The sequence below is a fragment of the Pseudorca crassidens genome, chromosome 10, assembly GCF_039906515.1.
Source record: "Pseudorca crassidens isolate mPseCra1 chromosome 10, mPseCra1.hap1, whole genome shotgun sequence".
NCBI classification, from domain to species: domain Eukaryota; kingdom Metazoa; phylum Chordata; class Mammalia; order Artiodactyla; family Delphinidae; genus Pseudorca; species Pseudorca crassidens.
In genome coordinates, this window is record NC_090305.1 from 29,049,641 (window position 1) to 29,297,089 (window position 247,449).

The following is a 247,449-nucleotide window of genomic DNA, read 5'->3' on the forward strand; positions in this document are numbered from 1 at the left end:
TCCAAAAGCACTCAAAGAAAGTGAAGTAAAAGTTGCTGGCACGTAAATAAGCTGCCGGTCTTCACTCTGCAAATCTTCTTGCCCAAATGAGGCAGTGAGGAAGACAGGGCCAGACCAGCTGACGTTTTCCTGGGCACACTCCTAAGTGCTAATGCAAGTCCCTGGTAAGTGAGTAAATGCTGAATGTTGTGATTAAATGAAGCATGAAGCATGTTGAAAAGGAGCTGTGTGGGTGTATGTTTGGAAGGGAATTTATAAAAGTTCTCATCAAATTGGCTCTCTGAAGATTTACAGGGAGCAAGGTGGAGAAATACTTTCTTCCCTTCACAGGATTTCAAAGAAGGAAAAAAGGATAAGAGACAGAGGAAATGATCTCTTAAGACATAGTTATTTTATCACCAACTGAAATTTCCATGTAGACAAAATTTGAGAACCTCTCAGGTGACACTTTCATGCAATGAAAAAGTACTATGATAGAAGTTTTAAAATTTATGAACCCTCAAAGTTTATTTGAACAGCAAACAAAATTCTCCCAATCTCTCTCATGTCAATCAGAGGCAGAAATAGGACAGCTTGTCAGCTAGTAGCGGTGGGTGTCAAGAGTCTCTACATAATGATATCTGAACAATAGATTTCATCTACAAATTTTATATAAACTGTTATTGCTGTTCATTACACATTTTCAATCCCATGCAGTTTATACAAACATTTTTTGCTTATTCCTGTTTCCTAGTTATATTCTTTATATCGACTGCAATCATGTAATAATGTATACCATGAATAATAAAAATAGAAAATGGGAATAATCAAGAAAAGTCTCTAAGCACATACATATAGGTGTGGGTGTGTGCATCACAGAATTTATTTGATCAGATTCACATATCTATTTACTCTTACTTTAGACACAATTCTAACAAGCCTAGTGACTTGGCTTCCCTGACGACAGGGTGTTGAAAAGAAGAGATTAAAAGTACAGAGGCAGTGGGAGTTCCCTGGCGGTCCAGTGGTTAGGACTTAGCACTTTCACTGCTGTGGCCCAGGTTGGGGAACTAAGATCCCCGCAAGCCACGTGGCATGACCAAAAAAAACCCCCAAGAAACCCCAAAACAGATATCAACCACAGCAGGCTTCCTGTGTACGTAGTTAAAAAAAAAAATACAGAGGTAGCGTAATTTCCTCAAAGTTCATACATGTTGTAACATAAGACAGAATTTCCTTCTTTTTTAAGGTTGAATGATATCCCCCTGTATGTATATAGCACATTCTCTTTATTCATTCATCCACTAATGGGCATTTAGGTTGTTTCCACCTCTTGGTTGTTGTGAATAATGCTGCAATAAACAGGGAGTGCAAATACCTCTTTGAGATCCTACTGTACATTCTTTTAGATAAATACTAAAAAGTGGGATTGCTGGATAATATAGTTTTAAGAACAAATACGGCGTGATCACTCATATGATGATCTAAAGTCGTCAAACTTAAAAAAGCAGAAAGTACAATGGTGGTTGCCAGGGGCTGGGGGAGGGGAAAGTGAGAAGTTGCTGTTCAATGGATATAGACTATCAATCATGCGAGATGAAAAGCCCTAGAGATTTTCTGTACAACAATGCACATAGTTAACAATACTGTGCTGTACACTTAAAATATTGTTAAGAGGGTAATCTCATGTTATGTGTTTTTTACCACAATAAAAAAAATACGGAGGAAAACTAGAGATCCCAGAGATAAAAGCGAGAAGTGATTGCAAGAGCCACTTGGGAAGACAGCTTGGCGGTTTCTTACAAGACTAAAGATAGTCTTACCATATGATCCAGCATTCACGCTTTTTGGTATTTACCCAAATGAGTTAAAACTTATGTCCACACAAAAGCCTGCACACGCATGTTTATAGCAGCTTTATTCACAAATGCTGAAACTTAGAAGCAGCCAAGATATTCCTCGGTAGGTGAATGGATAAATCCAGATAGTGGAATATTACTCAGCGCTAAAAAGAAATGAGCTATCGAGCCATGAAAAGACATGGAGGACATTTAAATGCATATTACAGAGTGAAATAAGCCCTTCTTAAAGAAAAATACATACTGAATGGTTCCAAATATAGGGCATTCTGGAAAAGGCAAAGCTATGGAGACAGGAGAAAGATTAGCGGTGGTCAGGGGAAGGAGGGGTGAGTAGGCAAAGCACAGAGGATTAAAGCTATTCTGTACAAGACTAAAATGGTGGAGAGGTGTCATCATACATTTGTCAAAACCCATAGAATGTACAACAGCAAGAATGAACCCTGATGTAAACTATGGGCTTTAGCTGATACTGATGTGTTAAGGTAGGTTCATCGATTTTAACAAATGGACCTCTCTGGTGGGGGATGTGAATAGTGCTGGAGGTTGGGCACATGTAGGGACAGAAGGTATATAAGAACTAACTCTGTGATTTCTGCTCACTTTTGCTGTGAACCTAAAACTTCTCTAAAAAATAAAGTTTATGAATTAAAGAAAGAAGTGATTGCAGGCCACCAGCCAGCAAGGGAAAGGGAAAGTCAAATATATATATATATACATATATATATATATATGTAAATATAAATATATGAAAATAAAGAATTCATTAAAAAATTAAAATCTAGAGGGTCAAGGTAACCAGCTCTGCATACGGTGACAGCACTGGGGGGCATCAATGTTTTCTATCACAATGTAATAATGAATAATCAATATTCATAATTATGATCTTAGTCAATACACAAATATTTATTAAGCTTTTTCCAGGTGATAAACATTGAAGGGAGAGGAGACGTGGTTTATGATGATGTTGGTCATAGACGCTTACGTAACTCTGGGCTTTTCCTCTGGTAGGAGTAGAAAAATTAAGATGTGCAGTGCAGTCATGCACAAAAAGGTAGAAAATTCCAGTGCCATAAGTTAGGTGTATATGGAGCTTGGGAGCTCAGCCTGAGACAGAAACAGTCTGTCTCAAGTGTGGGAAGTTGAAGGGTAATTAAGATTGAAATTAAGTGTACTACAGTAATTATGAGCATAGCTTCTGGAGTTCTACTTCCTGGGTTCAAACCCCAGCTCCACTACTTACTAGTTGTACGCCTTTGGGCAAGTTACTAAAGATTAAATGAGTGGAAACAGGCAAAGTGTTGAGAACAGTGCAAGAAAGGTTTGCTGTCAGAACTTAAATAGGAGAGGAATGAGGGGTAATGAGTCCAAAAGATGTGCACAGAACGAGCAATGTGACCCACGTGGTCAGGCAATAATAAACAACTGCAGTATATACGTGCATCCACCCACCCATGTCAGTAGGCTAAAAATAAGTCTAAGAGTACAGGGGAAAACTCCCAGACTCAATGGTTAGACACCAAATAGCAGTTGAGAGGATGTTCTTACAGACAAACACGTGGGTTCAAGCACCAGGTGTGGCCGAGCCATCTTAAGCCACTGAAACTCTCCAAATCTCATTTTTCCAGAAGCAAAATGGAGATACAAATATAATGCCTATGTTAAAGAATTGTTGTGAAAAATAAATGAGATATGGCCTGTAACACACACTTCTTGACAAAGTTATTAAGAATTTTCTGGCTAACTAAAGGAAGAAAACTTCTTTGATTGCAACCACTTTATTAAAAAGACTTTTGAACTATATTTATCTGCTTTCAAGTCTTCATAGACTCGTAACCGTTATGGCTTGTTGTCTAGCTAGAAGATGACTTTTGTCAAAGAGATGGTCTTTCTCTGCCTCTTCATATGCTGCCCTGCTTTCTGGAACACTTATCCTCTGTCCTCCAAGGTCAGCTAAATGTCACCTGTGTGTATCATGCCATTCTCACCATCACACTCCAATACAGAGAACCACTTATTCCTCAGTCACTTCAGTTCCCATATTTCCTTATACTGACCACTATTATACTGACTATTATAGCACACATCTCATCGTACCTTAGTTAATCCCCTGTGCCCTTGCCGATCCCCTCTGTGTAATTCTTAAATACAGAGACTGTGTTTTGTTCATCATCCTTGTACACCTCACACCTTCACCTAGCCTGCCTCATTGTAAACATTCCAAAATGTTTATTACTCCCTCAACATGTTGTTTTGGAAGACACTATCCATCTGGAGACGGCATCAGATTGCACAGGTCAAGGATAAGACTGTTTATCCTCCACCCACCGCTTCAAACACCAGCCAGCTGCAAGCCCAGGTTGTTATCTGTTTCTGATCAATAAGCTACAAACTGCAGGCTCTGGACCCCCTCCAGTTCAGAATGCCAACTGCAAGCCCAGGTTGTTACCTGTACTTCTGACCAACTGCCTATAAATTGAGGTTCCAATGACCCCCTTTTCAGGATGGATTAATTTGTTAGAGCAACACTCAGACCTCAGAGGAACATTTTACTTACTAAATCACAGAAGTGGAAGAGATGCATAGGGCAAGCTTGCCACTCTCCCCACGTCTCCACGTGGTCACCAAACTGAAACTCTCCAAACCCTGTCCTTTTGGGGGATTTTTATGGAGCCTTCATTACACAGGCATGATTGATTGAATCATTGGCCACTGGCAAGTGATTCAACCTCTAACCCATCTCCCCTACCCAGAGGTTGGGGAGTGGGACTGAAAGGACCAACCATCTAGTCACAGGTTGGCTCCACTGGCAACCAGCCCCCATCCTTAGGTGTTTTCCCAAAGTCACTCATTAACGTAACAAAAGGCACTTTTATTGCTCTTACCACTTAGGAAATTCCAAGGGTTTTAGGAGTACTGTACCAGAAATGGGGAAAAAGACCAAATACATATTTCTTAGTATAAATCACAATATCACAGGTCACAACTATCATTTTAATGAGAGTCAAGTTAAATTAAGTGCCTGAGCCTTTTTTAACGTCAGCTCTCCTGGTATCTTATTGGCATTTTTTATTCTTTTGAAACTAAAATATAAATTATTAAAAAGACTATAATATATCCTTACTAAATTTTCTTTGTTTCTAGATGTTATCCTAAACTATAAAGATCTTTTTTAAATCATTGTTTTGCAAGCTTAGTACCCTACCAAAAAAAGGGGTAACATAAATTCAACAGGAGGTGAATTATTTGTTAAACAATGGCACACCAACATCATGGAAATGCAATACTTCTCTTTAGCTTTAGATGAGTCATACAGTATAACAGACTCTGCCCAATTAATATTTTGGGTATGTATTGTCTCAAAAGAGTTACCAATTACCTAAAAAATATTGGAAATTCACAGCCTAAAAATTTGAATTGATGGTATAGATATTCTCAAATCTTTTATATCTGTCAAAGAAAAATTTCTACCAGATATGAAAAAATTAGTTTTTTGCCACAGCAGATGGTGCTCTGGTTGATTTAGATCAAAATCCATGTTTATTAGACTTTATACAAGATACTCATGCTTTCCTCATTACTTCATTCCAGTGTGTGATACATATTGAAAATATTTTTGCTCACCTTTCAGAAAGAGTCTCTGTGAAAAGTGTCATGCATACAGTTATTAAAATTGTTATATGTATAAAATATATATATATATTGCATATATATATGTGCAAATGCTAGAATTCATCACCAATTCATGGACTTCCTGAAAGAAATAATAAGCAGTGAGTTTAATTATCTTGTGTTCTTTGCCAATGTTCATTGGCTGAATTGTGGAAGATTCTTACAAGTATTTATTGTATTGTTAACTCCAATTCAAGACTTTCTTGAAACAAAAGAAATGCCTTTCTAATATCCAATAATCAAAGAAAAACCTGAGGAGTTTGATTTATGTTTCCTCACTGGTATCACACTGCATATGAATGAGCCAAATTTTCAAGTTCCAAGGAAAGAAAAAGCTTGTTGTAACCTAGCTAGACAGGTAAGATAACATGTTAACATCAAAACTTACAAGTTTTGTAATACTTATTTTTACACATTTTTCTAACATGAATCAACATAAAAAAGATTTTAATTGTAATTGACAATATTATATGAATTGGCTGCAAACACTACAGGAAAATTTGAACAATGCTTTCTTAATATTGATAAATTTAAAATTGCTTCTCAACTTCAACAATATGCCTTTGAAATTGATGTTAATAGTACTGAGTTGGCACAAAAATTAGTCAATTTATTAAACTTGAAAGACATATTTTTGAAAATTATATGCTTTTGCTTCAAAAGTTAAAGTATTCTAAAACAGATAAAACAATTTTGTCAATGTGAATATAAATATTAAAGGAAAATGATTTTTTGGCGCTTGATCTAAGTATTGAAAACTTTCAAATTTAGTTGGAACAATCTGGATATGTGAGTCTGTGTTTACTTTTTCAGTAGTAAATTTTATTAAATTTAAGTAGGGATCAAATAGAGCACTTGCATTGAGATGTGCTGTAAGTATAAAACAGACATCATATGTTAAAGGCTAAATTTAAAAAACTCATTAATAATTGTATGCTAATTACACACTGAAGTAATATATGACTAAAATAAATATCATCTGTTCTTTTACTTTGTAATGAGGCTGCTAGAAAACTTAAAATGAGAATTACATATGTGGATAGCATTATATTTCTATTGGGCTATGCTGATATTGAAGATAATTTGAACAGCAAGAATGATCAATGTTCTAATTAACATGTATAGAATGCTGCATTTAACAACTGTGGAGCACACATATTTCATGGAATATTTACCAAAATTGATCACATGCTGGGCCCTAAAGATAGTATCAATAATTTTCAAAGAATTTAAATTATCAAAAGAATGTTCTAAAGCTTATGAGTACATTTGCCATACATTTATAATAGTGAAAACAGACAGGAGAAATACAAATATCCAATGTTAATATAATACTCAAAGAAACAAAAATATCGCAGATGTACATATTATGCAGTCATTAAAATGGAAAGTATGAAGAACAAAAGCTACATGTGAGAAATAAATGTTGCATAAAAACATAGAACTCAAAACAATATACATACCCACACACATGTAAAAGGTATGTATTTTAAAAATAAACATATGCAAAAGGAACTTAGAGGGTATTTTAGACACTATTTTCAGTAAAATTGTTAAAGACTATATTTTAACATTTTTTAAACATGCTTTTTATTATCTTGGAAGAGTGAGATCTTACCTAATGGTATTTCTGAAATACAAAAAAAAAAAAAAAAAATGTAAAGAATTGAAAGACCTATACCATGATGAATAGCACTATAATTTGAACTTTACAATTAGATTTTTTTAAGGCTCAACTTAATTGCTAATTTACACAGGTGGGATTTCTGAAATGATCATTCAGTATTTACTCGCAAAAAAACAGAATTTTTACCACTGGAATCTAATAATGGGATTTGCTTTATAAGAAATCCATTAATAAAGTAACTGTTATGATTCATAAATTGATAAAATATATTTTCTTTAATTTCTGAGCCAATTGGTGGAGAGTTGAAAGGGATTTTCTCTTTTTCTTCCTTTTTTATTTCTTTTTTAGAAAATAAAATAGGAGCTACTTTTAGAAAAATAAAAATGAACCATGCTGGTTCATTTGGGTTCATTACATGCAGAAATAGGATAGGAAACAAGCTATTTTATAAAGTGACACTTTCCTTTATATTTGCACGTTCAGTACTTGTTTCACAAAGACCAAGAATGTGTGAATATTGTCCACCAGTTGGCTGATTTAGAAGAGCTGTACTCTACAAAGTCCCTAGTAGCCTAGACTTTTAATTGGACGCTAAAAATAATAACCCTTGCAGTAATCAGGAAGTTCAATATTATAAGTTAAAAGGATAATAAGCAAGGAGCCATCAAAAAGCTATATTTATTTAAAGAGCAAAGATTAAATTGGCTTACTACAGAGAGTAAAGTGAGTTACAGTAAACTTCCCCAGACCACCCGGCTCCCATTAACGCATTGGAAGAGACTTTGAAGCAACAACCAAAGAACGCTTTTCTTCTCTCCCTGTAACTTCAGAGTGATGAAGATCACAGATTGCTCTATTTTCTAAATTCTCCTCTGTCTGGCCTTGCTTTTTTATCAATATTTTACCTAGCCTTATTTTTTAATTTATATTTTTATTTTGTTGTCTTCTTCCTTTAAGCTACCTCAAATTCTTTGTGAAATAGCATGATCATTGGTGAAGAAAAAATTCAAAATAAATAGGTCAAATTATTAAATTTGCCTACGTGATTGTCAAGATCCTGTAACATAACTTATTAATGCTGCTTCTCACTCAACTCTTCATTTTCTCTCTTCTTAACTTGTAATTTACAGTACAAGTTAATGAATATGGTGATCTTCACCATAATGGTTGACGCCTCCTCTTGAATTCATTCATTCATTTTTATTCACAAATGTAAGAGGCTTAGTTGAAAGCCATAAAGAGTACCGTCTTGGCCACTGGCCTCCTGTACTGGGAGGGTACCAGCGCTATGACCTCTGGGCTCTATGCATCCCTTATTCATTCTTCACTGCTCTTGGGGTCTGAGCATTAGGTAAGGAGGGGAGAGTCAGGCTGGAGCTCACTGAATAAGCAGTCATCACGTGTAGACTGGTGAGATTGGACACCTTATGTAGCAGAGTTAACAAAGAGTAGAACGAAGGTATGCTTACAGCACGTCACAAGATCAACTGAACCAGATTTCCAGTGAAATAACAGAAAAAAAAAATCAAAGTGGAGACAAGACTCGTTGTTGACTTTGAATCAGAAGATAATGACTGGAAATTAGTATTCTAATAAAGAATAAGGGAATGTCATATGAGTGCCTGAATAATTTTTAGATATCCCTGACTTGCACAACACCATCAAGAAAGTGATAAATAATAATAGTGTTTCTATTTATAAGGTGGCAAGATCAGTGCTGCCTGGCATGATAAAAAGGTCTAAAGGGCAATTCTGAACATCTCTCTGCTAGTGACACGTACACAGTTTCACTAATTACTGTCTATTCTGCAGCCAAGATGTTTGTAGACTTCTCTTCTCATGATTCCAGGCAGAGTATAGAAGCAAGGACATCTTTTTGCAGTGTGCTGTGCCTTTCTTTATGACCTCAAAATTGACTAAGATTCAAAAGCCAACTTTTAACCTCTCTTCAAAGGCATTTGTGAGTCTACAGTTAGAACAGTAATCTTGCGTTCCTGAATCAGCAGATACCAGGTCCTCTTTATCATAGTGTCAATACTCTCATCCTTGCCTTCTTGGATTTCCATAAAACTTGCTATGAAGGCAAACAAGTCAAAGTGAACTGCTCCCTGAAGAAAGCCAAGCACATAAAAGTATTGATAACAGTGTCAAGTAAATTGACGAGATGCTCCAACATATGCTCATTCATTGAAAGGCACCAACACTTCTCTTAAATCATTGGTTATCATCTTCATAGTTAGTAGCCCGGCTAAAAACTCTCATACTTGGGAGGAGATCAGAAGTTGCCTTTTGGTGCTCCAGACATATATACTGAACACTAGCTGGATGTTTTTCTAAAGTGTAATATAAATCCTTACACAAAGTAAAATACCAAAATCAATATAAATAGTATGAATTAATATTAGCAAGAACAGCTTAATGCAAAGATGCATAGTTATACCAAATCACAGACCCAGAAGATATAAAACAACAATTTCATCTGGTCCAAAATGCTAAAGATAATTATTCATGTTTTTTTTCTCTGAAACATGCTTACTAAAGTCATGGCCAACTATTAATTTTTGTCTTTAATACTTTGAAGGAAAAAAATATTTTGAAGGAATAGGAGTGAATTGATTGTCCTTATAAGGCCTCTATAAGGTTTTCCAAAGGATGCTCCATGGTTTATATACTTAGATGGACTTACACCTTCCCAGAAGTAGCTAATGCCATGGAAAGGATTTATAAAACACTCTCTTGTTCCTGACACATGAGGTCCACTAAAACCTGCTTTCCTCTAACTAACACATATTTCTTCTTGAAGTTTAAATGTATAAAAATCCTGAAAGGTATATGATTTCTAAAGATAAATGGGCCAAAACATATATCAACTCTGGCAGCCACCAATGGTGCCACCGACACCCTTCTACAGAGAAGCAGCATGCCTGAACACCCTCCCACAACTGTTTCTGTACTGTGCCAATATTGCTGACATGAAAATAGGCCACTTTTATAACAGTAATGATATTATACAATTGGCAACTAACTTTTTAAAGCCAGAAACTTGCTATACATTTTGGTATTGATATTGTTAGGGGTTTTTTCACCTTTATTGAGATACAACTGTATATAACATTGTGTAAGTTTAAGATGTACAACATGATTTGATACACACATCTTTAGTTTTTTTAACTGAAGCTAATATAACCAAAAAGAAATAAACAACCAAAAAAGGTAATGTAGATCTTTCACCTTCTAGCCATTTGACTTTGGAGATGTTTCATGACCTCACTGAATCTCAGTTTCCTCATTAGGGACTTAAATACATTCCTTTATGTTTTATTTCTTCAACCACGCAAAAATCCTGATGAAAAGTTTTCTGAACTATCAGGACACGAAGACCAGTATAGTAATGAGCAGTTCTGCAAACTGCATGTTGGAATAGTAAGTCAAATTTTGTTTTACCTTTTGTGTTAGACTGAATAATGGCTTCCCAAAGATGCCCATGTCCTAATGCCAAGAACCTGTGAATACATTACCTTACATGGCAAAAGACATTTTGCAGATGTCATTAAGTTAAGGATCTTGAGCTGGAAAGAGTATCCTGGATTATCCAGGAAGAACCAAGGTAATCACAAGGCTTCTTATAGAGGGAGGCAGGAGGATCATAGACAGAGAAGATATGCTGATAGAAGCAGAGATCAAAGAGAAGAAAATGTGAAGATTCTTCACTCCTGGCTTTGAAGATGGAGGAAAGGACCACTAGCTAAGGATCGCAGGCAGCCTCTAGATGCTGGAAAAGGCAAGGACACAATCGTCCTGTAGAGCATCCAGAAGGAATGCATCCCTGCTAACACCTTGATTTTAGGACTTCTGCCATCCACACTCTAAGATAATACATTTGTGTTCTTCTAAACCACTAAGTTTGTGGCATTGTTACAGCAGCAATATATCTTTCAACACTAATTCCACTCAAATAATCTCACATTGGGTGATGCAGCATTCTACACAGCTGGTAGTTAAATTCTTTGGAAAGCAATTGGCAATATATGTCAACAGACTGAAAATGTTCACATAATTTGATCCAGTGGTACCTCTTCTAAGACTCTATTCCAAAGAAATAACCACAAATTTAGACAATGTTCATCCTGGTATTATTCATAATTACAAAAACAAAATTTGAAATAGCATAAATGTCCAATGATAAGGGTGTGATTACATAAATTATGTAGCATGTGAATTATCTATGAAACATTACACAGCAATTTAAAATATATTTGAAGAAATGTTAATGACATAGGAAAATCATTATGGAATAATAAGAAAAATAGTAATAATACACAACTTACATGTGCAATACATCCTCACTGCATTGTTTTCAAAATGTCTCTATTGGAGTAAAACGACAATCAATAGAAAATAAAATAAAACTTAGAGAATGATTATTCTCTAGATGAGTAATTTAACTTTTCAAATTCATATCTTTGTATGTTTCCCAGATTTTCCATAATGAGCGTGTATTACGTTTACAATTAGTAAAAAAAAAAATTACACTATGTTGTTAACCCACACCACAATTCGATATGGAAACAGATTACTAATGAGAAAGGGACCCTCTAACATATAGGAGGAAACAGTCACCCTAAAAGGAATCAAAGGGGTTCACTGCAACAATAAAACCAGGTTCCCAACATCTCTCTGGAAGGAGAGTACACATGCTTGATACCCCAGCTTCTGCAGCTGCTGCCTGATGGATGGGTCTCGGGACTGCCTGGCCCTGATAGCCAATGGGGCTGGTATTCAAAAGTCCCACAGGACTGAAACATAGTAAGCAAACATAGTAAGTAAACATAGAAGCAGTTCTTAATTGGTGCTCCTACAAGCACTTGCAGAGGCTATGCCCCTGGGGCTCAGCGTAATGGGAACAGGCAAAAACACAGATCTCTCAGTTTTTCCCTGAAAGGGGCTTAATTGCACACTTTACATGCTGCTGCTGACTGAGAGTCCCCACTTTTAATTAGCATACATTGAACGGCTGGCTGTGATTCTCACTGGAGCCCAGGGGAACCATTGGGCACTTCCATCACCTTCTCCCTCCTGCTTGCTCCAACAATAAACCCAAGTTGCCAGTATCTCCCTAGAAGGAGCTTGTCTACACATCTAGCACCCCAACTTTTATGCTACTGCCCCAGGACAGATCATCAAATCACCCAGCTCTAACAGCCAATAAGGCTTCCATTCATGAGTCCCACAAGACTATAACAAACAAAGAAGCAGTTTTTAAACAGGAGCAGAAGCACCCCCTGTGGCTGTACACCTGGGTCCAGCAAGCAACCAGCAAGCATAAATGCCCATCTCCCAGTTACTCCCTGAAAGGAACTCCCGGAAGCACAAGGAATACCAAATAAAATTAATATAAAGACCAAGACACATTATAATTAATTTGTCAAAAGTTAAAGACAAAGAGAGATCTTAAAAGCAGCAAGAGAAAAACAATTTGTTACAAGAGAACCTCTATAAGACTATCATCAGATTTTTCAGCAGAAATTTTGCAGACCAGAAAGGAGTGGGATGATATATTAAAAGTGCTAAAAAGGAAAAACCTGCCAACCAAGAATAATCTACCTGACCAAAGATGTCCTTCAGAATTGAAGAAGAGAAAAAGAATTTTCCAGAAAAACAAAAGCTGAATGAGTTTATTACCATTAGACATGCCATACAAGAAATGTTAAAGGGACTTCTTCAAACTGAAACAAGACGATACTTATTAATAACATGAAAACCTATGAAAGTATAAAACTCACTAGTAGAGACAAATATATAGTCAAATTTAGAACATCTAATATTGCAATGGTGGTACATTATACTTATAACTCTAGTATAAAAGTTAAAAGAAAGAAGTACTAAAATTAACTATAACCACACTAATTTGTTAATGACAATGCAATATTAAAAGATTTAAATTGTGACATCAAAAACAAAATGTGGGAAGGATAGTATAAAAGCGTAAAGCGTTTGTGTGCATTCAGTGTTAAGTTGTTATCAGCTTAAAATAAACTATCATAATTATAAGGTGTTTTATGTAAGTCTCATGGTGACCACAAAGCAAAACCTGTAGTAAGTACATAAAAGAGAAAGAGAAAGGAATCTAAGCACGTAACTACAGAAAATCATCGAATCACAAAGGAAGAGAGCAACAGAGGAGCAAAGGAACAAAGGAATTATTCAATATAAAACAGCCAGAAAACAATTGACAAAATGCCAATAGTGAATTCATATCTATCAATAATTACTTTAAAGGTAAATGGACAAAATTTCCCAATCAAAAGATAGAATGACTACGAGGATAATATACAAGACCCAATTATATGCTACAAAATATTTGCTTCAGTTTTAAGGACACATGTAGGCTCAAAGTGAAGGGATGCAAATGGAAACCAAAACAAAGCAGAGGTAGCTATATTTATATCAGACAAAATAGACTTTAAGCCAAAAACTGTAACAGGAGACAAAGGAGGTCATTGTATAATGATAAGGGGTCAATTCAGCAACAGGATATAACAACTGTAAAACTTTATGCACCCAACATTGGAGCACCTCAATATATAAAGCAAATATTAACAGATCTGAAGGGAGAAATAGACAGCAATACAATAATAGTAGAGGACTTTAGCACCCACTTTCAACAATGGTTAGACCATCTAGACAGAAAAATTGTTAAAAAAAAAATTGGACTTAAACTGTATGTTAGATCAGATTGCTTTCATAGATATACACAGAACATCCCATCAACTGCAGCAGAATGTACATTCTTCTCAAGCACATGTGGAGCATTCTCCAGGATAGGTCAAATATTAGTCTACAAAACAAGTATTAGTAAGTTTAAGAAGACTGGAATCATATGAAGCATCTTTTCTGATCACAATGGTACAAAGATAAAGAAGGCAATCACAAGAAGAAAACTGGAAAATTCCCAAATATGTGGAGATTAAATAACATGCTCCTGAACAACCAATGGGCCAAAGAATAAATCAAAAGAGAAATCAGGGAGCTTCCCTGGTGGCGCAGTGGTTGAGAGTCCGCCTGCCGATGCAGGGGACACAGGTTCGTGCCCCGGTCCGGGAAGATCCCACATGCCGCGGAGCGGCTAGGCCCGTGAGCCATGGCCGCTGAGCCTGCGCTCTGCAATGGGAGAGGCCACAACAGTGAGAGGCCCGCATAACGCAAGAAAAAAAAAAAAAGAGAGAAATCAAAAAAAATCTTGAGACAAATGAAAATGGAAACGAAACATACCAAAACTTATGCGATACAGCAAAAGTAGTTCTAAGTGAAAAGTTTAAAGTGACAAATGCCTACATTAAGAAAAAAGATCTCAAAAAAAAAAAGGAAGATCTCAAATAAACAACCTAACTTTACTAATAAGATAAAATGAAATAAAAGGAATCAAGGAATAATCGTCTGCACATTAGGAATTACAACATATTTTCAAAATATAGTGATACCTAATCAATCAGGGGAAATGATATGTTTCACATATGTAATGTTTCTGAGTAACTGAAGCCATTCATTTTATATCCTCGCTATTTCAGAGATCTTCATTTTTTATGGTGGAAATTTGTGGATCATGTATTATATAGTTCTACCCATCATTAGATTAGAAGTCAATATGCATGATTTGTAGGATAATTTGACATTAGGCACATCAAATTATCCTACTATATTCTAGGTGATTCAGGGCTATTGTCGTAACCATCAATATTTGTTGGATGCTGGAATAAGTGATACCTTGTGAATCGTCTAACTCCTCAGTGCTACCTCTTCCTCACTTTGTAGGGCAATATGCCATGCTTTTGTGAGTTCTGGAGTCTTCTTTTTAGAGTCTAGGCTGTGATTATTAAATAAATATAAAAGGAGCAAAAGATACACACACACATAGATATATGTATATATACACACACATACACCCTCTATTTTTGGTTATTATCAACGTTTTAATTATATTAAAAAGGCAGCAATTCTCCTTTTAAAGAATCAGTACTCTATTTTTTGTATAATTAGAACTTTGATCATAAATTGTAAAACTGCCCACCCTGTATCCTCTTGTCAGGGAAAAAATGTACGTTCCGATTTAGTGTCCTGTGAGACCTTTCTTCTTTCCCCAACCACCCGAATTCAATTCTCTAGTACTTGTGTTTCTTCTGTACACGTGGACTCAGTTCTGAGAAGAGAAGCTATGAGAGAAATAAAATGAATATTTTATTTGCACTTTCTGAGTCATTTTGATTCATACAGGTAAGAGTCAGGGTTTAAATTAGGCAATTTCTGGCTGGACAAGTTATGCTGTTCCTAAAATGAAACATGGAGAATGGAGGTGAGACAATAGTGTAAAATGACTGATCATCAACCACAATTAGACTTTTTCTCAATCGCCTGCCAAGTGCTTGACAGGCCTGGGCACAGGGCTGCACAGCCCCTGATAAAGACTTCCTTGACTTCTGGTAATCTTCCTCAGTTACCGAAAACTATTGATCCTGTTTCCACACATCTCAATGTTAATTGGCTTCTCCTCAAGCATCCCCGTGGACACCACAGACCAACTTGACCTGTTAAATAAGCAGGGTTGATTCCTATTAATATTTTCTCTCATCTAAGTTAAAGAGTCAAGACACCACCGACTGAGGCAACTTTTAATTTGTTCTTAAAATAGGACAAACGTTTCCAGATGACCCACTCACATGAGTCCCTATTTTTGAGAGTGATTCAGCAGTATAATTGGAATCTAGAGAGATGGTGGTACAGGGCAAGACCTAGATGAAAAAAGAAAAAAATCACAGAAGAAACCAAATAGGCCATATGGGTTTTGAAATCAATCAATATAAATCCCTAATCTATCACTTTTTAGCTATTTGTGATTATCTATAAAAATGGAAATATAAAATACAGACACTAAATTCTCAATATCTTAATCTTAAGAATGCCGGAAAGAACTTCCATCATTGGCCATTGGCATTTCTGACTGCCATGTATATAGAATCTGCATAAAAACAGTAATAACACATTTTAAAATCCAAAATGCCTATAGGAAAACGATACAAGGCAACAGAAATCAATTTCTGTTTTCGGCTTTTGATTTGCTGATACTTTATGAAAGTCAAACTCAAGAAGAATAACAGAAGATAAATTTCAACAACCTCCAACAAAGCCTGTATCCCTCAGGACAGCGCTGGCTTCATGTATAATGATATTTTCCACGGTTTTCTCATTGAGTCAGCTTCAAGGGCGGACCGTGTTTCATTCCTTTGTTGCATGTCCTGTAGCTCCTGAACAGAGCTGGGCCGTAATAAACACCCAGTATCAACTGAGAAGAAAGAACTCGGGATTCTATTCTCAGTGCCACTGAATGCTTCCCTACGACAGTAATGTAAACCTTAGTACTTTGGCAAATACAATCAGTTAGGTTTGCCCTCTGCTTTTTGAACTTCATGCTTTACTGTTGTAGAAACAAGGGGATGTCTTCAGCCCTCATCATTACAGGTGAAGAGAGGTGCAATTGACATCACACCTGCTTCTCCAGAAATCTTCCAGGACATCAGTAAGGGGTCCAGATGGAACCCACACCCTTGGGGTAATGCCTAGCCCCCAGTGGAGTAAGGAAGAACGGACACACTTGGTTTAAGAACATACCTCCCTTAGCCTTCTACCTACCTAGTCCCATCTTCGGAGGCAAAGAGAAGAGTGCTTAAGAATGCGGGCATCTGAGGAAGCTAGAAAAGGTAAGGAAATGTATTCTTCCCTAGGCTTCCAAAAAGGGACCCCGTCCTGCTGACATTTGACTTTAGCTCCGTGGCATTCATTTGAGACCTCTGACCTCCAGAACTACAATACATAAAATTCTGTTGTTTTAAGCCACTAAATTTGTGGCAACTTGTTATAGTGGCCACAGATAACTGACATCCGTGCCTCTCAGGTCCAGCCCATCTTTCATCCCTACCCTGCCCTGCTGCTACCAGTGAGCATATTTCCTTCTTTCTGCTTCTTGTGTATATATGTTTTTAACAACTACATATATGTCTAATTTTTCTTTCTTGTTTATGCGATAGATTCCTTACTATATACAAACTGTACCCCTGGCTTTTTTTTTTTTTTACTTAACAGCTTACATTCTTGTTCCTTGTTACCCCTGCACAGGACTCCATGGTGAGGATGTTCCATAACTAATTCAACCAGTTCTTAAATGGTCAACATTTGGGTGGATTCCAAACTTTGCTAATAAGAATAGAGCTTCAATGAGTAACTTTATGAATACGGCGTCTAATATTTAGGGAGGTGCTTTATCACACTAGATTCCTAGAAATATTTCCCTACAGGGAAAATAGTAAAAGCAGGTGTCCTTTTGTTAAATAGTGCCAGATCCCCTCCACAGAGGTCACCCTACTTTTCACTGCAACCAGCAATATACACTAGTACCTATTCCTTCACAGCCTCTCCAAAAACATGTGTTGTCAAACATTTGTATTTTTGCCAATCTAAGAGCTGGGAAATGGTTTCTTAGTGTGGTTTTTAATTTTCATTTCCCTTATTATGAGTGACAGTAAGCCTATTTTTCATATGTTTAAGGACTGTAAACGTTTTCATCTGTGAGCATTTTTATATCTTTAGCCCATATCTTTATATAGTTTTAATTTTTTTTCTTAACTTTTAAAAATTCTTTTATGTAAGGGAGCCTTGAACAGAGCTATCTTCTACTGCTTCAGTGAAGAGCCATTTTAAAAGTTAACCACACCCTTCTTATCTCCTTCTGACTGTTATGCTCGCTTGTTTCAGTAGGGACTTTTGTTCAACTGATTCCTCTTTTCCTTTACTTTCAGACCTCCAAGAGACTCTTCTCCCTCTACAGATCTCTCTCTCCTCAGAACCAGGGCTTTCCCAAGACGGTTGCTTCTGCTCCAGCACACCTCATAGGCCCTTCCCTTGACTGATACCCAAAGGACCAGTTCTCTGTTTCACTGGGCTTTGGGTTGATCCCCTTCCTTTTGGGGTTAAGTCCTAGTTGACGTGATCTGTGCCCTTCGGCTACTGGGACCCCACTGCCCTCCTCTGTCTTCTGTGCAAATCCCTCCTCACTGTTCACCCTAAGGCAGGCTCTGAAGGACACTTTGATAGTCTTGAATGAATATTTCCTTCCTGATAGGTAAACTGAGGTTTGCAGTACTGTCTCTAAATACAATTGTTAGCTAGGGGTGATTGCATTTGGTCTCCTTGTTGATCTCTATGATTTGGGAGAGAAGGTATGAAGACATTCATATTTATGTCAGCGCTTACAAGATCCTGGTATGTATTAAGCTCTAAGTAAGTGTTAGCAGTTATCGTTAATTTTATTAACTAGAGGGTACAGGGACATTGAAGAATAAGTATTGGAAAAATTAGATTGCTATGGGCAAAAACTCATAAAACTGGATGCCTGCCTGATATCACGGTGTCCGAGAATGGGTTATAGATCAGGGTTTCTCAACATTAGTACTCTTGACGTTTGGGGTCAGATTATTCTTTGTTCTGGGGGCTGTCCTGTACTACTCACTAGATGCCAGAAGAAACCCATTCCTGCAAGTCGTGACAATCAAAATGTCTCTCAGTCATTGCAAATGTCCCTCAGAGGCAAAGTTACCCACCAGTTGAGAATCATTTCTACAAATTGAATAAATACCTGAATGTAACGGAGTATCTTTGTGACCAGGGGTACAAAAGAATTTCTTTACACAAAACTTCAAAAACAAAAACATAAAGCAAAACATTGATGAATTTCATTACCTTACTCAGGTTACTTTGTTGACAATTGGACTGAAACGGGACAAGAACCAAATCAGAAGAACGGATTAGGTAGTTCTTTAACTGAGGTGCCCAAGGTCACACAGCAGGGAACCAGAATTCAGATCTGTGTTGTATTATTTTATACACATGTTCTTTACCTCTACTTGCTATGTTTCTGGAGAGTTAAAGTAAGAAAGGTTGTAGGCTGGTGAAAGGCCTAAGAGAATTAAGTTAGCTCAGGCCCCTGTCAAGTTCCCTTGAGATAGGTCATGAGATTAAGTTGAGCCTCTAGACTCAGAGGTATTTTAAAGTTACAAATAATATGGACGGAAAAATCTAAGCACAATGTGGTCACATTTTTATGCCAAGAGGAAGTGACCCATGGCTGATGAGAGAATTGGACTTCCTCAATGACCAGCAGAAAATCAGGTTAGAGGAGGAGAAGGTTGAAGCTGTGCTTTTGTAGTTCAGTCACATAACAACAGCAAGAGGGAGGCAGCTCCTGGGACCCTCTGAACAGGGCCCACTATCTGAGATGCGGCCCCTGTTCAAATGCCATAGCGCCCAGCCTGCCCCTCCAGTGTCCAGGGACTCCTGTGGAGCCTCAGCCAGAGAACTACGTGAACTGTGGGGGGTGGACTTGCCATCCTTTTTTCTATCCTGTGCATGCTTCATTACCTTGCCAATTTTTTTTATTGTAGTAAAACCCACATAGCATAAAATGTATCATCTTAACCTTTTTAAGTATACAGTTCAGTAAGGTTAAGCATATTTACACTGTTGTGAAACAACAATGTTTTCATCTTGCAACTGAACCTCTATGCCCATTAAATAACAACTCCCCTTTCTGCTTCCCCAGCCCCTGAGAGCCACCTCTCTACTTTCTATTTCTATGAATTTTACTACTTTAAATACCTCATATAAGTGGAATCATACGGTGTTCAATTTTTGCAACTGGTTTACTTCATTTAGCATAATGTCCTCAAGATTCATCCATGTTTTCACATGTGACGGGATTTCCTTCCATTTCAAGGCTGTATAGTATTCCTTTGTGTGTATCTATCGCATTTTGCTTACGCATTTATCCATCAATGGATATCTGGGTTGCTTCCATCTCTTGGCTACTGTGAATACTGCTGTTATAAACATGGGTGTACTAATATCTCTTTGAGATCCTGTTTTCAATTCTTTAGGATATATACCCAGAAGAGGGATTGCTGTTCACATGGAACTTTTATTTTCAATTTTTGATGAACCTCCATACTGTTTTCCATAGCCATTGCACCATTTTACAATTCCAGCAACAGTGCACAGGGTTCCAGCTTCTCCACATGCCCAGCAACATTTGTTACATTCTGTTTTCTTTTGATAGCAGCCATCCTAATGGGTGCAGTTTTGACTAGATCATGTATGTCCAGACAGGTTCAGATTTTCTCTGTAGAAGAGGTCTAGCAGTGCTATCTGGTTAAAGCAATGCTACTATACTTAATATGAGGTTGGGAAAGGTTACTTGTCCATAGCTAACATCGGGAGAGTAGAGGTCCGATAAATTTGACGGGGTAAGGCTTGAATGGAGTGAAGGTTCCCCCAGCCACCTGTTGCACCACCCCTGGCTAATGATTCCTAGGCAGGTCTTACTGGTTACCTGTTTTCTATCATAGGTCCGTGTAATAAAATGCTGTATTCCTGAATGTTTATTCGTGGAGTTCTTTTTCCACTGTATTATTTGGTAATCCCTATGAGCAATTTCAACCTTTGTTTAATCATTTGATCACAATTAGCCTCATGCCATGTTTGGAGGAGAGTACTTCTCTTTTTAGGGACTAGCTAGAGGTTTATGTCATTTCAAGTCATTCGCTGTAAGATTTCAGTCACCAGGTGGCACTGAAGTGTTTAATTTATACAAATCAATCATTTTCACTGTCGGTTTGCCAAGTTTTAAACTAATTTGCTTGTGAATTATTTATGATTATGTAGCTACTGCTACTCTATTAGCTTCCTATCAGTGCTGTAACAAACTACCATAAATTCATTGGCTTAAAAAAATACAATATATTATCTTACAGTTCTGCCTGTCAGAGAGGTCCAAAGTGGGTCTCACTACATTCAAATCAGAGCATCAGAAGGGCTACATTCCTCCTGGAAGCTCTAAGGGAGAATTCGTTTCCTTGTCTTTTCCAGCTTTTAGAGCCTGCCTGTATCTTTTTAAATTTATTTATTTATTTTTGGCTACATTGGGTCTTCGTTGCTGCACGCGGGCTTTCTCTAGTTGCGTCAAGCGGGGGTTACTCTTCATTATGGTGCGGGGGCTTCTCATTGCGGTGGCTTCTCTTGTTGCGGAGCATGGGCTCTAGGCACGCAGCTTCAGTAGTTGTGGCTCACGGGCTTAGTTGCTCCGCGGCATGTGGGATCTTCCCCGGACCAGGGCTCAAACCCGTGTACCCGGCATTGGCAGGCGGATTCTTAATCACTATGCCACCAGGGAAGTCCTGCCTGTATCTTTTGAATAGTAATAGCAGTATAGGAATGTCTCTCCCCATAGAACCCTTTGTACAATCTTATTACTTTCAGCATACAGACGGCCCTAACCACTAATCCTCCATGAAGCTTAGGTTGGATCGTGGAATTAAGTGAGTAAAGTAGTTCAAGAACAGAATTTATCTTCTCCGTAATTCATTACTGTGAAAATTCTTGTTATCCAGATAGAGTTCTTTGCTCTCTTGCACCAGTTTCCAGGTCCAGTTTTAACTTTCATTCCTGAAGCAGATCCCTTGCTCTGAAACCCTGTCCCTTTTCCTATCTTGGGACAAGGCCAAACCCCTAGAAGGACATTGGAAGGCCTCCTCTAACTCTTCCTCTTCAGTCTAGTGAAAGCCCTAGGTCCTTGACTCCACGTTTCCAGTCCACACCACCACCCCGCTTGCTGCAGAGTCAAAAGCCAATGGGTGGCTAAGACAAGGAGCCACAGAGCAGGCCCTTGGGGGTGAAAGGGGACTGAGTCTTACTCTTGCCAACTTTGACCAAGAAGCCAGGCTTTTGCAGGTCGTGAGTAGATCAAAGAATCCATAGATCTACCTCCTTCAAGCCCAGTCACCAAATGTTCTCTTCAATTTTTCCTCAGCAAACCTTCTCACACTGAGAGTTTAGGTGTCACTCCTGGCAAGAAGAGAAAGTCTTCCAAAGAAGCATGACTGCCCCTCCACATTCCAGCCTGCCTTCCAGCCTCCTTCTCCAGGAGCTCAACTCTCCGGCCAGGACACAGGATATCCACGAGGAATGGGGCAGCATAGGCAAAATGGATGAAGCCCTGGTTAACAGTCAGAATAATAGCTGGCATGTACCAATAACTTAATTTGAACCAGGCACCAGTCTATCCGTGTTGAATGTGTTGGCTCATTGAATCCTGAGACCACCCTGGGAGGTATGTACTATTATTAGCCCCATTTTACAGAGGAGGAAATGGAGGCACAGAGGCATTGGCATTTCTTCAAGGTCACACAGCATGAAGGCTATTCCCCCAGCTTAATTTTTCTGTGCACTTTGCCTTCTCCATGCTGCTCCCTCAAGCCTAAACTTGCAATGCCCTCTCTCCCCCTCCTCTAAGCTTGGTCTCTAGAATGACTCAGCGGCTCTGAATTTGCAGCTTTACTAGGAAAACCGTGTTGCTTCTCTCCGGGTATCTATTCTATCTGTCCCATTGTGGAATGAGGAGTTCTTTTCTCATTGTGGAATGAGGAGTTCTTTTAATGAATTTTAGGCATGAACAAATAAGTGGAAAAGATTTCAGAGGAATGGAGAAGCCGTCCTGGTGACCCTGAAATCACACTGGGTAACACAAGCTCTGCTGGGTCATATAAAGGTCCGCCCTCCATATGAACAGCAGAGGGCGCTGTGCAGCCGTGGCCTCGTATTAAGAATGCTGTTCCCCTCCCTCCCCTGCTTCCCAGGATGGGAACCCCCAGTTAGGATCTATACATGGAGAAAACTGCCCGGTTTTCACACCTCTGCTGTCCTTCCATGGTTCCGGGACCTCCCTGTACACCTGTCCCGACCTTGTTCCTAAGAATAATCTGACCTGAGGTCACTGGAACATGTGGAGTTTCCAACCACAAGGGCCCCAAATCTGGGCAAGTCCAATTCTGGTCTCCTGCCCCCTTTCTGGCTCTTGGAATTCGGCCTGCCTCCCCAGACCCCGTCAGTCTAAGATTTTGTGTTCTGGTTTAAGGTCTGAAATACTGCCTGTGCTCTGTGGTTGACCCCTAGCCTGGGCCGTGACCCGGCCTTGTGCTTCCCAGACACTTGTGTCCTTGAGCTGTAATTCTGCTCTCGACCGTGTGGTTGGAGCCCTGCTTTCTGCTGAAAGACCTTCCCGGTGCTGCCAGCTCTCCATTCTGGACTTGGGAGGATCACTGATCATGAATTTCCAGTCCTGTCCTCTGAGTTTGTTGCACCCCCAACATGGTGCCGGCTGCTGCTTCTGAGACCTTCTGATTCCTCCTGGGTGCAGATGTAAAAAGCGGAGGACCCCAATTACTGAGAAAATTCAACAGGGCCAGGGCCACCCGCAGAGGATAGGCTGAAAGAATGCAATCCTCATCCGTCCCCCACTTCACAGGTTCAAAAGTAGAAGTGAAAAATTGAAGAAATAGGTGGTGAGGATTTCTTTGCGGAGAGCTGTTAGTGTGTGTCCATCTCCTTCCTCCATTTCCTCCTGATACTGGTCAAGCTTCAAGCGCCCCCTGATTCTAGCAAGTGGTGCAATGCCTGATCTTCTACTGGTTGTCACCAGCTTTTCCTACAGCCAACCAGGTGTGCCCAGCTAGCTAGAGGGAGGACTTCAGCCATGCCCCTCTTCTCTAGAATGGTTAGACAGGATGCAGGGCCTCCTCCACCCGGCTTAGTCTAATAAGCTTCCCAAAACAGGTCAAATTAGAACCTTCATGGAAAGATCAGCTTTACTAAATCATCTGAACTACCTCTCCTTAGTGACTAATCAAATGCTATAGTGGGCTTCCCTGGTGGCGCAGTGGTTGAGAGTCCGCCTGCCGATGCAGGGGACACGGGTTCGTGCCCCGGTCCGGGAAGATCCCACATGCCGCGGAGCGGCTGGGCCCGTGAGCCATGGCCGCTGAGCCTGCGTGTCCGGAGCCTGTGCTCCACAACGGGAGAGGCCACAGCAGTGAGAGGCCCGCGTACCACAAAAAAAAAAAAAAAGAATTTATTAAAGATTGTTATTCTGTGTGAAAGCTTGCGGTCTGGGGACAGGCTTGCAATATCCATGCCCTTCCTTTATTCTGCCCAGTCTTCAAATGGAAGAAAACTATTCTATAGCGACACACCTTGCATCCTTTCAGTCTTGGGTTTTCCTTCAGGACCTTGAAGTTTATCTCCATCCTGTAAACCATAAATTCCCAAACGTCTTCTTTACTGTGGGCCTCTCGTCTCTCATCTCAGCTTAGAGGCTCCATGTGGACATGAAAAGAAAATGTGTTGAAGACTAGGAAGAAGGATGCAGCTGATGTGGCAGGAACTGCTGAAGGAAACAGGTATGTGAGCACCGACCGAGAACATGCTGCCCCCATGAAGGTTAGACACTTGACAGTGCTCACTGAGCTCTGAAGGTCAGTGCATTGGATGCAACTTTTGGGAAGTTGAAGTATCCTTGGAGAACACAGTGATGACAATTATAGCACTAAGCTGTTCTCTGCCTGGATTAACTGAAACTGTGGAATGAAACTAATGTGGTCCACCCGACACTGTGTATCCTCAGAGAGGAAGAAGTGAGCAGGTACTAGGAATGAGTGCTAGGTTGCAATAATAGAATCACAAACTCTCTATAGCTATGAAAGACGGTAAAGATCTAAAAGAAAAAAAAACCACTCTTCATGTTATAGGTAAGGAAATTAAGGACTCAGAGAAATGAAGCAACTTGTGCAACTAACAAGCAAAGTTAAGCTTTGAACCTAAATTGCTCAGCTGCCAGGCTAGTGGTTCCTCCTCTCATCAGCTGCCTGTCTACATACCCCGTGGCTTTTTCTGTAATACTGTTGCACCCTGTCACAACAATACTGTACTGTCTTTTCTTTATTCCTTTCTTTAGAAATCTGCCATTAGTAAGGGTAAAATCGTAGTCATCTGAAAATTTCTTTTAAATGACATGTTATTTATCATAACTCTAGTCATCTCAAAGAACTGACTGATTTCTAATGGGACCACCTAAGAATGGATCAAACTTACTTTTATGTGGGTCTTGGATCTAGGATGAGAACATTCTGTGGCCAGAAATAACATTAAACAGTAAATCGTGATTGCCTGGGACTTCATTTTCACACACGAGGCTCTTCACCTGCAATATACAACAAAGTTGGCTCCAGCTGAAGGTGACGACAGCACATAGCTACTACAATACTTAGCCAACTAAACAACCACTTAGTCCTCAGCAAACATGAATTTCCTTATGCTCTAATGGAGATGAACTCACTCTGATCCACTTAGGCTCATGGGGCAAACTGTGACCGGGAAGCAGACAAAACTCACTGATCTTGGCTCAAAGCCTTCCTGGTTGGAGTCAAGATTAAGAGGGACTTGCACAGCTCCACTGAGTCTTCTGCTGAGATGACAACCCACGGGCACCTACAGGAAGGCTTCCAAATTGTCTTTGAGTTTAAAATTGTCTTTGAGTTCCTAAGTATGGAGGTTCCTTAAAAAATTAAAAATAGAACTACCATATGACCCAGCAATCCCACTACTGGGCATATACCCTGAGAAAACCATAATTCAAAGAAAGTCATGTACCACAATGTTCATTGCAGCTCTATTTACAATAGCCAGGACATGGAAGCAACCTGAGTGTCCATTGAAAGATGAATGGATAAAGAAGATGTGGCACATATATACAATGGAATATTACTCAGCCATAAAAAGAAACAAAATTGAGTTATTTGTAGTGAGGTGGATGGACCTAGAGTCTGTCATACAGAGTGAAGTAAGTCAGAAAGAGAGAAACAAATACCATATGCTAACATATATATATGGAATCTAAAAAAAAAAAAGAAAGGTCATGAAGAACCTAGGGGCAAGATGGAAATAAAGATGCAGACCTACTAGAGAATGGACTTGAGGACAAGGGGAGGGGGAAGGGTAAGCTGGGACAAAGTGAGAGAGTGGCATGGACATATATACACTACCAGATGTAAAATAGATAGCTAGTGGGAAGCAGCCACATAGCACAGGGAGATCAGCTCGGTGCTTTGTGATCAGCTAGAGGGGTGGGATAGGGAGGGTGGGAGGGAGGGAGACGCAAGAGGGAAGAGATATGGGGATATATGTATATGTATAACTGATTCACTTTGTTATAAAGCAGAAACTAACACACCATTGTAAAGCAATTATACTCCAATAAAAATGTTAAGAAAAAAATAAATTAATAAACAAAGCACCCATGAAGGAAAAAGTTAAAAAAAAGTTGTCTTTGAGTTCCTAACCAATGAACAGGAAAGTATTTTGACTTATACCATCATCTTGTAAACCAAATCTGAGCAGGGGAAAGGGAACATGGCAGAATGACAGGCAAAGTGTGGTAATGGATTTGCATAGGTGTTGAGATATACGTGCGGAATTCACGATCTGACAGTGTGGGTAGAAAGAAGTTCTCACATATGCAGCCACGTGGTGGATGGGCACACTAGGAAATTTGCAATATTACTATTGTTTAGGATATATATTTTATTTATTTATTTGGCTGCGCCGGGTCTAAGTTGCAGCACGCGGGATCTAGTTTCCTGACCAGGGATCGAACCTGGGCACCCTGCATTGGGAGCTTGGAGTCTTAACCACTGGAGCACCAAGGAAATTCCCTAGGATATATTTTTAACTGATCCTTATAAAGGGAAATAACAGAAGAACCAGTGTGAGCTGTCTTAAAAGTATCCTTATGTTTCACATATACATGTAGCTTTCAATAAGTTTTGACCCTGACACAGTGAGAAACAGATCTTACGTTGTGACTCAGAGTGTACAGACAAAAATATGTATGTATATAGTGATCCGCATATAAAACTCAAAAAGCACATAATTTTTATATTTGAAAAACTTATATGTTAAAATACTATTCTTCCTACCTGCAAGACACTCTGATAAATCCATGATATTTATCTTGTATTCCACTTTATTCTATCTGACATTCTCTCAAAAATTGGTTGCCACCCACTAAACTAAATTCACAACCCTCTAACGGATGGTAACCTGCAATTTGAAAAACAGAAATATAGAGTATGATTCATTATCATTGTCAAGTCGAAAATTATTCACTTCTCCTGCTAAATTGGTCATATTGATCCTTTCTCTTTGCTATTCTTCACAATTCTATTGCAGTCCCCTTCCCCAGATACATGTATCAGGGAGAAAAGATGCCTACAATCAGGATCAAATAATAGGACTGATGGGTAAGTGCAATTCTCCTCCACCTGGAGAACATCACATTTATAAGTAATAATGCCTGCTATCTAAGGCTTCAGGAGAAGGGCCACTCTTATTCTCCATTGTTTTCATTATAGGAACTTTGCTTAAAGCTGATCTGGCTGGAAGAAAGTCAAGTGTTTGGCATAGTGATGTGATGTGATGTGATGTGATTTATGGAGTCCCAAAATGTTCTGCAACCAATGCTAGGGCCTCTAAGTCCACAGTCCCTAAAAATGTTCAGAGAGTATTTAATCCAATAGCCATGGCATTTTCTATAGATCATTATGCTCTTTGTGGAACATTATGAAATAATGATATATTTCATGTATTCATATAAACTAAGAAAAATTTTACTAGCAGAAATATATATATGCAAGATGAAATCATAAGCGTGAGCATAAGAAACAAACGTTGAACTAAACACAACTGGCTAGTTTGGGGTTAATTTGCTAGTTGATCATTCCCGTTATTATAGTCTGGTGTATGTCACCCACATACCACTTGGCATGATAATTATATGGTACATTTCCTTCAGTTACTACAAATGCTGGGGAGAGACTGTTTAATGACATAACCCAAGAGGAGTCATAGCATTCTTATTTTTGCCCAGTTTGACTGGTGGGGATTAGTCACATGGATAGATGTTTTCAAGTTAGCCTCAGTTGGGTTGTTTTTCTTCTCAGCAGAAAGAGTTGAATGGGATCCCTCCCATACCAGAGTTCAGATGTTGGCTGAGGCCAAAAGCCAGAGTGCTCTGCAGAGCAGAGAATGAGGAAAGCTTAAGAGCGTGGAGAGTGAGGAATTTAAAAAATAAAAAGAAGCATTGCCAGCATAATCCTTCATCAGAAGTTGATATTACGTAGAACAGAACGGAGGAAGCGCGCTTTCCTAGATTAACCATTGATAAAGACAATAATTAGAGTGAACTTTGAGTTTTGCATAATTCCAAACTGAAAAATTCCTGCAAGTACAAATAAAATGCCTCTTCAAGACGTAGCACAATGTCTACATACAGTAAGATTCTCCTTGAGTTTTTAGTACTCACATCTTATCCTCAACGATTCATCAATTTAGATCCATTGGCTGGGCTTAACGATGCATTCTAAATGGGGAAAAAATAACAGTGAAGTCAATGAGGAATGACATCGGCCAAAATGCACATAGATTTATATTCATGTCTGTGCCTGACTAGAGATAAATGTGTAAAAATGAAAACGGGAAGGAAAGTAGCCAAGTTGACACCGTTACACAGAATTAAATTACCATATTACACTGAACCCAACACTGTAAGCAACATTATTACTTTTATGTCCACTGAGAAAGAAAAAGAAAAGAACTTGCCAATGAAACCATGACATGCCACTAACTGTACAATACATTCCAATTTCAAAAATGTTCAGAGGTGAATAAAAAATGCCTATCACAGAGCTGATGAACTGTGGCACTAAAAGTCACACTCAGTACTAGCTGACCATAAATTCTGACTCTCAATGTGTCCAGAAAACTTTTTGTTTATTTTAAAAGTAGCTCTTATTGAGAAACTGTTGGTCGAATCAACGACTTCTAATTAATATAACAATGATGGTAATTTCAGCTGGTGCTTGAAAAGACAGAAAGCTAGACCAAAATTCATCTTCAAGATCTATAAATACACAGAGACCGGAATTCAAGGGAGTGTGGTTCACTGAAAACGTCCAAAGCAAGGAGAATGCTAATTCTCATGATTAGCTGGGTGGCTTTGGGCAAATCTCACATGTACTCCGGGTCTCCTTACTTATGAAAATTACTAGGTTGGACTAGAATCTCATTTCTAACGCATGTCTTATTTCCCACTCCTGGCATTTTATGAATCTATGGTTCTGGGTTCATACTGTTTCATCACAATGGTCCAAATGTCAAGTTGAAATACAACCGATATGGAAAATTCTTTCAAGGGGTATATTTATATAATTTAATGCCTGAAAATATAACAGTCAGCTCTCTTGAGACAGTACAAGCCAGCTCCAGCACGGCACTGCCTCGTGCCTGCCCCAGGGTCTCGCCTTCACCCAGACCCTGCTCTCAGCTTCTCACCGTCTCATCGGCACTGGCGTTTAGATGGCAGTACCGATGAACGAGGAAAAGAAACCTAGGTTTCGAATGAGGAAAAGAGAAGAACAAAGACACAAAATCTAAACATAAACTAGATTGTCTAGAAGAGCATCAGTAACACACAGGCAGTACTGAAAGGAAAAGCTTTCAGATGTGAACGTAACCAAAGCCAGCTCACCTGGACACTCACCTGGACGCGGGGTTTACTAGTTCCTCGCGAAGAGTGGCCAGAGTCCGTGCCAGGTCCTATCCTACATGGAGAATCCAGAGTTACTCTCTGTCCAGGATGCTTAAATTACCTTTATACCGTGTACTGACTTCTGATTCTACAGAGTGTTCAGCTTATCAATGAAATCATGTGTCTTTATAAAATCCCTAGTTCTACAAACCCCCTGGAGATGGTGGCAGAAGAACACTTTGTTGGGAAGAACTGTCGCTGGCTATTTAAATCAAGATCCTAATACCCAGCTGGGGGGAAATGAAAAGAGTAAGCAGTAATCCTGACAGAATAACGCTGCAAAAATGCATATTCATCCTGGGATACGCACATTATCCATCACCGGTTTGGCAACAATTTGTCCCAGGCACCAAAAGGTAAAGAAAAAAAGGGTAGAAGAAAAACAACACTGAAGACATTTGTATAAATGTTCTATGAATTCAGGAAATCTGCCTGCTTTACTCTTAGCGGGCAAACAATTTGGTGTCTATTGGATTTGGCCAACGCATCGTGTCCTGACGTGGTTTTCTGTGGATCACTGGTCTCATAAAAGACTAAGGGATTCCATGGTCAGATCAGTTTGGGAAACGTTGTGTACCAGTACCACCAACCCCGCCTCCCCCCCCACCACACACATACATTTGCATAGCAAAGTTATGAGAGTTCTTGAAGTGAGAAGACTGTCACACAGGTTTTACCAAATTTACTTGATCATCAAAAGTGCTTTGGGAGAGTTGAAGACTGCTACCCAAAGACAGTATGCTATTTTGGAACATATCAGTCTCTCCAGATTCAAGCTTCACAAGCCTTTGTTGGACCCTACCCCATGCCAGTCCTGTGCTAACACCTTCCTGGGAGCTCCTTTCATTCACTCACATCGTGATCCAAAGTAACCCAGCGGAGAGCAATAGTCCCGGCCTTAGTGCATCCTGAAAGAAGGCGGCAGTGGGCAGGCAATCTTTAATCCATGCAACATGTAAGAATTATCCTGAAACTTGACATGACGCTCAGAGTAAAGCTGGAGGGAAGACAGGCACCTATGCATGGCAGTCAGAAGTATGGGATGATCACAAGGGAGGGCAAGACAGACTCAGAAATGGAGAATAAAAAAGAGGAAAAGAAACAAGATGTAAAAGAACTCTCACCTGAAGCTCTCTATGGTAATTAGGTAAATAAATAGCTATCTGACATTTACAAAGAAACTCCCTCCATCTTGTACACTAGTCATCCCATAAAGGCACGCTGCATCTTATTCCCGAAGTATCTGAAAGAAGACTTATTTAAGAGACAAAAGCAACAAGCAATCTGGAATGGCAGCTTCTCAGGAACTGAAGGAGTGCCAATCACTCCTTCTTATTTCCACAACCCGCCTCTCTTTGTGTATCCTCACAAACGTGTGAATTACCTCCTACCATACACTTCTGCTTTTCATTTAATAATAAGCAGCTATTCTGGGTAGCTGAATGGAAGCCAGTCTCCCTGCTCTAACATGGTGATTATGTCAAAGAGAGAGAGAGAAAATAGTGTCTTCTGGCTTCAGAGGCTTAAAGGAAACTATAGCTACACCCAAAAGTCCCAGAGGGGCTGCATCTCAGGATTCAGCTCTGTGGAGAATCCACAGCAATGAGTGAGTACCTTCCATACCACTGCCTGTGCTCTGAGACCTAATGACAAGGGGTCAGCAGAGCACTGGGCTTAGTGCTTTTAGTCCCAGAGCCCCAGAGAAAGTAGGCTGCACTTAGTGGAAAAATCAGGTTATCAGGGCTTCCCTGGTGGCGCAGTGGTTGAGAGTCCGCCTGCCGATGCAGGGGACACGGGTTCGTGCCCCGGTCCGGGAGGATCCCACATGCCGCGGAGCGGCTGGGCCCGTGAGCCATGGCCGCTGAGCCTGCGCGTCCGGAGCCTGTGCTCCGCAACGGGAGAGGCCACAACAGTGAGTGGTCCGCGTACCACAGAAAAAAAAAAAAAAAAAAAAATCAGGTTATCATTAGCCAGGAGGTGGACACAGGACATTTCTCTGTCCCCAGCATCCAGCAGAGCATAAGATGTGTAATAGACACTCAGTAAACATTTGTTGGATACATGAATAAAGGTGTGAATGGTGCCAGCTTCTGAACTTTTTGTTTTAAAGTCACGAGGCAACTTTCCTATTTTAGGAGAGCAGAGGAGCCTATTTGCAATGCTAGATCATTTTGGAACCTGGTAAATTAAGTAGAAATGCACCCAGCCTAACGGACCTCCTCTTTGTCGTACTACATCCTTATGTAAAAAAGGATTGTGAGGCCTCATCTAGATTCAGCAGGAAACAGCGTACTGCCAGATTAGCAATGACATGACAGCGCAAGTGTCTTTCCACGCTGTCTCCACAAAGTCAGAAATCACAAAACACTGCTTCCCTGGACAGACCCAGAAGATGCTGGCTGTTCTTAAACACCATCTTCTATTTGTCCCATCTTTGTACCTGGAGCTGAGTTTCTGAGTTGGAATTCAAAAATACAGTTAGGCTTCCTGGGTCCTGGAACATATTTCTGATACTAGATGCTAGGTGGAGTTGGGGCAGATGACTCACGCAGCCTGAGGCCCTCCCCACCTGCCTGAACACGCTGAGTAAGGTCTCGTAGCAGGACTCTCACAGAAAATAATAGGAAATACAGGCTGGGAACTGTAACCACGGTCAGGCAGAGAGGAATGCGTGGAAAAGTGTGACCTCTCAAACCTCTTCATGCGAAACGCTCTGAGGTGAGCTGGATGGGAATGCTTTCCCAAAGTGCTCCGCTCCACTGAACTGCACCCCAAGGTGAGAGAGAGGACCTATTCTCACTCGCTTGCTAATCTTTCAGACAGCACCTCACGGCATACTCCTCCGCCAGTCCCACTGATGGGAAGGACCAATTCAGAAAGGTTAACTGGAGGGTGAGGAAGTTAAGAGTTAGGTGACCCACATTTTGGAGGGGTGTGTGTGTGTCTTTTGCTCCCCTCAGCCTAATTTCCTGTCTACCCCACTAGTGTAATTAGGACAGATTATACAGCCAGATGGCCGAACAAGTTGTTTGTGTGTTTCTGGCCTCGTTAGTAGAATGTATTCAGTCTCTCTTACGGGTTCTCCCTTGCCATGGATGAGCTGTTTCATAAAGAGCCTTGGGGGAAAAGAAAGATATGAAGGATCTTCTATAATGAGAAACATCTCACCCTCGGTTATTTTAGATGGCATCCAGCCAGTGTCTTTGTAGCTCAATATCTTCTCTGAGAATTGCAGTCTGGATTCAAATTCTGATAAGTTTGAATAACCACATCACCTCAGAGTTGGAAAGCTTCCAGCATGTCACCAACTATCTTGATACTTGTATGACGTTAAAGAAATTGATAGGACAAGCAATTGCCCTGCTCCATGAAGAAAGCGCTCTGGAGGGCTGACACTAAAAAAGAATAGCATCTTAAAATGCACATTTTAGAGCTCCCACAATTGTCCTCAGAGTTTAAGGAACATAGACCATCAAATGGCATAATATTGGCTACTCAAAATGAGAGGAGATAGGTTTCAGCAAGTGGAGGAAATGTTTCCCTTTAAGTTGATATAAGGACAGCTTTGTCAACCCCACTAAAAGAAGAGACTATTAAAGCATGCTTCATAAAAAAGAAAAATCTAGCTTTACACTCAGCCTGAAGGAAGGGATTGAAAACTAGTTTGCTCATGCAATGTATCCAGTAAGTGGGACTATTGGAGAACAGAGAATGTAACTGCCTAACAAAGTGCTTTGCATTTTCACCCCTAGAAGTGAGCAATTTAGAGCCTGACAAACGACTTTTTAAAGAAAAACAAATGTAAAAGAGACTGAGGAAATACTCCAAACTTGAGTTAGCCAATCTCTAAATAATGGTAGGGAAGGTTCCTGCAGAAGCAAGCGTTCCAGAAAGTAGCATCATAAATCACACATTTTCCCCATTCTGGAATATGTCTAACAACAACCCTGCCTTCAGCAGGAAAAGGCGTTGGCATGGCGTGTGTACTCACAGCATTCAGGAGATCCAGCAGCCCTGCAGGAGGGTCGGCGCGGGGCTCCCCACCACCGTGCCCCACCATCACTGGTGCTGGCTCTGGAACCTCCCAAGGTCCCCATCAGTGGCTGGGATCTGTCTTCTCCATATTTGAAAGGAAGTCCAGGAGGCCCCAGTGTAAACCAGCCGCCGTGGTGAGAAGCCGATGGGAGAACTGTAAACCTGCCCTGAGTTTCAAGGCTTGTGTAAGTCTGGGATTCACTGCACAGTGGGTCCGTCAAACAAGTCTAAGAGAAATTACAGGTTTCTCTCATCTGAAGCAAATTCATTAAAATGAGTCACTTGTTTGTCTTTTCATTCCTCCTCTTTATCTCAGATGACCACGTGAGACTCTGCTGCACCTACTGCACTGGGGTAATTAGAACGCAGGGGGTAAAATGCCAGGTTGTGTCACTTGTTGATTTTAAAAGGCGACCACATTTTTGCCTGTACTGACGTTGAACTTGGAAAACACTGACTAGGATACTGATCAGTACATCGTGATCCAATTCCTACCTTAACACCAAAGGTATTTTTGTTTTATTTTTTAATGACTGGCCCAAGGAGTTCTTACTGAGCCTCTCTACCTTGGTGCACAACCGTGGGGAATTCAGATATAGAATTCCACTTGAGGGAAACTTCCCTTGATCTGACTTGGGACAGGGAAGCCAGTTGGATTGTCCTTCCCACCCCCAAATAGTCCCACACATCCCAATTCTAGTGTCTCCCATTTACTACCTACCTTCCTGGCCCCCCAAATTCCAAGGCAAACCTCCATTTGAATATTACCAGAGGAGATCTTGGCATGAAGGAGAAATAAGTGAAAGGAGTTTTGTTACGTCTTTTGTAGTCATGAGGCTCGAGGAGGCGATGTTGTGGAAATAGGACATTCCATTTTGGTCACTAGTTTAGTACTGTGTCATTTGGAAATTAAAAAAGCCAGTATCATCAAACCTTTGGTTGTGTCATCAAAGGACTTTATTAAACATATTCTATGTGCAAATCACCTTGCTCTGCTCTTTGGACATACAAAAGTGAGTGACATAGTGAGTAACAAGAGTAATTCTGTCCCCAAAGGTTTACAGTCTTATCTGGGAAAGAAAATACATGCACACAAAAAAGCTAAAAGTAAATAAACAATATTACACAGTAAATACTGACTATACAGTGAATGGCACAGATGATAAATATTGTAGGAAATCAGTGGGGAGAATCAGCACTTCTGGTTGGACAGGTCAGGGAAGACTTCACAGAGAAGGCAAAAAGTGATGCAGAGCTCGGAGTGCCCTGAATATATGTACACTCTCTGACATACACTGTTTCCAGGGCAGGGAACCATATATCACAACTCTGGAAACATTGAATGAAGAGATCCTTCCACACATTTTGCTGGCTGGTAGCCCTGATGAAAGAGAATCCAACACTTAACACTTTCATTTAGCTGTCAATGAACAGCTCCATGAGAGTGTCTCATCCAAACTCAGGCTAAAGGTCATGGCTGTGTGTTTGGTTGTGTGTGTGTGTGTGTGTGTGTGTGTGTGTGTGTGTTTGTGGGTGTGTGCATGAATTCACAGGTACTCTAATAAAAACAGCTAACATTTTAATGGCCAATTACTATTTGCCAAGTACTAGTCTTTTACCTCCACTTATGCATTTAATCTTTACAACAACCCTATGAGGTAAGCTCTTTACAACAACCCTATGAGGTAAGCTCAGTTTCTGGTTGGGAAAACCAAAGTCCCAGAAATTTAAATAACTCTCCCGAGGATTACCAAGTACTAGGTGCTCTACCCAAGAATCTGCCTTAGACACTGTTACCACCAGTTTCTCCTTGAGCCGCCTGACCAAGTCACTTCCTTGGTGAGGTGTGAACGGGACATTGCGTCTGTCTCCACCCTGGGTCTTCCATGGTCAGCCTGATCCGTGCAGTTCCTTGACACCTTTCAGGATGGGGCAGACTGGGCTGTGGGTAGCAGGAGAGAAGGCTCTGCTTCTTCAAGGGATTCCCAGATGATTCCAGAGTTTCTCTGTTAGCATCCATGAGGCTTTCTTTTTTTTTGTTTATTGTTTTTTTGCCGTACGCGGGCCTCTCACCGCTGTGGCCTCTCCCGTTGCAGAGCACAGGCTCCGGACGCGCAGGCTCAGCGGCCATGGCTCACGGGCCCAGCCGCTCCGCGGCATGTGGGATCTTCCCGGACCAGGGCACGAACCCGTGTGCCCTGCATCGGCAGGCGGACTCTCAACCACTGTGCCACCAGGAAAGCCCCCATGAGCCTTTCTTAATTAATAATAATCCCAAGATAGAGCGTCTTTCCCGCCATCTTCTCTCAAGGAGTGAGTACATCTGAGCAGAGTGTGTTTTCATACTAGATGTGATCGCTCCATGCACAATACAGATGAAAGGCCAACCTCTCTGTCTGTCTGTCTGTCTGTCTCGTGTTCAGTGTTCCCATCTGTAAAACAAGGCAATTGGACTCAGTCTTTTCTAAAGTTTTTTCAGAGTTAAAATCCTGTAACCATTTAGCTCCATGGGATTCCATCTTCACTTCAATATGTTGACTTAGGATAAATGACATTTCTTCATACTGAAATCTCTGCATTGAGAAAACCAGGACTGTGCCCGTCCCATTCTCTTCCCTTGAAGAGACCCTACGGAGATACTGGGAAATGTCAAATTAAAACTTCTTTCTGACTTCATTTGAAAAGGGTGCAATTGTTGTCCCAAGATGAGCAATGCCACTTAAGATGACTCGTTCTCCCGGTTTGTATATTTTTCTACCTGCTGATTATTATACTTTTGCTTTCTCAAACTTTCCTGCTTAGAGGAAGTTTTTGTCATTAAAAAAGTGAGAGAGAGGCCCTACTCATTCACAAAGTGAGTCTCCCTTTCCCATTTGTAATATTAGATCATTAATACTGGGTTCTTGGTAGGATAATTAGGGGCTACCCGTTGCCCCTTTTCCTTTATCCACTCATTTTCTTCTGTTACATCTGCCTGTGTGCTGGCTTTATAAAGGAGCTTCTTCTTCTGTTTTTTTTCTGGAAGGGTTTTTACCTATAATACTGCCTTCCTATCAGGTGGCTCCTGGTTTGAATGTTGAATTTGTTCACATACAATGTTAAGGAAATGAGTAGCTCTCTACTGGAAATACAATATTTCTCCTTCCTCATCACAGGTTTCAAAACACCATATTGTTGGTCGGGGTTAATCTTACATAGTCAGAGTAGGGCAGAGAGGCCCTTGGTGGCTCCTTGGTCTTGAGGTGAAAGCCCAGGACTGGAAGCCAGCAGACTTGGGTTTCTACCTCTGGCTCAAGACTTGATTAGCTGTTACCCATCACTCCAGGCTTCAGTCTCCCTAACTTAAAATAAGCACATTTCTGGCTCAAAAGCTCTGTGCTTTTTGCTTGGCTCACAGCCAAAGAAGTTGCATCTAAGCCCAAGCCAGGCTGACCATGCAATCAACTTAAATTTGGAGGAGTTTAACATACTGGCTCTTGGATTCCTTTTGCCAGAAGAACCAGCAATGACCCACTTAGAGTCGGCCCAACTGTTGGTGACTGTTCATGAGGGCCTTCCCTCAGCAACCCACAGAATCCAGCCAGCTGACATCCCAGGCCACCACTGCCAAGCTGAGCCAGAGCTCTCTTCCTGGGGATAAACGTGATTCCAACAGCAATGGAGCCGGAGACCCTGACAAGACCAAGGTTCCGCTGTCCCCCTGTGGAAACCCAGCATGGCATATGTAGATGTTGACAGTGGATAGGGGAGAAACATTAGCAGCACAGAACAGCTTAGACGGGGGGCTTCCATCCTCTCCGCACTTCATGCCCTCCTCCATCAGCAGCACTGAGAGGGAAGCGCCCTTCACACTCCCCAGAGACAAGAAGACAGGAATCTGCACATTTGTCCTGGGGGCCCTGCGCTCCTGAAATGTATGACCTGGTCAAGAACAGACAATCACAGCTTTAATGGACAAGCAGCAAGACCCAAAAGCCTCATGACAACTGCATCGTGGATTCACTCTTTCTTGAACAATAAGCCCCTCTGAGTAGAGCCCCCTTGGCAAAGGGTGAGTCTCTTTCCTTTAAGTCACTCTGGAATCCAGGGAACAGCTTTGTTCTCTCATCTGCAAATGCTGAGTTACAAACCTTGTCTCTCTGCAAGCTGGACCACGTCCTTTCCTCTTGGAAAAAGACCTCTTTTTTGTACAAGGTCCTTTTTTGTACAAGGGTTGCTGCAGAAGGTCTCAGCCACAGAGGCTGCTGGAGCCGAATGTACTGGGGTCGGGGAGGAAGGCTTTCTCTACAGCTCTCTGCCTCTGTCACTCCATGTGTCTCTGTGTGTGTTGCTCTCTCTGTTTCTTCCTGTATTTCTCTGGGTCTCTCTCTGTAACCCTCAGCCTCTCTCTGCATCTCTCTGTCTCACTGTGAAGGTGGAGGTCCCAGCGTGGGTGTCTCCATCTCCCTGTCTGGTCTTCTCTCTCTAGATCTAGAGGGAAACGGAGATAGAGGATTGGAAGACTTGGCCGCACATGTCTGGGTATCTGGTGGCTCTCTTCCAGCTCTGAGTTGCCATGCCATGTCGCTAAGTGCCCCTGTCTGTTTCACCCTGTGGTTCCCTTCCCTCTGTTTCTCTCTGTCTCAGACCCTCCTGCAAATGTAAATTAACTTCTACAGTATCTCCAAGGTCTCACATGGATAGTGTGTAGCATAATTCCTTGATCTTTTAACACTGGGGAAGAGAGGGGGCAACAGTGGGAAATTTGGGGATGTTGTTGATATCATGGAGGATGTCCTGGGGATGGAGAACTTAAGGGCAGGAAAAGAGGGAGCAGCTGGGTAGCGCTAGCTCATCTGCTCACTCCCCTCTCAAATACACTCAGGCTGATTTACACACATCCTCGGACAGGCCTGACTGTTTTGCAGGGACAATAAGAATTTCAGAAGTCCAAGAATTAGAAGTGTGAATATATCTCTAACCGGAGCTAGGTGAGAGTAGGTTGCATGAGAAGAATCCTTTCAACCAAGAAAAAATCATTTCTGATTAGAATTAATCAAATTGTGATTTTTTTAAAAGAAATATCACATACAGGCCATGTATATGGGGTCCCCTTTGCTTTGTACTCACCTCCCAAGTTAGGAGTATAGCCTGGTTTGCTAGATTGGCCCTTTGGTGGGGTGACGAGAAAAATCAGAAGAAATGTTCTGTGGAAGACAAAAGGATAACTGGATTTGTCGTTAGTAGTCTGTTTTCGATTACTCAAAGCTCAAAGCTTTTAATTACTCAAAGCACATGGAGAATTATTTCGCTAAGCATAGTATATATGCTTAGTGAAAAAAGTCAGAGAAAGACAAATGCTGTATGTTATCACTTATATGTGATACTAAAACTAAACTAACGAAGAATAAGTCTCCATCATTCCATTCTTTGAAAACAATGACATAATTTGAAAAATAGCTAAAATAGGAAATAATGGCTTTGGCTTATCGACAGTCAGATATTCTCAAATGTAGCAGTTAAGGACTCAATTTGCATTTCTATTGGAGGAATACACTGGACACCTATTACTACTACTACTATTACTATTACTATCATTAATCATTTTGCCTAGCTGACCCCTTACCCTGCCCACGCTTTTCTGGAAACCGCCTACATCTTCCGGGTTTACCATGCATGCAGCGATGCTGAACGATGGGCCTGTCCGGAGCTGGCTGGGTTAGGGGAAGGCAGCTGACCCAAGCTGGGTGGACCAGTCGTCGTCATCCCAGGAATTTTCAGGAAAGAAACGGGACTCACTCTCTTCTAGAGAAGCTGAAAAAGACAGCAGCCCACAGCAGTAATTTCCAACTTTACACATTAGGATTAGCAGAGGAGGTTTTTTTTTTTTTTAATTACCAAGGTCTGGTTGTCAATGTCCAGAGCCACTGAATCAGAATTTCTGGCAGTAAGGCTCAGACACTAATATTTTCCCAAACTTTTAATTTTGAATAATTTCATTACTACTGAAAAGTTGAAAGAATAGTACAGTGAACCCTACATACCCTTCACCTAGATTACACTATTTGTTAACATTTAGGGATGAGTGGATTTTTTTTTTTTAAACTCTCAAGTGATATTACTATAATGGAGTTGAGAACAACCCAACTACAGAAAGAAAAATAGCACCAAATGAAGTAGATACACCAAGAAAAACAAAGGTTATGAAGAGCATCCTGGTGGTACTCTTTATAATCCTGTATTTATAAGATCCTGTATTTCATTCCCTGGGTTCTATGAGATACCCCAGTATCATCATCATAAAATCACCTTCAGGGCTTAAAGTAGTGTGACTTAGGAGTTTGTTTACTGCAGTCAAAAGATTCAGGAATAATATGCAGAGGTGATAAAATTCTATAACCTCATCCCTATATTAAAAACAACAACAGAGGGTTTATTGACTTGAGAGATGAAGATTACATTAAGAGGAATATATTTTTATAAAAACAGAAGCCATGCATTCCCAAGAGAGTGGGATTCAAGAAAGTAGACCATATGTTAAACTGTGGCTTTGTGGAAGCGTGTAGCCACTGTGTTCTAACGTAGATTGTTTTGCCACTGGTGTTAAGTCAAATCTTGCACAAAGCAGGCGCCTTACCAGGGGATTGGGGTGGGGAGGGATGAGAGTGGTTTGCCCCAGTGGGGAGGAGTATTTTATTACTGATGTGGTTTAGAATCACCAGAACTTGCTGACAATAGAAGTAGACTGACTATAAGTTAGTTCTATTTTTTTAGACATATTTAGAAATATGATTGTCTATAGACACTACTCCCCGTTATTGGTTATTGCCTGGACCCAGGCAAAACACTTCCACTCCCAACCCCTGTGCCTCTGCTCCCATGTCCAATTCTAGAAACACCAGGCAGTCACCAGGCTTAGAGCTGTCCCCTGATCTCATCATATCTGAATAAGAGTCTTGGTTTCTGTTTAAAAATTTCATTTATTGGGTAAAAAGACAATGATGCCATAACTCTTTATCATGTAAATACTTTTGGAAAGGGATTTGGGTCTGTATGATCTTAGGATACAATCCCTAAAGACAGAAAATAGTTTTTGCTGTCTTTTAAGTTTTGCAATTTTTAAGACTAAACATTTGCCCAGAAATGTACCTGAAATCATTTCTGCGAGCTACAAATAAGTTGATTTTTCCAAACTGTAAGAATATGCATGAACTTTGTAGGGAAAATTTAATAAATCCAAATAAGGTGAGGTCCATGCAAGCCTCACTCTTTAATCTGCAAGTTTACTTTAGAGGGGAAAAACTCAAGATTCAAAGGATAAAAGTTTCTAAGCAGAACTAAACTTTCAAAATTCACACTCAACAAATACTGACAAAGAATCCTTCAGAAAAAGGAAGCGATAGAGATAAGCATCAATTCCAACAATATTTTAAGGAAGGACATGGAAGGAAATGGACAGGGAGACGTCTATGTGTCCTCCCCCACCCTCCCCGTGCAAAGAACAACACAAGGCAGACAAGCTTACGAGCCAAGAAAAATCTCTCCAAAGTTTATATTCCTCCTGAGAAAGTCTGATCTGAGGAAAATAATGTCCAAGATCAGGAATTCTTAATGCCATAGGTTAGTATTAGAAGTGCAGGATTTGTGTGTGTGTGTGTGTGTGTGTGTATCTGTGCATGTGAAGGTGTAAAAATATTCCTCTGTATTCAAGGAGACTTTAAAGCTGGTGATGTCTTGATAATAAGTCAAAATTATAGATAAAACATTACAAAGTGTGATGAGGGAAAATAATGGTTAGAAAAGTGAATTAGCTTCTGTAGTTGTACTTAATCACTTTCAGGTCATGAGAAGATGAAAATAATTCCTTTAAAGATTCCAGTTTCCTGGACTCTGTTATTTGCATGGGATCAGAGAAGCAGAGAGTAATCAGTAAAAGCAAAAATATTTTCATACAGACTAGTGCTCTTATTGAATTATGTCAAGTGCCCCCAGGTTACCAAATTCCTTTTGAATACTTACTCCCTATGTTCAAATTACAAAACCTCGGAAGTGTAGAATCATAATTGGCTGCTCACCTCTGAAATTCTCCCAAGGGAGTCCTTGGAGGAGGAGGAACATGGGACTACTCACTGTGGCTAGACAACAACAAAGTCACTGGCAAATTCGCCCCACTTCCTGGCAGCTGGAGACGCAGGTGTCAGTGGCTTTCCTTGGCCGTATCTTGCAGCAAATTAGCAGGCTGAACTCCTGTATCTCTGAGCTGTCAATTTAGCCCTGAATGGTGGCTCCCCAGGCTGAGGCATTCAGGCTGGCCTTGCTCCGGCACAGGCAGCCAGCCCCATACGCAGGGGCCCTGCAGCCTGACAGGCAAATCCTGCTTGGGAATAGCTCCTGAGGTGGGAGGGACAGAGTACCGGAGAATGGATGAGTCACACACTGGGTGACACACGCAGACTCTCACAGATAGCCAAGGCTTCCCTTTCTGGCAAGGGATCCAGGACTATAGAGGTGGCACAAGATCTGCGGTACTTGGCCGTAGCTACTAACGTCCTCATGCATCTGCCTAAGCCTGAAAATGGGATATAGAAAACTCAAGTGTCTGTGCTTGGAGCTCTGTCTTTGGCTGGCTTTCTGGTAACTAGGATTATGGTAGCATGGTTCTCTAACTGTTTCTGGATGTCCCTAGTTCAGGTACCAGGTGGCATTACCATTCCTAACCTCCTTGTGGTTGGAGGGGTCAGGCAAGTTGCTCTGCCGTGGTGACCAGCAATTCAAAATGGTAGCCACTCCATCCTGGGTTCCTGCTGACCTGTGATGGGCATGAGCAAAATGTGACCCTTGATTGTGTCTAGTTGTTGAAATTTGGGGGCTATTTGTTACTTCAGCATAACCTAGCCTCTACTGACAGACACAAGGACCAAGGCTCTTGGAAGACAACATGCAGAGTGATGTGTCTTTCTAACTTTGAAACACTCACAGATCATTTCCAAATTTTTTTAGCATTCATGGACTTTCTAGCTCACTGAAGACTACACTCACATTTAACTAAGGCATGGTAATTTTCAAAACCCACATTAAGGAGTTCTTGTAACACAGTGAGAGGTGCTCCTCATTTTCAATCGCTGAGCTCCCTCATCCTCATTTTGCTTCCTGGATTGCTCTGAATCTTCTAGGGAACAACCAGAGATTTGAGAATCCCCTTTGGGGTTGAAATCCACTCAAGTCCATTCATCAGATGGAAAAATTCAATATTTTCGTTGTGTATATGCCATATACCCAGTGTCCCATATGTTTGTGGATATATTGATTTATGTAAATATCACTCCTGACTGCTCAGAGCTCACAGTCTAGTTGGGAAGAAAAGAAACATGAATGTGGGGAATGTACAAGGCCTCCTCAGCTAAGAGTGGAAGCAGTAAGTCCAAAGCAAGGAAGGGTTGATGGAGGCTGGCCCAGGGCCATTTCATGGAGTCTGCAGGGCCAGGTCAGGCCTGGAAGGACAAGTCCAATTTACACTGATGGGCCAAGTTTTGCCAACAGGAAAGACTGAGGCTTGTTCATAGTTCATTTGCTCGGTAAACTTTTCTTGAGCATCTACTAGAGACCCGGAATATAAATGATGGAGGTGTTCTTGGAGATCATCCAAGCCCAACTTCACACTGCACAAAGGAGAAAACCAGCTCATTTATTTTTACCAGGGAGTCTCAACTTTTGAAAAGACAAGTACTGGCCCAAATTAAATAAAGCAGAGCTCCCCAGCGTGGCTCCAATCTCGTCATCAGTCACTCCCTGACTCACACATTACACGCTGGTAATGCCTTGTTGAAGCTTTTTCATCGTGTTGTTTCAAGTCTCTGAAACTCCAAATCAACTGTCTCTTTCTTGAGGAAGCCTCCTCCACAGCCTGAAGTGAAGCTGCGTATCCTCCTTCTGCACACCGTTACCTTACCCCTACTTTTGTAGTGCTGGGATCAGAATGTTCCCATCTGAAGTCATCTTCACCAGGGCTGCCACCTAACCCGTCTTGTCTCGCTCTCGCTTACAAATTGGGTCACATTCCTTCTCCTTCCCATTAGCCCCTCCAGCAGCCTGAAAGGCCTCTGCCCATCTCCACCCAGAGCTTCACCTGGTGACTCATTCTTGTCCTCAGGTGTCTCCTCTGCTGTCGAAACTTCCATGACCAACTAGCCTGGCCCAGGTCCTGCCTCTACACCACCATGGTACAGGGTACACAAGACGGACACCACCTCAACACTGAGGTTTCGGTTCAAATGTCATCTCCTCAGAGAAGCATCCCCTGATTTGGTAGTCATTATTTACTTACCCAACGTCATTCTGTCTTCTTTCTTGCCAAAAATCTAGATTTGATAACTCATCATTATTTTGAACCAGTTGTGGCAATACAGGTCCTCTTTGCTGGTCACTGTAGGCAGATGACCATTCGTGTTCTATGAGCCTTAGGAGAAGTCTATTGGGAGAAAAGAGAGCTTCTAGGAGGGATTTTTCCTGATAAAATAAGGGAGCTACACTAGGAAAAAAATAGTTACCTTGCCCCTCTTCACCTACCCCTTTCTCCCTTCTGGCTTTGGAAACTGTAGGAGGATGTAATGTCTGCAGCTATGGCAGCTATCTTGCAACCATGAGGCAACAAGCCTGAGGAAAATGTCAATATGTTGAGGATGGAGGAATAGAAGGATGGAAAAGCCTTGGTCCTTAATGACACCACTAAATTACTGAACCCACTCTGGGATCAATAACCTCTGGACTTTTAAAATAAATAATTAATGCTCCTAGGACTGCTGTGACAATTAGGTTTTCTATTACTTGTAGCCAAACTGATACTCTGATTGTAGCACCCCAGTCATTCTCTATCATATTCCAATATTTTCTTCATACGTATCACTAGTGCAAATGATCATACTTATTGGAATATTTTGGTTAATCGTCTTCCTCCACTAGAAGGTAAAGACCATGGGGGCAGGAACCTGGTGAATTTTATCACTGCTGTATTTCCACACCTAGAACTGTGCCTGGTGTTTTGTAGGAGCTCAATAAATACATGTTACACAAGTGATTGGATGAATGAACACCTCTGGTGACAATTCTTAGTTTGTTAACTGTCTCTTATAGCAGATTATAAACTCCTTTAAGTCAGACACCTAGCTTTTATTTATTTTTATTTCCTCCCAAAGTAACAGACTGCTTGGCATACAGTAGGTAATTAATAAATATTTGATGGATGGAGACATGATTTTGGACCCTTTCTTCAATAACCATACCTCCATGTAGGACACAGCTCCTGAGCATCTAATATAGGACACCTTGGTGAAGGGATTTTGAACTGTCATCTCATGGCAGTTAAGCTTACAAGAGGATTTTATGAGAGTCTTAACCTGGCAAAAGATTTTAGAGATTGGCCTCGTAGACCAAACTTCCGATGAAACACTTACAGTAATGAAGAGCTGATCTCCTCAGAAGTCAGTGCTTACAATCACATTGCAATTATATTATTCCTCGAGTGGACTCAAATAGGTCTCTATGTGACTGACAGCTATTGTCTTGTCTTTGAAACCCTGAAAGAAAGGCCTTCTCCACATCTGCACACTAGCAGCTGAACCTGGCGGGAATAAAATTACCGTATTTCACTGCCTCTAAGATGCCATTGATTAAAAGATGCCCGTTGCTTTGTGGACCTCTCAGAAACAACAATGCAGGTAATTAAACTCTGAATCAATGCTAGGAAACCATGGAACAATACCAGAGTGTATCTCAATTTCAGAGGTGTGACTTACAATTGATAAAATAGAAAATATATTTATATTTATCACTTTAAAATAACGAATGCAGAATTCCACAGCCCCTTCATGGGTTGGTCAGTCTTGCTGTGATTCTCTGGCAGGCTCATTCTGCCATGATCCTGGATGACTGATGAGATACATTCGCTCTCTTCAAACCGCTGATGTAACTTCCCCCCCAGTCCTCACACCATCAATCTCATCTCACGTTTTACAAAGAAAATAGAAATGAGGTGAGAACTCTATCCACTTCTCACCTCCAAACCCACAAACCCACCTTCACGCAGCCCCACCTTCTCCTCCTTCCCTCCTGTCATGTTAGAAGAAGCATCTGTCTTCCTGTCAACACTTGTCTCTTCCCAGGACCTCTGTCCCCATCTCCTCAGATCTCCTCTAGGGTGACGTTCCATTAGATTTCCTATTTCCTGCCTCATCAACCTCTCCCTCTACAATGGATCATCCCATTAACCTTCACATATACTCAAGTCTCTTCTTTCCTAAAAAACCAAAAGACTAGCTCTCCCTCCTACTCACTCTGCCCCACGACTTCCTTCTTAGCTAACCTTCTCCTGAGAACTGTCCACAAGGGCTGTGTCCACTTCCTAACCTTCAGTTCTCTCTCAATTTTGCTTCCTCTTTCATGCCACTGCAGCCATCTGTACAAAGGTCACCGGCGTTTGTTCTCCATCTTGGTGACCCTATGTATTAACTCTGTGTTCTCTTCTTGCTTGCTCTCTTGGCAACCCTCCACTCAGTTGACCACTTCTCCCTTTATAGAAACACCATTCTTTTTGTTTTGTTTTGTAGCTGACCCTTTTTAAAAAAATTTTTTTAAATTAAAGTGTAGTTGATTTGCAATGTTGTGTTAATTTCTGCTGTACAGAAAAGTAATTCAGTTAGACACATATATATTCTTTTTCGTATTCTTTTCCATTATGGCTTATTACAGGATATTGAATATAGTTCCCTGTGCTATACAGGAGGACCTTGTTGTTTATCCATTCTATATATAGTTTGCATCTGCTAATCCCAAACTCCCACTCCATCCCTCTCCCACTCCCCTTCCTCTTGGCAACCACAAGTCTGTTCTCTATGTCTGTGAGGCTGTTTATAGAAACACCATTCTTTTTTAAAATTGCTTTTCTTTAATTGCAATAAAGAAGGGTTACCATTTGTAACCATTGAAAAAAATTGCTAGTGTTAAGTATATTCACATTTTTATGCAATCCAAAGAAATATATAATATAAAATTCACTATTGTAACCATTTAAAAAGATTGGTAGTGTTAACTATATTCACATATTTATGCAGTAGATCTCTAGAACGTTTTCACCTTGCAAAACCAAAACTCTGTACCCATTGAACAATTACACCCCATTATTTGCACCCCCTCCCCTGGTAACCAACCTTCTACTTTCTGTTTCTATGAGTTTGACTTCTTTTGATATCTCGTTTATGTGGAATCATACAATATTTGTCTTTTTGTGACTGGCTTCTTTCACTTAGCATAATTCCTCATGGTTCATCCACGTTGTGCTGAGTAATATTCCACTGTGTGTGTATTACTACACGTCTGTCCATTCATCTGTCAACGGACAGGGGGTTGTGTGTCCTCACCTTCTGATTTCCTCTCTGGTCTCTTCTCTAGCAACTTCTGAGTGTGGAGTTTCCCAAGCCAGCTCCTCTTCTCTCTGCTTCACTTCCTCTCCTCCCTCCCTTCCTCTTTCTCTTTCCCTAGAGGAGCTCATCCAGTTCCACAGCTTAGAACTCCAGCCACGTTTCTTTCCTAAGCTCCACATTCACATGTCAGCAAGTCCTACGACTTCTTCCTCAAAAGAGATCCCAACTCTGTCCATTTCTATCTACCTCCATTGGTCCAGGTCATCTTCTCTTGCCTGCAGGAATACAAACACTTTCTTAATGTCTCCCTGATTTCACCCTCGCTCCCTTCCAATCAGTTTTGCAGAAATCTGCTCAAACATATGTTCATTAGTATCATTTCCCAGATTCAAACCTATTTTCATTGCACTGAGAATGAGGGCTATGTACCTCAAGGGGCCTACAAGGCCCAGTTCACCTGGGACCTCCTGCCTCTCCAGCCTCACCTTGGGGCTCTCCTCCCTCTGTCCACTCTGATCCAGATGTGAGAGTATCCTTTCAGCTCCAGAAACAGACCAACCTCTTTTCCACCTCTGGGCCACTGTGTATCCTGTTTCTTCTGCCTAGGCTCACTCTTCTGTGACTCTTTCTCCCCAGCCCCTCACCCCACTACCTTCTTCAACACACACACTCACACACACTCACACACATACACACCGATCCCTGTGAGACTGGCTATTTCTCCTCCCCTAAGGTGAGGAGAGAGGCACCTGGGAGCAAATCTTAAGGAGGCTCTCGATCTCAGGGCCATGGAAGTGTCGAACCTACACTTACATAAACCTGAGAGGGAGGGCCTCCTTAAATTTTGTGTCCTAGACTACTCTCCTGCTTCACCTTTGTCCAGCCTTGCCCTCTCTGAGGTCTTAGCTCCAGTAAACCTTTCAGGGAGGGCTTCTTGGACCAACTTCTCTAAATAAGTCCCTTCATCCTTCTACCTACCAACCCCATCATCTTAAATTAATGCCCCTTGTTTGTATCTCTCAGTTCATTTTTTTCCAATTTCTAATTATCTACAATTATAACTATACAATAGTATAATTTTATACAATTATAATTATCTATATCTATCTATTCATTGATTTGGAGGTTGTCTGTTCCTCCTCTTCCAGGAAAACAAGTGCTGTGCTTGTTTTCAACAACAATACGCAGTAAATGTTTGGTTTTGAATGCATTTAATAGCCATAGGTACTTCAACCATCCTTGAAGGTGCATGGCCTCAAATTCAAATCGGTCCCTGGTCACCTTCTTCTGCCTTCTGGGGGTGGGAGGAGAGGGAAGAAGGAAGGAGGGTAAGAGTTGCCACAGGACTGATTTGGGAAATAAAGCTTCTGAGCTTTTTGAATTTTCAAGGGTGAAAAGAATTCAAGTATTACTAGATCCAAAATTTTTGGAAGGATCCAAAGAAACCTTGACAATTAACACAAGATTCAAAATGTAAAGGCAATTTGGTATGACATAGCGGCCTCATTTCTGACAAGTTATAATAAAACTTTTGTTTCATAGCTTAGAGCAACATTTCATTTTTGACAGCTGCCCAAAAGACCACCAGAAAACTCCACTGATCAAGCAGTGCTAAGGCAATTACACCCATTATACATAGCAAGAGAACACCACTTTGATGGCCTTCATAGGTGTCAAAAGAAGGAAGTCAGGGGAGGATATTTATAGGGTTGTTAGGTCTTTTAAAAAATTAGGAACTGGTTGAGAGTGGGCAGAGTTTGTAGTCCAATGGCTTGGCTAGGTGGACAAGACCAAAGTCTTCAGCAAGTCTTGAAGAGCAAGAGGTTACTCTTGATAAAGAGCTCTTTTACAAGGTTCAGGGCTTATCTTCCAGGAATAAATATTTCCTGGAGAGCAAGGTCTTAATCTATTTTTGTGTATTTTCTGGGTTATTTCACATCAGGACAGGAAAGAACGCTCAGTTCCAGTACTGTTTAACATGGGAAAGTACATTGCTTTGAATTCTCAGCCATCTGGGGATTCCCTGGCAGTCCAGGGGTTAGGATTCCACGTTTTCATTGCAGGGGACCAGGTTCAATCCCCGGTCAGGGAACTAAAGTCCCACAAGCCGCACAGTGTGGCCAAAACCAAAAACAACAACAAAAAACTTACTTGTAAAGTTCTGAATCTCACCCTCCCAGTTTTCACTTACATCCCCTCTTCCTTGCCCACCCCTCACCTTTGCTCAATTCCGTCATTTAAGTAGTCAACAACTTCATTTCCCATCTTAATCACTAAATAGGCTTTTAGGCTCAAATTTGATCTGCAGGTGATCTTGTTATCTTTCTCTTCCAGTGTTATTCTCCATCCCAGAATAAGCCAGCTGGCTAACTCTAAGAGTCTGATTGCTGGAACAGAGTGTGATGGTGAATTACTCCCAAGAGCAAAGTATTTCCTTTTCATTGTATTCATCAATTTACCTCAAGCCACTTCCTGCTTTCTTTTTTAAAGGACTAGTCCTTTCAGCTCAGTTCCTGTGGTTGACGGGAAATAATCAATAAACAATCTATAATAAGAATAGAAAAGAATTTTATTCAAGCCAAACTGGGGACTGTAGCCCAGGAGACACAGATTCAAGAAGCACTTGAATTGTGTTCCGCTGGACTAAAAAACAGCGGAGGCGTATATACGCAAAAACCACGAAGTTACATAAATTGTTTGTCAAGAGTTAGGACTGCAACTGACAAGGTGCTTGTCAAGTAAGGATTGGTTGGAGTCCAGAATGGTTGTGTAGTTACAAGGGGAGACCTTGAGACCGTAAGGTTGTAGCTGGCAGCTGCTAGCGGACATTGTTTCCAGAATGGCTGGTGGTGTCCTTGACTCTGAAACAGTTCAGAAAATTCAAGTTCTCAGTGACGCAGGAATGTGTCTGAAATCACATCCACAAAGGCCATCCGGCTCCATTTTGAATGCCTGAACCATAGTTAGTCCATTTTGATTTTTCAATGTATTGTCTTCTTGAATGGTTAAAGCAGATGTACAATGCATATGGTTTAACAGGCCATAAGACAGGCTGTTCTAATTTGCATAAAATTCAAGTCAAATCATGTGTAAGCCAGAATGACTTCTCCATATCTCAATATATGAACATTGCTTCCACCACTGTGTGGTTTAATATTTATTGGCCCCTCCTGTGGAGAAAAAGGGAACCTCCTACACTGTTGGTGGGAATGTAAATTGATACAGCCACTATGGAGAACAGTATGGAGGTTCCTTAAAATAATAAAAAAAGAACTACCACATAACTCAGCAATCCCACTCCTGGGCATGTATCTGGAAGAAAACTATAATTTGAAAAGATACATGCACCCCAATGTTCATTGCAGCACTATTTACAGTAGCCAGGTCATGGAAGCAACCTAAATGCCTATCAACAGAGGAATGGATAAGGAAGATGTGGTACATATATACAATGGAATATTACTTGGCCATAAAAAATAATGAAATAATGCCATTTGCAGCAACATGGATGGACCTGGAGATTGTCATACTGAGTGAAGTAAGTCAGACAAAGACAAATATCATATGATATCGTTTATATGTGGAATCTAAAAAACGGTACAAAAGAACTTATTTACAAAACAGAAATGGAGTCACAGATGTAGAAAACAAACATGGTTATCAAGGGGGCAAGAGGGGAGGGATAAATTGGGAGATTGGGATTGACATATATACACTACAGTATATAAAATAGGTAACTAATAAGAACCTACTGTGTAGCCCAGGGAACTCTACTCAATACTCTATAATGACCTATATGGGAAAAGAATCTAAAAAAGAGTGGATATATGTATGTGTATAACTGATCCACTTTGCTGTACACCTGAAACGAACACAACATTGAAAATCAACTATACTCCAATAAAATTAATTTTAAAAAATTTACTGGCTGCTCCAATTCTGTTTCACTTCCGGACTTATGTCCCAGCACCTTTATTCAGTGTGGATGCTATTGTTTTCCTGGAGCCCTGTGGTTTTTGGTCTCAGGTGAAGGGCTCTAGACGCACCTACTTCCCTGCCTTTGCAAGAGCTGGTGGCCTCGTAGGTAGACATCACTGACTGTGGAAGCCCTCTCCAAGCTGAGACAACAGTAACCCCCTAAAGAGGAGAAATTACCAACTGTTCATGTACGTGGCACCAAGGACAAGAAGGTGTAACACTAAACACACTGCTTTTGTAATCCGTATCTAGAACGTTAGAACTGCTATTAAAATTCAAGATCCTAATTTTTCAGTTGAAAAAACAGACCCAAAGATGTGATGAAATTTACCCAAGTTTCCTGAGAGGGGGAATGCAAGCCCAGGTTAGAATCCAAATCTCAACTCTTTTCCCCTAGTTCAAGAGTGGAAAAACTACTCAATAGTGAATAAAAATACTGAAATGCAACTTTCCTTTGCCCTTTGCATTGTCTATAGACCCTCTCTTACAAAAACTTATTTTATAAGAAAAAGAAGACAATTCTTATTAATTCAATTTAGTGCCATTCAGGCCCCCATTCAGGGGGTTGTTTTTTCTCATAATCCAGGACCTTTGTTGCCATTAAGAATCATAGATAATCACTAGTTCTCACCTGCTCAGAATAAGCCCTGAGCCTTTCCCAGCTGATACCAGCCGATGTGGAACGTTTTGCTTCTCCCGAAAGCCCACTGCAGGGGCCTGGCTGTTCTGTGACTTGTTGGTGGGAAGAGCTGTGTGATGCTGTCCCACCCTGGCCTCCTACACCGCATGTTCTACATCTTCAAGTCCTTCAGGTGACTATGCCCTTTCTGGGGTAGTACTGTTCCCTGCTTCTGTGACCCTGTAGTCATGTCATCAACCACAAGATGGACATTTTGACCCCCTTTTGGAGAGAAAAGTCATTTTCTGCTTAGAATTCGAGCTGAATCTGGATTTGCTTTTTCAGTCAGGGTCATGGCACCATGGACTCCCCACTGACCACCTGCTCTGGGCTGTCGTGTCGGACCCCAACTCGGTGTGAATTGTACGAGGCCTTTGGGGAAAAGACAGGTGGCAAAATGAGAGAGATTGTACCATAATGTCTTTAAGAAGCCCACAGCACAAGCTCACTATTTTGTGAGCTTGTTACACAAGTGACCCTGGAGGGAATTTGATCTGGTAGATATCAGAACACATTGCAGGAAAAAATGGAGAAACAGGAGCAGTTCCCAGAGAACCAAGGGCAGGAAATGACCAATCAGGTTTGAGGAAGAGCCAAGGATATGGCAGCAACCTGGAGTCAAAGGAGCATCACCATCCAACAAGGAATGACAAACAGAGCAGAATGGTTTTGTTGCTGCTGTTGTGACGTGGTTATTCTCTTAGAGGAAAAAAATGTGAAGCACCTGGTGCCCCCTTTCTCTCTCTTCTCTGAGTACACGATCAGAGGGAAAGGCTTTATTTATTTATTTGGTTGTGCCGGGGCTTAGTTGTGGCAGGCGGGCTCCTTAGTTGCAGCACGTGGGCTCCTTAGTTGCAGCAGGTGGACTCCTTAGTCATGGCGTGCGAACTCTTAGTTGCGGCATGCATGTGGGATCTAGTTCCCTGACCAGGGATCGAACCTGGGTCCCCTGTGTTGGGAGCATGGAGTCTTATTCACTGTGCCACCAGGGAAGTCACGGGAAAGGCTTTAAACTGTAGCAATGATTTTTTTTTTTTTTAGATCTCTTATAGATAAGGGAAGTGACAAGATTTGAGTGACTTGCCAAGTTCACATGGCTACTAACTTTAAGAGCCAGTTTTCAAAGCCAGATCTGTCGGATTCCAAAGCGTCAACCCTTTTCAGTCTGTCATGTGGAACTTAGCGGGGAGGGAGCTAGGGGAGTGCAGTGGCTGTGTCCCAGTTCTGGGTGAATTCAGTGGGTTGGAACCTTCTGCAATTGTTATTTGCCGCTTCTACCTGTATTTGAGGTTTACGCAAGCTGCTCAGGAGAAGCTGAGCTTCATTTGACTGCCATCTAGTGGTCATTTGATCTCTGTAGGGAATCTAAGTAGAGTTTTTGTTTCTCACGTCTGCTGAAGAGCCATGAAAATCATTTAAATTTGCAAAGATGTACATCAAGAAACAAAGAATGTTCCCCCAAATCTTAACTTATGTCACACAGAGAAATCTAAACAGACTATGAGATCACTGAAAATGAACTTTGTAAATTATTTAGTCTAACTCTTTTAGTGATAGGAAAATTTGATACTCAAAAGAAATATAAAGGATTACAAAGAATGTTCTCTACATATTATCTATGTAAAGAGAGCATATGATCAAAAGCACAGGCTTCAGAATTGGCCTGCCTAGGTTTAGCTCCATCCCTTATTAGCTGGGTGGCCTTGGCCAAGTTGCTTAACCTCTCTGAGCCTGTTTCCTCATATGTGAAAGGGTACAGAGAAGAACAAACCTGACTCCATACTGGATCTATTCCTTTAGCTCTAACCCTTGTGCTCTGTAGCCTGTGCTTACTCATGTTGGCTTTGCACCTTTTGTAGAAGAATGTTGCCTATAGCCTGAAATATACAGGATAGCCTAGTCTCAGGGCTCTGACCTTTAAAGTTATAACACTTTTCCATTAAACATTTGCAGAACAGAGAATAATATTTGTCTTGTTGGAGGTTTATATGAACATTATGACCAGACCTATGTGCACAGCTGCTAGAACAAAGGATTCCAGCACCAAGAAGTTTGCAGCTACCAGCCACACCCCCTCCCCTTTTAGTATAAAAGAAGCCTGAATTCTAACTCAGGTAAGACGGTTCTTTGGGACACTAGTCCACCATCTTCTCTGTCTGCTGTTTTTCTGAATAAAGTCTCTATTCCTTGTCCCAACACCTCATCTCTCCTGATTTATTGGCCTGTTTTGTGGGGAGCAGTACAAGCTTGGACTCAGTAACAAAAGATAATAATAGTATCTATGACATCAAATTGTTGAGATAGTTAGATATATAGATACACAGGTAGATTTAGATGGAGATTACATGCAACAGTGCTTGGTACATGGTAAGCACAATACATACATGCCTATTTTTAGACTAAAGGTAAGTTTATTATAAACCTTAGGGTAATTAAACTGACTACTTAAAGCCCAGTATAACAAATGTGTTAAAAGCATTTTAAAAGCATAATACAGAGCCTCTGGAAGCATCGCTATTTTATAATAATTGACATGATAGTGGTTAGTCCTGGGAAGCTATTTCAACTTGAATCCTTAAATAGTTGAAGAAGAAAGAAAAGGCAGGAGGAGTAAGTGGTACCAAACTATCTTTGTATTCCCTGCACCGCACTCCCAGCAAAGGACATGCTCGGCCCTACCCCACCCTGCTCTGTCAGCATGACCACTTTTTTTTTAATTAATTTATTTTATTTTGTTGCGTCAGCTCCCTAACTGTGGCATGCATGTGGGATCTTCCCTGACCAGGACCCCCTGCATTGGGAGCACGGAGTCCCAACCAGGGAAGTCCCAGTATGACCATTTTTAACTCATCATTTCATGTAATGCATTAAGGCTGATAAATCTCCTCACACCAAATCTTCACAAGTGACATTGGTCTGTGGTGATCAGGTTTAGATATTAAAGTTACACTAGATTCATAAAATAAATTGGGGAAGTTTCCACCTACAGTTTTGACTAGTTTAAATCAAGCAGTTAAAACACAGTTATGATCCCCTCTGGCCTTGCTGTCTTTTTTCGTGGTAGAGCCTTAATTACATTTCCTATTTATGGTGGAATTAGTCAATTAAAATTTCTATTTCTTTTTGGGCAAATATTCATTCTTTACCCTAAAGTTTCGTAACTTAACAAAAATGTGTCTTGGTGTTATAAATCTTGTCAATCTTCCCTCCCCACCCCCCACCCCCCACCCCCCGCAGGACATAGGGATTTTTGTTTGCAAAATCAAACCTTTGTTTCAGGACAATTTTCTTTTTTTTTTTTTTGCGGTACGCGGGCCTCTCACTGTTGTGGCCTCTCCCGTTGCGGAGCACACGCTCCGGACGCGCAGGCTCAGCGGCCATGGCTCACGGGCCCAGCCGCTCCGCGGCATGTGGGATCCTCCCGGACCGGGGCACGAACCCGTGTCCCCTGCATCGGCAGGCGGACTCGCAACCACTGCGTCACCAGGGAAGCCCCAGGACAATTTTTTTAAAATACATTTAACTATAACACATACACCTATAAAGATGCTTGTGTGTGGTGCCTGATCGCTCACCTTTGACTGCTGTCAGTTATTTGCTGACTAGAGCAGAGGAGCAGGAGATAACGATAGCTTTAATTCAGGACCGTTACCTAAAACACCCTGTCATCAAACCTGTTATCTTTCCTGGGAGCCCCTCGGTTTTCAGCCTTCAAGTTAGTAGGGCTTACAGCTGGTGTGGCTTCCCTTTCAGTTCCACAGCTCCATTCTGTTGTAGAGGATTCGGGTCTAAGACCATCAGATGGACATTTCAGAGAATCAGCATCTGGAATGAGGTCTGGGGAGCCTTATGTCAGACTTCAGGCTGTCCTCATTTTGTTCCAAATCTCAAAGCATTTGGGAGGTATTTTTATTATAAATTGTTGTTGTTTCCTTATTTGAGAAACAGATTTCCTTCAATCTCTTTCAATCTATCAAGTCGATTTTTCATTCTATTTATTGTCTTTAGTCAGTTTCAAGGGAGAGGATAAGAGTAAAAATGTCATGTCAGATTGTATTTGCATTCTGTTAATGTTTCGTAATATTTCTAAAAATGCACTATACCATGAAATGTTAACAATTGCCCTTATTAAAGAATTGAGTTACTCAGTGCACTTAAAATATAGTTTTACTTTTCATAACTTTATTCACACAATTTTCTAGGAACTGAAATGTAGCTAATAAAGACCACTTATAAGCTGATAGAAAAGAATAACCACCCAATAGTCGCAAAATGAAAACCACAACACCTTCTGTGATAAAAAAAAATTATTGGCTCTATACAAAAAATATTGTTGCCTATTTCTAAATTTATTTTCCTTTTATACAAGCATATTCACAATAAAGGTGTTAGTGGTAAAAATAAAAGCAATAATTGCTAGGATTCAGAAAAACATTTTCACACCCCAACACAGTCTAGTCTCTTGAACCTTGATTGGCAAGTCGAATAGACCCACGTGAGTTCAGCTTTTACTTCCTACAATGGGGCTAAATCTGAAAATTGTTCCTTCAGACAAAACCATCTGCACGGGCATTAGACAATCTCTAAAGTCCCTCAAACACTAAAACTCTACAACCCAAAACTTTACCATCATTTGCCTGCAAGGCTTAATTTATGCCCAGTGTTTGTAAAAGCCAATAAAAAGCAAGTAGAAATTTTCAAACTACATTTTTTTTTTAACTTAAACGACTTGCCACACTTATTTTCCATATTGCTTCATAGTGCTGTCTTATTCCTTTCCATGATTCAAATCTTCCCGATTTCTAGAAAGCCTGGAGTCATGTATGTGCTCAGCAAGAGTACATGGGCCTTGATGTCTTCCAGACTCTAGTGGTGCCCCTTTATGCGCGGTTTTGCTTTCTGCAGTTCCAGTTACGTGCAGTCAATTGCAGTCCATAAGTATGAAATGAAATGTTCCAGAAATAAACAACTCATAACCTTTAAAGTGCACGCCGCTTGGAGTAGCATGATGATCCCACGCCGTCCGGCTCTGGACGTGAATCACCCCTTTGTCCAGCATGTCCCGCCCATTAGTCACTTAGGAGACTAGCAGAATCACAGTGCTTGTGTTAAGTAACCCTTGTTTTACTTAATAATGGTCCCAGAGCACAAGAGTAGTGATGTTGGCAATTCAGGTATGACAAACAGTGCTTCCTTTAAGTGAAAAAGTGAAAGCTCTCGACAATAAGAAAAAAAAAAATCACATGCTGAGGTTGCTAAGACCTATGGCAAGAATCTTCTATCCACGAAATTGGGAAGGAAACAAATTTGGGCTAGTTGTGCTGTCGCACCTCAAGCTGCAAAAGTTAGGGCCACGGTGTGTGGCAAGTGCTCAGTTAGGATGGAAAAGGCATTATATTTGTAAAATACTTTAAGAGAAACCACATTCACATAAATTTTACTAGAGTATATTGTTATAATTGTTCTATTTTATTATTAGTTGTTAATCTCTGTGTCTTATTTATAAACTTTATCACAGGTATGTATAGGAGAAAACATAGTATTATGTGAGGTTCAGTACTGTCTGCGGTTCCGGGCATCCTCTGGCGGTCTTGGAATGTACCTGCCGTGGATAAGGGGGGATGACTGTATCTTGTTTTTTGTATTATATTTACCAGGACATCCAGTCGCAAGTTCAGAAACCAAAAAGTTTATGTGCAAGTTTATGCTTAAGGAACCAAGCAATGGGTGGGTAGTGGGGCTTCACGAATGACTGTAATCAGTCTTAAAATTCTTCTGAATTCTGTCTCCATATCTTTATACTCTATTTAGTTCTTCCAAATCAGCTTTTTCCAGATGACAGGAAAATGTAACTGTGGAGAGCTCCCATGCTGAGACTAGCTCTTTGTTTCAAATGTTTAAAATCTCAGTCTCTGAGTCAATAATTAATTTGGGCAAAGTACTCTCAGCTCCATTTCGAATATCATACAAATGAAAGCAGTATCTCCTCCAAAGAAAGGGATGCTGTATTCAAAATCAAGGGGAGAGGACATACTATGCCTTTTCTCTTAATCTCATGTGCCTAATTTACATCATATCCATCACCACAAGGTGCTTTTGAGAAGAGTAAATCAGCAGCTTCCATTTAAAAAAATCTACTCTATGGCAAGATAAGGTACTTTATATAAATCATTTCATATTCTCCCAATAATCCTGTGAGGTAGGAATTATCATCTCACAGTTCCAGGTAGAAAGAAAAGACTCACAAAGGTTTTCAGTAAATGTCACATAGGTCTAGAACTTTGAATGCTTTTATTTTACTATTTACATTGTTTCTTTTATTTGGAAAACTCAAAGTAATATAAAATAATTTTCATCATACTCTACAATCAGCATATGCTGAAGTTAATGAAAAATAACCAATAAAGACTGACACAACTGGCAATACTATTCTTTATTTTCTTTTTGAGGGAGAAGCACGCTTTACAGCACCTGTAAACAAGTCAGTGAAGTATACTGTTTTGAGTTTCTCCATAAATATATATTATTATTTTTTTGGAATGTTAGAATACCACAACACCAACTGCATTACATAACAGTTACTGAAGGCAAGTCAGGCTACAACAAGGATAAAATTTTATGGCTAAAAATATTCATAGCAGCAACTTTTAAAAGATGATTTTATTAAATCAAGTCATTGCACTTGGTCATTTTATTGCTACAGCAAAACAAGGCCATTAAATTTTAACACTTCTCATTTCTGATTTGAACTGATTGTCTCATTCTTTTCATACATTTCAAGTTTAAATGCAAGCATAAAATGTTTACCAACACATCTAGAGAGCACTTGGGTTTATTTTTTTCTGTGATCACAGTAAGAAGCATAAAAAGAGAATCCTCTGTTACACCAGGCCCATTCTCTCTTCCTATCTTCAGACTCAGATTTTGTAAAGAGGTAACAGCTTTATAGTATGACCAAAGCTTGGTGGTCGCACGCACACACACACAATACTCCTAATATTGAAATATAATTAGGAAAATTAGTAATATTATGTTTTTCAAAGAATAGCAAACATTCACTACCAATTTGGCAATGACAGATGCCATGCTGTTCACCTCTACTCTGTAATTTATACTCATTCACTAAAAAAAAAAAAGATTTACCCCCAAGTAAAAGCTATATAATTACATAGCATTTTATGATATGAACTTTATAAACAGGAATTAATAAAATTCCTATATCAAGAGCAAATACTGGTAAATTGCTAAAGTAATCATTTTTCCCTTTGATTTTGGTTTTCTTTTCTTTACTATTTGGTCAAGGGCAAGAAAATAGAGACACAGTACTTGAACTACTTTTCAATTCTGACTGAGGAGTATACAAGCAAACACTTTAAATGTCTCTCAGTACTCATGACCATCTTGATTTTATGCACTGGTGAGAAAATGACCAACAAAAACTTTAAGAACAGCCTGAAATCTGCTGGTAACTCCCCTACCCCGTTACTAGGGTGAGGAGGGAGCACTTAATCAGATCTTCCAGTCATAAAGCTGGAGGGTGATTTCCAGGGTACATTGTTTTTATATCTACCTGAAGACTTTCATGTTAAAATAAGACCTAATTTATTTAAGAAGAAAGAAATCATTCATTTGACAAGTCATTTAAAAACACTAGAACAGGAATAAACAATTTTGTTCAGCAGTGACCTCATCAGGAGAGCCCAAGGACTTTAAGAAGTTAGAATGTACATACTTAATGCACAGATTTCCCCAAAAGCACTAATTTAAGTTGTGAATTTACCATTAAGTAATTATGTATTGGAGTTTCTATTATTTTCTATTTCACTTTTATTTGAAACAATATGACAGAATTTCATTAACACAAGATTTCAGTATTTTAAAACTAAAATTTAAAGGAAAAATATTGCTTTGGGGGTTTAAAGAACACAAAATAGAAGCATGATAGATGGTACTCAAAATCTGAAAGTCATTTGCTATAATAAAGCTTAAAATCTAATTTTTTTTCAAAAAAAGATCAAATTTTCTACTTTCAATATAAACCCACATATTTTGAGACATATTATCTGTAGATAACATTTTTAAAAGTTCAATTGTTCATAAGTGACCGTGAAGAAACTGCTATTCACCCACTTTGTGAAAATGCATTTTGAATATGGCCAACTATTTGGTTTTAAATAAGCTGTGATGTTACGTTCTGTGACCTACTAAACACACTTTATAAAGCTGGTTACCTAAATGACAGCCCCAAATATCTCCACCAGTTAGTTTAGTCTAGTAGGTAAATTACACAATGTAAAACCTGAGTATTTACATAACGATAACTTGTCTAAGTATGAAACTGCATACTGAAGTTCTGAAAGCTCTGGAGTTTTGTTTTTCTAACATTACCATTATTAAAAATCAAATGGAGGGGCATGAAGAATTAAATCACAAGATTATGAAATGAGTAACATTTGAGCCTGTAAAATAAACAGAAAAGTACAGCAATAGGCTGGTGTTTGCATATTATATGTGCTGTAGTTTCTAGGCACAACAAGTTAAGGGTTAAATTGACATTTTTAGTTCCTTAGACCTAATGAATTTAAAATATAGCTCATATTTTCCCCAATATATTTAACAATCCAATACATTTTAACTAAATTCCTTTATGAATCCTATAGTGCAAGCAATAAAAAAATATTCCAAAAGTTGAAGAAATTATTTTAATTAGTTCATTACAGTTATTACTATATGCACGGGTGAGTAATCTGGTTTGTAGCTAGGAAACTCCTATTTCATCACCCAGAGTATCACAAACTGCAAACAAACAGGCACAACAGTGTAATCCTGGGTAAGAAGCTAAACATAAAAAATATATATATACAAAGTTCATATCCCTTATGTTTTATGGGAAAAGTAGTGACTATAGTTACTATAAAGCTAAACTGTCCCTCTCAAATGGTATATTTTACAGATTATTCGTAAAGATATCACCATATTTATAGTATAGATCTCTTTAAAAATAATACTACAAGTTTCAATAAAAAAAACTATTGTGAATTTTCTTTCCTTTTTATACAGATTCAGTAGTATTTTCAAGCAAACTAAAGAGTTTGCAATCCCAGCACATAAGAAATAAGGCCTCTTTTTTTTTCATATTGGCAAAACAAAATATATAAAAAAAAATTCACCCTCCCCCTACATTTTTCTATAGATATAATAGTTCATATACGCATATTTCTTTATCACGACATCAGCATTTGTTATTTTTAAGTAACAAGTCAGTTGAAGTTCATAGTGTTGCTTCTGAATCCCTGGAACACTGAGAACACTGGGTGCACGTCACTTCAAGAAGACATGATTACTTTTTTCAGCTTCTCTATTTCCACCTAAATGGCAACAGATAAAATATCTCTACTTTAGAAAAGTTTATTTATTTTATCCTATGTCATGAAGAGCTGATCATAATTTCAAGCCTCCAGATTTTGATTTCCATTCTGAAATCCAATTTCCAATGGTGTCATAAATATTTTAAAAGTTCAACAGATGAAAATGTCACAATGCAAGTTCCTAAATGACAGGTGACAACAACAAAAAAGCAGCTACAGTTGTTTCACCCAGAACAATGTTAAATAACGTGAGCATTTGAAAGATCTGTAAGAAAATCAGCCCTACAAAAAACAAGAGTATCCTTGAAACCAAACTAAGAAACGTACCCGTACCTATAATTAAACAAAGGGGGCAATACAGAATGTTGTTGCTTTTTTTAAAAGGACCAGTTTAGTTCTCTGTTTTTCACTTACTGCTTAGGTGATATCAGTAAGCCACTTAACCTCACTTGGTCTCAACTTTCTCAACTGTAAACAGTAGGTTCTAGATTAAATTGCCTTTAAAGCCCAGGAATATATATAAAATGCAGTCAATATGTTAAAAATAGTTCCACTGTCAGGCAGAAGACATTCTTCGCTTAACAGAAGTTCACAATTTAAGAAACGTTAGAAGAAAATTAGAAAAATTCATTAAATTTTCACAATAACTACAGAGTTATTTAACTTTGACATATTACGAATAACTAAGTTGAGGATCAAAGAGATTAAACACCATGCCAGTGGTTCCATGCCAAACTTGTACTGGTAAGGTCTAAGGCTTTAAAGCCCGCAGTTTTTGTACTCTCTTCCCAATTACATGGTATTTTGATCATCCCTGACCTTGCATTACATGTAGAAACATTTAGGCCTTACCTTCTCCTGATAGCGTCATCCCTCTCCCCAGCAATGCATACAAATAATACATGTTATGGCTAACTTCTGACAAATAGATCACTACTAAATGATGAGCATTTTGCTACAGTCAAAAAGTAAAATTTCAATAAGCTCACAATCTCCTAAGGGATCCTAACCATTCAAGAATGGTTTGCTAATTCCAGGATGTTTCCTGATATTATTCTTTGACTAATATGATTATTAGCCAAACATGTTAGTAGCACTGGATTGAGACAAAATACCTTCAATCTTCAGCCTGATGCACTATTATCAGCTCTATTCCAAAGATACATTAACCACTGCATGAATTTTAGTGCGTGAGGATGCATAGAAAACAGAAAGAAAAAAAAATTGGTAGAAGAGGGAGTGAGGGTGGGGTGAGGGTCAGGGTGGAGAATAACCCTGCACGCAGTCAGTAATACTCCTCACAGACTGCTGCTGGCCACATAAATTTAGGTATCTGGCAAATACTTGCATTGCTGGAGTTTCTCTTCTAGCATGTTTATGTTCATTGTTCATCATTAGTCCTCTGTACCACTCCTCAGTATAATTTAATACTATATAATGTCAATGTTATAGTAGTTCAAAGTATTACTTTTAATTTGGGGAGAAATATAATTTCTCTTTTAAACATATGATCCTAAGACTCTAATGCCTTATTAAGTGTATTAAGTATTGAACTTTTCCCACCAAAAAAAAAAAATTTATAATACAGGTCAGTGAGAGGCTAAGTAACAGCTGATTTTGCTGGGAAAATATAATCAAATGAAATTCTTCAAAAAAAAAAAAAATTCATTTGACTCTTTCCATGATTTTTATGACAAATTAAGTCATATATACAAATTTAGTATTGTATTAGTTCCTCTTGCTAACCTTATTCCTTTATTTTCATATATGAATATGTGTTACGTATAAAATATAAGGAATGAAAGTCAAAAAACATTTGTTTTTAATTTTTCAATTTCTACCATGTTGCACACTGGGAATTTAACATATATTTAGAAGATATATTTTTCATATCTATCTTCTAACATTTATTAGTTTGACAAAAATTTGTTAGCAATCTAATATGTATATAGCACTGTGCTAGGAGCTATGGGCAAAGATGAAACAGAAAAAGGTCCCACCTCCAACAGTATAGAAGATGGGCAAAATAAGTACATAATGTGAATAGTGATATGACAGAAAATTATTACTTATTCATCTCTTACAAAACTAAACATGAATTTGAAATAAGAAAAACTGCTTTTAATCAGAAGACTGGTGGCCAACTCAGTGAATGTGATTGAGCAGGGCCTTGAGAATCTACAGAACTTGGGCATGATAAGTGAGACAAAAGGAAAATCCATGAAAATATAGTAAGAGTAAAAATTCAGACAAATTAACTGTAAGGGACAATTGAGGATTAGTAAGTGAGGAAAGAAAGATAAACGAGGACCAGGACATAAGAGACCCCATTTGCCAAGTCAAGAAGTTTGAACTTCATTCAGCAAGTAATAGAAAGTTTTCGAAAGTACTGAGCAAGGGAAGACAAGATAAGAATGAGAGAAACAACAAGCTAAACAGAAGATAAGAGCATGAGAAAAGGACAGAAACAGTGAGAATAAAGAGAAAATGGTTAGGGAGTACAGCCAGTAGGCCTAAAAGTTAGTGGAATTAGAAGAGACGGAAGTCCCACATCTGCATGACTAGAAGCGCAACAAACTTTCAACACAAACAGAAAATCAGAATCTGAAAAGAAGGTGCTACATGTGACAGGGGACATGCTAAGTCTAAGTTCACAGTGGAACATCCAGGGAGTCTAATAGCTGGAAACTCAGGACAGAAGCTGGGAAAAGAAGAACTAGATTTCAATGGCAAATGCACCAGAGCTAATTATGATACTCCTGGACACAGGTGAGCCAAGAGTGAATGCACAGAGAAGAGGCCTAAGCACAACACTGAAGGAACACCTCACTTAGGTGAGGAGAGATGGAGAAGTCAGACAGAAGAATGCAGGGTCACATACACCAAGACATACTTTGAAAAGGTGGTGATGGTAAAAATGTGAAGTGCTGTAGAAACCGAAGAGACATAGGAGTTGCCATCAGTAAACCCAAAATGCAAGGGGTTCAGGACTGAACTAAAAGTGAAGAATTAGTGACTGTAAATGTATGCTTTTCTTGTTTTTTGTCTGTTTGTTTTGTTTTGTTTTCTTTTTTGCAACAAATGAACTGCAAATGAAAAGAGAATACAGATCAAGAGGGCAGCTAGACCTAAAAGGGGGCTTTTTATTTTTTGAATAAAGGGGAAAATTGAGTATTTTCAGGGAAAGAAAGGAGAGTGCCAATAAAGGTTATGTGTCAGATATAAGAGTAAAAATGGAGTTCTGATAATCTGCCAAATACCTTCACACATATTATCTCAACAACTAAAGCTAAACGAGGGTAAGTGACTTCCTGGTTCAAATGGTGTAACTTAATCCCTAAGAGCAAAGGTTCTGGAGTCTGGCTGCTTCTATTAAAAATGTTAGCTCCACTGCTGACTTAATCATTCCAAACCCTAGTTTCCTCACTCTGAAACTGTCAGTCATCAGCAGAGAGTGAAGATGATGACGTTAGCTACAAAGTAAACTCAATTCAGTGAGAAATTAAAGTCAGCAAATCTATAGCCATCCCAGTACCATCACCACCCCTGCCCCCAGGCAAAAAAAAGAAAAAAAAAGTTTAACTGTGAAGAAAAGAGAACTATAGCTCAAGAAAGGAGTGTTTAGTGCAAAAGATCTAAAACTAGACACCTTTAAGAGGCAAGAACCATGTTTGCTTTATTCATGAGTGTATATACCTTGTGCCCCATGTCTATGAGAGTGAGTGCTCAAAAAACATTTGCCGAATGAATGAATGGAATGTGGCAGGGAGTCAACAAGAGATTAATTAAATGGCGACCAAGCTGTAGGGAGTGTCCAACTAAAGCAGGATAGCATAATTTGTAGCGGAACCAATCACCCAGTTGGGTTGGAAAAAACATGTCTAGTTTATGCTGACTACAATCTCAATGCTGGAAGAAATGAATTACCTCTAGATTACTTCTCATTGCCTTCTCTTCTTCCAAATCTTTTCGTAGTTTTTCCAGTTCTTTCCTAAAAACAAAGTATTTATTACTGTTAAGTCTTCCGATTAAACAATATACATTTGACTAAGGTTAATAGGATCTGTTGCCTGATATCCCAGAACATAGGGAAAACTTTGAAAGGAAACAGCCATATTGACTGAGAAAAAATTCAAATTCTCTAGTTGAAATGATTCAATACAATAGTTAAAAAACACAGCAAAATCATGGCAAACTTGAGATAAAGAAATTTTTAAGTGAATACAGGTAATTTTCCATATTCAGTTATCATTCATTTCCAAGGCAGGACACACAGCCCAAATAATTTGGGAAAATGAATGTGAAAATATGTCACAATGCAAGGCAAATTATAATTTTTAATACAATAACCTGGACTTTACATACCCTTCTCTGTTTTTTTTTAATTAACTATTACATTAAAATCCAAATCAATAAACAAAAAACTGCAGCCAACAATCCCTCTTCTGTAACTCATGTTTTCATTTTTCTAGGTTCCTTGTATATTTTTATATAGTCATTTTCCCCTCCATTTCATTTTCTAAGAGGAACTCAAGACTTTTAAAATACTCTTTGGAAAGAATTCTAAAATATCTGATAAATAATATATGTAAGTCATTAATATTTTTATTCATTCTACAGCTTATTTAAGAGCACCTATGGGCAATTTGTATGTGGATTTATTCTTTCAATATAGCACACTTGGTATCAAAAATGCAAAATGTCAAAATTAACAAATCAGATTGTTCTCTAACTGGTACCTGAGAGGTGCTCAATAAATATTTACTAGATAAATGAACTTATAGTTTATAATGTGCTTACTGCAGAAACTGTGGATAAATTTGCCAAACCTAAACCAAGGTAAACTGAAGAATTCAAGAAATATCATGTATCAAATTTCCTCTCTATATATGATATAAATGTGTATAATATATGTTTTCTAAGTAGGCGTTCAAGATAACTTTATGTTTCTATCTAAGAGATATTTGTAGAAGTGCTCTGCAAACTATAAATACATCATGTTGTTAATCTCAATATTTTTTTAAATAAATAATCCAATGTCAACAAAGAATTGGAGGAGAAACAGTGAATTCAAAATCAGTGGTAACACGGTCTCTGGCGATGAGTATTATACCAGATTCCATATTCCATGAGATACTCTTAGAGGCCAGAGAAGAAGCTGGAGTAGGGGAGGAGCACCTGAACCCTCACCCTCAGTTTAGTTAGATTAGCTGATCTTTGATCTATTTTACCTACTGGGCTTTTGTGGAAGTATGTTTAAAATGCTAACACATTTTAAAATTCACATAATAATGTTTATAAGAAAAGATCTCTAAATCAATAGAAGATCCAAGTTTGAGTTCTAGCTCTACCACTTAAGAGCTGTGTGATCTTACATAATTACCTTTACCTCTCTAAACCTTTATTTCTTCATTTAAAAGAAGGGAGGGGACTATAGCAGGTGATCTTTTAAATTTATTTTAGCTCTAAAAAGTCCCTAACTTTTACTTAGGCATGCCTCACCATATACCATTATCAAAAACTTTCAGTTAAGAGAAAGGCCTTACAAATCACCTATCCCAACCCATTTGTTTTATAAATATCCAACTCAACCCCAGCAGAAACAGTGATCAAAGTCCTCTGAGAAGAAAACCAAATGTATATATAGATACACCACAGATCCAAAATAAAATGGCTTTTCCTAATACTTTTAAGACTAATTAACCCATCTTTGACATTTCTAGCCTCAAATTATGTGTTTAAGGTTCATCTATGATATAACATGTATTAGTATTTCATTTCTTTTTACGGCTGAATAACATTCCATTGTATGGATGTACCACATCTTGTTTATCTATTCATCAGTTGATGGACAGTTGGATTGTTTGAACTTTTTGGCTATTATGAATAATACTATAAACATCTGTGTACAAGTTTTTGTTTGAACATTTGTTTTCAATTCTCTTGGGCAGTACTATACCTTGGCGAGGAATTGCTGGGTCATATGAGAACATGAGATTTAACTTTTGGAGTAACTGCCAGACTGTTTTCCAGAGTAGCTGTACCATTTTACATGCCCACCAGCAAGGCACAAGGGTTCCAATTTCTCACATCCTTGCCAACACTTGTATTGTTCATATTTTTTATTATAGCCATCCTAGTGGGTGCGAAGTAGTACTTCATTGTGGTTTTGATTTGCATGTGTTAATGACTAATGATGTTGAACATCTTTTCGTGTGCCTATTAGCCATTTTTCTATAATCAAGCTACTAGAACCAATTCTATAATCGAGCTACTACTTTCTGATTTACCTGGTTTGCCTTTTTCATAATTGGGCTGGGTTTTCTTATCCAAGCTTTCCAATTCCTAATTAGAATAACTAGAATTAATAGAGTTTCTAATTATTATGTTTTCTAATTCAAGCTTTTTTGCCTAGAGAGACACTATCAATAAAAATTTCTTTGAAAACAAACTTGCTCATACTAGAAACTTGGCAGATTACTTCTTTACTTGATATAATTTGAAAGAATTCTTTACACATGTGTTAAGTAGTGCTCAAAGAAGAAAATAAGGGCTACTTACCCATGATCCTTTTTTAGTGCTTCCACAACACACAGCAATTCAACAATCTGAGCTTTAAGTTCATCCAAAGAATTTTCTGTTTCTAGCTTAGCTTTGATTTCTAATGGAGTTAGAAAAGCAGCTGTATTTGGTTTAGAAGCACTTGAAGGTGTTGAAAGGTAAACAGACGGCTGAAAACATATAATAAACAGAAAATTTGTATTTACATTTAATATTACATTATAAATTCAAAAGATTTTTACTGCAAGGAGATAAATAACTGAAGTAATACTTCCAAGATAAATAAAAAACTTGAAAATCCAAAAAGCAGTTTGACGTTCATAAATGGAAAAACCACTAAACGACCAAAGAATAAACTTGTAATTACTAAGGGTTTTTGTGAGAAATGTCACGGGCTTTATTTAAAAAAAAAAAAAGAGAGAAAAGAAGATCCATTAGATTTATCTTATGGTTTACCTAGTGGAACATCTAGAAGCAAGAATATAAAAGCATTATTAAGGTACTGCTTTGATCCTTCATATTAAATAGTTATTATTTAGGATATCCAGAGAGCTCCAATTAAAAGCGATTATGAAGGATTTAGTAAGTCCATAGAAGAGGCATTAAAATGGATCCATGGCCTGACATTCTTTTACCATTTCACTTAGGTAACAGCAAGTAAAATTTCAATAGACTGCTAACAGCTGAGAGAATTCAGATTAAGTGTATCTGATAAAATGAATAGCAGTCAAATGCCTTGAAATGAATTTGAGGAACAGGCATGATCTTCTCAAATATAAGATGTGTGTCAGTTGTGGTAATACTATCTTAAATTAAAATGGCAAGGGCTTAGCAAAGACTCTTAACACCACGTAATAGACGGAAGAATCCATGTATTCTACCATTCATTCCAGTGTGTATTCAGTGCTTATTATGGTGCCAAGCACCAAGTTACATAAGGAGTAAAAGAGTGATGGCTTCTGCCTAAGGAGTGCATGTTTAACGGGAAATGAAACAAATATATATAGATCTATGCCTTAAAAAATATGAAACATGTAACATTTGTATTACTCATTTAAAATAATGTGACTCTCCTAAAAAAGATCTACAGAGAATAATGTAACTTAAGTTTAACAGTAATTATTTAATTTTATTTAGTTTTAGTAGGAATTATTTTATTTCCTGGCAGAAGAAATAATTCTTCCTGAAGGACATGTTAAATTCCACAATTTTGATGTTCACAAAGAACGCTACAAATTATACAAACCTTAGACCAAAATGCACCTTACCTTTGGAGAGTAGCATGAATCCTTCTTAAATTCAGATGGCTTTAGGTTGGCACTATCATCTTCTTTTGGTAACTTCAGGATTTTTTCTGGGCTTTGAGTTGGCTGAATGATTTTTTTTTTAAATCAAGAAACAGAAAACACCAAAGAAAGAAAAGGCAGTAAGCATCTAGATAATAAAGTAAGTAACTTTTATCACTGTTTTCAGCAGATACTGTTCCAGATATTCCATTATTGTTAACAGGATTTTACATAATTTCATGCTGAATAACACACTTGCATATCTTGAGGGCGGAAAAACAGCTTGCCTATTATCAACAAAAATTTTCCCTACTTAGGTAATTTAAAAGCACAATAGTACTTAAGAGCTAATGTATTAACACTGAAGTACTACCAGTATCCCAGGCAATATACTGAGAGCATAAAAAGAAGTTGCACATTTAGAGACCAGGATTAGTACTACAAAAAAACACTGACTATTTCAGGGGGAAAAAAAATGTTCTCATTCTTTCTTGAAGTGAATATGTACAACTCAATTCTAATTACTGCTTTTGGACAAGTATATTGCACAGGTCCCCTGTCCCCTCTCGACACTGTGCTCTGTGGTTATGGTCTTAGGACAACTCTGCTTCTGATTCTGTAACTTTCCATTCCACGTCCTGTGGAAATGAACAGGTCTCTTCCCCATATCTCTTAAATACAACCCTTGGCCACTTGAGTATAGTTACCTTCCTGATTTTTAAACTTCAGTGGAGCTATAAATCCTCCCTCATTCTTATCTTCAGAAGGACTCTGGATTTACTAAATTCTCTGTGTTTCATAATACTAAATGTAACTCACAGAATGTCCACCATTGAAGCGGCCAGGCAATCTTCTTCCAGGCATCTTCGGTCTATTTGCAGTGAGATGTAGCAAGTTTTCTGATGAAGCTATGTCATCAAAATTTACAAGATCTGGAGAAGAAAAGTAAACATATCTATTAAGAGATAACTGCACATTTTAAAAGGCAAAAAAGAACGTCTCTGATTTTTAACAAACTATAAAATTAAAAAGAACACCACCAAGACTCACAAGTTGACCTGTGCTTTTCATATGCATTTGGAAAACAACACTCACCCTCAAAAACTAACATCCTCTTTACCTGATACATTTTATATATTAACAATATAAAGTTCATGTTTTTAACAGAGACTTAGACCTCAACAAAAGTTCTTACTGCAAGATATAAATCTGTACCACAAGTTGTAGTAGTATGAAAAAGCAGTCATCTTAAGTTCTTGCTTATAAAAAAAAACATGATCTACTTCTTCAACTCAGAATTAATTACAACATAACAAAAAACTAACTTACGAAATGTGTTTTAAAGTTCAAGTAATATCCTAATATTAAAATTTTTTAAACTCAATTTTATCTGGGACCCTGCTGCTTTCCAATTGCATTTCTTAATGTAAAGTGAAAGTGTAATTTAATGTGTCTTCATATATGTATGTACATAGTATACTGTAGCTGGGACTCGACCTGTTTATAGTTCACTGTACTTCTGCTTAGACATTATCATGTGTAGGAATCAGACCATAGTTATAAATCTAAGGCAAATCAGATACCAAGGGAAAATGCTACATAAATCATCCATTTGCTTCCCCACCATCAAAGGCTGGTTGACCTTTGATCCAGTAACTTGAGTTTAAGGACAAATCTAGGTAATTTCTATCTCTGAAACAATAGTATATAATACCTTCCCTTTTTCTAGATGGTCCAGAAAACCTTGCTGAAGGAGTTGGTCTTTAATTTTGAAGCCCAGATATCTATAAGTGGTAATAAGAACCCTAAGGTTAATTCCTGGCACTTCCACTATCATTATAATTTTCCTTTGGCCCAGGTTCCAAACTAAGATTATTAATCACAGTCAACATGCCGTCACTCATTATGGCAGCAGGTATCTTTTGCCTTGTCTTCCAGGTATGGAATCATTCTTCACGTTGCCATTGCTTGGAAGTTTATAATGCTTTCTGTCAAATATTTAGATGTCCAAACTCAGAGAATTGTTATTTCTTAAAAGAAATCTAAAGATACTTATCATTACTGCCCTTAAAGCTTACTCATCAAATTTCATATTCAAAGTAATTTATTTAGAGAATTTTTTTTAAAGGGATGGAGGACACAAAGGTAACACAGGAAGAGGTTACCACTAACTGGCAATATACATTTTGTAACAACTGTAAGTATTTGTTGACCTCTGTTAATTCTTTTCCATCTTAACATTCTGGGATTACTTTGTATGTTCTATCTTGGATCTAGTCACTAGGCTAATATACCACAACAGGCAATCTAATGGGCTTGGATTAATTTTTGTGTTGAGTTGTTCAATAATTGTCTATAAATAATTATAATATACAACAAACCACAATAAGAAACACAGTGGCTTTAATGGAGAATGCATTATATAATGTGAAAGACCTTGAGCTTAAACATATATTTAAAAGAAAACAATATTTTAAAAGATGTTAAAAATATGCTATAGTTTGAAGGGTTAAAAATTGTTTTTTACATCAATAAATATGTATTGACAACCTACAAAAAAAACCTTGAAAAGTACAGTTCATTTTGGCCTGTGGAGATTATTTTCAAATGCATATTTAAGCAACTTTTAAAAAGAAACAAACAAAAACAAAGGAAGAGATGAAGATAAATTAAAAGGGTAAATAAAAGGAAGATTTACAAAATTATACACCATGCTCATGTAAAAATGTCTTCTGTATGTCCAGTTTTGGGCCACAACACCAAGACAAGTAATTTTACTATTCTAAAACTCTCTCAGGTCCTCCACTAAGTCATTAGGTTAGTAAAATGAAATAGTGCACATTTCTGACTCATGATATACTTGAATGCTTTTAAATTTACCTACGAGTGGTATCAGTGGATTTATATTTTACACACGGCATAAAAGGCATGACAATCACTTAACTCTTGCCATCACATTGTCACTCTGCCAGCCATTTACATGTCTACACATTGCCTAAGACATGGAATTTTAAAATATTAAAATAAATATAAAATTTTGGGAGAAAAAACCTGACTTTTATGGTTGTCAACTAAAATAACCTTGTATCAAAAGAATATTTTAAACTATCAAGAAAAAATTTCCAATATGAATTTCATTTTATTTTAAAATGGAAAACCAAAAGGGTTAGAATAGACAGACAAACACGTACACTTTAGTAAAATTACAAAGAAAAATCAATGTGCACCACCTATTCATATTGACTATATTATTTTTATTTCTTTTATAAATTGTCATCTTACCAAAATGGAGAAAGGTAGGATAATTTCCTGACACGTAAGAAGGGAAACATGGCAAACAGGCTAGGAAACAAAATCTGGAAAGAAAAGTCAAGGATAGGAATGTCTAGAAAAAAGACTAAACCAAAAAAATTATTTTACAAAGCAGGAAAAAGGAACAGTTGTAGAATGAATAGAACCATTTTAATGTTTAGCAGATATTGCAGTTCATCTAAACTTACATTAAGATGTGTATTAGATTTTAGATTTATTCTTTTGTCTTTCAAAAGGAAAAATTATTAGTATTAATTTCAATATACATTAAACTAGAAAGAAGTCTTCTTTAAATTACTCACTGAACACCAAGACAACTTCTAAAAGAATGTTTTAGTACTAAAATTAGAGGTCAGAGTAATAAATCAACATAGTAACAACTCATTGATACAGTTATAACTGAAATTAAACCACCGTTTAGTCAAAGTTTTGGTCCTCAGCACATGATAGTAGTTACAGTAAAAGAGGCAATTTTAATTCTGGTATGGTATAATAGGAAAAAAAATATGCCAAATATTATTTTTAAATATCCCACTATAAAAATACAGTAGTGCCTTAAGTGATACTCTCTATAATGATATTATCAAGGAAATTATTATTAGAAAATAAAAATTTTAATTACTGCTCTTATTTCCCAGGTAAATTCTACCTTTTGGGGTATGGTATTTTGTTTTGTTTTAATACTAGTTTAGATACAGGCTCGCTTTTTATAGTGTCTACCACTCAACAGGTAAACACTGTATTCAAAAAATCTCACCATAATTTCTTTCTGGAAGAAATAAATGAATAAATATTGGGAAATTAATTCAAACAAAATAGATCAATTATTAAATAGAAGTGAAGAGAAAGAATGTTGCCCTATTTAACAATGAAGGTTTTCAGATCAAATAATGTATCTCTAAAAATTTCCTTTAATCCAAGAAGAATTTATCACAAAAGATAATGAAAAAGGATAAGATACTACACTCTAAGAATACTTCATCAACTGTGCTTTCTTAATGAAACAGCTATGTTTCCACTAAGTTTTCTGTCTTGTAGTTTAAAACTAATTGTAAACCAATTTTACTTCCTGGAAAATTTACTATTTTAGAAATACTTAGACTATGTGAACTTTACAATTAACCTGTAGTAGCAATGAAACTATCCTAAACCAATTTTTGATGAAGTGTTGGAAAAAGAGAAAAAAATTAAAACATGGTCTGATAGCTCTGCAATTTGTAGTACTATCTTGTATCATATATGAGAATATTTATGAAAAATCTTAAAAAAATGAAACAAATTGAGTATTCTAGGAATGTTTTTCTTATGAACAAAAAAGACTGTATTTATACACATGAATATATATGTTTATATATGGGTTTGTATACAATCATATCAGAGAGTAACGAAAGGAATTTACATCCTTAATAGATAAGAGCAGAAACAGAGTTAAGAAGTGATTAACAGTAGAGGAGGGGAAGAAGGGAAATTACATTTTATAGCAACTTCCATGTTAGGTTTTCTAATAGGTATCATAGATATGATGGATCATTCAATTGTTAGTTAAGTGAGAAAATAAGCAAAACATGCCAATGACCAATTAGCTAATAATTTAAAACTCACATTTTTTTAACAGCAAATTCTACTATATCATTTCACCTCAAATTATTCTTTTACAAAATAATTAAACTCTAAGGAGATTTTCATGTATGTTTTAAACTTTCTGAAACTTACGTTAAAGGGCTAGTTTCATATGTCATTTAAAAAATTTAAAACTTCAAACTGGGCCATATATGTAAATTAAAACATGCCTCAATCTAACGCCAAATTTGAGGCTGTATCTAATACAGAACACAGTTTTTTTTATAAGGTGCCAACAAAGAAGAGGTAAAACACTTTTATACTACAAGTACTAAGGACATGATATTCTAATTTTAAAAAAAGGAAATAAGGAATTGAGGTTGGAGTTGAGGTTGAGGTTGGAGACATAAGCTACTTGCTATCAGCAGCTATGCCTTTTATCTTAGCGAACTATTTGTGCCCAAAACACTACTGCAAATACACAGCTGCTCAGTAAATATTTGCTACTTAATATGAACTCAATTTCCAAAATTTATATTTTCTGAACTTTATAGGGTGTAAGTGCAGTACACCAAAGGCAGTGTGATAGTGGAAGATATAAAGACTGAAACTTGGAATCAGCTGTTAGTTTTTTGACCGTGTATGTGTCTCGGCACCTCTAAATTACTTCCTTATTTATTTAAACAAAAAAGCAAACTAGAAGTTAGAAATTTTCAAACTCTGTTTCATAAAGCCTCACATTTTTAATGAAGAATAAATAATAGCTATGGCTATAAGACAAGAAATGGGACTAAAATACAAAGGAAAAAGAACTTTTCAACCACCAATAGTCTGACATTGTTACATGGTATTTAGAAATGTACCAAAGGAAATAAAGTTTGCTGGTAATCCTATATAGATAAAGTTTGGAAAAAAAAGTGAAAATTTGTTTTAACTGACTTAAATTATTTTGGTAATTTCCATGACTTTGAGAAAACTAAATAAAGCAAATGTTGAAGAATGATACAAAGTAACAAAAAATACAGAAAAAAAATAATAAGCTCTAAATATTACCCTCTCAGCTCCCAGAGACTCATCAAAATTTAAGACTTCTGATAAATAAAGACTGCAGAATATTGTAGAAATTCAAAAGATAATACCTATGGATTTTTGATATCCAGAGTTAAAAGTGTGTGCTTAAATTTTTTTTCTCTATTACTTTTGAAAACACATTTCTAGCTACATTTTAAATCAAACAGAAAACAGTAAGAACTAATAGAATTACATTTTTTACCAGCAACCTCAATTTAAAAAAAATTAAAGGATATTTTAAAAAAACACGAAGTTTTTTTTTGTTTTTTATTTAACTAACAGTAAATTAGAACAATTTTCACCAAAAACATACTGAATATATTTGAGTGACTGTCTCTAAAATACAATCAACATCTCAATTTCCAGAAATTATTGATGACTATGGCTTCATCCAGATCAGGTAGGCTCCAAATACATGATGAAAGATCTATAAGACATTCCAATTAAAAAACTGAAGGAGACTATGCTTAGGTTAGAGCTTTTGTACTGACAAACTAAAGAGAACGAAGAAAAAAATCACCTAAAAAATTTGAAAGGTAATACGTAGCACATTTTACAATAGAGTGACAAAAAAAATCTTAGTGTAACTGGCCTTCAAGTTTAAATATAAAGAACTGTTAACTTGAAGCTAAAAAGTACGTTGACATTAATTTTTTTTTAAAGAAAATCACAGAGAACTTTATATAAAGGGGATTTAAAGAGTTCTCTTCTGGTTTACATGATCTTGAACACTTGCTGTGTCTTTAGCTTACTTTGTTTAGATGCAAAATAGGGGAAAATGGCATCTACCTCTTAGAGTCAGTGTTAAAATAAGAATATATATGAGAAAATGCTTTTAAAATGTTAAAAAACTAAAAACGAATGCAAAGTGCTATAAAATAAGCATTACCACAAAGTAATGATGGTGCAATGCCTTTAACAGTGAGACCTTGTATCAAGACTTCTCTGAAGCAAAAAAAAAGAGACTTTTCTGTTTCAAGTATTCCATTTTACAACTGAGAAGTATAAAAAACCAGGAGACAAAGATGATTAATGGGCTGAAAAATCAGTCCTAAAACTTAAGGAATTAATATTTAGCTAAAGAAGTAAAGCCTGCTGAGATAGACAGATATATACAGAGAGAGAGAGTCATAAGAAAGCCTATTTTCCAGAATTGGAAACAAAAGTATCTTCAGATTTAAGTGGGAAAATAAAAATAGTCTTCTTAAATATAATCTAGTGTTGGCACTGAAAGTCTATGTCACTCACATCTGCTTAAGTTAGATGGTATGGACATTCCATTATAAAGGGATAGAATGATAAATGACTGATCTTTTAATATCCATCTCAGTTCTCTGACCAGTGAGAAAGTTTATGTGAACCATAAATACCTTGCCCATTTATATTCTTTCAGTTTCATTTTTCTATTTCAACTTCAGAGATTTTTAAAAATTTTAATAAATTTCCACTGTATCTATCCACACACAAATTACATACACAACTTTCTTATTTTAAATAGTTTCTGAAAACTACATTTGCAACTTCTTTTTATGCACCACCTTTCCACATGTTAACTTACCTGTTTCTTTAGAGCTTCTAACTGTAAATGTATCTAGGTCTACTGATTTTGGTCTAAGTGGTAACTGTTCAGAATCTAGCTTTGGTTTTGATACTGGCTCAGTTTCAAATTTTGATAAAATGGTAGAAACGTCTCCATTAATCCTAAAATGAGAAAAATCAAACACATGCAAAAATCATTTGTATGTAAAGCATGACCATCTTTTAACACTGTGATTTAATGACACTAAAGAGGGACTTCCCTGGTGGTCCAGTGGTTAAGACTCCACACTCCCAGTGCAGGGGGCCCGGGTTCGATCCCTGGTCAGGGAGCTAGATCCCACATGCTGCAACTAAGAGCCTGCATGCCGCCACTAAAAGATCCCACATGCCGCAACTAAGACCTGGCACAGCCAAATAAATAAATAATTTTTAAAAATAATAATAATGACACTAAAGATGTTATACGATAATACTGATTTTCTTTCTTGTCTATAAAATTATTTCCATAAACATAAACCTCTACCCTAAGACCAATCATAATAAAATAAGAAATGTAAAACAGCTTAACATGAGTATATTCACCTAGCATGAATATAAGATTAACATTTAACACAGATTACAGTCTCTACAAAAAATACGAAAAGCAAATACTTTAAAAATTACTTTGACATTTAGAAAGGCAGTAGGGCCAATTATGTCAAAGGCAGGTAAATCAATAAACTAACTTCAAATTAGATAAAACTTACTTGGCTACAGGAGGTGGTGGAGGAACCGGTTTTTCAGGTCGCTTTGGGTACACTGTTCCAGGAGATCGCAGTAAATTATTGGCTTTGGCGGGTGGAGTAGGCTTCTTGGGTGGGACTTGTGGAGCAGCTGGTTTAGAAGGCTTCTGTTCCAGCACTGACTTTTCATCTGATTATTTAAAAATATTTACTAGGTTACTAACAATCAGAACTGTTTAGGTTTTCCTATTTCTTAAAGCTAACGTCAGGCTGGAAAGGTGTGAAACAGAAAGAGGCGCTATTCGTGTATATGTGCACTGTTTTAAAATTATAATTTAATAATCCTAACTATCCTTTAAAAAAAACTCTACTTTGGTGGGAAGGAGGACCACTAATAAGCTTCTGATCAACAAATAATGCCTGCTTCTTACTGTCCTCCCACCACCCTTTGCTTTTAGGGCTGGTATTCTACTCAAATATAATCATGTATGATTTTACTCTAAGCAGAGAACAATATTATCTAGACTTATATCTAGATCACTTTCTGAAACTGAAGTATAGAGAACTAAAAATGAGTAGGAACTCTAGTGCCATCTAATGTACTTATTTAAAAATAATCATTATGACAAAAAAAATTTTTTAAGAGAAACTGAGGCTAGATTGATTAGTCACAGATGAAAAAATTACAGGCTTATATTTATAACTCTTATCATTGTATTAGGAATTTTATTAGTACCATTTCATTTAATAATTCTATGAAATAGATAAGAAAATATGCTGGGAAAAAAAGATTAAGGACAATGTCATGCCATGTTAATAAAAACAATTTTATCACCAAAAAGGCATAGTTCTATACATAATGACATACTTAGTTCCTGATCTTTCAGGTACTAAGAATGGGTATTAAATTTGACACGTGTGCACACATATGAGATATTCATGATACAGCAGTCAGCAAAAATATATTATAAGGCATATATGCAAAAATAAGAAAGCTCCCAAGAGCAATACTGAGTGCTTTTCAAGATTTACTAGGTCTTTGAAAAGAATGTCTATCACAGGACCACAAATAATTTCATGAGATTTCTTATCAATCAGAAACCAGTAATTATGAATCTTGAACAAACACTGAAGGCCAGGGGCTTCCCTGGTGGCATAGTGGTTAAGAATCCACCTGCCAATGCAGGGGACACGGGTTCGAGCTCTGGTCTGGGAAGATCTCACATGCCAAGGAGCAACTAAGCCCAACAAAGAGTAGCCCCTGCTTGCTGCAACTAGAGAAAACCCGCGCGCAGCAACCAAGACCCAACAGCAGCCAAATGAATAAATAAATTTTAAAAAAAGAAAGTACTTGGCAAAAACCAAACAGCAGTCAAAACGGATAAAAGGCCAAATTTAAAACAAAACAAAACAAAAAAACACTGAAGGCCAGGGGTAAGCCCCTTGTTAAAAATATCTGATTTTATCTAACAACAATGAAAATACAAAATGCTGTTGTTTCAGTTTTATCATTTATGTACAGCTTCCTTGGATCATTTGAAAATATAGCTTAGTCTTTTAAACCCTCATCATCATTTGGTACAAAAATCCATCTCTATATGGCTTCAAACTGTACAAGCACATCACGTAATTACACCACCAGAAGTGAAAGCCAACTCCCCAATTCTAACTATAAGCTGATAGAGCCATCATTATCAGAATTATAACAGTTAACCAAACTTATTTCTAGAAAATATTAAAAGAAAGATATTTTAGATAAATCAGGGAAAATGTTAAATGATAAATAGAAGTTCACTGATTAAATGAATATACTTCTTTAACAGATATGTAAATAACAGCTTGTGGAATTCCCTGGTGGGCCAATGGTTAGGACTCTGTTTTCCACTGCAGAGGGCATGGGTTCGATCCCTGGTCTGGGAATTAAGATCCGGCATACTGTGAGTCGCAGCCAAATAAATAAATAAATAACAGCTTGAAATCAATTCAATTCCTATAGGTTAGTCTAAAACAAAAGAACACATTCAATACTGCTGGAAATCAAAGGTGACAAAAATAAGATTCACCATTCCAGGTATATCCATAACTAAACCAACTACTACTATATGTTGACTTATTATATAACTAATATATGATGGCAATGTGTTTGAGTACTAGATTTATTTATTTTTATTGAGGTTACATTTACGTAACATAAAATTAACCATTTTAAAGTGAACAACTCAGTGCCATTTAGTACATTCACAATGTTATGCAACCACCACCTCTATCTAGTTCCAAAACCCTTTCATCACCCCGAAAGAAAATTCTGTTCCCACTAATCAGCTACTCCCCATTCCCTCCTCTACCAGGGCCACAAGGGGTCCAATTTCTCCACATCCTTGCCAATACTTGTTATTTTCAGTTTTTATTATTATTACAGACATCCTAGTGGGTGTGAAGTGGTAGTTCAATGTGGTCCTGGTTTGCATTTCTAATGACTGATGATGAACATCTTGCCATATGCTTGGTAGACATTTAGAAAAATTCTATTTCAGTTCTTTGCACATTTTTTGATTGGATTGTTTATCTTTCTGTTGGTGAGCTATAATAGTTCTTTATATATTCCAGATACTGGACCCTTTTCACACTTCAGATATTGGATATAGGGCTTGTAAATATTTTCTCCCATTCTGTAGTTTGTCTTTTTACTTCCTTGATAATATCCTTTGCTGTACAAAAGTTTTTAATTTTTAATAAAATCCAATTTAACTATTTTTCTTTTGTTTCTGCGCTTTTGGTGTCATAGCTAAGAACCCACTGCCAAACCCAAGACCATGAAGAATTACCCCTATATTTTTTCCTAAAAGTTTTAGTTTTATACCTCTTATATTTAGGTGAATGATCAATTTTTAGTAAAATTTTGTATATGGTATGAGGCAGGGGTTCAACTTTTTTCTTTTACATGTGGATATCCAACTGTGCATAGAATTTAAGTTTAGCTAGAGACTGGCCAAAAAAACAAAAGGAAATTTGGATTTAAGGAAAACATTCTTATGTTAGCTATCCAAATGCCCAAAAGAAGATATATGTAAGATACAGATGTTATGATAACTTAACATACAGAAAATTATAAGCATATAAAGAAATTTTTTATTAAAACAACAAAAATATATGACAGTTAACAAAATACAGCAAAATAACAAATATGCCCTATCTTATTTACTACAAAATATAGCAATACATTACTAACACTATACATACTAGGTTAATCCATTCCTTAATTCAGATTAGGGTTAGTTCCCTGCTGCATGAATAAGAATTTAAAAATAAGTAATAATACTGGTACTAAAGCATGAATGATTACAAGTCCATAAATTCTGACTAAAAAGTCAAATATTCCATTCTTTATCACTGGTCGTTTGGAGATACATTAGAGAAAAACACAGTACTATGCAAAAAGTAGCAAGTATGTTCTTAACTGAATCTATTTTCCTAATATTTTAGAAAAATTCAGGACAAAAAAAAATCTACCCATATTTATCTCACTGAAGTGACTTAAACTGTAATATAATGTATTTTCAAAAGCCTAAGTACAAAGTTCAAGAAGTTATCATCACAGGAACAACTGAGTAACCAGCACTCCGGCCAAGAACTGAACCGTAGCCACATTAAGTTCCTTCCCCTCATGCCTCTTCCCAGTCACTACCTCAATGCTCCCATCCAAAGGTATCTTCTAACACTATAGATCACTTTTGAATATTTTAATTTTACACCACTGAAATCATAATATGCTGCTGTGTGAAACTCTATCTCATTCATTTGTTGCTACGCTATATATATAGTATCCTGGCATATGAATATACTTCAATTTTTTTATCCATATAACTACTGATGGACGTTTGTGTTGTTTCCAATTGACGGTCAGTGTAAATAATACTAGATAAACTTTCTTATTTGAGTCTTTTGGTGTACATACGGAACACACATTTCTTGTGAGTATATAATTAGGAGTAAAAGTGCTGGGTAACAGGGTATATAGATTTATTCAACTTTAGTTCTCAAGAGTAGATAAAACAGTTTACATTCCCACCTACAGTGTATAAGAGTTCTGAGAATCTGTAACCTCACCAACATTTCGTATTGTTAGTCTTTTTAAAAATTTCACCCATTTTGGTGAGAATCTTACTTTGGTTTAAAATTATATTCCCTTGCTGAGTAATGAATTTGAATAACTTTTACATACATTGGTAAGAATGAAGCAGGCTACTGAAAGGTATGTCCAAGAAAGTCTTCCCCCAAAGCAGGAGAAACACTTGTGCTCCAAACTGTTGCTATCATTACTCTCCTGAGGGGCAACATGCATGGCAAGCACTCGAGGTACCTCTGAGGAAACAGTGAGAATGACACTGCTAAGCAGATTTGAGAAAACCCATGTGGTGGCTTGGACAGCGAGTAGACAGTGAGGATTTAAACTCCATTCTTATGACTTGGGAAAGTATCCCATGAAATAATGGGGCGTCACCTAAGAATCAAGGGCAATAGGGTGATTTGTTTCATGTTTTCTACTAGCTCTTTTTTAATCCTCCTCAATACGGCAGGGCTTTTCAAGGACATACTCTCTGAAACTGAGATCAAAAGAGAGAGAAAAGTAATGAACGCACACACTGGTGGCATACACCGTTTCTCCTGTAAGAAGGCTTAAGGCTCCTCAAAGTGGCCCTAGCCATGGTTTGAAAAAGCTCTGTTGACTCTGGAACAAGAGAGAGATAAACCTATGTTTATTTTTAAAGAAATAATTTAATCTATGTCAATAATATTCAGACCCTCTGACCCTGAACTGACAGTGGCTCTCTCCCCCAATGCCCATTAATAGGCAATGCCTGTCACTTTTCTTATTTCTTGCACCAGATCTATTAAAGCCATGTCAGGTTAATGAGAACATTTTGACAATATTAAGAATTGCTTCCCTTGTTATATTTGTCTTGTTTCACTTATTTAAAAACTGCTTACATTTGCACACCTAAACTTTGAAATCAACACTTTATAGTTTTAAAATCTTTCAAGTGAAGAGTTTTGGTGGTGGTGTTAAGATTTAGAAATAAGGGGAAAAAGGTCTTTTCTATTTACTCACATATTTACCACTTCTGGCATTCTTCATTACTTTGTATACATCCAAATGCCAAAACAGCATCATTTTCCTTCTGCCAAAACGAACCTCTGTTAACATTCCCTGTGTAGTACATACAGGTCTACTAGTAAAGAATTCTCTCTGATTTTATCTGAAAGTTTTCGTTTTGCCTCCATTGCCTGAAAAGTATTTTTGCCAGGTAGAGAATTCAAGGTTGACAATTATTTTCTTGCAGACTTTATGTTTTTCTCTTTATCACTGCTTTTCATAGAATTTATGATGATGTGCCTTAAGGTGATTTCCTTTATGTTTTTTCTGCTTGGAGTTCACTGAGCTCCTTGGATCTGTGGGCTTAAAATTTGCACCAAATCTAAAGATTTTTCAACCATTATTTCTTCACATATTTTTTCTGTCCCCTCTCTTCATTTCCTCAGGGACTCCATTTACACGTAAAACTGCTTGATATTGTCACTGAGGTCACTGAGGCGTTGTTCATTTTTTTCTAGTCTTTTTTCTATATATTTTTAGATAGCTTCTATTGCTATGTCTTCCAGTTCACTAATATTTCCTTCTGTAGTCTCCAAACTGCTGGTAATTCCATCCAGTGTCTTTCATTTCAGCTGCTGTATTCTTCGTCTGCAAAATTTCAATTTGGGTCTTTTTTATATTTTCCATTTCTCTCACCATCATGTTTGTGCTTTCTTCTACTTTACTGAACACATGGGCTACATTTATAATAGCTATTTTAATGTTCTTTCTGCTATTTCCATCATTTCTTGATATTTCTGGGTCTGTTTAAATTGACTGACTTCTCTTTTGGTTGCTATTTTCTTGCTTCTTTCCATGTCTGATAATTTTTGATCAGATAATGGGCATTGTGAATTCTATCCTCTTGGGTGCTAGATTTTGTTATATTATAATGTAAAGCATTCTGGAATTAGACTGATCTGTTTCCAAGGTAGGCCTTTAGTCTAAGCTGATACACCCTTTTATGGACTTCAATGCATTATGAGGTCTTGTGGCTCATGGGAACATGAACTATTTGTGAGTTCCAGAAACTGTTTCAGCAAATGTCTTCCAGCAGTTATTTCTCCAGCTATGGAAAATTTCCTTTCACAGGTATGTAATTCAGTACTCGGCCAAAGCCTCATGGTAAGCCCTGTAGAGCTCTCTCAGTACTCTACGCAGTTCCTTCCATTCTGGCACTCTGTCCCACAAACTATAGCTGCCTTGGCCTCCCTAAACTCCTATTACCTCAACTCTCTATGAATACTGGGCTCTGTTTGGCTTTCTCCTTTCTGCTGCCTGAAAACTGCTTCTAGACAATAAGCTAGGGGTAATTTTAGGGTTTGCCTCATTGATTTCAGTGATAACAGTCCTATGCTACCTGTTGTCTGATGTCTAAAACCACTGTTGTATGTATTTTGTCCAGTTTTCTAATTGTCTAACTCAGGGGGACAAATTCAGTCCCTGACACTTCATCATGACCAGGATTTTGAGCAAATAAATGTAATACAAATGCATTACCTTCCATTTTATTTATAAGATCAACTGACTGATTTCAGGGAATATAAGAAGCCATATTCTTAATTTTAACAAAACCCTTACCTACTTGATGAAGGGGACTATAAAAGAAATATCATAATGAAGATAATAAAGCCAGTAACATACTTCTTACATTTGGTTCTATGTATCTTTGTATGATGAGTTTTTCATGTAGGAGATATTATAACCAAGTACCAAAATAAACTGATCCAAGACTTGGACCTAACAACAGCTATATCACAAAGGACTAATCTGAGATCAAGAAATACCTTTATTAAATATAAATTGTTTTTGCATCTAAATTTAAAAATCTCAAATGCAAAAACAAGGGGAGTTGGGGATATAAAAACTTTCCATGATGAGCACAGATCATGAGAGAGATAAAGCTATGAAGGTGTATGATATTCAGAGTCAAGAGTGTGGTTGCTACATTTAGTGAATGAAAAGAGTAGAAGATGATACCAAAAATGTACTGAATAATTTGGGATCAGTTCCTGCCAACACCAAATGCTGACCAGGATGTGGAGCAACAGGAACTCTCATTCTTTGCTGGTAGGAATGCAAAATGGTGCAGACACTTTGGAAGACAATTTAGCAATTTCTTACAAAACTAAACATACTCTTACCATATGAACAAGCAATTACATTCCTTGGTATTTACCCAAGTGAACTGAAAACTTATGTACACACAAAAAGTATGCAAGGTTTATAGCAGCATTATTCATAACTGCCAAAGCCTGAAAGCAACCAAGATGTCCTTCAGTAAGTGAATGGATAAACTGTGATACATCTGGACACTGCAATATTAATCAACATTGAAAAGAAATGAGCTATTAAGCCATGAAAATACATGGATAAACCTTAAATGCATATTACAAAGTGAAAGAAGACAATGTGTAAAAGCTACATAGTGTATGACTCCAACTCTATGACATTCTGAAAAAGCAAAACTATGGAGAAAATAAAAAGATCAGTGGCTGTCAGGGGTTGGGGGAAGAGAGGGATGAAAGCACAGAACATAGGAATTTTAAAGAGATGAGACTATTCTGTATGATATTACAATTATACATTAGTCCAAACTCATGAAATGTACAACCCCATAAGTGACCCCTAATGTACACTATGGACTCTGAATGGTAATGGTGTGTCAATGGAGGTGCGCTGACTGTAACAAGTGTACCACTATCATGCAGGATGCTGACAGTGGGGGAGGCTGTGCATGTGTGGGGCAGCAAGAATACGGGAACTCTGTACTTTCTGCTCAGTTTTGCTGTGAACCTGAAACTTCTGAAAAACAGTCTCTAAAAAATGAATCTGAAATAGAAGCCAGACAAGGAACTAAAATGAGAGAATACAGTAACACTTTAAGCAAGAGACAAGGACAGGAAGTAGAAACAACAAAGGCAGTAGAAACAAAAGTATTCTGCAACAGTATTCAAGTTTTTACAAGAATATATAACCTAATCTATTAGATACAGCCACTGCAGATCTTTGTGTACAAAGAGAAGGAGGTGTTAACAATAACAAGTAATGTTTTTAAACAAAATACATATGTTGGAATACCTTTCCAAGTTTATATGACAAATATATGCAGTGAAAATTAAATAATACATAATAAATCACTTACATGTTTTAAGTAAGAACTCACTCTTATACCTAAGAAAAAAATTTTAAATGTATTTCAACTTGGACACTATGAAAATAATAAGAGTATAACTGTTTAATGCTTAGTTTTCTTACACATTATTTGAAATAACATTAAATACTACATCCTTACTGAGGTGATGGTGTAACTTTTTCATGAATGTAAACTGGTATCAGTTTGAGTAAAAATCTTAATTTCCTATTGATCTTGACAAACTCCCTCTTTGAAATCCCCAAGCACTACATAGTAAATAATGAACACTTGTTAAAAATCAGTGTGAATGACTCAGTGTGGAGATATGTTTTTCTTTACACTGACAATGAAAGGAATTATTTTTCTGACAGTAGAAGAATCTGCCTCACCTTTTTCTTCAGGCTTTGTAGGAAAATACTTCTTCTCTGCACCTGTCAGCTCAGGCTTTGGAGCTGAGGGGAAAAAAACGTTAATACATTAAAAAAAAAAAAAAAGTTTTAGAGCACAAAGATAATTATACTCCTAAAAAGCAAAGGTTTAAAAAATAACATCAGATGAAAATATGGTTTAAAAGACTGAACAATATACCAGAATCACTGAGCTCAACATATAATCCTGCACCTGCCACGATCACCTTAGTAAGTGATAGCTCTGTGGTCTCAGTTCCTTCCTTATCAAATGAAGGAGTTCACATTCTCTACAATACCACTGTCCAGTAGAACTTGCTGTGATGATGGAAATATTCTGTTTTTGTGTGGTTCAATACTGTCCATTGAGACTTGAAATGCTGCTACTGCAACTACAGAATTAACTTTTTTATTTTATTTAATTTTAATTAATTTTAAAAGCCCAGTATGACTAGTGGCTAAAAAGGCTCCAATACCAACTTCCATAAAAATTACTTTTAACTTATCCTTGCTCTCAGATAAGGTTAGCAAACACAAAGCTGAAACTATGGAGGAGGGAAGGACTTGCATTATTCTAAAAAAAGAGCAAATCTTTCAAGGAAAACAAAAATTGGACAGCACTTTTAAAAATCAGAAATCAAGGGCTAGAACTTATAGAAATAGAGTCAGATGACAAAACTCTAACTCTGGAAAACTCTTCTAGGGACTCCATCATTTATTCCACTGTTTAAAAAGGAAAAACTAAACTCTTCTAGTTTGCTTAAGCCTTATCACACTCTCTGAAGGAAGAGTATATAAAAAAAATCAGTATTTGTTTGCAGCATTAAAAAATGGATTGCATCTGAAAAGGCAGAATAACTTATTAACTAGGTAAATATAGTGTCTTCTTTTTTAATATATTGTTTTCTATAGATTTAAGCTTAGTCAATTTTCTTAACTCAAAATGCCATATAACAAAAATATCTAAATTATTTTCAAGATTCCTATTTTATACAGTTTGTACTTTAAAAAAAATACTGACAGATATTAATACACGTGAACATTCAATTTTTATATATTTTTAAAAATTATACATAGCACCATAATATTTAATTTTTGCTAAAAGAAAATAAATGATTTACAGGAGACCCAATTTCACCATTCTAGAACTTAAAAATATGAAAAATAGCCATCTGAATAATCTGTTTCGTACTTACCTGGACCCTTCGCAGGTGGTGGTGGTTTCTTTGGTTTCTATTAAAATAATAATTGTGAAAACAGTAAAACACTTACATTTATAGTTATAGTTAAAGTAAACTCTGATCATAAATGATCTAAGTTACATAAACATCTCTCCTCATCCCATCCCTGTCAAAAATTATAAAATCATAAGATTCAAACAACTCCACAAAAGGTCACAGATGAAAAATATATTCTATTAGAACAAATGCCTCTTTGATAAAATTCAAATATTTCAAAAATATCACTGAGTTAGATAAATTTAAAAAAATCTTAATGATGAGCAAAAATATTCTCTCCTGCCTTCCCTATTTTAAGATTCCTATGCACCATTTTACCACTCTTTAACAGCTGAGTTTTTTTGTCGGGGGGAAGGAGGGGTGGCAGGGAAAGGGAGAGAGAAAGAGACTTTGTTTAAAAAGAACAGGAGTAGCAAATAAATATATCTAGCTTTCACCCTTGGTTATTCAGCACTCTCAAAAAGAAGATTAAAGGCAAAGGTCTGTTTTTCAGTTTATTAAAATTCTCTTGGGTTTACTCATTCACTCATTTTTGCCTTAAAAAACTTGAGACACATTTCTAAGTATGTGAATTTCGTTTTTCCAAATTAAAAAATAACTGATAATCAATATTGCATAAACACCTAATAAAAACCAAAAAAAGAAAATGTGTTTATTAACAAGAATATAAAAATAAAGCACACCCGAAGGCTGTTGAATTAATACTGAACGAAATCTAGCAAAGGAAGAATCTCAGAGAGTGTAAGCCTTCGTACATTATCCTCTTGTAATTTACTTTAAATGAAAGACTGCAAAGGTTAGAGATTTCTGCATTGACTTAAATCAAATATAGTAGACTGTCTTGCTGGGGTGTGTCTGTTCTCTGTATAACTCTTTCCCTCTAATTTAAAAACTCAATTAGATTCATCCCTCCATAGGCGATCAAGCTGTAGAAAAGCAAAAGATCACTGATGAATGACTCAGTGTCACTTTATTCACTGTGAGACATGAGATAGATGTATTAAATCCTGTAAGCAGGCAAAGCCTTCTCACTCTCCCAAAAATGCAGTGACAGAGTAATAGTAATCAACAGTACCTTAAAATAAAAATTTCCAACAAAATTAAATAAAAATATAATTTTTCTTACAGTCAAGTGCTAATTTGTCTAAATAGTATGGGCAGCCTTTTTTCTTTTAATTATAATAAAGTAATAAAGACTAGGTTAATTTTTAGTTAGGGGGAAAGGAAAACAGGAATAAAGCACAGAACTGATACATTGTTTTGTTTTACCATAATTCAGATAACTTTCACCTGATTATATAAATCTGAAATCCCCTCAGAAAATTATTGTTACTATGTAAAAAACTTGTTTTTTAAGAAATATTGGCAAAAGGTTTTTTTAAATTATTATCATCACTGAAAAAGAAAAGCTTACAGGAAAGTCCTTATCCAGTTCATTTATCTGAACAGCAAAATTGTCTGGAAATACTCCTTCTTTACCATTAAGTTCACCCTTCCACCAGCCAGCTTCTCCAGTCTCCTAAACCGCAAAATGAAGAATAAAGATAATAGTGGTTATCTCTAAATAAGAAAAAAGTTAGCAACAAAATAGGAAAATACTGAATTTCACTGTTGCTACAAGGAAAAATAAAGACCTAACAGACTTTGAGGTCCTCCTAAAAAAATATATTGCCCACACATTACTTCAAGCAGCAGTTATAAAATTAAGTTTAATTTCTTAATTAGTCAAATAATTTAAAAATTCAGGGGACTTTCCCAGTGGGTCAGTCGGTAAGACTCCACACTCCCAATGCAGGGGGCCTGGGTTCGATCCCTGGTCAGAGAACTAGATCCTGCAAGCATGCTGCAACTAAGAGTCTGCATGCCTCAATTAAGAAATCCGCATGTCGCAATTAAGAAGCCTGTATGCCACAACTAAAGATCCCACATGCCACAATGAAGTTCCTGCATGCTGCAGTGAAGATCCCGTGTGCCACAACTAAGACCCAGGGCAGCCATAAATAAATAAACAAACAAATAATTTTTTTAAAAATTCAGTTTACAAGGATAAAAAAGAGAGGGAAGAGAAAGGAAAAGGAAGTAGAAGAGGAGGGTGGTGACAGAATATAAATTTCCAAACTGTATCTTAACATTCTTTTCAACACTTTACACACCAAAAATTAATCACATTATTCATTTGCTTTAGAAGTTAACAGAATCTTCTACAATTCCTTCCAAATACCCTTCCATGAGAAATTAGTTGTTATCAATCCAATCTCCATGTGTATTAAAAATTATATGCACTGGGGGGGACTGGTCAAGATGACAGAGTAAGCAGACCCTGAGCTCACCCTCTCCAAAATTAAAACTATTTACAGTAGAGCAACTATCAATGCGAATGACTAGCAGAAAAAATTTTCCACAATTAAAGATATAAAGAAGGAACCACAATGAAACAGGCTGGAGGGGCAGAGAGACAGTATAATCAAGACCCACACCCCTGGGGAGGTCATGCACAAAGGTCAGGATAATCACAACTGCAACACCTAACAAGTGTTGGGGAAGATGTGGAGAAAAGAGAACCCTCGTGCACTTTTGGTAGGAATGTAAATTTGTGCAGCTGCTATGTAAAACAGAATGGAGACCTCTCAAAAATTAAAAATAGAACTATCGTATGATCCAGCAACTCTAATTCTTCGTATTTTTCCAAAAACAAAAACACTAATTTGAAAAGATATGCACCTTTATGTTCACGGCAGCATTCTTTACAATAGCCCAGATACGTAATATGTAAGCAACTTAAATATCCATCAGTAAGCATCTTAAATAAAGATGTGTTTCATATATATAAAATGTACATTACCATGTATATATGCATGTGTGTGTGTGTATATATATATATATATATTATTTATTTATTTATTTATTTACGTGGTACGCGGGCCTCTCACTGTTGTGGCCTCTCCCGTTGTGGAGCACAGGCTCCGGACGTGCAGGCTCAGCGGCCATGGCTCACGGGCCCAGCCACTCTGTGGCATGTGGGATCTTCCCAGACCGGGGCACGAACCCGTGTCCCCTGCATCGGCAGGCAGACTCTCAACCACTGCACCACCAGGGAAGCCCTATATATATGTTTTATAAGTATATAACGTATATTACAATGTAATATGACTGACACAGAAAAGAATAAAATGTTGCCATTTGTGACAACATGCATGGACCTCAAGGGTATTATGCTAAGTGAAATAAGACAGAAAGACAAATACCATCTCACTTATATGGTGGAATCTATAAAACAAAAGGAATGAACAAACATAATAAAACAGAAATAGGCTCACAGATACAGAAAACATACCGGTGGTTGGCAGAGGAGAAGAGGTTGGGAGGGATGAGTAAAAGAGGTGAAGGAGCTTAAGAGGTACAAATTTCCAGTTACAAAATAAATGAGTCACAGGGATGAAATGTACAACATTGGGAGCATAGTCAATAATATTGCAATAACTTTGTCTGGTGACAGATGGTAACTAGAAATAACAGATGTATAGAAATATCAAACCACTATGTTGTACAGTTGGAACTAACATAGTGTGGTAGGTCAATTATATTTCAATGAAAAAACTTCTTTTAATTACATACACTAAACAATCTGTTAAGTCAATTTAAAACAATGGGAGAAATTTCAAAAATTACTTTAAAGGGATATAGCAAAAACAAATACTTTAATATTTCTCTATTACAGTTATTACAGGACTCTGCCCACACCCCAATACTGTAGGGTTTTCTTTTTCCTTAATTTATTCCAAGTTATAAAACTACCTCATTCTTTGAAATAGCTGCATCATTTTCCATAGTATGACATTTCATAACCATTTATATATTGATGGACATTTAAGTTGTTTCCCTATTTTTCTTCTTTTTCTTTTTATATTACAAACACTACAATGAACATTAGATGGGCAAAAAAATGCAATGAGGTAAAACAGGAAATGAGAACAGAACCCTGGCGGGGGCGGGGGGTGGTGTGGTTAGAGAAAAAACACAACTTGATGGTAAAAATAATTTCCAATACATCAATTATAACAAAGACAGACAATAAACGTTTGCTTAAAAAACCTTTCTGATCACTTACTACGTGCCAGGTTCTCAGGTCACAGAAATAAACAAGACAAAGTCACAGCCTTTCTAGAGCTTACATTCTAGTGGGAATGCGAGACTACTGAAAAATATTTCTATGAATAAATTAAGTGATTCACTGAAAACTGAGAAAAGTCTTACCTTACTTATCAACTGTATTATCTCCCCTTCTTTAAAAGTAAGTTCATCTTCATTAGTACCCGCATAGGCAAACAACGTTCTACAATATTCTTTAGCTAAAATGAAAATAATGAAGCTTCTATAAATTGGTTCTTTCAGCAAATACTTATTAAGCCTCTATTTTGTCTAAAGAAATGTACACTAGAAGGTTCTAGAGATGATTTCAATAATTTTGGCCAATACTATATGTTGAATTAAGTAACAATTTCATTAATCATTCATTCAAATAGTTACTACATGCCTACTATGTTCTAGGCACAGTTCTAACTGTATCAGATACATCAGTGTACAAAGCATACAAAAATCCTTGACCTCATGGTGCTTACATCTAGGAGGATTTAACACTCCGATGAAGTAGTACAATGTAACAAACGTCTTCAACAAATCTAATAATATATTTGAGCATGCTTCATTCTTAATATGAAAATTTCATTCAAACACTTACCTTTAATTTTACTTTCAGTGTCTGTTTTTGTTACCTCCACACTCTGAGTTTTGGATCCTAGTGACTGTGTGATTAAGGGCTAGAATAGAAAGGATGGTGTCAATTATTTTAAGTTAGAACAAAGCTAATAATGTTAAACAAAATTTCCATTAACAATTATCTAGCTCTCCCTAATGGTACTTATAGCCAGGTTAGTAATGTGACTGAAAACTGCCATGAAAAAGATAAATATCTGAAAAACTACTTAAATGATAGCCCAGAACGTCTAGTTTTTAAAACTCCCTATCTTAAGGATAATAAACATACTCTGATACCCATAATACTGTGATTTATTTTAGAACCTCTAAAATAAATAAAAATAGCATTTGAAAATTTACCACATACCAATCTCTGAGCTAATAAGCACTTTACATACATTGTAACTTAATCCTTAGAACAATCTGCATAAAGTAGGCACTATCATCCACTCCTTTCATGGGTTAGGAGGCAGAAGTCTGACTAGACTAGAAGTCTGACTCCAGAAGGTGGACTCTTAAAACAACTGCATTAAACTTCCTTACAATGAGGCAGAGTATAAAATAAAGTCTTTATACTTACTGCTGCTATCAGAATGAAAACATTTAGGTAATGTTACAACCCTTTGTAACAATATATAGTCTAGTAGGCAATTTTCCATTGTAATTGACTACAGGAAGTCCTTCATCTTGTACTAGTGTTTCCTTGAGTTCTGCCCTTAGAAGTAACACTACATTTGACCCTGGATTTCATTAGTTAAAAATCTGAACATACTGCTAATTTACCTATCATTCTGTGTTCTAGTTATCTTTTAAGATGCTCACTTTAATTTCTCCTAATTTTAACCATCATATCTTCCAATCTGGTCCTACAAACATAGCAAATGTGCTCCCTACTTTATCAATTCCTACATCAGTGATCAAAGAAAGCCTTCCAAGGCCATCCTATACGGTAACCCTGAGACTACTCTCATTAACAACAACTCTTTAGTGGACATTAAAAATGGCAAATGAAAGATTACTGGTGTGATCATTAATCAAATAAAGTTATTCAATATAATCATAAGCTTCAGAGTTAGAAAGCGACCCCAGATCATCTAGCTTAATGTCCCTCATAATGCAGACATTGCTTCTAGACATTCCTAGCTATTACATGACTATACAGCACTATTCCAACAACAAGAACTCTAATCTCTACCTTTAAAACCAAGAATTAATTAATAATCTTAATGCCAGACAGTCACAGAGCTAGAAGAGGGCAGGACAGAAAGTACAAGTTCTCTTTCCTGAACCCAAATTATTATTACATGAGAAAATATGTAACAAGCTGGGAAAGGAAAAAAAAAATGTTGAAACTAACCATTTTAGGAGAAAACATCAGAATATATTTCACCAACCAAAACAGTCTTCTAAGTGAAATGTAACTAAAAAAGGCAAGTAAATACTAAAATATTTTAAAATCTTACGAGTTAAATAAGACATACAAATGAGCACTACAAGGGAAACAATGCTTTAAAAGTTAAGGGACAAGCCACCTATGTGAAGTACTCAATCTAATCTCCAAGGTGTTAACACCAGGAAGACTATATTCTAAAGATTGTAGCTATTTCCCCCACAACAGAAACTTAACAGTTTATTTTAAAATCTCTTATTAGTATGGTACATTCACTTTGATTTACTTCACAACGCCAGTGAAATGCTAATAAAAAATAAAGTTCTCCATACATCTAGGGCTAGCGATTAGGTTTCACCATTGCTGACAATCCAGAGTAAAGTTAAGCGGTGCCTAATTAACTTAATATCTCACTGAGAATTCACTTTAAAATGGCCCATTTTAAGCCTACATCAAATTGAAAGAAAAACATATAATTTTAGCTTTAAAAGGAAAACAAAAACTTGCCTTTTCTATTTTTACACTATAACTAAAAATTCTAAAGTTTCCACTAAGAAAAGTTTGTGTAAAATTTACCCCCCAAAATCCAATTTTATAAGAATCAAACATAAACATTAAAGTAAGTCACTTAAACTTGAAAACAGTTTCTCACAGCCTTCTCATTCATAATCTATTATTGGCAATCTCAAAAAAGAAAAGGTAACAGAGTTGCAAACTAACTTTTACATTTTAAGAAAAGCTTAATGAGAGAATGAATGGGGTTAATCTAAGGAAAGCTCATCATTACTACCTTCTCTGGTTTTTTCTCTTCTGTTTCACTACTGGATGTTCTTGTCCTAAGTTTCACAGAGCCTTCTTTAAATATATCTCCAAATCCAACTCCTCGGATTTTCTTTGGCTGGGTAACTGATCCAGGTGCAGTTTCGTTCCCATTTCCCGGAGAAGGTAAAGGTGAGGTAGACCCAGTCAAAACAGTTTCTGAAAGGATAATTTGTTTTTAAAGAATGACACCTAAAATCACAAAAACCTTGACATTCCCCTTCCACAGTATTTATATTCTATACCTCCTAATAAAAAATGGTATAATATGGTATAAAATGGTATAAAAATAATAAAATGACTGAGTATTAAAATATCCCAAAGAATAAGATGCACTTTATACTGATTTTTTTTAATGCTGTTTAAAACAATTTTAGGTATTCCTAGTTAGTAAAATGCTAATCAGAAAACCAGGAAAGCACAGTATACCAGGTCCTTAAGAAGAGCATATCAAAATTTACAGCTCTTGCACAAACATGAAGTAATGTAAGACAGAAACATTAAAGAGATAAAGTTAATCATTTAAAAAAGTTACATGACCCAAACTGATCAAAATTAGGGTGATTTTCTGAATATAAAAACTGGTAATATTAGCAAGTTTTTGTTTTAAAAAGTCCACAGTTCAAGGCCTGTCATTTTAACTCAGGGATGAAGTAATTAATAATCTAAGAAAAAAGTTCTAGAGTAATCATCCAAGAAGATTCCAGAAACATTTCAGAATGAGGGCTGAGGGGTAGGGAAAAATACATGATTTCAGTTCATTTAATTAAGCAGTCTGTTGAAGTTTAATGGTTAAGAACAACAGAGGAAATATTAAAAATGGTAGTTACCATTTACTCAGAGCTTAATCTGTGCCAGCTATTTGCTGAGCACTATACATGAATTATACCTAATTTACATAATCACCTACAGGCTTAACATTAAGCACTATTATTCCTCATTTTCAAAACAAGTAAAATGGGCAGTTATTCAGAACTTTCCCAAGGCCATACAAGTAGTAACAAAGCCAACATTTGAACTGAATTCCAGATGACCCCAAAACCAGTCCTAAATATTTTAACATAATGACTCAGACAACAAAAGCCTCTAATCACACATTTGAAACTATCTGAGAATAAGTTAACAGAAACTACTTTTATGAACTTAAGAAATGCAATGCTAACAAGTACAGTGATCTACCCTAACCATTTGCAACGTTAGCCCAAGCCACATATATTTTTGGTGATATATTTTTAAATAAATTTTACTCAAAGAAAGTTTACATACAATAAAATGAACCCATTTTTAAATGGATATTACAATAATTTTTGACAAATGTATGCACCATGTAACCACAATAATCCAGATACAGAATATCCCTGTCACCCTGAAAAGGACACTTACACACGATCCCAGTCAATTCTTACTACCCTCAAGTCTCAAGAAACTTCAGATCTTCATTCCGTCAGTATAGATATGTCCTTTTTAAAAGTTTCATATAAATTAAACATACAGCACATAAGTCTTTTGTGTCTCCTACTTTTGCTAAGTATAATATGTGTTCCATGCATCAACACTTCATTCCTTTTTATCACTAATAGGTATTCCATCAGACAGGTATATCACTATTTACCTACCATTAAGAACATCAGCTGGTTCTTCATAGATGAACTTTATCCAATTTAGAAAGTCCCCTTCTGTTGCTATTATGAAGAGTTTTTATCGTAAGTGTTGAATACGTAAAAATCTTTCTGCATCTACTGAGATGACCATATGGTTTTTCTCCTTTAAACTTTTTAATATGTTAGATTATATCAACTTTTGAATGCATAGAATAAACCGCATTAGTCATAATGTATTAACATTTATATATTTTGCTAGATTTGATGTGCTAATATTTTGTTGAGGATTTCTGTGTTTATCTTCATGACATAAAGTGTTATAATTCCTAAAGTCATACAGACCTAAGAAATCTGAAAGAATTTGTGGAAGATTAAATGCTTGACAGAATTCAGGAGTGAAAACCACATAGAGAATTTTCTTTGTGTGAAGATTTTTTTCCTCTTTTTAACATCTTTATTGGAGTATAATTGCTTTACAGTGTTGTGTTAGTTTCTGCTGTATAACAAAGTGAATCAGCTATACGTATACATATATCCCCATATCCCCTCCCTCAAATCCTCCTTATCCCATTCCTCTAGGTGGTCGCAAAGCACCAAGCTGATCTCCCTATGACATGCAGCTCTTCCCACTAGCTATCTATTTTACATTTGGTAGTGTATATGTGTCAGTGCTAGTCTCTCATTTCATTCCAGCTTACCCTTCCCCCTCCCCATGTCCTCAAGTTCATTCTCTACGTCTGTGTCTTTATTCCTATCCTGCCCCTACATTCATCAGAACCTTTTTTTTTTTTAGATTCCGTATATATGTTAGCATATGGTATTTGTTTTTCTCTTTCTGAACTTACTTAACTATATGAAAGACTCTAGGTCCATCCACCTCCCTACAAATAACTAAATTTCGTTTCTTTTTATGGCTGAGTAATACTCCATTGTATATATGTACCACAACTTCTTTATCCATTCATCTGTTGATAGACACTTAGGCTGCTTCCATGTGCTGGCTACTGTAAATAGTGCTGCAAAGAACATTGTGGTACATGACTCTTTTTGAATTATGGTTTTCTCAGCGTATATGCCCAGTAGTGGGATTGCGGGGTCATACGGTAGTTCTATTTTTAGTTTTTAAGGAACCTCCATACTGTTCTCCATAGTGGCTTTATCAATTTACATTCCCACCAACAGTGCAAGAGGGTTCCCTTTTCTCCACACCCTCTCCAACATTTATTGTTTGTAGGCTTTTTGATGATGGCCATTCTGACCACTGTGAGATGATAACTCATTGTAGTTTTGATTTGCATTTCTCTAATGATTAGTGATGTTGAGCATCTTTCCATGTGTTTATTGGCAATCTGTATATCTTCTTTGGAGAAATGTCTATTTAGGTCTTCTGCCCATTTTTGCGTTGTATTGTTTTTTTTGATATTGAGCTGCATGACCTGCTTGTATATTTTGGAGATTAATCCTTTGTCAGTTGCTTTGTTTGCAAATATTTTCTCCCATTCTGAGGGTTTTTTTTTTTTTTGTCTTTTTATGGTGCCCTTTGCTGTGCAAAAGCTTTTAAGTTTCATTAGGTCCCATTTGCTTATTTTTGTTTTTATTTCCATTTCTCTAGGAGGTGGGTCAAAAAGGACCTTGCTGTGATTTATGTCAGAGTGTTCTGCCTATGCTTTCCTCTAAGAATTTTACAGTGCCTGGCCTTATATTTAGGTCTTTAATCCATTTTGAGTTTATTTTTGTGTATGGTGTTAGGGAGTATTGTAATTTTGTTCTTTTACATGTAGCTGTCCAGTTTTCCTAGCACCACTTACTGAAGAGGCTGCCTTTTCTCCATTGTATATTCTTGCCTCCTTTAACAAAAATAAGGTAACCGTATGTGCATGGGGTTATCCCTGGGCTTTCTATCTTGTTCCACTGATCTATATTTCTGTTTCTGTGCCTTGATTACTGTAGTTTTGTAGTATAGTCTGAAGTCCAGGAGCCTGATTCCTCCAGTTCTGTTTTTCTTTCTCAAGATTGTTTTGGCTATTAGGTGTCTTTTGTGTTTCCAGACAAATTGTGAAATTTTTTGTTCTAGTTCTGTGAAAAACGCCATTGGTAGTTTGATAGGGATTGCACTGAATCTGTAGATTGCTTTGGTTGGTATAGTCATTTTTACAATGTTGATTCTTCCAATCCAAGAACATGGTATATTTCTCCATCTGTTTGTATCATCTTCAATTTCTTTCATCAGTGTCTTATACAGGTCTTTTGTCTCCTTAGGTAGGTTTATTCCTAGGTATTTTATTCTTTTTGTTGCAATGGTAAATGGGAGTGTTTCCTTAATTTCACTTTAAGATTTTTCATCATTAGTGTATAGGAATGCAAGAGATTTCTGTGCATTAATTTTGTATCCTGCTACTCTAGTAGTTTTCTGGTGGCATCATCAGGATTCTCTATGTATAGTATCACGTCATCTGCAAACAGTGACAGTTTTATTTCTTCTTTTCCGATTTGGATTCCATTTCTTTTTCTTCTCTGATTGCTGTGGCTAAAACTTCCAAAACTATCTTCAATAACAGTGATGAGAGTGGGCAACCTTGTTTTCTTCCTGATCTTAGAGGAAATGGTTTCAGTTTTTTCAGTTTTTCACCATTGAGAACGATGCTGGCTGTGGGTCTGTCATATATGGCCTTTATTATGTTGAGGTAGGTTCCCTCTATGCCTACTTTCTGGAGAGTTTTTATCATAAATGGGTATTGAATTCTGTCAAAAGCTTTTACTGAATCTATTAGATTATCATATGATTTTTCTCCTTCAATTTGTTTATATGGTGTATCACATCGATTGATTTGCCTATATTGAAGAATCCTTGCATTCCTGGGATAAACCCCACTTGATCATGGTGTATGATCCTTTTAATGTGCTGTTGGATTCTGTTTGCTAGTATTTTGTTGAGGATTTTTGCACCTATGTTCATCAGAGATATTGACCTGTAGTCTTCTTTTTTTGTGACATCTTTGTCTGGTTTTGGTATCAGGGTGATGGTGGCCTCGTAGAATGAGTTTGGGAGTGTTCCTCCCTCTACTATATTTTGGAAGAGTTTGAGAAGGATAGGTGTTAGCTCTTCGCTAAATGTTTGATAGAATTCGCCTGTGAAGCCATCTTGTCCTGAGTTTTTGTTTGTTGGAAGATTTTTAATCACAGTTTCAATTTCAGTGCTTGTGATTGGTCTGTTTATATTTTCTATTTCTTCCTGATTCAGGCTCGGAAGGTTGTGCTTTTCTAAGAATTTGTCCATTTCTTCCAGGTTGTCCATTTTATTAGCATATAATTGCTTGTAGTAATCTCTCATTATCCTTTGTATTTCTGCATTGTCAGTTGTTACTTCTCCTTTTTCATTTCTAATTCTAGTGATTTGACTCTTCTCGCTTTTTTTCTTGGTGAATCTGGCTAATGGTTTATCAATTTTGTTTATCTTCTCAAAGAATTAGCTTTTAGTTTTATTGATCTGTGCTACTGTTTCCTTCATTTCTTTTTCATTTATTTCTGATCTGATCTTTATGATTTCTTTCCTTCCTCAACTTTGGGGATTTTTGGTTCTTCTTTCTCTAATTGCTTTAGGTGTAAGGTTAGGTTATTTATTTGAGATGTTCCTTGTTTCTTGAGGTAGGATTGTACTGCTGTAAACTTCCCTCATAGAACTGCTTTTGCTGCATCCCACAGGTTTTGGGTCATCGTGTTTTCACTGTCATTTGTTTCTAGGTATTTTTTGATTTCTTCAGTGATCTCTTGGTTATTTAGTAGAGTATTGTTTAGCCTCCATGTGTTTGTATTTTTTACAGATTTTTTTCCCATAATTGGTATGTAGTCTCATAGCATTGTGGTCGGAAAGGATACTTGATACGATTTCAATTTTCTTAAATTTACCAAGGCTTGATTTGTGACCCATGATATGATCTATCCTGGACAATGTTCCATGAGCACTTGAGAAGAAAGTGTATTCTGTTGTTTTTGGATGGAATATCGTATAAATATCAATTAAGCCCATTTGTTTAATGTGTCTTTTAAAGCTTGTGTTTCCTTATTTATTTTCATTTTGGCTGATCTGTCCATTGGTGAAAGTGGGGTGTTAAAGTCCCCTACTATGATTGTGTTACTGTCGATTTTCCCTTTTATGGCTGTTAGCATTTGCCTTATGTATTGAGGTGCTCCTATTTGGGTACATCAGTATTTACAATTGTTATATCTTCTTCTTGGATTGACCCCTTGATCATTATGTAGTGTCCTTCTTTGTCTCTTGTAATAGTCTTTATTTTAAAGTCTATTTTGTGTGATATGAGAATTGCTACTCCAGCTTTCTTTTGATTTCCATTTGCATGGAGTATCTTTTTCCATCCTCTCACTTTCAGTCTTTATGCGTCCCTAGGTCTGAAGTGGGTCTCTTGTAGACAGCAGTTGTATGGGTCTTGTTTTTGTATATATTTAAGGTAATTATCAATATATATGTTCCTATGACCATTTTCTTAATTGTTTTGGGTTTTTTTTTTTTTTTTTTTGCGGTACGTGGGCCTCTCACCACTGTGGCCTCTCCCGCTACGGAGCACAGGCTCCGGACACGCAGGCTCAGCGGCCATGGCTCACGGGCCTAGCCACTCCGCGGCACGTGGGATCCTCCTGGACTGGGTCACGAACCCACGTCCCCTGCATCGGCAGGCGGACTCTCAAGCACTGCACCACCAGGGAAGCCCTGGGTTTGTTTTTGTAGGTCTTTTCCTTCTCTTGTGTTTCCTGCCTAGAGAAGTTCCTTTACCGTTTGTTGTAAAGCTGGTTTGGTGGTACTGAATTCTCTTAACTTTTGCTTATCTGTAAATTTCTCCATTGAATCTGAACAAGATCTTTGCTGGGTAGAGTAATCTTGGTTGTAGGTTTTTCCCTTTCATCATTTTAAATATGTCTTGCCACTCCCTTCTGGCTTGCAGAGTTTCTGCTGAAAGATCAGCTGTTAACCTTATGGGGATTCCCTTGTATGCTATTTGTTGCTTTTCCCTTGCTGCTTTTAATATTTTTTCTTTGTATTTAATTTTTGATAGTTTGATTACTATGTGTCTCAGCATGTTTCTCTTTGGGTTTATCCTGTATGGTACTCTCTGTGCTTCCTAGACTTGACTATTTCCCTTCCCACGTTAGGGAAGTTTTCGACTATAATCCCTTCAAATATTTTCTGAGACCGTTTTTTTTCTCTTATTCTTCTGGGACCCCTAAAATTCAAATGTTGGTGCATTTAATATTTTCCCAGAGGTCTCTGAAACTATCCTCAATTCTTTTCATTCTTTTTTTATTTATTCTGCTCCCTGGCTGTTATTTCTACCATTTTATCTTCCAGCTCACTTATCCTTTCTTCTGCTTCAATTATTCTGCTATTGATTACTTCTAGAGTATTTTTAATTTCAGTAATTGTGTTGTTCACCACTGTTTGCTCTTTAGTTCTTCTAGATCCTCGTTAAATGTTTCTTGTATTTTCTCCATTCTCTTTCTGAGATTTTAGATCACCTTTACTCTCATTACTCTGAATTCTTTTTCAGGTAGGTTGCCTATTTTGTCTTCATTTATTTGGTCTTGTAGATTTTTATGTTGCTCCTTTGTCTGTAACATATTTTTTTTGTCGTTTCTTTTTTTTTTTTGATGGGTGGTGCTATATTCCTGTCTTACTGGTTGTTTGGCCTGAGACGTCCAGCACTGGAGTTTGCAGGCAGTAAGATAGAGCTGGGTCTTGGTGCTGAGATGAGGACTTCTGGGAGACCTCACTCTAATTGGTATTCCCTGGGATCTAAGGTTCTCTGTTAGTCCAGTGGTTTAGACTCAGAGCTCCCACCACAGGAGCTTGGGCCCGACCTCTGGCCTGGGAACCAAGATCCTGCACGCTTCATTGTGTCGTTAAAAAAAAAAAAAAAAGGAAGAAAGAAAAAAAGGAGCAGTACGATATCAAAGAATAAAAAACAATAAAATAGAAAGGTAAAAAGTATATTAGGAAAAATAAAACTATAATTGAAACAACTGCAACAAGGTAAAATAAAACCACAGCAGAAAAAAGAAAAAAAGGGGGTGGGGAGGGGAGAACAAGCCAAAAGGAGAGATCACCAGTCACTGGGGTTTCCTCCCATACCCTTAGGTGTCTGTGGTCTACCACGGGTGCCTGGTAGGTGCCCTAGTTGTGAGGAGACACGAATTCCGCGTCCTCCTAGTATGCCATCTTGACTACACCTCCTGTGTGAAGATTTTTGATAATCAATTCAATTATGAATCAGCAGATGATTCTAAGGTGCAATTATCAGTTTATTTGATTATAGCCATAAAATAAACAGTTGCTTTTAGATTTAGTGATTCTAAACTTTACTACAGTCACTAAAGCATGTATCATTAAAATAAATGCATAGATATTTCAATTATCTAGTACTAATGGATAGGCTAATTGCTTTTGAACTCTACAGTTAAACCTTCTCGATCCATAGCTCACCTCTTCCACTGTATATGCCCAGTTTCTTCACCTGCAAAATGGGATACTTCATAGGATTGCTTTGAGAATTAAATCAGTTGATTTCTGTAAAGCACTTAAAACAGTGCCTGGCTCAGGGCCTATTACTTTTAACAAGTTTAAAGATGTATTATTGAAAACTATTCAAGTGGGAAAGAACATGATCACATAGAAGGAGCAAAAAATAAAAGGGCAACATAGACACTAGAAGGAAGAAAGCAGAGGGTCGGGGGAGAAGGCAGGGACAAAGGAGGAGAAAAGAACAAAAGAATGGAGAGAAAGGGTAAACAGAAGGTCTCATAATCAGACAAAACAGAAATCTTACCCTATAAGGTATTTCTAATATTTTTATGCCCATGTTTTATCCATCAGAGATTGTCCTTGCATTGCTAAGCTTTAAAAAAAATTATATTTGCATCTTATGTATGGCACTGTCAGTCATAAAACGTAACAGCAAATCTTCCTATTAAACCTAAAACTCTCCCTTCCTCCCTTTCTCATGAAATCTCTACAGCAAAAACTACTTGATGACTTGCACCTCCATATAAAATGACTTAAAACCACCAAGAGCCCCAAAATACAACTACTTTTTGAAAAAACAAACAAACAAGAATCATTATGTGAACTGCACTGAGTGCTAAAGAAAAATAATATAAAGTAAGAAACCTGATGAAAATACAAAGCACTTAATGGAAGCAATCCAAGTTCACTATTAAAGTGAATGGGTCTTACATTAAGGTAAAACATGTAAACCAAGTAGAAGAACTTGGAATCTACTTTAGTTGCTGGCATAAATTCCCCCTCTTTTTACTCCAGAGAAGAATATCTTTCACCATCATTCAAAGATTTTTATGATACTCCTGCATTTCCTAAGAAAATGTTGTGTTTGTGTGTTATGGACTTAAAATCTGTATTCCTTAGTTCCTAAAAAGAATCATTTAGAAAGAGCATCTGGCTCTAACAACAACTTGTAAAGACTCATATAACATATTACCAGTAAAAGCACTGAAGCCCCAGAACATTCTTCCTTACAAAGCTGCTCACCAGGAGAAGGAGTGCAAGGTGAAAGCTAATGTGAGATTAGACACCAAAGTAAATTGTGCACCATCTTAACTCCTGGAGACTAGGCTGCAGATCACCAAATTTCTATCCACCACCTTTAGCACACCCAGGGTCCATCACCATTCTACAAGGATCCTGTGCCCCACTAGCAATAAGCATCATCTTCCTTTTCAGAGCCTGAATAATGAAATGAAACCTCAGATTGACTCCTCCGAAGAGAATGAACATAAGACACGAGAACTCCTAAAGAACAATCTACCAGAGTTTCTTAAACATTTTGTGCAATGTATCCCTCTAGTAGCCCGGTAAAGCCCAGAGGTATACATGGCTCAAAACATTTAACAATCCCTGTTGGGACCTTTTTAGTCTTCTCAAAATTCTGACCTCTTCACTCTGCACCTCATTCTTCGCTTCTCTCCTTTCTTATAGAAGAAATTAAAAGTCAGATTATCTCGCCCTCAGCTTCTGGGCACTAACTCTGAAGTACCTCCAATAAATTGAAACTAATCATGATACCTATAATGTAAATCTCATTTCCTCCCACCTCCTGAGTAAATCCTGTTCTGCTGATAAGTCCCATTCTTCTGAATTTGCATCTTCAGCTTCTCCCCCTCTACTTGTCCTCTGCCATTAGCATTTGAAAATGATCAAGACTTTTCCTTCTTAAGAAAAGAAGGAAAACATTCTGGAGTATATGTTGCTACACTGCTTTACACTTACCAATCACCTCTCTTCACTGCTTTTGTCCAGGTCATTAATGATTTCTTCAACCCTAAATCAGGATTACATTTTATTTCTTACCTTACTTATCTTATTTAACCTTGCAGCAGCATCTGACACTACTGTCCATGTCCTCCCTGAAACACTCCCTTCCCATGATGACCACTCACTCACAGGTTGCCTCCTGGCTCTCTCTCTGTGCCTTCTTGGTCTTCTTTTCAGTTACTCTGTCTTGGCCTAGACCATAAATGTTGCTACGCAGGATTCTATCTTAGGCTGTATTCCTTTTTCACCCTAGACATCCTCCCTAGGTAATCTCATCCAACTCCATGGTTTCTTGTATCACCTAACATACTTTCAAGCCTCAATTTTGGACATCCACCCCAAATTTCTTTTCAAGGTTTCAGACACACACATACAACTGACTACCAGATATCTTCACTTGGATGCCCTGACACCCCCACAGGACTCAAAGTCAACATCTCCAAAAGTGAATTCATCATCTTCTCCCAAAAATTATCCCTTCTCTGCAAATGACATCATCTACCCAGCTTACTGACCAAAGATCTGGTAGCCTCGACTCTTCTTTCTCAGTTATTCCCCATCATCCCATCATCACAAGGTGCAGTTCTTTATACCGCCTATTTAGCACAGGAATGCTACCCGTGTTTCTCCATTCACATGATCACTTCTCTAGTTTAGGTTAATACTATTTCTACCTAAATTATCAAAACATTCTCAACTGGTCTCGCTACCCCAATCTTATTCTCCTCCAATCCACTCTTGACACTGCAACCAAACCACTCTATCTAAAAGGTAATCTGGGGCTTCCCTGGTGGCATAGTGGTTGAGAATCCGCCTGCCAGTGCAGGGGACATGGGTTTGAGCCCTGGTCCGGGAAGATGCCACATGCTGCAGAGCAACTAACCCTGTGCGCCACAACTACTGAGTCTGCGCTCCAGAGCCCACGAGTCACAACTACTGAGCCCACATGTCTAGAGCCCATGCTCCACAAAAAAAGAAGCCACCGCAATGAGAAGCCCGCCCACTGCAACGAAGAGTAGCCCCCGCTCGCCACAACTAGAGAAAAGCCATGCGCAGCAACAAAGACCCAAAGCAGCCAAAAAATAAATAAAATAAATTTATATAAATAAAGTAATCTGATCATTTCTCTCCCCTCTAAGGCTTCTCTGTGACTTGACTACCAGTCCTGTAATGCCTTCTTAAGCCTGACCCAACAATTTCTCTAGCCTCAAAACTTACCACATCCAACTATACACTCTATAATCCCTCTGAATTGAATCTCTTTCAGGATCTTGAAACTGCTCTGCTCATTCTTTACCCTCTGCCACAAACCTGCCTAGGGATCTCGTACCCATTCTGAGATCTCAATCTTTAACTTCCTATGGGGCGCATTCCCTTATATCCTTCTCAGTCTGAGTTAGCTCTTTACACATCTATAGCACCCTGAATCTTCCTGCCACAAATATTTCTCATGCTGAATTATAATCACTTGTCTAATATTCTTTTCTTTCTCCATGGACCAAAAGCTTCAAATATGGGGAATAATCATGACTATGTTGCTCATCATTGTATTCCCATAAACATGCACAATATGCTCAACAATAAGCACTCAATATACTGAATGAACAAACATACGAATGTTGAACTAACTAAATAATAGTATTTATATTTAGAATTTCACTTCAACTTTTAAATTTCAGATCTGGGAATGCACTGAGTCCATGGGAAATGCCATCGAACCCACATATTACTGCTCATATTTCTCACAGGGGTGAAAGTACATGAAAAGACAGTTCTATAGGCATGACTGACATGCAAACACATGAGCTAAAACAGTGAGAATTACCTAACAGCCTCACCCCCATATGTTAAATAAAATAGTAAAGTAAAAAGATCCGAAGAAGAGAATTCCAGTTGTGATTTTACCACTTGGTGGTTAAATAATCTGAGTTATAATTTCTTCACCTTTAAAGTGGAGGTGACGCTAACTTCAAAAATTATGAGGATTTAACATGACAAAGTATTTGAAAAGTTCTCTGTACACCTCAAACCACTATGCATTCATTCATCCACTGAGCAACACTGCGACACTGTTTTAGAAACTAGGTATGCAGCAGTGAACAAAACAAAATCTATATTCTACTATGGGGGTAGACAGACAATAAGAAAATAAATAAGAAATAATAACAAATGTATCAAAGAAGATAAGGGAATTAAAGAATGGAAGATAGAAGCTTTTTGCTGTTTTATACAGAGCTATTAGGAAAGGCCTCACTGAAAAGGTGATTTCTGAGGAGAATCCTGAAATCAAACTGAAAGCCATTAAGGATATCTCAAAGAACATTCAGGGCAAATGTATACAGCAAGTACAAAGGCTGTGAGACAGAAATGTTCCTGACATCTTTAAAAACAGTAAGAAGACTAATGAGAACAACGGGGATGGTTAAGTAGGAGATAAAGTCAGAGAGGCGGGGGGGAGACATTTGGTGGTGCCAGGTCTTGGAGGGTTCTATAGCCAATTTAAGAAGACTTTGGCTTTTACTCTAAGTAAAATGGACAGCTACTGGAAGGTAAGCACTTTAACATTCAGTAGGGAGGTAATGGCAAATAACAGACTATTGCAATTATACAGGAAAAGGTAACTTACACCAGGGTAGCAGCTGTTGAGGTGGTAAAAGAAAACAGATTCTGTACATTTATTTAGTAGGTGACACAGTCTGTTACTGAATCAAGTATAGAGTGTGGTATTACGAAGAGTAAAAGGTGAATCCAATTCTTTGGTCTAAGTAAAAGAAGGATGGAGTTGCCATTAGCTCAGATGAAGAAGACTGTACAGAAGAAGATCAGTTTTGACCATCTTAGTTCAAGATGCCTGTTTAGACATCAAACTGGAAATTTTTTTTTTAAATAAATTTATTTATTTATTTTTGGCCACGTTGGGTCTTCGTTGCTGTGAGCAGGTTTCTCTGTTTGCGGTAAGCGGGGGCTACTCTTTGATGTGGTGTGCGGGCTTCTAATTGTGGTGGCTTCTCTTTGTTGCGGAGCACAGGCTCTGGCGCACAGGCTTTAGTAGTTGTGGCACGTGGGCTCAGTAGTTGTGGCGCACTGGCTTTGTTGCTCCATGGCATGTGGGATCTTCCTGGACCAGGGCTTGAACCCGTGTCCCCCGCATTGGCAGGCGGATTCTTAACCACTGCACCACCACGGAAGTCCAAAAATGGAGATTTTTATAGGCTTAATGTGGGGAGAAGACTTAACAAGGGATAAAATACCAGTAGATATAGTCACTGGCTTTATTAAAAAGAAGGAAAACTGAAAGCAAGTCCTACTTAGGAAATAAGTGGAATCTGAAAGGTGACAAAAAGACACTGTAAACAAGAAAGGCTAAGAATATTTAACAAAATTAAAGGGCAGTCATTTCATTATAAAAACAGAAACATCACACTTCCCTAGAGAAGCAAAGCTTTTCCTGAAATTGACTACTAAAAAGATACTAATCTTGAGATTTTATATAGAAACCACTGAGTAACAGAATAGATTATAAGTTTACCACATTCCTAAATATAATAGGGGCTTTTTTTTATAGCTTTTATACCACCGTTCTTCAATGAAAACTGAGGGCATAAAAATAAATTACCCTAAGGCTCAGGTAATACTGTCAACCTACTGCCTAGAGTCAGAATTACCTTCTTAGCAGTAATAGCTAGAATTTAACTGGTCAAACCATGAACATCATCCTATATACTTCAGTTTATTTATTAAAAGAAGAGAAGAGCTCTACTAAATGTAAAGGAGTGTAAGAAGAAACTATGTAAAATAAACAAATGCAGTGGATATGGCATTCTAATACTATAATACTATAAGCAAAAATACTAATACTATACTATTCTAATACTATAATACTATAAGCAAAAAACAAATTAAAAAATTTATTATGTACAGTTGGTAATTCTTATAACAGTTACCAGAAACATACACCATTTTACTGACTAAAAAAGACTATCAAAACACCAGTTATACATAGAAGATGTTATATTTTGTTAGGACACAGGAATAGTGGACATGAATTCTCTAAGTCATAATGCATAAGATATCAAACTCTTACATTAAAACTTAAAGGACTCTATGCCTTTATCACTAAAGTTCTTAAGACCTTATAAAGTACTCACTTCCTGGCATTTACATCAATATGCAAAAACTTTCTGCCTAAAAATTAGAGTTAAAAAAAAAAAGGAATTACAGTGTACTTCAACCACTGACTTCCCACCCCATAATCACAAAGCTCCACATTTAGAATGCACTGCTATTGGAAAGGGGTTAAGCAAGCAAGGAAGTACATTTTTAACAGATATGATTCTGCAAGGTTACTAAAATTCAAAGAAGGCTGAATGCTGCAAGGAATGCCCAAAGTTTTATAATTATGAAAGTAATGAACTACATCCAAATTTAAATTTGTCTTTTGCTAGTGGTTCCATATGGACTTTAAATTTTGTACATAGTTTAAGGGCTCAGTTTACAAGGCATCATAAAGATGACAGAAATGTCCTGTACATTTATTGTGGTAGGGGTTTTCATGGATGTATACAGTTGTCAAAATCATCAAATTGTATATTTTACATATACACAGTTTACTGTATGTAAATTGTATTTCCAATAAGGTTAATTTTTTTAAATGTCACAGAAACTAGTTTGAAGGCTCTCTCACTGGCCAAACCTGGCAGTATCAAAATAAATAATAATGGCAATAATAGATTAATACCTAGTGAATAAAAAAGAAACAACTGATGAGTCCACGCTGATTTAAAAAAAAAAAACAACTGGGGAGAAAGCAAAATTCTTCTCTATAGAAGAATGTCAAATAATAAACAGATGGGATGATGGAATTAGAAAATCATCATTTTGCAACTATCACAGTAAAAACTGATTCAGGCAAAATTTATCTGTGGATGCTTTAACTGCTGAGTGAAAGTCTGATGAGGAATAAGATATTTACATAGTCTCAAAGTACCTCCCCACAAGACACTTATCAATTAGAAGGAAAAAAACAGTAAACTTACAGTAGCAGCACAGCTTTAACCAAGTAATCAAATTTAACATCACCAGTAATAAAAGACACAAAGCACATGTGTCCTCCATACAATACAATGAGACATCATCATTCTGTAGCCCTATCAATAAAAATATAACCTGAAACTCCAAACTGGAATCCATTATACAAAATAACTAGCCTAAACTCTTTAAAAATGTCAAGGTCAAGAAAAACAGAGAAAGGTTGGGGATCTATTCTAAACAAAAGAAACTTAAATAAATTTTCTGCATGGTCTTGTCTAGGAGAAAAAAATAGCTATGTAAAGTATACTAGAACAATTAAGAATTCTGTATATGGACTGTGAATTAAACAGTATTGGTAACATTAAATATCTTGATTTTGATAACTGTACTGTAGTTATAAGAGACTGCCCTTGTTCTTAGGAAATACACACTGAAGTACTTAAATGTAAAGGAAAAAAAGACCCCCAGATTTTTTTTTTGTTGTTGCGGTACGCGGGCCTCTCACTGTTGTGGCCTCTCCCGTTGCGGAGCACAGGCTCCGGATGCGCAGGCTCAGCGGCCATGGCTCACGGGCCCAGCCGCTCCGCGGCATGTGGGATCTTCCCGGACCAGGGCATGAACCCGTGTTCCCTGCATCAGCAGGCGGACTCCCAACCACTGCGCCACCAGGGAAGCCCTCCCCCCAGATTTTTAAATAGAAATTGAGTAATAAATTAGCAAATGAGGCAAAATGTTAACAATTGGTGGTGAATCTGGATAAAGGGTACTATGGGACCTCTCTATTTTTGCAATGTTGCTCCAAGTTAAAAAAAAAAGTTTCAAAAAAAAAAAAATCACTGTACTGCAGTTTAAAGGATGGACCCATAAAGTGAGAGGTAGTGAGCAAAAGTACACAAGAATGAGATCAGAAACAGAAAATTCTTAGAAGTCTTGAGTCTTCTAAGAATATGTATGTAGAGTAATATTAAGTGGTAATTTCTAAAAGTTTTAGGTTTCTCTGTTACAGAATGAGAGGGTGGTACTGGGACTTTGTAGCTCTAAACCTAGATGTCTGTGAGCTTGCCCTATCATTTCATGCCCTATTCTACCATTTCATTACTTGACTTTTTTCAAAGCTCAACACTTTCTTGAGAAGAAGGAGAAAAAAACTCCATAAATCTTTCATGTGCAAACAAACCATAATTATGGATGAGGATAAAAATTTCAGAGAACTTTCTTTATAAGGTTTAAAATGGTAGAACTAAAAATGCATCACAAAAACTTCAGGAATTATCTCAACAATGATTTCTAGATAACTTTTATAAATTATGTTTAATATTACCATCTATCAAATGTAAAATGATTTAATTTTTTCCTCTAAAATTTATTCCCTCACCATTGAGGACAGTGAGGCTTACAAATTGCATTTGCTACACATAACAACCTTATAATGCTTTCCTACTTAATTTCAAAATATTGAAGGCACTGACAAAAAGAAGCAAAAGAAACTAGGTTCAAAACAATCTGCAATGTTGCAAGCATTATGCTTAGAAACTATCTTGCTAGTTCACAGAACAGTCCTCTTAGGTAAAAATTATTATTCCCATTTTGCACACTAAGAAACTACAGTTAAGCAAAGATGACCAAACCACACTCCATGCCATCATGGAGCCCAACATCCTAGATAGATTAAAAAACGGAAGTGTCCACTGGAATGCAGTATGAAGTACTAGGTACAGAAACAGTCTGGACAACCTTAAGACTTCATCTCATTGTTTTGAATGATATATAATTGCTATGGTCTGCAAATTTGTGTCCCTGCAAAATTCCTATGTTGAAATCCTAACCCCACAAATTAAGAGGTGGGGCTTTTGAGAGGTGATTAGGTCATGAGGGCAGGACCCTCAGGAATGGGATTAGTGCCTTACAAAAGAGGCTCCAGAGAGATCCCTTGCCTCTTCCACCATGTGAGGACAAAGTGAGAAGTCACCAACCATGCATCAGGAAGAGGGCCTCACTAGAACTCAACTATGCTGGCTCGCCTTGATCTTGGACTTCCCAGCCTCCAGAACTGTGAGAAATAAATTTCTGTTGTTTATGCTACCCAGTCTGTGGTGTTTTGTTATAGCCGCCCTAATGGACTAAAACAATAGTCTTCATATCTTGACATTACACTGTCTTTGAAAAAAAAGGCAATACTGGCAACCTTAAGGTTGTATGTCTATACCTCAATATCTGAATCTATCTAACCATTATAAAACTGCCAAATAATACTAGTTAATGCAAGTACAAAACCCTGAACATTCTCATTACACATACTTTTCCATAAAGAAAAAGATCTACTTATCCCTACACTATCACTTATGAATTTAGTTTCTCTTAAAAAAAAAAAAATTCTCCTAAATCCCACAGCAATTCACAGACGTAAAAAAAATTAAATCTAGCTTTGGGATAAAATCTTTTTCAATCGTACTTTTGAACAGTGAACAAATTTAAGATTAATTTATAGGTGAGTCTCTAAATGACAGAGATCACAAAATAATTTAAATGACATTCTGGCTGCACATGGAAAACAAAATCTATTATGTGAATATAGAAAATAACCAGAGGAAGATTTTTTTTAAACTTCTACTATTTCTGAAGTAGTTCAGCCATTTGCAAACTCTGGGCAAAATTGTATATAAGTAGGTCTTAAGTGGAAAGAAATCAGATAACATAAGTAGTATTGTTTCATAATAAGGGTACTATACGTTTACTTCAGGTTGAAGCAGACATTGGAAGGAAAAATAGTAAATTCTTTGCCTAGATATTTAGGCAAATACTCACTTTAAGTCCCTGTCATAAAGTGCTTTTTTAAGGTAGATAAGATAAAGCTCTTAGTTCAAAAGTAAGACTAGAGTTTTAAAAAATACAAAATAAACACTAGATAAAATATAAAGTTTATTTAAATCTATTCAAATTTTTTAAATAGTCTACCTGAATCATCCTGGGCTTCATGAGCTTCACCATCATCTGTTACCTCTAACTCTTTCACAAAATTTGAGGGAAACAGTCCCAACTTGTTGTTCAGGGTTCCACTCCACCAGCCTTCTTCTACCTGAAAGAGTTCACAACTCAAAGATAATAAAAATTTCTCTTAAGTTTTCACTTCCCCCACAGAAAAACTGAGCTATAGAAGTGAATGAGCACAAAGTTAGTGATGCAAAATAATCCCTTTAAATCTACAAGAAAACACAAAGGGAAAAAATATATTTTGAGTAGATTAAATCTGTGTGGATTGGATTAATCATATATGGGATTAATCATATATCAATAGCACTTTGCAACACTTAACAACGAGAATTTATGATCAACTGTAATCTATGAAGCAAGTAATTTTCATGAAAGTATCAGATAACCAAGAATAATGTATTAACAGCAACAAGAAGATAGCTCTCTTCTGCAATGTCACTGTTTTAAACACTATGGAGCCTCTGTCTGTAGTTATGACATACATTATTTAAGCATTTGAAAATTTCTGATTTCGAAAAAGTTTTATGAATATAAGAATATAACTTCCTAAATGGCACAAAAAATTACTAAGTAATTTATCTATTTTACTTGAACAGTGAGTCTTAACCCAAGTATGAAAAAGAATCACTTATTTTTAAAAGTCCAGATGCCAGGCTCAACTGAACACTCCCAACCCCAACCAGAAATATTCTCAGGAACGAAACTCCTTAGAGAAATGTTTACATTCACAAATAATGAGGCTTATTATTATTTAATAATAATAAGTTATGAAGTTATTTAATAATATTAATAATTTTAAAAATGTATAATTTCTTCTAAGGATGCTAAGAGGTCTTAAGTAAAAATAATTTTTTAAAGAGTAAACTATTTACTATCAAAATTTACTTGACAGCAGTACATGCAATATCATAGCTAGAAAAGGTTCTTTTTTCTGTTTAAAATATTAAAAAATTTTTTTCATCTCATCACAGTTACAAAGGAAAATTTAATAAGTTATTCATCCAACAGGCACTATGTACAAGTCATGGTGTTAACTGATAGGAAAATATTCAAATTTGCACATGAGAAATCTCTGTCCTTGAATAAAACAATCTAAAGAAGAAAACAAACAATGAGCAGATAGTTACAATACAATGTGAGAGGTGTTATAGCAAAAGTGTGAACAAAATGCTGTAGGAGCACAAAGGAAAGGCATATACGAATCAAAAAACGCTCCCCTAAAAGCAAATGGCAAAAGAGCTGGACAGTTAAGGCTAAATGAGAGTTTACCAGACACAAAGCATGTGAAAAATGTGATACCATAAAAATAAAGGACTTATTAATGGAATATATAGCTGAAATACGAGGTGCCTAGAATACATGCTATTTAAGAGAGAAATATAAGGCGGTAAATATGAAGAGTTTAGAATTTTTAGCAGACTTAAGGAGGCACCAAAGGATTGAGAGTTCTTCAAACCAGGTGTGATGGAAATACGTAGAACAAACTGGAACGGGTACAACTAAGGGAACATCATCAAACTGTTAACTATACCTGAAATCCCAAATTGACAGCAATTGGGTAGTTAGGGTAAATAACTCTATAAAATTCCTATTAATTAAGGAATTCTTAAAAGGCAGGGTAGTATAGTGGTAAAGAGCACCGACTCAAAAACAAATTGTGTGGGTTCAGATTCTGGTGCTCTGCACGCCAGGCATATGAACTTGCACAAAAATACCTGAAACAAGATCACCTAACCCACATGCTCATCTACACGTAATCTTGACAGTCCTCCCACCGATTAAGTGGCAGGCTTTGTCCCCACTCCCTTCAATCTTGCTGGCTTATGACTTTCTTGTAACCAACAGAATGTGGTGAAAGTGATACTATCACTTGCAAGGTTGGATTATAAAAGGCTATCACTGTGTTCACTGAAATGCTTACACTTAGAGCCCTCAACTGCCATGTAATAAGTCCTCCTATCCTGAGACACCTGAGAGCCCAATACAGTGAGAAAGCCAAGCCAAATGGAGAGGCTACATAATGGCTTTCCATAGGGAGTCCTGGTCTTTGAGGCTTCTGGAAACTAGACATGTCAGTGAAGGAGCCTTCCTATGATTCTACCAGTACCCAACTTTGAACCTTTCCAGTTGAGGCCCCCAGACACCACAGAGCAGAGACAAGCCATCCCTCTGTGCCCTATCTGAATTCTGGACCCACACAACTAACAAACCTAATGAAACAGTTGTTTATTGCCACAAAATTTGGAATGGTGTGTCATGCAGCAACAGTAGATAAGCCAATCACTTATCTCTGTGATTCAATCTCTTGTTTGTAAAATAGGGGTAAAAATTCCTATTTCCTTAGGTTGTTTAGAAACTTAAAGGAAATAATAAGTGTGAAACACTTAGAATGGTGCTTCAGACATAACAGAGGCTCGATAAACACTATTATTATTGCCACCTGGTAGAAATAAACCAGAACTGCCTTTTGTCTAAACACATTGGAGTTTAACATAACAAGTGATAAATTACATATTAGCACACAAAATCAATCTCAGTGGCAATACATGATATCAAAACATATACTTTGAAAACGGCATCTTTAGCTGCTAAATAAAACTTTAATATTTCTTTAATGGTAAAAGCAGAGATATGAAAGGTTATTTTTTTTAATATTTTAAAATCTCATTCTAAGATACTAAGATGAGGGAAAGTGCTTTTGGGTTAATATTTGAATGTGATAATTCAAACAAGACAAAACTTTTTAAAACATTCTGCTTTCGTATACCTTTGCTATGCAAAAGGTAAAAAATCCTTCTATTTTTATGGCTTGTACCTAAAGTGAATTAAGAATCAAAGAAAAGGTTTATATTCTTAGCTACTTAGATTATATTAACTTGAGCTAAAAAAAGCTTATTTTATTCTTAAAGTCAACAGATACAAATTCAGTACACAAATACAGGCATAGCAAGGATGAATAAAGCTTTATTTCTACAGATAAGACAGCCTTACTTTAAGTCATTAAAGATCCATTTTAAAGTCTGTATCCTAAAATTTAAAAAAAAATGAAACTGGAAAAATAAATTTAACAAATGAATATTCTTACAAAGCATTTTTCTAATCCCCAGAGCATCAATTCCAATTGCTGCTTTATCTCTAAAACATGTTTTTGCCTTACCTCTTCGCTAATATCAATAGTATCTCCCACTTTCAGCTCCAGTTCATCCTCATTTTGTGGAATGTATTCAAAGAGAACTTTACACTGACGCTTCTTGGTCTCTAAAGGAGGTAACATAAAAAAATTAAGAAAAATCATGAAAACAAATAGCAGCACCTTTATTTACATACTATGCTTATCGTCATAGGATTTGCTTGTATGAATAAAAACAGTACGTGGAAGCACTCTCAACAGCTAACCACAATCTACTCTGGCTGGCTTTCCACCTTGTCCCCACGCTACTATCTCTTCATCCTAAAATAAATTCACACCAACTACAAATAAGGTGGGCTCCCAGCAGTGAAATCTATTTATGTATCTGATCCCACTGATTATACAAAAGTAAAATATCCACTGCTAATTTTGAGACTGGAAACAGAGACAATAAAAGACACTGTTGGCACAACAAATTTATCACAGTCAAGTCCTCCAAGCCAGTGATTTCCAGACTACTTCCTGATCAAAGCTACGGATACTTCAAATGCACTAATTTAAGAGTAGCTGTGTCGGAAAAAAAAGACAAAATGCACAAATCTCAAATGTATTTTATCTTCTTTAAGCTCTATTTTCTGACATAAAAATCAAACTCAGGTGAAGGTAAAAATAATTTTACTTTAGCTTTTCAAACAAGCTTTATTTATTCAGACAAGTAATGTTTAGGAAATGTAGGCCTTTAAAAAATGTAACGATTCTTTTTAATGAGTATGAGTATCTTTTTAAATGATTTAAAGTGAAGAAAGAGTATTAATTAGCCTCCCGCCCCCAAGCACATATATCAATTAGCTTTGAACAACCTAGTTATATTTTTTTCTGTGAAAACACTGAAATTTTATTGATATCCTGCAAAAGACATTCACACCAAAATTTACTAAGTATGTGAGCAATTTTAGAAGCATAGAGACGAAAGTATTTTTACCATGCATTTCAGAAATTTCCCCAAAACGTGAAATCAGTACATATTAATAGTACAGAACAAAAAAAGTAATTCATAATTGTTTACATTTCACAAGCCAGTGTCCTATGTCTTACAAAATGCTATTCAGAACTTCAAATAATAGTAAATGTAAATGTCTGAAAAAAGAAATTGAAATTTAAACATGTACCCTCCTCTGCCCAATACTTTCATTTAAGCTGTTAGTGAACCACACAAGAGAATCAGTATTATATCTTCTCTGAGAGCAGGTCCCCCACCATTTGTACGTGGGCAACACACATTTGTGCAGCTCTTTTGCTTGCTATTATTACGTGCAATGTTTTATGAAAGAGACAATACAACTGAGCACACACTGCAGGTGGCTAACAATCTCAGGGAAAGCCAGTGCAGCTCAGGAGGCCTGGCTGCCAAGCCAAAGCCCCCCCACCAGTGGAAGCAAAAGTTGTATCTACAGAAATGGACACCGGATGAGGACATTAAAAGAGCTTTGCAGAATCAGAACCTTTGCCAGCAAAGACACCAGAACTTCACACTTCCCAAAGAGCCTGCCCTATTTAGCCAAGAAAAAGGAAAATCACTCCCTGTACACTTCATGTGCCAATCGGACACCTGCCAGTTAACCCACGGGAGTCACGGCAGCAGCAAGGATGCGCTCCTGGCAGCTGTCCAGGCTGGATGCCACACCCTCCCACCAGAGGACAGCGGCCTGACCCCGCCCAGCAGCGCTCTGGGCCCCTGAGGCCAGGTGAGGCCCCACAAGGAGCCGAACGTCTATTTTACAGATGAGGAAACTGACAGCCAGAGGGTGATCCACGCCTGCTCACGGGACACAACAGTTGACAACAGAGTTTACCTCTCATTTAGGTGGCAGTTTATACCTGGGACATACACAAACTTGTGCACCTGTGCTTTCTGATGTATAAAAAGAATAAAGATCTTGGGGGCAGTCCCAACAGTCATGTCCTATCAATGCTCTCTTTTCCACTTAAAACCTAGTTATAGTCTAATCAAAAGCTTTGTTTTTGTTGTTTTTCCTTTCACACTAGCATAATTCTCCAGAGTGTCTTCTTCCAAAATAGTATGCAAAATTATCTGCAAAGGAATTTTTCATTTTTCAAAGGAAAATCCACATTGGATAAAAACATCTAAACATTCCCTACTATTGCTATAAAATGTGAGTCATTTATTTAAAAAAGAAAAAGTTTTCATATGATTCCATATTTTTATATGGTTCACTCATAAGTTAAGGCAAGTGCCTATATTAAACTTATCTATTAATTGGCAACACAATTAAAGGAATATGGAGATTCTTCACATTTCAAATGGCACATACAATGTCTACCCATACATATTGGTCAATAAATATTTACTGAATTTCTAAAATGTATCAGAACCTTTACCAAGCAGAAAAGAAAACGCATGTAACAGTAGAACTGTCAATAAAAGAATACGCAAAATTCAATTTTTTTAAATAACTATAACGACTATTTTCTTAAGTAAACTCCATATAGCTTTTCGGATCTACAAAGAAATTAATGATAAAGTTTTTTTTGTGTGTGTGGTACGCGGGCCTCTCACTGTTGTGACCTCTCCCGTTGCAGAGCACAGGCTCAGCAGCCATGGCTCACGGGCCCAGCCTCACCCCGGCATGTGGGATCTTCCCGGACCGGGGCACGAACCCGTGTCCCCTGCATCGGCAGGCGGACTCTCAACCACTGCGCCACCAGGGAAGCCCTCAAGTTTTTTTGTTTTAATCAGTATTTTATAAATAAACCCATTAACAAGGAAGAGGATAAACAAAGTACAACAAAGACAGGGACATATTTTCGTCTTTTATGTACCAGTACCACTCCAAGTCCTTCACAAACATCTCCCACACAAAAGGTCATAAAAACTTGTTATACATATCATTTTACCAATGAGAAACAGGAACTCAGCAGTAATTGTCAAAAACTGCAAGAAAGAGGCAAAACTAGAAGACACTCACTTCTGACTCCTAAGCCTTTTATCTTCCCACTGTATCAGGCTGTCTCCTTTACAGATTAGAGTGCTTTAACAAAGCTCATGCACTTTAGTCACGTTGGATCCTTACTCCCTGAAAATACCATGGGCTTACTTATCTCCATGGGTCTTCCAAGGGCTGCAATTCTAACTAGAATAGAAGGTCATACTCCCCAATCTTTACGTAAATGATATGTCCTACCTAAAGAAGAGCTTAAATACACCTTGCTCAATGACTCCAGTATAGAACTGCCCTTTCATTTGAATCTTAACTGCACATTATATATATCTCTAGTATGGTTCTTAATAGTATAAAACACTGTAATAATAATTACAAACATTTATCGAGCACTTCTTATAATATTTACTTAACGTGTTAATACCTCTAAAACCCTATGAGGTATAATCATTACTATCACCCCTGTAGTACAGTAACTTGATGTTTTCCTCTGTTAAACTGTGAGTTTTGAATCATTATCCACACCCAGCTTTATTTGGCAGATTTGACTGTCCACACTAACATTGCTCTTATGGTCTTCATACCCACAGGTATTATGGTATTCAACATGTAAATGTCAAATAACTTCAGAAAAACCTTTTAGAAATATTTTATATTTTTTGAAAAACAAAACCAAATTGTGTGAAATTACACACTAAAGTGAACTTCCTTGCTGTTTCTACTAAAACAGAAAATCCTGTATTTTCAAATGTAGGTCATCAAAAATGGCAAGTATTTCATGGTTCTAAAAAATAGATCTAAATATTCAGATCAAACAGAGTTCTTAAACTGTGGAACTATTTCTTATTGAAGAATATTGTTTTAATTTTTCCAGCAAATGCTAAAATAAAAAGCATACCACACTCAGAAGCTGGGAGGTTGAATGCTAAAATTTCAGAGATAGCAACAAAAAGATTTCTGATCCATTTTTGGTTTCATTTGGTTCTGGAAAGTATATCTTCAGATTTTATTATAGCATTTAAAATTTTCTAATATAAAAAAATATTTTTTTATCAATTTTGTTCTCCAGTAAGCAAAGATAATCATCAAGAGTTAAGAAACATTAAGACTGAGCCATTTGTTACATGGCTGAATCTTCTTTAATATTTTTTTCTTATCCTCAGCAATAAAATAATCATATTACTTAGGCCATTAAGTGAAAAATTCAAGCTATTCAAGATTCTAGCTATACTGCTGAGATATACCACTTAAGATAATCAAAGTCTTAGAAAACATGATCATACAGTCACGAATAAAAAAAAACTCATGTGCTTAGGGATGAAGTATCATGTCTACAACATACTTTCAACTGATTTAGTTTAAAAATGTATTTATACATGTATATAGAGATAAAGCCAATATAACGAAATGTTAACAGCAAGCTTAGGTGAAGAATATACCATGTTTACTGTACAATTATTATTTCAACTTTTCTGTAAGATTTTAAGTTTTTCAAAATAAAATACAAAATCAAAACACCCTACCCCTTTCATTTATTTGAGAGGCCACAGCTTGGGAGGAGTCATTTGAGTGAGTCATTTCCCCTTATAAGTCAGAATATTTTAATGTCAAAGAGCAGAGCCTGAAATAATATGCCCCCCCTTTTTGTAATGTATGCTGTAAAGATGTATAGTCAGTGACCATATTTTGATGATATTCAGAACTTTAATTATCTTCTTCAAAAATGACTCAGAATTGGGAGGCATGCTACCAATTGTTCTCTGAGAATGAGACACTGTGCAGATTAGCATTTTAGTCAACTAATTTTTCATGTATCATTTCTTTCTGTATAACTACTAGTGATCTATCAGTATCAATCTAAATGTATCTTCTACATTCAAATAATTATTAACTAGGTGAAAAATCACTTTTGTAGCATGAGTTCCCACTAGTAAGGAATACAAAGTTACAAGCACTGATGTCTTCCCTCACACATGCCTTAAGTAGATTCATATCTGGCATCAATTTTTTTCCAAATGTAAAGTGAAATATCTACTAATATTCCACACTGTATGTTATATAGAATTGTGATGCTGAAAGATGTCATTTATTTAGTGCAAGTAAACTACACCATTATCTTTGTGCCTGATTTTACAAGGGTCTCAGCAGTAATGTCATTTGTACATGTTTTTGCTATGAGAAGTGTAAATTGGTTCTTTTCTGTAACTTTAGCAATTTATTGCAATCAACTTTATCCTGGAAAATTTTCTGTGCTCACTCTAGAAAATACCTGTCTTACTAAAGAGGATATCATGCTTAACTTACACGCAATAGCAAAAGTTTCAATGGTTTTGTGACTAGACTTTGCAAAAAGGCCAACACTTTTTGGCTTTGGAGACTAGAGAAAAATAGCTAACAATTCCAGTCTCCAGATATCATACTATCTATTTGAACTTCTCCTTTTAGTTGCTTAGACAAAATTCAACACACATGCAGATTCACCTGTCTTGGCACACAAAGATTTGAAATGAACCTTCACAATGCAGGCTTTATCATTACCAACCTTTAAAATGTTTTTTTTTTAAATATTAATGGTATTGATTAAAAGGGTATATACTACTATTTAACATTACAATGAACGGCTTTTGAATAACTGATCTATTCCATAAATTAAGGATATGATTCAAACTAACAGTAACAAAAAAAAAAAAATCTGATAAAGAAAAAAAAAACATTAGCTGCTTTTCCTGGAAAAGTAATCTGAAAGCAAAAACAACCTGCATCCTGTTTTAAATGTTAGCTAGCACCAAATGACCAATTCAGTCTTTGCAGCACATGTACTTAAAAACAAATTATGGAGGATCCTTAGGAAAAAGCCTAAGCCTCCTGGCACCAACTATATAATAGTTTCTCCTCCTTACAGGAAAATGAATTATGACCAGGGTTCTCAAGGAAGGTAAAATTTAGAGTCCTTTCCCATTAGGAGACAAAATAACCTTGATGTCCTTTGTCCAGCCTCTACTTAAGATGAAATTTGTCCCTTTATAGCTCAGTAAAGCTAAAGAAAGTAGTAAATAAGTTTTACAACAGAGGTCACAAATAACCCTTTTGTGGGTCTAAAATTCTCCTTGTGCATAGAAATTCTATATAGAGATTCACCTGTAGGATATGGAAATACTGTTATCTATCCCCCAATCCCCAAACAGAGTTAAAGAGTCAAGGACAACTAGAACTAGTAAACTGCCCACCCTCAGGCAGTACGCTGACAGCAGTATGGGTAATATCTAAATATTGTTTGTACATTGCATTTACTGGGAAACAAAGAACACCTATAACCCTTTATTGGTCTGTCTCAGTGTCATGAAACCTGTTTTTTATGAAAATCTGTTTTCATTTTATGAAAATAATCAAAGGGTGATATAACCCAGAAAGTGGACGTTTCCCCAAATTCATAGACAGTAGCATAGAAAGTAACAGGTTGAGATATGAGGACAATATAAAAATCATAAATAGTCTTACATTTGTGAAAGGTATGTAAACAAAATTTCTTTATATTATAGACTACGTGGCACATAAGGCATTTTAGTACCAACATCAAGCACAAGGGACCACAACATCAAAGACACTGATCGAAGATAAATGTGGTTAAATACTCATTTATAACTTATTAAATCAAATTGAACATAGTAGTCAGTATTCAGTCTCTCAAGGGGCTTCAGGTTTACTATGTTAAAACACTATCCGCTCCCATAAATGTAGTACTTCTTTGTATATGTTTAATGCTTTTTCGAGTAACAGTCTTTCCAAGACTAAGTTTTTGAGAACAGCAATATTACCAGTCATTTTTTCTTACAACTTTCTCACCAGCAGTAAAATAAAACTCAAGAGTTTAAGTGATCTAAGGTTGTAAGACAGACTCAAATTCACGTCCAATTTTAAACATGGTGCTCTCTCTCTATGCTAAACTGTTCTCTTAACGTATTTACACTGAATACTTAAAAAGCACTCTGCTGGGCCAGCCACCTTGGAAAACTGAATGTACATGTTCAGATGGCTAACCACTAAAGAAAACGTTTTATCAAATGCTTACATCTATACTGCTTAAGGATGAGCAGACATTTTAGCATCCCATTAAATAAATGATATTAAAGTAAATTTAAGGCAAAGTGTTAACTATTTAATAGAGTGTGTAAGACTAATAAGAAAACAATGCCTTGTATCTTAATTTACAATCCCTACAGACGGCTGTCAGCAGCTCATGCTGGATTACCAGATGAAGACTGAATACATGGGCCAATAAGTAGTAACATGAGAATAAGCAGGAAGTTTTTGTATTCTGTTACAAAAGGTTGAGCTAATTTTTCTTACTATAACTTATGGACTGTTATAAAACAACATTCTATTTTGATTTAAATAAACAGGAAAAAAATTATTTACATACTCTTCTTAATGTTTTTGGTTTGTGGATGTGGCTGAATTCCTCCGGCTAGAAGTCCATAGGTGCTTATTCGTTGTACAAGACTTGCTACATTCCCTTGCCTTTCCCGTTTGATGGGCAAATTGTCATCCTTGGATTCTGTCTCTCTCTTAATTTCCTACAAAAGGGGAAATCAGCAAATAGGCAAATTAAGTTGTATTTTATTAAATTCTCAAATGTAAAATACCAAAACCAGGTATAGTGATTATTATTATAAAACATAATATCAACAGTTTTTCAACCTTTTTCTCTGCCCACACATATCTAAAGAATATAACACACTTTGGTAACAATGACTTATTAGGAGTTTAAGTCTTATCAGAACTAGAGATAGAGGTAAACAAAGTGAGGCTGAAACACCACCTCCATCCCAACACACAAAGAAACCCTGCAATCATAAACAAACAATAGGACAAACAATAATTCTAAGTCAGGGAACTGGGCAAACTTTTTCTATAATGGGCTAGTTAGTAAAATATTTTAGGATCTGGAAGCCATACAATCTCTGTTGCAACAATGAACTCTGCCATTTGTAGTGCAAAAGCAGTCATATACTTAAATGAATGAACAGAGCTATGCTCCAACAAAATTTTATTTATGAACACTAAAATTTCAATTTCATATAATTTTTCACATGTCATTAAATACTGTTATTCACTCGAATTTTTCCAACTATTTGTATAATTCCTAGCTAGCATTCTCAGCTCATGGACACTATAAAAACAGGTGGTGTTTAGATCTGGCCCATGGGCTGTAGTTTGATAAACCCTAAGTCATAGGTCTAACAGAAGATAGGTGAATCTTCATGAAAAGAAGTATGAAGTTTTATTGGAAGACATAAAAGAAGACATATGAAAGAGAAGTCATGCCATGTTCAGTGACTGAAAACTCATTATCATAAAGATAGCATTTTCCCTTAAAACTGATGCAATGATGCAATGCAACTGAATAAATATATCACAGATTTGGGAGAGCAATTAAATAAACTGGTTCTAAATTTGTAGAGAAGAACAAAAGACCAAGAACACCCAAAATACTTCAGTGAAAAGAAAGTGAGGGGACTTTTTTTTTAACCAAGATATAAAGAAAAACTGTATGATACTATAAATTAGTGTGTACTGGCATATAAACAGACATACTGATAATGAAACAAAATAAAGAGTCCATAAACAGACAAACTTGATTTACAACAGGCAAAAAGTGAGGGGAAAAAACTGAATCTTAAAACACACGGTGCTTATAATGCTCCACATTTAGGGAGTAGGGAGTGAAACTGGATTCCTACTTCACACATTTGATATTAAAATTAACAGTTTCTGTTCATTAAAAGTAACCATGGAAAATAAAGCAAATCACTAACCAGGAGGTATTTTTCACATATAAAGTTAACAAAGAATCTGTATCTCCAGGTGTTTATGTCTACTGCAATGTTAACTAGTTGTTACTCTCTAGCTGGTAGGATTTCAGATTACTTTGACTTCTTTATACTGTTCAGAAGTGTTTGATGCTTGCTTTGTTTGTGTTTTTTAACAAGGCATATCATTTTGCAAACAGAAAAAAAGTTTTCCATTTTGGGAAAACTGGTGGTGAAAAATTCTGAAAATTATTAAAGTACAAATCATAGAAGACACACAAAACATTTCACACTACAGTGACTGCTTCATTTTTATTGGTAATGTACTTAAGGAAAAACACTTCAATTTGCTATTAATACATGACACACCATATGAAAACCTCACGGTTTTCAGACTGCACTAAATATTTTTCAATCTAATGAAAATATGAAATCTATGTAAAAACTGGTAGTTACAACCTCAACATGCCAAGGAGTATTCATTTTGGATTCTCCTGAACATCTCATGAGCCACTTACATTTTATTTATTTATTTATTTATTTTTAACATCTTTGTTGGAGTATAATTGCTTTACAATGTTGTGTTAGTTTCTGCCGTACAGCAAAGTGAATCAGCTATATGTACACATATATCCCCAAATCCCTTCCCTCTTGTGTCTCCCACACTCCCTATCCCAACCCTCTAGGTGGTCACAAAGCACGGAGCTGATCTCCCTGTGCTATGTGGCTGTTTTCCACTAGCTATCTGTTTTACATTTGGTAGTATATATATGTCCATGCCACTCTCTCACTTCGTCCTAGTTTACCCTTCCCCCTCCCCGTGTCCTCAAGTCCATTCTCTATGTCTCTGCGTCTTTATTCCTGTCCTGCCCCTAGGTTCTTCAGAAACTTTTTTTTTTTTAGATTCTATATATATGTGTTAGCATACAGTATTTGTTTCTCTCTTTCTGACTTACTTCACTCTGATGACAGACTCTAGGTCCATCCACCTCACTACAAATGACTCAATTCCATTTCTTTTTATGGCTGAGTAATATTCCATTGTATATATGTGCCACATCTTCTTTATCCATTCATCTGTCAATGGACACTTAGGTTGCTTCCATGTCCTGGCTATTGTAAATAGAGCTGCAAGGAACATTGTGATACTTGACTCTTTTTGAATTATGGTTTTCTCAGGGTATATGCCCTCTTTCACTGTTGGTGGGAATGTAAAGTGATACAGCCACCATGGAGAACAGTATGGAGGTTCCTTAAAAAACTAAAAATAGAACTACCATACAGCCCAGCAATCCCACTACTGGGCTACCTACATTTTAAAAAGATTAAATAAAAACTAAAAAAGCTGAAAGCTATTGGTACAGGAGACCAAGAACTTGGCTTGATATTCAAATCTTATTCCTCTAGGAAAAGAATTCCAATCTGACCAAATGTGAGACAGCAGACAGGTTCAAGAGACAAGATGACCTGGGTATAAATCTTGGTTCTATCCTGTTGGCTAGCTAAATAACTAGATATTTGTGTTATCTTTTAATAAAAATTAACCACATAAACAAGTATGATATATTAATACAATGACAATGTCTCCCGCTTCTAAAAATATTAATTTACAACATATTGCTCAAGATCTAGAAACATTTTGAGGACCTTCAATATTCACTGAGACATAATCAAATCCATGAATATTAGGTATAATAAATCTTCTGAGGACAAAAAACACAAAAGGGGAAGGAAAACAAAATTAAAATATATACAGTCTACACTGAATAGGGAAAACTCAGGTTTACAGCCTTCCAAATACATAGTGCCAACTACGATGTTATCAAAAGTATCAAGCGACTTTCAGCTCTAAGCAAAATTACAAATAGGGTAAAGCCTGCTTTAGGCTCCACCCCCTCCGCCTCTGGAACCTCTCCCTGCTCCAAACTACTACCACCAGATACACACACACACACACACACACACACACACACACACACACACGAACTCTCTCTCTCTCTCTCTCTCTCTCTCTCTCTCTCTGTCTCATCAACCTATTCTCTTCCCTCGTTCCTGGACACATAGTATCTCCAAATTACTCTTTGGCTATCATCTTAAATAGCAATTATATTGAGTACCTATGAAGTGTTACTAAGGCTTCCAGTGTTTCTTCCTTCTTTGCCCTTTGTTTCCTTTTACCTAGTCAGCCAGTAAATAAAATACATATTAACATTATAGTATCTCTTTCCTACAAACTTTGCTTCCTTTACTGACTTTGAAAATGACTCCAGGAGATGCAGTAAAAGAGGTTTCTTCACTTGAGAAAGTATCATGTATTGAGAAAGCAAACTCAAAAAAACGAAATCTCATTCTACAAATGAGGGAAGCCTCCTCCACAACAGGTAATGTCAATACAAAATTGGCCAAGAAAAAAATACATTGTGGATAATCTCCATATAGATAAGAATGTACTATATTGATTTGCTTGGTTTCATAAGGATAAGAAAGTAGGATAAGGAGTATGAAGTAGCAAATTAAAGGAAAAGACAAAAAATATAAGCAAATGAGGGGTAGCTTTAAAAAGGTTGGAGAAGATATAGTTACTCTCCATCTACTAAGGTAATCAAATATACTTAATTCTGATTACACTAACCAAAAACAGATAAAAGGTTAATCAATAAGATTCAAAAACCACTCCTTCATGTTGTAATGTATCTACTTTACAATTTGGTTATTTGATCATGGCCAGTACATGACCATGATCTGAAAATAGAAAGCAATTACCCTCTACAACCTAGAAGCAAAGGTCACAAAGAATAATAAAAACCAGATTAGATGGCAAGAGCTTCCTTTTACTTCTCAAATGGAATAGACAGATATCTTAATCACCAAATCCCTAAACAGAGTTACAGTCCTGCTTATGCTAATTAAAATCTGAGGAATACAGTAGTCCCTCCTTATCCACAGGGTCCCAAGACCCCCAGTGGATGCCTGGAAATGCAGACAGTACTGAGTCTTACACATACTGTGGTTTTTCCTATATATACATACCTAAGATAAAGTTTAATTTATAAATTAGATACAGTAAGAGATTAACAACTGATAATAAAATAGAACAATTATAACAATATACTCTAATAAAAGTTATGTGAATGTCATTTCTGTCTCTCTTTCGAAAAATCTTACAAATATAATGCCTTTTCCATCTTAACTAAGCATCTATCACACACCGTGACCATAACTTTTCCAGTTTGAGGTGAGACAGCAAAACTAGTATGAATTCCTTTTTTCTTCTTCACAATTTCACAGACAGAAGATTCATTCTTACCACAGATCTTAGCAACCTCAGCACATGATTTTTTTTTCTTTCCTTATTAAACTTTCATCTTTTCACTTAAAGGAAGCACTTTACGGCTTCCGTTCACATATCTGAAAGGTCAGCATCACTACTCTTAAGCTTTGGGGCCATTATTAAGTAAAATAAGGGTTACCTGAATGTAAGCACTGCAATACTGTGACAGTTGATCTGATAATCAAGAGGGCTACTACTAAGTGATGGGTAGGATATGCTGGACAAAGGGATGATTCACATCCTAGGCAGAAAGGCACGCAATTTAAAACTTATGAATTGTTTATTTCTGGAATTTTCTGTTTTAATATTTTTGGGCCATAGTTGACTGTGGGTAACTGAGGCTTCGGAAAGCAAAACCATGGATGGGTGGGGGGGACTACACTTATTTTTAATTTAATATTCAGGATTTCCAGAAGTGTTATATAAAACTAGTGCTTCCACTTTACAGAAGCATAAATCAGAAGATATGGAAGAGTGATATTACTAAAGAAAAGAAAAATAAGCAGGATTAAATATTTATATGATACATGTCCACTGTTTTAGCTTTGACTGAGTCAATACTGGACCCACAATTGAAAAATTAGGTTTCCAACATAACAAAGTGGTTTACCTCATTCCCAAAATTTTCATTTTGGTTTTCGGAATATAAGTGATAGTATATAAGGTATGATCCAGAGGAACTACCTTGAGTCATTAGATTTTCGTTTTCATTACAATTAAATTAAATAGATATCCACAAAAAACGCTTAAGTCTAAAGAAAAATGACCAGCAGGAGAAAATCTCCATAATATGAAATCAATATGTACCTTCTGAGTGCCAACATATCAAAATTTGCAAAGAAAACAATGACAGATATAATATACCAGGGCTATTTTGCAAGTTTCTCAACTTATTCTCTCCCTCAAATATGCTATTCTCCACATAATTGCTGTCTCTCTAATTTTAACAAAGGGCCTCCCTATTTCAGCAGCCCCTCCCCAATTTGGAAAAGGCAAAAATAGGAAAGGAGGGGGGCAGTTATGCACATTCATTGTCAATGGCATCCTACTCCTTTCCTTTTTCTGTCACAAGAATGTTAATGAGAGCCAAGTGAAGTAGAGTGGGAAAAACACTAAATAAAGAGCCCTTCTCTTAACCATATTCTTTCAGACACACAACACTTACTGAAGTGGACTGAAAATGCCCCCAAAGTTTATGATGGTCATACTTTTTATACTAGTTTTGGTAATTCAAGAATGTTATTTGAGCTTTCAGCCCTAGGATGAAAGGATAAGAACTGCAGGGAATGAGGGCTAGAGTACCTATGACTCAAAAGACATCAGGCCTACATGGAGACCCTTCTCTCAAAGCTGCTGGACTCCTTGAGGTCACAGATGACACTGACAAGCAGGTAATGAGTACTGATCCACAAAGCAAAACCAGGAGATATCCCAGAAGTCTAGCTTCTGACACTCAAGCTTTCCTGGTTTAAATTATTTCTACAACTTAAAATATCTTAGCAGAAAGAAATTTATTAACTCTTTAAGGGCAAAAATTAAAATTTAACTTTCCAGGTAAGTCCAAGGTAAACATTAACATGATGTATATAATAATGCCTCGAATTTAAATTTGTGGTATGAAAAACAGGATGTAAAGGGAGGAGGGGGTACAAATAATTCAGTTTAAAACATTTTCTAGGGGCTTCCCTGGTGGCGCAGTGGTTGAGAGTCCGCCTGCCGATGCAGGAGACACAGGTTCGTGCCCGGTCCGGGAAGATCCCACATGCCGCGGAGCGGCTGGGCCCGTAAGCCATGGCTGCTGAACCTGCGCGTCCAGAGCCTGTGCTCCACAGCGGGAGAGGCCACAACAGTGAGAGGCCCGCTTACCGCAAAAAAAAAAAAAAAAAAAAAAGCCTGAAACACATTATCAAGCTCTGAGAACTCTTCAAAAGGGACCAAAATTCCACTTTAAATTTAAAAATATAAGGAACAGCAATTCACTTACCAGCACCTGAGACATCTTCTGTAAACATACTCACTTATTTTTTAAAGCACTAAAGTAAAAACACTGTAACAATAATAGATCATATAATAACCTGTAGCATCTCCAAAATCGGTATGAAGCTCATAAAAAAGCTGCTTCAAAGCTCAAACATTGGGCTTCCCTGGTGGCACAGTGGTTAAGAATCTGCCTGCCAATGCGGGGGACACAGGTTCGAGCCCTGGTCCAGGCAGATCCCACATGCCACAGAATAACTAAACCCGTGCACCACAACTACTGAGCCTGTGCTCTACAGCCTGCAAGCCACAACTACTGAGGCCGCATGCTGCAACTACTGAAGCCCCTGCGCCTAGAGCCCGTGCTCTGCAACAAGAGAAGCCACCACAATGAGAAGCCCGCGCACCGCAATGAAGAATAGCCCCTGCTCGCCGCAACTAGAGAAAGCCCGTGCACAGCAACGAAGACCCAACAACCCAACACAGCCATAAATAAATAAATAGATAGATAAATGAATGAATGAATGAATGATTGAATCCTGTGAAGCAACAGCTAGGAATTTAACTGAGAATGCTTACCTTAACAAAATTATCAGGAAACATTCCTCTTCTCCCATTTAGTTCTCCTTCTAGCCATCCTTCTTCCTGTAGTTTTCTCACGTTCCTGATGATTTCCCCAACTCGAATAGTTAACTCATCATCATGTACAGCATCATAGTCATACTCCACAATATAGTCAACTAAAAAAAAAAAAGAAATAAACATCTAAAGCTTAATTCATGAAATACTATTAACCATGTTAATAAACTTAAAACTAAGGAAACTGTTTAGCAATGATAATATTACAAAGGTACCATCAAAGCTTACCTCTGTTTTAAATATTTGGCTACATCAGCAAATTTCTTGATTGCCTGAGTATAATGCACAGTACCAGTTTTAAGCAGGAACCTCTACACAACGTGCAATTTACATCGTCACTTATTTTTCCAGTCAGCTAGAGATCCTTTGTGACACACTCTAAAGTGGTTCCCATAATCCCCATCTCTTGATATTCATGTCCTTATGTAATTCTCTCTCCTTCAGTGTGAATATGACCTATGACTGACTTCTAACCAACAGAATATGACAAAGAGGATGGATTTGTATGTGATTACATAAGATTGTAACGTCCACCTTGCTAGGAACCTCTGTCACTTGCTGGCTCTGAAGATGCAAGATGCTTTATTGAGCTGGCCTATGGAGAGGACTGCATGCAAGCAACTGAGGAGGCCTCTGGCTGACAGCCAGCAAAAAACTGAGGCCCTCAGTCCAACAGCCCACAGGGAACTGAATGATGCCAACAACCACGTGAGCTTGGAAGCAGATCCTTCCCCAGTTGAGAACCCAGCCCTGATCAATACACTGACTGCAGACTTGTGAAGGACTCAGCCATGCCCAGACTGGTGAATCACAGAAACTGTGAGATAATAAATGTATATTGTTTTAAGTTGCTAAGTTTGTGGCAATATTTTTCACAGAACAGTAGAAAATGAATACACGCTGAAATGAAGACTCTTAAGGATCCATTTCACCTCTTTTAAGTATAAGATTTTAGGTTATAATAGGACATCATATACACATAGCATTAACATTTTCACAAGCCATACCTCCATTCATCTTTTCTTCCTCCTATAAAAATGATAAGAAAAAAGAACACTCACACACACACACACACACACACACACACACACTACAACCAAAAAAAAGGAAAGGGAGTATGGGCAGACACTGCTGGCTGCCAAACCAACAGCCATTCCCACACTGACTCCTCTTCCTTCATCCTTTCTCACTGAACCTTGATTTTGTTCAGGTATATGGAGACCCTGTACTTTTACAAATGAGGCTTCTCTCTCAGTCCTAGGGGGTTAAATCTTAACTATTCTAGACCAGCACTTCTCAAACACTAATGTACAATCAAGTCATCCTGTTGACTTGGGAATCTTGCTTAAATGCAGACTGACTAAGTAGGTCCCAGGATACCTAACGCTGCTGGTCAAAGAGGCAAAGGTCTAAAGGTAGTTGATTTATAGTTAATTCCATTCATATTCCCTCTCCCTCTCCCTCTCTCTCTCTCACACACACACACAGATTGGTTTTCAAATACACATGTGATGGAGCGACTGACCAATACAATGTAAGCAGGGGTTCTGGGAAGGTTTCATTTGACCTTATAAACAAAACACAAGGAAGGAATGTACTCCTGCAGACTCTGGATGTTCTTCAGTGAGAATGTAATGGACAAAACTGCTACAACTAGTTGAGACAAGAAAAACAGCAGATCTGATTAGAAGAGAAGAAAGATGAAAATGGACTGGATCTTCGCTAGATTCATTAAACTGCTAAGTTAACCAACCCTATATCTCCAATACCTTTAGATTTCTTGTTATAGAAGTAGTTTTTTCTTAACTTTTAAATAAATTCTAGATGGGATTGTATTTGCAGCTGAAAACATCCCAACCTGAGAAGGGAACTAGTGAGAAATTTTTTAAATTTGTGAAAATGGATCCATAACTGATAAAGCCAGAAGCCCAGAGAACTTAAGGAAACTATAACTGAGACATCAAACTGCTCTCCAGAACCCCAGAAAGGCTAGAAATTCAGAAAAGGAGTGCTCATAGGAAATGTAGAACTGAAAACAGGGAAATAAATATCTGTATGGAAGAGCTGACAACCATTATCAACCACAATAACTCTGAGACAATAATGCTATATAGGCAGGTATTTTTTTCGAAGGTAAAAAACTAAAGGGTTCACCTCAGACACACATACACACACACACAGAACAGTTTGGGGAAACTAGTATAGCTACTATGGATGAGTGATGGTTTCTTAGAAAAATGACTACTGATTTCCAGAATTTAGAGGTTTCCAGAGCAATGGGCAGCTCCCAACCTACTAATTCTAAAATAAAACTTAAGTCCTACCCACTTAAACAGAGTTCCCAATTGGCTTTTTATTTATTGTTTATTCATAAATATGAATAGTACACAATAGTTAATCATGAAAGACCATGATAAATTGAAAAATTACTCCTGGATGAAATATACACCCACTGCTCCCCTTCCAGAATTATTCAGTCTTAAAGTTATTAGGTGTAGAAAAGCATAGTGCAGGGAGAAGAGGCCAAGGTTGGGAAGGAGTCTGAGAAGGTGTGAGAAGACAGGGGCCAAAAAGAGCAAAGAAGGTATCCAAAGCTGGGGGAGGGGTGGTAGCGATGCTATCAGAGCCAAAGTAGGGTGAGAAGGGTGTCCATCTATGGAGGCTCCCCTGGTGCAGTCTATCAGAACTCTAAGGTAGGGTGAGGAAGGCATTCATGCAGAGGCAACATGATATGGTGTGCCAGCACCCAATCACAGTGGTGAGGGCATCCAAGCTGATGGGCAGCTTAATGAGAAATATCAGAGGCCAAATGGTGTTGGGGGTAGGGCCAGACTTCCATGCTGACATGTGGGAGGGTGGAGGCAACCTAGAGTGGGGACTAACAGCCCACACAGAAGAAAAGAGTGTCCATATAAGGGTGGGGTGACAGCAGAGATGGAAGACTGATTACATCCAGGGGAATTAATCAAATAAGTAAATATATTAAGAATAATGGAAGCCAAGTTTCTCTATGAAAGGGAGTTACAAATATAAAGGGAAAAGCCTTCATTTGATCCTGTGATATTAAATGGGAATGAGAAGTATCATCATGAACTCATGGTTTTCAATACATAGACATTCACATATATATAAAACACACACACACACCACACACACACCCCACACACACAAGCTCTGTCCACTGAAAGGGCCTGAAACCGCAGCATTCCAATGGCAATGAGCAAACCTAATGCCGAGATCTTCTAAAAACCATTTTCTACTGAAAGGAACCAGGAATCCTTGGGAAGATAGGCAATTCCAGGGCTAAGGCAGGAAAAGTACAAAATAAGCCTGAAACATGGTGTTGTGGCAGAAAGCAAAGAAGTTCTCAAAAAAAGATAAGGTGTGGGCTTCCCTGGTGGCGCAGCGGTTGAGAGTCCGCCTGCCGATGCAGGGGACGCGGGTTCGTGCCCTGGTCCAGGAAGATCCCACATGCCGCGGAGCAGCTTGGCCCGTGAGCCATGGCCGCTGAGCCTGCGCGTCCGGAGCCTGTGCTCTGCAACGGGAGAGGCCACAACAGTGAGAGGCCCACGTACCGCAAAAAAAAAAAAAAAAAAAAAAGATAAGGTGATGCCAAAGGACACAGGGAAGTGATATCAGAATGGCTCCTACTCACCAAGTCAGGACAATCTGAGCATCAAAGTAAATAATGACTGTAATAGAATATACCCCACTGAATGAAGTAAGAAACTATAAATAAATGTTAACTTCTTAAATTTTATAACTGAATTGTGATTAAGTAGGAGAAGATCCTGATTTGTAGAAAATACTAAAATATTCAGGAGAAAGGCATAAGTCAGGAAAAAATTCTTTGTACTGTACTTTAAACATTTCTACACCTTAATGTTTAAAAATTTAAAAGGATTTAAACATGTACAAATTTTTATCTTCAAGAGATGTAATAAAGTTCATAAAATCAGAACAGAATGCTATGAAAAAAGAAATGAGAAAATAAAAAGCATTTGAAAATGCATCTTCCAAAATGTCTTCTTTTTTTTTTTTTTTGCAGAGGTGGAGACAAACCCAAAAACCTTTACAAAAAAAGGTAAAGGAAAGAGACATAAAGAAAATATGAAAGCAAATGTGACACAGATGATCAATCCAGACAATCCAACATCCAATTCACAGTTCTAGGGGGGAAAAAAAAGAGAAAAATAGAGAATAGACAATGAAATAATACAAGAAAATATTCCAAAGCTATATGAAACATATCTTCAAATAGAAAGAGGTCGGTGAGAGTCCAGTACAATGAACAAGTAAAAAAGTAAGTACTCACATCTAGGTGAAATTTCACAACAAAGATAAACATATCCTAGAAAGCTCTCTGAGAGAGTTCCATCTACAAAAGAATGAGAATCATATTAGGAGACTTCTCATTGGCAATACCAGATTCTAGAAGAAGAAAAATAAAAAGGCAAAGCCACTTAAGTACTGAAGGAAAATGAATTCCATACTCAGTCAAATCAACAGACAAGTATAGGTTATAACATTTTCACACAGACAAGGACAAAGAAAATTAACTCCTACATATGCAATTACATGATGTTATCCAGTAAGAACCAAAACAGAGGATACAAAATTCAAGAAACAGTGGAGCCAGGCTTAGAGTGAGAAAAGTTCTAAGATAGCAATTGTGCAACAAATCTAAGGAACAAACAGTCTCGATTAAGCAAGAGACAGAAAGTTCTAGGAGGTATTTGGTGGCAAAAAGAAATGAGAGACAGACTGTGAAATTTTATACTATCCTGAAGAATCTGGGACTCAAAGAGACAAGACAGCTAGATAAGGAGAGGAAAAACTAAAGATGATTACAAACTCCTGGAAAGGCAAAGAGCTATACAATGTTGAAAATATAATCATCATATATACTTATTTGGCTGCACAGTAAAAAATATTTACGTGGTCATAATAAAAATCATAACTAATTTCTGAGTTAACATTGAAAATCAATCTCTAACAAAATAAAAAGACTAAATTATGGTTACAGAAGAAAATATAAATGTTAACAAGCCTTCACATTATAGTATAAAGTAAAGATTAGGGAGGTTGATAAAGAGAAGGATAGAGGTACTAATATCTTCACCATACAAAGTGCTAAGTCCAGAAATACTATCTTACTTGCTGAAAAGAAAAATAAGAGTATAACTATATACTCAGGATTTAGAAAGGTAACCAAGAGAGAAATAAAACCATATTGAGATAAATGGAAAATAGATGTGAGATTACAATAAGCTAAATCGTTACCTATCATATCAGAAAGTTAAAAAATGAAAGTATCAAATCAAAAACCAGCTATAGAAACTGGGGAAACTTATTATTTAGAAATACAAAAGCCAAAAAAATTAAAACTGAAAGATAAGATAGTTCAAAGTTGTTTCCCTCTGAAGAATGGGAATAGAAGTAGAGAACAGTGAGGAAAGGAAATGCTGTTTTTTCATTATAAGTCTTTTAATACTTTTGTATTTTTATAGCATATGCAGATATTATTTGGATAAGATTTTTTTAAAAAAAAGTACTAAGTATTAAAGTGGCTTGTCCAATATTATTGCAAATATGTTTATAACTCATGATTCTATGTGTTATAATTTAAAAGTTTACTGAGTCAAAGATAATTTATTTCTCCTAAAGAAAATACCATATGGTAAATAAGGTTAAATTCTTGCCCTTTTAAACATTCATAATTAGGCTTGCAATACAATGTTAAATAAGAAAGGTTATAAAACATAGGTATAGTAACAACATATTTTTGTAAAAAAGGAAGAAACAAAAATATGCATAGAAAAATATAAAGAGCTACATTCCAAAATGTTAATGGATGCCTGAAGGGATCTAAGATGCTGTTTGTTATCTCCTTTTCTTTCATCTTTAGTAAAGAATTAAAAAGGGTGGGTAGATTGGGAGTTTGGGATTGACACGTATACACTGCTATATTTAAGATAACCAACAAGGACCACTGCAGAGAGGCAGGGAACTCTGCTCAGTATTCTGTAATAACCTAAATGAGATAAGTATTTGAAAAAGAACTGATACTGAATCACTTTGCAGTATACCTGAAACTAACACAACACTATTAATCAACTATACTCCAATATTTAAAACAAAAAAGAATTAATCTCAGCCAAAAGACGTTAGGAATTGGCCTCATCCTGATCTCTAGGAAGAGTGTTTTTGTTTATTTAAGGACTCTGGAGTTCCTTAGGCACCTCTGTTTACCTGAGGACTTTACAAAACAAGGGCATTATCTTGGGGGCTTCACACTATGCAGCATCTGTTCTACCTCTGGAAGGGCTAGACACTAAAGGTCAGTCACATGGGCAGTCAACTACATCTTCTCTATAAAACTCTGGACACCAAGACTCAAGTGAGCTTCTCTGGTAGGCAATACTCTGCATGTTGTCATACATCATCACCAGGAGTTAATGCTGTTCAAGACTTCAGAGAGAGAGAATGACATCACACCTGGAACCTTCCTGGACTCTGTCTCATGCTTCTCTCCCCTTGGTCAATTTGCGGTACGCGGGCCTCACTGTTGTGGCCTCCCCCATTGCAGAGCACAGGCTCCAGACACGCAGGCTCAGCAGCCATGGCTCACGGGCCCAGCCGCACCGTGGCATGTGGGATCCTCCCAGACCGGGGCACGAACCCGTGTCACCTGCATCGGCAGGCGGACTCTCAACCACTGCGCCACCAGGGAAGTCCCCCTTGGCCAATTTTAATCTGTATCCTTTTATTATAATAAACCATACCCAAGAGTATAACAGCTTTCAATGAGTTCTGCAAGTCCTTCCAGCAAATTGTCAAACACGAGGGCAGTCGTGGGAACCCCCCAAATCTGCAGTTGTCAGAAGAAAGGGCATTCTTATAAACAATAACCCACACCTTGGCATTTTTCTACAATAAACATATAATAATTGGGTAAAAATAAGTTACTAGAAACACTGATGCTCACTAGACAGTATGTAAAAATTGTATTTACAGAAAAGTTAAAACTGTTTAAATAAAAACTCATTTAATTCATGAGTTTGCTATACAAACTAGCATGCAGGCCATCATTCCAAGAATCAGCACCCTCCATATTGTGCAAACTCAAAAAACTCATTCTTTCATTGAAAACTGGTACATTGCAAAGCAAATTAAACTTTTATATTTCAAACTAAACAAAACTCTCCCACAATTTAAAACAATTGTGTTTGACTGACTAATTCTCTTCACTTTAAGTGCTTGCTTAAAGTGAAGAAATAAATATTGACGAAAAACATTTGGGAGGAAAAAAAAAAAAGAAAATGTGTACATCCTGAAAAACACTCTAGGATGTATAAGGTATACAGACCCTTGTCTATCACTAATGGCTCTTTCTACCTGACTCTCTATGAAACCCGTCATTTAAGATTACACATTTTGTTTGTGGATTATTCATCTTTCATTTCTAATGTGACTACCAATGAAAGAGAAAGTAAAATTTAAATTACTTTAGCTACTTAACAGTTTACTTTTATAGTGTGAAGAAAGCAACCCAAATTAATCACATATCATATTTTAGGATTTATGTGATCTGCAGAGTAATAAAGATTTTAAAATATGGCATCAAAAAAGACTCAAAATAAAAGAACACTAGATAATTTGGACCAACCCTCACAGGAAGACAACTAAAAAAGCTGGATGCAATATAAAAATCACCTTCTTAGACAGACTAAATTACTAAAAATATATGTTATCAGGTGAAACTGAAGTGAGAACTGGAACCCAGAGAAGTAACTATGATACTGAGGCTACTTTCGCTCTGGAAAGTATTTGCCAATTCTAAAGACATGACAGGCTAAGCAGCACTTCCAGCAGCTTTGCCGTTCTAGGATTTGAGAGTGGAGTTCAGGAACTATCGAGGGTGGTAACTCTGAGAAGCTACATGCACACTTTGGGAAAGGACCCTAAATAACTGCACCCAAGCACCGTAGCCCAGTTTAATGTTATGTGGATGACTCAAGAAACCTCATACCATTCAAGTGGTTCAAGACAAAAGAGAAGTAACCGGAATCCTTTCTGGGAGAAGATAACCTAGACATAAAATTATGTCAAGAAATATTTTTAGTCTACAACATCCAGAGACAAGGAAACATAACCAGGCATGTAAAATGCAAAAACATCATAAATAAGTACCTAGAGAAACAAGAAACAACAGAAACATTTCAATGAACTCCATATACTGAACTTATCAGACACAGACTTTAACACAGTAACATTTACCATGTTCAAAGATATAAATTACAGATTGAAAAACTGACACAAAGCTCAGTACTGCAGACAGTGAGAAAACAAACTTGAACCACACAGGTATTCTAGAACTGAGAAGACAATAACCAAAAATAGAAACTCAATGGATGAGTTTAAAAGTATATTACATACAGCTTCAGAAAACTAGCTAAAGGGCGGACAGGTAAATATCAACAGAAACTAACCAAAATGCAGTTAAGAGGGACAAAAATATAGAAAATATAGATGAGAATGTAACAGACATAGAAGATACACTAAAACAGTCTACCATGTTTAATTAGAGTCCCAGAAGGAGAAAATAAAAACTATCTGAAAAGTTAATAGCTATGAACTCACCAAACTGATAAAAGACATCAATCCATGGAGTCAACAAGTCTAAGCAATTCCAAATGGAATAAATAAAAAGAAATCTGCAACTCAACATAGTAAAATTGCAAAATATCAAAAAGGAAACAAATTCTTAAAAGGTTACCAAAGAAGCAACACTGAAATGGGCTTCTCAGCAGCAACAGCAGGAGCCAGAAAGCAGCAGTTTTGTATTTTCAAAATGCAGAAAGAAAATAACTGCAAATCGTGAAGTCTGTACCAGAGAAAATATCCTTCAAAACAAAAGCAAAAAGATAAGCATGGGCATCATCAGAAAATCTACAAACAACAAATCCTGGAGAGGGTGTGGAGAAAAGGGAACCCTCTTGCACTGTTGATGGGAATGTAAATTGATACAGCCACTATGGAGAACAGTATGGAAGTTCCTTAAGAAACTAAAAATAGAATTACCATATGACCCAGATATCCCACTACTGGGCATATACCCAGAGAAAACCATAATTCAAAAAGACACATGCACCACAATGTTCATTGCAGCACTATTTACAATAGCCAGGTCATGGAAGCAACCTAAATGCCCACTGACAGACAAATGGATAAAGAAGATGTGGTACATATATACAATGGACTATTACTCAGCCATAAAAAGGAACGAAGTTGGGTCATTTGTAGAGATGTGGATGGATCTAGAGACTCATACAGAGTGAAGTAAGTCAGAAAGAGAAAAACAAATATCGTATATTAACGTATATATGTGGAATCTAGAAAAATGGTACAGATGAACCAGTTTGCAAGGCAGAAATAGAGACACAGATGTAGAACAAACATATGGACACCAAGTGGGGAAAGTGACGGGGGGTGGGGTGAGATGAACTGAGAGATTGGGACTGACATGTATACACTAACATGTATAAAATAGACAACTAATAAGAACCTGCTGTATACAAAATAAATAAATAAAATAAAATTAAAAAAAAAAAGACAAGCAAAAAGCAGAGTTTGCCACACTGAAAGAAACTCTGAAGGTGTTTTCTGAGCACGGCAGGAAAAGGGGAACACATCCAATATCCAGAAAGAGATGCACAAAGGAAAGAAGCAAAAGAGTGGTAAATATATAGGTATATAAACACTGAGTAAAATAAGAAAAAATTAACTCAAAATGGATTAAAGACTTAAACTTAAAACTTGAAACCACAAAACTCCTAGAAGAAAACATAGGCAGTAAGCTCCTTGTCATTGGTCCTGGGGATGATTTTTTGGATTTGACATCAAAAGGAAAAGCAACAAAAGGAAAAATAAACAAGCGGAACTACATCAAACTAAAAACTTCTGCACAGAAAGGAACCCATGAACAAAATGAAAAGACGACCTACAGGATGGGAGAATATATTTGCAAATCATATATCTTATAAGGGGTTCGTAAGAACTCATACAACTTAATAGCAAAAGAAAAAAAAGAAAAAAACCAGTCTGATTTAAAAATGGACAGAGAATCAGAATAAACATTTTTCCAGAGATTCCATACGGATAGTCAACTGGTAATGAAAAGATACTTAACATCACTAATCATCAGGGAAATGAAAATAAAAACTTCCAGCTATAAAATAAGTAAGTCCTGGGGATGTAATGTACAGCATGGCGACTATAGTTAATAAAACTATATTGCATACTGCAAAGTTGCTAAGACAGTAAATCTTTTAAAAGTTCTCATCACAAAAAAAAAAAAATTGTAACTATGTATGGTGACGGATGCTAACTAGACTTACTGTGGTGATCATTTCTCAAAACATATAAATTTCAAATCATTATATTGTACACCTGAAACTAATATACTGTTATATGACAGTTATACCCCAACAACAACAACAACAAAATCATAAATAAGAAGATGAAAAAGGAGGAGGAAGAAAAGGGAGGGGGAGGATGTGGAAATTTTAAATATTAGGAAGATTAACAACAGCTATATAAATCAGGAGTTAAAGTATTCTAAGATCCCTGTATGGTACAGAAGGAGAGTAAAGGTAGCAATTAATATTAGATTTTTAAAAGTGAAAAAGGCATGTGGTAATCACTAAAATAATACAGTATAAAAATGCTAGACACAAACAAACAAACAAACAAACCTGACTTGCAGTTTCAGCTCCAACATGGAAGAAGCTTGGAAACTGTCACTCCCACCCTTACAAGAAGAAAGTTAAACAAATGGAAAATCAGTGACTTTCCTTGGACGCTTCAGAGAATTTAGGACACTGGGCAAACCACCACCTCAAGATACGGAGAGACAGGCATATCCAGAGAGTCACAGCTAAGATCTACTAGATCATCTCAAGTAGAAACCACTGGAGTCATAAACTGGTAAGAACGCTGTACTAGTTTCCCAGGGCTGTCATAACAAACTGTTACAAACTAGGTGACTTAAAACAAACTATTTTATTCTCTCATAGTTATAGCTTTGGTGGCCAGAGTACAAAATCAAGGTATCATCAGGGTTGGATCTTTCTGAAGACTGATATAGAACTGCTCCACACCTCTATCTTGGCTTCTAGGGGCTGCCAGCAACCTCTGGTATTCCTTGGCTTGCATAATTCCAACCTCTGCCTCCATGGCCCTCCCCTTCTGTGTCTCTGTCTCCAAACTCCTTCTCCTTACTCTTCAAAAGTACCCCAGTCACTGGATTTATGGCCAATCCTAAATCTAGGATATCATTTTAAGATCCTTAGCTACATCTGCAAAGACTCTATTTCCAAATAACGTCACATTCATACGTACCAGGACTTAGGACTTAGACATAACATTTTGGGGGCAAAAAGTCAATCTACTACAAAAACTGAAAACAAAACCTTTGATGAATTGCTGGAGGCTAAGTATGGAATAGCATGAGAGTAGAAAACTTCTGGGGACCACAGTCTCAGGGAAGCCCCCACCCTTTTGTGGGTTTTACTTCCAGGAACCCCACCAGGTTCTCACAGTGAATCTCCTTGTGGTTCTGGCAGAGAGAAAAGGGAAAGTAATCATTGTGAAATAACCAGTACCCAAAACACAGACCTACTCTCCAGGAAAAAGACTTCACCAGGTCCTGATCCGACCTGTGGAAAGGGTATAAGGGCATTTCTCTGATTCCAGTCCCCTCTTACCTTTCTGTCTCACATGGAGAGGTGAAGGGGTGGGGAAATAAGAAAGACCTCACAGTCCCAGGACACAGACCCACCAGTAGTTTGAGATTTAATTGTAAGATTATAGGATGCTTCCTCTTCCCAGCACCTTACAACCATACCCATGGGGCTCCATTATAGTAAGTTAATTACCACTGAAAGAGTTACATAATGCAGATTCTATCTGAGAAGGAGTTCTTAGGTAAACCCAAAGACAGCAGGGGAGACAAAAACAAGGACACTAAAGGAATCTGATGCCTCTGGCACCTACAGCTAGAACAAATATTAAAAACAGTACACTCCTAGCCAGATTAATATAAAACCTCATACTAGGGACTCCCCTGGTGGTCCAGTGGCTAAGAATCTGCCTTCCAATGCAGGGGACAAAGGTTCTATCCCTGGGTCAGGGAACTAAGACCTCACATGCTGCAGGGCAACAAAGCCCGCAGGCTGTAGAGCCCGTGTGCCACAACTAAAGGGCCTGCACGCCACAACTACTGAGCCCACGCGCCACAACTAGAGAGAAGCCCGCATGCCACACAGAGATCCCACATGCTGCAACTAAGACCCAATGCAGCCAAATAAATAAATTAAAAAAAAAAACCTCACACTAAAGACCTATTGATCTCAGCTCCTTTTACCTAATACATCATGTCCAATTTTCAACAAAAAATTACCCGTCATGCTTTTAGAAGGCAAGAAAAACACAGAGCCAGACTCAAGTATACATGCATTTTGAAATCAAACAGGGAATTGTAAATAACTGTAATATATGTTAAGGGTGATAATGGAAAAAAACAGATAACACGCAAGAACAGATGTATAAGGTAAGCAGATAGAGACTCTAAGATAAACAATCAAAAGGAAATGCTAGAAATCAAAAAACACTGTAACAGAAATAAAGGATGCCATTGGTGGGCTCATCTACCAACTAGACACCACCAAGGACAGATTCAAGAAGCTTGAAGATAGGTCAACAGAAACTTCTTGAACTAAAATACAAAAAATAATAATTTTTGAAAAAACAAAACAACATCCAAGAACTGTTGAACAATTTCAGAAGATATAGGGACTCCCCTGGTGGCGCAGTGGATAAGACTCCATGCTCCCAATGCAGGGGGCCTGGGTTCGATCCCTGGTCAGGGAACTAGATCCCACATGCATGATGCGACTAAGAGTTCACATGCCATAGCTAAGGAGCCCACGTGCCGCAACTAAGACCTGGTGCAACCAAATAAGTAAATATTAAAAAAAAAAAAAAAAGATACACATGAAGAAAACCTCAAAGTTTTGGTAGTTTGGTAGTTTGATATAATCTGAATAACTATTTTTTAAATTGAGTTTGTAGTTTAAAAACCTTCCAAAACAAGAAATCCCAAGGCCCAGATGTTTTCCCTGGCAAATTCTACCAAACATTTAAAGAAGAAATCTGCCAATTCTACATGGTGAGATACTACTACACACCTATTAGAATGACTAAAATACCACGAAGATGTGAAGCAACTGACACTCTAATATATTGCTAGTGACAATAAAAAAAACAAAAACAACAGGTATAGACACTCAGGAAAAGAGTTTGGCAGTTTCACATAAAGTTAAACATACACTTACCATATGATTCCTAGCTACACATACTCTGGAGAAGTAAAACTTAGGCTGACATAAAAACCTATGCACAAATGTTTACAGCAGCTCTGTTCTTAACTGCCACAAACTAGAAAAATCCCAATGCCCTTCAATGGACAAACGGACTAAAAAAAAAAAAAAAACCTGGTACAGTCATACAATGCAATCCTACCCATACGAAGTGCCTCTGGTAATGCTGCAAATGCTCCCAAGAAACAGAGAAAAGGCTGAATTGCTTGATAGGTATCAATACACCGATTGAGGTCTGCAGCTGCAGTTGACTGCCATTTCAAGATAACTGAATCCAGGGTAAGAACTATTGTTAAATTTAAAAAAAAAAAAAAGGAAATTTGTGAAGCTGTCACTGCAGCTGTGCCAGCATAGCGAAAACCATGCACTTTTTATTTCATACTTAAAATACAAGTTTTAATTCAGGATTGCTATAAGAGAGGCATACCTATAGACTCTAATAAGATTCAAGAAAAAAAGCAAAGCCATTACATGACAACTTAAAGCAAGAGGAAGGTGAAGGATCGAAAGCTGGAGAATTTAATGCCAGCAAAGGATGGTTTGTTAATTTTAGAAAGAGGTTTGCCTTTAAAAATGCCAAGATAACAGGAGAAACAGCTTCTGCTGACCAAGAGACAGCAGAAGAGTTCCCAAATGCCATTAACAAAATAATTTAGGGGGCTTCCCTGGTGGTGCAGTGGTTGAGAGTCTGCCTGCCAATGCAGGGGACACGGGTTCATGCCCCGGTCCGGGAAGATCCCACATGCCGCGGAGCGGCTGGGCCCGTGAGCCATGGCCGCTGAGCCTGCACGTCCGGAGCCTGTGTGCTCCGCAACGGGAGAGGCCACAACAGTGAGAGGCCCACGTACCGCAAAAAAATATATATATATTTCCGTAATGTTATACCAAGCGTTCCTGCCTCTCCTGCAGCCCCTTCCAACTCTTCCGTCTCTGCCACCTAAGCCAGCAAGATCAACTGCTCTTCCTCCACCTCCTCACAGCCTACCCAACGTGAAAAGAAGGATAAGGACCTTTATGACTATCCACTTCCACTTAATGAACAGTAAATAATCATCATGCCTTACAGTTAATAAACTTAACTGTTGTGTGGTCTTCATGTGAAAAATCTCGTAACTGTACAGCAAGAATGTATGAGATGTTTCTGTTTCATCATCATCACCTAAGTATTCATCATGTAGAACATCGTGTGCAAGACTTGTATTGAAGTAGAGAGCCAGTCCTTACATAGGCATGGGTGATATTTAATATAAAGCTAATGTCTTAGTTTTCTTACTGTTTTATAACTTGGCTTTCAAAGAATTACATTACCATACAGTACATCTATCTCTCTCATAATTGGAGAAACTGTATATTAGCCTATCATCACAGGTGTTTTTTTTAAATGTAACAATATTTACATACTGTATTGTGAATACGACTGCAATATTGTATGCCATAATTTTATAACAATTTATTCACTAAAGGCTAGGCTACCATGAAGCAACCATATCAATTATACTAGGCTACCATAAAGCATTAATGTTGCTGCTTCTTTATTATCAATGTATGAATCATTATACCTATAAATAAATACAAATTCATTTTTCACATTATCTTTTCATTTTTGATGTCTAGTGTTAGTAATACCTATAACATCTACAGTGTTTTGTATCATATAAGAAAATATTGACTTAGCTACTGATAGACAATTCATCCTGTAAACCAATGACATAAATTTATATCAATAAATACAGTACAGTAATAATAAATGTATTTTCTCTTCTTTATGATTTTCTTAATAACATTTTCTTTTCCCTAGCTTACTTTATTATAAAAATGCAGTATGTAGTACATATAACATACAAAATATGTTAAAATAAACTTTATGTTATTTGTAGAGCTCCCAGTCAACAGCAAGCTATTAGTAAAGTTTGGGGGGAGTCAAAAGTTATATGCAGATTTTCAACTTTGCAGGGGGTCAGCGCCCCTAACCCCCGCACTGTTCAAGAGTCAACTGTATATGTGAAGTATGAACCAAATCTGTAAAATGTATTTATTTTTTAAGACCTAAAACACATCAAAATAACTGTTCACTGTAGAAGTTTATGGGTCATTTTTGTCATTCTCTATCCTCCCTGTATTTTCTAAACTTCCTAAGATGAACAGTTTTATAATCAGAAAGATGTCACTAACATTAGTATCCCATAGTGGACTGTATATACAGAATGTTACTGTGTCAGAACCCCAAATATACAAAATAGTGTTCCTTATTGTAATGTCACTCTTTCTCAGTGAGGGTTTCATTCCAAGGTGATACAGGAGGGTATCTGATGTTTTGTCCCACAATATACACCAAAACATTTCACCTAGTTGTAGAGTCAGTCAGAGCCATGTGGGATATGTTTCAACCATAAAGGAATCATTAAAAAGTTCATAAATCCCATCCGCCCTACTCTCTGATAGAATTCTATAATTCTGTTACCAAACCAAACTCAATACAAAAAAGTTAACACCAATTTTCCAATATCACCTTATTATCTTAGAAACCACAGATTCCATAAAACAAGTCATACGGAACAAGAAATCCTGACTTACAAATGCACTGTTTTTCAAGTTCCTGACTATTTGCTCAATTTAAAACTGCTATCTGCCCCTAGCCATCTATTTAATTATAATGTCTATATTCAGATGTAAGAATTGTTAAGTACTTCAGTATATTTTATAATATCGTCACATACAATATGCATATATACAATATACACAATATATACTACATAAATTATACAAAATGTTCCTCAAAATATTAGAGTAAGTTATAAAAGTTTTGGCAAAAAATATGTTCCAGCAGTAAATATCAGTTCAGTACAATGAATTCCTCCTTAAATAAAATTAAATTACTCTTTATTTTGCTCATCTCGCAGAATTATACTGAGTTAACTTTCATATATTTTATCCACTTTAACATAACCTTTATTCGAAAGTCCAACTTTCATTTCAACACAGTCCATGTTTTTTCCAGTAAAATTAACTTATTCATTAAAAATCAGTTTGTTGTAAGAGCTAATTTTATATACGTTAGAGTAGCATTCTATTTTTAATTTTTCTCAGATAATCAAACTATATTAAAAAACACTAACATCTCACTTATTAGAGCTAAATAAACCAGATCCTTCTGAAGTCAGTAAACTTCAAAATAAATTCATCCTAGATATCTGGGGCTATTTTTGCCAATATATGAATAACCGTCCTAATACCAAAGACCGAAATTGTATATATTTAACTGATCGGTTCTGCTAAGTGATCTCAAACGGCACTAGCACTTGCATGGTTAACTCATCCAGCAATCCATTTCCAAAACATCTCAAAAGATTTAATACTTCAAAGAAGCCTCATCAGGATGAGCAATGAAAAATCAACTGGAGCCACAAGAGATTACAGAATACACAAAGAGATCTGCCAATTCAACATTCTAAAAAGAGATGCTGCAGCGTTGGGTCAGACTCAGCAGCCCAGAGGCATGTGAGAACTTATGAAACTAGGCTGGTTCTTGGAGAGGCTATAAAGTTCCAAGCCTAAAAATCTCAATGAAATGGATAAATTTCTATTTTAAAGAAAAACTAATTACTCAAGAGATTTTTTAAAATCAACAGATCAATAACCCAGGAATAAAATCAGAGAGTGATCTAAAAAAAATGACCTCAAAAAAAGTTACCAAAAATAGTTTCTTTTAAAGGTTAATTCTTTCAAAACTACTATAGAACACAAAACAAGCCCACAAAGGTTCACTATTTTAAAATAATCAGTATTTGAAACAATTTGAATGTTATCAAGACCAAAGACTGCACCCAGAAATGTACTCTCAAATAGATAAGGTTCTAAATAAAATGTCAACAAATGGAATTCAAATGCATAGTTAATTAGCTACCACAACTAAGCAAGGTTTATCATGGGATAGGTTTAATCTTGGAAAATCTAATTTATCATATAAATAGATGTAATACGAAAAACCACATGATCCAAAGATTCTAAAATAAGCATTCAATAAAAATTAACCTTTGTGTGTGTCTGTGTGAACCAGATCCCTCTCGTCACAGTAAAAAGCCTATATAGCATGAGGTCTTAACCTCAAGCTTTGCCCCAGAAAACATAAACTTCGAGGCTAAAATAGCAATTCAGTTTCTCTCAGGATAACTAGATTTAGAACATGTAAATTCAGAACTAATTTATATTAGGGTAATGGTTCTCAACCAAGATAATCCTGCCCCATAGGGGACACTGTGGAATGTCTGGAGACATTTTTGTTTGTTACAACTCAGGGAATTCTACTGGCATCTACTGGGTAGAGGCTAGGGATGCTGCTAAGCACCGCTGAAAACACAGGACAGCCCCTCAACAACAAGTAATTTCTGGCCCAAAATGTCAACACAAAACTGCCAGTGTTGAAAAGCTGTGTAAAAGGGGAACATGCTACATACAGATTTTCATCTCATACCATATCCCACAAATTCTAATTGAATAAAAAAGAACACAGTACACACAAACACACACACACTTTCAAACAAAAGGGAAGGAAGTGGACAGGAGGGAGGGAAGGAAATGGAAGTGAATATCAAAATTATGGAGAAAAAAGAAATTTCTAAACTAAAGCAAACGAATTTTCAAAGCAAACAAGTTGAAAACTGGGAATAAATATTTGTAGCAAACAAGACAAAGACAAAAAAAAAAAAAAAAAAAACAAGACAAAGAATTAAGAGTATCTGTTAGAACCGAAAAGAAAAATATGAAAACCTAGAATGAAAAACAAGTAAAAGAAAGTGAAGTATTTAAAAAGTACACTAAGCCACTCTAAGAACTTAACCCTCACTTTAAAACAAAACGAAACAAAACAAAAAACATTTTTACTTAACAAATTGGCTGCAGGAAGGGATGGGGGTAGTGCCCGTGGAGTATTTTTTTTAAACACAATTTTTTTTCAACATCTTTATTGGAATATAATTGCTTTACAATGGTGGGTTAGTTTCTGCTTTATAACAAAGTGAATCAGCTATACGTATACATATATCCCCATATACCCTCCCTCTTGCATCTCCCTCCCACCCTCCCTATCCCACCCCTGTAAGTGGTCACAAAGCATGGAGCTGATCTCCCTGTGCTATGCAGCTGCTTCCCACTAGCTGTCTATTTTACATTTGGTAGTGTGTATATGTCAATGCTACTCTCTCACTTTGTCCCAGCTTACCCCTCCCCCTCCCCGTGTCCTCAAGTCCATTCTCTATGTCTGCATCTTTATTCCTGTCTTGCCCCTAGGTTCATCAGAACCTTTTTTTTTTTAATTCCATATATATGTGTTAGCATATGGTATTTGTTTTTCTCTTTCTGACTTACTTCATTCTGTATGACAGACTCTAGGTCCATCCACCTCACTACAAATAACTCAATTTCATTTCCTTTTATGGCTGAGTAATATTCCATTGTATGTATGTGTCACATCTTCTTTATCCATTCATCTGTCGATGGACACTTAGGTTGCTTCCATGTGCTGGCTATTGTAAACAGTGCTACAACGAACATTGTGGTACGTGACTCTTTTTGAATTATGGTTAAACACTTAATTTAAAAATAGTGATCTTTTTAAAAATAAAAATGTCTGAAAACCAGGCTTAAAAATCTTAAAATTCAGAACTTTTAAAAAAGATTACGCACAAAAATATTAATGGCAATACTATAAAAGTTTTGACTGTTCTGCCTTCATAAACACATATTTTTTGGATAATGAAATATCACCTAATGAAAAAATAATGTAAACAATTTACACAAATTCCAAATAGGTTTAAGTTGTATGAGCAGTCACTAGGGAATGTTTACTTTGGTTTGGGTCAATACAATACAAATAAATAGCACAATGGCATCTAACTGGGTGTGTCAAATTCACCTTATTTCTATTATAGCACTGGTTACATTAGACCACTGAGAATTAACCGGTGTTCATTATAGCAAAGGTCAAAATATAGAAAGTTATACAAAAATTAACAAAAATATACTCCAATATAAGCTTTATTGCCAAAGAAGTAGTTATATAATAAAAAACAATTTAATGCTTCCACCCCTTATTTCCTATTTAAAAAAAGGTTTTTTTAAAATATTTTTATTTTCAGGATTAAATATTCTTTTACCATAAACCAAAAATTTTTACCAGAAATTTATTTCCAGGACTATCTTTACCATAAATGGAGAAATGAAAAACTGATGAGCATTGCTTAATGTCATTAACCAATGACATTTCATTATTTAGGTCCCCTACAGTTACCCAGAGCTATTAGTCAAAACACTAATTACAAGCACAGTATCATCCCTAAAGTTCTTTTAGCTATATGTATAATATTAGAATTTCTGTCATTTACTTCCTCAAGCTTGTTAAACACAGAACTGATAAGCATAACATTTCTTATGTTTTTCAGCAGAGATAAGTAAATCCAGTCATTCTTAAGATATCAAATAGAAAACCCACCCCTCCTTTCTGTGTTTCAAATAGAGTGTGAAAGTTTGCAAAGTACCATATACTCTTACCACATATTCAAAAAGAAGAAAAGCAAATGTGGTATGAGGAAGTTTTTACACAGTATTACATTCCTTTAAACATTACTAAATCAGATCAATAGGTGACAGATATCCACAAAAATACCTTAAGCAAAGTTCAAAAATGAAAAAGGATTTAATCTCACAAAAACTGATTAAGAATTAGCCCCAAACAAAGAAATTACCATATACATGTGATTAATGTCTCCTCCCAAAATAATAAATCCTAAAAACAACAAACATATAAAATCTATCTAAAAAGCAAATAAGTTGGAAAACTCAATTAAATATTCCTCAGATTTTTAATCCACTATTAACTCTGAAAAAACACTAGAAATTAGTTTTAAGCACATTTCAAGCCAGATTTTTTTAAATACCAATGAATATTTGTCATGAAGTTTTATAGAACTCACCAAAAAAAAAAAAAAAAGAAAGAAAGAATCCTCTGATACCCTACTAGATAAATGAGTAAAAGACCAATGTGTAACACACAGTTAAAATTTGTTGTCTTTTAAGAGAAAATAGTTACCCAAATACATGAACAATGTATAACACCAACTCACAATTTTCAGGTAATAAATATTTAAGGTTCATTTTTAAACAACACTGACATAATTATTTCAATTTATGTTACTTGCTCTGTCTAGCTCAACATTTTTCTCCTTTCCCAAAACGTTTTAAAAAATAATTAAGAGGAAATGCTTTGATCAATGCAAGTTTGATTCTGCCTTCTCCATATCCTGTCTGACCTTGGGTGAGTAACAATCTCTTTAACTTTAATTTCTGAATCTGAAGAATGGGAACAGTGATATTTTACCCAAGAATGCTCTTGTGGGATTAAATGTTCAATAAAATGTCTAGCATTGGAAGCATTTCCTAAATGATAATAATTAACAAAATATCAGCTAAAAAGGAATATTAAGCTTACCAAAAAGTGGGAAGTTGCTATAAAAGACAATTTTACTCACTTTCTAAGCAGACTTTAAAAACATAATGAAGTTATACAGACAACTGCAAGAACCTATAAGAATAATCAGAATCAAGAAAAAATATGAAGTAATTATTTGAATTTCTCTAAGCATCCACCAAAATCTCTAAGCATCTTATGTTTCTAAGCATTCACCAAAAATAAATACATGCATACAAAAAACAATAATTTAAATTCTTAGAATCAAAGAAGTGCTAAATGCAAATGATCCCCAAACACCATCTGGCCAGGACTGAGAGCAGGGGACTATGTTTCACTCATCTTTGTATTCCCAAACCCCATCACAATGCCTGACATACAGTATGTACTCAACAGCTATTTGGAGCATTGAAATGAAAGATATTACATTGTCTAAAATTTTCAACTCTTATTTGGGGACTTCCCTGGTGGTCCAGTGGTTAAGACTCTGCGCTCCCAATACAGGGGGCACGGGTTCGATCCCTGGTCAGGGAACTAGATCCTGCATGCTACAACTAAGACCTGGTGCACCCAAATAAATAAATAAATATTCAAAAAACAACCTCTTATTTAGGCACAAGTATAATCATACTCAACATTCATTCAGGACTTCCCCGGTGGTGCAGTGGTTAAGAATCCGTCTGCCAATGCAGGGGTCACAGGTTCAAGCCCTGGTCCGGGAAGATCCCACATGCCACGGAGCAACTAAGCCCCTGTGCCACAACTACTGAGCCTGCACTCTGAAGCCTGCGAGCCACAACTACTGAGCCCACGTGCTGCAACTACGGAAGCCCACGCGTCTGGCGCCCATGCTCTGCAACAAGAGAAGCCACTGCAATGAGAAGCCCGCCCACCGAAATGAAGAGTAGCCCCCGCTCACCGCAACTAGAGAAAGCCCACGCGCAGCAACAAAGACCCAACGTAGCCAAAAAAAAAAAAAAAAAAAAAATTCATTCAGCAAATACTGGAGTGGCTGCTACTAAAAGGCACTTGTTCTAGGACCTGGATACACCCAAAAAAACAGCAGTGCAGGATAAGGAGGATCAGAAATACCTATTTTCCATAACCCAAAGGACATCTCTCAGAGGAACAGTTAGGAATTCGTTCTACATTTTATAGTGATTAAGAGTACCTGGATTCAGTATTTATTACTTTCTACTTCTGTGCTTGCTTCCTAATCTGTAAAATGAGAAAAATAACAGTACACAAAAATGTATGTAGATTTGTTGTGAGAATTAAATGAGATGATGCTTATAAAGTGCCTAAAACTGTGCCTTAAACAGAAGTACTTAATAAATATTCACTAAATGTTAACACCTGTCATAATATACTACAATCTCCCCACTAACGATTAAGCAACAGGAGTGTGAGGATCTTGCCCACCTGCTTATTGAGTGCTTCCGTCTGTGCTGATAGATACAGACATCTCAAGAAACATTGTCAAATTTAAACCAAAGTATTTACTGACAAGATAGAATTATAATAATTATTATTATTATGGAAAAAACAATTAGTGTGGAATATGATTAAAAAATTAGAAATGTTAGAACGTAGGGGGGTAAAAAAATCACATAATAGCTATTTAACAGTCCTTCAGAACGTTTTTCTGATCACAGACCTCACTGAAAATCCAACAAAAGATATAGACACTTTACCCAGAACAATGCCATCACATAGGTCCATGCCAAATTTTACATGTTTAAAACTGACAGGCTTCTGAAATATTTTTCCCGTGTCATTTCTGAGAACTTATTCCCCAATAATTATGTCTGTGTTTTTCTTTTGAGCTCTTACCAACAGCATTCATGTCTGTGAAATGTCACACTTAAATCTTACTTATCTCTGAAGTTAAGCATTATAAACTGAAAGAACAGCTCTCTTATTACTAAGGCCAAATTATACACTCAAGTCATTCAAATGTCAAACCAAATGTCATTCAAAAGCTTCAAATTCTCCAATATACCAACAGGCCGACTGCCAAAAAATCAATTTAGAAGAAGAACTAAACTTCAAGCTTATTACATGCAATCTATTAAACTGAGCATTTTTTTCCATGAGAAAATATACTTGTTATTTAATTACAATAAATTATTTATCCAAGATAAATAATTAAATATCTAATACAAAACTAATCAGATAAGGCCAAAAATGGTTTATTTACCATTAACAAACCCTAAAATAGTTCAATTCCTTACATAACGATTTTAACTGCACAATACTTTAAAAATATTTTAATATATACTCTCGTGAGATTCACAAAAACCCTTAAGATTTACATTCTAAAATTGCATTTCCCAGCTGGTAACCACCAGCCACAGGTGACTACAGAGCATGTGAATTACGGCTAGTCCAAACTAAGATGTTTTATATATATGTAAAATACACACCAGATTCCAAAAACAGAAAATAATATATACTAATTAATAAGTTTTTATAGTGAACATGTTGAAATAATGTATTTTCTTTAAAACAACATACCCATAATATCCAAATTAATTTCACCTTTGCTGTATTTTTAACATGGCTATAGAAAAATTTTAATTATACATGTAATTTATCAATTTAGTATGCCTCAAAGACCATATGCATACTTGCTTCATGATACCCATTTAATATTATATAATTTTACAGTTCAACAACATTGTTCAAGTTATTTTAAACAAACTTTCTGTAGCAAATTAAGCCTTTATGCCTCAATTTATTTACCAGGATAAATTGGAGAATCATACAGAACTGTCTCATATGCAAAATAAGTAATTTCCCCTTTATTTATTAGAAGTATGTAACATCAATGTAACATACATGGAGTAGGCAATCTGCAGATCCCCCTGACAAGATGTTTAATATCCCATATTACTGATTCTCTACTAAAGGGATTTAAGAGTCTCAATGAGTCATACAGAAAGGGTTAAAGAGTTCACAGTTGACCCTTGAACAATGTGGGGGTTAGAGGCGCCAACCCTCCTCACAGTTGAAAATTCAAATATAATTTACAGTCGGCCCTTCGGACGGGCGGTTCTGCATTCACAAATTCAACCAACCACAGATCCTATAGTACGATGGTATTTACTACTGAAAAAAATCCACATATAGGTGGACCTGCGAAGTTCAAACCTGTGTTATCCAATGGTCAACCGTACCTGTAAAAAGAAAGTTAGACCTCATCCACCCCAATTACTCCAAATTAAAATATTATTGAATCACAGACTTAGTGGACACACAGCAAGCTCCCAATTTTCTGCTAGTTACTAAGTGTTAAATTTTTTAGAATAAAATAAGTGATGGGGTCTCTGGCATCCATAAGCTCAGGGCAAGTAAGGTTATTACATATGAAAAAAAAGAATAACAAAGGAATTTTTATTTAGGCTTTAAACTGTGAGATTTAATCATAAGTTCAGTTGGGTTGTATAGAATATAAAGAATACAAGAAATTTAGGAAATTTTTGTGGGAAAGAGGTTATCTTGAAATTTAAAGTATAGCCTTTAGGTTTCCATTTGACATTCATTCTGAAAATTCTGAACTCTCAACAGATTTACTGTCATCATTTAAGGTAATTTTAAAATTTTTTATTGGAGTATAGTTGATTTACAAAGTTGTGTTAGTTTCTGCTGTACTAAGGTAATTTTTTTAACTGCTTCATAAAATGTGTTTGACAAGAATGTTCTAATTGGTAAGTAAAAATACAGTCTTCATCTTAAATAGCTTGCACACATGCACATATGCACAAACATACACACACCCCAAAAGAGCAAGGCAAAATACTCATCAGGGTACTTTCTGCTGCAGCAGGAGTTTTAATTAAAGTCTAATAAAAAACTTTGATAGTAAAACACATTTCTAACTAATTAAAAGTGTAACAAAGAATTAGAAAAAAAAAACATGCAGAAGAATATACATTTGAAAGACCAACTTTAAATATGTTTCCGAAAAACATTACATGCTACTTTAGCCAAGACTGTATGGTCTCAATTTTACAAATATATGAACTTCTGTACTTATAATCCAAAACAAACAATTTGGCACTTGATTATTACGATAATCATGATAAATACAAATACTCTGGGAATGGCACTCTTATAGTTAATAAGGTCAGTCTAGGTGTTAGGTAAAGTTCTGGCCTCCTCAGTACTGGGGCACTGATAGACACTAAGAAGGTTAGGACACTTTGAATATTTCAGATAAAAGGATCTTGAAGATACCAGTTCAACTGAAGGTGTGCTTCACTCTAAAGACAGTACCAGGAGTAGAGAAAAAAATATCTTGGCTACTGCCAAGTACTCACTATGTCACTGGTCAGACTTAGAGATGAACAAATCCTATTTGCCTTCCAATGCAGGAATCTATATCCTGATCTTCCTTATACTTCTCTTATTACATTTTAACATTTCTGACACTGGAATATATTTTCTTAATGTACTATGTTCCCATTTCTCATTTGGATTTCTGATGATTCACATGTTAAGTTTTATTCCTACCATGTTAATTCTTACTCCTATCACAACACTCTTAGCCATCCCAACACTCTGATGACACTCATCAACAACTGTAGGTAAGGAGACGTGGGAGCATTTACATCAGAATCTCCTGTGTGAAATTTTTAAAAATCCAGATGATTCTAATAATATGCCCAACCTGCAACACTGTTGTAAACTATCTGAGGCACCAAAACTTATATTTGTCCTAATTCTCCTAGCACCTAGCATGGCATTAATCACATTCCTCACGTTAAGGCAAATACTTCTTGATTAATCTCTCATCCGAAGCTCCTTTCCTTGACAATGTGACCTTGTGACAGAACCTTTCTCTTAACGTTGGTGGTAACTGTTATTGTTACCATACTTAAAGTATTTTTCTCCTAGAAACTCTTAGTGATTAGATGCCACACAGTCACCCTCTGAGAATTACCTGGACACTGAATCATTAAAAACAACCTGAGGGACTTCCCTGGTGGCACAGTGGTTAAGAATACACCTGCCAATGCAAGGAATACGGGTTTGAGCCCTGGTCCGGGAAGATTCCACATGCCGCAGAGCAACTAAGCCCGTGCGCCACAACTACTGAGCCCACGTGCCACAACTACTGAAGCCCACGCTCCTAGAGCCTGTGCTCTGTGACAAGAGAAGCCACCGCAATGAGAAGCCCGTGCACGGCAACAAAGAGTAGCCCCTGCTCGCCATAACTAGAGGAAGCCCGCACGCAGCAACGAAGACCCAACGCAGCCATAAATAAATAAAATTAAAAAGAACCTGAGCTATGTGGCACTAAAATAGATACGGGAATTCAGGATCCCATGTTAGTCATCTCTGGTTTGCAAATTAGTGGAGAAACAGTATGTGATCATGATGGAAAGTTGAATAAAGTATACAAAATTTTAAAGATTAAAAATGCAAGTCTAAAAAGAAAAATGCAAGTCTACTGGAGGCACTGGAAAGTAATGATGTGGTATAAAGAGGTTCTAGGAAAAAAAGAGTCCATAACATGGCCATATCTGACACTAGATCAACATTTCAGGCTAGATATCAATTTAGAATAATGAATTTTTAAAAAGCAGAGTTTCTTATTAGAATAAAAGCTCCTTTAAGTACAAACAACCAATAAATACACTTTCAGCTGAAAGAAAAGAGTAAGTATGAGGATAGAACATTCAGGCAACTGAGGTCTTCAGAAACTATCAAACAAAAACCAAAAAACAAAAAAGAGGTGAAGTTAAATTTAGCCCAAAGGAGGATTTAGGAGCCCAGAAAGAAAATACCTAACTCACTTGGTGCTAAAACCAAGGTTAGAACTGAAAATTGAAAGTACAGCACAGGGACTTCCCTAGTGGTACAGTGGTTAAGAATCCACCTGCCAATGCAGGGGACACGGGTTCGAGCCCTGGTCCGGGAAGATCCCACATGCCGCAGAGCAACTAAGCCCGTGCACGCGTGCACCCGTGCACCACAGCTACTGAAGCCCGCGTGCTCTAGAGCCCGTGCTCCGAAACAAGAGAAGCCACCGCAATGAGAAGCCTGCGCACCACAACAAAGCACGCAGCAACGAAGACCCGAGGGAGGGAGGGAGGTAGGGAGGGAGGGAGAGAAGCACAATCTTGGGTCTGAAAAGCCCTAGTAAGATTATGAAGGGAATTCTATCTGCTTAATAGCAATAAATGAACCTGTGAACTAGTCTGAACATCTATCTAACAGAACATCTATCTAACATAAATCTAAAAGAAAGCTGTGGGTAGTATGGTGTGGGGGGAGTATGCGGGAGGACTGAAAAGGGCAGGTATACTATACAAAAAACGAACAAAAAAACAAGAAAGCTCTCTCTAATAACCAGCCTAATAACTAGCCTAACACAACTTCAGTGAAATTGTTCAGGGATCAAAAATGAGTAGTACTTTCAAGTTTCTTATGCCTTACTTGCCCATTTATTATTATATTGGCAGTTATGACTATTTAACACTGTTAAGGATTGTGCACTTGTTTCTGAAACAGAAGGGTATGCTGAAACTTTGTAATCTACTTTGCCTTGGGTGTGAAAGGAGAAGAACAGGTGAAAAATAAATAGCTGCAAAGAGCAGATGTATCAAATCCCTGAGACCAAATAAACAGAGGGAGCGCTAGACCGTGAGCAAGAAATATCCTCAAGCATTGAGACAGAGAATCTCCTTTCACCCCAGTTACCCAGGGCCACTTGTAACACACATATAGATCCAGCTACCGACGCAGTGCCAAGCAGAAAATATATAAGCTCTACAGCTTAGGAGCTCAGTATCTTGTCAATATTACTGCTTGCCACATCCTAAACAATTCCAATAACCAAGCTCACTTTTGTTCCTGGGAACAAATAGCTACCTTGTATCTCTCATAAGAAATCTGGACCCTGTCTGGTTCTGCTTCCTGGTTCCGAGGTCTTCAAGGCCTACTGCTAAAACTCATTTCCTCCCTTTTCCAAGATGCCAGCCTGAACCTCTACCTAGTACCTGCTACCCACCACCATCCCACTCCCACACCAACCTGGCCAAGTCCACCTGTCTGCACACTGTCTTTTGCTACTCTTATCCCTCATGCTGAGAGGCTAACTATAGTACCTCCATCCAGATTTCCAGGCCAGTGTTCTGGCCTCTCCATCTAGAAAGAGCTAATCCTGCTTGAGGTAAAGCTACCTAGTAGTTGGATATCAAATTCTACCAAGTCATAGATCCATCATGATGATTACCAATCTACCTAAATTTCAATCACATCATATTAGGTTTTATTCCCTCTTTCTTTTCTGAACAGAAACTCTGAAAACTTTCAGATCTTTCACAACTTATACCAGTTTACCTAGGAACTGCTTCTGCAGCTGTCCTGTTCTCACACAAATCAAGAATCATTACACCTTTCTTTGCCTATCTTCAACCTCTTGACATGACACCACTTTTTAAATACATTAGAAAATGGTATCATACTTAAAATACACTTAATGGAGGAAAATATTCCATGACACAGGAGAGGAGGGAAAAAAAAATCACAGATTGGATTACTTATAAATAAAAATTTGAAGGTATTTTCAATTGGCAATATGGAATGAACTGAAGGCACTTCATGCTTTTAACTTTATCTTAAATGCCTTAAAATTTAGATCATCTTATTAAGTGAATAAGACATCATTTTACTTTGCTAACCCCTCATTCACGAGAGATATATGGCAAACTTCAGGCTAATTTCTACAGGAAAATATAAAATATTATGAATGTGAATTTTCACCCTAAATGTGATTTTACGGAATTATAACTATTCAAAACTTGAACCCTTGGAAAAATCTGATCACGAGTACTTACTAATTAAGGAACACAACTGATTATTAGATTTGCTAGTGATCCAACTTTGTTTCTTTTTTAAATTAATTAATTAATTTTTTGGTGGCATTGGGTCTTCGTTGCTGTGCATGGACTTTCTCTAGTTGCAGCAAGCGGGGGCTTCTCATTGCGGTGTCTTCTCTTGTTGCAAAGACATGGACTCTAGGCTCGTGGGCTTCGGAAGTCATGGCACGCAGGCTCGGTAGTTGTGGCGCACGGGCTTAGTTGCTCCGCGGCATATGGGATCTTCCTGGACCAGGGCTCAAACCCGTGTCCCCTGCATTGGCAGATGGATTCTTAACCACTGCACCACCAGGAAAGTCCAATCCAACTTTGAAACAAAAATTTCCTAATATTCCTCTTTCATGCTCAGGATTAGTTTAATTGAAGTAAATCCTGAAATTGAAAGGTGAGCTGCCAGGAGGCAATTTCCAGTTGCCACTACTTATTTGTATGAATCAAGATTTTATCAAAAGAGTGAATCAAAGAAAAGAAATAAATCACTGTATTACAGAAGTACACATATTATCTCTAAACCAAGTATATATTTCTGCCCATTAACTGCCTCATAATTTAAACATGTTGACTTATTATATGTGAGGTGGTAAAAAATAATTTAAACTAAAAAGTTCATAACCTTATCTAAAATTAAGAGAAATCCAATCCTTAAAATCTGCTTACTTTTTCAGAAATAAAAAGTTATATATAGTAACACTTCGTGCCATTTGCTTTCTGTCTTATTCCACTCCAAAATGTAGATCTGTACTTTTGGAATAAGAAATATAAGTATTGTCTTACCATCTTTTTCAAGCTCTCCCCAGTTCTTCCACACGGAAGGCCTCAAATTTCCTTATGATAAGCATTCTTCCACATTTAATAAATGCAGAAACTAAAAACAGTGCTTTAGTTTAAGACAACATTCAAATAAGTCTCTACTAACACTCATCCCACTTAGTTTTTCCTAAACTTACTACCAATAATGAACTTTCTCACAGTATATCAAACTTTGGAAGTTATCTTCCCGTTTCTGCATTGATACAAAATCATCTCATCCCACTGGTCCCTCAAAGACAATATCATGCTTCTAACAAAGGTCAAACATTGAGAATTGTTTTTTCAAGTTGATGCAAGATTTAGGGAAATTTATTTGAAAATGAAAATAATAGCAACCAACATTGGCTGTTCTAAGCACTTTACAAGTATTAACTCATTCAATCCTCCTAACAACCTATAAGGTTGATAGTTTTATCCCATTTATAGATTAAGAAACTGAAGCTCAGTCACAACAGCTAGTAGGTAGAAGAGCCAGGATTTGACCTTAAACTGTCCCAGTTCAGAGCCCAAGCACGCTCTAACTCTCTAGCTGTACCACCTAAATGTTAAGAACCATCATTTAATAGGTATCCAAGTTATTTTGAAACGAAGAAATTAAAGATTTTTCATTTCGTGATGAACCAGATAAAATACCATGTAAATATTTTAAGCTATCGTCTTAAGTCATAAGAAATAAAGACTTCTGACAGCAAAACCAAGTATGTTAGATTAATATTATAGAAAAAACTCCCTTTAAATGATTTTGATAATTTTATTATGAATACATGACCAATAAATTTAAAGTACACATTCATATGACAATATCTGACAAATACCTTTCAAAAATTAACTGCACCCAAGTAATCAACCTTTAAAACACATTCTGGGTAGTCAGGTTGAGAGTGTACAAACATCACACTTGACCAAGATAATCTGGCAACTCACCTAACCAGAACACGGCAAAGTCACTGAGAAAAGGCCTCTGAACAATCAAAATAAATACTCCAATGTCCAAGTATTGATACTCACTTTTCTCAAAAGAGGATCTCACAACTAAATAAGGGTCAACTCATTTTTACCTTATGCAGAATTACAAATTTGATTTCTGGAGGAAAAAATGGCGTAGAAAAATTACCAGTGGGAAGGTGAAGGGGGACACCGATCACAGTGACAAGCACATCCAATAGGGAAGCAGAAAAATGCTTACTTAATAACTTCAAAATGCAAAGAAATCTGATCTACAGTCCTATATACAATCCAACAGATCCTCACAGCCCACAGTAACTGATGGTCACAAATGATGACCCTAGGTCATCAAAAGATTTAATTATATTCTGCATCCTACTTAAAACAGAAAAGAATACCATATTTAATTTTAGTATGATTTTCACTCAAAGTCGTTTTACAATTTGAAGCTTAGAGGATAAACCCTCAATTACCCAGTAAGCTCAACTAATAAATTAGAAAGAAATTCCTTGGAAAGTTCCAAGTAGCAAAGGTTTCACTGTTTCTAAGTTTAAGAGCACTATGTGTACAAAAGTTACCTGAGAGCAAAAGGGAGACAGGAGAGCACAGAAGTAGAAAGTCTAAGAAAACAAAGAAGAGCTAGGCGACAGTCTATAAACGTGCTATCCTTAAGGCATTTCCCACAAAACAGTGTGTGGGCAGTAGGTGCCACATCAGCAGTACTCTGTATTTGTCCTGCTCCTAAATCATTTGTTAGTTTCATGAATTATTAATTTCAGTTAATAGTTTGTTGAGATGAAGCAGTACCAACTCTTTCCTCAACTGCAAGAAGTGATAGCGTCCTTCTGATTGCTCTACAAAACCAACACTGGGATTACTCTTACAGAGCATGCATATGCCTTACGGTGGCACACATTTGATTTAAAAAAAAAAAAAGTTCTCTTTTAAACTGCTTTTCATTTTTAAAGGATTCAGGGAGATAGTGCCTAGCCCACACCGAACTTTGTTATCAAAAACATTGTTACACTACTCAACAAAACTCCCTTTCAAACCAGGCTGCGACACATTCTTTCTGTAGCTCCAAACAAAAACTTTAAAGCACATAGTAAATAACATATAAGGCCTTGTACTTTTCTCCCCTTCTAGCGAGGAAGTCTAACTCCAAACAGGAAACTGCTTCTCAAAGGATTCAACGCAGAAATCCTACCAAACGCCAATCCAGTTCTCAGGAAGAGATTTAATATTTAAGTGCCAACACACTTGCCCAGGTAGAAACGGAGTAAATACTCAAGCTTCCCTGCCCTTGAGGCACCCCTTGGAAGTTTTAAAAGGGAAAAAAAATTTTGCCTTTTCTAACGAACAAATTACAAAATGCTTTAAAAGGCCAATCTATACAAAGGTTCACAGAAGATAAAGAAGTTGAAAGTGCTAGTTTGTCAAGTTTTTCGATCACCCTCCCCCATCCCACCAGGATCGGGGAGGAAAGAAGGGGCTAGGGAAGAAGGAAGGTTCGAGGCTGAGCGGAGCTAGGCGCGGGGCGAGGTGATCGGGCGCCCCCCCCCCATCCCCTCACCTTTCCCGGGACCAGGTAAAGAGGCAGAGAGGAAAGTACGAGATGGTGCACTTCTCCGCCAGAAGAGCAAGGTGGAAGGCAGGGCGAGGAGGGGCGGCGGGGAGCGAGCCGTGTGGCCGCGCAGGGACCGACCCCCGCCCCCTCCCCGCCGAGATCGAGAAGGGGAACCGTCTCCCCGAATCGGGAGCGTCCTCGAGTCCCTTACCCATGCTGGGGGCTCCCGCGGGGAGCAGCCCGGCGCCCGCCGCTCCTCCTCCGGCTGCTCGCGCGGCCGCTCCGGCGGCAGGAGGCGGGCCCTCCGCTCGGCTCTAGCCCGGCTGAGCTCAGGCGGGGCAAGAAGGCGCCTCCATCCGCCCGCGGCGTTCCCTGGCCAGTCCCGTCCACGCCACCCGTGAGGAACAGGCGGCGGCCGCTCCTCACTCGCGGCGGCTGGAGCACCCTCCCCCGCCCGCCCAGCCGGCGGCTTCCCCACCCCCGGTCGCTCCCGCCACGGGGTGGGACCTGCCGGTTCGTCGTGGGCGCCGGCTCCAACCCGGAGCGCCAGCCCAGCCCCGGAGCCCGCCCCCCGCCGCTCCCTCGGCGCCTGCAGTCCTCTAACGCGACGCCAGAGACTGAGGTGGAGACCGGGACAGAGGCCGGGAAGGTGCCGGGAGCTGGGCCGGGAGGAGGAAAATCTCGCGAGAATCCCCGGTCCTCCCTGCCCCGCCCCCGGCGCGTTCCGGCTCACCGCCTGCCCCCGGCGGCTGCCAGGTGCAGTGACGTCATGGCCAGGGGTCGCTCGCCGCCCGCGTCCAGGTGCGCGGAGCGGATGGGGGAGCCGTGCGGCACAGCTGCGACAAGTCCAACGCCCTGAAGTTCGAAGCTGCTGAGACAGGCTTGTTGTGTGGTTTGTCGCTTCAGATGGATACAAAGAGTTTTTGCTGATAGGCAAATGAGCCTGGGTTGCCCCACTTTGCAGTGTTGCTGCAGCAGGCTTCGGGGAACCTAAAAGAAAAGAGGCCGCGAGAGAGAGATGCAAGAGGACAGAAATAGAGAGAAAAACCGTTTGCTTTCGAACTTCAGAGGTCCAGCTGCAATCAGAACCCGCGGTTTACCTTGCAAAGTTCCGCATGAATCAGAAGCATTTCTTAGTCGGAAAAAAATCCTAGGCACAGAGTAAATTCTATTTTACAGGATTAAATTATTGGGTTCCTTTAGTCTCTGTCCGCTGAAGACCACTTTCTAAATCCCTTTTCTCCTTGGAAAGTATAGTTTAAATTGTTACCTGATGGGGAGGGGGGAGCAGGTCGGGATAGTCATGATTTGAGAGATTACCTGGCATTTTTTTCTAGCCTGAATATGAAAAAGAGCATAGGATTATTGTAATCAGACATGACACTTTCTTAGACTTAGAAATATATATAATTAATTCAGCCAGGGACTTCCCTGGCGGTCCAGTGGTTAAGACTCTGTGCTTCCATTGCAGGGGCCATGGGTTCCATCCCCGGTAGGGGAACTAATAACCCACATGCCAAACAGCTCAAAAAGAAAAAAAAAGTTCAGCCAACTTTTTTCCTCTACTGTTGAAGCAAACCCAGTTCCCGGACAGATGCGTGTGAGAGCAACATTTGTTGGTGCTTTTAAAAGCAATTTTGTCATTTAATTCTCACAAGCATCCAGGCAAACCCGGGTTTCTGAAACTCAGCACAGCCATTTATTTTTTGTGGGACTTTGGATAAATTAACCTTGCTGGATTTCAGTTTCTTGAGTCTGTCGCAAGAAATCTTTATAGTGCAAAGCACAGTGTCTGGCACATAGTAGCAACTTTGTAAATATCCATTTCCACTATCTCCTATAGGCCTGCATTTGCCATCCTTTAATCTTTTATTTCTAAAAAGACTACATAGGGTGCCTTTTTAACAAGAATTGTCCATTACAATCAGAGACCAAAAAGGATAAAAGAAAAATATTTAATATGCACACCCAAAAAGATGTACATATTGGCTGTGTTGTACTGAAACCATGAAACATATTGTGACTTTTTTCAGTCAACAAATATTTATTATTATGTTAATTGTCCCCTTCTAAGCAAACAAATAAACAAACCAAAAAAGCTGAAGTCCAGCCCTTACCCTCAAAGATTTTGAATTCTAACCAGGAAGTGAGACATGAACAGATAGTTTATTAACAGTATGAGGTAGAGAGAGTCAAATTCCTGAAAATTTAAAGGAAAATTACTATGGGCAAGGCAAGCTTCAGGGGGAAGGTATAAATTGAACTAAAGCGTGGAGGAAGGCAATAATTTCAACCTGGAGGAGTCCTAGAAGTAAGGAGTGAAAGCGGAAATGCAAACGGAATATCCCTGAAACCTGTGTGGCTCCTGCAACCCATAAGAAAGCAAACAATTTAAACTTTGAAAAAATGAGGCTGATGGGAGGCAAAAGAGGATTCATGGAAGGAGATAAAGAAAAATATAAGATATTGGAAGAGAACTAAATACCTTGATCTCTAGGATCCTAGATATTTTAAGAAGAAAGGCCAATGAATAGAAATGAAGAGAGGGTAAGGAAAACAAAGAGAAGGAGGGAAAAGAGAACTCTGGATTTGACAATAAGGTTACCTTTGAAAGTATAACTTCAGAATATATGTGGCAGAATGTGTAATATATATAGCCACATATATTTAGAATATATATAGAACAGAAAAGTTAAAAGTTAGTTAAAGGTTTCAGTGACTAAATAAGCGATTAAGAAGTGAGGCCATGGGTTTCCCTGGTGGCGCAATGGTTGAGAGTCCGCCTGCCGATGCAGGGGACACGGGTTCATGCCCCGGTCCGGGAAGATCCCACATGCCGCGGAGCGGCTGGGCCCGTGAACCGTGGCAGCTGAGCCTGCGCGTCCAGAGCCTGTGCTCCGCAACGGGAGAGGCCACAACAGTGAGAGGCCCTCGTACCACAAAAAAAAAAAAAAAAAAAAAAGTGAGGCCACAAGTAGATAAGGTAAACATATTATTTTAACCAAAAGTCAGGTCACATAAACTGAAAAGATAAAGTGTCTATCAGTACAATCAGTTATAGCCTAGAAATCTCAGGATCTGTATTATTTCCACCATAAACCATGTATTTCAGAAGTCTGAAAATTAAAATAAGCAAAATCACTTTGCAAATTCAGAGGGCAATACCCCATTGAGGTGACGTTGACATATTGGATCATAAAAGAAATTGGAAAGATCAGGGAATAGGACAATAAGAAAGGTTGAGAAAACTGAACTAAAGCTAGGAAGTAATCACAATCCCGGAGTTAATGCTGTCTTTCAGAGGTGAAGACAAAGGACATCCCAATGGAAGAATGAAATCTAGAAATGTATTTTTTAAACTTACAAAATGGTATGTGAAACTATGTTCTAAATTTGTGAGTACTGAGCAAATGTTAGCTATTAATGACTCCATGGAGCTCGTTTCATCTTATAAGTCTTACCCCCTCAATGAGGCCTTTAAAGTGTGGCACTATGTTTTATACATTTTTATGTAACTAGCACATTGCTCAGCTCAAAACACTGCTTTCCTCAGTAGTAACTATTAGTTGGATGATAAAAAATATGGTAAGATGATAATCTCATCATAGATTTAACCTCAAATTCCTTTCAGCTAAAAACAAATTACCTTTTCTTTTAGTCTTTATTTCCTTTATCTTATAATGAATTAGGATTTATTTATCCATCTATCCTCACCCTTCTTTGTATTCTAAGACAAATGAACTAATACCATTCTTTTTTTCTTTTCTTTTTTTTTTGGCCATGCCATGCAGCTTGTGGGATCTTAGTTCCCTGACCAGGGATCGAACCCAGGCCCTTGGCAGTGAGACTGCTGAGTCCTAACCACTGGACCACCAGGGAAGTCCTGAACTAATACCATTCTAATGACTCACTTTCTTTTCTTTTCTGCTGAATATTGATCTGGTATGAAAGAGAATATTACAATTTCTGTGAGAATGACATAATTTCCACCAATCTAATTCATTCTAGACTGCCATCATGTCTTCCTAATGTTTTCTTAGGAATTTATCAGAAGATATCTATATTGAAAAAACCATCTACCTTCTTTCCTTCTGGTGAAAGCTATTCTAACCAGGAAGATTATTCTAAAGAAAATTAAATATTAACTTGATTGTGTTATTTTTAAAACACCGATTTAGCTCAAATCTTAGAGGCAACTAATTCTTTTCTTTATTCTCAGTTCCACAGAGCTAGATTTCCTAGCCAGCATTCTTATTGTTATTTTGTTTTGCCTTGGCTAGTTTACTGTACACTTAAGCACAAATTACATCAATGTATAACCTGAATTTTTAAAAATCATTCTTTAGAAAATAATTGAAGGAAATAATACTCTCAAACACATGCCTATACTGTGAGGTTAGTGAAGCTAGAAAATGTCCCTGCTCAAACTGGACCCATCAGCTTCTAACAAATTCCTGCTACTCTGTTAGCAATTTGGGGCATGTGCTCAAACATATGGTCTCTCTAAGCACTTTTCATTATTGCAAATAAGAAAAAATTTAGTTAAAAACATGATGAGGGACTTCCCTGGTGGCAGTGGTTAAGAATCCGCCTGCCAGTGCAGGGGACATGGGTTCAAGCCCTGGTCCAGGGAGATCTCACATGCCGTGTAGCAACTAAGCCCATGCACCACAACTACTGAGCCCGCGCTCTAGAGCCCGTGAGCCACAACTACTGAGCCCATCTGCCACAACTACTGAAGCCCACGTGCCTAGAGCCTGTGCTCCGCAACAAGAGAAGCCACTGCAATGAGAAGCCCGCGCCCCGCAACGAAGAGTAGCCCCTGCTCGCCGCAACTAGAAAAAGCCCGCGCGAAGCAACAAAGACCCAATGCAGCCAAAAATTAATTACTTAATTAATTTTAAAAATAGGCACTATTACCAATAAATAAATAAATAATAAAAACATGATGAGCCCATCCAAATGAATCACTACTTTGCAAACTGAAAGGACCTTTTAAATAATGTTATTTGTACTTTATTCGGATGGTAGTGTCATTACAGAGCTGGTGGTTGGTAGGTAAGCCATAGAGCCTTGTTCTAAGTCCTCAAAGAGAGTCTCTTTCAAGAAGCATTACTTTTTCAAACTGTTAAAGCTAGTCTCCTTTGAAGGGTCAGATATTTTAAGCAATTCCAAATGACAAATACATTTGCATTTTTCAAATATCAGGCGATTCAATTATATACACAATATCATGTGAAGAATTTCTGGCTGTGAGTATATATTTATTCAACTCAACGGACATCTACTGACCACCCATTATAGATCAGCACCTGCTCTGTCACAAATATAGAGATAGAAAATGTAGGGACTTCCCTGGTGGGCCAGTGGGTAAGAATCCATGCTCCCAATGCAGGGGGCCCAGGTTTGATCCCTGGTGGGGAAACTAGATCCCACATGCATGCCGCAACTAAGAGCCTGCATACTGCAACCAAAAGAATTTTTTTAAATTAAAGAAAACATGCTGCAGCGAAGATCCCACATGCAGCAACTAAGACCCAGTGCAGCCTAAATAAATAAATACTTAAAAAAAAGAAAATATAGTCCCTGCTTTTTTTTTTACACTTAGATTGCTTCCATATCTTTTTTTAATTTTATTTTATTTATTTTTTATACAGCAGGTTCTTATTAGTTATCTATTTTATACATATTAGTGTATATATGTCAATCACAGTCTCCCAATTCATCCCACCACCCCCATCCCACAATAGTCCCTGCTCTTAAAAGAGCAAGTATTGGGGAGCTTTAGGGGGTACATTGGAGTTGCTCCATAAGGACAAAGAAGTGTATTTAGACAGCGAGAACAACAGGCAGGTATACTATTGAAAGCCTGGGATACCTTTGGCGGGGGGGCAGGCTGGGAGAACCATAGTCAAACACAGAGAGTTCATGTGTTTTGGAAATGATTTGAGGTCTTATCCTAGAAGTTATAGGTAGTTAATGAAGGATTTTAAGTAGGCAATTGCTTTGCTCTTTCAGCCACAGGAAAAAATTCACATGTCTCAAAAAATTAGGTACAAAAAATTTGGTTCTATAAGCATGGATTAAGCCCCACTACCCTCAACCAATTAATAAATATGTTTTTCACTAATATTAAAAAAAAACATTTAAACTAACATAATAGACAAGACACTATGTATGCTGGGCACTGTGAAAACAGCAGCTCTGCCTTTAAGGACTGTGATTTCCAGCTAAGAGATGCTTAACTGTTTTGAACTTACATTTATTTAAATAAAATTGGCCTTTTTTGCAGACATGGCACAAACGAATAAACTGGGCACATTCTCATTTTAGTATGAATTTAGTAATGAATTAGTATTCTTATTTAGATCTCTTTGCAAATTCTAAACAATAAATGCAAATAACTTGTTTCCCCCAAATAAGAAGATATTTATACGTATCACAAGTTACTGTACCACAAGTTTCAAAAAAGAGTAGATTTTTGAAAACAGAGATATTAGTGATCTATGTTTTCTTCACTTGTGAGCTTTTATAAATGACAAAGAATGAATTATTATTATTTTTTTAAATAACCCAAAGGAACATCCAGAAGAAGACTCCATCTGTAATCATTATCCCTTGGGCAATACCATTTCTGTGTCTGCCTAATGTGACACTAAAAGGCACTCATCAAACTGTTATATGTCTATGCTTCTGCTTATCTAACCATGAATTGTTTCTGAAACAAGAAGTGGAAACTTTATTTCAAATCCCTACTTAACTTCCTTAAGGGCACAGATGGCAATGAGGGTTATGTCCCATCTGAGACTGGAGTGTTTAAACTGCCTGCTTTGACATTCTTTTTTTTTTTTTTTTTTTTTTTTTTTTTTTTTTTTGGTGGTGCGCGGGCTTCTCACTGTTGTGGCCTCTCCCGTCGTTGTGGAGCACAGGCTCCGGACGCGCAGGCTCAGTGGCCATGGCTCACGGGCCCAGCCGCTCCGCGGCATGTGGGATCTTCCCAGACCAGGGCACGAACCCGTGTCCCCTGCATCGGCAGGCGGACTCTCAACCACTGCGCCACCAGGGAAGCCCTCTGACATTCTTTTGAAACCCACGATTAAATACCTGCCAAAGCAAAAGACGTTCCTCTCTGCATATTCCTGAGAATTCACATACCGTTCTGCCGGTTTCTGAGCCACGTCACCACTCCCACAACTGCACCACATGCTGTATGTGGCTCCTAAGGAGATCTCCTCCATCTCCTGGTCAGCCCACTCCTCCTCACCCAGCATTTGCCTTTTCTCACATCTGCTTAAATATCTGAGGGTAAATTCCAGTGACACATACTACACCTCAACCTCCTTACTCCTGAGGCTTATATCAATACCTCCAGTTTATAAGCAGGGAACCAGAGTCTTTCTAAATGATCTCCTGCTCACCATGCCTACCTTCTTCATTCTAGAATTGATGCTTTAACAGGACTCTGTCCCCTTCTTTTCTCTCAACAGTCATATCTCTGATGTGCCCTCTCATAATTTTATATTTGAGCTACCTTTTCTTTACCCTTAATTTCCTAGACGAAATCCCCCTCCCTTTTCACTCTTCCTTCCCCACCCTATCTTATACCATATCTCTCTTAACACTGACCTTTGATTGCCAATCCAGTTTGTCCGGTCTAGTAAACTCTACATACGTAGCCTTTCTGATCTCCTAACCCTCCCTGGCCACCAAATATCTTTTCACAGAGTAATCTTAGACCTTATTGAGACCTTATTGTTACAGTTTTAAGGTAACAAAGTTTTTACACATTAATAGCACGTAATCTCAACGTATTCCTTAAAATAAATCAGTGAGCTAGGTGATGCTATTTCTTGTTTTGCAATATTAGCAACAAAAGTAGCATTAATAACAGCTAACAGCATCTGACCATTTTTAAGTCTCGGGCACTGACCTACCTACACACTTCATATGCCTCACCTTGTACGGTCCTCACTACAATGCTATGAATCATGGTATTATCATCCCCATTTTAAAGAGCAGGAAACTGAGACCAGTAATTACCTTGCCTAAGATCACATAACTATTAAATGGCAGAGCCTAGGCTTGAATGCAGAGCTAACTCCACAGCTAATGTTTCAGTTTATCTCAAGTCAATTTGCTCCTTAAGCCATAATTTCTTTTTTTGCTTAAAGAGAGAATACAAAGGAATATATAAAGGATATAAAGGAATCCTTCTTCCATGGTTCGTTATAAAGATCAACCAGGAAAGGGCCTGGGACAGAGTAGGCACTTGCTGCTAATCTCTTTTCCCATCTTTATGCATTCATTGAGGACCTACTCTGTGCTGGGAGGTATACAAGGTGCTTGTGTAGATGGGTGTAGAGAAGTGATAAAGGAGACGTGGGCCCTACCCTCATGGAACTTGTGGTCTAAGGGAAGAAGTTGCATTTCCCAAGTACACAGTGTAAATCATCTATATGATTTCTCACGTGCCGCCTCCCACATGACCCCTTCTTTCTTAAATGTGTTCTCTCCTTCCTCAGAAACACTGTGCTTATACCTCTCCTGGAGTATTTGGTGTATTTCCTTTTGTAGTACAGCTATTATCCTACAACTTGCATTTCCTGTTATGATGGTGATGGCCTTGAGACTGGGACTCTGTCCTCCCTATCTTTGCATTCTTGCCAACCACTAACACAAAGGAGGCTCTCAATAATTGTGTACTAAACTCAACAATAGAAAGACATCATAAAATTATGTCTCTACATCCTGAAGATTTCAAATCAAGGAGTTATGACCTCACTGATTTGGTCAGATTCTTCTTATGAATGCTGTCTTATCAATGGATTATTTGCCATTCTGTGGCAAACTTTTCCTAGAGATGATTAGGCAAGACGTGATTACTTAGGTATATGCTTGACTAAGGGGTCCCTTATCTTTTGTAGTGAAGACAGTTCCTGTTAAACTGTCATAATTTTCAGTTAATTTTTACATACCAGAATTTTGGTAGAAATATTATTTCAAAAAAGCTGAAGATGTATATTCAGAATAAATTCATCCTATTTATTACGAGGTCATAGTTTTTTCTAAGAATTATGGGGAGGGAGGAAGGAGTGAAATAAATGCTGGTAACGTGAGAGAAATGCTGGAAAAATCTTATCTACCCTGTGGTCTGCATCAGCGCAGCCACTCCTTGCAGGTGAAGCCTGGGTTTCATCAGCCCCGCCTCTGCACAAAATGCATATTTGTGTTTACACGCATACGGTATTCCCTTTCCCACGTGGAATCATCACCTTCTTCAAACCTTACCTCTCACCCCTAAAATGTATACAAAGGATGAAGAAATCCGAGATATTACGACACTACAAGGTTGTGCTTGAAACATGTTAAAGTGTCATGCCCTGCTGATTAAGAAATTAGTCACCACCCGTGTGCGATGTCACCTCACATCAGGTGGAAACGAGAACCCAGGATTGGGAGACGTGCTCCATGTTTCAGAATCCGATTAAACAATTCAATAAAACATTTACAAAACAGAAAGATGTTGCGATCACCACACAACAGAGTTGTGTTAAAAGACCATCAGTTTTCCAAGGCCCGGGGAAATGATATGCCAAGAGAAACAGCCTCAGAGGAATTTCCATTTCTGGTTAAGTTCACTTAAGGATCGCTCTTCCCCAAATGAAAGTGTTAGTTAGTGGGTCTATTTGAAGATTACTTAAACCGTAATGAAAGGGAAAGGATCTTCATGGCAGACACCTTGTAGAGACAGGAATTGAAAGCCAGTGAGGACAGTTTCATTTGTAGGGGAAGAAGCCTGAGAAAGAGGAACTCTTTAAACAAATTTCTTGAGAGACAGAGACAGAGACAGAAATATCAGACGACGAAAGGCCTGAGAGAAAATCTCTCTTAATTATTCATTCCTTCATTCATTCATCCATTCATTTTCGGAGGAGAATGTTCTAATCATGACTCAGGATGAGCTTTTTTTTTTTTATGAAGTGATAAATTGAAATCAAATTTATCCAGTACAAATAAAAACTTGGCCTATTCTTAAATCCATATATTAATCACATGCACATTTTTATGCTTTTCTTCTGATTATGTAAAAAATGCTTGCTGTACAAAATTCAAACAATACCGAAATGTGTAAAGTGAAAGGGGAAAGTCCCAAAGAAGCCCATGTCTCAGAACAACCTCTATTAACAGTTCGGTTTATATTAACCAGTAGTTTTATTCATTTTCTTACATGTAAATTGCTTATAATTACACTATACATATTGCTCTGCAACTGTGCTTTTCCTATCTAATCAATGGACGCCTCTTCATGCCAATGCATTTATTTCCATATCAAGTCATTGCTTCAAATGGTGCATTCCATTGTTTTACTGATTCATAACCAATTTTATATTAATGAGTATTTGAATTACTTCCAGGTTTTTGTATTTTTTGGTACCATAAATCTGCCTCAGTGAACATCTTTGTATATAAATCTTTGTACACTAGTGTGAAATTTTTCATAGAAGTGCAATTGCTAGATCAAAAGTCATCCAAAAATGTTGTGCCAATGATTCGTTTTCCACAGTTTACACTATCACCAAAACTGGGTATTTAATGATCTTTTGAATTTAGTCCATATGGTAGGAGAAATATTATAGCTCATTGTTTCAACTTATATTTGGGAGGCTGAGAATCTTTGTAGATTGACTACTTTTATTTCTTTGTCGAAAATTGCTAGCCCGGGGACTTCCCTGGTGATCCAGTGGTTAGGACTCCAGGCTTCCACTGCAGCGGCCACGGGTTCGATCCCTGGTCGGGGAACTAAGATCCCTCAAGCTGCGCGGCACAGCCAAAGCTAAATAAATAAAATAAAATTGCCAGCCCTCCAGCCCATACGCTTGGCTCATCTTCCTATTTGTACTTATTATTTTCTCAATGCTTTATAAAAGCTATTTATTCTAGAGATGTTTGTCATTTTTCTGGGTATCCCTGTGGAAGGCAGAATAATGGCCCTTCGAAGATGCCTAGGTCCTAATCCCTGGAACCTACGAACATGTGATGTTACATGGCAAAAGGGAATTGAGTTGCAGAGAGCATTATGTTTGCAAAATCAGCTGACCCTAAAATAAGGTGAGCATCCTGCGTTATCCAGGTGGGTTCAATGTAGTCATAAGGATCCCTAAAAGTGGAAGAGGGAGCCAGAGCAGGAGAACCAGAGAGACGGTAGTATAAGGACTTGAGGAGTCATTGCTAGCTTTGAATATGAGGAAGGGGCCATACCCAAGGCTTCTAGCCTCTAGAAGCTAGAAAAGCCAAGGAAACAGATTCTCTTCTAGAGCCTCCAGAAAGAAATACAGCCCTGCTGACCATTGTTTTTAGCCCACTGAGGCCTGTTTCAGACTTCTGAACGCCAGAACTGTAAAATTATAAGTTTGTGCTGTTTTAAGCCACATAATTTGCAGTGATTTGTTATAGCAGCAATGGGAAACTAATACAGAGGGCCAGAGAAAGGGATAATCCACCCCCACCACCTACTTCAAGCAGCATCTCCAGCATCCACTACAGCCCGCTGACATGGTTTTGGCTTCAGCTAGTTGATCTTGGCCCCTGAGCTCTGGGAACACCACATCTTCCCTTTCCCTCTCCAGTTTAGGAGCTAGAAGGCTACCTGCTGTTGATAACTTCCAAGGTGTTTACCATCCTCTTTTTTTTCCTTTAACTTTTAAAAATAGAAGTATAGTTGATTTATAATGTTAATTTCTGCTGTACAGAAAAGTGATTCAGTTATACATGTATATACATTTAAAAACAATTATTTATTTATATATTTTTTGGCTGCGTTGGGTCTTCTTTGCTGCGTGCGGGCTTTCTCTAGTTGCGGTGAGAGGGGGCTACGCTTCATTGTGGTGGGCGGGCTTCTCATTGCAGTGGCTTCTCTTGTTGCGGAGCATGGGCTCTAGGCGTGTGGGCTTTAGTAGTTGTGGCACGAGGGCTCAGTAGTTGTGGCTTGCGGGCTCTAGAGAGCAGGCTCAGTAGTTGTGGCACACGGACTTTGTTGCTCCGCGGCATGTGGGATCTTCCTGGACCAGGGCTCGAACCCGTGTCCCCTGCATTGGCAGGCGGATTCTTAACCACTGCGCCACCAGAGAAGTCCCTATATACATTTTTAATATTCTTTTCCACTATGGTTTATTATAGGATATTGAATATAGTTCTCTGTGCTATACAGTAGGACCTTATTATATATATATATATATACGCACATTCTATATATAAAAACTTACATCTGTTAATCCCAACCCCTCACTCCATTCCTCCCCCAACCCCCTCTCCCTTGGCAACCACAAGTCTGTTCTCTATGTCTGTGAGTCTGTTTCTGATTTGTAGATGGGTTCATTTGTGTCATATTTTAGATTCCACCTATAAGTGATATCATATGGTATTTGTCTTTCCCTTTCTGAGTTACTTCACTTAGTATGATAATCTGATTTACTTCACTTAGTATGATAATCTCTAGCTGCATCCATGTTGCTACAAATGGCATTTTTCATTCTTTTTTATGGCTGAGTAGTATTCCATTGTATATATGTATCACAACTTCTTTACCCATTCATCTGTTGCATGGACATTTAGGTTGTTTCCATGCCTTGGTTATTGTAAATAGTGCTGCTATGAACACAGGGGTGCATGTATCTTTTTTAATTAAAGTTTTGTCTGGATATGTGCCCAGGACTGGGATTGCTGGATCATATGGTAATTCTATTTTTAGTTTTCTGAGGAACTTCCACACTGTTTTCCATAGTGACTGCACCACTTTACATTCCCACCAACAGTGTGGGAGGGTTCCCTTTTCTCCACATCTTCTCCAGCATTTGTTCTTGCCAACCTCTGTTTGGTTTTTCACCCCTTCCATAACCAATGAAGACAAGTCCTGTATTAGTTTCTGTTTACAATGTTTAGGGATATCTTTTCCTGGGTGGACCTTGCCTGATAGAGTCTGTCCAAAGTGTTGCAAATATGTTTTCCCAATCTGATGTTTGGTTTTTACTTTTGATAGTGTTTATTTCATGTCTGATAATGTTTTAATAGTGTTTAAACTTGCATCCAGTTAAACATCAATCTTTTGTAATGACATTTGAGTTTTATGTTACCGTTGAAAGGCCTTTTCTCCTCCAAAATTTTAAAAATACATAACCTATCTGGGACTTCCCTTGTGACTCAGTGGTTAAGAATCTGCCTGCCAATACAGGGGACACGGGTTCCATCCCTGGTCCAGGAAGATCCCACATGCCACAAAGCACCTAAGCCCGTGCACCACAACTACTGAGCCTGTGCTCTAGAGCCCACGAGCCACAACTACTGAGCCCTCCTGCCACAACTACTGAAGTCCACGCACCTAGAGCCTGTGCTCCGCAACAAGAGAAGTCACCGCAATGAGAAGCACATGTACTGCAGCTAAGAGTAGCCCCCGCTCGCCGCAACTAGAGAAAGCCTGTGGGCAGCAACGAAGACCCAACGCAGCCAAAAATAAATAAATAAAATAAATAAATTTACATATATATAAAAATAACCTATCACTTTATCTAGTTTTGAAATGTTTGTTGATAATATATAATCGCAAAATATATGTATCATAAGTGTACAGCTTGCTAAATTTTCACAAACTAAGAACTTCTGGTCATATTATAATTTCACTTTTTGCATTTAAAGTGATATATTTGGATTTGATTTAGGGTTGATGGAGTAAGATTGGAATTCAGGTTTGTTTTTCCTTCAGTGAGTAATTATCATGTTTGAGAGCAGTAATCCGTACTTCTACAGATTTGAAATGCCAACGTTATCATATGCTTAATCCTGTTTGTACCTGATCGGTATTTGGAGTCTGATCTATTCCAATGTTTTTATTTCGCTATTTCTTAATGTTTTAATATAAAATTGTGCAAAACACTCCCCTTTATCCTAATTACTCATACTCAGAATACAAACTCTTCTAAATGTTTAGAATTACAAAAGGACCCTGCCTCTGCAAGAAAGAGTGATTCAATATCAAAAATACGCTCTAGGGGCTTCCTTGGTGGCGCAGTGGTTAAGAATCTGCTTGCCAATGCGGGAGACATGGGTTCGAGCCCTGGTCTGGAAAGAGCCCGCACACCGCGGAGCAACTAAGCCCATGTGTCACAACTACTGAGCCTGCACTCTAGAACCTGAAAGCCACAATTACTGAGCCGTCCTGCCACAACTACTGAAGTCCACATGCCTAGAGCCCATGCTCCGCAACAAGAGAAGTCATCACAATGAGAAGCACGTGCACCACAACGAAGAGTAGCCCCTGCTCACTGCAACTAGAGAAAGCCCGTGCACAACAACGAAGACCCAATACAGCCAAAAATAAAAATAATGATTAAAAAAAAAAAAGCTCTAGGCCAGAAAACATAGTCAAAAAATTGTCTTGTGTAAGCATGAGTAGATGTTTATCTTTCTTCTGCCAGGTTAGCCAGGACCTGGCACATGTAATATTCAGTAAATAAGTGGTTCCTGACTGAGCATTAAAAGTATGTCAAGCACACATTTTGACTAAATTCCAACTGATTGAGTATTAAGAATTAATCTCCATCAGAACTCATTATCAGGGACTTCCCTGGTGGTGCAGTGGTTAAGAATCGGCCTGCCAATGCAGCGGACACAGGTTTGATCCCTGGTCCGGGAAGATCCCATGTGCCGAGGGACAACTAAGCCCGTGCGCCACAACTACTGAAGCCCACGTGCCTAGAGCCCATGCTCTGCAAGAAGAGAAGCCACCGCAATGAGAAGCCCGCGCACAGCAAGGAAGAGTAGCCACCGCTCGCCACAGCTAGAGAAAGCCCGCACACAGGAACAAAGATCCAACACAGCCAAAAATAAATAAGTAAAAAATAAATTCATTAAAAAACAAACAAACAAAAAAAAGAACTCATGATCAGAGCTAGATATTGCCATCGTAGGTTGAAATTCTGGCATACAAGAATAAATCTGAGCTTTTCATTAAAAAGTATTATTCCAATTTTATTTAAAATTTTAGAAGTTGAATTTTTGTTTGGTATTACAGAGCAGGAACAAAAATTTCTTAGCACTCTTGTCTGTTCAGTTGCTCCTATGGTCATTGTTATGCATATTTTGTAAATCTTAAAACAGTAGACAGTGGGTGAGCAATATACTTTTAGACTGGCCTTGTCCACATAGGATGCTGCTGTAATATTGCCACCAAATTTTCACACCTCCCTACTTCTCCAATGGTAATTGACTAGAGAAATGTCTCCGTGGATTCACAATTATATGGAATTATCACAGCATTCTTTTAAAATCCTGCTTTGTTCTTTGATTGGTGAGAAAATTGGTTGTTGTTTCTCACTTTTTTTTCTCTTTTCTGTTTTTCATTTCTTCAAAGTCTTTACTCTGTCTGAATGAAGATGATTTAATATGGATATCATTGTGCGTGATTTTGAAGTTTTTCCTCTCTATGAAATATCGAAATGGAATTGATATCCTGCCATTAGTTTCTCATCACACAATGGAAAGAATTCCCATACAAGATGTTTTTTCTTTTTTTTCTTTTTAATTTATTTTTCGTTGTACCGGGTCTTAGTTGCAGCTCGCCACCTCCATTAGTTGCACCATGTGTGCTCCTTAGTTGTAGCCAGCAGCCTTCTTAGCTGTGGCATGCAAACTCTTAGCTGCGGCATGCATGTGAGATCTAGTTCCCTGACCAGGGATCAAAGCCATGTCCCCTGCATTGGGAGGCGGGTTCTTAACCACTGTGCCACCAGGTAGTCCCTAAGACGTTTTTTCTGAAAGATCAATTGTTTAACTGGAGAGAAATAACTACAAATGAAATAAACTTCATAAACATCATTTTCTTTAATGCAATGAATGCCAACATTACCAAGGGTTCTATCGATACAAAAATTGCAATGAGAGAAAAAATTTCTATTTTTCTTCATTGTATTATTTTAAATTTTATAAACATTTGCAGCACAAAAATGATACAATATCCTTCCCAAACTCTTTCTCAATGTTTACTTTTACACTCAATGTAGTTCATTGCATTTTCCAGCTTCTAGAAACCACTCACATTCCTTGCCTCCTGGCTCTTTTTTCTCCCCTCAAAGCCAGTCACTTTGCATCTCTCTGATGAGAAGTCACAGCTTTGGGGTGGGATAGGGAGGTGGGAGGGAGGGAGATGCAAGAAGAAAGAGATATGGGAACACATGTATATGTATAACTGATTCACTTTGTTATAAAGCAGAAACTAACACACCATTGTAAAGCAATTATACCCCAATAAAGATGTTTTAAAAAAAAAAGAAGTCACAGCTTCCTCTGACTGACTTTTCTTCCTCTCTTCCACTTTTAAAGAGCCTTATAATTACATTGAATAATCTAAGATACTCTCCCTATTTTAAAAACAGTTGACTAGCAACATTAATTCCGTCTTAATTTCCTTTGGAATTAAGCCTATTCATAGGTTCCAAGGATTAAGACATGGACATTTTGGAGGACCATTATTCTGCCTACTGCCATATACGTACTTACATACATTTTATAAATCAAGATTCAGTTGCAGAAAATATAATCTACTCCAGCTAGTTTAAGCAGAATCTATTTCAATAGCCTCAGAACAGTTGGCTGATTAACTAACTAGACTTCAGCTAAGCTTCTAGGAGTCATTTCCAAAGAATACAGTGCAGACTGAGGCCACCAGAGAGCTGACAATTCTGATATAATCAGGTATGTGCCTATGGAATCTGGAAGCCGTGGGTAGGGCTGTTGTCTGTAAAGCTACCTCACCTCCACTACAATCAGAAAGCTGCCTCTGCTAAATTGGGAATCCAGTACTACGCTGCTGAATCATGCAGCCTCTGCCTGGATCCACACAGCAAAATGAATGCCCTGCCCTGCCTCTCTCCTCACTTAGCTCAGTTTCAAAATCAAGTGTCATACAAGTGCATCTGATTAGAGGAACGTAAATCACATCAAGAACTCTGGTTATAATGGAGGCTGGGAGATTTTATTTTTAGCTTTCTAGCCTCTGCAACACAGGAAGGATTACTAGCAGGAGGTTGAGAATGGATATTAAACAAATTAAGCAAGATGTCTGCTAGAAACACACATGGTATGGTTCTGGAAGGAAATACAAGAAACTGGTACAGTGGAGGCAGCTGGGGAAGGGACCTGAATGGTTGGAGGATGGGATGGAAAGGACAGTTTATTTTCATTGCACCATCCTCTGTAACTATTTAAATTGGTACTTTGCATACATATTGGTTATTCACAACTAAATAATTTTTTTAATAGGATAGAGCAAAACAAAACCAAGTAAACTAAAATCAATATAAAAAAATCTCCAATGATTCTTATATAGCTGGTCCACAGACCAAGGTAACCTTGTCAATTAACACTTGTTGAAATAAATGTGTCTTCTATTTGGTCTAGGTGAGGAAAAGCATAGTTAGGTGAAACTTAATTGATAATTGTTGGAGTTTAATTTCGTATTACTTTTATTATTTTTGACATCATTTATGTGTAAAAAATAATATTAGCTATTACTTAGATATTGTCTTAATCTTGCATTTTGCTCTCATTTGCTACTTTCCCATTTCCTGGTGTGACTAGTTAACTAGTATATACACAAAAGACTGACTTTCAATTATCTATAACTTGGGTCAGGCTAACCACTTGGACTGAATTCCATAGCCAGGAGCCACAATTCCACTGCTGGCACCTGCAAATTATAGGCATGATTCCAAAAAGGGAACAGTTCTGTAAGATAGTCTTGCAAAAATCAAACCCATGAAAATATTTTGATGAGTAAATTAAATATAATGCTGAGCTCAAAAGACTAGAAAAAGGATTTGTTTAAAGAAATGGGAACAGAAATGGGGAATCCAGAGGAAGTGGTATTTTGGCTGGGGAATATAATAAGTTGATTGACACAGCATTTGGTTAGTAGTTGGAAAAGTCCTTTCAAATAGCAGAGTCTGAGCAGTCAGTTGAAATTTCAGAGAAGGCAAGTCTGCTGGATATATACATTTAATAATCATCAAACACATATCAAACCTTGATTATAAATATAGGTCTTGACAAAATCTGCTTTACCTCAGGCTAAAATCATGATGCTTCCACTGTACATAATGAATGAGTCTCACTCTTAGTAATATAAAATGAAACCTATCAATCAGTAGGGATTGAGTAGAAGTGGTAACCTGAGGCTTTCTCTCTGAGAAATGTGTATACAGCTCTCACAGCAATCAGGTTGTTGATTCCTCTGGGCATGCCACTGAATTGGCCTGTGGACTCCCAGACACTAAAGGACTTAAATAGAAAAGAGTTTAGTCAGCCCCTAGGTGACCACAGAGCAGCATCTGGGAGAAAGCATGCTGATTTTCCTTCTACGGTAGTTGAGAGATTTCTAAGAGAATAGGACTTTATTCTATTTCCCTCCCCCCAGCTTTATGGAGGTATAATTGGTATGCAAAAAGTTGGACTTAACACATGTACACTATTTGGTGATTTTGGACATATGATTATATTCTTGTTACCATAACTATAGTCCAGGTAATAGACATATCCATCACCTCCAAAAGCTTCCTTACGTGGCCCCTCCCTGTCTTTGTATCTTGTGGTCACATGAGATCTACCTTCTCAACAAATGTTTAAGTACATAATACCTTATTGTTAACTATTGGCGCTGTGTTATACAGCAGATCTCTGGAACATACTCATTCATGTTCATTACAACAGACTCAATAAAGGTCACAACCCTCAGGAATTGGGCTGTTGCTTGATCAGGAAAAGCAGGGTGTAACTTTGTGTGGAATCACTCAAAACAGGTCCTCTGTGTCACACACACACACACACACACACACAATCAAACTAGCTGTAGAAGAATTGCCTTGAAAAGTTAATCACTAACTAGAACCAGGAGGACCATTCTCGGCTGCTTCCAATGCTACCAACAAGTGCCTGTAGAAATCTGCATAAAGCCACGTGATTCCCTGGAGAATTCACTGGGTGGGGAGGAAGAAACTGCTTCAAGCAGTGATCTGACCCGTGACCAGAAATCTGACTTCATCAGAGGACAACGCTGCAGACACTCAGTCAGATGCAATCTTAGCCGTTTAGCAGGAAGAACTGCGGGAGGATGAAGGGCCACCTTGCCTGGGGCTGAGAGAGGTGTCCAGGCCCCCAGAGGTCTCAGGCCTTTGCTAAGGGGAATCGGAGGAAAGCTGCTGTGGGAATAGGCACAGACGTGGCTGGTGACTTTCCTGTTCCGGTAATGCCCAGCATAAAAGTTTTGCTTTGTCAACAATCTTTGAAGCCAAGATACGGGGAATGTGGCTGTTGGGACCAGGTATCAAATAGAATAATCCTGGGACTTCCCTGCCAGTCCAGTGGTTAGGACTCAGGGCTTTCACTGCCGGGCTGGGCTTGATCCCTGGTCGGGGAACTAAGATCCCCCAAGCCGCACAGCGTGGCCTGAAAAAAAAAAAAAAAGTGTCCTAGTGCAAAGAATAATCAAATGTATCTGGTTGCCAAAATGAAGCAAAACTTTAAGTCAGATGTTCTGGAAATAGAAAATGATTTTACAAATAAACTTCAGAGTATTGTGCCAGTGATTGGGAAAGCGACCTAAGAGTCACAGATGCTGTGCAAACTCACTACTTCTTTTCACAGGCTCCGGACACGCAGGCTCAGCGGCCATGGCTCACGGGCCCAGCCGCTCCGTGGCATGTGGGATCTTCCCCGACCAGGGCACGAACCCGTGTTCCCTGCATCGGCAGGCGGACTCTCAACCACTGCGCCACCAGGGAAGCCCCAAACTCACTACTTCTGATTATTTTATTTGCAGGCCAGCCATGGGGGCAGCAGCCCAGAGCCCTCCCATGGAGGTAGGCAGTGGGGCAGCCTCCCCTGGGGCTTTATTTTTTTTTTTTTGAATTTTATTTATTTTTTTATATAGCAGGTTTTTCTTAGTCATCAATTTTATACACATCAGTGTATACATGTCAATCCAAATCTCCCAATTCATCACACCACCCACTGCTTTCCTCCCTTGGTGTCCATACGTTTGTTCCTACATCTGTGTCTCAATTTCTGCCCTGCAAACTGGTTCATCTGTACCATTTTCTAGCTTCCACATATATGCGTTAATATACGATATTTGTTTTTCTCTTTCTGACTTACTTCACTCTGTATGACAGTCTCTAGATCCATCCACGTCTCTACAAATGACCCAATTTCGTTCCTTTTTATGGCTGAGTAATATTCCATTGTATATACGTACCACATCTTCTTTATCCAGTCATCTGTCAGTGGGCATTTAGGTTGCTTCCATGACCTGGCTATTGTAAACAGTGACAGTTTTACTTCTTCTTTTCCAACTTGTATTCCTTTTATTTCTTTTCCTTCTCTGATTGCCATGGCTAGGACTTCCTGATCTTAGAGGAAATGCTTTCAGTTTTTCACCATTGAGAATGATGATTGCTGTGGGTTTGTCATATATGGCCTTTATTATGTTGAGGTAGGTTCCCTCTCTGCCCACTTTCTGGAGAGTTTTTATCATAAATTGGTGCTAAATTCTGTCAATAGCTTTTTCTGCATCTATAGAGATGATCATGTGGTTTTTATTCTTCAATTTGTTAATATGGTGTATCACATTGATTGATTTGTGCATATTGAAGAATCCTTGCATCCCTGGGATAAATCCCACTTGATCATGGTGTATGATCCTTTTAATGTGTTGTTGGATTCTATTTGCTAGTATTTTGCTGAGGATTTTTGCATCTATATTCATTAGTGATATTGGTCTGTAATTTTCTTTTTTTGTAGTATATTTGTCTGGTTTTGGTATCAGGGTGATGGTGGCCTCATAGAATGAGTTTGGGAGTGTTCCTTCCTCTGAAATTTTTTGGAAGAGTTTGAGGAAGGATGGGTGTTAGCTCTTCTCTAAATGTTTGATAGAATTCACCTGTGAAGCCTTCTGGTCCTGGACTTTGTTGGAAGATTTTTAATCACAGTTTCAATTTCATTACTTGTGATTGGTCTGTTCATATATCCTATTTCTTCCTGGTTCTGTCTTGGAAGGTTATACCTTTCTAACAATTTGTTCATTTCTTCCAGGTTGTCCATTTTATTGGCATAGAGTTGCTTGTAGTAGTCTCTTAGGATGCTTTGTATTTCTGCGGTGTCTGTTGTCCTCCTTTTTCATTTCCAATTTTATTGATTTGAGTCCTCTCCCTCTTTTCTATGATGAGTCTGGCTAATAGTTTATCATTTTTGTTTAACTTCTCATAGAACCAGCTTTTAGTTTTATTGATCTTTGCTATTGTTTTCTTTGTTTCTATTTCATTTATTTCTGCTCTGATCTTTATGGTTTCTTTCCTTCTGCTAACTTTGGGTTTTGTTTGTTCTTCTTTCTCTAGTTCCTTTAGGTGTAATGTTAGATTGTTTATTAGAGCTGTTTCTTGTTCCTTGAGGTAGGCTTGTATCGCTACAAACTTCCCTCTTAGAACTGCTTTTGCTGCATCTCATAGGTTTTGGATCATCGTGTATTCATTGTCATTTGTCTCTAGGTGTTTTTTGATTTCCTCTTTGATTTCTTCAGTGATCTCTTGGTTATTCAGTAACGTATTGTTTGGCCTCCATGTGTTTGTGTTTTTTTAAATTTTTCCCCTGTAATTCATTTCTAATTTCATAACGTTGTGGTCAGAAAAGATGCTTGATGTGATTTCAATTTTCTTAAATTTACTGAGGCTTGATTTGTGACCCATGATGTGATGTATCCTGGAGAATGTTCCGTGCGCACTTGAGAAGAAAGCGTAATCTGCTGTTTTTGGATGGAATGTCCTATAAATATAAATTAAATCTATCTGGTCCATTGTGTCATTTAAAGCTTCTGTTTCCTTCTTTATTTTCATTTTGGATGATCTGTCCTCTGGTATAATTGAGGTGTTGAAGTCCCCCACTATTATTGTCTTACTGTCAATTTCCTCTTTTATAGCTGTTAGCAGTTGCCTTATGTATTGAGGTGCTCCTATGTTGGGTGCATATATATTTATAATTGTTATATCTTCTTCTTGGATTGATCCCTTAATCATCATGTAGTGTCCTTCCTTGTCTCTTGTAACATTCTTTATTTTAAAGTCTATCTTATCTGATATGAGTATTGCTACTCCAGCTTTCTTTTGATTTCCATTTGCATGGAATATCTTTTTCCATCCCCTCACTTTCAGTCTGCATGTGTCCCTAGGTCTGAAGTGGTCTCTTGTAGACAGCATATATATGGGTCTTGTTTTTGTACCCATTCAGCAAGCCTGTGTCTTTTGGTTGGAGCATTTAATCCATTCATGTATAAGGTAATTATCGATACGTATGTTCCTATTACCATTTTCTTAATTGTTTTGGCTTTGTTTTTGTAGGTTCTTTTCTTCTCTTGTGTTTCCCTCTTAGAGAAGTTCCTTTAGCATTTGTTGTATAGCTGGTTTGGTGGTGCTGAATTCTCTTAGCTTTTGCTTGTCTGTAAAGCTTTGGATTTCTCCATCGAATCTGAATGAGATCTTTGCTGGGTAGAGCAATCTTGGTTGTAGGTTCTTCCCTTTCATCATTTTAAGTATATCATGCCACTCCCTTCTGGCTTGTAGAGTTTCTGCTGAGAAATCAGCTGTTAACCTTATGGGAGTTCCCTTGTATGTTATTTGTCATTTTTCCCTTGCTACTTTCAATAAGTTTTCTTTGTCTTTAATTTTTGCCAATTTGAGTACTATGTGTCTCGGCATGTTTCTCCTTGGGTTTATCCTGTATAGGACTCTCTGCACCTCCTGGACTTGGGTGGCTATTTCCTTTCCCATATTAGGGAAGTTTTCAACTATAATCTCTTCAAATTTTTTCTCGGGTTCTTTCTCTCTCTCTTCTCCTTCTGGGACCCCTATAATGTGAATGTTGTTGAGTTTAATGTCGTCTCAGAGGTCTCTTAGGCTGTCTTCTTTTCTTTTCAATCTTTTTTCTTTATTGTGTTCTGCAGCAGTGAATTCCACCATTCTGTCTTCCGGGCCACTTATCCGTTCTTCTGCCTCAGCTATTCTGCTATTGATTTCTTCTAGTGTAGTTTTCACTTCAGTAATTGTATTGTTCATCTGTTTGTTTGTTCTTTAATTCTTCTAGGTCTTTGTTAAACATTTATTGCATCTTCTCGATTTTTGCCTCCATTCTTTTTCTGAGGTCCTGGATCATCTTCACTATCATTATTCTGAATTCTTTTTGTGGAAGGTTGCCTATCTCCACTTCATTTAGTTGTTTTTCTGGGGTTTTATCTTGTTCCTTCATCTGGTACGTAGCCCTCTGCCTTCTCATCTTGTCTATCTTTCTGTGAAAGTGGTGTTTGTTCCACAGGCTGCAGGATTGTAGTTCTTCTTGCTTCTGCTGTCTGCCCTGTACTTCTGATTATTTTAACTACTGCTAGTATTTTAAGTATCCCTGTAATTCTGTAATAGAAAAGTGCAAGTACAGAGTTTTCTATATAGGTCCTTGAGGTATCCTTGCCAAGTAGAATTCAGTCTATGATTCAACCCTACCTTTTCAACTGAGAATCAGCTGCTAGGTAACTAACATGGTACACCACCAAGAGGATGTAGTAAACCTATTCTGAACGTTGTGGTCTTGACTACCATCTCAATTAAATTGAGACATCTCGAGAGAGAGAGACAGGTGTCCTAGGCAACTGATGAGTTAAAGACTTATGTGTTCCCTAGGTCAGAGCTTCTCAAACTGTACTGTACACCCAAATCACATAGGGGCGTTAATGAAGATGCAGATTCTGATTCAGTAGTTGGGGAGGGGGCAGCTGAGATTCTGGATTTCTAACAAGTTTCCAGGTGATGCTGATGCTGCTGGTCCAGCCACAAGGGACTCCAAGACCCTCTCCAGAGCTGGCAGGAGAATGCTAAATAACAATGTTATTGAACTTTGTTCAATGAGGTAAAATATATGGAAAAGTGTAAAGCCCCAAACACAGGCCACACACTATATTAATATAATCTATCTGGCTCCTTGTCTCATTTCAGTCCCCAGAGTGTGTATCTATCTACCTGTCAAGCATGAAATGCCATCATCAACAACAATAGAGACTCATGCCTACCCCCAATCCATCTGTCTCCTATCTAAAAACACACCTCTCTCTGAAACGTCATTTGAGTTTTGTGAAGCTGTGAAAGTTGTGGTTATATATAAACAAACACCAATGAAGAAAGATGGGTATACAAATGGCAGGTGATAAGGAAAAGCTCTCAGAAAAGAATCAGAGAACACCTGCTAACCAAAAAAATTTCTGTATAATAACTACTGTTTGCCTTTGGGTTCAGCTCAGGAAGTGATCATATATTTTCTACATTTGTAAATGAATGACTCACATATTTGCATGAAAAGATGATATGAATAAATGAATTAAACATACTGCAAACTACCCCTTATGTCAGGGCAGGAATGGGGGTTAGGGTAGATAATGGATACAAACCATTATTGAACACCTGCTATATAAAAATTGCTTTACGTGGATATCATTTAATTTCCACTCAACCTCAAGCAACAAGTATAGGGTTAACGTACCCATTTCACAGTTGAAGAATCTGAGACTCAGAGAGGTAACAGACCTTGCTTAAATTTATGCATTGGCAGAATCAGAGTTTCCAATCCATTTTTTATCATAAAATTTCATAATATTGGTCCAATACACTAAAATCTATACATAGATTTCTGTTTTGATTTGGGGTTGGTATTTTGAATACCTAGAAGAACTATAATCACTAGCAAGTTGGGTGCACTTAGGAAAGGCCATATTAAGGGCATATGCTTTTCAAGTTAGTTTATTTTTTAACATCTTTATTGGAGTATAATTGCTTTCTATTGTTGTGTTAGTTTCTGCTGTATAACAAAGTGAATCGGCTATACATGTACATATATCCCCATATCCCCTCCCTCTTGCGTCTCCCTCCCTCCCACCCTCCCTATCCCACCCCTCTAGGTGGTCACAAAGCACTGAGCTGATCTCCCTGTGCTATGTGGCTGCTTCCCACTAGCTATCTATTTTACGTTTGGTAGTGTATATATGTCCATGCTACTCTCTCACTTCATCCCAGCTTACCCTTACCCTTCCCTGTGTCCTTAACTCCAATCTCTACATCTGCGTCTTTATTCCTGTCAAGTTAATTTTTAAAAATAAAAGATATATAAAACATGGAAAATTCTAACAGGATATAAATTTTACAAGATAAAAAGTAAAATATCTTCTGCTTCCCTTCGGGAAATGGAACTGTTCAGTCAATGATTCAGAATCTCTAGGGATGGAGCCCAGACACTAGGATGTTGTAGGGAACTTCCTGGTGATTTGGAGGCAAAAAGAGGGTGAGAACTGTCACCTAGATCACCCCTAAAAGCAAATCCTTCACACTGAAGCTGCTGCCACACAACCTATTTGATTTGAATGTTCATTTTCTTTCCTTTTTCAAAGTGATCTTGAATCTATAAGCATTTGTTGAAATAATGCAAATGGCATCATTTCTCACCAACTCGTGGGTGATATATTTGAAATCCCAGAACAAAGTTGGTGAAAAAATCAGGTCTGTATCCACCTGTCCGTGCTCCCAGCAGAAGCATCATGTGTCTGTGAGTCATAAGACCTGGCCGGCTGCTTCTGGCATGTTCAACTGAATCTCAAATCTGCTGCCAATAGGGAGGTTAAATGAAGAGCTGTAGTTTGTTTTTTTAATTTTTCATTTTTGTTGTTATTGTGTTGTTTGTTTTTTTAACGATCCTGGATAGAAGTTTTATTTGATGTTCTATTTCCTAGAATCTGTGGGCAGGTTTATGCACTTTCAGGGATTTCTAATGGCTACTTGTTGGATGCCAAAGTGACATTGAAACTGTTCTCGTCTCGGTTAAGTTCTTAGAGCTCAGTGATTGGAAATGACAGTGGTGGTCTGAGCAGAAAACACTGGTCCCGGGAAAACAAATGGAAATGCACAGCACTTTGTCAAAGTCTCCTTGATAGCCTAAAACTAGAAATAACCTGTTTACCACGTCATTTAATATGGCAATTACTCCATGACAATAGTTCTTAGGATGGCGGAGATCAGAGAGAGCCTTCTCCTGACAGAGTAACAGTTGGCAAAACTTGGTTAGAGGATCAAATTCACCTTGATGTTATGTGAACACTGAGAGTGAAGGGAAAAAAAAGTTACGGTTGACTGGCCGCCAAGTGGCACACTTTTTAGTCCTTGCTGGAGACACAAAAAACGGGACACATTCTTTTTACTCAGTCTTGTCTTCAAAACTGTGTGAAAAAGTGGCACTAGATACACAAAATGAGGGAAAGAAAGCTGAACTAGGGGGAGTGAAGCATGAATGTTGTTAATGAAACTTAAATGCATTTTCCTTCTCAGTCTTTGAGCAAGTAGGCAACATTTTTTAAAAGAATTGTTTTGTTTCTGGCAAGAAGAAAGGAGACATAGAGTATATTAACATACAAAATCAACCGGGGCATCAGCGAGCGCTCTTGGCTAACTTCAAAGTTTGGTGTTCTGGATACTGAAGATTTTAAATCAAGAATGCAGAAATTCTGGACTGCAGTTTCTAGAATATTCATATCCAACTTCTAGATTACGGTTTCTAGAAAAATATGAGTGGTCAAGTAGATTGACACTAATAACATGATAATTCTCCCATTTCAAGCTCCTCACTATAATGAGGGGATGGTCATACATTTTGATGTAATACTAACTGTACTTTCAGGTAATAAGCAACTTAAACCCCCAAACAATTCAAAGTTTGAAATCATGAAAACAAGGACAATGACATAAAAGAGCGCTGTGAGAAGATTATGAGCTATCAAAACAAAAACAGCAGCAGTATTTTGACTATGCCTAATTTATTAAAAAACAAACTTGCTTAGAATTTTGTAGCACAGACTGTACAGGTTTTTCAACTTCTGTTTCGCTTAACTCCTTAGTGTGGCTCTCCCAGCAAACCTGGAGACATTCAGAAGACATAGGTGTGGTACTCTATCCTGTAAAAACCCAGATTGGTTTTATTGATTTGAACCACAGCACACAAAAGGGAGACCAGAAAAGTGATGTGCCCATGTGAAAAGAGGACAGTGTGGCAATTTAGGTCAATTGTAACTCTAATTGCTTCTCCTACTCCCAGGAAGAAAAGGATACCTTCTATGGATTCCTTGCATAATGGTATCCCCCAAAAGTTAAGGCTTTGCCTTATATTTGTCCAACTCTGTCAATAATTGGTAGGTTCAAATAATAGTACCCCATGTACAGCCCCATCAACTTGACAGCACAGCTTATTATTTTCTATCATATATATTATTTTGAAATTTTGAAGATTTGATATTAAACTGACCCGAGAGGTCATTCTTTAAAAAATAAAATAATTCAACAACTTGCAATGCACAAATATATCACAGAGTTGTGTCAGAAAGCATTCATTTGTGGGAAAAGGGCAAAAAAAAAAAAAACAGAATTATTCATTAAAGTATTTATTTAACGAATATTTATTTATCATGTACTATATGCCAGGCATATAGTACTAAGCTCTGAGGAGATTTTCCTGCTTTCGTTATAGTTATAGCATTTTTTAATAAACGAAATTTAAATTTGATTGATAATCTCTAGTCATAGCTGAGCTCGCCAAGATTTAAAAGAAGGAATTCATTACAAAAGCATGGCCTAGAATGTATAAAATGAGAATAACTCAGTGTGACATTTTCCGCTTTCTGGAACAAAAATGTTAATGTAAATGTGATAGAGCGGTTTGAAGCTGTCAAGAAGTTTTAAATTGGCCAAATGTGGTAAAATTCCCACTTCCCCAAATGGTTAATATGATTTTTCTATGTAGGGGATCAACAACATTCTCATAAAACACGTGTCTTAACCACTTAACAAATATGGACTCTGTTTTGAAAATGTAATCATGCTTTGCAGATCATGGGAGAGAGCATACCTAACAGAGCTCAGGTATTCAAACTGGGCAGAGGTGCAAGCGGGTTACTCCCAGGTGGAAAGATGTTTGGAGCAGCACATAAGCAGGAAGGCAATGAAAGAAATAAAGGGGAAGTATGTTCTGGAGGGGAGAGTCCCTTCTAAAGAGACTAAAGATGAGGCTACAGGGAAGGACAAAAAAAAAATTGACTTATTGACATAAAAAGCTAGGTTTGGATCCTTCTTCTCCTTTTTGTTGGCCGCATGGCACAGCATGTGGGATCTTATTTCCCCTGCCAGAGATGGAAACCACGCCCCCTGCACTGGGAGTGCAGCGTCTTAACCACTGGACCACCAGGGAAGTTCCTCCTTTTTCTTCTTTTCTAATACTTCCAATTGTCTCTTTAGCCTTCCTGGATTTTTCAGAGAAGAGTGAATATTTTCTTCATTGCGTTCATAAATCCCTTTACTTGTACTTTCCTTAATATTCCTACCAATTATGTATGCACTCTCAATCTTTTTTTTTATAGTTCTAATTCTTTTTTATTTATTCACATTTAAAAATATTGCTGATTGAGTACAGTGGGCAACTCTATCACCAACAAAGGAGAGGGATGGATTCTGTTTCCTAGGTATACCACTAATATTCTTTTTTTTTTTTAAGTTTTTGCTATTTTTTTTTAAAAAATTGAAACATAGTTGGATATAACATTATGTTAGTTTCAGGTGTACTGCATAGAGATTTGACATTTGCATACATTATAAAATGATCACCATGATACATCTAGTAACCATCTGTCCCCATACAGTTATCACAATATTATTGACCATATTTCTTGTGCTGTATATTACATTCCCATGGCTTATGTGTACCCTCAGTCTTGAACCTAGATGTGTTAAGGAAGAAGCATTGGTTTGAGTTATTTAATCTGTGTTCTGATACATCAGACAAGTCACTTAAATTTGAAGAGGCCTGAGCATCTCTGTGTGAAGTGGAGGAATAGGTAACATAACCAAATACAATAGAGACTGTAAGTCACAGAAAACTTGGCCTTAGCTGGCTTAAACAACTGAGGTTTATTGGCTCTCTTAACTGGAAGTCCAGAGATTGATCAGGGTTTGAGGTTGCTTTAATTAAGTAACTCCAGCTCCTGTTTCCTCACTTCCCCTGGCTATGATCATCTCTGAGTATTGGCTCATTCTCAGGGTAGCATCCCTTTTGATGACAAAACAATGGTAGAATTTACAAGCTTCACATCCCTATCACACAACGTTGAGAAGAAAAAAAAGTATCTCTTCTGGTACTCTCTTTTAAACAAGGGAGTGGTTTCCTAGTGGTTTCCAAAAAGGGTCTCTCGTTTTTGGCTCAAATTTGGTTCCATTCCAAAGCCCAGTCCCGTTGTATTATTTTGCTAGGGCTGCCATAATACCACAGACTGGGTGGCTTAAACAATAGAAATTATTTTCTCACAGTTGTGGAAACTGGAAGTCTGAGATCAAGGTGTCAGCAGGGTTGGTTTCTTCTGAGCTCTCTCCTCGGCTTACAAATGGTCATCTTCTCCCTGTGTTTTCACACTGTCTTCCCTGTGTACATGTCTGTGTCCAAATTTTCTCTTATTAAGACACTAGTCATGGACTTCTGTGATGGCGCAGTGGTTAAGAATCTGCCTGCAATGCAGGGGACAAGGGTTCGATCTCTGGTCCGGGAAGATCCCACATGCCACGCAGCAACTTAGCCCATGTGCCACAACTACTGAGCCTGCGCTCTAGAGCCTGCAAGCCACAACTACTGAGCCTGCATGCTGCAACTACTGAAGCCCGCGAGCCTAGAGCCCGTGCTCCGCAACAAGAGAAGCCACCGCAGTGAGAAGCCCGTGCACCACAACAAAGAGTAGCCCCTGCTCACGGCAACCAGAGAAAGCCCGCTCACAGCAACGAAGACCAAATGCAGCCAAAAGTAAAATAAATAAATTTATATATTAAATAAAAAGACACCAGTCATACTGAATTAAGGCCAACTCTAATGACCTGATTTGAACTTAATGACCTTATTAAAGGCCCTATCTCCAAATACAGTCACGTTATGAGTTACGGGGGGTTAGGACTTCAATGTATAAATTTTGGGAGGACACAATTCAGCCCATAACACCCATCCTAATAGCGGGGACTTGGGTGAGCAGATTGCCTTAGGCCGAGATTCCAAACCAGTGAGATCATCCCCAGTGGGAAGTCAAGCCCGTGGCCAAAACACATTGGCAGCATCAGGGAGGGTGAAAAACTAGGTGAAAATTGGGCTGACAAAGGGAATTGGCAATCAGCAGTGTTAACTAGAGGAGGGTTAGGCTAAGTGATTGCTGAGATCTCTTCTAGCTCTAAAACTGAGTGACTGAAAATTCCAAGTACTTTTCATCACAATGTACTAAAAGCTAATACAAAGCAATAGGTGGAGATTTGATGACAGCAGACCAGAACTACGGGGTCAAAAGTTATCTTGCCAGAGAAGCCAGCAGGGCAAGATGACATTCTCTTAGAGATGTAGCTCTCTTGTCTGTGGATAGTGGCAATGGAGAACAAGACCACGACTCCAGGGGTTGTATAGGGGGGAGGGGAAGAGATGGCCCAGCATAGCCTATATTTCATCATATTGGATATGGCAAGAGTTCTGTAAATATCAAAGGCTGCTGATAAAGACAGTTGACAGAAAAGTTCTACAGCCTTAGACGCAATCTTTGATTATGTTAGGTTAAAGCCAGAGAAACTGATGTTTCATAGGTTAACAAGAATTAAATATCAACAATTTCATGGTTCAACTTTCATGGTTCCTGTAGGCCTTAAAGATATGTGTTCTCAAATAATCAACAAATATAAAGGATTTGTGAAAGAAAAGATATTTCAGAACATGCATTCCCTTTCAGTGTGATAGCTCCCCCTCCAATAGACTCCATTTACCAAACAATATAAAATGTTGATAATGACAATCTTAACTGATAGAGAAAAAGCATAAGTATATTTCACATGGTCTGTTTCCTATATCTAGGGAATATAGAATACATCTAAAAGCATCTGAACAACTAACAAAAATTGTAGCATTTTTTAGTCTTGGTTATCTTAGATATCTTTCCTTATTTATATTAAGTAACTGAATCCCCAGCTATAACTGGGAAAATATGATTTTCTGAGTTCTATATAAATAGTAGAAAAATGATTCCGGCCCCTAACCTTACCTTCCACCTTCCCTCTCTTCTAACGTTATTGGCACTGAAATCTCAACTATTTGATGGCTCATTTGTTTTGTTTGGATCTCAGACAGTCCTTAATGGAAAAGAAAGATTGGTCCCAGACTAGGTAAATCCCCCTAACTTATTATAATATTATTTTTTGGTTTAGACCTTATTTCTTATTCTCTTTCCCCTAAGTGTGGGCAGATATTTAGACATTTTTTTAGAAAGAATATTTCCTCTTTACTAAAGTTCTTTTACTTTTATAGAAATTTTAGGCTGAAGAAGTTTCTCATTATTTAATATGCCTCTCTTTAAAATGATGTTTGATATGTTTAGGACTTACATTGATAAGGAAAAATTGGAAAGCTCCCCAAAACATTTCCTATAAATTTCCAATAATAAAAAAACATCACTGGGCTTCCCTGGTGGCGCAGTGGTTGAGAGTCCGCCTGCCGATGCAGGGGACGTGGGTTCGTGCCCCGGTCCGGGAAGATCCCACATGCCGCGGAGCGGCTGGGCCCGTGAGCCATGGCCGCTGAGCCTGTGCGTCCGGAGCCTGTGCTCCGCAACGGGAGAGGCCACAGCAGTGAGAGGCCTGCGTACAGCAAAAACAAAACAAAACAAAAACAAAACAAAACAAAACATCACTTATGGCTTCTCTATGAAGAAGTTATTCAGAAGAATCTCAGTAAAAGGTTTTACATTTAGATTGCTCTGTTTATTTTACATGTTCTCAAAGAAAAACATAATTTTATTTGAGAAGACAATTTCTGAGATTTTTTGCAATAGAGCATTGCTAATCAAAGTTTTGGCCCATGCTGTTGGTAGAACAACACAGTGTTTAATTAAAACACAGGAGAATCCTTTCTATTTGAGAAATTAAAGAATGCCACCTTTTTCTTCTTCGTTTTCCTTAAGGTGATCTCTAAAAAATGCATTTCCGTTATTCAGTTACTAAGTTTGTTGAAGTTTAATTGCTTATGTGGCTCTTATTGTCAGAGCCAAAGTGCAAAAGTCATCTTTTTCCTCCACACAGACACAAATGCTGGCCTGCATTACAGCTCACCGTGGGAGGTATTTATTCTGCGATTAAATGAGAGTAAGAAGAATGTTCTGAAGTTATTGCTTAGTGCCTCTCCCACCAACCTCCCCCCACACCTTTTCAAAGATGATTAAAATCAAGGCTGAATGTGATTTTGGTAAAGTAAAATTCTGGGCTTATATAAATTAGTTGAAACTTACCAGAAATAAGGGTAAGCGTTTGCATTTAGGTTCAAGTATGAAATGAACATGTGACCTGGAGGTAGGTTGTTCCAAAAAAATCTGTAGATTTTAATTAATCTAAAGTTTAAGATTAGGGACTTCCCTAGTGGTCCAGTGGTTAAGACTCCAAGCTCTCAATGCAGGGAGCCAGGGTTCAATCCCTGGTCAGGGAACTAGATCCCGCATGCCACAACTAACAGCCTGCATGCCACAACTAAAGATCCGGCACAGCCAAATAAATATGAAAAAAAAAAAGAGAAAAAAAAAGCTTAAAATTAATCAAAGTATGATATGACTATCTTGTATTGTAAAAATAGAATGTTAGATCATGACAAGTAACATCCCCACTGTTCTATGAATGAATCAGGTCGCACTTGGGGCATCCTTTTTTTTTTTTTTAATAAATTTTAATTAATTAATTAATTTTGGGCTGTGTTAGGTCATCGTTGCTGCGGGTAGGTTTTCTCTAGTTGTGGCGAGCAGGGGCTTCTCATTGCAGTGAGGGGGCTTCTCATTGCGGTGGCTTCTCTCGTTATGGAGCATGGGCTCTAGGCACACGGGCTTCAGTAGTTGTGGCACGCGGGCTCAGTAGCTGTGGCTCACAGGCTCTAGAGCACAGGCTCAGTAGTTGGGGCGCTCAGGCTTAGTTGCTTCGCGGCATGTGGGATCTTCCTAGACCAGGGATCAAACCCGTGTCCCTTGCATTGGCAGGCGCATTCTTAACCACTGTGCCACCAGGGAAGTCCCAACAGTTGGGACATCTTAATAGTCAAATTTTTAAGAGCAATACTGATGAAATGAAGTGGATGAGCAGACCAGAAAACTGAGTTGTGTGAGGAACAGTGTATGGAATGAGAGATGCTGAGGCTGAAAAAGAGAAGACTAAGGGGTAGAAAACCACTAACATCCAAACAGCATCTCTTGTGCCAGGAATTGTATGAGGTGCCTTCCAGCACCTTGCTCAATTCTCAAAATAATCCTATGCCATAGGGTGTACTATCTCCATCTTCCCACTGGCTTCTTGTGATTAGGCAACTTGTCCCAAGATTCTTCATTATTCAGTGACAAGGTTGTGACTCCATCTGCTGCTTTTCTGATATCAAAACTTGAATTTTTCCTTTCAGGTCTTAGGCCACCATCACCGTCACTTAGGCTTTAGATTCTGGAGAAAATTACAGGTCAAGAGTTACTTCATTCAAACCCTTTGTTCAACACTATTTGGGCCCCTGAGTATATGAGGCATCGTGCCAAGAATTCTGCCCAAAGTGAGCTTCTGGCTTCTTAGAGGAAAGAAAATACTTGCCTCAATAACAGTAATGGAAGGTGGGAAAAGTAACATGAGCAATGCAGTCAGTGTGCTTCAGGGGAAGAAATATTGCTGCTGAAGAAGAGATGTGGCATTTGAACTGGGCTTTGGAAGACAGAGGGATTTGGATGTGCTGAGATAAGGTGGGGAGGGCACCCCAGGCAGAAGGAACAACAAGACTGTGGGAAAATGCAATGCATGTCTAGGAAACATTAAATAGTTTCGTGTGCCTCTAATATTAGGTATGAGAAGATAAACGAGGAATGAGTTGGAGGAATGGATTGACCTAGATGAGAGAGGGTAGGAAATGCCAGGCTAATGAGTTCTGTAATGTTCTGTAGGCAATGGGGAGCCACAATTGATTTTTTTTTTTTTTAATTAAGGCAATTACAATGGCTTCAACAGTTTTTTTGCATAGAGAACATACTGCAGGGCAGAAAAGAAGGTGGGAAGAGGTTGGAAGGCTTTTATTTCCCAATGCAAGCTAATGAGAGCCTGAGTGATTGTACTGTGCAGGCTTCTTCCATTTCTTTTTTTTTTTAATGATATCTTGAAGACAAAATTTTATTTTTTTCTCTTAGTTATGATATTTAATTTTTATCAGAAATTTTTAAATTTTATGCAAGTTTTAAAATTTTATTTTTAATTAATTTTTATTGACATACAGTTGATTTACAATGTTGTGTTAGTTTCTGCTGTACAGCAAAGTGAATCAGTTATCCATATACATATATCCGCTCTGTTTTAGATTTCTTTTCCATATAGGTCATTACAGAGTATCTAGTAGAGTTCCCTGTGCTATGCAGTAAATTTTTATACAATTTTTAAAGGCTCCTTTCCATTTACAGTTATTACAAAATATTGGCTATATTCCCCCTGTTGTACAATTCATCCTTGACTTATCTTATACCCAACAGTTTGTATCTCCCTTTCCCCCGCCCCCTATATTGCCCCATCCCCCTCTCTCCCCACTGGTAACTACTAGTTTGTTCTCTATATCTGTGAGTCTGCTTCCATTTCTTTTTAAGCCCACCCAACCCTCATTCATACCACCCAACTGCTGTCCCATCAGATGGACTCTTGACCTGCACTTCTTTGCCTTTTCTCAATCTCCTTTGCCTTCACCTCCTTCCACTAATCAAGAATTTTGGCCCCCTGACTCCTGCCTTCAACTCTGGGCCCCATGTGTTTGATCTTCACCCTTACTTTCCTGGTGTTTGGACACCAGTTTTCACCCATGCGCTATGCTTTGATTCACTTTTCCATCCTCGGGTCACGCCATCACCTCAGGCAGGTTCACGCTGCCTCAGCCTCGGCCTTAGCCCTCCCTTGCACACGAGTCAGGATTCAAGACTGCAAACGGAAACTACTCTAGTGAGTTTAGGACAAAAGCTTTTTTTTTAATTTAATAAAGGATGTTTGGTACCTCATGGAATTTCTGAGTGCTGGCCCCTAGGCCATGCAGCCAGGATCCGTAGCCACAGGCCACATCATGCTGTACGCTGTGAGGGCTGCTGAAGGGGAGAGGGCTTCGCTGCTGCTGGCCACAGGGACCACGGAGCCAGTGATTCTGGGAACTCAGCACAAGTTTCACCAAGGACGTTCTGGAAGAGCTGATGCCTCTATTGTCATTTCTGTGAAATGGTAGATTGCAAGGACTCCTGCTTCCTAAGGTTGTTCACTTCCGGAGTGAAATCTTTATGATTATGTCTGATGGGTGAAACCTAACCGTCTCCAGAGATGGATGCCCCACGGAGCTAATGAAGCTTCAGCCGTGGGACCTCTCATCTGCACAGACCCCTTCCAAGGCCCTGGGAGAGTCTTAGGATGGTCATAGGTTTTGGAAAATTTACACAAGAAAGATACTGTAACTGCAGCCCTGCCTTCCCGGTCCCACTTACTAAATTTACACAACATGACCAGCTATGTGTTGTGAAGCGTAAAGAAACTTCTCTAAACTATTGACAATAATAAAAAAAACTTTGACCAACCTTACTAAAGGACAGTCTCGAGTGTCTTTCTATTCTTTATTAAAAATATATTATAAAGCCACTGCATGTGAAGAGGCAATCAAAGACTATGCAGCTAAAATAATAATAAATATATAATAAAGAATAATAAAGAAAAATATTAAAGAGGTGCATTAGGCAATTGAAATTACACTCTTTTTCGGGATTTGTGATGTTTATGGTAGTGGTCAGTTTTTTTAATTTTTAATTTTTTTTCTCATTCTATATAAGTACTTAATTTTTAAACCTAATTTTAAGTTCAAAATTTGGCTGCTTTTTATTATGAAAGAAATTTCCCCTAAATTGCATTAGCTTCAAGCCCTACGAAACCAAGATCTGCCCCTGGGTGAATCCCTGAACCTTAACTAAGCAGGTTAAGAAAACTATGGGGAATTCCCCAGACACAGGAAGGATATTTAAACATGCCAGGTGGCCCTAAACATGATGAATGTCCTTTCCATTGTGCTTGAGCATGTGTATGGAATGTGGGAAGAGCACCTCTTTTGAGGAAATAGGTTTTAGAAAAGGAATGGAGAGTCAGGAACTCATAACAGAAATATTACATAGACATGGTGAGACATTAGATTGTGCATGACACCAGAGGACCCTGAGGATTAGCATAGACAGTGATCAGGATGGTGATGCTAATAGCCGGGATAGAGATCTCAGAGCTGATTCAGATTCAGGGAAGAATTGGGAAGACAGAGCTTGTTTTTGAATATTCTAGGACTCAGATTGTGTAAGCCTTCATAAAGACTAAAGTTAGTAGATCTTCTAGTATTAACTCATTCATTCATAGCCCTGAATGAAGGGTAGTAACAATTACAGTTATAAACTGTAACTTGGCAGCCAAAAGAAAATAAAGTAACAGATTAGTTTAGAAAAATACCAACAAACGTAACTGAAGGGCAAGGGTAACTAAAAGGCAGATCAGGCGAAATGTTACTCATGACTAAATACTAGAGATCCTGCTTTGATGTTAAACAAATTTTAATCTTGTTATGCTAAAAAAATAGCAAAACTAGGTAGGAAACCCAAAACAAAACATGGTTGTCTTGCAGAAATATTTGTAATAGCAGCGGGTATGTATGCTTTCTATGCTCCATGTATTATACTAAATAACATAAATAAATATATAAATATATATATATATACATATATATATAAAACTTACATAACTTACATTATTTCTTATAACAACCCATTATGGTAGTGTCATTATTCTCATTTTACACATGGATAAACTGAGTTTTAGAGTGGTTAAATTACCTGCCAATTTGCAAACAGTGGTCTGGACTCTAAAACCTGTACCAGAGTGTATAACCAGTGCACTATACTGTTCTGCAGCATTCAGCTACCTTGCCTTCATTATTTTGCTGGAATATGTGGAGAGCATTATGCAAATATACATGCTTTGTTCCACCACAGACATATCAAGTTAAATGTATCTTTGATAGTCTCACACCCATACTAAGGAACAGTGGCCCATTCAGAGCTGCACAGGAACCAATGACCAGGTAGACTGGGTTCCCTGAATGAGTGGCTTTTGGCAGCCTTGCTGTTGGGGGTGTATAGGTTGTTTAAGAGAGGCAGCACGACTTAACGTGAGTCTGTTTGAAAAACAGGAAGAGAGAAATTATTTGTACATTGTGGATTACATTCAGTCTTTCTTTTCCTTTTAAGTTTCTGATGGGGGATTTAAACACCGGGCTTCAGGGAAAATGGGACCAGGAAGTTACGAGCATCCCTACCCACTGCTTACACAGGGCTAATGAAACAGTCCTATATTCCCAGTACAACTGAGGTAGAGAAGGAAGAAAGATACGCAGAGGCTGCATCTTGCTTCCTTTCCCTCTTTTAGTCAGTGCAAGCAACTGGTTATCTCTGTGCAAAGTCACACACTCCAATTTTTGGTCCCTTTTGTTTCTTTCATTTTATTCATCATAATTGTTTATCTTATTTATTTTCTGACTTCTGTCTTTCCCCTACAGTATGCATTTTTCACAGGGATAATATCACCCCAAAGGGTAAAATTTGGTTCTTTGAGGGACAAAAAAATCTTAATCTTTCTATGTTTAAAGCACAGATATACACAATACGTAAACAGCTATATAATATATCTATAGTATTAAACACAATACATAAACAGATATACAGTATATCTGTAGTATTAAAATTTCATAGTGGAGCCAGTCAGAAAAAAACATTTCTAATAAATTTCCTTTGGTAGGGGGCAAGCATGGAAAAGGGTAGAGAAAGACTCTTCTAGGGGATGAGCTTCAGAAGGGCAGGAGCTGCAGAATCCTTGTAGATTGTAGCCCCAAAGTTTAGAAATGTCTTGCACAGAGTAAGGGTGTAATAAATATTGAGGCATCAACCCTTCATTTGCCTTGCTAACGACAGACCATGTTCCACATGGAACCATTCCTTTAAAGGAGGGAGAAGGAGAGTGGGGAGAAGGGAATTATGTAGAGAATTTTTTTTTCCCCTGAAGGAAGCTAGGCAGAGTACATGTATAAATTATCAAGGTGTCAACTCAGACGTGAAGTTACTTCTCCATTTCTTTCAGAAAGCTACTTTGTCACCATCAGCTAGTGTGGACTTTTAGATATCTCCATGCAAAATGCTTAATTTAAAAACGGGCACACAGTGTTTCAATCAGAACTTTGCTGTCATTCTCACGCTCTGCCTCCTAACAGACTAATATTGAGTTCCTTTTAGATCAGGGTTGGGACAGCTTAAGATAATTGAGACAGTGGGGCATTTCTTGTGGTCTCTTTCTAATTCCCCAGTCCAAGACTTCCTCCTACATCTTCCTCTCAAGAAGTAAGAATCACAATCTTAAAGGGTTCTGCAGAAACAGAAGAAATGCCAGTCATGATCTGGTGCTAAATGATTTCTCCACAGCTCTATGCTTTAAAGGCCCATGATGGGCTTCCCTGGTGGTGCAGTGGTTAAGAATCTGCCTGCCAATGCAGGGGACACAGGTTCGATCCCTGGTCCAGGAAGATCCCACATGCCATGGAGCAACTAAGCCCGTGCGCCACAAATACTGAGCCTGCGCTCTCGAGCCGGCATGCCACAACTACTGAAGTCCCTGCGCCTAGAGCCCGTGCTCCACAACAAGAGAAGCCATGACAATGAGAAGCCCGCGCACTGCAACGAAGAGTAGCCCCCGTTCACCGCAACTAGAGAAAGCCCGCGCACAGCAACGAAGACCCAACACAGCCCAAAATAAAAACAAATAAATAAATTAATTTAAAAAATTAAATTAAATTAAAAAAATAAATGCCCGTGGTCATACCGGGAAACTTTCGATACAAGGATCTTCAAGGACACTCCATTCTTAAGTGTTGCTTCTGTATACCTCAAATGGCATGAGATTCTGTATGTTGACTTAACTAGACAGAAATACTCTTTACAACATATCATACCTAGATGGAATTTCTACATATTGATTAGAAAACTCCTGAGTAAGGCAATAATAGTAAGAGATAGGAAATAAATCTCTTTGGAAAAGATAAAATTATTTGTTTCTTCTGAAAGAGGTAACTGAAGAATGTTTTTTTTTTTTTTTTAAAAAGGTGGTACTTTATTTTATTATTTATTTTTTTTTAATTACATTTTGCAACTTTTTGTTTTTCAATTAATTAATTAATTTGGCTGTGTTGGGTCTTCGTTTCTGTGCAAGGGATTTCTCTAGTTGTGGCAAGTGGGGGCCACTCTTCATCGCGGTGCGCGGGCCTCTCCCTATCGTGGCCTCTCTTGTTGCGGAGCACAGGCTCCAGATGCGCAGGCTCAGTAGTTGCGGCTCACGGGCCTAGTTGCTCCGCGGCATGTGGGATCTTCCCAGACCAGGGCTCGAACCTGTGTCCCCCGCATTGGCAGGCAGATTCTCAACCACTGCGCCACCAGGGAAGCCCTGAAGAATGTTTTAACAAACAGATGAGGTGTGAAAATATGTCCCCATAGTTCTTTGTCCATTTGAAAATGATCTAAAGGTTCACAGAAATGATTACGCAAGGATAAAGGAAAATTGGAGCATAGGAAAATGGGTTCCGTCGGACAAGAGGAGATTTCGACTCTGCGAAGTTGGTAGAATTTAGAACACGGGAGGATTGTTAGCCTTTGAGAAGGGTCCACTCTTCTCTGAGACTTTTGGAGAAAGAAAAGATGATGGAAACAGGGAAATAGAAAGGTGGAATGTTAGCCAGAGTTTCCATGGTGGGTGTCTCTTGCTCTCAAAAGGAACTTTCTCAAGATCTGGCCTCAGTAGAGCCCATATTCAAAATGATTTTCCCAGTGCAAGTAAACAGCCCCATGAGCCTCCTAACCCATTCCATCATCTGTCGTGCGTTTTGTGAAATCAGTGAGCTCCTGAGACAGTGAAGGTCAGAGCTGGCAGCTTGCTTCCAGGCAATGGAGAGCTTAGCCACCCTAACACTCCGTAAGCTGTCCTCCACCCCATTCCCCCCACAGGAGGGTAACAGAGGTCATCACCGTTAAGTGAGGGCAGTGAGGAGGAATCGGGAACTTTGAGTTGGGTGAGAGTTGGAAACAGCCCATGTGGGAAGTATATCTGTGAGTTCATGTGCCCTGAAAAAGTGTTACTGATCTTCAGTAATCAAAGATGAAGGACATTTATACAGATATATATTTTTTAATCTAGAGAATGCAAACAATCAGGATGAATTTTTTGAAAAAGAGTAAAATTTTGAAAGTACAGTAGAAGCTCTCTTAACAGACCTCCATTTAAGCGAATGTCCAGATTATCCAGTCCTCTCCCTCCTCTCTGTAACATTCTGGCAGATGCCCACGGCATGCTGTCATGAAAACTGCTCATAACTAGTTCACTATTTTCTAGCTCTCTTCTACTCCCATCTGTTGAATTGCTTGTGCTAAGAGCACTTGGTTTGTTTTTTTGGGTTTTTGTGGTTTGATCATCTTGAATATTTATTTATTTATTTGGTTATGCTGGGTCTTAGTTGCAGCAGGAGGGTTCCTCAGTTGTGGCATGCGAACTCTTAGTTGTGGTATGCATGTGGGATCTAGTTCCCTGACCAGGGATCGAACCTGGGCCCCCTGCATTGGGAACACAGAGTCTTAACGACTAGACCACCAGGGAAGTCCCAAGAGCACTTGTTATTTTAATTATACATTTTTTCCTTTTCAAATGATCATATATTAAAATTTACTTTTTTGGGGTACAGTTGTATGAATTTTGACATATTATATTGTATGTATGACCTACTGTATAGATTAGTATACCACAATCAGGATACAAAAAAATTCCATGGCCCCCTCGCAAAAGTCCCTCACGCTATTCTTTCATGACCACAGTGTCTCTCCATCCTTACACTGGCAATCACTGATCTGTTCTTCAACCCTACAGTTTTGTCCTCTTGGGAATGATATAAATTAATTTATATAGTACCATAAGCTTTTGAGACTGGCTCCTTTCATTCAGCATAATGCTTTTGAGATTCATCCAAATTGCTGCTCATATCAATAGTTTATTCCTCTCTCCATATAGGATTTTATTGTATAGATGTACCACAGCTTGTTTAGCCATTCACCCACTGAAGGACATTTGGATTGTTTCCAGTTTGTGGTTACCATGTACAGAGCTACTAAAAACATTCAGGTACATATTTTTGCGTGAAGATAAGCTTCCATTTTTGTAGGGTAAATACAGCAGAAGTGGATTGCTGTGTCATGTTGTAAGGGTATGTTTAACTTTATATAACTGCCAAATTGCTTTCCAGAATGGCTGTCCCATTTTGTATTCCCATCAGCAATGTATGAAAGTTCTAATTGCACTGTGTTCTTATCAACACTTGGTACAGTCAGTATTTTTTTAAGCCATTTTAATAGATTTGAGGTGTTATCCCATCATGGTTTAATTTTCATCTCACTAATGGCTAAAGATATTGAATATCTTTTCATGTGCTCATCTGCCATCTACATAACTCTTTTGGTTAAGTGTCAACCATTATTCATTCAAAAATATTTTTAGCACCACACTTATACTTGTTTCCTTCTTGGACTCCAGTGAATCAAAGGTTAAACCTTTTGTTAATATCCCACAGTTTCCCGAGGCTAAGTCCATTTTCTTTCAATTCTTTTTCTCTGTTGTTCAAATTGGATATTTCTATTGATTTATCTTTGAGTCCATTGGCTCCTGCTCTATTATCTCCATTCTGCTCTTGAGCCCAGCATGTGAGTTTATTTCGGTTATTGTATTTTTCAGTTCTAAAATTCCCTTTTGGTCCTTCTTTGTATCTTCTCTGTGCTTGCAGAGACTTTCTAGTTTTCTATTTGATTCAAGTGTGTTTGTGATTGCTTTTGGAGCATTTTATAATAGCTTCTTTAAAGTCTTTACCGGGTAATTCTAACATCCATGTCACTCATCTTTGTAATTCTAACATCCAAGTCACTCATCTTTGGCATCTATTAATTGTCTTTTCCTATTCAGATTGAGATTTTCCTGGTTCTTTGATAGCAAATAATTTTGGATTGTATCCTGGACTTTTTGAACATTACGTTATAAGATTCTGGGTCTTGTTTAAATTCTACGGAGAATGAATGTTGCTATTTTTGTTTTAGTAGGCAATCAGTCTGGTTGTGTTCAGGTCACAATCTCTAACCCACCTCCAGTGGGCTATGTTTTTAATGCCAGTTTAGTTTTCATGCCGTTGCAGTGCTGTTTGGACCTGTCCCATGTGTGCACTTCCCGTTGGCCAACCTGAGACGTGAGCAGGTAGTCTGTCTGTTAAATTTAAATGCTGACTTGAGTCAGATCCATGTATGTGCTACTCTGGAGTGAGCTCAGGATTCATAAATAACTTCATGGGGTCACTTTCCTGAGCTGTACTCTCTCCCAGACATCCAGGTACTTTCCAGTTTCCTGAACTCCCATTTTGGTTCTCACGTCTGAAAGGTGGGGCTCTTTTTAACCATTCTTCTGCCAACTTGCACAACTTTGCCCACTTGTGGGGCTAAGCTTCAGGAGGACCAGAGGAAAAAATGCAGTAAGTTCAGTGCTGCTTCAGTCAGAGGTACTTCAAATTCTGGGCTTTTCCCTTCAATTTTCCATTATTCCAAAACTTCCCTTCAGTTTGCCATTATTTACTTTTCAGACAAATAGCTTCTCCATGCGTTCTGTCCAGATTTTATAGCTGCTATCAATGAAAGAGACAGGGAGAAGTGTGCTTATTCTTATTTGGAACTTGAACCTCTATAGATTCTAATTAAACATTGTGTGAACCAAAATCATATGAGTACAGAAACAAAAGTGGTTGAAGTTTTTCATAGTTTTGTGGGGTTTTTTTTTGCGGTACGCGGGCCTCTCACTGTTGTGGCCTCTCCCATTGCGGAGCACAGGCTCCGGACGCGCAGGCTCAGTGGCCATGGCTCACGGGTCCAGCCGCTCCGCGGCATGTGGGATCTTCCCGGACCAGGGCACGAACCCGTGTCCCCTGCATCGGCAGGCGGACTCTCAACCACTGCGCCACCAGGGAAGCCCTGGGCTGCTTGCTTTTTAACAGGACTGAGAATAACAAACAAAACACAAAGGAGAAAGAGGGGGGCTGGAGGCAGAGGATGCTGTTTGTTTTCTCAGCATGTTGATAAAATATTTGCCAAGATCAAAAGCAGGAGATATTGAAGTTGAACTCCATGGCAGGAAGCTTAGAGCCAAATTCAGCTAACAAAATATAAAATTTTGGCATCATCGCTAAACATATAATAAGTACTGCATCTAATAAACGTGTGTTGGTTTATTGTTGACTTTTTGTTTCATTTTCCTGCCTTTCATCAATTTGTTATTAATTGGGGACTTAGGATCTCTAAGGGAAGCTTATTGTTGTTTAAAAACAATATGATAACTAATTGTACAATCGTTTGGGCTATTTCTTGGGAAAAATGAGGAAAGAAAGCCCAAGTTATCCAGTTACAGAAAACGGTAAGAAATTAAATTTGCTTTTTAATTGCTCCGCCCTTCTTTTGTCTTGCTGTAGTTCTGGGAATGGAGAGTCAATGTGATCTAATTGTAAATGATGGGGATTTGACATGCTGGATAATGATTATCCATGGGCAAGGAGAGTTTGCCAGTCTTATTCAGACCCAAAGTATTTCTCGACAAGAAGGAGTAATAGAGCCAAGGAGCCTGATAATTGGGGGAAATTCCTCTTCTTTAATTGGATGCAAGGCATACTAGTACTTAATGTAGGAAAGACATTTAAGAAGTGAATTGCCTCTGTGTACCTGTCCCTTTGCTTATTTCCTTTTCAGGAAACATTACTGTTTTTAAACTTTAGAGAGGAGAGAAAAGCCAGTGTGGGGATGGCTTTAGTTAAACTAGAAATGTGTGGTTCTGGAATGTTTACTCCTATTCTTTTTTTTTTTTTTTTTTTAACATTATCTCTCTCCTTTCGACTCATTGCAATACTAATTTCTCGTAAGGTACCTTCAGGCTTAGAAAACGCATTTCAGTGTTTCCTATTAAAGCTGAAAGGCAGTTTTCTTTTCATTTCCTTCTTTAGGAGTTTTAAAAACCAAACTGTTTTTCTAAAGCTCCACCTCCAAAGTTCTAAACAATTAAATGCATTTTATAGGTTTTTCACAAAACCTAAGAATGATTTGAGGTTAAAAAATAAAATATCTTGAGCACAGGGAACTATACTCAATATTTTGTAATAAAATATAATGGGAAAGAATCTGAAAAAGAATATATATATACACACATACATATATATATATAACTGAATCACTTTGCTGTGCACTTGAAACTAACACAACATTGTGAATTAACTACATTTCAATAAAAAATAAAATAAATCAAAAAATAATAAAATGCCTTGAGCTTTATTGCTAATCAGACCTCAGTGCAAGACTTTGACCAGCATGACTTAAAAAAACATTTTCCCCCTATTCTGATTACATTTTTAAACAATATTTTGCTTTTCGACATGGTAAAGACATTTAGGTATTTGAAAATGATTTTGTTGGTAGCCAGCAATAGTTGTATTGGGAGTAAAGTTGGATAAATTTTTGTGTGTAATGGGGTGAGACAGGTTCTGTCCATGAATGATTATGTTTTAAGTGATCTCAAGCTACTGTTATGTATGTTTGGACTAGGAATGAATGTCATCTAATTTGTGGCTTCTTCATATTCTTTATGAGGGATATCCTTATCCCTTAAATATTACAAGTCAGTTTGCCCCTCCAAAGTCAGGAAAGAGATACTTGCGTTAAAACCATTCATCTGTGTACCAGTCAGACCTCATTTTTCAGATCCCACAGATTTCAGAATTATCATTCTTTACCTGCCATTGAATTAACTCTCTTATAAAGGCATGGATAATTGCCCAGAACTCCACAATGTACATAAGAATTTGAGAGGACTATTAAAGACAATAAACTATTCCCCCTTGCCTTTAGCAGAACAACTCATATTAATTCATAATAACCGAGGCTTTATTTTAAAAATTAATTTACCACATTATTTACCAAAAGAATGAAGTTGGACACTTACCTTACACCATAAACAAAAAATAACACAAAATGGATCAAAGACCTAAACATAAGACTTAAAACTACAAAACTCTTAGAAGAAAACATAGAGGAAAAACTTTCTGGCATTAGGTTTGATGCTGATTTCTTGAATATGACACCCAAAGCACAGGGAACAAAAGAAAAATAGATAAGTTAGACTTTATAAAAATTTAAAATTATCAAGAGAGTGAAATGGCAACCCAGAGAATGGAAGAGAATATTTTCAAATCATATATCTGATAAGGGGTTAATGTCCAGAATATATAAAGAATTTACTCCTAACCACTCAATAACAAAAATACAGATTACCTGACTACAAAAATGGGTAAAGGATTTGAAGTGACATTTCTTCAAAAATGATATAAAAATGGCCAGTAAGCACATGAAAAAATGCTCAAAATCACTAATCATTAGAGAAATGCAAATTAAACCCACAACGAGATCCCACCCCATGTCCATTAGGATGGCTATTATAAACAACAACAGTAACAATAGAAAATAACAAGTGTTGACAAGGAGGTGGAAAACTTGGACCCTTGTGTATAGCTGGTGGGAATGTAAAATGGTATGATCACTGTGGAAACCAGTATGGTGGTTCCTCAAAAAATTAAACATGGAATTACCATGTGATCCAGCAAGTTCACTTCTGAGTATATACCCCAAAGAATTGATAGCAGACACTGGAAGAGGGGCCTATACACCAGTGTTCATAAGAGCATTTTTCACAATAGCCAAAAGATGGAAATGAATGTCCATCAATGGACGCATGCGTAAACAAAACGTGGTCTATACATACAATGAAATATCATTCAGCTTTAAAAAGGGATGAAATTCTAATACACGCTACAACATGGATGAACCTTGGAGACATTCTGTTAAGTGAAATAAGCCAGATATAAAATAACACATAGTGTATGATTCTACTTATATAAGGTACCTCGAAGAGTCAAATTTATAGAAGAGAAAGTAGAATAGTGGTTACCGGGGGCTGGAAAGTCCGGGGACGGTGGCAGGGGCAGGCGATGGGGAATTGTTAATGGGTACAGAGTTTCAGTTTGGGAGGATGAAAAAGTTCTGATGATGGATGGTTTGTGATGGTTGCACAACGATGTAATGCCATGGAACTGCACACTTTAAAATGGTTGAAGTGGTAAATTTTGTGTTATGTATATTTTACCACAATTAAAAAATCCATTTGTTTATATACTCTTCATTTGGATTTCCCCAAAAAACAGACCTCGTGGGACAAGGATTTAAGAGGAAGTGGTTTCTGTGGGATCCCAAGTAATATTGGTGAGTGGGGAAAAGGGGCAAGGAAGAGAAAGCAACCAAGATGTGTGTCATCAAGCCAGTTACCACTATGAACAACTGAGACTTAATCCAGCTGGGAGCTCTGGGATCCAGTGCGGCACAGACCTCAGAGCTAACTCCCTGCGGATGAAGGAAATGGGATATTGCCCCACTAGCTCCCATCTGTCTTTTTTTTTTTTCACTCAAACTATAAACTTTATTCAAATTTCACCAGTTTTTTCCACTTACGTCCTTTTTCTGTTCCAGAATTCAATCCAAGATCCCACATTGCGTTTAGTCATCAGGTCTCCTTAATCTCTTCTCATCTGTGACAGTTCCTTAGTCTTGCCTTGTTTTTCATAACCTTGAAAGATTTGAACAGTACTGGTAAGTTATTTTGTAGAACGTCCCTCAGTTTGCATTTGTCTGGTGTCTCCTCTGGTTAGACTGGGGTTATGGGTTTTGGAGAAGAGGTGACGTGCTCTTCATATCACATCACATCACATCATCACATCACAGGGAGCATGATAGCAACATGGCAATGCTGGTGATGTTGTCCTTAGTGACCTGGTTCATGTGGCATCTGCCAGGCTTCTCGAACACTGTAAAGTTCCTTTTTTGCCCTTTCTATACTCTTTGGAAGTTCTTTCTATGTTCTTTGGAAGTTGAGTCACCAAGACCAGTCTACAGCAAAGGAGAGGGAATTAAGCTCCACATCCTAGAGAGGAGAGTATCCTCATATGTTATTTGGAATTCTCCATCAGTCATTTTTTTAAGGGCTACTACCCAGGTGTCTAAGTCCTTTAAGCCAGGTGCAGCAGAGTGGACTCCAGTGTCCAGAGAAAGTCATTGGGCAAAGGGACCCTAATGCTGGCAGCAAACTGGATGACATTATTTAAAATTGAAAGAGATTTCTTGATTAGATCCTGACTAAAGCACTGTAGGACCTACTGGATGTGACGTATACATTAGGCATCACATCGCCCCTTTCTTGTGACTGTCTGTCTTTGAACTGTGTGCTCTGCAGCATCCTCAGCTTGGGTCCAAGTCTTCGCTTCCCAATCTGCTCCTGAACCCCTGCTCTAGTAAGAAAAGACACACAACGACCTTCTTTTCCAAAGAAGGAAAACTTGGACAAAAATGTCTGTTTTCTTCAAATATACCCAATATCTTGTAATAATCTATAATGGGATATAATCTGCAATAACACTGAATCACTATGCTGTATACCTGAAACTAACACAATGTTGTAAATCAACTATCCTTCATTTAAAAGAAAAAAGAAAAACGTTTTCTTCTGAATGTAATTAAATCTTGTTATTTTTGTATTCCCAAACTGCTATATATATCTACAGCTTTTCCTGTAAGAATGGAATAAATGAAGGAGGAAGGGGAGGCAAAGATGACAGAGAAATGTCTTGGAGGACAAGAGCTGGGCAAGACTCTCAAGAACGAAGCTAAGGAATTCCCTGGTGATGCAGTGGTTAAGTGTAATAACACTGAATCACTATGCAAGGCACAAGGCCTGGTCTGGGAAGATCCCACATGCTGCGGAGCAACTAAACCCACTAAGCCCGTGTACCACGACTACTGAGCCCGCGTGCTGCAACTACTGAAGCCCGTGTGCCTAGAGCCCGTGCTCCGCAACAAGAGAAGCCACCGCAATGAGAAGCAGGCGCACCGCAACGAAGAGTAGCCCCCACTCGCTGCAACTAGAGAAAGCCCGTGTGCAACAACGAAGACCCAAGACAGCCAAAATAAAATATAAATAAATTAATTAAAAAAAGAACTAAGCTAAACTTTAGAGTAGTGAGAAACATCAAAGCTTAATTTCACTTACGTTTCAATGAATACCAGGGACAAGTCTCATTGGGAGACAATTTATCGTGGAATTGTTTGAAACTTTGTAGCTTTCTCTTTGGTGTTTTGACCCCTTTGGGGTTTCCTGTTATAATTAAACAGTAAAACAAAATCGAACCAAACAAAAAGTCCTTGGAAAATCTTAAAAAGTTTCTGTGGTTTCAAGGCAGTCATGGGGTCACATCGAATTTTTTGATGCATGGTGCACTGGGAGGGCTAAAGTCCCCATGGAAACACCATTGAAAATGAAGCTGATGACCCCACCCTGATGAGATGGGAAGAAAAAAAGAGCCCACCAAACTTTTTATCTTTGACCTCCAGCTACAACTTGACACTCTGGCTTGGAGCTGAAGAAATTCCCACTACCTGGGGGAGTGGGAAAACTAGAAGACAGTCTTTTGGCATACTAAGTTGAATCAAAACACTCCCCATGGAAACATTTTTAGATGTGATGGTTAGGTTCTGAAGTGCTGACAGCAAAATTACAGCTTAAATAAGTTTTGTGGTTTTAAGACAATAATGACTTACCATTTCTCACTTTGGGGACCAAACCCATTTTCATGTCAGGAAATTCCTCAGCTGGAAGATTTAGTAAGAAGAAAAGTTAATGTTAACCATTGAGGAGATTTTGCTTTCGCTTACCTGCCTGGCTTGTATTTTTAGATTTATACACGTATAGGTTTACACATGCCCTTTCTGAGGTAGGGATATTTGAGTTAAAAGTGTACTATATGACAAAGACCTATTGTATAGCACAGGGAACTCTACTCAGTATTCTGTAATAACCTATATGGGAAAAGAATCTGATATAGAATGGATATATGTATAAGTATAACTGTATCACTTTGCTGTACACCTGAAACTAATGCAGCATTGTAAATCAACTATACCCCAATATAAAATAAAAATTAAATGTAAAAAAGTGTATACTATATGAGCTATCAAGCCACGAACAGACATGGAGAAAACTTAAATGCATATTACTAAGTAAAAAAAAGCCAATCTGAAAAGGCTACAAATTGCATGATTCCAACTATATGACATTCTGGAAAAGGAAAAATTATGGCGATGGTAAAAATATTACCGGTTGCCAGGGACAGAGAATTTTGAGGGCAGCAAAATTACCCTGTTTGGTACTCTAATGGTGGGTACTTGTCATTATACATTTGTCTAAACCCATAGAATGTACAACACCAAGAGTGAACCCTAATGTAAAGTTAGGACTTTGGGTGATAATGTTGTGGCCATGTAGGTTCATCAGTTGCAACAAATGTACCATGCTGGTGGGAGATGTTGAGGATAGAGGAGGGACGCATGTGCGGAGCCACAGAGTATATGGGAAATCTCTGTACCTTCTGCTCAAAATCGCCGTGAACCTAAAACTGCTGTAAAAAAAATAATAAAGTCTATTTTAAAAAATGAACTGTATGTTCAGCTATTGTGTATGTACACCTACCTATTCCCCTGCTTTCCTTTCTCCTTTCTTAGAAGAGCAGCATTGTCTTGGGTGGATGCTGCCACCTCGTGGCCAATATGAGAAACTGTCAAAAGCAAGACTTCTGCAGGGTGAACTTAAACCAGGCTTTCTTTCAGATATTCACTAACAGCTCAGCAAATCCCACCAAAGTGCCTTAAATGTAATAAACACTGAGTCCTCATAAATACAGAGAACAGATTGTTGGTTGCCAGTGGCGGGGATTGGAGGTGGGCAAAATGGGTGTGAAGGGGGTCAAAAGGCACAAAATCTCAGTTATAAAATAAATAAGTCATGGGAATGTAATGTACAGCATGGTGACTATAGTTAATAATATTGTGTCGCATATTTGAAAGTTGCTAAGAGTGTAGGTCTTACAAGTTCTTGTTAAAATTTTTTGAAACTATGCGTGGTGATGGTGTTAACTGCGGTGATCATTTACTATATACACAAAAAATGAATCACTATGTTGTACACTTGAAGTTAGTATAATGTTATATGTCATTTTAATTAGAATATGCCACTACAAAGGAAATTAAAAGTGATGGATTTTTATTTACAAAACCATCTTGGGCCAACATATATTCAGATTCCTATTGAAGTTCAAATAGCTTAAAACTTTGAGAGGCTTTTAAGCAGTATATATGATTCCATTTTGGGTACCCTATTATCTGCCACTAATCCACAAGTCTATTTTTACCAAGAGGTCTAATCTCAGGGATTCATTATATTCTTAGAACTGGAGCACCGGCAGAAAGTTAGCTTTTTAAAACATGAAGTTTGTAGCAGATGCATGATTAAGAAGTAACTAAATCTCTTAAGAGAACAATTTTTGGATGGTTCCACATCCTCCAGAATCTCTTATCTGATTTAAGCTCCTTAGTAAATCAAAACATTTGTTCTAAGATTGACAACAAGCTTGGAAGCTTTCAACAGATGGGATCTCAAATAGCTCTGGATTATGTGAAACAAAAAAACAAAACAAAATAAAAAATCACTACAATCTTCCCAGGGCTTTATAAAATTATAAAAGAAACTATGATTTGCTTAGTTACGGATTTCTGCCTAACCCTGTTTGCAGAAATACTTCTGAGACCAGCCTCTGTGATCGCCCAGATATCATATGTCTGTGACTCAAGTCTTGGGTCCAAAGCTCTAGCTTTCAGTTTGTTACCAGGGGTAAAAGTGTTCTTTGTAGTTGTAGCTCTTTACAGACTTCATTCTGCTGATACCTTCACGGCTGCCATCTTCTCCAGGTTGTGTCTGTGATTTGGGAAGATGGCGAAAGCAGAGAACTGTGCTGCCCCTGCCCTGGCCCCAGTAACGGCTTAGAGACAAACACAAGACACACCCCTCCTAGATGGATTTTTATGATATTGTATCTTATGTCCGTAGTGCTCACTGCAATCTATGAAAACATGCTTGCGTTCATCTCAGGAGCACACCTTTGCACCCACATACTTCACAATAATTTTCCTCTACTCCACACCCATGTGACCAAGGAATATTTGCCAATCCTTTTGACTGAGTAATCATTTATGCGAGACATCCTTAAGTGCCTCGGGCCTGGCTCTGTCCTCCAGGGAGCTCCCGGTTGGGACGAGAAAGTACCTCGTCAGATTCTTTACCACCTAGAGTGAATTTGGTCGTTAGCAATGGAGACTGAGCCAGTGACATCACTCAGGAAGCTAATTTTTTTCTTTTATTGAAGTATAGTTGATTTACAATGTTGTGTTAATTCCTGCAGTAGAGCAAAGTGATTCAGTTATACATACATATACACTCTTTTTTATACATTCTTTTCCATTATCCTTTATCACAGGACACTGAATATAGTTCCCTGTGCTGTACAGTAGGACCTTGTTGTTAATCCATTCCATATATAATAGCTTACATCTGCTAACACCAACCTCCCACTCAGGAAGCTGAGTATTTTGAATGACGTAGGTTTTTGTTTGTTTGTTTGTTTGTTTGTTTTGCCGCACTGCGCAGCTTGTGGGATCTTAGCTCCCTGACCAGGGATCGAACCTGGACGCTTAGCAGTGAAAGTGCAGAGTCAGAACCACTGGACTGCCAGGGGATTCCCTTGAGTGACCTTTAAGGACTGGTATTTCCTAGGTTTCCTCAGTCCTCTTCTCCTCCCCAGGATATGCATTCTAATAGCTTCAGTTTCTATTTATATGTTGATGACTATCAATTCTATCATTTTAACCCCAAACTCTCTCCTGAGATCCAGACCCATAGAATCATCTGGCTATCGGACATCTCATCTTGGATGTCTCTTGGCTACCCTATGGAATTCGTCATCACTTCCCTCCCCTCCCAAAATGTTGCTGCTTTGGAGGGTGATTCTTATCTCGGTGAGTGACACACCATCCATCCAATTTCTCCAAGCAAATATCACACTTCACTTCTTTCCTCCAGCATCTCCAACATGCACACATATACACCCATTGTCTCTCTTCCTCTGTGTATCCAGAATCCATCTAATTCTCTTCACATCTGCGGCTACTATCTTCATCCTCGCTGCCCCTCTAAAAGCCTGCCTACACTTCCGGCCTCTGATCTTGTCCTTTTCCAATTTTCCAACTGCAACTAGAAAGATCTTTCTAAAACACAATTTAGATCGTTATCACTCCCCTGCTTAAACTCTTTCTAGAATCTTCTTTTGCCCTTTAAATAAACACCAATGCAGCAATCTTAGTTCTCATTGCCTTCAATGCTGTTTACCTCCTCACTTTCACTTGGCTAACTCCTATCTAATTCTAAGGGTTGAATTTTTAAATTATTTCCTTTGGGGCTTCCCTGGTGGCGCAGTGGTTGAGAGTCCGCCTGCCGATGCAGGGGACACGGGTTCGTGCCCTGGTCCGGGAAGATCCCACATGCCGTGGAGCGGCTGGGCCCGTGAGCCATGGCCACTGAGCCTGCGTGTCCGGAGCCTGTGCTCTGCAACGGGAGAGCCCACAGCAGTGAGAGGCCCGCGTACCGAAAAAAAAAAAAAAATTATTTCCTTTGGGAAACCTTCCCTAAATTCTTCAGACCAGGTCAGCTACTCCTCCATTTTCACAGCCCCTTGTGTTTATCCTTCATAGTAGCTATGTTATTTTATATTAACTTGTCTGTCTCCTTCATGTACTGTAAGTTCCTTGCTAGAGGGAAGTGTGTCTAGTTCAGCACTGTAATACCTACCAGTGCCTAGGAGGCACTCTGCAAATATTTACTGAATGAATGAAGGACCTCAAGCAAAAATCATCAGCACTGAGAAGTAGTTAGTGAATGTGTATGTGCCCTACAGCAACAGAATAAAACATAAAATGGGAAAATTTAAGATTCTGTGGTCCGAAACAACAGAATTGTGAGCCATTACTGGCAAAGTATGATTCTTGCTATATTCAGAAGGTATTGGAATTGTGGATGAAAAACGTCACCTGCCATATCAGGATGTTGTGGCCATCAAGCCAGCAGCCACCACGCCACCTCCTGACTGTTCACCCTGAGGGTATTCAGGATGGGGAAAAAACAAAACAAAACAAAACAGGATACTGGCCTTAGATAGTTGTGGTGCATATCAAAGGAATGATTTCAATGAACCCAGACTCTTGCATCTTCCCAAATAGAGAAAAGCACTAAATTATTCATTCACTTGAGATGTATGATTTTCTCTAATTAGCAGTAATCTTTTGAGGTTCTGACTACCTGGGAAAACTCCTCTATATCCTGGCTCCCCCCCTACCTCTTTGGAGCAGTCCCCCAGAGCCATCTGAGAGGCTGTCTCCTGGCCTTAAGTCCTCGCAAGTCCACTGAATAAAACATAATTCTCAAATTTTACGTTGTGCATTTTTTCAGTCGACAGAACGAAGCATAAAAAAAGCAAGATGATTAATTCATTTATTAACAAACCAGTAATGGGGGCCTACTGTGGGCCAGGCCCTGTGAGGGGCTTTGGACATCCTGAGATGATTGTTCCCCAGTTCAAAGCTGAGTGAGTGACAGACTCACAGAATGCTAAAACCGGGAGGAGATACGCAGGAAATTCGATTCAGCCCCCGCATTTTACAGAGGAGACTTAGATGATTTCTACAATGTCTTCCAAATTACTCAATAACTGTATAAAAAGAGAATATTTTCCTTTTACACAACCAACTTTTCCCCACCTTCAATTAGGGAACCTCCTTAAAAAGGGAACACTGTATCAGTAATACTCTGAAATCCAGCCCACACAGGCTCACCTTGGAAGGGAAAAAAAAATGAATAGTCTGCCAAAGCTGCCTGGAAGGATACATTTCTATTTAAAATCTTGGCATCGTGAACGCTTTAGGGGTTAAAAAAAAAAAAAAAAACCTGTCTGCATGAAATAGTTAAAAATGATCATGAATTAAAATCATCAAGCTATGTTAGCAGGATATGGGAAGAATCTGATCACATAATCGTTTGACTCAATGACCAGAAACTGGTTTTCAAAGAGAGACTGTCATTATTAAATTAAGATAGAATTAGTTTTTAGTGGACCTTTTAGACGTTTTGGTAAAGTGACCATTTGTACACACTTCAAGGTGTTGATGTCACGCAAAGATAGGCCAACTGCTTTGCATCAGGTGAGAGATGAGGAAGTGTCCTGTCAAAGGCTGTTTTTCTTGGATGAAACAGGCCTTATTCATAGGGTGTGCGCCCCACCATAGGAGACAAGAATAAGGCAGCCTAGAATTAAGAGGTTGAAAATATCTACATCTTCAAGTCAGAAAACCAGAAATGCTCACTTCTGGAGGATAGTGGATGCCTTAAATATCTGTTTCACTCACATGTCACCTGTTTCCTGAAGCTCTGAACACCCATACGTGGGGTTTCACACGTTCTGTTTTTATACTTAGAGGGTCACTGACCTTAAAAGATCTCACATGTGCAAAAAGTTAGAGCCTCTGTAGAGGTTATAGATTGGCCATTGATGATAGTTGTTATGTTATTATAACATCACATACACATATATGAATTATACTAACACATATACCCACGTGAACGTACACATTATTACATATACACATCACTATTACATATACACGCATACACATTATTACAATATGTTTTATTATTACATGCCCATATATACATTATTATAACTGTTGGGAGCAATTTTATTAATAAATCAGACTCTTCCTCGGTCAAACTTTGGGCATGATTTTCCCTGTCTTTTTTTTTTTTTTTTTTGCGGTACGCGAGCCTTTCACTGTTGTGGCCTCTCCCATTGCGGAGCACAGGCTCCGGACGCGCAGGCTCAGCGGCCATGGCTCACGGGCCCAGCCGCTCCACGGCATGTGGGATCTTCCCGGACCGGGGCACGAACCTGCATCCCCTGCATCGGCAGGCAGACTCTCAACCACTGCGCCACCAGGGAAGCCCCTTCCCTGTCTTTTTGATTTTATAGTCCATGAGGGTGAGGGGAGATAAAAAAGCTTTCCTTTTTTCGGTTATTTAGTAGAGTGGCAATGGTACTGTTCCTTCAAGCAGAAAAGTCAAAAGTTGTATCTCATCTCAGAGAGTCCAACAGCTTTTAATTTATATGTTGATCCGGACTGGAATGCAATGGAATTTAAATTAGGCACACTCACCACAGTGAGAGCAAAGCACCCTGCATTTTCTAATTACATAAGCACTGAGGCTTGGATGATAGACGATGGGGGAAACAAATCCCTAAGCAGGAAAGCAGTGCTTTCTTATTGCTCACAGCACTTATTTCCTTCAATGTACGTTTTGAAACATGTGCCTCCTTTGGCTGTTCCCTGTAACAGCGATGTGAATCTGGTCTCTTGCCGTCTGTGATTCTCTGTACTTGTTTTGAGTGTGTGAGGCCTATTTCCCTTTCTCAGTTGCCCACTTCTAGAGATTAGGGATTAATGATACACTGAAAAGAATATAATAAGTGATTTTATTATTACGTGTTGTATGTATGTGTGTGTTTATTATGCTATTTTAGAGATATATATGATTTGAATTTGTTTGCAAATACAATTTCCTCAAATTTGGGATTATGACCCCATTTTGCAGTGGAGGGGATGTGGTGTGTGTACGACTTGCCCAAGTTCTCCCTGCTGGTCTGTAGCGGAGCCAGGGTTAGAAGCCAGAGTCTGACTCCAGAGCTGTATTCTTTCCTCCATCAATTTCTCTGTAAACCCTACTCCTCCTCCAGGCCAGCCACCCCAGCATTTAACAGGGTACCCAACCTTATGGTGATCACTCAACAAATATTTGTGAAATTGATGTGAACTCTAATTGTAGATTTGCTCACCATATTACTTGAACAAGACTTTGCAGGAAGTGGAGAACAAAGCAGACACACACACCCAGAGGTTAACGTGAGTCCGGAATGCCACGTGGGCCCGGAATGTCGCGTGCTGCTTCCCTCCCCCCTTCCCAGCCCAAAGGAGAAAGACTTCAAAATGACCCCAAATTAATTCTGCATAAGTAGGACAAAGAATGCAAAGCAAGTATTGCCAACTCACTTGAGAGATGGCTAGGAATGAATCTGGTTCCAACTGAGCAGAAATTCAATTTTGGCATCCACTCAGCTCAGAAATAAGGTCAGTTGTTTAAAACTGTGTCCCAAGGAAAGCCTGAGTGTCACAGGTGATTATCTTCAAACTTCCGCAGCATCCTGGGGGACCCAACATCAGTCGTAGCATTCTCTCCTGAGAGCATTTGCGTAAGTGTTGATGACAGCCTTGTTCCCAGCTTGGTTTTTATAGTCACAGGGTTAACTCCAGGGCTCCATACCACTGGGTTTTCCCAGGTCATTTAAAAATCTCATGTCCCTACAGCAATGACTTTTTGTTTGTGTCCATCTTGCATATCCTTCTCGGGGAAGACAAGCCATCATTCTCTTTGTTCCTAAAGAGGCAGCCGATTATGGATTTTTATACTTAGGACTCTGAACTATGACATTTGGGACAGGCTTACTTTCATCTACCAATCCCTAGGGCATAATCTAATTACCAACAATGCCCACAGTCTTGTAGAGAACTCTAGAGTAAATGCTCTATATTGACCAGAGACAGAAATAATAGATAATTAATTCATGAGCCAGCATTTATTGAGCACATTGAACATTACTGAATGTTAGATAGGCCACATGATGGTAACTAAGTGGTGAAACTTCTCAAGGGATTCCCCCAGCGGCTTGGTGGGGTCAATTTCCCATCCAGTAGTGATGAAGCCATAAGGATTAGTTCACATTTCAGTGAAGACAAATAGGTCTCATCTACCCTTCCACTGGAGGGACAGCAGCACGTTCCCTGAGTTGAGAGGATGCTGGTTGCCAGGTGTGGAGGAGAAGGGAAAAGAGTGGGTATAGGAGTTCTTGGATGGGCGGCTTAAAGACCAGCTATGTATGGGGAGCTAACCCATAAACAGTGTCCAGTCCTTCCTCCAACAAGTCTCCATTGAGTAGCTGGAGGCAACTTCTCCGTCCTGAGAGTCACACAGCTTAAAGTTCTAGAGTGAATTTCCAACATATATGTGTGTGTTCATGGGGGCAGGGGGATCCCGTACATCCAAGTAATTCTCTGACTCCAGGTGCGTGTCCTACAATTCAACCCAATTCTAACGCTGCAGTTGGTCCTTTCTGTCTTCGGTTTCTGCATCTGTGCATGTGGAGGGCCTGCTATACTATGCCATTTTATACAGGGGACTTGAATATCCTCAGATTTCGGTATACGAGGGGGTCCTGGAAACAATCCCCCTGCAGATACAGAGGGTTGACTTGGAGATAGCATCAGATCCCACAGGCTAAGGACTCAGTCCTACAAGACTGTCTCCCCTCCTACTTCAGATGCCAATTACAAGTCCAGGCAGTCACTTGGGCTTCTGACCAACAGGCTATAGATCAGAGATTCCCACAACCCCCTACTTGGGGGGTTGATTAATTTGCCAGCACACTGAACTCAGAACGTTTTACTTACTAGATTACCAACTTTTGGAAAAAAAAAGATATCACTCAAGAACAACCAGGTGGAAGAGATGCATAGGGCAAGATATGAGGAAAGGGCACAGGGCTTCCATGTGCACCAATGGTTCCCACGTACACCATTTTCCCTGAACCTCCACAGGTTCACCAGCCTGGAAGTTCTCCAAACCCTGTCTTTTTAGGGTTTTATGGAGGCTTCATTATACAGACATGACTGATTAAATCATTGGCCATTGGCCATTGATTAAACTTCCAGCCCCTCTCCCCTTTCCAGAGGTTGGAGCGGGGTGCGAATTGGGACTGAATGTTCCAACCCTCTAATTAAATGGTTGGTTCTCCTGGCAAGTTAGCCTCCTTAGGTTCCTTCCAAAAGTCACCCATCAACATAACAAGACACCTTTGTTGCTCTCTTCACTTGGGAAATTCCAAGGGTTTTAGGAGCTCTGCCAGAAAGAAGTTTGAATATATATACATATCCTTATTATATATATTTCTTCTTATAAATCACAGCATCACAACAGCCCTTCATCTAGACAGCTCCCAGTGCAAGGGCTTTGTCTATTCTGACCTTGGCTCCCCTGGTAGTATTTGGCTTGCTTCATATCTCAATCCTGGATCCTGACTATCCCTGACAGGGAATGCACAGTGAGTTTGACCTGTCCTAGATTAAGCCCAGGTTTAACTATGTCTTTATGGTTCTGATGTGACCTGTTGAAATGCTAAACAGTGTGAAAAAGCTGATCATTTTGTCAAGTAAGTTGTCAATCATTCATTCATTCAACAAGTATTTACTGAGTGCCTACCAGGTTGCTTGGCTCTGTCCTGGGTGCTGGCAATACAACAGTGAGCAACACCCCCCAAAAACCCCTCCCCCAAAATCAACCCCCCGCAAATCCTTGACCTCATGGACACACAAGAAAATTAGATAAGACCTTAGACTATAGTGTGTTAGCTGATGTTAAACCCTAAGGAGAAAATAAGGCAGGGAAGAGGGATAAGGAGTTTGTTTGTGGGGTGAGGCTGCAATTGTAGAAAGGCTAGTCAAGAAAGGATGCTCGAGGAGGCAGCATGTGGGTCAGGACCAGGGAGCGGTGAGGGAGTGACTCATAAAAGCCCTGTGGGTGGAGAGCATCCTGGCCAAATGAAAAAGCAAGTACCAAGGTCCCGAAGCTGAAGTATGACTGGAAAGTTCCAAGGCCATGAAGGAGGCCAGAGTGGCTGAATTGAGTGAGGGAGAGGCACAGTAGTAGGAAATGGGGTCAGAAAGGGAATTGCAGAGGGGAGGGAGAAGGTTACAGGCAGGGCAGAGTAGGTAGGACTTTGGGGCCACTGATGATACTTTGACACTTAACTCTGAAGGAGATGGAGGGTCAATGGCATCTGTTATATAGACATTTTTATTTAATAAAAACTTTGATGAGCAGACAGGAAGGGTACAGTGGTGTAGCTAAATGTGTAAGAAGTGAAAATACTTTGCGCTCATTTACGTAGAAGCACATTTCTATAAGTAGGTCACTGCGGTAGCGACACTTATCTGCTGTGTATTCAAATCTTGCCTTTCCTTCTGCCCCCTAATATATCCGCCATCTCACTCCCTCACTTGATTCAGGCTTATTTCCAATGTCATCTACCAGCGAGCCCTTCTTTGACGATTCTACCTGAAATGCCACCCCCGACTGCTCTCTTGTCCCCATCCTAGTTTTGTTTTTCTTCAAAGTACTTAACGTTCCCAGCACTATACAGATGTCCTCAGTATCCCCTGGGGGATTGGAGACCCTGTGGGTACCAAAATCCAAGGATGCTCAAGTCCCTTATATCGAATGGTGTAGTGCCATGAATACCGTCTCAGGTGTTACAGTGTAATACTTGACAGTTCATTTAGAAGAGCTTGTATACACATTAGTATCATTTATCCATTTACTGTTATGTACCTGGAGTTTGTTACGGTACACACATTCTCTATTCTTAAACAATCCCGAAAAATACAATGTAATATCTGACAATTGTCCCCGGAATTTTTCATCTAAATAACACAGAATAACAGACAAAGACACTTAGAAAACACTCCCCTAAACTGAGAAACGGCATTGTGCCAAGAAGAGATGGATTTATTGTCCTCATAGTGAAACAAAGCCGCCATCTTCCACCAAGAGAAATATTTATTAGATACAAACAGACTTTGTGATAAGGATTAGAGAGGACAGACTTTTTAGAGTTGATCTCTCTGGGTCACTTATTTACTCTGCCTCTAGGGCATCTGCCACTTTCAGGCCCAGAGGACCCTCCCTGGGACTTGTTGTCTCTTCATTAGACAGGAACAAAAAGGAAGACTCGCCTAGTCAGATGCTTCAGCTCTGCAGGATCTGGAATGAATTGCACTTCTGTAGAGGAGCAGAAATGGTGCAGCAAAGGGTCTTGCATCTACCAATCCCATCTCAGGCAAGGTCTGTGTTGCTTTGAGGGTAGCATCAAGACCAGGCAGCGTAGGGGATGAAGACATAAAGATTTCAATTCTGTTCAGTCACTAAATGGGTCCTAGTCCTGGACTGTAATCATTTCACCTTTCTGGCCCTCAATTTCCTCAACTTTAATCACGGAATGAAAACAAAAAACAAGTTGCAGAATAACGTGTCTAGTAAGATTTCATTTCCTTTTTTGTTTTGATACTAAAAAAACCCTTTACGGGAATTCCCTGGTGGTCCAGTAGTTAGGAATCAGTGCTTTCACTGCAGTGGCCCGGGTTCAATCCCTGGTCAGGCAACTAAGATCCCACAAGCTGCACGACGCGGCCAAAAAACAAACAAACAAACAAGCAAAAAAAAGCCCAACCAAAAAGTCCCCACTTTATATATGTGTTATGTGTCACATACATAACATACATATACTGTATAGATATATATGGAGGATGCATACATACACATACATTGATACATGCGATACATATGTGTACATCTACATAGAGATATAGATACGCACACATGGATAAACACAAAGAAAGCTTTGAACATAAGTTATTCTAAAGAGACAAGCAGAATGCTTGGATATTTGGCCCCTGAGTCTCATTTAGTGTCCGTAGCAGTAAGTGGGCTGGGTCAGGGACTGCTCCTCCCTGGGGTTGGGGAGGTGAGACTCCAACTCAGTTTCTCACAAGGCTATCAGGTGCTAGCAGATAATGGTCCTAGAAGCCTGGGAACAGCTGGCATCCACGCTCACCCTTTTGGTACTCAAGCGCAAAGCTCTTTTTCCCTACTTGCAAGCACATCCCAATATGTGCCCCATTAAAAGGAAGAGTCACAGAGAGGTGGGATCCTTCCTCTGGAACACAGCCCCAGGGTATGTCTGGTAGCATCTATAGCCCAATCTTTCTATCCACAGAAGAGAAGGGACCCCTGTGATTGCTTCCTTTCTTCCCTGAGTTGCAGCCTGCACTAAAGGATGCTCGCAGGTACTCATGAGCCCTTGACTTGATGGGAATTCAAAGTGTTCATTTGAAAGTGGGGAGTGTAGTGTGGGGAGTGGGGATGAGGTAATGAGGGGAGAGATTATTAACGTTTCCTGTACTTTTATAGCATACTTTCACTATGCTTTTACTTGTTAAAATGAGAGCACATTTGTAATTAAAAATCTAGTTAGTAAAAGCAGGCACCAAGGATACTAAGTATACTTTCCAAGTGCAAAGCATGAGCGACTTTACACGCCAACGCACTGTCCTGTGACATTTCATGTTATTAGGAACACAGTCAAGCATTTGGGTTTTGCTTCTGCTGACCGCATTGATCACTGTAAGATCAGAGCCATTGATCGAGACTCATTGTTACTAGATTTGCAAAATAGAAATAGAGACATTTCGATGTTCATGCAGATCTTTTAAAGACATGGAGATTTTAAAGACACTCTTAAAGCACGAGGTAATTTTAGAAAGAAATGAAAGCTCCTGGCTACCCTAGTCAAGAGTAAATTTGGGGATGTCCCTGGTGGCGCAGTGGTTAAGAATCCGCCTGCCAATGCAGGGGACACGGGTTCGATTCCTGGTCAGGGAACTAAGATCCCACATGCCGCGAAGCAACTAAACCCATGCGCCATAACTACTGAGCCCGCATGCCACAACTACTGAAGCCCACGCGCCTAGAGCCCGTGCTCCACAGCAAGAGAAGCCACCGCAACGAGAAACCCGTGCACCACAATGAAGAGTAGCCCCCGCTCGCCTCAACTAGAGAAAGCCCATGCTCAGCAATGAAGACCCAATAGCCAAAAAAAAAAGGAAAAAAAAGAGTAAATTTGAACAAGGAAAGAAGGAATTGGATTAAAACTGGTTAAAAGAAACTGACTTTGAGAGCTAAGGGAATCACAGGGAAAGAAAAGCATCTCTGGAGCATCCCAGACAATCTCTGACCCTTCGGACCCTTCAGCATCTTGTTCTTCTGCATAAGATTCTTCAGGATTACACCCCTTACAACCAGTTCTGACACCACAGCTCTACATGAGTTAAAAGGGCAAGAAAAAATATACCCTTCTAATGTGCCACATGGACCAATCCCAGAGGAGAAGGATGCACGCGGCTTTCATATTCCTTACATTTGATTCAAGCAAGACTTATTTCTTACTCTCAGTGGTTTCTTGAGCTATTAGGATAATATTTTGGAAACGGATAGACTGCTTAATAAAAGGCCATTTGGTTACCATGTCTCATTTTCTCATAAAGCAGTATGGACAGCAGTGTAAGGACACTGCTGATTTTCCAGATGGCTTTGGAATAAGTTGAATTCCATTCTTCCCTCAAATTGGTTAATTGCTCTAGGTTTCAAAGACAGGCAACTTCCTGGTACTTTACATGAAAAAAATTAAAAGCTTGCCTGAACTTTACAAACAGGGAATTTGTGAGATGGAAAGAAGGAGAAGGGGAGGAAGGAGGAGGGAAGACAGGAAGGAAGGAAAGAAGGAAGAAAACGTCATTTGACCTGTACCCCTTTAGAACCAAAAAGTTAATATGGTCCTCTTAGCTTCTGTGGATACTCCTCTCCTGCATTCAGGTTCCTACTTTTCTATTTCTCTCCCAAACTGGAAAACACGGCAATGATCTCACTTTTAAATCATAGATATGATATCCATGTTACTCCATTTCTGTGGCTTCTGTTAAAGGCAGTCAGCTCGTTAAATACTATCACCTAGGCTGCGTTTCACATTTTGTGTACAGAACTGCATCAATGAATGCCATTGCATTCCAAGTTGAGGGCATGACTCCAGAAATATGTCTGCACCCAAAAGTTGAGCGTTTTGCACGGTTTCTGTTGCTTGGATGAAGTAATCCAATAATTAATGTTGTTTTCCATTGAGTAAGTCCTCTCAAGAGGGTATTTTAAAAAGACCTGGTCTGAAAACATTGTGTGTGTGTGTGTGTGTGTGTGTGTGTGTGTGTGTGTGTGTGAATGTTAATGGCAGGCAAATAATCAACATGGATTGTGTTTACCACAGGCTTTCTGTGGTAAATATTCAGAAATTTCAAATAATGTACTTAAATGGTTACTAAGGCCTCTTAAAATCATCCAATCTATTATTTATCCCCTCGTCCTCCCTCTTATTGTTTGAGAGGCATTTTGGCAAAAGTACTTTCTTCATTTTCCTATCTCCTTTTGTATTTTTTTTTCAAGTTACAGTTTTAAAGATGATTTGTTTATATTGGCTATTGTGGTTCCCAAACATATCAGAAGCCTTATGTTTATGCATTTATATCCCTTGGGACTCCACAAAGCGACTCCTTTCATGGCATTCAATATCTGTCCTTTCCATACCAATGAGTTTCTTTTTCTTTTTAATAAATTTATTTATTTATCTATTTATTTTTATTTTTGGCTACGTTGGGTCTTGGTTGCTCTGCGCGGCATTTCTCTAGTTGTGGCGAGTGTGGACTACTCTTGCGTTGCGGTGCACGAGCTTCTCATTGCGGTGGCTTCTCTTGTGGCAGAGCTCGGGCTCTAGGCGTGCGGGCTTCAGTAGTTGTGGCGCGCAGGCTCAGTAGTTGTGGCTCGCAGGCTCTAGAGCGCAGGCTCAGTAGTTGAGTAGCACGGGCTTAGTTGCTCCGCAGCATGTGGGATCTTCCCGGACCAGGGCACGAACCCGTGTCCCCTGCATCAGCAGGCGGACTTTCAACCCCTGCGCCACCAAGGAAGCCCGAGAAGCTACACTCATTTATCTCTATGTTTTTAAACGGGGTGTCAGCAGGGGGAAACCAGATCCTTTGTTTCACCCTCCACTAATACATCAGTGACCCAATCGCTCCTTATTCTGCTGTCACAAAGGGAGCCGGACACTTTATTTTTCCTATGACAAATCTAAAGTAGGTAATCACTCTTTTCTCTAGATAACCAGGCAACACCCACAGTCAAAGAGGATTCTCTCTTTCTAGTTCATTTAAACTCATAATTTCACATAGGCCCGTAATGATACACCAAACCACACAAATAGTTCAGTTTCATCCTACTGCTCCCAGGCAGAGAAAATACAGGTTAGCTGGTAAGGGAGGGTACTGAAAGCAGAAGTTCATCTCAAATCCTTAAGCCAAATGGACAATTTCATGGCTATGTTACCAGCCCATTTCCCCAAGATTCACTGGGAAAAGGGGTGCTTCCTATTTTGGGGGTGCAGGGAGCTGTGTGCCCTGCATGGTGGGAGTGCACAGGGAGTGCCCTTCTAGTTTCCATGTCATGGTCGTCCCCAGGAAGCCAATCACTCCAGGGTGACTGCCAAGGCACCTGGGCCAAAGGACTCTACGCCTTTTAATGTAATACAAGTTTCTATGAAGGGCTATAGCCTTCAAAGGAAGTTAAAGTAATTATAACCTGGCTTTAACATAGAGGCCATTTGTTCCATACGTTGGAATCAATCCAGTTACATTTTGATGCACACATCGTGCCAAGCGGTCACGATGAACAAAGCACTACCTAATGCTTAAGAAGAGCAATCCTCACCCGTGGAGGGAAGACAAGACCTGGGTAGCTTTCCCTTCCTTTTTTTAAAAACAGCTTTTTTGGGCTTCCCTGGTGGCGCAGTCATTGGGAATCTGCCTGCCAATGCAGGGGACACGGGTTCGAGCCCTGGTCCGGGAAGATCCCACATGCTGCGGAGCAGCTGGGCCTGTGCGCCACAGCTACTGAGCCTGCGCTCTAGATCCAGCGGGCCACAACTACTGAAGCCCGTGCGCCTAGAGCCCATGCTCTGCAACAAGAGAAGCCACCGCTATGAGAAGCCCGCACACTGCAACGAAGAGTAGCCCCTGCTACTAGAGAAAGCCCATGCACAGCAATGAAGACCCAATGCAGCCAAAAAATAAATAAATTAATTAATTAATTAATTTAAAAAAATAAATAAAAACAGCTTTGTTGAGGTTTACTTTGCATACCCATAAAAGTGAAGTACAACACAAAGAGGTGAAGTAACTTGCCTAATATCTCGTAGCTGGCAAGAAGTCAAGTCAGGATGTGAAACATGACAGCCTGCATCCTATCCTCGTAACAACCAGATGGAAGTACCTGAGGCTCAGGGAGCTATAGAACTTGTCCAACACAGCTACTCGGTCACAGTGATTAAATTGAAACTTTGAGTTTGTCTATTCCCAAATCTTTACTTTTTTACTACATTACATTGGTCTCACTGCAAACTGTGGGGAGCTTTGAATACTGTAGCTTCCCAATTACTTTAAAAATGTTTCTTTCGTGCCCATTACTCATTCAACAAACAGTCATGTAGTGAGTGAATTGGGCCAGAGCCACAGAGCTACAGAGAACTAAGGCATGGTTGGATCCTGGGGGATCACAATCTCGTGTGGAAACAGACACGAAAACAATGAATTCTAACAGTAGGAACCTGTAAGAAGTACTCTGTTTGGAGAATAGGAAGGACTAAATTCCACCCAAGAAAGCAGAAACTTGAAGCAGCAGCCCAGGAGACATTGCTGATGACAGAGTCTATTCTTTTTTTTTTTTTTTGCGGTACGCGGGCCTCTTACTGTTGCCGCGCACAGGCTCCAGACACGCAGGCTCAGCGGCCATGGCTCACGGGCCCAGCCGCTCCGCAGCATGTGGGATCTTCCTGGACCAGGACACGAACCAGTGTCCCCTGCACTGGCAGGCAGACTCTCAACCACTGTGCCACCAGGGAAGCCCAACAGTCTAGTCTTATTTCTTCTTAATAGGGCACAGCTGAGAGCAGAATCAGACTAGCATTTTAAGACTAGTTGATGGAGGATGGAAATTGATGGAGAGGAGACAAATTGTTAGGTAAATCAGGAACAAGATGCGAGATACCAGGGATCCTAAGTTAGAGCCGTGAACGCAGAGAAGGGAAGGTGGGGACAGATGGCACAGCAAACACACAGTTATGTTTTTTCCACTGTGTTTTTTTTTTTTTATTAATACCACATCCATTTGCAGTTTTACAGGAACCAAGATTTGAGCTCCTTAGGTGCTGCTATACTTTCATGTTGCATGCACATATACGCACACAGTTTCACTAGTAATTTTTCACCTACAGATTTTTCTTAAAAAAAAAAAATTCCCATGTGGCACAAAGATCTGTAGGTGTGGAGGCTTCCAGTGCAGAGAAAGGTCCTTTGGAGGGGAAGCCCAAAAAGATGATCAGTGATCAGTTAGTTATTAAGTCCACCAATGTGTTCAACACTGGGCAGGAGGACTTATAGAGGGAAAGGGCGTGAGGGCTCAAGGTGGAACCTCTAATTACTCCTTGATTCAGTGGGGAACTTTGTTGACCCAGAGAAAAGGAAGAGAATCCTAAAGATCTCATGCATAAAACCTTCCCTCCCTTTTCCCACACACACAATTCCTTCCTTTAGAGGTCTTTTGGGGTTAGAAAGTTGTCCTCTGGCAGTGCAAATGCTTTTGGGAGAGCACCTGACATCTGAGACGAAATGGATGAGAGGTTAAGACAAATGTTCTCCCATTTTTAATTTTGCTAAAGACTCTGCGGACAGTTTGTGAGAGAAAATTCTAATTTTGTGTAGCTCTTATTATTACAAGGGTACTATCTTCATTTCCATATTTGCACTAAATAATCAAGACCCGGCTCTTCTCTTTGCCATCTTTCCTCTTCCCTAGCAGCCACAGACAAGAGGGTCGAGCTCTGCAGTTTTGGTGGGTATACAATCTACCCTGGACACCAGAGGCTCTACACCAGGACCTACTGGAAGGTTTTCCAACTTCATAACGCAAATTGCAAGTTGGCGTTCCTTTCCAAGAGGAATCCTTGGCAGGTAAACTAGACTGTTGTCTCCAGAAGAAAGCACAAAAAGGGAGAGCTGAAGAAATTTTAAAAGGAGCCCACGGTATAGTCAAATTCCAGAGGCCATCACCGGTATAGCCCTTGCTGATATAAGGGCTAAGAGGAATCAGAAAGGCTCAACTAGAACAACCTAACAGGGCTGCCAAGGAAGCAAAAGAGGGCTAAGAAAGCACCTAAAAATACAGCAAAGGCTGCTGCTAAGCCTCCCTCGAAGGCAGCACCTAAGAAAAATATTGTGAAGCCCGTGAAGGTTTCTGCTCCCTGAGTTGGTGGAAAATGTCAAATTGCCACATCAGATTTTTAAAATCAATTAATTATTATTTGTTAGATCAGATTTTAAAATAAAGATCTGACTCTAAAAAAGGGATTCCGTTCTTAAAACAAGGCATACATATTCACATCTTTCCCTTTCCTCTATACTCATTTCCTCTCATCTCTGCTTTCTTTTTTTCCCCAACAAATTTGTTCAGAGCCTTCTAGGAGTTAGCCATCAGCTGGACCTTCCCTGGTCCCAAATATCTAGACATGATTGTCTTGAACCCCATTCTATGCCCCATGGGAGTGCAAAGCCCATCCTGAGATAACCACATTCCCAGGAAGCTTAGAGTTTGTTCTGGTCTGAGCCCCTGTTTTTTCCTGAGTTCACAGGTTGATGAATCACCTGGCAAAATTCTAGGTGCTGCCCCTTCTTCCTGCTGAAACTTTCACTCCAAGCATGTGACACAGGACTTCCTGAAGACTTAAGGGGACAGAGGGAGGGTTTACAATGCTGTAAGGCAATATCTTCAAATCTACTGTCATCCAACCTTATCACTAACAGTGACTTTCCACAGTCCCAGCACAGACACCCAGTGACACCACCTTCCTGCTCTCTTCCTCATGCCTCTTAAAATTCTTCTCTTTGCTTTCTGAGAAGGTACCCAGGTCCCAGGTCCCAGGCTAATGGGGTATTTGAGAGCTCAACAGCACAGTAGGGGATCTCTATTTAACAGAATCCAGCCTTGGTAAATGGAAATTTGTGGTTGTAAGTAGCAGGTTTCCTCCTCCCCCAACTCTCATTACTCTCTGCCTCTACTACTGCATGTTATCTTCCCTTTAGGAGATTTTAGTCTCTTGGGAATAACACCTAATAAAGATATGTACAAAGTGCTGAAAGGACATCAGGAAAGGGAAGACTTGCATGCAAAGGGGCCTGTGGGGATTAAGGGAAAGCGTTATGAACTGTCCATGCATGCCTGCATCCATCCTCCCATCCATCCTCCCACCCATCCATCCATCCATCCATCCATCAACAATGACTGAGTGCCAGCTTAAGTGCTAGATACCGCTCTAGCCATTGGAGATATAGTCATGAACAAGACAGCAAGGGCTCTGCCCTATCAGGGTTTATATTCCAGTTGGGGGCTATGAATTTTGATTCATGTTTTGCAGGAAGAAGAAGCATTCACTGCAGAGGTAAGGGAGTCAAGACTTTTCCAGCAGAGAGAACAGGATACATAAAGCCATAAAGGCAAGAAAGAAAATGACATACAATTAAAGCACTAGGAAACTTAATATGCTTGGCTCATAGGATATGCAGTGGGAAGGCAAAGATGGAGGCAGGGCCAGGCACGCATATAGCTGGGAGTTTGGATATTATCCTGTGGCAAAGGGTAGGTTTGATCAATTGTACGTCCCTGTCTTTCTTTTTCCTGCTGCTGTGCCCTCTCTTCATCTCTATTCCAGTCAGCATGTGTGCTTGTCATTCCCACAAAATGAGTCCATAGAGATAGGAGCGCTGATTTATTTGAGCAGACATGTGTCAACATCATTTGGAGAAAAGGCACCAGACCCATTATACACACTCAAATAATGTAATTAGGACTAGTTTGAAAGCAGCAAACCTCAAGCTTTCTTAATTCAGTCCTGACTGTTTCAGCCCACTCTGCTTCTCAGCCTGTCTTCTGAACTAATTTCTACTTCTCCATCTCTCCACTCGTCAGCTCCTTTTCCCCAACACACACACACACACACACACACACACACACACACACACACTTCAGTCATCTCAGGCTCTCCCCTGTTGTCTTGACTCTTGTCATGGCAAGGCATGATAGTCACTGGATTTCCACAGCAAGGAAGGGGTAAATTCTTAGACACCATCTCCCTTAATGTGGGCGAAGGTACTATAATAAAAACATGTTTCAATCCTAATCTCTTCACATCTTTGTTGGTTTCATGCAATTCTAAAGGCAAGATCTGGATGGGACCTTAGAGACCGTCTAGTGAAATCTAGCTCCTTCATTTTAGAAAAAAACAGATCAGGGGAATTTATCTCAAGCTAACAAGACTCTGGAGCTGAAAGCAACAGAGGCACATCTTGGTTCCCTACTCTGATGGGGGATATGCATGTGTGTGTGCGTGTGTGTGTATGTACGTGTGTGTGTGTTGGAGAAGAGTGTGTGGTAGGAGACCCTGGTCCATGCAGGCAAGTGGAAAATGTAAGACGCAATCCCAGCAGCCATACACCCAGGCTTTATGGATGTTGGAACATTCTAAGGTTCTGCAGAGGTTGATACAGCACAGAAACCAGGCATCGGGCCACATACCCAGAATTAGGGAATTCTTAGTCCCACCCAAGCGTTACACCTGGTGACAGCCTCACTCCTCTTATCTCTGCCTCTGCTATTCCTGCTACTTCTGCTGCCACAGGTTAATGACTTGAGAAGATAAAAACCAACTCGTCTGTCTCCTTTACGGCTCCTGCTGGCTCTTGGCCTCCCCTGATTGCGGTTTCTGCTTCCTGCACCTCTGTGGATCATCGGCTGTTGCCCATGGCTAAGTCCTTCTCTCAGTCTAGGCTTTAAAGTTCCCAAGAGGGAGTTCCCTGGTGGCCAAGTGGTTAGGATTCCGGGCTTTCACTACTGTGGCCTGGGCTCAGTCCCTGGTCAGGAACTGAGATCCTGTAAGCTGCATGGTGCTGTCAAAAAAAAAAAAAAAAAACTTCCCGAGAGAGGGGCTGATTGGTTCATTTAGTTTCCTCCTCCCTTCTCTCCTTCCTTCCTGCCTTCCTTCCTCCCTCCCTTCCTTTATTTTTGGCTGCTTTGGGTCTTCGTTGCTGCACACAGGCTTTCTCTAGTTGCAGCGAGTGGGGGCTACTCTCTTTTGCGGTGCACAGGCTTCTCATTGTGGTGGCTTCTCTTGTTGCGGAGCACGGGCTCTAGGCATGCGGGCTTCCGTAGTTGTGGCACGAGGGCTCAGTAGTTGTGGCTCGCGGGATCTAGAGCACAGGCTCAGTAGTTGTGGTGCATGGGCTTAGTTGCTCCGCAGCCTGTGGGATCTTCCTGGACCAGGGATGGAACCTGTGTCCCCTGCATTGGCAGGCAGATTCTTAACCACTGCACCACCAGGGAAGTCCCTCTTTAGTTTCATAGTTATTCTTCGTGGACAATATTCTTGTGTCAGATCTCGAAGACTGCCACCTGGCCTGGGCAACAGCTGTGCTGGGACTCATTGCCTGTGCCCAGGGTGGCAGTAATTTGCTTTTGTTAGACAGGACTGTGCTGGTGGCAGGGTTGAACCCCCTCTCCAAGCAGCCTCTCCCATAACTTTTAGTGGCTGAGGCAGGGCTCAAATCCAGGTGTTCAGACTCCTTGCTCTGTGCCCTTCTCATCATGCCAAACTCACCTGGTTCTCACTGGTCCTGTGTGTTTCTTCCTCACCAGCTCCCACTCCTCATGGCATCCACTCTCCCATCGAGCAGGACCCAGGGTCAGATCCTGGAGTTATAGAAAAGGACGTGATAAACTAATTATAACTGAGAATGGCTTAGTCTATATCCTGGGTATTTACATTTTAATGATGCCTTAAGCCGAACAAATTACCCTCTAATGCAGCATTTCATACTGTGCTAGAAGGAAAGAAAGATTTGGGAGGGAGCAAATTTCCCAGGGCTACTCCAATTACCATACAAACAACAACTTATTCTGCGTGCCAATAAATATAGCTTCCAGCCTCTTTTACATATATTATCTCCCCGGTCACCACTTTTATTTCACTGATGAAGATTAAGACATGAATAACTTTTCTGGGCATAAGCCAGATTAAGGATGTTGAGATGGGCACAAATAAGCACATTTTATGCTCTAAAAAAGGCTCAGAAGTCACAAGGTGAAGGATGGGAAGGTCCTTTTATAAGGGAAAAAGGTTCTAATTTAAGAATTCTCAAACTTTCCATTACCCATTGCACTCTCCTGCAAGGGAGAGAGGTAAGTTGTCATTCACGGACCTGAAGTTAATTCTCTTGTATTCCTGTAGAGTTATTGAAATGGAGCAGGACCCTGTGCAGCTCCTGGGTACAAACCTTTCTGCGTCTCTCATTTCTTATTTGTAGGAAATAGGCTTCATTCAGCCACCGTGACCTTCCCTGAGTTCCAAAGGGCAGATTCGAACAGTTGCTGATCAGAGAAGAGAGGGGATGCAGAAACAAGGGAGGAGTAGTCAAGAAACAACAGTGCAGCCTTGGGGCAGGGTCCTGGTTCCTCCTCAAGTAATAGACGTAACAATATCTTTGAGCCCTTCTGAAGAACCAAGGCCCCCCACCCAGGTGGAGGATGGCAACTTCAGGCTGAGCACAAGATTCCTGGAGCACCTCCCCACTACCTCACCACCAACCCATCAGAAGAAAGTCACACACCCTGCAGCCCTCACCTCAAATGTTGCCTATAAAAACCTCTTCCCCTAGACCAGCAGGGAGTTTGGGGGTTTTGAGCATGAGCCACCCCTTCTCCTTGCTGGGCCCTGCACTAAACCGTTCTCTGCTCCAGACTGACTTTTTGGTTGGTTTGGCCTCACTGTTTGTCAGGGACATGAACTTTGTTCGGTAACATTATTTTTTAATCAACAAATATTATTATAGTGCCTATTAGGGACTGGGTGATATTTTTTAAATGCCAGTTACATATCCACTGTAAATATTTTAATTTTTACATTCATTTTACCTTATTGTTATCAAACCCAAGTCCATGTGCCTGATACACGGTAAGGCCGAACAAACAGAAACGGAGTTTTGGGGCAGAGAAAGGTTTTTTGTTGGGCCAAGCAGGAGAACAGGTGGCTCATATTCAAAAGACGCAAACTCCCCAATGTCTTTTAGGGAATAATTGTTTTAAAAAATTTATTTATTTTTGGCTGCATTGGGTTTTCGTTGCTGTGCATGGGCTTTCTCTAGTAGCAGCGAGCAGGGGTTACTCTTTGTTGCGGTGCGCGGGCTTCTCATTGGGGTGGCTTCTCTTGTTGCGGAGCACGGGCTGTAGGTGCACAGGCTTCATTAGTTGTGGCACATGGGCTCAGCAGTTGTGGCTCTCAGGGTCTAGAGCACAGGCTCAGTAGTTGTGGTGCATGGGCTTAGTTGCTCCGCAGCCTGTGGGATCTCTCCGGACCAGGGCTCGAGCCCATGTCCCCTGCATTGGCAGGCGGATTCTTAACCACTGCACCACCAAGGAAGCCCTGGGAATAGTTTTTAAAGGAAACGTTTGGGGTGAAGGCTGCAGGGGGCATGACTTTCTTCTGATTGGTTGTTCGGAGGTAACGGTGGTTACCGGCAATCTCAATCATCAACCTTCTGGTTCCAAACGGTCTGGGATCTTTGCAGGTAGTTAGCGTCCTTCACCTGGGTGGGGGCCTTAGTTCCTGCAGAACAACTCAAAGATACAGTATCAGATTGTTATGGATATCCCTTGAGGAGGAACTAGGACTCAGGTTTTATCGGTTTTATGTTACACTATTGTTTCTTGACTGCTTTTCCTCAGTTTCTGCATTCACTCACTTCTATAATTAGCAATTGCTTGAATTTGCTCTTTGGAACCCAGGGAAGGCCTAGGGGAATAAAGTCTTTTTCCAGAAACAAGAACTGGGGGACATGGAAAGGCTTTTGTACCCAGGAGGGCTCCACAGCGTCTTGCCTGGTTTCAATACCTCAAATAAAATTGAGAACGTGTGTATGTATATGCGTATATGTACAATATTCTTAACTAATATTTACATTAATTTCATGTTATATTACAAAGATTTTTACATAACTAAACATATGGAAAGACATTATTCTCAAAGCATATTATTGTAATAACTATATAATATTCCATTATTTCAATATATAATATAATTTAAATATTTCCCTCCTGGTGGATATCTAGGTTGTGAAATTTTCACTGTTGCAATGATGCTATAAGTCTCCTACATAAATTCTCGTTTGCATCAATGATTATTCCTTAGGATAGATTCCCAGATTGGGAAATAGTGAAAGAGCATGATGATGTTTAAGGCAAAAAAAGCTATCTCTGAGGCTGAGTTGTAAAGAAGCTGCAGTGTCAGACATAGGAACAAGGCCAGGAACCCCTTTCCAAGTACAGAGAAACATCTTTGAGTGAACATTCCGTTCCCTCCATCAAGGGAAGGGAGCCTGCGCTGAGGCGTGGCTTGCATTTTGTCCTCCATTTTTCTGTTGGAGAATTGTACAGCCCGAGTTTGGAGGGCAAGTAAGTCCTTTCATATCGTTGACAACCTCTCTCGGCTTAAACCGTACTCTCCTTTCAATGGACTTTGCTGAGAATAACATCCAGAGGACTGTCGGGGTTCACAGCATCTGGCCCCCCCCCACCCCGTTGGCCATCTTCGGCATTCTGCCCTTCCTTCAGTGCCTTGAAGGGGCCACGTTCTTTAAAGGCTTTAGTCCATCCTTTTCTCTCTGTCTGGAATATTCTTCCCCACACTCTTTATGTGCTCTTGCTCTTTTTCTTCCTTTGGGACACAGTTTTTTTTGTTTGTTTTGTTTTTGCGGTACACGGGCCTCTCACCGCTGTGGCCTCTCCCGTTGCGGAGCACAGGCTCCGGACGCGCAGGCTCAGCGGCCGTGGCTCACCGGCCCAGCCGCTCCGCAGCATGTGGGATCTTCCCGGACCGGGGCACGAACCCGTGTCCCCTGCATCGGCAGGCGGACTCTCAACCACTGCGCCACCAGGGAAGCCCCTGGGACTCAGTTTTAAGCATACCTCCTCAGAGAGTTCTTGCCCATGTCACTCAGAATGTTGCTACTTTGTAGAACTTATTAAAACGTCTAATTATTTTACTTAATTCTCTTTTTACTTGTTTTTTACCCTCTGCTTCCCACCCGTGATGGAAGAGTGGGTTCTCTGGAATCCCTGGAGCCTCTCGCAGTGACTGGCACGTAGTAGGCATTCTATAACTATTTACTGTTGAATTTCTGGACAGTTTGGCCGGTTGTGACAGGGGGACAAAGTGTACAGTAAGATGAGATGTGGACTCCAGGGCCACATTTGGACAGCAGGGACCTGGGCGCCAGGTCCAAGGTTGAGTTGATCTGTGTTACCTGCCGTGGTAGCTGAATAATTTTCTTTTTCTTTTTTCCTTTTTTTTTTTAAATTGGGGTAGAGTTGTGTTACAATGATGTGTTAGTTTCTACTGTACAGCGAAGTGGAGTTCCCTGTGCTATACAGCAGGTTCTTATTAGTTATCCATTTTATGCATATTAGTGTATATATGTCAATCCCAGTCTCCCAATTCATCACCCCCTCCCACCTTCCCCACCTTGGTGGTAGCTGAATAATTAATAAAAGATGTCCATGTCCGCATTCCTGGAACCTGTGACTATCTCAGAATGAAATACTGAGGTTTGCTTGGCCAAGAAGCCAGCCAAGCAACCAACCCCAAGGTTGGGGTAGTTACGATCTGGGTTCAAAAGCTAGAACACCACCTATGAAGAGTCCAGTTCAGCAGAAATCTGAACTACAGTAGTCCCAGCACCCACGGAGGCCCCAGATAAACCAAGACAAGACCAGATACTGAAGCCAAAGGTGAGTGTAAGCCTGAATGGACCTCAAGATATATACCCTGTTTGTGGGAGTTCAGTACAGAAAGTATGTAACTGAAACAACATGGACTGTGATATTACACTTTGGTTGGAATCTTGACTTAGCCACTTCCTAAGTATAATAGCCAGGTAAACTTGGGCAGTCCTTTAACCTAGCTGAGATTTAGTTTTCTCATCGATAAAATGTCAGTCAAAACACCTACTATACAGGATAGTTGTGAAGATTAGAAATTCCATTTATGGCATGCCCAGGACATAGTAGGTTTGCAAATGGTGATTATTATTATTACTGGAGTGTCTTCCAGGGACCCATTGCCAGAGTCATGGATCAGGGACTAGGGCTCTATCTTAGCTTGGTTCTAATGGATGGGGTGTTTGTTCCCCCACCCCAAATCCTCAAAAGGGAGGCAGACATAAGAAAGGGATATACTAAGGGATCAGATCCTTTACCCCACTGGCTCCCCTACTTCCGATCCCGAACCCTGTTTAGCACAATTTGGCAAACCATGAAACAGGAAATATGTGCATTTCTCTACCTGGTAGACAGCCTATGAAACCTCTGTCCAGTAAGTTAACTTTCAATCTCATTTTCTTCATCTCTCAAGTAAGGGTAATAATAGTATCTTCCATGGAGGGTTATTATAGATAGGAAATTTAAATAATGCATATAAAACACTTATCAAGGAACCCGGTATATGGCAAGAGCTCAGTAAATACTAACTGTTGCTGAGGTTGGGGGCAGTGAAGGTAAGCCTGAAGATGCTAATGGTGAGGATGGTGAGAAGAACGAGGTTGAGGAGGATGATGCAATGAAAGTGGCTTCTTGATTAAATTCAGGGGACGCCCTGGGACTTAACAGTTCTCACACAGCCTTAGGGCAGAACTCTTTTTGGAGGGAGGATGCTTAAAACGACACAAATTTCTTCTCTTACAGTGGTGCAGTCAGAATTTTTAAATCAGTCTCACTGAGCTAAAGTCAAGGTGTCAGCACGGCTGGTTCCTCCTAGAAGCTCTAGGGGAGAGTCCATTTCCCTGTGTTTTTTAGCATCTAGAAGCCACCTACACTCCTGCACTCGTGGCCTTCGTCCATCTTCAAAGCGCATCACTCTAACCTCTGCTTCTGCCATCACACTTCCTCCTCGATCCTTTGACCTTCTTACCTCCCTCTTCTAAAAACCCTTGTGACCACATTTATGACCCACCAGACAACCCTGAGTAATCTCCCCCCATCTCAAGATCCTTAACGTTATCACATCTGCAGAGTTTCTTTTGCCTTATGAGGTAACCATCACAGGTTCTGGGAATTAGGATGTGGCTTTGGGTGGGGCGGAGAGGCTCCTCCACCTACCCCAATCACCTGCCATCTGTCCCCACGCCCTCACTTCCTCAGCGTAGATTCCGGGACCCACCTCTGTGAGGCCCCCATTGCAGGCACCCTCCAAGCCCTGCTTCTCCCTTCTGTTGTAGGCTACAACTTCACCCAGTCCTCCATGTGCTTGCATCCAAGCAGCTCGACCAGTCTGGAGAAAAACACAACCGTGCCAGCGGGTCCCACCTTATGTTTTTTGCCCCAGATCTGAGGCAGGCCCTCAGCATTAGAGCAGACAGCTTGCCACAGACCAGGGCACAGACAGGTAAGGGAGAGGTAGAATGATTCATTTTGAGATAATAAAGTCCAAGGAAAAACAGATAGCAAAGGTTAAATGGGGATAAGGCAATCTCCTTTGGATTCACAAATGAATTGTGAGGACCATTTGCCCTGAGTGGGAAGAGTTTTTATGGAATTCTAAGGCAGAGGGAAAGTTACGTGGCCAATGCAGAAAAGGGGAATCTTTCCAGGTCTGCTAAGAAGCTAGAGGAAAAGGTTGTGTAAGTACAGGGCTTAAATTCTTATCAGGGAGACAGAACATGATAAGGTAAACACATAAAGATAAAATACAATGCCAGGTAAAGAAAAATGCTGATAAAAATAAAACAGGGAAGAGTACGGAAAATAACAAGGATTGTTATTTTAGAACGAGGAGCTGCAGTAATGACCTATATGGGGAAAGAAGCTAAAAAAAGAGGGGATAGATGTATACATGTAACTGATTCACTTTGCTGTACAGCAGAAACTACACAACATTGTAAATCACCTATACTCCAATAAAAATTAAAAAAAAAAAGAAAGAGGAGTTGGAGAGGGCTTCTCTGAGGAGTGGCATGTGAGCAGTGAGGGAGGAGGAAAGAGAGGCAGGGGAGGAGGGGAGGAAGTGCAAAAGCCCTGGGGCAGGATCTGGGTAGTGAGTTTGAGAACCTGCCGGGGAAGTGGGTGTGGCTGGAGAGGAGTGAGCCTGGAAAGGACTGGTAGGTGAAAGTGGGCAGGTTTCCAGGGGTTGTACCCCAGAGAGTCTTAGAGGACATTCTGTCTTTGCTTGGCTGTTCCTCTGGTGGGGGAGACAGAGGCCCCTCTCCTCGTCCCAACGGCACAGCTAAGCTGGCTTCAGGAAAGCCATCCTCGTGTGTCATCTCTGCTGAGAAGCCCTCCTGTATCCCCTGAAGGTGTAACTGATCATGGCCGCTTGCATCCTTCCATGATCCTGAGAGTCCCCACCTCGGGCAAGTCTTTATTTCTCAAGATCCCAGCCTCTGCATCGGACCAGCTCAATCTTCCTGCGGGAGTCGAAAGGAACCATCCCTTCCCAAGTTCTGATACCCAAGTCATCAACCCATGACAGCTTCTTTCAGAGGATTTGCTTCTTCCTCTTATATTTGGAAAGATATTTGGCTTTCTTCTCCATTGTCTGGTTTGGTTCACTTCTCCTATTGTTGCTTTTGTTCCATGATTAGCATCTTGGACATAGGGGATGAAGAAGGACTCCAAAGTGTAAGTGAGGTCAGGGGGAGGTGGGAGAAAGCTTGGAAGGTGAAGCTGAGAACATGTGATTCAAGGAAGGGTAAAGAAACAAAACAGAGCAAAGAAGGAGAGTCTGACACCCCTGGGAATCAGCTTCCACACCACCGCTGCTCGCACCTTCTGCCTGGTCCAGGGGCCAGAGGGGACATCCTTGACTGTCTTTACCAGGCGGCCCAGCCCTGCCTGCTCTTGCAGCTGAAATGCCAGAGGGTTGGGGAGCTCATCTTTGAGGCTGAAAATGGGCCACAGGTTTTAAATCTGGTCATTACACTGGTCAAAATTGAGGACTGAAAAGGCAAAGCCCAATATTAACAACAACATAATTACAAAAACCAAATGTAATTTTTTTTTTTTTTTTTTTTTTTGCCGTGCTGCGCAGCTTGTGGGATCTTAGTTCCCCAACCAGAGACTGAACCTGGGCACTGGTGGTGAAAGCACGGAGACCTAACTACTGGACCGCCAGGGAACTCCCCGAATGTAACTTTTGAGACAAATCTCACCACTCTGGTTTATTGTACAAAATAATCCAAAGAGTAGGCCAGCTAGGCAAGCCTGGGTTCAAGTCTTGATTCTGAAACTTCACACCTGTGTAACTTAGGTATCTAAGTACACTGTAAGTACAAAGCTTAAATTCTTATCAGGGAGACAGAACACGATAACGTAAACACATAAAGATAAAATACAGTGCCAGGTAAAGAAAAATGCTGATTAAAAATGAAAGAGGGAAGAGTACGGAAAATAACACAGATTGCTATTTTAGAAAGAGGAGTTGGAGTAATGACCTGTATGGTGAAAGAAGATTTACTTCTTACAATGTAAGAAGTTACATTTCTTCACACTTGAGTTTTTCTTGCATGTAATTGTGGATAAAATTATCCAGCTCACAAATGCACAAATTAACAAATGAGATCTACCTAGCAAGTTGCCTAGCCTGTAGTTAGCGCTCTTTCCCTTTCCTTTCTAGCTTTCCCTCCCTCGGTCCCTCCCTTCACCCCTTCCTTCTGATTTTTTAAAGAGTGCTATGACAGTCTAAAGATATTTAGAAAGTACAGATATACCAAAAAGATTTTAATAAACATGTTGACATGTTTCTAAGGAAAAGTTTCAGTGTGTATAACAGGTGTCATACCAAACCAAAAACAATAAGGAGAGAGAGACGGAGAAAAAGAAGAGAAGGAAAGTAAGAAGGAGGGAAAAAAGGAAGGAAGGAAAAGACTACATAATTCTCTTTCTCCCCTTCCTTTCTCTCTTGGAATATAAATTCCTGGGGGGTAAGTTTCCCAAACATATTCTTGTTTTTATATCAGCTCAAGTCAAAGTATCCCAGAAAAAAGTTTGGATTTACTACTAATCTTGAATTAAGCAGGCAAATGTTTCTCAAGCCCCTGTTTGAAGAGTATTGTTCCAAGTGCTGTGAGGTAATACAAACACGAATAAGAAATAAGAACTACCAGCAATCCCACTTCTGGGTATTTATCCAAAGAAAATGAAAACACTAATCCAAAAAGATATCTGCAGCCCCATGTTCACTGCAGTACTATTTGCAATAGCCAAGGTATGGAAACAGCCTAAGTGTCCATCAATGGATGAATGGATAAGGAAATTCTAGTATGTGTGTAAAAACGAAGTAAAGCTTGCCATTTGCAGCAACATGGATGGACCATAAAAAAGAAGGAAATCTTGCCATTGGCAATATAACAACATGGATGGAACTCGAAGGCATTATGCTAAGTGAAGTAAGTCAGACAGATAAAGACAAATACCGTATGACTCTCTTATATGTGGAATCTAAAAAAACAAAACAGGGACTTCCCTGGTGGCGCAGTGGTTAAAAATCCGTCTGCCAATGCAAGGGACACGGGTTCAAGCCCTGGTCCGGGAAGATCCCACATGCCGCAGAGCAACTGAGCTCCGTGGGCCACAACTACTGAGCCCGCACGCCACAACTACTGAAGCCTGCATGCCTAGAGCCCGTGCTCTGCAATAAGAGAAGCCACTGCAATGAGAAGCCCGCGCACTGCAACGGAGAGTAGCCCCTGCTCGCTGCAACTAGAGAAAGACTGCGCGCAGCAACAAAGACCCAACGCAGCCAAAAATAAATTAAAAAGCAAAACAAAACTCCCCAAAGACAAGCACATAGATACAGAGGACAGATTGGTGATTGCCAGAGGTGGAGGGTAGGGGTGGGAGAAATGGGTGAATGGGGTCAAAAGGTAGAAAAAGCCAAACAAACAAATTTGAAAAACTTTCAATAGTGTGGATATATAATGGCTGGGGGTAGGGGCAGTGTACATAGTGAATTTAGAGATCTGTCTTCAGCGAGGGTCGGAGGTAAAGGGAGGATGGATCTCAGGTTCTTTCCTGATCTGAGCTGAATAAAGTTGCATTTCTCAAACTGGTCTTAGTTTCTGCCACGAGCAGGAGTCATTGCCAAGCAGCTGGGTAGGATTCTAGCTTTACTACTTGGCCGTGTGAGCTTGGACCAGTCACTTGCCTCTGAAAATTTGTCTCTTCATCTCTAAAATATGATTAAGGATTCCTGACTCATAAGATTAATGTAGGATGATATTTGTGAAAACGTCTGGCATATAGTAATCACTCAAACTAAGAGCTTATGACCTGTGAAATTTCAAGTTATACCTTTCTCTGAGTTCCACAGAGATAACACTCAACCTTCTACCCCTGGCTTCCCCATCCTTAAATTTTGTTCTCTGCCTTGCAAATCCCTCTGTCTTCAGCCCACCAGACAGGAGAATTTGGAAAAAGAAGCAATAGGGAATTCCCTAGTGGTCCAGTGGTTAGGACTTGGCGCTTTCACTGCCAAGGGCTCGGATTCAATTCCTGGTTGGGGAACTAAGATTCCACAAGCCGTGTGGCGTGGCCAAAAAAAAAAGCAATAGGAATTAGGGTGCAGTTATTTTTTTTAATTGCTTGTAAACAGATACACTTATTTTATTAGGGAAACAGGAATTTAATGCCTTAAAATGAAACTCATTTTTACACTTACTTCTAAGAGAAAAATTGCATAAAATACCATTTTAGCAGCCAATCAACTCATTTACAATCCTTAATTTTAAAAGCAGTAAATGTTTCTATATAAAAAACAGGGTCTTACTGATTTGGGAAAAGACATAAGAGGAGGATGGGTTTTCAAACAACCCCGTTCATAAATCAGTTCTAGAAAAGACTACATTAGGATACAAATATCCATTGTGTTCATCATTATGAATCTTTTATTTAATATTAGTTTTAGTGCTGTGAAGAGAGACGGCTGAAAATCTCACAAAGTGACAACCACATTGTTGATTACTCTAAGGCTTTTGAATAGTTCAGATAATTCCATAAAATGATTATTTTCCAAGCAAAGTTCATGCTGCTTTAAAAGTGACTTCAGATACAAGCAAGCTACTTCAGCTGAGCCTAAGGCATAGTGTGAGCAGAATGTCCCCAAAACCTTAAAGTGGTTTCAAGCTTTCATTACTTCAAGAGTATATATGTTACAAACAACAAAAAAATCATTTGAAAGTGTTAGTATTTCAATTTCTTTACCTTTATGCATTTTGGTGCATTTTGAATGACTTTGTGTTTTGTTTGTTTTTTGTGTTTTTGGCTGTACCACGTGGCTTGTAGGCGGCTTGTGGGATCTTAGTTCCTGGACCAGGGATTGAACCTGGGCCATGGGAGTGAAAGCACCAAGTCTTAACCACTGGACGGCCAGGGAATTCCCTTGAATGACTAATGTTTTCATTTTTGTTTGTTTGTTTGTTTTGGTCAATGTTTGCTAACTTCCATTAGAGGGACAAAAATTAAAATTAAATATGAATTATTCTAAAACGTTAAAAATGTAGTAACTGCATGAAGAAGTAAAAAAAAACTGAACTTTCAAATGGTTTCTAAAGTTTGTAACGTATATACTTCTGAAAGGATGAACACTTAAAATTGCACTAAGACCTTTGGGACATCTTTTGTCAAATACTATACATAGTAAGTGCTGTGGAGAATAAAAGTGAAAAAGGTCGAATCAGAAGGGAAAATTCCCTCTAAAGAAAAAAAATCCCTTTTTCCTTAGATCAGTTGATGTAGGCAGGGCACCAAAGACCAATCATCCAAAAAAACCCTAAAGGCCCTTGACGGGGTGAGGCAGGGTGTGTGTGGGATGGTGAATTGGGGGGTATGCGATTATACTGCCTAAATTTCCATTGCTTAAATGATTCTGGGTCCAATTTTCTCTTGCTAATGAAGTTGTTTCTCTGTCCATTCCCCTGCATGGAAGAGCTTATGGTATAATGAGAACATTACAGGTGTGAACTCCTAAGGCACAGGTATGATGGGCAATTCAAGGTCAGGGCCACTTTTCACAGTGCTGCAGGTGAAAAAGAAAAAGGAACTAATTTAATCACCTCACTGTTCCTGGGAGTGAGACAAAGATGTCATACCTTCAAATGATCGGCTATTTTATTTTTTCAAATCATCCCCCTTTCACCATCCAAGAGAGAAGGAAGCTTCCAGAACCGTGCCTGCCTTGCAATCCTATTCCCATTTGATCTTCTCCAAGAATGCCTTCTTTGTAGAATGTCATCATGGAGACTTGATCAAACCACGCCCAGGCACTTAATCTTGCAATCTGCTGCAGAATGGCTGATACTCCTTCTTAGGCCAGAGAACGGCAAGTTCTTAAATGAACTAGTTTAAGGAAACAAAGCTGTGGACAAAACACTTAACCCAAGTCCAGGACACGGCACTTTAGCAAAACACAAGATTAAACCTGTTATTATTTGTATAACACAACTCAGGATGTTTGATTTAAGGCTTGGAAAAGGAAAAGGTACGTCAGGTGTGTTAACTGTTCCATGGTTTGTTAAACTTTCCAAGTTTGTTTCACTCAACAAATATTTATTGAGCCAGGTCAATATCTTGAATCTTCACTACGGAGATAGAAGATGATTAAGACATAAACTTTGGACCCAAAGAGCTCAAGATCTGGCCAGCGACACAGAGAGGTAAACTAACTATAGTATAATGTCATACATGCTGTAACAGAGACATGTAGGATAAAACTAGAGGAACAACTGTCTTTCCATATGAGGGTAGAGAAGGTGAGGAGAGGACATTAGGAAAGGCTTCTGAGATGAGGTACCACTTGAGGTTGGTCTTAAAGGGAAGATTCAATAAGCAGAGGAGGGCAATTGAAAAGAAAACAACACCTAACAAAGGCTCAGAAGTATGACAAGGACAAGGTAGTTAAGAAACACAATGATCTAATGGGATTAGTGTGTAGAACCTGGGGTTTGTAGGGACTGGCAGGTACTGGGGATGAAACTAAGCCGGATGTAGGAAGTAAAGGCTCTATGTGCCATATCTGTACATGTTTACTCGACCTTGTAGCAGGGGGGAGGGTTGAACCATAAACAGAGATCAGAATGAATTGTTTTGTTAGGATTTTGAACTTCAAATTGAGAATAATGAGGAAACTTTGTTGGGGATTTGGTGAGGAAAGAACATGACCAGATTTAGGTTCTAAAATGTTCATTATCCTTAGGGTGTGAAGAAGAGATTTATTGCAGGACTGAGAGGCAGGGATGCCAATCATGAGGTTTGTGTAATCGTCTAGACAAGAGGCTTTGACCAGAGCAGAAGAGATCTAGAGGAGGAGCAAAGGGGGAAAAGTGACAGAGATAGAATTAGATTAGAATTAATTGAGATAGAATTAGCAGGTCTTCATGACCTTGGATGGGAGGGATGATGAATAACTAAGGTCTAGCCAATGGCAATGCTTCCCAGAAGACACACATGGCGATTCTACTTGGCCAGAATTTTAGTCACATGGCCATACCTAGGAGCACTGGAGGCTGGGAAAAGTAGTCTTTTATTCTGGGCAGCCACATGATTTTGAAATAAGTATGCACCTATAATTGAGCACAATAGCCATCTCTAACACCCAGACCTGCTGTACTATTTTAGTCATCTTTTAACCTTTCTCCTCCCTGAGACTGTGAATTCCTCAAAGACAGGATCAGTTCTTAATATTGTTTCTGCTGTACCCAACAGTGCCGAACACATAGGAGATACTCAGTAAGTGTTGAAATGAAACAATCTTGCTGTTGCTTAGATGAATTTCATGCTTTTTTTTCCCCTTTGAGTGTGGCTTTAAGCTGATTCTTGTAGCTTTTGTATGCTCACACCTCTTCCCATCAAATTCCTGTCATTCATTCCTTCATGGATCAGCTTGGGATGTTGACCATAAAGCAGGCACTACTAAGAATGTGAACTGTTATTTTCATTGTAAAAAGTGGGTACTTACATTCTTTTTTTTTTTTTCTATTTTAAAGTCTTTTTATACATGAGAAAACCAGACCTCAAATAGCTAAATCTGCAAACTTCCTATATAGCATAGTAGGAATTCTACAGTGTTGGGTCCAAATATATATCTTAATAGTACTTAAATATTTCAGTGGATTATTTTATAATACATTTAATTACTGACCTGTGTGCAGTCGTTTCTGAGGCTCCCTTTCTTGCAACATAGCTTCTGTTAATATACTGAGGGTTGGTTTGTCACACTTCCTCTTAGCAGGGCTTTAATAGAAATATACTTTTCAAAATTCTTCTCTCAAGGTCCAAAATTGCTATTTGCCCGTAGCACACAAAGATGCTGTGACTGGCAAAAACCTTCTGCTTTTTAGTAGCCAGCTCTCATCAATTTTAGGTCTTCTTTATTTAACTTAGCAGTTCATCTTTTTCCATTTGGTAACCACTTTTCTTCCACTATTCTCGCAACTGCCTTGCTAAGTTACCTTCAGGAGTACTGTATTGAGTCTTGAAGCAGATAACTGAGAAACTGTGTTATCTTGAAGTAGAAGGGGTCAAGGAAAGCTAGAAGAAGCCCAGCACCATAGGGTTCACGAATGAGTGGTATGAGCCAGATGGCCAAAGAGGTAATTTCAATACAGTGTGCCCTGTGCTGGCAGAACCTAGAGGATGGACACTGTACCAGAAATGGTGGCAGCTCTCAGGAGACTCTGCCTCCCACCAGGAGAGACAAAGAAAGGAAGGCCAGGTCCTCTCTCACATTGAGAAATGCAGGAGATGCCAGCCAACCAAGGGAATGCTCTGGTTGCTCTTACTTCTGAGGCAGAATATTACCTCCCTCTCTACCCACTCACATCCCACAAAGGCATTTGGAACTCAACTCAAAATTTTTTAACACTTTTTTTGAGGGGAAGGATGTTTCTTTTCTCTGTTATAGTCTGATTCAAAACTTTGGATCCTTTATTTAGGAAAATGCACCGGCCCACGTATTTCAAGGATTTCCAAGACCTCTGGAAGACCATCCACAGACTCAGCTTCCGCGGACTCCGGGTTTGGAATTCTTTAGTCTGGATTTCCTTAACTGCATTCATTAGCCTAGAGGATTTCAAACTTTGCCCCATAATCTCCTCAAATCACCT

General features: G+C 38.6%; 1 protein-coding gene and 1 pseudogene across 1 annotated transcript; one reads left to right on the top strand and one right to left on the bottom strand.

The window, feature by feature from the left end:
• Positions 1-58,217: 58,217 nt before the first annotated feature.
• Positions 58,218-162,586, bottom strand: CD2AP (CD2 associated protein). The gene is made up of 18 exons (XM_067752745.1): positions 162,232-162,586; positions 129,846-130,006; positions 122,569-122,722; positions 115,216-115,316; positions 112,023-112,143; positions 94,069-94,256; positions 91,872-91,950; positions 91,388-91,482; positions 88,548-88,652; positions 87,092-87,128; positions 85,878-85,940; positions 77,243-77,408; positions 76,516-76,658; positions 69,834-69,946; positions 68,997-69,098; positions 67,729-67,898; positions 65,095-65,158; positions 58,218-61,167 (listed from the first exon to the last, which is right to left on the bottom strand). Exons 1-18 carry the CDS (start codon positions 162,233-162,235, stop codon positions 61,126-61,128), a joined length of 1,908 nt encoding a protein of 635 aa, XP_067608846.1. The 5' UTR covers positions 162,236-162,586; the 3' UTR covers positions 58,218-61,125.
• A 910-nt stretch (positions 162,587-163,496) lies between these two features.
• On the top strand, positions 163,497-229,542 carry LOC137232890 (large ribosomal subunit protein eL24-like; annotated as a pseudogene).
• Positions 229,543-247,449: the final 17,907 nt, after the last annotated feature.

Excerpts from the sequence above, each read along its gene's own strand:
- CD2AP (XM_067752745.1), bottom strand. Across the intron at positions 69,947-76,515 it reads TAGAAGCTCTAAAGAAACAG|ATCTTGTAAATTTTGATGAC; the intron begins GTAAGTTAACAT and ends TTTCTTCTCCAG. Across the intron at positions 61,168-65,094 it reads CAATGAGAAGTAATCTAGAG|GTGGAAATAGAGAAGCTGAA; the intron begins GTAATTCATTTC and ends GTTGCCATTTAG.